The sequence below is a fragment of the Strix uralensis genome, chromosome 6 (genome assembly GCF_047716275.1).
Source record: "Strix uralensis isolate ZFMK-TIS-50842 chromosome 6, bStrUra1, whole genome shotgun sequence".
Lineage (NCBI taxonomy): Eukaryota > Metazoa > Chordata > Aves > Strigiformes > Strigidae > Strix > Strix uralensis.
The window spans coordinates 23,805,098-24,093,455 of NC_133977.1; the positions used below are offsets into that span (position 1 = coordinate 23,805,098).

A 288,358-nucleotide genomic window follows, 5' to 3' on the forward strand; every position below is an offset into this window, starting at 1 on the left:
ATCTCTTCAATGAACAAGAATTTAAATGCTGTATTAAATTCAAGATTCTCTCTATATATTATCATGGAGACATAAAAACAACTACAATAATTAGTTGTTTAAACACAATGCAAATCCCCAGGTTTACTTCTCTTCTGGAGACAATACGTCAACTGATGTGTGGAGTTTCCTATATAATTGGTATTTGTGTTGTGAGAAGTGTTGCCTCAATTTTCTGCTGAAGTTGTAATGTTTTCACGTATCCCATTTCTAAGCACTTCCTCATCATCTTTTAATGCTGTACCAGAGCCTGCCTGACAATGGTATTTTGTAGGCTTTACTTTGGTGAGTGTATGAAAGCAATTCCAGCTCAGTGCATTGCTATACATAGATAACTCCTTGTTTAAAAAAAAAACAAAACCCTTTACCCCTCTTCTTTTCAACAGTAACGAAAAACATAGAATTCTATCATAAATAAACAAGCAGATTTGGTCTGCTCTAACAGTAGAGGCCTGAAGATGCAGCTTCCTTGGCAAAATCAAGAGCTGCAGCTTCTTCTTAGGAGAACCACTGTGCAAGAGTGGCCCTCTTCTCTCACTTCCAGAAGTGTTGCTTTGCTGACTGACAGTTTAGCTCGAAACATCTGAATGAACAACTACTTTTAAGAAACTGACCACCTAGACTGAAAAAACACAGCTTTTCCAAAGTGGGTCCAGCTGGACATTCAGAAATTATTCACATGCAAAATTTTACTTTTTAAATCCTAGCAAAATGTCTTTTTTAACTTAATATTTAATTAAAATAAAAATATCTTAATTTCTATAGAGAGAACTTGTCCTCCTAACGCTTACTGTTACAAATGTTTCATACGAGAAATAACATAAAATACCACAGTGATGAGCTCAGCAAAGACATACACGGATCTGCTCTAAAAGTGCTGGAGCCTGCAGCGTGGATAACAATCTTTGAGCTAAAACAAAGGAAAACATTGCATTTCACAGAAAAGAGAAGAAAACCGACACTACATTCCTAATACTTATGTTTATTATGAAAGTGTCTCCAAATTAAAATAGCCCACAATACTGACTGGCTCCAGAGATTTTATGAGGAATAATTATTTTCCATATTAAAAAAAAACCAAACCAACTGAGTTAAACACAAAGTAACTCCCAAATTTCTACACAACAGCTATACATGAAAGGACTTCTAGCTAGCACATCACCGTGTCTGGGACAGTGGAGTTCCTACACATCACTGCATTTCTGAAAGAGTTGCTCAAGCACAGGATTGTCATGAAAACACAGGCAAAATAGTGTCATCTGCCTCACCCTGACTTGCAACAGGCAGTCAACATGCACAGTACAGTATGAGAGCTTGTGTATAAAAGTTAATCCCAGGACTGCAAGAAGCTGAAGCTCAACAGAAGCCAGAAAATGTGTTTTGTTGCACAGATCATTTTAGGTCATGTAAGACAATCATTTTTGTCTTTTGTCTGACGTGTGATCATTGACATGGCTCCAAAACATCATTTCATAGTATTTCCTTGAGTTTTTTAATTGAAAGAAGTTTTAAAGACTGAGAATTTTGTACAGACACGCTCAAACACTGTGTTTTCATTGCAACTACGATCAGAAATCTTTACAATTTAAAGGTTATACACGTACGCCACTTTTCCAAACTTCCATTAGTGCTTTTTAAAAAGAAAATAAAAAAGAATAAGGTTGTCTTACTGAAGTTCCCATTGGGTCCCTGTTCCAAATCAAAACCAGTCAAAACAAGTAATACAAACTGGTTTTGCTTTATGGTTTAAAGGCAACTGTAGTTTGCAGAACACTGAAATTAGGCCCAGTAGGGTCTACATTATAGGAAGGGTAAAAAGTATTCGATAGCTTCTCTTGCACAAATGTCACAAGAAGTAGACAATAGGAGACATACAAAAATGAGTTGTAGCAAAGAGATTAAAAAAATACCAAAACATCAACTGTAGAAAACCAATGGTAGCCCCTATTTCTCTGAGATACGGAAGGCTGCAGTAATGAGAAGGTGAATGAAACAGGCATTAGGTTTCCTACTAGAATACTCTGCATAAAACACACGCAGTGTCTAAATCAACCAGTGTTGATCATCATTGACGGTTGCTGCAGGGTAACGGCTTTTGCCGTCATGTCCCGTTCAGAACCAGAAAGTGATTTCACCTGAAACAGATATAGATTTAAGACAAGAATCACTTCACTGTAAGCCACACTTTAGTGCATGTACCTGGGTCTCAGAAAAAGGATTTGACATTGGCAATCACACAGAATGGTCACAGGCTGAGACAGGAGCATATGAAACTGTGACACCTGTTCCAATCCTGCCAGAATCATTAAATAAATAACACATAGAAAAAACTACAAAATGGCAACAAGGAAACAACATGGGACACTTTGGTATTTTAGAACTAGCACTACTGAACATTGATCAAGATCCAAAAGATTCCAACGTCCACCCTTGCTGTTTGATCAGATAGTTCTACCGTTTTCTGCAATGTTTTAGTTTTTTATGAAAAAAATGTTCTTTTAATACAAAATATGCCAATATGGGAAACAGTAAACAAAGGGAGACCTGAATCTTATTTTACTATATTCTGGGCTGGCTAGGAAGGGAAGACAAGTTCTTACTATTTACTAATAAACTCTACATATCATTTCCTCATTTTTCTACTTCAACATCTCAACCACTGTGTCATGTACTGTACTATAAAAAGGGAGCATAAAGTTGAAGACAAATAGGTTATAGAGTACAAAGCCTCATTTCTAAAATTACTAAAATGACAATTCTACAAAAGGTATGAATATACAGAACCTTTTAAGATCTCGCATTTACCATGAGCCATGTGAATAATTTCAACTTCCTGGAATATATGCAATTATACTCTAAATACCTGATGGCCTCCAAAAGCACCTTGCAAAGCTCTTCGGCAGAGAAGCAAACAAATTCAAATGAAAAAGGAAATAATTGCATGACATTCTCTCTGCAGAGTGGAAGATGAAGCCAAAATCCATTGGTTAAAGTAAGGAATCAAAACACAGTCACGTATGATCATTAAAACACTTGGTCCTTCCCACTAAAGACAGAAAAAATTGTGTGAATCATTAAAAAACTGTAGCTTGAAAGTTTAGTGACTGTTTCGCACAGTTTAGTGAAGTTTTCAATGCTTCCTTACTCTTATCCCATTTCACCAAATGTGTTATGTAACTCAGCTCACCTATTTTCTAGACATATCTGTATTAAGTTTATTCTAGACTGCTAAGAATGGACTCCAACAAGCCAGGTTTATAGGAGGTAAGTATGTCACTGGGAGTCAGCTGAACCATGGTAACTGTGTATATGCTTTAGTGCATCATAGATGCAACTGACTTTAAACCTCAAAGGAAGAGTTTCAATACAAGTTGCATTATTTAACAGTGGGGATACACTAAGAGCATACATAACCAGCAATGGTAAATCATCTCATCTCAAGGGTTGTAACTTTGACTGTACATCTGAATCAACACTATAGAGCACAGGTGGGGAGGACCAACAGGGACCAGAGGTCTCCTGCCTCTTGTGCAGGGATAGTTATTGGGAACTGCTCTCTGTCCTGGTATCAACAACCTTACAGTACTATTGTATGTTGTCTAAGTTGTGTACGTTGATAGTTCGGAGCAATGTTCTGTCCCCATGTAAGACAAAATATTTTGTCAGAATGCCATTTTTGTAACCATCTTTGCAGAAGGGAAATGGTCCAGTGGATGTAGTAATGAACACCAGAAAAAAGGTGTGTTTAAACTGCTATTCTCAAATTACCATCTTAGCAGGTCAGATTTCAGAAATGATAATGTTCATTCAATATATCCCACAACAGTTTTATTTTAAAATCTTTGTATCATCTTGACAGTAATTACTAAACAACTGCCACTTCAAATACTGTGGATGAGATACTTTCTATTGCAGTAAGTGTATTTTCACATGTGTAACCTGCTCTGCAGATAACTGTATGAAATCAGGGGCACAGGAGACAGATGAGAAAAATTAAGAGTCGGAGAAACTTTAGGGGGAGAAGGAGATTTAAATAAGACTCCCTTGCTCCATCAGATATACTCATGGACATATAAGCTATGCAGCTGCTGAATCACAAGGTTACCTGGCTTTTTCAAAAGATGCTCTGTGGGTAGTAAAACTGACAGCTCTTCTTCCACAATTTACAATTTTTCAGTTTTCTTTATTGTCTACTAAGTGGAGGTACTATTTTCGTTCATGCCATTCCGCCCTTTTAGTACAGTTTTTGCGAACACACAAGGGTCCCTATGGATAATAAAGGTTTCAGAAGTTTTCAAGAGTGACAAACAGGATGAGAGAAATCTCAGTTTTTCAAAAGAAAGAAGCTGCAGCACAACTTTCTTCAGTGGAATCTGTATAAAATAGAGCCTTTAAACATGTTTTATGGCATTGGAAATGATCTATATTTTGCTATTTGCATAGGTGGAAGGAATCAAAGATTTCCTGGCTTAGAGTTCCAGCTGAACACGGCACTCCAATCCCTTTGAATATAGAAGACACACTGTTAACATTTTTTTCCTGGTTTGTTCCTTCTTTTTTTAAACTTTTTTTTTTTTTTTTTTAAATATATATATATATATATATATAACTCTTTGGTCTATAAGCACATTGGTTCTGTGTGCACATACACAATACTGTTGAACAGTAGGTTGCATAGAGTCTGCTACCCAAGAACCTCGCCTACTTTTGGCACTGCCTTCACAAATCACAGAGAAGTGTCTTTCAAGAGCTGTATGATCCTTAGCATCCTACATCAGACTTTGACCAAGAGACTGGAAGAATTGTGTATATAATGTTGAAAAAGATGTTTATTTTGGGTGTTACTTTGTCTTCTTTGGGACACAGTTTGTAAATCTTGAATGAAAAAGGAGTGCAAAATTATTTTAGACACCCTTAATTTTATTTGTAGAGGTCATGAAATACTGCTGAGCCTTCAAAGTTTGCTGTGAATTATGTTAAGTGAATTTTGCTCAAGTTCTCATGCATTTAAAATAAACTACTTGTAGCAATGTATGACATTCTGCATTTTCTCTCTTCACCCTACCAAGAAAGTGGCAGCAATTATAAGAATGATACCTAGACTGAACCATGTATGAGGAAGCAATGAACTTTTCATCTGCTGTTTTTTCCATTACAGGCCTGCTCTCATCCATCTGAATGTGCAAGAACAGTTTCAGGAGTGAGGTCTGGATTCACAATGGTGCACTTGAACAAACACCTTTCAACACGGAATCTCTGCAAAAAGCTAAAAGCTGTAGAGGTCAAAATTTGCAAGGCAAAAAAAAAAAGTGAGAATGAGTTTATCCTAACTGTTGACATCAATGCTTTTGGGTATTTGCACAACAAATCAAGTCTACTTCTAATGCAATTAACCACCAAATTGTATTTTAAATTATGCTAAAATATCCCAAAATTACCACGTTTTTTTCCCTGAATTGCTAATTGACCACATCACCTACTATTTAAAATATCAATCCAGTGTTTTAAAACTTTATGTTGGAGGAACAGCCGCTGTGATTTGATAGGCAATTTTAAAACCAGCACTTTAAAACACAAAGATTGCAAAAATATCTGAAGCAGATCTAGAATCTATAAAGCTATGCTCTATCTTACTGTAAGTAACAAATCAGGCAACTATTATTTATAGCAGACTCAGCAAAAGCAACAGGGATGGACAGAAGAGATCTGAGCACGATGCTCTCCACCACTGAGAATCCCAAGAGATAAAGTTTGAGAAAGGATATTCCCTTTTGTCCAGAAGTTCCCAAAAGAATACAAAATAAATAATATTTCAAAGACAGTACAAGTGAAAATACTGCTCCCATTGTGTCAGTTACATACACATACAGCATGCCTACGTATACAGAATGGTGTGTTGTCTTCATTCACAAACAGGAAATATGGCAGTGCGCTATCAGAATGCTTTGATACTCCTAACTTTTTCTGATGCCAAGATATATGAAGAAACCGCATTCACAACTTATAATTTACTTCCAGTAGCAAACAGTTCATTCTGTTCATGTCTCATGATTGAACTCAAGGATTAATGCTCCTCTGAGCAAGTGCCACCAGTAAGATACCCATTTGTCCCATTGGCACCACTGGTCCCATTAGTGGTGATAGTGCTGTGCAGGGTCTTTGAACGAGGTACTGTTTCTTCCTCATCTGAGCTTGACTCAATGTCACTTCGGTCATCCTTTGTTACCTGTAGAATTTGAAAACGAAGCAAGCAGTAGGTGATTGTAAGGAAACAACTGAGCTTTTTTTGTTCAAGGGAATCAGAGAATTAAAACATTTTTCAATTTGAGCTTTGAAGGCAATCTCAGCTCTGGCACACTTCTCTGCCATTGCCTGCCTGGACTCACTTCAGACACGGGTGACTGTACACACATATACCATGTGCAAAGGCAGAGTGAGAACTTTGCACGGGCACACTGAAGGTAGTATGTCCAAGTGAGTGCACAGACTGAAGTAACCAACAATCCAAGCTCCCAGGTTCAACCTAGCCCAAAGTCTCTCTGCCTTCCTACCACAACTTTACTTCCTGTGCTTCCTTTGGGGTGCTTATCTTTGACCTGATAGTACAAAATATTCAATCCAACTTCCCCCGCTCCCCCCCCCCCCCCCCCCCCCACCTCCCAGCTCATTCTCTAGAGGCCTCATGGCTCCAGGAAACAGTGATATGGGGCTGACAGTAGGAGACAGGAGTACTGGCTGAAACATAACTCACTGCACCAGGTAACTCCAGTCTCTGATTTCAGACAAGTGGTGAGAATGGGGCTTGGAAACTGTGGACATAGTCCACTTCAGTCCCTATCACCGGAACCACAAACGTACTTGAGCAGTTCAACTGTCTGCCCCATCATGCCACTGGAAAGCTGTTTCAGAATCAGACTGACTTTAACTGCTAGAAATTTCCTGCTAATTTCCAGCTGACTTCTTTCCTGACAGTTTATATCCATTTACTGTGTGAATGCTGTTCCTTAGGTTAAGGAGTCCGCTCTCCTCCTTTATAGAGCTCTTTGAAGGTCGTAGAGGAAGATCACTAAATCTGAGAGATAAGTCTCTTCAGAATCCCTGAGGTGAATTTGCTAGTCAGGTGCACCCAAAACAAGTGAAAACATGAGGAAGCCAACAACAGGCAGGTTAAGGAGAACAAACAAAGGCAACAGAAAAGAAAATCCTGCAAATAAAAGGCCCTGCCTGCTGTGTAGGATCATAGGATAACTCTTCAGGTCAAAAGAGACCTCAAGAAGTCTATGCCCAACCTCCTGCTCAAACTAGGGTCAGCTGTGGACTCAGGTAATGTCACCCAGAGCTCTACCCAGTCTGATCTTGAAAATCTCCAGAACTGGTAAGAGTGCATTAGATGAAGTTAAAAAAAGCATCAAAGGAAAGAGGTCTGAATACAGCTTTAAAGATGCAGCTTTCCATGCCTGCTTCTACTCCTGTTTGTATAGCTGAGCCTCCTAATCCATTCAGAATCTATCCATGCTGTTCTGGTTGCTACACTGGGCTATTACAATTGACTTTACTATAGCGAATGGACATAAAGGGGGCAAAACACATGGCAAGTCTTTTCCCCAAAGAAATCAAAACAATTAAAAGAACAGGGTCACTGCATGTAATTTTTTTACTTAACAGTAATCCTCCTCTACTCGAGAAAGCCCTTATGACAATTCGGCTCTCTAAGTCTTGCCTCAGGAACAGCCATTTGCCTCTGGGGCTCCCAGTGTTGCTACCATCCTTGCAATATCATAACATCTGAGTGACACTATTCTGCTTGGGAACAGGGAAAAAAAAGAAACACACAGTTCCCATATACCTCCTAATAAGTAAAATTTTTAATGTCAAGCAAGCCTGGAGTTCTGACACCCATGAAACTGGACTTCAGCTGAAGTGAGAAATTTGATTCCATACTGACACAGCTTCAATTAACAGATTACTTCAGTCTCTTTTATATAAAGGGACTTTTATATTAAAGCTGTTGCAGATATAAAAATACCCTTAGAATTATACTTTTATCAGCCAGAAGAGAATGGGCCCAGCACAGGGTACTGAGTGCCTGTGATCAACATGAGGGCAGGCCAGATGATTGAAAAATTCTGCGTCATCTTAAATTCTCTTAATATATTTAGATTCACTGTCAATTCTTCTGCTAGGGTCCTGCCCCAAAGCCAAACAATCAAAAGAAGATTCTATGCTACAGCCACTTCTGTTAAACATGTGATCCGCTCTCTTTATTTTCAAAACGCAGCAACATACCAGGGTCTTTGCACTTAAAACCTGATAAAAATCCAACACTTCTTGCAATACTTAGTTCTCTTTGTTTATCCCCAAAAGAACCCACTGGAGTAATTTCTACAGAAGTCTGGAAAATACATATGTAGGTTTCTAAAACTCCTAAACATACTAGCGAGTAAGGAATAGATGATCAGGATTAGTTACAAATTTAAGGATAATAAATTGCTTTATCAGCTGAGCTGTTCCAAAGGTGGATACTAGTAATACAAAACCAAAACAATAATTAAGGATGAAGATCTACTGTAAGATATCTGTAATGTGCTGTAAAAAACTGCTTATTTTACTGCAGAAATGAAAAGAACAGGGTTGCAAGTGAAAAAGTAAGTTAAGATCTGAAGGAAGAAGAATCCTCTGTGTATCTCACACATATGCATCTCTAACCTGGTCACTGTCTTACTGCTAGTGTCTAACCCTACTCTCGCACAATCTAAATTTTCTCTTGTGCAATTGTTTGAACTAGAAGGCAAAGAACTTATGCTCTCAAGTCTGCTTCCTGAATGGTGACAGAGCAGCTGCTTATCCTGCTGATATGTGTAAAAAAGTTTGTAACATAATAGTACCCCGATACTACAGATAGAAGTGGGTTTGAATGGCGTTAGGCAATGCATAGGCAAGAAGTAAAAATGGCCTTTAAAGATAGCCTTAATTTAAATACATAAACACAAACAATGGATAAAAATACCACGCAGAAACTACAATTTAAGAAAAAAAAAAAACCCACAAACACCAGTATTGCTCAGAATAAATCTTTTGCATAGTAAATTTAAAGAAACTTACATGCAGGGGGTTCCACTTTCCAGCCTTCCAGCACAGCACAAGGGAAAGGATAAACAAGCAGAGTAAGAAAGAGTATGAAGCACTCTTTGAAGTCACGGGTGTAATTCAGACAGGACAGCTGAGGCTAATAATTGCTAAAAGCAGAGGAGACTGAAGTGTGGCTTCCAGGCAAAATACAGTTCATGAATGCACTGTCTTTCATACATAGCAAGTGGCAGATTCTGGGCTCCATTCAGTGCAAGGCTGAGCTCTCCCATACATTCATAGAAAGCAGTTTTCTGCTGAACAATCCCATTCACTTTGGGGGTGGTCACATGTCTAAAACATCTACTTATGTGCTCTACTCTTGAAGGGCAAAATGCCCTGTACTTTACATGATCTGTAAGTGTTAGTTCTGTCACTTAAATCTGAGTGCCGTATCTGCATGGCAAGTGCAATGGGGCTAGCATTTCTGTGAATTATATCTTTCTGTCAAATGTAACAACAGCAGCAAGACACTAAATTTTATCCCAACGGGTCTTGCTGTGGGAATCCTAGAAAGAAAGTACATAGACCTCTGCAGAACCTCATTAATACCAAAACTCAAAAGAGGTTGTGATTTGTAACTTTGCCACTAGCAAAGGCAGCAGAATTTCAATTTGTATTATTACTACTATCACTACCAGCTGGGAAATGAACACTTTGCTAACAACTACTATAAAGAAGAAAACCAGAACTGGCAGCCCCAAGAAAGCAGTTTGCCTGTTGTTTTTTTTTTAATCCAAATTCCCTAATGCAGTTTGGTTCAGTGTACCAGATTATAAAAAAGAAGTGTGGAAGCACATATAATTACAATCACTATAAAGAGTATATTAATTTATGTGACATTTGTTACGAGGAGTGGAAAAAAATCTCCATGAAAGGAAAGAAGAGTTTACATAAAACAACATGTGTCTTCAGTAACGTGTTACGGATTAGAAAGAAAAAGTAACCAAAAAGTCAGTGACCTTGTATTGATACTGAAAAAGTTAAAATCCTAAACAGAAGCATGCTGTCTTACCTTGCCCTTTGAAACAGCTTTGTAGGCTACCTTTATGATTAGGTAAGACCAAAAACAGTTCAGAATTTGAAGAATCACAAGCAGCACGTTGAAGACCCACAAGGCAGGAAAATTGCCCAGAGCTTCATACAGTTCAAACAATGTTGTGTTTAATATCCTAGAAGAGAAAGGGTCAGAAAAATAGTAACACTTTCCTTAAGCCAACAATCTAAAAGAAGCCCTTTTTAAATCAAGATGACAAGTACTTGATTAGATGTTATCCACACGGATAGTCGGTTCTCAGAGTAATAGTGACTTGGACTGAACCACACAGGTGTCTCCAGAGAGAAACAACATCAAAATGTTGCTCTCAGTGTTTAACTTCATCTTGCAAACACCACATATAGAAAACAAAGATCCTCAGTATTCCTTTCTTCTCTTATAAAGCTGGCAGGTATTGATTGTCTCAAATAACTCCTTCCCTTCTTAGTAACAAAGATTACTTTACTCCATTTTCTTAAATAAAGCTTTTCCATGTCAACTGCCTCTGGTAGGGGTTTGGTGCCCCTGTATTAGCATAGGGTAGGAGCATGTATGAGGACTGTTATGCTACAGTGCTACCCAGTATGTTCTACAAACCATGTTCCCATGCTGTGACAGTGAGCTGCAATCTCTCCCATGTTACACGAGACAGACCTGTACCAAGAGCCAGGCAACATTCCCTAGGTATTCCCATCTGAAGCCCTCTCTCTCAAAGCCAGTGGGTTTGTTTCAGTGTACACAGCTATGGATGTCTTTGCTCTCTTGGTATGAGCAACATCAGTGATGTACTATGTGGAACTGTAAACAGTCTGAGACCGTTCAATTGAAGTGAGACTTCAGCAGAATGTAAAACAATGGCACATGTGTGGCAGGATTCAGCCTCTTCCTGGATTTTCTAAGAATGGGGGTGGGCTTTGGCTGAGTGTCCCAACATAAACTCTTATTTAGTGGAAACCTCAGCACTAGTAGGAATCCAAAGTCAAAATAGTCAGCCAGTCAAGAGGCTTAACCCTGTGTCTTGAACATCCTGGGTGCCGGCACTAACCACTAAGGTACTGGGTAGCTCCAGTGGTCACTTTTTGCACGAAATTCAATTTGCGCACCACTTATGTACAAGCAAGAGTAAGGTTTAGTGGTTACATAAAGGACAGGTGGACAACAGGGATACTTAGGGGTGGCAAGGGGTGGGAGACCTTATTGCAGCCTTTCAATACTTAAAGGGGGCTTATAAGAAAGATGGGGACAAACTTTTTATCAGGGCCTGTTGTGATAGGACAAGGACTAATCGTTTTAAACTGGAAGAGGGTAGATTTAGACTACATGTAAGGAAGAAAAGTTTTTACAGTGAGGGTGGTGAAACACTGGAACAGATTGCCCAGAGAGGTTGTAGATGCCCCATCCCTGGAAACATTCAAGGTCAGGTTGGATGGGGTCTGAGCAACCTAATATACTTGAAGATGTCCCTGTTCGTTGCAGGGGGGGGTTGGACTAGATGACCTTTAAAGGTCCCTTCCAACCCAAATCATTCCATAATTCTATGATTCTATGAAATTTGGGCAGTTCTAGACATTTGAACCAAGTTTTTGAGAATCAACATTTCAGATGCAGGCAGTAACAGTGATGTTACAATATGACTTCTGAAGCTTTGTGAATACAGTACTAATTATTCTGCCCAAATACTCTGCCATAGCAGACGATTTCAGCAAACAGCCTGAGAGCAGAGAGTGGACAACAGACAGTAGAAACAATGGCATTTTTGGAAACAAATAATGATCTATGAATGCCTGTTAATTGGGGGGGGGGGGGGGGGGGGAAGCAATATAAGGGTTTGTCAACCTCCATTCATTTTCCCTGCTGGTGTAAAAAATCATTAAAGAGTGCATTTGCCTTATGTTATTTTTCTTTTTCTCAATTAACTATCATCCGCTAGCCACTAGATGGCACATTTAATCAAGCAAAGGACTGCACAGCTCTTGGACTGTACCAGCTTTGTCTGAAGGCAGAAGACAACTGAGGTCCTGTAAGAGCTGCAGAACAGCACAAGGTCTCATTTGGAAAGTTAGAGATACTGGGCTCAGCTGTTTAATAAGCAATCACATTTGCCACAATCCTTTCCAACAACATAAAAGTCGGCTCAAACAGTATTAATAAAAAGAATGTACAGTCAGCAAACCCAGAATACAACATTTAGTGGTAATGATTTATGTGTATAAACAGCATTGGTCAAAAATCAACTAGTGGTTTCTAATACACTGGCCTTAATACTGCAGGGCATTTCATGATAAATTTTCTACCTTTTTAGTTTTGCCTTCTTACACTAAACTGCACGTTTGCTTCATATTTATTGAGAAGTGGATGTTTTATAACTTTATTATACAGCTGTGGTTTTGCACTGTCTTCTGTTTATGAAGTGAACATCAGAAAAAGAAACTGTTTTCCAGTTTGCAAAAACCCCGTCATATTATTGCTTCTGTCAGCTAAAATTCTTCAGTCTCAGCTTTAGTAGCTCTACACGGCACAGCAATACTCCATTTTATAATTCAAGGAGATGCTCTCATGCATATCAAAACACAGATGTAGTCAGCACTGTTTTACTTCATCAGTAGTTATTTCCATTCTAACCACTATACCAAATTCAAATTTGAAATCAACAACTCATATATGTAAATCTACCATTGTTTACATCCAACTGTCTTTTTTTTTTTATGTCTGTACTTTCATATGCTCCAGAATTGTAAATGCAGTTTCTACAGGCTTCTGTTTATATTTTCATTCACTGGACCAAATTCACCTCTGGGGACTTCCACAGGGATCAAGTCAAAAAAGCAGCATTAGAGATGCAGATGGTCCACTTGCCAAAATCCAAAATATCAGGAAGACAGCAAGGCCAAAAAGAGTGCTTCTGGTTCCAAAAGCAGTTTCACCGTGCAAATGAGTCATCCACTGTGTATTAGATATAGGAAATAAGCCTTCATTGAAAAAGCAGACCTCTTTCTAACCTGCTGTGTCTGGCAAACTGAGGACAGGACTAGAACAGTCCTTTAAAGCTGCATAAAGGATCTCACTAATTGCTCAGCAATGCTAAGAGGGGTCAGTGACCTGATGTGTAGGCTAGGTGTGCAGATGAAGCTAAGGCTATGCCTAAGCACATAGGGCTGAGCAGAAGCTGAATGAAAAATACAGAAAACTACAGAAAAAATGGAGGAAAGCAAATAAACTTTCTTAGAATATATCAATTATTTCACATCAAAAGTCTAAAAGGGGGGGGGGAATCTTAAAAGGTTTAGTGGGCAGAATACAAATTCTACTTGTAGACACTGAGGAAGGGAGAGAGTGAAGAAAGGTTAGACAGATGTTCACCATTTCTACTGCTGAAAGGATTCAATAGAAGCATTTTAACCAACTACACAAGGAACAGGGACTGGAAAAAGCAGCATGAGAATGGGTTACATCAAGAAGAAAGTGCCTATAGGATACATATGAAAATATATCTTAGGTTCAAATACTCAAAAAGGCATTCTGGCACTTAAATCTGCAAACATGCTTCCTGGAATTTTTCAAAGCTCTCCGGTGGTTAAATCCCAGCTTTTCATAGTGAATGGTGGAAACTTTGATTCTTGGCTATCTGACTTGAAACAGCTGGACTTGATCTCACAGGGAGAAACTACTTTAAGCTGCAAGTGCTCTACCTCTCTGAAAACTTTGGACAGCATTTCTGAGGTCTCTGCAATTTGAAACAAAATGTTAACTTCTGTTTTTGAAAACAGGTTCTAGACTGTAGCAATTTTTCTGAGGCCCTGAAAGATTTTGATAGCTGGACAAAAGAACACAATCTCATGGAAGGGATTCTTCTCTTCTTAAATGCATCCCAAGCAGGGTTGTGCACCTGGCAGTGTGAAGCTCTCAGTTTAGCATCTTGAATTAAATAATGTGGCTGATGAAGGCAAATGAAAACAAATTCACCACTTAAGATCCAATCCACTCTTAGAGAAATCTGTGGTAGACTTTCAGGAATGCTGCCACAATATCTGAGCCACTGGGAGAGGTAATTCTGTACTTACTGCTCTAACTGAACACTCAGAATAAAAATAATACATTTTCAACAACTACTAAACAATCAGTTGCAGCACATCAACAATAACACAGTTTTTTCCTCTGATGTCTAGCTCTCTATCTAGCCAATGAAGTAGTACTTGGGAGGCTATTGGCAACAGGCACATACACTGATTCAGGTAAGATTACACTCCCTCCCCTCAACTCAGTGGGCACAAGTCCAGGCTCTTGGATAACAGTTACTAATTCCTGGCAAGTTGATCACTTGTCTTGTCCCAGGGATGGAAGAAGAAAAGGGAGATGAAGGAAGAGAGATAAAGAAAGAGCAGGATGGGTGGAAGAGTAAAATGCTTATTTACATTTGTCTGAGAACTGGCAAAAATGTGCTGTGTTTGCTTCTGAAAGGATCCTGAAGGCAATGAAAGGAGGTTAGAAAGAAGGCCAGGTGGAAAGAGTAGGCATTCTTCCAGACAGGCAGGAAATTAATGATAAACTCTGCAGAGTGAAGCACAGCAGGGTGATGGGCACTATTATCACATCCAATGGGAGCAGAAACTGTGCAGCTGAAATGAGTGCTACTGCAAGTTGCCTTAACTTCTGCAGCATTGGCCAGTGACCAACATACAGTGTGTGCAACATCCTGAATGAAAGGCATGTTGTTACTACAGTGCAATAGCCAGAAGTCTCAAAGTATAGCCAAGGACAGCAAAACATGGTACCAGCTTGTCTAAATAATTAGGAATAAATGTCTTTATCTCCTTTACCAAGTGTATATTAGACAACAGTATTCTATGTTGGAACATAACCAGCTGCACTGGGACATCCTTTAATACTGCATTCATTACAGAGCTAATAGATAATTACCTCTAGGTGGGCATTAATGAAATTCAGATCTTATTTAGTGCAAGTAATCCGACGATACTACTGCCAGCAATGCTTCAAAGTTTCTGCTTTTTTGATTTTTTCCTTTAAAAAATAAACAATTGCACTTACTTCTGCCCCAAAACATAGTAGTTTATTCTCCATTAAGCACAGTAAAAAGTGACCCAAGACCAGAGAACAAAGAGTCAAGAGTCCTAAATTCTGGATTTAGCTGTTCTATTAACTTATTGTATGATCAAAAGAATTTTCAAATTTCTTTACATAGTTTACTTTTCGTTTAAGATAGGCACAAGCTGTGGCCTCATAAAGATGCTGGGAGAATTAATTCATTAGCTTGTTTATAAAACACCATGGACTACTTGCTTAAAAGATGCCATAAAACTGACAGATAAAAAAATAATCACTGAGATTCACAGATAAATGAAGATGCAGTGGAGTGTGAAAGCACACATATGTGTACATGTTGATCAGCCATAGGATGATAAATCAGCTACATTTCATCAGTAGTCAAGATTTATCTCTGGGATTTAGACCTTGACTGAAATCTAATACAACTTCATATCCCAGGCTGTCCTACTTATCATGACAAAGCTAAGCTGACTTTACACAACAAGTGACCTGACACACAGATGTTTCTGCATGAGACTTCAGATGAGTTACCCAACTTTTCACCTGAGAAGGGTATGAAATGATATGCAAAATAGTCATTAAATTGAAGAAACTTTTGTCTACACCACTTGCATGTCCTGGAGCCCTCAAGCTGCAGCACAGCTAAATATTTAATTATAGCAAATCCAGTACATAAAGGGCTGTACTGCCAACTTGTTCCTCTTTGAGTTTCAGCTCGGCCAGCTGCTGTGTCTCTATCACTGTTCTGCTCTGAACAGATGCTCTTGGTTCTTGCTGAGTGGAAAAACAAGCTGGTTTCCCTTTTCAGATCCTGCTGTCTCTTAGGTTTTCAGTCCCCCAGAGTAGGATTTATGCTACTAATCAGTGCATGGCAAATATGAGGGGAACAGCAGAGACCCACTGTGAACTGAGAAGAGTCAGATGAACCAGTCACTCATACAGCATCAATGAAACAGGAAAGGAAGGATGGGGTGAGAGAGAGATGATCTTTCAACAGCATCTCAGACTGATTCCTCAGATTTCTTGGTTGGTGATACCCTTTACCCTCTTCTTTTAGACAGTAAGTTGATGAAAGATCTCTGCAAAATGCAGCAACAGAAGGAATATAAACTCTTGAGTCAGTATTCAGAGCAACATTAAATCCACACTTCAATTTTATCAGTGAGCTGAGCACCACGTGGAGTTCTGCTCACCCATACTAGCCCAACATCACAGGATTTCCTGACATGGTGCTAATACAAGCTTAGCTGCTGTAGAGATGGGTGGCTCCTGTCCTAATACTAATCATGAACAATACCTCTTTGCAGAACTCACAGCACTGCCACTGAGACTGTGTTATTTTAAGCCCAGCATAGATCAACAGGATTTCCAATTACTTAACTAAAATGATGGAACAGGCAGGAAATTATTCATGTTTGATGTACTGTAGAAGAGACCATTCTGATCAAGCTGTCACTGTCCTGGGTTCAGCTGTGCTTTTCTCTTCCCTCAATTCCTCCTCATCAACAGTTATTGCCCATTAACTGATTTTGCAGCCACTGATATGAATAATAGTATTTCCACTCTTGTGGATAGAAAAAACCAAGAATACAAAGTCAGAGACACCTTCACAATCCAAGCTCAAATCTCAGGAGAGTCTTTCAATAGACATTAGGATATGGAGAGAATTCAAATTTCCTAGCAGAATGTAATTATACTCAGCAAAATGTTATATCAGTAATGTGTTCTGGCAAAAGGCTTGTGTAAAGGCTTCTGATCATAATACACTGGCACAGAGAAACTACGTTATGCTAAGAATGACACTTCCAAATCCGAAAATCTCCAGGCTCACATAAAACTTTTATATGAGCAACAGAGAATACATATCAAGATCCATTTTCCTGGATTTCATGTTATTCTCCAAATAGGAAAGGTATTTCTTGTAAACTATAGGAGGCCAGTTTCCAATCTTTGCAAAACAAGGTATCAGAGAACAAAAAAGCCTTCCCCATGCCTCCTTCTGTTGACAAAAACAAGTGCAGTACCTCTGCTCAAGGAATATTCACACCGCCTCGTGTTTAGCTATGTCACAGTAGACATTTTAGGGGAAAAAGACTACCCAAACTTTCTGTAAACACAGGAACTAAACAGAACAAGTTCAAAAGCCCACAAAACATCGCAGAACAGCTGCAGCCAGTTCTCTGCCAGGTACCCAATGTCTTTCAGGTGGCTTACATACCATCAATAGCAGGAGTACCACACTTTGGTCTAGTCCTGAGAACATGGCCCTAAAGTAATGGAATAATTTTAAAATCCATAAAAATCACACAGCTTAAGGAAGTGTGGTGGCACAGTGTCTGCCAAGGACTCACGTTTCAAACAAATGACTCAAATATTAATGGCCCAGTTGTGGAAGAAATGCCAAAAGATGTGGATGGGGAGGGAAAAAACCCACCACCAAAAACCCAATCAACTGTACCTTTGCCCCCACAAGCATCATAAGAATTTTCTCCACACCAAAGTCTGGGAAATCAGCCTTAAACAGTTTTCAGTTTAATCTAATTTTCTTAATAATAATCTCTACTTTCATAGCTATTATGGGTCAGACTCTGCCATCATGCAACACTGACGAAAACAACAGAACGTGCTCACTTACAAGGGTGCTGGGTTCATCTCCAAAGTGTTTAGCCACGACCTCCTCCTAGCTGAGCATTAATGAGACCTGAGCTGCATCACAGCTGTTGATAATGGCATTCAAAAGCCACGTACTAGTTCAAGCTGGTTAGTTAACTATCATACTCCCATGCTTTTGTACAGGTATGATTTTTATGTCCCACATACATCAGCAGCTCACAGTGAACCAATAGCATTGTTCTGCTTTTATATCGACTCTGTAGCACCACAAAATATGCTTCACTAACAGCAAACCCTGGTGCTACAGATACAGCCTCTAAGAGAAAAAGGGTTGAGAAGAGGCAGAATGTTTGCACATGCTCCAATTACCCACAGCCACCTAGACTGTCAGCACTCATATGGCCTGTCTGTGGTACTACCATATTAGCACAGCTCTCCCCTTCACAGAATGGGCAATACTTAAAGATGTACTTTCAGGCAAAGTTTCTGCGCATCCCTCTCTTTTAGGAAAAAAAAAAGATCAAACTGCAAATTCCCATGGTCAGCCTCTATTTTTCTCCCCTCCTTCCTGCAAGTGATGCAACTTCAGAGGAGACTTGGAGAACTTCAGCTGACTACAGAGCAGCTTACACGGGAAGCTGACTACCATGGTGGAAAGCAGCCCTCAGTTCAGCCTCTTCAGGTCATCCATACTCTCCAGTCACCATGCCTTGTTGAGCTTATTTAGAAGTGGCTAACGTGTCTGGCCACAAGAAAAACACCAATGCTGCTTCCCTTCCCCTGAGACATTCACACTCATCAGAATAATTCTGAGCAAAGTAAGTGCCACAGCACAGGTTTCTGTCCTGTTTCCAATCAGAACACAAGTTTTAGAAAGGACATATTTAATAATAAAAGGAGAAAAGTTAGAACACTGACTGAACAGCCTATCCTTGACAACAGAAAGCATTATTGCTGCCAAAGGGTACAGTCTGTAGAAACTAAAAGTGAGGATACAAATCAGCTTTGGAAATCTGATGAAATCCTTTTTCATATAATTTTTTCCTGTTGTGATCACATGAAAATCTTAAAAATGAAAATACTGAGCAAATGCCACTTCTTGTTATTTACACTGCAAACCCACAATGGTGAATGACACCTGTAACCTTTCCATTTCTTATAGCTTCCCTGCAAATAGCTTGATCAGTATTAACCCAGCACTGCAAAGACTTCAGCTTTGCTTCATGTAGACTCAGAGGCCTGAGTTCACAAACACTGTAAACAATTTGAGGAAATAAAATAACCAGGCATTAGAAAGGACAACATCAGGTAATGCTTTGTCAAAAGCAGATGGGATGACAACATTATATATGCTCTGCTAAAGAGCTAAGACAAGAGTTGTGAGTAAATTTATGGAGACTTAGTTAATAAAACCTTCTTAATCCATAAATGGAAGTTTATGAGTTCTTCAAATATACTGTAGTTAGCTTGCCAAAAACTTTAAATGTTCTTGATAAACTGATGGGTTATAAATTGCCTTCTGAAATTACAAACAGCCTGAAATATAAGCACATTAGGTAATTTTTGTTAGTTCTACAGCATCCACTCTGTGACAGCATAAATAACATCAGCAATCAAGTATCAAAATCATAATTTATTGCTTCAGTATCTGCTACCCACAAACAACTTCTATTGTACTCTGGTTTAGACAATATTCTGAGCAAAATGAGCTTGAAAAAGTGTCAGAAGAGATTTATTTTCTTTTAAAAAAGTAAGTTATTTTACTCTAGAACAATCAGAGATGTTAATCCAGCTCTATACATAATACTAGCCAGGCTAGAAATGTTGTCATTGACTTCAGGATCCAGTGAGAGTAACTAAAACCATCACAGAACACTGTGTTCATTCAGAGTCTGGACAAGGTCTGGGCAGCTGGAATTTATCTGGCTACCTAAATTCTTTCCATGGCATGTAACTGACCAAAATTCTTGCTTTAACTAATGCCTATGTATTGCTTTAATGTAGTAGGATGCTTTTTAAGGGTAGGTTTGAGCTTTGTTTTACCAATATGTTCAGAGGAATGAAGCAGGGTGACTCTGCTGGGGTCCACATGCTGCCTTCCCACAATACACATGCTCCAAGGGCCAAACAGGACAAAATGTGCCAGGAAAGAAAACCAGATGACGACTCAACTTCCCTGCATGCTAAGAGCTGCACAAAACCAGTCAATATCAGCTAGAAAAAGAACAAAGCTAGGAAAAAGAGGTTCAGCAAATTTTTGCAGCAGCTGCTTCTCATGGGGGCTCTGCGCTACCCTATTCATGACTCAAGCTGCAATTTTGTCCAGAGAGGAGCTGATTCCAGAATAAAAGAAATGAGAGAACAGTGCAAACTGGCAATAGGATCACTATCTGGAGACCCAGTGTATGTATTAACAGCATGGCTATATCCCATGTTGTTGTTCAACCAGTGATGAAACTCGGGAAGAGCTACTCAGCCAGCCATGCAGAGATAAGAGAAAGACTGGTAATAAGTAACCAGGGTTCATTACAGCACACCATGGTGGACAGAAGTTAATTTTAACTCAATGAGGATCACGCCATGCTTGCCTGGTTCATGCAGATACTCATTGCCATGAAAAGTCAATTAGAAATCAGCCATGAGCCAGACTGTATGTACTCTCATGAGCTTTAAAAGGGAAAGAATAACAAGGAATGAAGTTGTTCTTCTGAGGACTAGCAGACCCATGCTTATATAGGATATGTTGGCATAAAATCCCATTTAGCAACTGTACATTGCAGCTGATGAGGAGACATGCACCTGAAACAGCTTTGAGTTTTAACAATAAGAATTATTTTTGCCATCTTTTTTTTGACAGAACCTTTCCAAACAGACTCACAAATGGAAGATTCAGTTAAGACTATGTACCAACATTAAACAAGACCATTCCAACTAACCAAAGTGGTTGACTGTCTTCACAGTTTTTAACGTGGTACAGTAATCCAGGCACTGACAGTGTCTGAAGAGATCAAGGACAGGAAGGCACTACAGGAGAATTTGGGGGACAGCACATGCAGAACATGACCTGTGTTCTTTATAATCAGCTTAAATCAGGCTTTCATTTACATTTGTACAGTTAAGCCACTATTTTATATTTGTCAGTGCGTATATGTAATATGTGCATGCTGAGACCTCACAGGTTGCATGAATGCCAATGCTGTTTCCCTGCTTCCTCACCTTTTGACAGCAGTACTTGTCAGCAACACTTCCCTGAAACCCACTGTGTTCTACCTCTCATACAATGTAATTGATTATAAAAATAATCAAAAGTAATGAAAAACAACTGCATACTAGTACTAGACAGAGCAACCTGAAAGAACCTGAATTTACCCAGCTTGGTGTCTTCACGCGGTAAACATCACCCTAGCTTTCCTGGGAGCCTTCTCCTTTCAAACGCAAAAATTACACCTTTAACCGCAGTTACCTTAAGCTATCTTTTAAGATGATGAACATGTTTAGTAACCTTGTATCTCCCTCCACGCTGACTACTCTTCCTCCACTGAAGCTCTTGGAAACACCCTGATTCAATGGTCACTCCATGAAACTAGTTTCATATACCAAACTCTTCACAGCATTAGGAGATTTATTCAAACTGCCCTGTCAAAAAAAGTGTGTATTCCAGAAGAATAAGCAAAGCAAGTGAGTACTCTTGGGTGTCCTGTACAGCCCAGACTTGGGGAGTTTCACAGTTCTCACAACATGAACTCTGCAGCTGGCAATGAGCTAAGACTGGAAAATGTAGTGCAACATCTTCTTCACTCAGGTCTCCTGGAATAGAAGATGTCTGTTTGTCCTCCATATACCTCAAAAAATGATTAATAAATATTACGACCCCCCAGAGTTTCCATGCTGGATATTGAAAGAAAAACAAAACAACAGCAAAAAGCAAACCATTCCTTTATCAACAGAGACAAGACTATGTCCATGTAACTACAGCAAAAACAAGCATTTGAGGCCTGGGGAAGATGAATCGCAAGGCTTACTGAAATAAAGACTTGATGTAACTACTTTGCACAGCTTGATTAGACTAGCCAAGGGCTCACATAATTTGTATCAATTCTTTGGTCTGAGATTGCTTTCATTCTCCCTGCACTCCTGTATCACCTGAGAAGGCATCATGTTCCCCCTGACTCATGGAGAGTTGTGTTTTATGTTGTAATTTGCTAGAACAGTGATTATGCGCAAGTGGGAGAATTTCACAAGCAAAATGTCTTGTCAGTGAAAATAGCAGCTTTACTCCTACATTCACTTAGCAGCAGGAGGCTGAAAGTGTCCTGGGGTTTTTGAATTATTGCTGAAATGAACTCCAGATGCCTGCAGAAAGACTGCTAAATATATACCTAATTGCCAGTTTCTTTTGCCTTAGCCCTGCTGCTAAACAACAGCTGAATTCTTTATTAGCACCTTTATGCAAAATTAAATGGCACTTGTGCAAAGCTGGAGCACAACAGCATGGCAGTGCTTCATAAGCAACGTCTCTGGAAGCCTGTCTTGGGTATTCACCTTCCTGTGTGGGGGAAGTTTTCTTATAAATTACAGTCTTCCTTTTACATTACATGCACACCAATTTTATACCTCTCAGTTTTTATGCTAGAAAAATTTGCATATTTATGTAATATTAATCAGGCACCAAATTTTGCTATTTTGAATATTCAGCAAAGAAGAGCAAAACTATGCTTCCTGGCCTGCTGCCACTCCAATGACTCATCTTTGCTGACATGCAAGCTAATGGGAGTGAAGATTTAGAGTTGCCGTTTCATAGAGAAAAAGGATTTGGAAGACATCACAGGTCCCATGCTCCATCTCTGCTAACCCTGACTCCCACACGCAATGCCCACAGTACAGCTGAGAATTATGAAACCGCCTCCGGGCTCTGTGATTATAGGTGTATGTAAGGGTAACCATTAGGAGTACATACATGAATGCTTTGGTCTGGAAATAGGATGGTCTTAAAAATCAAATATCATATACATCACACTGAACTACTTGCATATTCAAACAAATAAATATGTTCTTTTGCTGATTAAGGGAGAGGAGAGGCAGAGGGATTGCCAGTGTAACCACTCCATCTTGACACAGGAGCACACAGCACACTGTCGACCGCTGCATTCCCATAATACACAATCCCCCTGCCTTCATGAGTCTATGCTGATATTTTCCATCCCAGCAGCAAACCTCACCCACAGCTGTAACCTGCTGCCCTCATCAGCCCAATATTCCATACCAAGGGAGCCAACATCAACAACAGAAGCTACTGTGCAGCTCTCTTCCCTTTCCCTCTTTCCCAGACCTACTGGCTTTGATTTTTACCCTGCTTTAAGCTCACTGGGCCAGTGATACTCTATAATACAGGATTCAGACAAAGTTCAATCTAAAGTGGCATGGAAGTGCTGCTGTCACCTAACGTATACAGGAATGAAAGGGCACATCCAGAACACAGCACAAAATGCCACAGCTGTAAAGCAGGGCTCAAGTTTTGACACTTGCTAGATAACTTATCACTGTGCTGGTAATCTCTTCTGGGACTCTGACAGTCAGACAGCATGAGGTGTGTATTAGCGACATTTACACAGACTTCAGCTCTATGATGCCTGATTCCCACTAGCCATGTCAATCTTTAATTTATAATTTGCCTAGTCCTAGCAAGGGCTTCCTGCACAGTGTGACACTTGGCTGCAACACTTCACAGAAATCACTGGAGACAATGTGAACCTCTGGTTTCTGAGCTTCAGTTCCAGTTATAAACACACAGTGTTATTTTAAACACTTCAGGTTGAAAAGTGTGGACATTCCAAAACTTGACTACCATAGTAAGGATGTAAAGGATGAGAAAATCTGGACCTTGCTATTTTCAGATGTCTCAAGAGAAAAAAGCATATTGGGCAGCTGCTTCTAGTTAAATGTGTGAAGACTAATGACCTCCTTCAAAACCATGCACTCTGGACAAGATTAATCTGCTCTTTGTTGACTGTTCAGCAAAGCAAGCACATAGCAGTGATCTGGTAAAGTTTGTGTTTGAAGAACAAAAAATTTCAAGTCAGCACTGCTTTCTTTGTCATTTCAAATAATAGAGGGAGGTTTAAATGCTGGAATCACAGCTGAACACATAAGGCAGCTCACAGAATCACAGAATGGCTAAGGTTGGAAAGGACCTCTGGACGTTATCCTGTTCAATTGCTCTGCTTAACTTGGTCACCTGTAGCAGGCTGCCCAGGACCATGTCCAGACAGTTCTTGAGTATCTCTAAGGATGGAGACTCCACAACCTTGCTGGGCAACCTGTGCCAGTGCTCCGTCACCCTCACAGTGAAAAAGTGTTTCCTTATGTTCAGATGGAACCTCCTGTGTTTCAGTTCGTGTTCACGGCCTCTGGTCCTGGCACTGGGCACCACTGAAAGGCTGGCTTAGTCTTCTTTACACTTTCCCTTCATATATTTGTATATATTGACAATATCCATCCTGATTCCATTTTCTATGCTAAACAGTCCCATCTGTCTCAGCCTTTCCTCAGCTGAGAGGTGCTCCAGTCCCTTAATCAATCGTAGTGATTCTTTGCTGGACTGTATCTCTCTGGTATCTCACCTGCCCAGAACTGGACACAGTACTGCAGGTGTGGCCTCACCAGTGCTGAGTAGAGGGGAAGGATCACCTTCCTCAACCTGCTGGCAACACGCCTCCTAATACAGCCCAGGATACCATTATCCTTCTTTGCCGCAAGGGCACATTACTGGCTCATGTTCAACTTGGTGTCCACTGGGACCCCCAGTTCCTTTTATGCAAAGCTGCTTTCCAGCCGGTCAGCCCCCAGCATACACTGGTGCAGGGCTTCGCACTTCCTTTGCTGAACTTCCCGAGGTTCCTGTCGGCCCATTTCTCCAGCCTGTTGAGGTTCCTTCCTTCTGGATGGCTGCACAGCCCTCTGGTGTATCAGCCGCTCCTCCCAGGTTGGAACGTGAGCAAACATGCTGAGGGTGCACTCTGCCCCATCATCCAGATCATCAGTGAAGGTGTTGAATAGGACTGGACTCAGCATTGACCTCTGGGGTACACTGCTAGTTACTGGCCCCCAACTAGACTTCAGACCACTGATCACTACCCTCTGGGTCTGCCTGCTCAGCCAGTTTTCAATCCACCTCACTGTTTGCTCATCTAGCCCATAAGTTATCAGCTTCTCTCTCAGGATCTTCTGGGAAGCAGTGTCGAAAGCCTTACTGACGTCAAGGCAGACTATATCCATTGCTCTCTCCTCATTTACCAAGCCAGTCATTTCACCATAGAAGGTTATCAGGTTGGTCAAGTACCACTTCCGCTTTGCCTTCCCCTTTGTGAACTCATCCAGTTGTCATCTGACTGAGCTTTCCCTGTAGCAGTCTAGTGGCAGAACTGCACTGATGGAATTGGGTCGTCCCTCCATTTCTCAATATAAAACAGAATGCAACAGGCAGATGAAATCCTATGAACAGGACTGCCACCATTTTTCCTATCTGAGATCATGCAAGTAGAAAAACTAGTTTACTTCATTTACAGAAATTCAGTGAATGGCCAAGTTAGCTTCAAGAAAGAACTGAGGAGAGGGAAGCAAAGCTGTTGAAGAAACAAATAATTGCTCCTTAGAAAAAATAACAAGCATTTTCAAACATGCAGTTTGTGTGTCTATCCATTTGCTCCTTTTGTCATGGTCCTTCACCAACTCACAGCACAGTAGGGACCACGCATTGTCACATTATCTTTGCAGCCATTAAATGCTAAATGAGACTTCTACATTGGACTGTTAAGCAGAGCTGGTGCCACAGCTTCTTAGGGGCACCTTGGTCTATCCTGTTTGCATTAACAAAACACCAAAGAGATACCATTATAGAGGATTTGAAAGGAAACTGTGGCAGAGAGGTTGATATTGGCATCTGTAAATCCTCTGCATGCTTAAATAAGGAGCTTGGTGGTAATCTCTCTAAATAAAACTCTGCAAAGGGTAACATTTCTGGCATTCTTGGTGCTTCCCAAAACCCAAACTGTCACTGTTAACTTCTGATGCAATGACAGGCTCCTCTTGCTTTCATAGGGATACAGAGATTTGGGTTAGTTCTGTTCATACAAGAGAAAGGAAGTCCCAGAACACAAAAGAGTGAGGCCAACGCCTTCTCTCAGCTCTCCTCATATATAGGGCACAGGTTACAGAGAAAGTTGAATGGGTTTCTAAACTGAAGAACATCAGTGTATTTCCTACCTAGCCAGCTGACTTCTGGATGTTGAAGTCCCTAGCTAAAGAATCGAACATCTATGTCCTGCCTGTGTGCATGCACATGTGTGTATCTAGAGAGAGTATGTGCACATGCAAGCAGCTGCCTTTGTCTGGGAAGAGGTGAGATTACAGTAACACCTGTATAACTACCTTATAGATGTATGTATTACACACCTTCCCCAGGACCCCCAGTTCAAAGATGGGGAGGAAAACGTGTAGCCTGCAGTATTGCAATCTGCATGGCAACATCCTTATACTGATTTCAGCAGCCCAGACTTTCCTTATCTCACTGTGCTTTTCTTTAAGCTGAACATGTTCACAAAGGGTGCACTGAAAGCTAATGAGAAGATCCTAGCTTCAAGCTTAGCCTCTGGTCAGTGTCTTCGGTGACTAATATTTTACTTCTCCTCTAACTTCTTGCCAACACAGGCGATCAACTGCTAACCTGAAGTTATGTGGTCTCCAACCCACTTGTACATTAAAACCAGCAGAAGCCACATATGTTTCTTGCCTAGCACACAGTAAACACAATGTGACTCTAGCAAACAGGCTATTTCAGCACCTGGTTATGTCTGGAACTCTCCTTGGTGCTTTGGGAAACAGAGTAATGTCAATGAATCATGTTCAATTGCAACATAGTTCCAAGCTTGTTTGATGCTTAGCATTTGAGGAAAACGATATGCTTACTCACCATAAGGGATATATGCCAAGCCTACTGACAATGAAGACAATGGCAAATGTAACGAACAGAAGGTCACTCAGTTTTTGACACTTGCAATAGTTTGCCATTTTGGCAGCCTGTAAAAGAAAGAAATGTATGTTTACTTCTGTGAGGATAACTGAGTTCTCTTGTATTGTGTGTAAATTGTAAGAAGAAATCAAATTTTTATGAAATTGCTAACATTTTCATTGGGCCATCTCACAGTGACCTCGTAACTCCTCTCCACCAAGCAGCTGGAAAATGTCTTCTCAGAAAACACCCAGACTGAATAAAACCACAGTACATCTCTCATTTCTTCCTTCCCTATTCAATTTCCTTTTTGAAATCCTACAAGTTCAGATTCACAAAACTCTTCTAAACCTTTTATTGAACCCCATTGTGTTTATGCTGTCCTTGTCCCCAACCTCTTTACCTACCTGTCTCTCACCTTTCCAGTATGCTCCACTTGCATTTTCAGCATCCATTCATCTTCCACCTGTCCCGTGCTCTCTGACCTTCTAGTGTTCACTACATATAAACTTTGTCCCAAATCCTCTACTATGCCCCATGTCCTACGTTCTCCTACAGCTTTTCCCTTCCTGGCCTATACAGAACAGTTTCCACCTCAACGATTACACCCCTCCCCTTCAAATGTTTTCTAAGCCTCTCTTCCCCTCTTCTTTCCAACTTTTGCTTTCTAACTTGTTGCCCTATGCCTATTTTTACATGCTTCTCTCATTTGTCTTCAAGCAGTTTTCTGACTCTTACTCATTGAAGAACTCACTAACTATCTTCACTCAAACTGCTCATTAAAACACTGATCTTCCCTGAAGTTTCTTTGTCCTCTTCTCCTGGAAAAAAACAGCATGTACAAGCAAGATTGTTTTAAGACATCGATGCTGTTTCCACAACGTTCATGTGCGTAAGCACTTACTAGTTTTAAAACATCTGCTCCAAGGCAGGGACAGTCTGTCTTTATGCTTTCTGTCAAATGTATCCAGAGAGTCACTGCACAATGAAGTACATGAAGAGCCTGATTTTGTGTCCACTTAAGTCACTGGGAACCATTTTAAAGCCCTGCGTCTGAGGGGACCTGTGTCCAGCTCCCATATTGAGAAGATGCTTACTTGTGCAGACTTTCCAGAGGGCTAAGAGGGAGCAAAATTACTACAACTATGTATACAGAATACTATCCTGATTGCAGAATTCAAACTAGAGAATTGCCTAAAATAGTGAGAAGCACTCTTGCATTCTGTCTGATTTTTTTGGCATGAACACACCAAACCTCAGACAATCTGGGTACCAAAACCAACCTGCACTTTTGGATGTTACCTAACTTCTGCAATGTTTTCACTCAACACCTGAATATAAAGCATATTCCTCACTAACAGAGAACAGAAAACAAGCTAGGAAGCTCAACAAAACATGAGGAAAGCCATCACTGCTGCAAAGAAAACATAACCCTTCCAAATTAGCCCTATATTCTAGTGGACACAAATGAGTTTCCTAGCAGTTTGTACTCATAGTCTGGTTTAAGTAAACGAGAACACTTCGGTGCCAACATGCAAAGCAGAGAAGTTACTAACGCCTTGATTTTCAGATGACTGAAAGTTCAGACAGGAATTTTGGATGTATTTCCATGGTGGCAGTCTAAAAAAGCTGCTTTCATAGTCTGTGGAGCTGATACTGCTACAGCAACTTGTAGCAGTATCATGCCATTTGTCAAAACAGTACAGCTGCTGGGTCATCAGTTCTCAAATAACAAATCTACAAATGATATTGATAAGGAAGGACTACAAAAAAAGGGAAAGAGTATGTAGTTGTTGGATGGAATTTGGCCACCTAAGACAACACAATTTTCAAAGCTTGAAAACCACAACTACAACTGAATAACAGAGCTCTTCCACATACTCTTACTAGTCTATCTAAATGCATTTATTTTACAGTGCAGCTATTTGCCTTGGTCTGAAGTGCCCATTCCCTGCTTTTTTAGAAAAGTGTACTAGGAGATAGCTGGAACCTGACAGAAAGGATTCAGGCTGAACTGTCAGCTATGTGAGGCTCACACACTAGAAGCCTACCAAATTGCCAACTACTCACATCCATCCACTGGCATCAAAACTGTCATAGTGTTCATTAACCGACGCTGAAAAGTCTCAAGGTCCCTGAATAGGTGTGATTTTAAGTGCTTCAGCAGGTTAGGTCACAGCGTTTCCAACCCACAAGCTGTACTGCAGTGCAAAGATAACCAAAACCCCATAAACAACTCAGCTTGGGATTCTGAAAGTTGCCTCTCAGTAGCCTAGATTTCAGTTTAAGCTAATTTAACGGCTTCCTAGGTAAGCAAATTACTCTATGTTAAGTCTGTCCTGCCACGGCTAGGCTGCTTTGAGTATCCAAGACAACTTTCATTCAGACCTAAGAGAATAGCTATGTATTCCTGAAAATCCTACTATGACTCTTCTGTACGTGCACATGCCTTAGGACCTATGGAAAAAAACCTCACCTCCAGAATATACTACTTTCTGCAATAAGAACAGCGAAAATGTTGCATTCCAGCTTTCCACTGGACATGTTTCATTATGAAAAGGTAGGTGGAAAGAGTCTAGTGGCTTCTGAAAATACTTTTTCATTTTTACAAATACATAATATGTAAAACAGGCCAGGTGCACAACTGACCCGTCATGGCAAGATATTTTATCAGCTTCTTTTGCAGTTTGATAATTTTCTTCCTCTGCACTGACTTTCCCCTCAGTAATGTCAGCAGTGTGTAAGAGTCCATATTCTCTCATATGGCACCGGGGCTGTGACCCACTGTCCTAGCAGAAAAAAATCTGCTGAGCGAGTTGTAACGGTCCTCCTAGGAAATGCTGCTCAGGGCTTGTGATTATCCTTCCTACACTTCAGAGTAGCTTTAGTATTTCCAGTCAGAACAGACTGAACGAATTGACTAGAAAGACCACTGAAGTATGTGCCCCATGGGGAAGTGTATTTGCTGAATGTCTGTAAATCATATGAGAATACCAGCAATTTCTCTTTGTCTTAGCCAATGAATGAACAGAGGAATTGAGCAAAAATATGTATCTCACTGTGTTCAAGGTAAGGTTTTGACTAGCCTATTACAGCTGCTCTCCAGTGGTTTTATAGTTCCACAGACTCTGATCTGGAATGAACACCTTCAAGTATGTCCTGGTGGTGAGAAAAGAGTAATTAAGAAAGTCTGGGTGAACCCACAACCAGCAGAATGGATCTACATACATTGCTAAAACAGAAAAATGAACTTGTAAAGATGTAATTATTTCTAACAGGAGAAATCCAGATTATCTGTTGCTTTCTATCTCAGGCAGTCATGTGCCTTCTAGATTTAAAAAAGATTAAAAAATAAAACCAGATTTACAGCACTATTGAATCAGAATGGCAGGATTTTGATTCTGCGATAGGTGACTCACACAGTGAGACTATATTCTTTCATAACAGGATCCTTGCAACTACTTTAATAAAAAAAATAATTTCAGAGAATATAGTTATTAACTTTGGTTTGATCCTGATGGAGAGTTCACAGACAGCCCAATCCCACCATCACCCAGTGCTGTCTAAAAACTGATGCCGATACAGGATGGAAACATTTCTTAATTGCCACTACAGAAGCTACAGACCATCTTGACTTAAAAGAATTTCCATCACCCCTTCTTTTCCAAAGCCAGCTACTTAATACTGGCATCTGGATGCAGAGGCACAGGAACCTGGAAAAACCTAGGGACCAGGTGAGCTCACTGCCTGCATACAGCCACTAAATTGTCCACCACCCTCTTCCCAGCAAAGCACAGCACAAACAAACCGTGACACCTTGATTCTTTTGGAGACAGGGTTCTTACCCCACACACCACGTCAGAGGGGTCAAGAACCAGGAGCTTCTATCCTGCAGTCACCACTTTCCAGATTTTGCAACTTTGAGCTTTTGACTTTACCATGTTATATTTAAAATCCGTGTGTAACCCTCCCGGGCATGCAATGCATTACCAGTCTCTGCTCTGTACAAGCAACTTATCAAGGGATAAACCAGCCTGAAGTCACAAACATGTACTGCCACAAGTGTAATATATTTCAGAACGGATATACACTACATTAATCACCATTACCATCTTGAATTGGATTCTTTGCTTAGGAAATACTTGTTCTGCATAGCAAATAGATTCTACCTACTGACATGCTAGCCCTCTGAATAGTGAATACTGTATACAGACACGACATATGTATTATCTCACCTCTAGGACAATATCGGATGCATCATGGAGACATAACATCAAGGTTCCCACTCGTATCAGATTGGTTACATATGAGAAGCTTAGCAGAGTGACTGCTAGAATGTGATGTGTAAACATGATGCCAAAATCCTAGAGCAGCAAGAAGCAGGGAAAAAAACAAAAAACAATGAAGCAAACAGTGAGATTCAGTACTCATACAAAAATGGATGGATGTTTTTTTAAACCCAGCACTATGGTTATGTTACATAAAGATCCTGCTACATAAGTGCATTAAATACTTTGTTACATATTTCACTTTGAATAAAATAATCATTGTATGCTAAGAAAATGCAAAAATATTATTAAAAGCTAGGTAATATCTACACTTCTCAGTTCATAGTAATTTAACCTAATGAAGTAAACACTTGTGGCTGAAGTTACTCTGAAAAGGCATATGTACATACAAATCAAATTACACCATATTTTTTTATACACCAAGCAACATACAATGCGCAAAATAATGCACCATTCACAAGAGTTCAAACAGCTACAAAGGAATGAGAAACACATTTCCACCGCACTAGGAGTTATCAACAGTCACCTGCCAAGCACAACTGAGAGCTTTCACACAGCTGAGAATTCCAGTTTCAGTTTTTCATTTGTTTGTTTTTAATGAAGCTGCTTTGTCTTCACACTGTGACAGGGTCAGAAAAGTCTTCAAATGAGCTGGTACAGCTCCTCCTACTCAGATCTAATCTGTTGCCTCCCAAATGATGCAGGTTAGGCTGGTCTCCAGATCAGTAACTCTTGAGTTATTCGGACAGCAAGTAACTGTTACTACTGAAAAATACTGGGAGTGGTGAAGCTCCTGTAACATCACATTCCTAGACACATGCCAAGGGGCAGGCAAAGCAGAGGGAATGATCCATCTGCCTGGCATAGACTCCCAGACTGATTACTGAGAGAACAGGACCCACAGAGATGAGACTCTTCTCTGCAAGGTACCAAGTCAGTCAAAAAAAATAGTCTTGCTGGAGTTTGCAGAACTACTCGCACAGCTTTGAGAAAGTGGTATCAAAACCCTGAAGAAAAGATCTCAGGCATCATTTGACTGGGGAGTTTCTCCATGCACCAGGTGCAAAGTTACTACCACAGCTCTCAGCAGATGTAGTGGCTCTCATGCAGGGCTGTCTGAAGTGAGAGAGATCCAGGCAGCCAGAAGCAGCAGCTCCTCGAAGCAGCCTGCTTGCCAAGCATCTTGGCAGGTGGAATTTAGCTTTCTGGCAGCTTTTGTGGGCCAGTCCTGCTGAGCTGTGGTATTCTTCAGCAGTCATATCAAGCCATTGCTTTAAATCCATTTTCTTAAAGCGGGTTGAACAAAAAGAGAATTAAAGGCTGTTTCCCATTCTACAGGTCTTAAGGGAAAACAGGGGTACGACATCTTAGTAATTTCAGTAACTACAAACCCACACGTATGGACCATTTGACCATACCATAATCAAAACAACAAAGCACCTACCTTATTCACTGGGATTAGAGGTAAACTACTAGCACTGCCACATGGCCATACTGCAGCCTAGCTCTTTACCTGCTTCAGCTGCAAATGTTATGGCACTGTTCTTCATTTTTCTTCTAACTGTAATTATGTTAGTACATAGGCAGTCCAAATGGGGGAAGAAGCCAAGTAGAAAATTTCCTCTGTTTTTATAGCTGACACATTCATGTTCTACAAATACGAGATTTCTAGTCCCTCTTAGGAACTCTTCAAGGCATTCCTGACAATATGGATTATTCCTAAGCAGCCCTGATGCTCTTGGGCAGCAGTCTTCTGCACTTCTGCATGAGTCTCCTTACAGAAATGCTGCCCAGGGAACTCCTCTAATAATGTTTCTTAAAAGAGACAGTTATCTAACTTTGCCAGCTCTGAAACAGAGGAGCTGGACTGACCTACTGAAAATTGTTAGAAAAAAGTAGCAATGATATAAATAAGACTACTTTTGTTATTCTGGTCCTTTCTTTCCTGTTTGTGACACTTCTTTATGTTAGTAATTAATACTATGCTTTGAAGATGCTACCTGTTAGATTTTAATTATACATAAGGGTAATGAACACAAAGAAACTAACGGTACAAGTCCTCATTAATGTCAAGTGGTACTTGTGTTCCCAGTTTACTCAAGCACTTTTACCCATGCACTGCAGAAGAGCAGCTGTACAGGAATGGGCTTTTCCTTTTTTTTAATGTATTTCAAACTGTATGTATGTTTGCGCAAGATGCATTTATTTACAGCAGATTTGTAGCCTCCAGTTGTAACTGCTGAAAGATGTCATGTGCCTGTGTCATGAAAATATGTGGCTGAGGAGAAAGAACCTACTTGTGATACCATCAGTGGGAATAACACAGGGCAGACAACAGAGAAACACCATGGGCCTCAACTTTAGACAGGCCCTGTGGAATCAAGGCTTCTGCTACCCGTGTTTGTTTAACATGTCACACTGACTAAACTGCCAAGTGGCTATGCAGCATTAGTGCCACTGAAGAGCAAAACATCATCTTCATTAGTCACTTCAGCTTCTGGAAATGGGCTATGTTATAGATCAACAAGGAAAGCAAATATCACCAGCTAAAGGTTTCAACCATTACACTTCTAGTAAAGGTCTGCAAAATGTACACAGTCTAAATTCCTTTCCTCTGAAACAAAATAAATCAGCTCTATGACTCTTTTTTTTACTGAGTTTGAAGAAAGAGATCCAGGATCCAGATTTAGTGAAATACAGCATAAATTTTCTAGAATCAAAATGGAATATTCAAGAAAATTAGCAGCTACAGATTATTTTATTTTGGGAATGAGTGAACTGTCATTTTTTTAAAAAAGTAAAACACAGAAGCTCTAGGAATTGCCAAATGCTTGGAACTAAAAGGTGTGAATATACAGAAAGGTCTCCCAGATAACACACTGATTGACTAGAAATTTTATACATTCCTTTAAATACACCTGTCAAATATTTTTCTGTCAAACAATACTTCAGGTATCCAGAAAGCATGTAAATAAGCCTCACAGCTCATCAGGGGCTTGTGAGAGTAACAGAGTTCCCTGACCTAATTTTTCTTCTGTGTTTTACAGAAGAGGGGTATGAGAAACTGGACAGAGATGATAAAAAAACAAATCATACTATGTTGCAGTCTTTGAAAATGAAAACCCTTAAGGGTAGAACATCATGACAGCAACACAGTAGATATTTATGAAGCAAAAAACATGCCATTACAAAACTATAAAAGTTAATCTATTCAGTTCGCTGTCTTAATGTCAATGGTAGGTATGTGCAACAGCCTCAATAGTTTGCTTACACCTCTTCAACCAGGCAAAGATAATCTGGTAGAATTTGTAACACCTAAATAAAGATAAACATGTATTTGAAAGTCAGCAAACCAAGTGGAAGTAATTTTAAAGTCATGAATTTACTATTAGATGAGAAGAATAAAACAAAGTTGGAAAACAGCAAGTACACTTGTCTTGAGCTACAGTGAGTAAAAGACCAGTGTTGGAGTTAGGCCAGTGCTGAGTGCTGGTGCTTTCAGAGAAGGCCTACCGCACCTCACCTTGAGAGAAACCCGGCTACATAAAAGCGTTGGCTGAATTCCTGCAGTGCATGAGGCTGCCAGGGCACTTTTGATCATCCCAGACTACAACACAGTCACTGCTGAATTTAAAGTATCTAAAATGATAACCAAGACTTAGATAAAAGTATTCCTCTCATTGTAACATGAAAACATCAACAGGTTGCTAAGGCTGAGAACAGTTCTCAGGCTGAGAACTGTTAATCTGCTCTATATAAGCTGTCGTGAGGTATTATGATAGCATCTGATATTAGCTGGCAAATTTCCTGCTTCTTCCAGTTAAACAGCCTTATTTAATATGGGCACCATTTCACACATTGCATGAGGTTTCCACATTTTTTACACTAAACCTAATCTTTAAAAGAGAACTATTATGGTGCTGCAAGAGCTGATGTCTCTGTCAAGCTTGTAGTACTTTTTGTCAACAGCTGTAAGCTCCTGGTGCTAACATTTTTCAACCTGTGGGTTTCCTTGGCAGCTTGCACTCGCCCCAGGCCACAGAACAGTTTTACTGTGTGACACCAGCACACGGTCACATTTCTTCTGTCTGATCTTCCTAGTTAGCATTTTTGCTTACACTACAAAAAGAACTGTCTTCACACTCCAAATTGGTCAGTGATCTAATAGGTTATTTATAAATATGGCATCTCTACTGTCTCCTGCAGGGTGCTTATAATGAAAGGCTTTTGACTTTCTATCACTGCACTGCACATATTGTGCTCCTGCTCTCTGCTGGACACTGGATGTTCTCAGACACAGCAGATGCATGGGACACTGCTCTGACCAGGTGCTCTGGGTTTAAGCACTGCATATCTGCAGCAGGGGTGTTACTTAGCTGTCAGAGAATCACTTCCCCATCTTCCATTCTATTTCCACAGTAGACTTCTGCAAAGTCATTTATATGTCACTGAGAAACAGACTTGCAAAAAATTTGTTTACTTGCACCTGTATTATGGACAGGATCAAGCTTTAGGTCTGTGCTCAGCTCACCAATGGGAACAAACTCTCCAAGTCATGAGGGAAAAAGCTACAGCATTTGCTCCTGAAATATCTTAAATGAGAAAGGTATTACTGACCCTCCCAGTGGCCATTTTCAGAAGCGTACTTCCGCATTAAACCTAGGTGCTGTTCAGGTAGCCTCCAACTACTTTTCACATGAACAAAGCAACTAGTCAGGAATCAATTCAATATTCTTTAAAGATGTATTGTACTGCAAAATAGCAGTACTGTTGCAATTGCAGTGTTACATTTTCCTCTCCCTCAAGAGGTACACAAAGAAAATAAAATATAACCAATGGCACAATGCAGAGGGCTGAATATGAATGTAGGGAGGCTAATTAGACACAATACATTTCTGCAGCAATAACCTGAACATATCTGTAACGTTGTTGCAGAGGTTTGGCTTTGGTTGATATATTGTCAAATGGCTATTCAGTACTGCTGGCACCTGCAGCTTATGTGTATTAGTCAATGTTACTCTTGATATACATTCACCTCCACTATCATACAGCTCCGTTGAGCGCTGTTTTTCTGTATCTCTGCTTTTTGAAACAGTGAGTTATACTCATTTCAAGCTCACGATTAACAGAATGTTTAGCATCTACAGACAATGCAAGCACGGGATTTACATGCCTTCATCCTAAATCGGTTGTTTTGTTTACAATTTACCCTCTAATTCAATTTCTTGAGATTTCTACTTCTAGGAAAATTTGGAAATTCAAATAGAGGGGTGTTTTTCTATATATGTAGCTCTGACACGAGACTCCCGGGAGCACACTGTGTTCCAAATAGCAGATAAATTTATTCAGGACATACAAGATCCTTTATTTATCTTTTCAGAGTTATGCTCCTGCTAAAATTCTAGTAAACAGGGATTTTTTCATTAGCATAGTCTACAATCAATTAATTAAATAACAGCAGGAGACACATAAAAATATTATAAAATCCTTCCCAATGTTTTAAACAAGTAATTCTGCAACATTAAAAAACCCTGCAAGAATAGCTCAATGGACTGTTATTACAGAATGACTGTCGCGCTGCCTGTTCTGCTATGGACTAGCACTCTCCTTGGAGGAGAGAACTTGGATGAAGGAATATGGAACATGTTGCTACTGATACTGGAAAAATGTTTTTATCTGGCCAGTTTTATTTTCTTGATTAATAGCCCCTTAATAGCAATGCTCAGTTACTTGAAATTTCATAACCGTAAAGGTAAGATTAAATGTAACATCACTTTTTAATATTAAATGTATCCCTGTTTTTACCATCCCTTTGTAAAATTGAAAGTCCTCACAGATCTTACCGAAGTGATGAGGCAGTCTTGCTCTGTCATTGATATTTCATCATTTAACTCTTAGAAGAAACAGTACATCTACTAGCTACTTTGTGTTCCAATTCCATTCAAGTCACTGTACGACAGCTGAAGGTTTTTTTGGTGATGCTACTTCTCCTTGAATATTTGATTACTCCAGGCTCTTCTTTCCATGCACAGAATAAACCCATATCATAGTAACGAGGAACAGAGTAAGACAAGGACTTCAACACCAGTTTCTCAGGGACGAATATCTGCAAGAGGTGGTGACTAGAAAGAACTGCATTTCCAGTTCACTGCACAGGTAATACAGATGTTCCTCAAGGCAAGAAAGATATGTGCTTAAAGCTTTCAATGTTTTTAGTCTCATTGTTCTTACCTTTCTTTTGATGTCAATGAATTGAGAAAACATTAAGGACCAGTAGAATGACAATTCAACTATGTAGTAATAATGAAGGTCAGGCATCAGTGGCTGAAAGATGGAGATGAGAAAAGGTTAATAGAGTCTAACTGATATCACAAGGCAGCTGAGGTCTACAGGAGATGTGGTTAATCACAGGGGAATTACTGAATTATACATGAGCATCCTATGTAAACAAAATGATGATGGTTGCCTCTTTCAAACTTTGAAGGCTCTAGAAAAATAAAGCTCCCCAACCTACCCTCCTCTTATGTTTTAATCTTGACAGTATTGTAATAATACAAAAAAAATTATTATGTTGTCCGTTTGGAACCTAGAACAAACTAAATTCTGAGTACTCATAAGTCTGTTTTGAAAGATTACTTGAAACCTCTTGCTATACATCAGTAATGTGGGTTTAAAGCACAGCAAAAGAAACAATGCTAGAGCAGATTAGAGAAAAGTAATACTAGTATGTAAGAGAGTCAGTCCTAGCAACTACTCTAATTTCCATGCAACTGTGCCTCCCCGCTAGTTATGTGTTCCATTGCAGTGATAGAGGGGCACCAGCACAGGAGAAGCTCCAGAGGGCATCTCCTGAGGGATTAAATAAACCATCTCTAGAGCAGTTCGCACTGGCACAACCATGCACCCAAGCAGGGCATGAGCTGTTTCCACTGGCAAGAGGCGTTTCAGTTGCCTCTTTTATTCCCATTCCCTTTTGCAGACCAGTTCTTTGCAGCTGAAAAACAGTCCTTAGGTGCCCACTGAATGCTCTGTGTAGGTTATTTAAATATAGACATATGCTTATGCTTTATGAAATATATGTACACTCAAACCCAATCTTTTAAAGCCATTTCTTGGGCCAATAGAATCCTTTTCTGATTTAGTGAGACTGCCAGTAAGCTTTTAATTAGGTGTAATTAAAAAAAGGGAAGAGAACACGAGCTAGCAACGAACCACAACTATTATACTCATTATTGCAAGAGAACTCACTGGGGAAAATTTCTAGTAAAACAATTAAGATTGTCAGCTGCTTTATTAACAATAGCATTAGTATTTCTAAACCCATATGTAATGATAACGTAGGGTGATTCTAAATATATCATGGTTTCCTTGCATGAAAGGATCAATAGTGTGTGTTTAACTTCATTTAAATGTTAGGTTTCAGTTCCAGTAGGACTACTCTGTGCTTATGAGTAAATTGTCATCCAAATGATCTGTGTGACTATATCTATAGCAAATTCAGCTGGATTTCTGCAATGCTGTGTTGAGTAATTTACAAAGGATTTGTAGCAAACAAGATAGGAAATTTTATCTACCTAAGGAAAAAAAACAAAACCAAATTGAAAACCCAGCACTTAATCCTGATTAGCACCCAGTAGACATTTTTATCCCCAAGACAATGATTTTGATAATTACTTAATATTTGATGATTTGCTTTCTGATGAACCCTCTCCACTAGTAGCATGATTTTAGATACAGTAAGTTTTGTTGCCAAACAGAAAACAGGACTGAAAGGCACCAGTGACTGCAGCCATATCAATTCTGACAAAGAACTGTTCCTAAAATCTCTGAGGGACGAAGAGTCAACACTTGCCCCACTGAATTTCTTCTGCTGCTTCCTTGATGTTATTCAGTTCACCCTCCAGCCCTTGGGTAGAATCGATGTCAATATTTCTTGAGACTAAATGACCAAATTCCTTCAACCTTTCTCAGAGATCAAGATTTCTGGTCATTCTTGCTGAATTATCTCCACTGAACTACTTCCAACAGATACACAACCTTCAAGAACAGTAGCACGCAAACCTAAACACAGTTCTCCTGTTCAGCCTGTTCAGGGCTGTTCACTGTCACAAGGAATTCACGAGTCTTTCAGACAATACTCTTCTTCATACTTTCCAGTTTGGAAATGACTTCTTTTTTCCCTCCCTGCCCTTTAGGGGAAAAAAAAAAAAAAAAAAAAGGAAAAAAACCCCAAACAATATGCCCTAGACAGGTTAGACTCCTTAAATTGCAAACTCTTTGCTGGAGCTCTTGGAAATCAATGTCAATTATATTTGGATAACAGCTAGTACAATGCCTCAATGATCCCTACTGTGACTCCTGGATGCTGAATTTTTTTAAAAATAAAAAAATTTTAAAGAAGATCATGTTTAGAATTAGAATTCAGACTAATTAAAAAAGCTACCAAAAGTCATCCTCAAAAGTTATTAAAATTTTTAAGACCATCTTACTAGGTCACATTAGAAACTTTTGTTACCTCTGATTTATAACAAAAGGAAAAATTATACCTCACAACTTTAATCTCTTGTTGCATCCTGTTATACAAAGGGTATTAAGGGAACAGGTGGCTCTTAGCTTTCCAAAAAGGGTTTCCAAAGTCTATTCCCAGCCCATATGCCTGATGATACTTTTTCCTCGAAAGGGCTACTTTACTCTTATTATTGATAATAATAAAAGGGAACATTTAATTAAATCACTGATCCTCACAACATTCATGTTGAAAGTTACTTCTATCAGACCAGGAGGCAAAATGAGGCAGTGGTACACCCAAGACAGAGTTCAGGAGTTATCTTTTCTGAAAAATACATTGAATCCTTTAGAGCAGGTTGACTGCTCTCTTTAAATACATCCCATACTTGAACTACGTCCAGTAGCACAGACTAATGGAAAGTACAGGAGAGATTTCTCAAAGCTTTTTGGGTTTGCAAACTTTGGAAGCCGCTGTTCAACCAGATAATGATAAAGTTTTTACCCTCCTCCTTTCACTTGTCCTGCTCCTTCTTCCCCTGGCAGAGAATAGTTGTTGGGAGTTGTAGGACTACATGTTAATCCTGGTGTTATTGCAGCTTCTGCACATTGTTGGAGCAACTGTGTTGCTGTGAAAGATGGCCAGATCTTGAACCTCGGAATTAAATATTCCTGGAACTAGTTAAAACCTTAGCAGTGCAGTAAGGAGTATACTGTTACCGTTCTTTTGATGATTGTTTTGAGGAAACCAAATTTCAAACTTGAGCAAAATTTTATTTGAGGACTGAAAGAGGGAATGAGCGCATCAGGACACAGCCCGAAAGGCCATTTTTACTTTAACAGTGGCGTTTTTCTCCTTAGTAAAGGAGATAAATGACTTAAGTCCTTTGTTTGAAGTTAAGTTATATACTTTGACCTAGATCAGAGAGAAACGCTGATGCTTTTGGAATTCATGAAAATACAGACATTGCTGAAAATAGAGACTTGAAACCATTCTCAATTCTCTCATTAATTTTTCCTTCTATTGTTGTAAGCTTCCATGAGCCAAGGACTGGATAGCTGCTATTTAAGTACCTAAAGGAGAAACACACCTTCTCTCTTCAGTCTCCTCTTTGATCACACCAACTGCCAGGGATTAAGTCTCACGCTGTATGCAGTATAACAACTACGAGAACTATACTGGATTTTCTCAACCTGTCAAATCTGAGGCTTTGCTAAAACTTACAGTATCCTCAGAACTTTGTAAAAAAATGACCATTCTACTGCCATTGCAGATGTCTGCTTTCACGGTTAGATTTCCCAGATCTGTTTTCAGATCTTGTGCTTCATTTCAAAACAGGTGTGACAGCAATGTTCATCTTCCCCATCTTGAACTCAAGCAAGATGGGGAGCATCTAGCAATGTTCTGAAATGCTGAGTAGCCCACTCATACTGACACAAATCTCCAACCGTAATAAAAACAGAGCTCTGCAGAGGTGTCATGTTTCTTTTTAGGCAGCACTGTAACTTTTACCTGATACGGATACCCGTTCCAGCACTGTCTGGTATTCCAGAGCCAGGGTGTCTGAGAGAGAAAGGAAAAAAAAAAGGTCTGTACACACCATTTTGGGCAATATAACTGTATATGGTTAATATAAGTGAAGGACAAAGCTACAGCAACAGCTTAAAATTTGCAATTTTTGATAGAGTATATGAAAACTGAATACAACAAGGAGATTCCTCAAAATTTCACAGCATGAATTAGAAGCAACTTGACTGTACACAGAGACTTTTGGTTGGCGCAACATGACCTTACTTTTGCAGGAGGGCAGGCTGAATGTAATCAGCTTGTTCTCAGGTGGTCAGATCTCACATTACTGTGTCAATAGTACATTAAATCTTGACCTTAGGCTGCTCAAATATTTTAAAGAACATTCCTTGCATGTGCTGTTACATATATGCATCCTTCCACATAGGCTCCATGGATGTATCCTTCATCCCAGCCACATCAGCTCAAGATAGCAAATCATACCTTTTACTTTGCTGGCTGAAGACACGACTGTCCTGAGATGATAGATATCGCTATCACACATAAAATACTCTGATATTTTAGGGCAACATGAAAGGTGTCAGACACAAATTTATTGTAGCATGCACCTACAGACTCTTGCATTGCAAAAAGCTGGGCAAACTAAAAGACTTGGGAATATGCAGCTCTGTTATACTTCCTGTTTCTTTGCTGCTTGCACAAGATTTATGTGATTATTTAACTTTCAATGCCACAAGAGAGCCTTTTAAACCTTTTCTTGTAAGTAGGTTGTTTTTTTCAGAGTTCTTTAGTTTTTACCTCCTTTTCTGGGCAACTAAATGAACTCAAGACAGAAAATACCATATGGACAAGCTCTTCTACCCAATATACTCAACCATTAAGTATTTCCACATTGCATAATAGGAACATGACCAAATCAACAGCTACCAAGCAATCACACTTCCCTTTTTGTTCACGAGCAGGAACTACACCTTTCAGATATGCATGTCTTCCAAAGCACAGCTGCATCTCAGGTCTGGACTTTGAGAAGCACATATCTCGAATACAAGTACCCATCCACTGGGTATCTCACTAGAAACATGAAAGAAAACTGTCGATCGAAGATCTTTATGCAACTCCTTTACATAACCTTAACTGCTCCACATCCAAATATAAAGGAGGCAGAACATCATTAGCAAGTGTCCTGGATTAAGGCACACATACCCTTACAGCATTAAATGCTTCCACTAGATTACATTTTTGCACATAAATCCTCATTGCATGAGAGACGGCATTTTCTCGTTTACACCATCAGGTGGAGCAGTTCAGCTCAGGCAAAGCATAATAACAAAGTCATGCAAAATACAATGGGTGAGTGTCAAACCAAATAAACACTAAGCAGAATGTTAAAGCGTCAGGCTGAGAATCAGGCTAGGTAGGAAGGATTTTTACCGTATCAAAAAACAGGATAAATGCTAGAATTATAGCCCAATTCCCAACTGATACTTAAGCTCTAATTGTGATTTGTCTTACAGAAGGTCCTTATAGCCTTTGTTGGTTAACAGTGATGTAATATGATTACTCAAGGCTCTTCCTAGTTTTTTTGAATGTGTCCTTCACACAGAAAATGAGATAAAACTTGCACACTCATACTCCCAGTGCTCCTGAAATGACAAGGAATAATTTTTACAGTAACCTAAGCAGTATACCAACATTAAAGTAACAGACCTGCTACAGTTTCTGATATGCCTCTCACAAGGATGCTGTAAGAATGACTAAAGTCCACCCATCCAAACTTCTCCTTCTCTCTATTAGGAATAATTATTTCATGCAAGCAATTTATTTGTTCAAACATCTCCACAGTAGTACTGAGTTTCCCTCATTTCACGCAACAAAAAAGGTCCACAGCCCCTCTGCAAGTGTTACTAATATAGAGAATGTAAAATATTTCTGTGTGACAGCTGCAAAAATTAGATCCATTCAAATATTGTATGATAATTCATAGTTTTAGCCAGGTTTGAAAAGCTGTAACTGTCTTTCATATCAGATTCATCAAGAGATAAGAGGTGCTTCCTACCCCATTATTTTGCTACCTAAATTACAGGTGCTAGCAAAAAATGCTCATTTTTCTCTTTCAAATATTATGACATCTTAAGGCTTCTTCAGAGAGAAGCCTGCTGTAGGAGCTGCAGATACAGAGGTTTATGTGCAGCTAAAATGCTGAATGCTAAATGAAATAAACTTCACTGGAGGAACCCATAACCAGAAAGCCTGAAAGGATACCACAAACTGACAAACAATATAATATATGCATTGAGCCTCAAAGACCAACACACTGCAGAACATCTGCCTCTTCTGAGCCACATAAGACTGAACCTAACTTCTCCATGTAGACCATCATTATCGTTGGAGCAAGAAGCATCTTGTTTAGTCCTCTGTGAACCTCACAGCTGCAGGATATTCTGTGCAGGCTTCAGCAGGAAGGAGAGAATCCTAAAAAAGCCCACACAGTCCACAGTGTGACAGCTAGACACACTGGTGAAGCGTGGATTAATCAGAAAGGACCTAATACCGGCATTCTCAGCGCTCAGCTGAGCCCTGTGTGTGCTTACAGGATACATCAGTGAATTTCCTCACACCACATAAGCTCACCGTGGAGCAGAGCCCAGCTCTTCCTGAAAAGTCCCATGATGGATGGGGAGTAAAGGTCAGTGACTTGGCTTTGCAACAGATCCTTTTTTGATGAACATGAAAATTATGCTATTGCTTTCACTGCCTGTTGAATACCCAAATTTCCATTTTACTTCTTGTTTTCAGTATGTAATCTCTAAGGAAGGGAGGAGCCTGAGGGGACTGGAGATGAGAGGAAATGCAAAGATCCTGATAACAAAAAAGGCATCCTTAAGTTGGAAACAGAATACTAAAAACTTCAGTACCAATTATGTCAGGCACAAAGCACCAGTCCTACAAAGCTGGCACCCTCCCTTACAGAACATAAAGGAGTTCAGATGGAAACTTAAGCTTTACCACACTTCGGTGCAGTGCCTAATCAGTACAGTATCAATGACAGAGGAGGATGATAAACAGCTGTTGAATCTGCTGTCATTTACAGTAATAAGGAACAAATCTCTATTATTTTCATTTCCTTACAGGAATATCTGTCAGAAGCTCCATCAAACCTCTCTCCAACTCTGTGATTAAAGGGAGTAACTTTGAAGAACTCCTTCAGAAATAAAATTTCTCTTGAGACAAGGGAATGACTGAGGATTTTGGGGAAAAAAAAAAAAAAAGAACAAATGATTTGAGATGTCTGTAAGCTTAGACAGAAGCCTCAGGTTGTTCTGCATCCCTTGTCCTGTTCACTTATTTTTAGAGAAAGCTTCTAATTAGGCCCTGGCTTTCAGAAGCCCCAAAGCAATGAAAATCTGCATGTCCTTCTCAAAGTGCTACTAGTACCTAGTATGTGAAAGGTCAGTTTTTTGATAGTAAATGGAGAAAAAAAAAAGTAGTACACTAAAAAAACCTTCCATTTGGGATCAGTTCCCTAGACAGCTGATTTGACTGAAAGGTATTTTTGTGTGTATTTTATCAGGGAGGCAACAAATGCATCTGATGAAGTATTACTTTAAAACAACAAGGTAAATTTTGGTTCATCATACAGTAATAAAAATAAGTAAGAATACCCCTCTATCATCCACATGTACTCAGCAGAACCCACTGAGTACAAGAAACACATGAAGGCCACAGGCTAGGTTCTCAGAGACGGATGAGAGCCGCATGTCATGAACAAGTACTTTCCATACTGTCAGCAAGCCAGCCATCAGATGTGTGTGTATCAGGCATGTCACAGGTGTGAGTGAATTCCACCCACATTTTATAGAATTAGCTTGTGTCTGTAAATTTAAATATATATACATGTAGGTTACATAAATTTGCATGATAACTGCTTTTCAGCAGCTAAAGTTACTTCCACAGCTCGTCTCACTGCAAGTTGCTGTATCAGCAACTGAGTCACTTTCGCTCATACCCGTCACAACTAGAAATCCCAATATGCAAGTTGTACCCACAAGCACTAGTGTTGCTTTGTCCTTGGAAGCCTGAGCCTATAGATAAATAAGAGATGTGCAAAAAACAAATACACTGTTGCTGGCACTCATTTTTTTCTTTTTGTAGTCTATACACTTGAAACAAGGAACATACTGAAGAAACACTTTCAGAAGTACACCACTAAGACTCATGACAGCAAAACCCAGCTCTCCGCAGAGGAGGCTTCTGCCCTAGCAGTCTGGAGTACTAGAAAGAGCTGTTACACACCCGATTTACTCCTAACCACAGAGGCATATTGTAACTCCCAAAGGGGTTCTTCCTAAATTCCCAGATACGTAAGAAAAATCTTCTGACTTTTCCTGCAGATAAAGAAATACAATCTGTCTACTGTTTTTATCAGAATACAGCATGTAAAAATCCAGGAACACGTGACAGAAACCCCACATCTCACAAAATGCTCAAAACCACATTTCAAACCAGAACGAGACATCGTCAGTCCAAAAAAAAAAAGATTTTGAGTTGCTTTTGAAGTTAGAAAACTTTTGACCGTGTAAAAAAAACCCAGCACAATATAGAAATCCTGAGCATTCGCTGTGTCTCTGCAATCTCAAAAGGCAGATTTTATCTGGCTTGGTTAATGTATTTGGATACAGCTTTACATAATTTGTCTCCGACAGCTACAAGCAATATTAAGTGGAACAGAAATTAGCACTATTAATTAAAGTCAAGATAATACTTCTGGCAAAGTTCTACCCACCTCATTTATTTTGGGCTGATATGGGCAAAGATGTTTCACGGCATTTTCATCTCTTGCTCTTCATGGAAACAAGTGGTACAACTGAGGCCAGAAGATTTCCTCTTGATTAGTGTTTACTTAGGTCCCCAAATGCTGTGTGCAATTTGCTCTTACCCCTAGACTTAACATTCGTTATCTGATGCACACGTATGACATATGACATATACGTACTCTTTTCCTCAACAGCAGCTGCCTTTTCCCACCGCAGGCAAAACACCATCTCCTGCTCGTGTGGTCCGACATCTTGCCATATTCTGAGCTTTACAGTTTATCTACCTAAGAGTGCAATTGTAACAGCAGGGAAGGAGGAGACTACAATCTCTCGGTTGACTGCAAAATACAGAAATATTTAACACTTCTCACGTCTTTTATTATCCAGGAACTGAAAATTACAGGCTTTCAGCAAACAGCACCTTTCATAACATCAGCAGAAGGACAATTATTCATAACTAACTGTTGTTTTGGGGTATTGGGTTGTGGGTTGTTTTTTTTGCATTTGATCTTCTACATTTTGTAAATTAAATAGTATCTCAATGTTCACTTTTTTTCCCAATTATGGCTAGGGATTATAGCAATTTTTTTTCAATATATTAATAAGCAGTCCTCTTGCACATCACTTGGTTGAATAAGCACTCACTTAGAGGGGAATTACTTAAATTGCTTGCTTTCTTTTTCTTTTTGCAACACCTGCATCCTCTTGGCACGGTGTGCTGAATGGCTGCTGACGTTAGAGAAAAAGTCAGATTACCAGGCAGTACAAAAAGCATCCTTCTGTAGTTTCCCATGCCAGGGGCAATATGTTCTAGTGTAAAAATGACACCACCCATTTACGGTAAAACCAAGAGATTTTTCAATAAATTTATCTCTTAGATGCAAATTCCACAGTGACGCTGGGTTTCCTTCATCATCTTCTTACTTGGCTCAATAGGGATCCGTGTAAGTGTAGACTACTGCAGCCTTTCTCTCTTAAGGAGAGTATAAACCCATGAAAACAGTTGCTTCTGCGTATAATGTACAAACTAATACACTTTTTTTCCTCTTAACTACAGAAAAACTCTGGTATTAATTGTTGTCAGAGTTTTACAAGTCACAGAAAGTGATCTTTCCTTTTTCACAAGTACCAATATTTTGCAGCATTTTTCTCTCCAGCAGAAAGAAAATTAAACTCTTCCTCATTTTCCTTGATTTTTAGAAGAAGATTTATAAGGGAACAATCAGAACATTCTGAGTCAGCCTTTCAAAGTTTCTATCACCTTCCACTAAGCTTGCCTGGCCTCCAAGGACTTCAGATTTATGATGTCCTGGAAACTTTCTCTGATTACCTAAAAATATGTTTTTTCTTGTTATCCTTAGAAAAATTACCCTGGATAAGACAGGATCTGAACCATGTACTACTTAAGGTACTACTTAAGCACTTCTCATATTAAAGTCTCACTGATTTAAAAAATACATCAGTTTCCAGTGTCTACAGGCCACCTGTGACAGCAGGCACTGAGGGCACAACCTTAGCAGCAAATGATGCCAACAGCACTGGCTGGTGTTGTTTACAGCAGGTTGAACTTTGGAATAAACTGATTCTCTGGAAACATCAGTGTTTAGTCACCTACACATCAAAATTAAGTATTCTTCCTCTACCCACAAAGTCACTGAGTTCTGACAAAACACCATGCTAGGAACAAAGAGAACTCAGCAAAATGACAAAATCTGTGGCTAATATTTTACATCAACTGCTGTGTGTTCTTCCTTCCAGTGACCAGTGATTTGGTTTGGGATGCAGTTGCTTCTCACACCAGAAATAGCATTTTCATAAATTCTTCACAGACCCAAGCAGTCGTTCATATTTCTTGGCACAGCTGACAATGGAAGTGAAGACAATGTGACACACTGCCGATGAACCTCCTAGGTTCTCTTCTCATATATTGTGACTAAGCAAGCTGTTACAAGTTTCTGCAGAACTGTTTTTTTCTCTAGAGCTTAGTGCTCTGTGTCTGCAGAAACAAGGTGTTAGGGGGAAAAATGCTTCTGCAATGAAGAGCGTTCAGCCTTTCCTCTCAGCAATCTGCACTGCTGATTTCCAAATGTAATTAAAAATTATACTTCTACTAATCGGAAACTGTAAAATATACGGAAGGACGCATAAAAGGACAAGATTAACAACAATCACTTGAAGATGCACTTGACATTTCAAATGCAAATATATGTGTGTGCACAAAAATATTTTTAGAAGAAAAATGAATTCAGGTTTGGATTTATTTACATAAAACGATCTCTGGAAAGGCAGAGTAAGTTCCATGCACCACATACATCCACTTTTCCCTTTAAAAATATGATGTACAGAAATCTGGTGTTTATGTCTTGTGCTGATAAACACATATTCAATTTCCAAATGATGTGGAAAGTGAAGATTGCAAAAAAGAACAGATAATCCTAGAAAATCTGAAAGGGTCCTAATACTGAGGCATCACATGCACTGAACAGAAGTGAAGAACACTCCAGCTGGAGAAGGTGTTGCATCTCCCGCCCTTGCTCTGACCAGCCAGTCACCAGTCCCTTTACCAGTTCTAGCCATCAAAATATTTACTCTTATGTGCACACCTTCTTCCTCTGACACTTCCTTTGCTAGTTGCTTTGTAGTAAGCAAAAACTTTTGCCTTCATGTGTAATGGTAACATTTTCAAGGACTGTTTTGTCATGAGCAAGTTGGGCAGCCAGTGGTGCTATGACAGTTTAGAGCAGCTGAAGGTCTATACAAATGTTGTAGAAGTCAGACTAAAGTTCTACTTGTTTGAAGGTAACAGGTTTCCCAGTGACACTACTCAACATATTTTGTAGTTGCTCTATCTGCACAGTAATAAGAGTGCATAAAAAGTAGCAGACACATTCAGCCGAGCACTCCAGATGCCTGGTAACACTTTGGTGAAGCAAAGTGGCTGTAAACCCATTAGCTTTACAGCTGCCTTGTATTTTTTGATCGCAGAGCCAGACCATATTGGTTAGCCTAGAATTTTCATCCAAGAGGATATTTATGAATTTATTTTATTAAAAGAGACAACATGCAACTGTATGGTATGGAATTAGTTTGTAAAGAGAGAGTGCTGAGGTTTACACTTGGTAAACCAAACCTTCTCTAGTTCTCAGGGCCAAGATTTATCTCCAGAGAGGCAAGAGTGGTTTGAATCACAGTGCCATTACAGGCAGCTGGTGAGGAAGCCTTTTGGCAGTGAACTCCTCATTCTCAGTGCTGTCACCAAAACCTTGTCAGAAGAGCTGACTGTTTCTAAACAGAGACACCACCAAGTTCCACCTGATGACTGAGGGAGCAATGACTGAGGGAGCAGAGCTCTTTCAGACAGGTTGCTGGAACAGGTGGGCCAAAAGCACCCCATCTCCAGCATACCAGCATGATGGTCACTAGATAGGGACCCATTTCTAAGCACTTCAGTCACTGGGCACAGCTAAAATGAGGCATAACCGTAAGCAACAATGAGTAAGGACAGACTAAAGCAACCTCTTCCCTTCCCACTCCTGCAACTGCTGTATTTTTCTGAGGTTAGTGCCTATGTATTGCATCAGGGCAATTCACCCATGGTGCTGCAGGTGTCTTTACTACAGAACTACTTCTTGGTGTATTTCATAATGCCACAAGTATTAAGTACTGCCTGGAAAAAGCCTGGTGAGAAATCTCTCTCATATTGCATTTTCTTCTAACAGAATTAGAGTGGGGGGAAATGTTAATTGATTTTAACATAAAAACACAGTTTGCAAGGAATTATTTCCTGTTCACTGAATCAGTGGCCATGATAACATTTACTTCACTAGAGCAAAGGAAGACAACCAAAATAATTTCCCAAACCTTTAAAAATGTCTAAACCTACATACAATTTTATGTCCATTTCCTCTTTGGTTTTCACCTTCCCCCTCAGGCTGAGGAAATGTACAGATACAAACTTTTTGTTGTTTCCATTCTTGTGGTGTTTTTCTGCAACTGATCTATTAAAACAACTATCAATAAGAGTGGCTGGTAGGGATGAGAACAGAGGAACTATGATTCTGTTTTATAACTGCTAAATTTATATTAAGTTTTAGTATAAAACCATAAACAGTAAATTTTGGGCGCAGCAAAAACCTAGAGTAACTGGGCAAGAGGAGAGAGTTTACTCTCCCCCAGTTTCTTCAGTCTACAAATCTTGGGGATGGGATGGGACAACAACAAACAGAAATCAAAAATCCCTGGTGAAACTTCCTAAGTCACATGTGAGATAATAGCAGTTAAAAAACAGAAGCAAAACTCTGAATTAGATTTGAACTTAAGTTAGCATGGAGAAATACTGCTTTATGTCATTGTTCAATGGCAAGTAGCTGAGACCATCAGGAGAAATGAGAAAACTCTGAGAGGTATAACAGGGTAACACTGGAAGGGAATATAATATGAAAAAAAAAAAAAAGCTCACCAATAATATATTTATTTAACTGGCAAACTTCTTTTCCCTGCTACTTTAAGAGTAAAGTGAAGCAGCTTTATGACTTGAACCCCTTATAGTGTAAAAATATGTATTACTGTACAGGTTATACTAGCTAAATGAAGGTATAGCTATTCTGCTCCAAGTCACTGCCTCAATATTGAGTTCAACTCAATAATGGCAACACAAAGCACTAGTCAGATTATTAATAACCTGCTTTTACATCCAAAAATGTACTCTTTGCTTGGGTTTAATTAGCTGTGGAAAACTGGACTGCTTCATTCATCTGAATAGCAAAACATGAAAAGCTCCTGGCAGTGGAAAAGTGCTGTGCAAGATACTTTGCTACAGGTATGAATGAGCCACCTTAGTTTCCAGATGAATTAGGACTATTTTTATCATAAAATTGCCCAAATAAGACACTTCAGGAAGTATTTCCTCCAGATCTGTCATTTTTATATATAGGACACTGAAAAATTTCTATCTTTCAGAAAGCTGGGCTACCAGTAAGATGCATACTGTGCTGAAGTCAAAACTAGTAATCAGTCCACAGGGGGACACAAGGTCTGGTGGCCTCTCTTTCATTGCCCTGAACAACAGTTCAAGTAGTAAAGTAGTAAAGATAGTGTAGTAGTAAAGTAGTAAAGATGCTGTGTATGGCTTAGTACCAGTTTAACTCTCCAAATTGCTGATTACAGAGCATTTATTTTTTACTCTGATGTTATTAAATACCCCCAGTTGGATTCCAAGCAGATAAAGTGAAATTCAATATATATTTTTTAAATTAGGGCGTTTCTTTTCCTCCCCATGCTTATGTCAAATTTGTCCCCATTGTCTACATTTGAAAGTCCTGTTGCCATCAGTGTCCTATTACTGAATTAGGATATCATTAATATTTCCTTTTGCTTGTTTCTTTCAAAAACCTTCTGTTTCCTTTCAGCCACAAATAAATTCTGCCAGACGGCTTAGCTTTGTCCTCTTTTGCCTGATCCAGCTATTATCTTAACTTCCAACAGCTTACACAATAAATTATTTCCTATGCTGACTGGTCTTCTCTTATGAATCCTCATTGTCCAAAATGCATTAATTTTCCTTGTTGACGTACACTGAAATGTTGGAGTCATTTAAAATTAAGTTTTTCCACTGACTTTGATCTTTCTCACAGCATGACTCATGATTTATATCTCAGACATCCAAAGCACTCTATTAATCTCTCCTAAATGCCCTCAACAATTTTTATGCCCTTTTGAAGAGATATCTGAAACAAATTCCTTTTCCATTAGATGGAATCTATCTTTGGTCTTACTGGAAACCTTTTCCACTCATGATGCCATGCATTTCCCCTTTTTCACAACAGCATTCTTCAGGAGATTCTGGCATGAGTGCTCTTTCCTGCTTGCACAGTGAATTAGAAATTGTTTTATTCAACACCTAATTCTCAGCCCTACTTTCACGGAAAGGAATAAGAGTATGATTAGATTTTAACATCCAAAATTATTTTAGCTTAACAATTTCCATCACTTACAGATACTCATCAATTTGTTTTCCAATTAAAAAAAAAAAAGAAGTAATAAAAAAATGCCAGAGAACCCAAATCAATTTTAAAGCAATTACAATCTGCCAAAAGCAGGCTTGATTTCCTCCCTGAGTGGCATACGTATCACATTATCACTCTGTTAATAGCACAGTAAAATATCAAATATCAGCACTGTGTTAAAAGGGCTGCAGAGTGGCCTCTGACATTCCTCATTTAAATTAGGGTATTTATCCAGTATCAGGCAGATAAGCTCACTGAACAAAAGTAATTACAAGGTTTCAGTAATAGATAACCTTTCAGATATAACATGGGAAGGAAACATCACAACAGATGCAGACTAGACTAGAAAAAGTGCCCAACTGAATGCCTGCTTCAAATAATTCAAGAATGGAGGAGACAAGAGGGCAGCAGCAAGGGCTCTGGAGGCAAACCTCTTGCTTCAAGCTCTTGCCACATCATCGTTTCCTAGTCAGTTCTGGTTTACCTCAGTAGTAGATATTTCACAAACTCATGCTTTGGTATCTCATCATTAAACCAGAAAAATTTTGTCTGGTTTAAGTAGTCTCATTCTAAGAATCAGACGGTAAAATGTATTCCAAAAAGCGGTGTATTTCCAAGATACTGTGTTTCTTGTATTCTTCTGTTCTGCAAAATATCCAGAAGCATCAGCTTCATGAAAAAGTAGATGCAGCAGGTATAGCAAGAGGAGATGGAAATGATAATTGAAATACTGACCATTCTGATGCATCTAATTTTTTTCTGCTCCGAATGACCTAAGTAACACACAACATGTTCTCCAAATAGCTTTCCAATAGCTGAGAAACTTTCACAACAGAATCAAGTCTGTTCTACTGCTAGAAAGACTAAAAACTGTCTAGGGTGTTGGACATTTTCAATACAGCAATTTATTTTTCAATTTGGCTGCCGCTGGTGTTCTGCAGTACATTTTTTTATACAGTTTAGATCTACCAAAACTGATTCCTATCTGTGATGAATCTTTACAGCAACATTAATCCAAAAGTTACAAAAACCACAGCTACCAACTGCTGCCTTGGGGAACTCAGCTATTACAGGTGATCTTTGGTGCAGGATAGCTTCCAGTGGGAAGAGTTGTTGTCAGTACTTTAAGCATGCATGATGTCCTCTTATGATTCCCATACAAGACTGAGGAAAAATGAATTTATTCTTTCTTTCTAATGACAGTAGTTGCTCAGAGTGCCCATGAAGGATGTTCTCTATGCACTGCAGAAACTTTGTGTGAAAAATTTGAAACTATTACTTTCTGCATTCAAACTCTTTTATTTCCTCCAGTATAGTATCATTAATATTCTAACTAAAACCCCATTAAACTGCAGCATGACCTTTGTTTTGAAATGATGAAAAGGTAATTTCACAATTCTGAGCCAAATGAAGATCTAGAAGTCCAAGTAAACCACTTGACACCTCTGTATCTGTTGGTTTCGGAAATTGTGCATTCCTCATGAATCAGAAGCAAGTGATCAGTCCAGCTGGAGTGGAGGGGAAGACCCTATACAGGAATCCCATGAGAGCGATCTCAAAGTCTAAGTGCTTTTATTCAACAGGACATTTCTAAGTTATCATACTTGTAAAACACAGGGCTTTTTGGAAGCACAGTATCAGCACTATATACTGGTTGGTTATACTTATACATGCTATATGAATATATAGTTATATTTATTTACCTGCAATCTAACTTGCAACAATGCACGAATCCCAGAGCAGAACACTGATGACCCAGTGACTGCAGGTTTCATTTCAAACAGGGTAATTTTCAAAATTATTTCCCATTTATTTCTTCATTTCTCAATGCAATACCAACTAAAGGAGTAACATAAGCTTGTTTGAAAGCACAGTCAGGGATCTCCTCTATTAGCAGCTTCATTCCACTGCAGACCTCATGGTATCATGACCTAGTGTGCACAGTAACCACAAATATGGCACAGCTTCCCAAGTAAGTATAGCAGTTAAAATGTCAACTTCGAAACTTGTCATCAAGCTCGAAAGATTCCTTTTCAACAATGTCTATACAGAATCAGTGACATTAAGAAAACTGCTCATGGTCATGCTCTGCTTGAGTGTCTGAACAGCTCTTTGCAGATACAGACACCTTTGCTACACACAACTGCTCTCTCATGAAACTGGCGGGATGACTTCAAAAGCATGCTTAAAAATCACGGTTCAGTAAAACATTGCAACCAGCATGAGGCTTTTGAAAAGGCTACCATGTGTACCTCCCGTAGCGTGACTACAGTGAAGAGTTACTGGACAACTGAGAAAGACCAGTTGGCTTCAAAGCAGCTGCACCCTGGCTTGCTTCCCCTGCACCTCCAGAGCTGATCAATCAGAGTCTTGGCTGCCCTGTCTTACTGAACCGCCAGGTGACAGGGCATGGTATCAGAAGGGGAGGCAGAAGCACCCCGTTCTCACTAGCACTTTGGAAATTGCAGTGTACAAAGATAGAGCTCCTTATTTATTCTCTTCCTGTTTTACAGAACTGACAGGAACAAATAACCTCTAGAAAGATGAAAGACCCTGATGCCTTCTGAACCACAACTGACCCTGAGAGCTAAATCAAGGTCACTGCTATCTGTTTCTTTGGGAAAACGTGTTGATAGTGGATAAAATGATCATGGTAAAAAGATGGCAACAAGAGAGGAATGAAACAAGGTAGCCTTTCTGTAGTCCACAGGAACATACCAAACCTGCAGACGTACAGGATTCTCAAATCCACTCCCCAAAATAATAAATCAGTTCAGGAAGTGGGGAGAAGCAGTGTAGCGATCTGACAAAAAAAGATAAAAGTAGAAAATACTGACATAAGAGGTAGCTGAGGAGTATATGGGAAAGGAAAGACTATATAGAATTATATAACATTTAGTTTCTCCCCAGAACAGCTCTACCACTCCCAGTGCCAACAAGCTGCACAAACCAGAATTGACCACAGGGAAACCGGCTCCTATGACACACCAGCCTTTCCAAGAGAACTGCGAGGATAAAGCTGCACCTCCTCCCAACTACTCATCTTCAGATAATCCATGAGATTTCCATGGCCATTCTTGAGATAGAGAGGCCAGAAAACAAATGCTGTACAGCAGGTAGAAAACTACCAGTGATCTCACGCATGTCAGGCTTTCCAAGCTCAGGTCATTCTTTGCAAGGCTACACAAAACAGGCCAGGAAAAGAAAGAAACAAGTAACCAACCAAACCTGTACCTTCCATTGCTCCATGCAGATAACAACTTATCTCTTAGGGGAACAATTAAGAAAAAACAGCATCAGTGTCAAAAAAGCCTCATGTTACAGCTGTGAAATTGGAACCTTCCTTGTTTATTCGACAAAGTAATTCGCAACCGAATTAAGTTGCTTTATTAAGTCAGTGTAGGGAAGTGTTTATAATGTATGCTGAGCATCCCGTAAGCCTGCTGAGACCCTATATGGCTGAGAAAGAAACAGGTGAACAGAGTACAATGAAATATGTCTTTTATAATAGAGAAAACATATACCTTGCTCTTTAAAATAGTAAGAGTGACTTAATTCAACCTTAATTCTCCAATTCTGGAAATAACTTTGGGATAATACCGGCAGTGTGTGGTTTTCATTCATCTGTCTTTTAAGAAAAGCTTCCATTTAAAGGCAAGAAGATTAAATGGTATAAATGCACACAGAAGTGCTGTAGTGATTTTACATGAATAGTAACTCCTTACTTTTCTGGGAGCACCTGAGCTATACTATTACTTCAGCCAAAAGTAAAAATCCACCCCCTCTTGGAGGTTCTTCAAAGCATCTTACCATGACTAACCAGAGCAAACAGAGTGACAGCAGTTGCATTTTATTAGGTCCTGAACCTGACTCAACTTATCAGCTTAGTGACCAGAAACTGAGACACACATTTCCTTTAAGGAGGGAGTGTATGCTAGTGTTTCCAAAATTGGTTTATTTAACAGCTAAAATAAATGGAGATGCATTTGATGACATCTGAACATATGATCACATCCAGAACAGACCTCAGTATGTTCTGAAGAAAACTGAAGATTAAGTATCAGTGATAGAAGAGATGCAAGACACAGCATACAGGTAAGCCATTACATTGCTTATTACCAATTTTGCAGCTATTTTGATATTAAGATAAATAGCAAGAAATTTCTAAAACCAGAATGGCAAATTAGACACCACTCCAGGTAAACATCCCATTGTTCATGTGTCCCAGTCTTATTTCCCACAGGGATACGAACTCACAGTCTTCATCACAGAGATGCCTGTTTCCCCAAACATAACAATTCTATTAGGTTGATGTGTGTATCAACAATTATTTACTTCCTCTAAGGTTAACAATCTCAATAATCAAGAGAGATAGGTAAACTGTAATACAGAAATTATGTCAACCAGTCACCACACCATGAAGTGACAAGTTCTTTTTTGTATTTCAAATGAAAGTGGTCTGACTTTAGGCTCTAAAATTCTTGACTATAAGCAATCCAAAATGTCATTTACAAATGCTACACTAGTCTCCCAGGGCTGTAACACCTGCATGTATCGCTGTTGCTCTTTTATTCCAAAAAGAGGCAAAGAACATGCCAACTCAGCTGAGCAGCAGAACAAAGCACCCTCACTCACAAAAAAGCATCAGGAAGCCAGGTTCTCTCAAAGTGCGCATAGAACTGTAGGCCACTAACAGAGCATCTCCAGCCGTCACCCAGTAATTGGCTAGCTCAGCTGTCAGTGCACACCCAAAGATAAGCCCTTCATTTTCTTCATTTGAAATATCCTATAGTTTCAAGAAAGAGGAACTTTCACAACAGCAGAAATGGAGATCTACCGGTTGGATTTTTTTTTTTTTTCCCCTCTATACTACACTGCTATTTTTCTAGCTGCCTTCTATACATTTATGTCATTTGAGTAGGGTTTTGGAGTCAAATTTACACTTCAATATGGCTTTCCTGTTGTTTGGCAATCTATCTGCACCACTAGCAGTTGCAATTACATAACAGTTCTGCTGTAGGGGATGACTCCTTAGGAAGGGAAATGCACTACTGACACTCCATCAGCTGCATACATACAGAAGCTTGTTGCACCTAGCATTTTTAAAACGTAGCCACAGCACCCTTGTATCATCAGCCTTAACTCAACACTAAATTTGAAAAAGAGCAAGTCAAAAGTTATTTGCTTATCCAGGCAGATGGTCCTTTTCCCTGGTCCTTTTCCCAGTAGGATATCCACATACAACTTTGGGTTCTTAAGTCTCAATATAGGCTTCACAAGACTCTTACTGCAGGGAATTCATGCTCTTTTGTGAGTTTGTAATTCTCGTGGGCAATTAAAGGAAGGAAATTGAATGTGAAAAGTCACCATATGTCACCTGGAAGCTTTGCTTCCAGATGTTTGTAAAGGTTTTTCATTCTACAGCATTATACAGATACTCCTTAGCACCAAGGATCAGCAAGAGGTAACAAGCCAATTCTGAATTCCTCACTCTGTTTCTTTATCACTGAAGATAATGCTAATTTTTCCATTTAATGGAAGCACAATCAGACCATTAACTCTTAATGAGCCAAGCCACCATTGATTTAATTGCAAATATTACTGAAGAAAACAAAAACATTATCTTGTTCCTATATTAGTGATAAGCAAAGCAGTCAGTTTAATGTCACTGGAACTTAATGTCTTGTTGGCATCAATACTGGTGTGGTGCTCTGCAAGGAATTGTTTTGTAAACATGCAAATGAAACAAATGGTAGTGCTGAAAATTCTCAGCTGCAGTCAGAAAGGGGAAGAATTTGCATATACATGACCAGAGTGGAAATATAATTGGTTAGTTATCTTTTATGCTTCAAACATTAGTGATTTATAAAGATACAATGAATGCTGTAGTATATTTATTACCAGGGTAAAGGAACATGCTTGTGGGCATGCAGGTTATGATGCCAACTCCTAGGAAGACCTAGGGCCATATCCTATTTTCATAATCATACTTCACAGTGATGATGGCATTTGAGGCCAAATACCTATGTGTTTATTATGTTATTATATCACAGATCGACTTGGCTGTTGGTCTTCTAAGCCACTAACTAGCACTACCACATCATGCATTACCTATGAAGATTAAATTTTTTCCAACACTACTAGGGCTCTGGTACCGCTCACACAAGAATGCCAGATTTGTATTAGATAATTTCTCATAATTGTCTTTACTCTGGATTACTGTCAGGCTAACAAAAGAGTAAATATAGAACTTGAAAGATCTACATTTAAGATCACCTACTCTAGGCATTTAGGTTCTATATCTTATATGTATATATCTAAATACCACATGGAACAAAATAAAATCACCTTTTTCACCACTTAATTTAAAAACAAGAACCACAGAAATTAGTTTAAAAAGTAAAACTAAAAACAAACCCCACACTCTGGTTTCATAGGTATAAACTACAGGAAAAGTGTGAAATAGGGGGGGAAAAAAAAAATCAAAGCAAACATTTACTCTGGGGAGAGTCTGTGGGTGCTCTAAAAGAAATACAAAGCTATTTTAATTTGGGCTGCACTTCAGATGAAGCACTGAAGCTCTTAGGTGAAAGGACTGGCTTCAGTCTATACTGCCAAAACGTATTGAGGCTTGACTTAACATCTCTTTCAGAAGGTTGAAAACTAGGATGGGACGGTCACATCTAGCATTTGCCATTTTGCCAACGGGGCCAATGAGGAGTGGACAGGAAGGTGAATGCTTTGCATTAAAGGATTTTGTGGGCCACCCATTCTTTAGCCCCAAATCATTGAAATCTGCTATGGGAAGCAGTAAGTAATGGATTTGGCAGTGAGTAATGAAAGAAAGCTTCACCTTCTCTTTGAAAGTTGGTGTTTCACTCTGTTTCCTCACATAGAATATTCATCACCAAATCTGTCCTTGAAAATGGTAGTATTTGAGGCAGAAAACGAACTGGCTTGAACTCTAACCTACATTTACATCAATCCCCTCTTCTCATGAAGTATTAGAAATGACAGAGGTGGCTTCAAATCCTAACTACGATGACCTATTTCACCCCCTCAGTGCATTAGCCATGACACTGCAGGGCACATCCTGAAACACACAGTGCTATGGGGTGCTGGGGTGGAGTGACAAACCCGTCAATCTCCCAACATCTGCTTCATATTCATTACCTAGAAAGTTAACAGTTCATTTCCATCAAATTGAAAGTTCTGGTTTGGAAGAACAGAGACAAACAAGTTTCACTTCAACAATGAGAGATTCTTTGGGAAGCAGAAAGTCTCATTCCACTATTACACCACTTGGTAATACAAGATAGCTATGATTGAAAGTGTTAAGGGGGCTTTAAGAAGAAGCAAAAATTTAGAAGGAACATTTAAAAAAGAAACCAAGACTAAGGAAACGATTTCATCTTTGAGATAGTTTGACACTGAAATGTCATTAATTACTTCACTAGTTACAGACAATGACAGCAAAACCCCTAATAAAATTAAAACTTGCAACTCTGTAATATTCATTTACTTGTTTTGATAAAAAAGGAGAGAAAAAAAAGGCTGAAGGCACACAGGAGCTGGGGAAGGGAGTAATGTCTAATATGATAATTAAATACTAAAAATTCTACAGCAAAAATTTTACTGAAGTCTGTTGGTCTGATGCAATGGTTTGGCTGAGTATCTGTAAGGCTGTGAGCTATTCCTCCCTGTGTGGTCCATTTGTGAGCAAGAAAGCAACTGCCCTGCCTTCTCTACTCTCTTACCAAAGACTTAATTCTCTCATTTCACTGTAAGTCTTGAAAGGGGCACGTATTTCCTTGACATTGCAAATGTTTGTAAGAGGTACCACACAGCTGCACCCTGCAGTTAAAATCACCTCTTGACTGAAGAAGCAGCCACCAATGGTAGAAGTTGCACTTTTACTGTTTCTTTAGGCCCAAGAAAAGGGAAACAATCAAGGCAGCTGGATCTGGTGTATGCCATCAACAGTACATGTTACAAGACAATGTCACTTCATGAGTGATGTGTTATCATAACAACGGCAAAGTTGACAAGATACACCCACTTGAGTTAGGAGGCACGGAGGACAAGACCAGTGCAAACTCCGTAAAGGTCTCCTGCCTTGAAAGTTCAGGGGTGGAGTTGGCAGGAGGCGGGGGAAAGTGCTGTGATGCAGCTGTTGCATGATGCAGAGGCTGTGGAAAGATGTCCACGTGGATAGAGGGAGGCAGAGAGGGTGAAGCACAAGTTTTAGTGCATTTTACATTGCTAAAACCCATTGTACACAATATCAGTGCCTGACCATGATACCATGTCCTACAACAAACGGCCACATGCAGGACACCCTATTGCCAATCCACTGCCTTCCCAACTTAAAGGATTTTACTGACTTCACAGTGAACTTTATTCAGCAAAACGGCCCAATCTAAGTGCCCTGCAGACACCACTAAGACAAAAACTTATTTAAAACATATAGGCTGATAGGTCCTGTTGCAACAAAGCAAATTTTGAAGACAAAGCTTCATGTCAGGCATTTTTTCCCTGTGAGCTGAAACTCTCAAAATACTGTTCAACAAAAGTAAGATTTTTTACTTTATTTATGACTTAACAGCAAACATCTGTCACTGGAAAAAGACAAAACCCAAGAGAACAGTTTGATAAAGAGACAGCTTTCAGTGAGAAGAAAGTTTTTAAATCTCCAGCAGCATACTCAGCAATTACAGCATGGCAAAAGAATTGATATACCATATCACATACAGGTTGCTTTATTGGGTGCAGAAATTTCTTTTGTCTAGATCAGCCATTAACGGCAGTCATGGACAGTAACAAAGACAAGCTTGCCACAGCATTATAGAGAGAGCTACAGTTGCTCTGAATGACAGCTTTATTAGCTTTCATGTGCTTCTGTAGGAAAGTGAAAATCAAAGCTGAAACTGCAGGCCTCTTTCTCCTTGTGAGATGCTCTAGCCAGGCAGATGTAAAACTTCAATGCAGTTAGTTACTACCATTCTAAAAATAAATTAACGTCGCCATGCTGACAGTATCACACTTCCAGAACTAAAACGAACAGATCCGATAAGTTTGCTAACTAATTACTGTTTATTAAAGCTTGGGCACATCTCCCCAAAAAGCCAGATAAGCTTGTCAGCTCTACAAAGCCACCAAAGACCTAATGACATTCTTTGCAAGAATGGTGGTTTGCCAGAGGATCCTGGTTAGATCTTACTCAGGCAGTTTGGTGGGCACAAGGCAACAGAGACATCCACCCTTCTGCTGATACTGCACTGCTGCAGTAACACCACTTTATGCAGCAAATAAAGAAGGTGACAGTAGAAGACAAAGCAGCAATGATTCATGTGCTGTGGGCATTAAGACAAAGGTGTTTTCAGAAAAAATCCAAAAGGTGAAGTTCACTTCTAGGCAAAGGGCCAGCACAAAGCAAAGGACCTCAAAACTAGCTCAAAGTGGTGTTTAAGTAATTGACGGGCTCCATGCCAGTCTCATAGGTAAAGATGAATTTCACCCTCAAACTAAGAAAGGGACATTTAAGACAGCCAACTGTGAAAAAAAAAATCATCAGGTCAGCAACATATGCAGCAAAGCAAAGGAGCAGCAGGTTGCAAGGAGACTAGGTCAAGTTGGAAGGGAAGGACAGTAACATACAAGTCAGAGTACTTTGCTGCCTAGCAATTCAAGAGCCAACAAAGAAACTATAAAAAAGAGGTGGCTACAATTGAGTTGGCTCACTTTTCTAAGGGGGGTACCTATAAGACCAACTTCCCACTCAAGATGGCAAAAAAGCTTTCTCAAATCAGGGATCTTAACTATTCAGAAATGGACAAACCAACCAACCTTGAATGAAGCACCAAAATGCAGTCTCCCTTTTAAAAATATATTCTTACTACCTTTGGATGTTTGAAAGACATACTGTATCAAAATGTCTTATCCAACTAGCCAAAGTTATGTATGAACTAAGCATTAGCTGAAACATCAAAATTAGTATTTCCAACGTGGTGCTATTCTGGTGGCATATTCTATTCTTCAAAACAGGAACACCTGTAGTGTTTACTCTTTCTCACCTTCTCCCAGTAAGGCAGCACGTGTTGCTGTGATCGAACAGCACCTGTCCGGACTGCTGCTGCACCTGGTTTCACTCACCATGCTTATCAGTCTTCTGGGCTAGGTATCTTAGGGATGGTCTTAGGGAGCTTGTTATTTAAAAGGATGTAGATCTCTACTGTAGCATTAGCACAGCAAGACACTGCTGACTATGAAATGAACTTTCTCTCCAGGCAAAACAGCTTTTGGAAGGAAAGATCTTTCTATCACATTTGTAAGAGAATTTATTATGCTTACCTTTTTTTATTAGCTTCCTAAGGAAGCAATTAAGTGTTTCTTTGCAATTACTCCATTAAGAAAACCAAGACGAATTAAAAAGGATTATCCACTTTGGTACTGTAGTGAAGCTCTGAAAGAAGTGTCTCCCTCCAGATTTTGGGGTCTGGATTTTATTCCTTGCAAACCTAGATTTCCCTGCCTAAGTGGACCCAGCAAAATCTTTGGATAAACAGCAAAAAGCCTGTGTTTTCTTTCAGTTACACAATGTTACTAGGGAGATGTTGTAAATATAATCACAATCATAATTTTGTTAATTTACATACATTCCTATGTGAAAGACCTGAGTATATGAAGCAGAACACTGGAACAATGACAATAGCATAAAATATTTCAAAACGCAGTTACCGCACTGTGTAAAAATGAGTAATTAAAAATACATACACAATTACATAACGAGTAAGTTCTCTTTGTAAAAATTAAACGTGTTGAAAGTTAAAATTACAGCAAAATTACACAACCTATCCTTGTTAAGCAAGCAGTGGTATACCTTGTTCAAACAACCATGCTATGTCAGCCAGTCCTCCTCAAACTGCTGAATTGGGAGGAAGACATTCTGCACTTTGCATGTCAACTCAAAACAGCTCACAGTGACTTGTAAGTTTAATGCATTTACTGTATTCTCCTTAGTCTTTAGAAATGCTGTCAGAGTTTTTCCTAGAACAGATACTTTCTCTGTGCTGAGAGAGATTCACTTTATTAATCATAGGTATGCTTTCTAGTAGCGATTTTGTGATACTTGCTAATGGTGTTTTTTGTGGTATTTGTGGTAATCTGTGATAAGTTAGAAAAATTCAGAGGATAAAGCCTCCATGTCCTTGTGTATTACAGAATCCTGTGAACCCACAGTCGTGATTGCTACATACCAGCAGGCCAAGTAACCTTTTAGGTTGTGACAATTGCTTATTAAAACTATTCTTGTATTTCATACCACAGACATAGACAGAATCAAAGGCAGAAAACAGAGTATCAGATTGTGACCTTACAGCATGTTAATAGATGAAGTACACACAAAGTATAAGCGTTCAAGGAAGCAGGGAGAGGTTCCACATTAATGCTGCTCTGGTCCATTTGGAGGATTGCTGCACACACTTCCTCTGGGGCTGACTAGTTCTAAATAGCTGAGAAGAAGCTCTAATGTCCCCTCTTTGCACAGGCACATCATCAGCCCTGTTGGCACCAAGCTGCCTGGCACCTGGGACAGCCTCAAGAATTACAACCCTAAAAGTGATAAGGACTTTTTAAAATAGCCACTGTTACTTACAAAGCACCATAAACGTTTGGGATACATTTTCTCATGTCAAATTTTTGTCCAAAATGAAGAAGATAAGATTACATGAATGCACTGAGACCACACATTCCCCTAATTTCACCTCTCAGGATTACAGAAATATGGCCCGACTTGCACAAAAGCTAGTCACACTGTAAAAACAACTTGCACCATAAATCCATATTACTGTCTATGGCAGGGTTAACAGACCTATGCCAGGGCATTTAGAAGCTACAGATACACTCTTTTGCTTAAATCACCAGAAACACAGCATTGATGAGTAACTCCATGGAAACTTCTTTTCACAGTACATCAAAGAATGGGCAAAAAACCAGCATATTATAAAACACTAATGGATTTTGTTTGTTAATGAAAAGCAACCTCTGCCAGAGGCATTTAAACAAGGATGATGCAGAAATTGAGATGAATACTTTGGTAAGTCTTACTGCCAGCTTAATGCCTATAAAAGTAATAAAGTGAAGTAGGCATGTTGCTATACCAATTTATTTCCACCCCCCCATTAAATATTGATAGGAACTTATATTCCTTACCAATGCCAGTAGCAACTCCTTTTATGAATGCAAATTAAAAGTTATTTTTATTCTTTGTAAACATAAGTTTTATGCCTGTGCTTTATATTATATCTATACAAGACTTCAAAAAATCTGTGATGAGTTATGAAATCATAATATAAGTGCCTACCTTTTTCAGGAACCGTACTCCATAGGTAAATATATAAAGGTAAAATGTAAATCTCCACCTGCAAAAGGTACAAGAAATTAACTCTAGGATACCAGGTTTACATACTTTACAGTTTAACACATGATTTCTTACAGCACTGTCAAACCACCACACCCTGGTCACATTAACAGAAGCTGAAGCAAAATTTTGGTCTGGTTTTCTACAACTTTGTTATCAAGATTTGTGCCCATCTGCCTGCTTTTCCCAGCCCTACCATTAGACCTCTGAAAATACTGGTTAATTTCACCTGAACATGACAGGAAAAAAAAAAAAATCAAGGATAATTAAGTTTTTAAAAGTTTCATGAAAACTAGCAGGACAGAGGACAATTCACACTCCTACTGAAGGGAAGTTCACGTGTTATTAGACACCAGGATGATGATAATAAGAAATTTTGTTAAGCTTTCAGCAGGTGGCTTTAGAGTGCTGCACATCAAATACAGTCTTTAGTAATGAAAAGTCTCACCCACAGTGAGCTGGAAATTCTCTTAGCAGATTCCAGCACTTCATACTTGGTTTTAGGGAGTGCATTTGTGTCAGAAAGATATACTGGATACAGAGATATATATCCACAATTTATGTCTGCTTCCAAAGAGTTTACTTGATAAAGATGATTCTACATTTTCCCAAGTACACATGAAATAATTGCTGAACTTCTAGTTTTTCTTTTCAGATAGAGGCAAACTAGAGGCTAGGATCTGGACGCCATGGAAAATAAGACAGAAACCAGCAGGAGATTTAATACAAAATCATCCTCTCCTCTATGTCTCTCTCCCTTCCCCAGTAAAAGAAGACAGAGAGTATCTTCCTATCTTTTGGACCCATTACTGACTTAGGAAAAAGAGTCAATGGAAGCATGAGGAAACAAAATCAAACTCTCATGCAGTGTAAATTTAGAGGAATACCTGGGTTTTTTTCCAATGGTTGGAGTGACTACACAAATATGTTTGACATACACCAGTGAGGTACTATTCATAATGTTTATAGCAGAATGAGATTTAGCTTCCTTAGTGTGAGGCAATACTGCAGCATGAATCATCTTCAATTACATATTTTACAGCACTTAAAACTTTCTCTCTACTGGCAAAACTATTAGCTTACGTTTAACTGGCATTGAAGTGTATTCAGCCTTTACTGGAATGGTCTCAAAACTGACAATGCTCCTATGCAAAAGAAAGTTAATCCAAACTTTCCTCTTCAAAGCTACTTTTACAAGTATTTAGAAAGAAAGTTGTCATACATAACCCTCTGACAAGTTGAGTACAGGAGAGTGTAAGAACATCAATGAGATTTAAAGTGTGATACCTCAGCTGAATAGAAGCACACTCTTATCCTGTAGCCTCTTATCCTGCAGAGATTAATTTATTCAATTGATATGATACAAATACCAATCCCTTCAAGGGTTCAGTCACACTAAGCAACACGGCTTGCAGCTTTCATGCTGGCAGTTTCCCCAAGATACTGCAAAAATAGAGTACTCCAAGTCAAAATGTTAGTTGTGCTGGTAGAAACCTTAAGATCACACACATGGAAGAAACAGCAAGGACAGCAATATGAAGGAAGGTTTTATTTGGGCAAATTTTCTCATTAGGTCAGTCCTATGGCTAGGAAACCTGTCATTTAACTTAAGGTTACATGCCTCATCTAGTGAATGTCTGAAGGCTATCACTGAAAATAAAAATATTAGGAGGGCAAAACTGTCTAATCTAATCTCACTGCTGACCACTCACAGTGCCCCTCTTTCATTCCTAAGTGTGAGCAGTTATGATAAATTCCTCACAAAGAAGAATTTGTAACATATTTGAGGATATTTGTAGCTTCTGTTGGGAGATGCAATATTCCACAGAGGAGTCCAAAGGCAGTCTAAAGTATTTGAAATATGTTAATGGTTAAGTTTTAGATGGTGGGTCTCAGGGATTTTCCAGTCTGCACAGATGTCTGGAAGGCTCTGGTTGCAGCATTTGCTGCAGCTATCACCTGAGAGGAAATAAGGCGGCACTTTCCTGAAACAAGCAAAATCAGAAACACCAATTTCCCTGTCTAACTTTCCACCCACTTCCCAAAGCTCTGCCACTGCTGCAGATCTGCACTAAAGCCATGGATCGCCCTGTAGGAGAATTCCTGGAGCTATGGAAAATGCTCAGAGCCAAGAGCCACCACATATTATTCAGGTCTGCCAAAGACAATCAACTTGCTCCAACTGTTTGAATGCTACAAAGGTGATACATGCATACAAGTATGTGATAATGTATGCATATATGGTCTTCTTTCTTCTTTTTCCCTAACCTGCCAAACAAGTCTACTTGGATTGAGCATCAGAAGATAAAGGAAGGCTCAGAACTGGGTGATAGACAAAGCTGGTCAAAGTGCTAACTACTTTAAAAAATAAGTAATATTGGTAGAAAAAATTGCTCGTTCCTCCTAAACAAAATCCACAAAAGCTATTCAATAGACTTCTGTCTTGGTCAAACTGCAATAAAGAAAAATTCAAAGCAAAATCAGAATTGGCCCCAGCATGTTTATCACCATTAATCAGCTAACTCTGGTGGGAGCAGAGCTACAAAGGACTTTCCACTGCTCTGTACCAGGCAGCTAGCTGGCTTTTCTGTGGGCTTCAAAGGGAAATTCTGTCAGCTCAATACCCTGACTGGCATCTCAATCCCATACAAGGAAATCCAAGGAATTTCCCACATTGTTTTAGCACTACTTGTAGATGGCTTATTGCTGCAATTAACAGCAAAACATTCTCTGGACAAGGTCAAATAGATGAACGCAAGAAGGCTTGGAAGAAAAATAATTTTATTAAAGTATTTATCATTATACAGTATGTGAATATATCTGGTCTAACTAGCTAAGTAACTGTTATTTTAGTAAGTGTTGCACATTAACTGCTAACACCAATGACCTTAACAACTGGAGATACTTCATTTGTAACTGTCTAATAAAATAAATTTTAAAAAAAGAAAAAGATGTAACTAGATGCTTGTTACCTACATATTAACATAGATTGAGATCCATAAAATCCACATTAAACTAAATCAACAGTTAAAACCATTTACAGAATGAGTGACATTTATGAGGCATTATAGTCAGAAGAACTATACATACAACAAATGGCCAAAATTAATGGATGTTGTTCCCATCAGCTTCAGCTGTAGAGTAAAAAAAAAGGCAAGGAGTCAGTCTGTAGCTGTCAGCTACGTGCTATCAGAAATGTAATGGTAGATAAACCAATAATCCTTTGCACATGGTCACACATAGATCACTATACCTCTGAATGCACCAGGAATTGAATTAGCACTCAGTTCTCTGCCTGGTTTCCTCCCTTGCTGCAGGGAGCCAGTAACCTAAAACCCTGTTGATGCTTTATTGGCATATGAGAAGTCCTCACCCACCCTCAGCCATCCCTTTTACTTGGTAGCCTAGCAGTAAGAATATCTGCCAGGCTTTGGAAAACCTAGGTTCAATTTTCTCCTCTGTCACATCTCTCCCACACTCCTGAAGGGTTTATTAGCCACAAAGTCATTGCATGTAGGACCAGCTCTTCTTGTGAAGCTGTTCTATGTAGCAAAAAATATTCCATAGCTTGGGATGAAGGACAGGAAAGAAAGGGACAGGAACTAGTTTGTGAAGCTGCATTATTCACTCAAAATCATGCAGACAAGGCCAGAAGGTATGAGATAAATATGTTTCAAGCAATGCAAATTTGTCCAGCAAGATTCTTCCAAAGGTGAGCTCTCAATTCAATTCTCTTGCAACAAGTACTCTAAGGAAATCAATCATTCACAATCTACAGCATCTACTTCTTTATCCTTCTTTTTGTGTCTCACTGCAATCCACTGATGAAGAGATGCAAGTGGAGGGAAATGGGTATAAGTTGGAATCATGTCCACTCACAGTATAGCCCAGTGTCCAGACCACCTTAGTATTTTGGGAACTTAGGCAAAATGTTCTTTCTCTCTGCACAGGACATCATAGAAGAGAAGGACATCTTTCTTAAGTTTGAGGTTATCAAGATTTCCAACTGAATTCACAAAATGGTCGTTGATTAAGAGAGGTTTTTAATTTGTCCTAGGTAATAGTCCCAACTCTCATGGTCTGGTAAAGCCCTTTGCTTGAGCAGTCTGAATAGCCACAGACCCCAGGGAAGGGAAGATGTCTGGCCAGTGGTATAAACCCTCTCTAGTACCCTTTCTGATATCCTGTTCAAGGTCCTTCTTAAGCATCAGCAGCTCACGCTGAACATCCCCAAATCACTGGGGACAGTGGTTTGGGTCACAGATGGTTGTGTGCAACAGGGAAAGCAATGAACTCTTCTAAAGAGGCAGTAGCAGAGCCCAACAGACTAGGAAAAGCAAGGCAAGACCTGTACTAAGATATCTTTTGTTCACCTTTCCCCCCGGCAATACTCACTGCCCTATTAAAGCAACACAATGGAGGCCACTAGGTGAAGCACCCCATTGTGGGTGACCGCCACATCAATTCACATTTAACTGAAGGATGAGGACAGCTGAAGCTGCTGTTTTGTGAGCATTTACTCTGGCCCTCAGACTTGAAACACTCCTCCAGTCACTTGTACAGACACACAAAATTTGAATGACCTACACGCACGCGAAGTGTGCTGCTTGAAAGACTTTTTAGGTTAATTTACATCCAGCAAACCCAGATGAAAGCACTCAAGGAACAAGTGTTCTGGAAGACTTGATCTGCCTGCTCACGATAAGGTTTATGAGATTCACACTTTAGTCCTGCACTAACATACCTACAAGACTTACAGACTGAACCAGGCTTGCATGGTTCTGCTTGAGCTCAGAATGAGGGTGATCAAACCTGTTTACATATGGTCCTTCTGGCAAATCCTGCAGGTTGTGCTGGTGCTTACCAGGCCAGTGTTTCAAATATGGATGTGACACACTGCAGTGAAGACTCAAGCTAAAAAGTGAGTCTTCAGTAACAAAAACAAATTCTTTTCGAACATAGTCTTAAAATGAATGCTCCAGAGCCCCTCAAGAGCGCAGCAACAGATCTGACTACTCTTGTTCAACATGTGAGTGCATTCCTGATACAAAGCACAGCCAGTTTCTTAACCTCTCAACCCTTTTAACTTCGAGCTGCTAATGAAATTTTAAAGATGCTTCAGCATGACCCATAACACTAAGAAGACGGAAAAGTTGGAGAGCCTCTGCCAACTAATCTGGTATACCCCATTGTGCTCAATTCAGCAAAAACTATTTAAGTGCAGACTTGAGCAAGCAATTCACTGATTTCATGCATATGTCTAACCAGGTTCCCTTCATCACACTGATGAATTTTGTCCTTAAAACTTCACTCCAAATTTCTGCTCTGGAATTGGAAATTAAACTTCGAGTAATGAAAACAAATTGTTCAAGCAATGTTCAAGCAAAGCATCCCCCTACCCGATATACACACACTCATATTTTGCAGAGCCCACCACATGGGGTTCGTGCTCTGTGTCAGAAAGATGCCATTCTCCCCATGGACCTGCTGTCCAGAAGAGTGAGCTCAGCATGTCTGCTCTCCCAGGAAATGGGCTGCTTCTCCCAAGAATAGGGCTGAAGAGGCACAAAGCCTCTCTGCTCCTGCAGTTTTCCCTTTGTTCCATTTCTTTTGCAGGAAGACTGGCCAGCTGAGCTTTGAGCACAGGCCCTCTCGCAGAGCCCCCAGCTTTGCAGCATGCCCCCAGCAGCGCCCAGCCCTCCCCACCGTAAGCACACACCCCTTATGGCTCCGATGCCAAACCAGTGCCTGCTGCCCAGAATGGTGTGCAAGGATTCAAAGTTATCCAACTGACTTTTGACAAGCAAACACAAAACATAATAAATGCACAATGTTAAAAAAATAACAGCCATTTGCTTCCAGACTTGTAGCTGTTATTTACAGAGATGCTTTTCCCACTGATTTGCTACAGTCAGGGCCACAACCAGAAATGTAAGAATGCCACACTTCAAAACAGTTAACATTAAAAACCCCCTCATATTTAGCAACTAGCCATGGGCTCACCACATTGCCTGCCATGGAAGAAACTGTCTTTCTGGCTCTGAAAACTATTTTCAGAGAAACTGCAGACTCCTGAAGTTTTGCCCATGGAAATTTACTTCAGTAAAATTTCAGATTTGCTGTTCCAGTCACCTGCTGCTCAGCTCCTGGCAGTGGCTAACAGACCTCTGGGCTCAGGCTTTGGTCTGAGAACCAAACCAAGCCTAATGCAAACTCCACAGGTGCAAGCCTTGGTTCTGGAGATGAGAAGGCTTGAACTGCCATCACACAGCTTGTTCTCCATTTTAATCCCCACCATCTGACTGAACTGGGCAAGCATGTAGCTGGGCTATTGCAATTGTTAGCTGAGACTGAAAGCTATTTTTGCTGAAATGATTTCCTGTGGCTGTGAAGACTATGTTCACCGTGAGAGTGCTCAAAGGAGCATTTCTGAGGCTGAGTTCAAACAATACTGAATGTTTATTTATTTTAAACAGGAAGCATTGCTAAGTTCCCTACGTGCCCACTGTGACTTAAAGCAGTTCATGTTTTATCCTCGCATTGCATTTTTCTGCTCCCCCAAACACAGTACCAGAGCCTTCAAACTTCTGATTCACTCACAGAATCACAGAATCATCTAGGTTGGAAAGGACCTTGAAGATCACCTAGTCCAACTGTTAACATAGCACTGACAGTTCCCAACTACACCATATCCCTCAGCGCTATGTCGACCCTACTCTTAAACACCTCCAGGGATGGGGACTCCACCACCTCCCTGGGCAGCCCATTCCAATGCCTAACAACCCGTTCTGTAAAGAAATGCTTCCTAATATCCAGTCTAAACCTTTCCTGGTGCAACTTGAGGCCATTCCCTCTTGCCCTATCGCTTGTTACTTGGTTAAAGAGACTCATCCCCAGCTCTCTGCAACCTCCTTCCAGGTAGTTGTAGAGGGCGATGAGGTCTCCCCTCAGCCTCCTCTTCTCCAGACTGAACGACCCCAGTTCCCTCAGCCGTTCCTTGTACGACCTGTGCTCCAGACCCTTCACCAGCTTCGTTGCCCTTCTTTGGACACGCTCGAGTGATTCAATGCCCTTTTTGTAGTGAGGGGCCCAAAACTGAACACAGTAATCAAGGTGCGGCAAGGGGACTTAATCCAATTAATGCTGCTTCTGGCATAGTCCGAGGTATGCGTTCCTTCTAGGTGGTTATGTCTAAGGAGAGATATTCAGCAGATGATTCCAAAGCCAACAGACTCTGAAATTCTTAAATATTTGTGACACTGTCTACCGACCTATTATAGCTCCCATTTTAGGTTAAAACCAAAAAAACCCCAACAACAAACAAACAACAACCCTTCTCCCCTAAAACGACAAAAAATCCCCACAAACATATTTTTCTAGGCAACAAACCATGTAGAAATACGAGACAGAGCACAGAAAAATAACACTTCATCCATCCAAAACATAGGAGGACTACTAGCACCTCAAACATGGTCTCACAAATTCAGACTTAAGACCTTTTGTATTGTATCACAAGTGTTGATCTTACAATACTAAGACTTCAATCTTACAGCCGTTAAGTTGCACAAAACTGTGCTTTTTATATCAGGCACATGACAATTCAGGTGCTACTGTGTTTAACTCTGAGCAATCTTTTTGGATTTTCTGTGTTTCCTGATCAAAGCCCTAATACACACAAGCAGTGAGCAGGGCTATCCCACAGCATGGTTAGGGAATTGTGGTGGATGACTATTAATACTTCACAGCCTGCATCACTGCCTAGAAGATTAAACGAACAAATTGCCACCTTCTTTTGACACATCAGCTTTTTAAAGAATTTAGAAAAATCAGAGTTCCAACTCTTTTTCAGGCAGAACGCAAAATAAGACAGGGTGAAAGTAATTTGATAACCCAGGTGGCATACTCTCAGCCTTTGGCCTGGTACACATGGACGTATGTTTTCACTTGCAAATTTTCAGACATCTCTCTAAAGAACTTCTACTCTTAATTCCAATCTTACAATCTCTTTCACCTAATAAAGCTCTTTTATAAAATAAACTAAGAGCTTTATTAAATCCTGTGCTTAGATCATGACAAACCTATACACTGAAAACCCAAACACTGAGCAGATCAGAAACACAATTAGCATGTAGGACAGCCCCATGACATACCTTCAATTGGTTCAGAAACCAGATAGAAGTGCAACTCTGCTTCAAACAGTCTGTACCCTCCACTAAATCTTTACTTATCTTCATTCCTGATAACTACTCTTATACAAAGCTACAAGTGTGACAATAGTAGATGGCAGTAGCCCCACTGCTCGAACTTGCTGCCTCCTAAGATTTCTATAATAATAATAATTTGCTGCATTTCTGCAAAGCCTGGCAGATGCAAGTGAATCTAAAGAATGTTAATTAAAAATAATTAAATAAAGTCAATCTTCTTGCCCTTTTTGGCATGGTACTGCTGTTGAGTTAGACTGGAGCAACCATGCAAATGGTAAATAGTTCCTGCACTATGGTTAAGCAGAAGATATTTGAGGAAGAAGACAGTTACGCACAGCTCACCAAGATATGCAAAATAGCAGGCATGATAAATTGAGAAATCTTTATTGCTCTCCTCTTCAATTTTCTGGCTTAAGATTTGACTGTCATCTGATTTTCCTCTTGGTCGCAGTTTGAATCAGTTATTTAATATTTAATGTTACGCTGCCACTTGAGACCAGTCCTGTCCTAAATCTGTATGCTCAAAACACAGCTCTGAAAGTCTTAAGAGCAAAATTTAGTAGTGCAGAAAAAAGGAAAGGAAACACAGTACTAAATTTTGAAGTGATGCAATTTTATAAATAATAAAGCATGTTTATATAATTAGAGCAGAAAAGATGCATAATACAATAGGTGTTTTAGCAATTCCTTCTAGGTTACATAGCTTCTGTTTAATGGTTATGCAACTGTTCTCTTCTGAGTGCTTCCAGGACTACATGAAATAAAGCTCCGATGAGACCTTAGAGATCTATTAGCACTGCCAAATCTTGCCCTGCAGAGAGGTGCTACGATCTCGAAAGCTCACGGGAAGAACACACAGAAAAAACAGATGTCGTTGCCACACACCCTCTCCTGTGTCTGATCAACAGAACTGGTTTCTCATCAGTGATGTTCAATGCACACAGCTGACAAGTCTTGGAGAGAAAAAATGACCCAAAGGCTTTCCAGCCTGGACCTCTAGTCTCCATTCTTACTAGTGATCTCGCAAGTCACCTGTTGCCAAACATGGCCTTTCAGCTCCCCTGTGGGTATCACAATAGCTGCTCACAGTCCCACTCTTTTCCAGTTCTAGAGGAACAAAAAATCTTCCACATAGCTTTTCACCTAGCAACGTTGTCGTAGCCATAATAGCCAAAATACATGCGTAAGGCAACTTCTGTGACAGGTAATTATCTTCTTAGACCAACTAGTATTAGCTGTTTCCATTTTTTCTCATGCTAAATGTTACTTTCCTGTAGCATGAAATCATCTGCCTCAGATTGGTTTTTAGCCTTCTAAAGCAGTGCTGATCCCTTTTTTATATTGATCTTTACAGAACTAGGCTAGGCATTAGGGTTGTTTCTCCGTTTCTTCTGCCCAGCTGTGGAGCATACTTCGATCCATGCAGCACACACTGAGTTTGTGCACAGCAACCATACACCCTTGATATTACATGCTTATAGATCCATCTTCTGGGGAGGGTTTGCTGTTTCTTCACATTCTGTACTTCCATTTCAGGTGATAAACTTCACCATCTTCTAAGCAGGAGTTGCAGTACTGTCATAATTGAGATAGGAGGATAAGCAGTTTGTAGCAGCACATTCAAACTTCACCTTGCCCTCAACTTTATTTTCCCTTTTCCATCCTGAAGAAGTACATTTACTTAGTCATTTATATTCCTCTCTCTTCCTTACCTTCCAGTCATCAATTGTTGTACCACTGAAACTTTAGAAAAACCACAAGGTGCTCGTTACAATTAAAGTTGGGTTTTTTGGTGTGTATTTTATTTTTAAAGATTTAATATATTATCCTTCAGTCTATCCTACTATCCAAGCACACTACAAAGAAACAGGAAATTTTTGTACTATTTTTCATGCAAAAGTGCTCAGTGCAAAAGTTATCAATGCAGCGAGAATAAAACTACAGAAGCCAGAAACACAAATTTACCAAGAAGCACCATCTAAACAAACTATACTCATTAGTCTGAAAGTATTTAAATAACTACCTATAAGAGGTAATATTAAATATTGCAAGTCACTGTTTCTGCAGCACCTTGTACTGAATATTTCCTGCCTGATAGTCACAATTTCAGCCTGTCTCAAGGCCTGATCATAGAAAATTTAACCTGCAAGTAATTGGGACTACATGAGCTCATGCATTACTCTGGAGAAATCCACAAAAAAATTTAACTCTCACATACTCATTTTTTTTCATCTGTCAGTTTCTTGAACTGTAGGGAAGTGAAAAACAAAGCATCCCTGAATGAGCAAATGCTGGTCATCAGTCAGTACAAACAGAAGGGCTTGTCACATTAATGATATCAGTAAAATGGAATGAGTGGAATTACATGGACGCACGTGAAATGCAAAACGTGTAGTGTACAGAGGAAGTTACCAGAAGGGTCTCCATCGCAGCCTGTGCTGTGTTCTGCCAGAGCACGTCTCTGTGTAACTGCCCTGGTGAGACACTGAAGCAGCAGAAGACAGAGGCTATACTGAACATTGGGTTACCATAGGCCCGTCGCTGTGGTAGTTGATAGTGTAGCATCATCCCAAAAAGCATTAGGGGAACTAGCAAGTTTCTCACCTCCACCAGCACTGTGTACATGTTCTTGCTGAGGCCACTGCCATCTATACAGTCACAGGCCACCGTCTGTCTCTTTTGAGTCTAACAATATTCCAGTGACACCTACCTTGCTGTCCTGGACATACATATGATGTTATGCCCAAATATCACAAAAACTATTCTGCCAATCAAAAATTTGTTTCCACGCAGGTACAGGGAAAATCTTTCCACAAAATAATTTTGATAGACAGCTGTACAAATGCAGCATTAGGCAAGCATCATCTTGACCCAGGTTAGTTTATAGCTTTCAGCTCCCAGCAAAGAAAATGGAAGAGAAAAAAAAAATCAATGAGAATAGCATATGACAAGCTGCCCCTTTAGCTTACAAAATGTTTACATCTGAAGAAAATACTCAGTTCAGCTTTCTCTAAAGAGCATGAAAGTACATATTGGACAACATACTAATGCAGAATACAATGTAGTTAAACGCCTGTAAGGGAAAAATGTTAATGAGTAAGCTAATTTTCCTCTGTAACTCTGTGTCTCCGTGAAGTGATGCATACAGTCCGTGTATCTATAAAATGAAGGGCAATCAAATGTCACATAAAACTGTGTAACAACATAAATGTAAGGGAGAAGACAGGAGTAAGGACTTGCAAGCCAATTCATTCATTGCTGTGTATGAAATAAAACCTTACTGCCACTACCTTTCAGTGAGTATTTTGATACGTGTTGATTGTGACCAGCAACCTGTAGAGAACAGGTCATACTCAAGTTTGTTTCTTTTGGTAGAGACTGAAATAAGGAAAGGTAACAAGTAGTTTTGGACTACTGAGTCTGTGTGGTTTGCAGTCTCCTGTGGAAGAGAACAACCTGCTACAAAAGGCATCCCTGGGGAGCACCCGTTGGACCAAACCTGTATGGATTCAGTGTGAATTTAGCAAACACCCTTTGCTAGTGCTACACATGCAGAACAGCTAACAACTCTGAAGACAGCAGAAATCGGAGTAAGAAGGGTATCCTTTTAAATTAGTATTTTGTTCACGTTTGTCTTTCTTTTTTAAATGAACATAAGAGTGGAACTCGGGGGATATCTGCATTTACTGAAGATCCAAAAATTTGCATACATAAGAATGGGGAATTTATTCTGAATCTGATGATAACTCTTAATGAATAAATACTTGCTTGTAATGTGTTTCATAAAGTTATTACAGCCTAAGCGAACATTGCTCATGTTGCTTTCATACTGCAAATACATAACAGGTTGAACAAAAGCATAGTTTGGACTGGTAACAAAATGAACATCTTAGAAACAGAAAAGAGAACTTTCTAGCAAAAGACAAAGTGGTAAGGAGGTAAAAAGTGCAAGGCAAAAATTGCACAGCCATGAAGGCATATAAAGGAGGCAAACACCAAACCTACAGGATAAAAGCAATGAAAAGAGCAGAAAATGTTGTGAAAGGGAAGAAGAGAAATGTTTTTGCTGTCTTTCTCCTCTTTGGCTCAGCTTTTAAATCTAGTGTCACAGATGAAATAAAGAACTGATCAGCACCATCACAGATTTTAGAAGTAAATGCAACCTTCACTATTAATAGATAATAACTATTTTTACACTATTCTTTTACACTATTTTACACTATTTATACTACTTGGGCAAGAATGCTTTTATTACTGGAAAGTTTCATTTAAGAGTAATAAAAAAAGCCCTCAAATTTTGGCAGCAATAAAATATTTTTAACAAGAGATATCAGAAATTTACCACTTAGGAGAGATCAGTATCACTGACAAACACTAACAAATGGTGAAGAAGGAGAAGCCCAATGCATCAAGTAGAACAAAAGAGATAAACTGGGAGAAAACCCCGTGCAGAATTCACAGAAGATCCTCCCCAAACCATAAAGAGTCAGTTTTTAAGCCCTGTGAATTCCATCTACTAAGTATCAAAAGTAGTCTTGAAGTCTGTAGCATCCCAGACTGAGCCCTTGCCTTCTTGGCTGTACATCCCCTATGGCTCTTCTGAAAAATACCAGCTTTGTCTCCATGTTCCTTCACTTTCAAGCCACTCGTCTGCAGTGTATGGCAACTTCACTTAAAACTGAGACTGATTGAAGAAGGCAGTTGGTCTCTTCCATAACCAAAAGCTAGACAATTCAAGGTGTGTGGAACACAAGAAAGCAGCAGCTACTGCAATATTTGCAGTCTTCTTTAGTTGTCTTTAATTGTTACACTGTGACTGTAATTTTCAACTAGTTTTCACATTAACTAGAACTTAGGGAAGAATTATTTAATTTCCATAACATAAAATAATAATGAGCACACACAAACCACAAGAGAATGGAAACCTAGTTAATTTATTATAACCTTGCTTAATGTGCAATGATAATGTTAAGTGATGGTGTCTTTGCAGGACCAGCATACAAGTTAATTTAAATTTATTAATTGTATTAAAAACTGTGTCACAGAAGGCAGTAAGGGCAGGGAATTCAAAGTTTTAAGTAATCCAATTTGAGGGAAGGGGGGAATTTCATAAGATGCAAAATGAAGAGTGGTTACAGCACAGTCTAAAAATATGGTGAGCACAGTCTGAGGACATGGCATGGACATCTTTGCCTGTCTGCTCCAGCAGAATAGCATGGGAAGAGGGCTGACAATTCCTGACATTTAACCAATGTTTTAATTCCCCCTAATCCCATGTTTGGGCACAGAGACTTCCTGGGGTCCATCTTAAAAAGAGAAAACAGGGATCACAGACCAGATTCACACATGACTGTAACAGATATGGTAGGAAAGGAATCATGAGGGAAACTGCCAACCTTGTCCAATCCTGGGGTCTGTTTCATACCACTCCCAAACTAACTGAAACCTCTTGAGCAGCATACTACAGAGTAGCAAGAAGTCTTCTCCCACCTTCCCCTTCACCAGATGGTTCAGCTTTCTAATTCAGTGGGATAGAAGGGCAACAAGAGCAGAGTCAGACCCAGCATTTTACTATTCAAAATTGAGAAATAGTGATAGGAAGAGTTAGATAAAAGGTATAAACACAGCCATAGGAGCAGCTGTTCAGCAGAAAAGCATTCATTCTCTCAGCCAATGTTAATCTAAGCACTCGTATAGAGCTGGCAGCAGAAGAGATGCACTTAGAGCACCGCACGGCACACCATGCCCTGCTCCACCATACCATGTCCTCCCACCCTGCCACATCAGAAGGGGCCAGATGACTGCAGCAATTTCCCCCACCTTCTCCCCTCTGCCACACCAAAACCTGAGCTTTCACACTGGATGCAAGTACTGCCCATGCATCCCCAGTTTCCCTTCTGTAACTCGGATGCATACATATTCACCACCACCACAAACAACAGTACTCCAGCATGCTTACGTGACCACCTTGTGACAGGCAAGGATGCAGAGGTCAGGGAAGCGGCCCTTACTGCTTACTAGAGCTGCAACTGTAGCCTGCACAAAAGTGCATAATAAAATCATAAAGGATGTATAATTAAGCTACCTATCCAGCCTGGACACCAAGAAAATGTGAATAGACCAGAGCCTAATACAGCTCGCCCAAGAGGAGAAGCTAAAGGCAAAAACCCACAGCAAACCACACTGTAGCAGCTGGGAGTGATTGTCCAGACTCTGCCGTTGGAAGTGCGAGTGCTGAGCAAGCTCTGCGTTGGACAGGTGGTATGTACAAGGTGTTCAGTCCTGATTCATCAGAGAGCCAGTGTTAGGGCTGAATTAAAATTGCTGTCAGTCATTGCACTGTGTTCTCACAACTTTAAAATTAGGACCGTTTGTCAGCCATTAACTTATTCATGTGTCCAAATTACTATATTTTATGTAACTCAAGGCAACCAGTACTGTCTTACCCTCTGTCACGTCCCGCTCAGATGAGGGAGACAAGTGACTCAGATTTCTCTTGGAGCAGAGAAGCCATCAGTGAACAAGCTCTGAATGACATCATATAAAAAAGTGTATTTACACTAAATAAAAAGCTTCATCAATACTCTTCTGCACTGACTTCACATGTGGCTTAGAGAGAAACATAAATCCAACTCAGCCTACCTTGGTATCAGACAAAGGAATCAGTAATGTACAGAGCTACTGAGTGCTACTCTCAAGAAGCAACGTCTCACCCTGATGTAAAATGAAGCAGGATTTCTGTCTTAGCTTTATATACCCAAACATGATTCCCGGCCTTTTTGCACAGCACTAGTTTCCCTGGCATGAGTCTCAGTATAAATGCCTCATTCTCTTTTACCTTCTACTGAGGCCTTGCATTCAAGCACATCTCTCTTCCTTTTCTGTGATGTTATTAGATATAATACTCTTAAGAGAACAATAGGTCCTTGAATGTATCAATCCCAGAGTCCAGATGTAACTCTTACAGTACTGTGATAAAATTGCAGTATTTTACATGCTTGCTATAGATAACAATTGCCAGACCGTATCTCCTACTTTCTACACTCCAGCTGTCACTTGATAGATGACTTCAATTAGAGTATCCTTTTTGGCATCTGTGACTCATCCCAACTTCCCTACTACCTGCAGCTATAATAAACTCTTCTTGCACTCAGCAAAGGTCGCATCTTCCCTGTTCTGGAACAATTTCACAGACTCCAACTCCCTTCACATCTCATTGAAAACCTATGTCCTCCCTCGCCAAGCTGCCTCACAAATCTGACTCTGCCAACACCTGAGCCCCTACTCCCTGCTACGCCTGTCATGCCACAAACGCCATTTGCTCACATGGCTCTTCTCTTCCTTACCTCTGTACTCCAGTTTCAGTGTGCATGACACTTTACAGTTAAAGAATTAAGATTAGTCTTCACAACAGTTTTCTAAGCAAACTATGGATGCAATCTATTTATCAGCACAATACCAAATAATCTGGTTGCCTAAATAAATAAAACAATCTTTAATTACAAATTACTGGTGAATTATTGCCTCAGGACAGCAATGAATTCCATGAAAGAACATGAAATCCTGTTTAATCACTCAGAGTGTGAAAAACTATTCAGTTTTTAATATGCTCCTTTTCTTTTTCATTTAATACCTCCTGGTTCTTGCACAATGAGATAGGCAGTTGCTATTCTCCATTTATTTTCTTTATACAAGTCATCATTACCATATGTTTTTATCTTGTACTAAGGCGACCCTCTCTCTTCTTCCATTGTCTCTGATCTCCTGCACAATCCTTGTAGCATCTACAGTGACTGTGTTATTTGCATCTGCAAAGACCATAATTTCACATTACATTTAATGAAAATTTTAATTAAAAATGGCCGTGGAACAGTTTATCCTCCTACCAGTCTAGCAGCACAATGGGAAATAGTGACAGGCAACCCAGCTCTGTAGGCTTCACCAGTCACAGTTCTATTCCCTTCAAAGACAGCATTCCCTGAGTAGTCTAAGAGTTAGACTTTGCTGTTGCCCCTTGCCTTACTCTAACACCATCATTAAATCTTTATCACCTGATGTATAAATCCTTACCCAGACATTTCACAGAGTTCAAGATTGCAAGAGACCAACTAGTTTGGATAGGCTCATATGCACAGTGCTGAGGGCTGGAACACTGGATAGCACATGCCTGATCTACTTTATATTTATATGAAATGTAGCTCTGAAACATCATAAGGATTTTTGGGTTTGTGGTTTTCTTTGTTGTCCCCCCCTTTCTTTTCTTCTGTCCCTGCAAGAAGAATCCACACTTCTGAATTACTAAGACTGATGTATTGCATCTTGCCAGAATGGTGTTTTTATAGCCTGACACCAAGCATGTGCTGGTTGCCCTATGACACAATGTAGAGGCACTAGCTCTGCTTGGATAACAAGACTATCCCAGCTGGAAGAGTGAGATTTGACAAATTTTATATCCGTATCATCCATCTGGAGGAACCCCTGGAGTGAATTATCTTTTCAATGAATTACCCTTTCAATACTGCCTGCATTCCCTTTTGGCAAGAGGTGGCAACATCACCACAGAAGGGAGTCCAGTAGCAAATCAGTATTCATGAAGTGCAGCCCATGGGAGATGAGACCACCTGGGGCAAAATGGAGCATGACAGTGACCCTTTTTTTCCAGTTTTGGTTCCATTGTGAAGGCAAAGGTGACTTTTTTAGACATTTTTTTTTCACATAAATGAGAGCTGAGATCTTCAAGTTGCTGTTTTTAGAGAGACATTTAAGATAATGAAAACAATAACAGAACCTCAGAAGTCTGATAATACCAAGAATTCATTTTTGTTATTAGTTGTTCTTTCTCTAGCATTTCTACCTTAGAAATTACACAGCAGGTTTATGACTCCCTTCTTCTAGTGGTTAAAAAACAAACCAAACAAGAACCCACTTCACAGAATCACAGAATAATCTAGGTTGGAAAAGACCTTGAAGATCACCTAGTCCAACCATTAACCTAACACTGACAGTTCCCAACTACACCATGTCCCTCAGCGCTATGTCGACCCAACTCTTAAACCTCCAGGGATGGGGACTCCACCACCTCCCTGGGCAGCCCATTCCAATGCCTAACAACCCGTTCTGTAAAGAAATGCTTCCTAATATCCAGTCTAAACCTTCCCTGGCACAGCTGAGGCCATTCCCTCTTGTTCTATCGCTTGTTACTTGGTTAAAGAGACTCATCCCCAGCTCTCTGCAACCTCCTTCCAGGTAGTTGTAGAGGGCGATGAGGTCTCCCCTCAGCCTCCTCTTCTCCAGACTAAACAACCCCAGTTCCCTCAGCTGCTCCTCGTATGACATGTGCTCCAGACCCTTCACCAGCTTCGTTGCCCTTCTTTGGACATGCTTGAGTAATTCAATGTCCTTTTTGTAGTGAGGGGCCCAAAAATGAACACAGTAATCGAGGTGCAGCCTCACCAGTACCGAGTACAGGGGTAAGATCACTTCCCTGTCCCTGCTGTCCACGCTATTTCTAATGCAAGCCAGGATGCCATTGGCCTTCTTGGCCACCTGGGCACACTGCTGGCTCATGTTCAGCCGGCTGTCAATCAACACCCCCAGGTCCCTCTCTGACTGGCAGCTCTCCAGCCACTCCTCCCCAAGCCTGTAGCGCTGCTGGGGGTTGTTGTGGCCGAAGTGCAGCACCCGGCATTTGGCCTTATTGAAACTCCTACAGTTGGCCTTAGCCCATCGCTCCAGCCTGTCCAGGTCTCTCTGCAGAGCCTCCCTACCCTCGAGCTGATCAATACTCCCATCCAACTTGCTGTCATCTGCAAACTTGCTGAGGGTGCACTCGATCCCCTCGTCTAGATAATCAATTAAGATGTTAAACAGGAGTGGCCCCAAAACCGAGCCCTGGGGGACACCACTTGTGACCAGCTGCCAACCGGATTTAACTCCATTCACCACAAGTCTTTGGGCCCGGCCATCCAGGCAGTTTTTAACCCAGCAAAGCGTGTGCCCATCCAAGCCACGAGCAGCCAGTTTTGCGAGGAGAATGCTGTGGGAAACGGTGTCAAAGGCCTTACTGAAGTCAAGGCAAACAACATCCACAACAGCCTTTCCCTCATCCAATAAGCAGGTCGCCCTGTCGTAGAAGGACACCAGGTTTGTCAAGCAGGACCTGCCTTTCATAAACCCATGCTGACTGGGCCTGATCATTTGGTTGACCACTTCTTGCTCTACAAGCAATTTATGGCTATTTAAGAGCCACTAATTTACTTTCACCAGCCATTTTATGACATACTGCTATCAGGATTCATTGACATGAAGTTCCCATATCTTTTAATGGAAAGATACACATTACTTAGTTATATGGCATTCAGTAAAGAAAAAATAAATAAAGTAATCAATAAAGATCTTCGGAAAACACCATTAAAGTGGTCTTTACTTCTGATGAAAGCTGTCAGACTCAACCTTTACTGTCTTTTCAAGTGCAACTAGTATAAAACAATAAGGACTTCAGATGGAAAAAAAATCAAAACTGTAGATGGGGGCTCTGTGTGCATGTGTTATAATAAAAAAATAAAAATAAAATTGTTGGTTCCAACAACAAAAAAATCCTGCCAGCCCTGAAGATTTACATTAAGTGAGAGTAATTTCTCAGATAATTAATTTGAAAAGGGTACACTGTTTTACAAAGACAAATCATGTGGCGGTTGCTCCTCTTTCCTCTTGATATAATAAGCTTGGCACAGCATACAGACAGGAGCAGCAAACAGTGACACTGAAAAATTTCTTCAAAGTAGGATGCCTCAAAATTTATTCTGCAAAGTGCTACACTTTGTTGAGTGGGTTTAAAGAAAAATCTGTGTTCACACCGTCTAGCCTCTACTTCATGCTACCATACATTAAAAGAAGTTAGCTTGGGCAACTTCTCAGCTTGACACTGGCACTCGGAGAAACTGGGTCAATCACAGCAGCTGACAACTTCCCCAGCTTTCCCTTTACAGGTCTGTTTTAACATGGTGGTGTTTTGAGGGGTTTTTTTTGAGTTAGCAGCTTTGGGGAAACCACCTTGTGGTTATAAACCCAGCTATTGTGTTTGAAGGAATACTCCTCGTCTTATTCTTCCTGCCCAACTCCCTTTATTTCAAGGCCATAACAGGGAGCAAGGAAAAAAAAAAAATATCAAAAATCTACATCCAGACACAGAAAGGCATAGACAAATATACACTTCCTACTCCTCAATGATTATCACACAATACTGTGTTCAGACACCACTAACAGAAATGTAAAGTAGCTGCTCCAGTATCATAATGGTTTCTGTGAAGCACTGATTAATATTTCACTCAAGGTCACAGAAAGCTAATTTAAATACTGAAAAGAAGTAAGGAAGTTAAGGATCAGCATGAAAAATATGAAAATTACTCACTTTTTTCACCTGCATAAACACTTATCATTCCTATTAACTGTTTCACTACAAAGTGTTCCAGCAAAAGAAACCATAATAATTGCTTAGAGGCTTCCAGTACTATGCCTCATTGCAGAGTTTGCAGCTATTTCACAGTGACTTGCAGAAACTTTGGATTTTCCTTGATGCTTTCTCTTTCAGACAAGACTGCTGTCCCATGCTCATCTGTCAACAGAAGCACCTGTCCCAGGAGCACCCAGAGGCAGCACACAGCCCACAGCAGGACACAGCCCACTGCAGGATGTTACAAGAAGGAGTGGCAGAACTAAGTATCTGCCCAGTTAAAAAAAAAAAAAAAAAAAAATCCAGAATTATCATAGCAAAAGAACCTCTAACTTTTTATCAGCATACCAGTTAGGTGTGCAGTTTCCCTACCATCAAGCAGCTGGTTGAGTTACCAGTGCTTTAGATCTCCTGAGCAGACCAGAGCAGCAGAGGAGAGGTCATGCCTCATACCTGTGAGAGAGCAAGGAGGAACAGCCATTCCTGTCCCACTGAAAAAAGCAAAGGAAAACAAGGGAGATTTGGTAATTCTATGGCCATTGAACAGTAACTATCACACCCGCCCCAGAGCACATAGCACAGCTTTACAGACCCATGCCCTTGTTCTCTTTTCTGGTTGTGAAACACTGGTTGATCCTCTGTTGCATGTAGCACTGAGGCATGGAAAACCTGTAGTCACAAATCAGAATTAAATGGACCTATAATACCATTTACCACATATTTTTGCTTGCATCTCAAAGATCATTGTATTTAGCAGTGTTTTAGAAGCTGACTTAAGAAGGCCTGAGGCTATTAAAAATTCAGAGCTAGAAGCTTTTTGATGCCTATTTACTTTCTAGTGCTTTACTGCTACACACAAAGCACAGACTGATGAATCATTTTGTGCACTTTGTTAAGATTTGTATCAGCACAGTTCAGATTTTCAACAACCAAGCAGCTGTCTCAATTTCTTTCCCTTGCATAGTTATTTTTCAGTACAATTTTGTAGAAGAGAATTACTCTGCTAGTTGAGAAAAGCAGTATGGCCAAGAAGTTGCAAACTGCCCATAAAATTTTCACACAAATGTGCATGACAAGCAAAAAATATATTCTGTATATATCTGTCTCTATCTATACACATACACGTGCACACACATATATATACACCTATAGATAGATAAAATCTCCCCAAAAGCAAGGAGCATAAACACAGTTTCAATTCCTTAGGAGAAAGAGTATGTTCTGGCTCAGAGATGAGACAGAGACTCTTCTCTTCCCTACATCAAAACCCCACTTACAAATACTTTAGTATCCAAGCTTATTCTAGAGAAGAATGAGGAGAAAAAAATCTTTTGCTCTTCAGTCTGCACATTTCCATGTTTTCACATGCAGACCACTGCATAAACTCAAAAAACTCTCTTGGCCATATGTTTCTGCCAGCCACACCTTGAAAACTATGTAAATGTCTCCAATAAACATCTTGCTTACTAGGACAGGCAAGTCATAAGCCTGATGACATTCCAAAGTTCCAGGCTAATAACTTAGGGCATCACAAGTTCTTTCCCTTTGCTCTGGTCAACAAGGGAGGAGGACAGGATGTTTGCTCTTTCGATACTATTTAGCCTAAGAGAAAAGCAGACATGCCTACGCACTGGTAGTGTAAGCAGCAGTGCAATACACTAAAACTGGGAAGAAACTGGAAGTGGTTTGGGAATCACCACTGCATTGGCTTTCTGACACATCAGACATTAATAAAGACATTCTTGGATCCTGTATTCTGTCTGGCAATCAGCAAAGTCACCATTCATGGTCTTCTAAGAGTTACATCCTCCCAGCCATCCCCAGCATACCTTGGAGGCCTTTCCCCACTACTGTGGGGGATATTCCACACCTGGAATTCCCATTCCACTATACTCAGATACAACATTCTTCCTTAAGACATTTTTGGGAACTGATTTGTGGTCAGGTGCCTTTTTTTTCCCTTTTAAATCTTTTTAAAAAAATACATTTCTGTGCTAGAACTGTGCTCCAGCAGAGTCAGTAGAGGATTTGATCCAATTTATATCACCTGGCTATAAATAGATTGATAGTCCTCTGCAGAAACAACTTTTAGCCTTGTAAAGTACTGCAGATACTCTCTGTGAATAACACAGAAACCTCACAAGCTTCAGAAAAGATTCAAGGTAATCCACTTTCTGTGTTTCCTCATGTGCTGCATACTCACAGTGCTGAGCACAAGGTCCTTATCCTACTCTGGTTTGGGAGAAAGCTTGTCTTTCCTTGATGATAGACTGTGACATGGGGACAGAGAGAAAGGAATAAAAAGCAACAGAAATGCGTGGCAGTAGAAAAAGTCCACTTCGCACACTCAGTTCACTACTTGTTCTTCTCCTTTATCCACCTTGCATCTTCCAAGTTGAGGAAAGGAGCAAAACTGCCTGAATTCCCACAAGAGGAAGAAAAGCTATGGACAGACTCTCCCCTGCAGCTAATAGAGTAAGCTAAGTGCCTGAGCATTACAATTCGAGGTTATACTAGGTGGATGTCTTTCCTAGTGACTACAAACACTCTGCTGTTAACTCCAAGTTTCATCTCGGAATCACCAAATCCCTGAGAAACAACTCATTGACTTGCTAGCAAAATAATCCTCAGCACCCCATTTATTACTGTCTTTCTGACTAATACTGGATCATGAATCATCATTTGGTGAAATTATTTATTTCATATTTCATATAGGTACTTATCACTATAACATCTGAAATCTTAAGCAGGGACGTGATACCACTGAAATCTCACCATTAGTGGTCTCCACAGCTCTGACAATCAAATGGTGCCTTCTCTTTCAGACTGACATACAAAACTCTATGGGGCGATTTCTGGTTAAAATCCCTGAGAAGTAATCTATTTTTACTACAATGCTGTGGCACAAACAGTGTCTAGAGACAAGAGATTTTATTATTGCCTTTTTCTTCATATAGCCACCATCTGCTAATGCCCAGGACATCTGACAAAGGCTGGCAGAAAAGAAATTGTTCCATTTTGAAAACAGAAAATGTGTAGGTTTTGGAGTTTCTCTGTACTCTGTTTAGGACCAGAATTGAAGTTGCTTGAAAAGAAAAAGAAGGGAAGGGGTAGAGAAAGTGAGTAATCTGGAACAAGAACCTAATGATTAAGTCACTGTTTTAGTCTGTTTGGGCCTGGATCCTGGGTGTCATTCATGCCAGCCAAGCATGTTTATCATTGAGTTTCACTCTCAGCCTTTGTCCTACTGAAGCTCCTCTACCTTAGATAGTACCCACACTACTCATTTGGCAAGAAAGATAAGGCAGTCAGAAATGGCCTACAGCCCTTCTGGCATAGCTGCCTTCTCCTTTGCATCATGGAAAAGCCACTCTGGGCCCAAGGAACACTTCTAGCAGTAAACTGAATCGTCTCCATGTAAAAAGAGTTGGAGCTCTTTTTAAGCAGCTCCACATTTGCTGTGGGTTCTGTCACTTTTCTTCCCAAGTTACAGTCAATCAATGCAGTTGCCAGCAAAACTGAAGTCTTCTCTGGAAGGACAACAGCAGCTCAACAGTTGAAAGTGTAGGTGGTGATCACTGTCATTTTGCTTGCTCTGTGCCTGCTTATTACATAAGGGCACATTTTGTTCTCTGTAAGGGCTATGAAATTCTCCACTGGTACCCCAGTTACTGAAGACTTGGAGCGCTCCCCTTCCCACAACTGTCAAGGGAACACGTGCTTTATGCAGTCTGGAGCTCCAAAGCAGCTGCCATAGATGTACTCTTCATCCAAAAAGCCAGCCCATTAATTCAATAGCTGTTAAAAGGCTATAGACCTCATACAGAAGGATTTCTTTGCTCCAAACATACTGAAGAACCTCACTTAGTGCCCTGATGGATAGATTTAACTAGACAACTGTTTAACACCCACACTGAAGGGAGAAAAGGGTATCCTTGGCTTCCCTGTGCTATTCTGACTACCTGCCAACAACTCCATCCAGCATGTGTGACAGAACAGCTGGTGGCACACACTGCACCACTGCAAATGCTATCAGGGCAATGCACACATGGTCAGTTGGATAACACCACATTCTCACAGCAGCATGTACATATCGAGATGGAGAGGCAACTACCACTGCACCTTCTGCAAACCACAAGCAGAGAGAACCTGAACTATCCACTTATTATATTTACACCACCTTGCTTCTTTTTGGACGAGTATTATCATCTCTATTAAGTACACATATTGCAGTAATGCCCAGTGGCACTCTCTAAATGAAGCTGGCCCTTAATTCTGTCAGTGTAAGTTAATGGCATTCATTACAGCTTCACCTTACCTTCCAGTTTGCATCCATAGCTCTCATCTGTACGCTTTTTCCATAATGTATGCCATGAAGGAGCAAGTTCAGCACCCATAACTTTCCTATCTGTGCCTGTATTTCATGGTACGTTTAAGTTCTTTCTACCTCTAGCCCAAATCTGCTGGCACTAACGCAAGAGAGTTAAGTCTTTGACCTGACTTATAGAAGCAGCCAAATATACCGCCCAAATACGCTAGCTCTAGCAGTAATACAGTTTTACTTTTCTTCCAAGATTTCACAGCCTTTCCTACAAGTTAAGCAGTCAAATGTGTACATTAAGAGCTAGAACCCTTGCAGAAAAAAGGTTGTTCTTCACTGATCTCAGAAATTAGCAACCCTAAGACCACCAGCTGCTGGCAAAAGGATGACTAGGTTTATCCATAATCTTACCCTGCCTGGCTTTATTAAATATTAAGTAGGGTGGATTTTAGCTGCAAATACCAAGGAAAGGACTTAAGCATTCTGACAGTTAAGTTCCTCTGTTTATTAAAGGGCAATTATCTTCAGACAATTCATCTTCCTTCTTCTAAAATAAAGGACTCTAATTCTCTGAGCCAGAGAGGCAATATGCTGAACGGTAATTCTTCTGATTTCTCTCCTATTCAGTCCTTAGTTGAAAGTATCAGTTGCTACTTGAATAACACTTCATCTATGGTTTGGCTTTAGAAAAAAATGCCTTAACACATTATTTATTCAGGACCATATTGTGAACAGGAAAATAAAGTTTAAGGAAAATACTTAGTAAACCTACAAAAGGAAAAAGTATGAAATATATTTAGGAAACCTGCATGAGTGATACAACAGTATATTCCAAAAGTTGGGGTTTTTTATATGTATACACACACACACACACACAATCCTCTCTCTCTCTCTGGATGGTCTGCAATGTTTTTGTGATTTCTTTACTTGCAATTTCTTAAAAACATAATTTAAGAATTGTTAGGAATAAAAAAAAGAGAAACTTTAGAAAACAAGATTAAGTAGGATTTGCTTTCTAACTTAGATAGGCTTCCTCTATTTCTGCTGACATTTCCACCTAACACTTCTTTCCCAGCTAACAAAAAGTGTAACTAGAGTTTTAAGCCAGCAGTAACACAACTACTTGACCAGCAGTGTGTAATAAAGCCAATACTTGTTTATGGGTTGCTGAGGAGAGGGGATGAATGACTCCATTCTGAGGGGTGTCGAAGGCCCAATATGCAGACCAGACCTGCTTCATAGGGAAGTCTGCTGCCTCCCTGGGGCCCGGGTCAAGGACCTCACAGCAAAACTCCCTGCACTAGTGCGACCCACTACTACCCTCTCTTGGTTTTTCAGGTAGGTAGCGACGATATTACCAGAAGTCCTAAAGCAATGAAGAGACATTTCAGGGCCTCGGGGAAACTGATTAAGGGGCCGGGGGCACAAATTGTGTTCTCCTCCATCCCTTCAGTTGTGGGGATGGATGAAGAAGAATACAGGAGAACTCAGCAGATGAACTTGTGGCTCCAAGACTGGTGTTACCATCAGGGCTTCGGATTTTTCAATCATGGGTTAGTATAGAGGACGCCAGACCTTTTGGCATTAGATGGGATGCACCCGTCCCAAAGGGGGAAAAGGATCTTGGGGCAGGAGTTAGCTGGGCTCATTGACAGAGATTTAAACTAGATTTGAAGGGGGAAGGGGGCAAAACATCAGCCCATCTGAAGTGCATGTATACCAATGAACACAGCATGGGTAACAAACAGCCATGATGAAACAGGAAAATTATGATGTAGTGGTTATTACAGAAACATGGTGGGATGTTTCCCATGACTGGAGTGCGCCAATTGATGGCTACAAGCTCTTTAGGAGAAATAGACAATGAAGGAGAGGTGGTGGGGTGGCGCTGTGTGTTAAGGACTGTTATGATTGCTTTCAGTACAAGTGTAGTGAAGACAGGGTGGAGTGCATCTGCATTAGAATCAGGGGGAAGGCCAAAAGGGCAGATGTTGTAGTAGGAGTCTACTATAGGCCACCCACCCAGGACAGAGAGGTGGATGAAATATTCTATAGGCATTTAGGAGAAATCTCACGATCGCTTGCCCTTATTCTTGTGGGAGACTTTTAACTTCCCAGACAACTGCTGGAAATACAACACAGCAGAGCGGGACCAGTCCCGGAGATTCCTGGAATGTGTGGGAGACAACTTCCTGACGCACCTGGTGAGTGAACCAACCAGAGAAGGTGCCCTGCTGGATCTCCTCTTTGTGAACAGAGAAGGACTGGTGGACAATGTGGCGGTTGGAGGCCGACAAGGGCACAGTGATCATGAAATAATAGCCTCTATTCTTAGAGAGGCCAGGAGAGGGGGAAGCAGAACTGACATCCTGGACTTCCAAAGGGCTGACTTTGTCTTGTTTAGGCACCTGCTTGACAGGATCCCTTGGGAGACGCTCAGGAGGTCTAAAGCCCAGCTGGAAATTAATCTGGCTTCAGCAATCAAGGACAACAAGAAATGTTTCTATAAGTATGTGAGCAGCAAAAGAAAGACCAGGGAGAACCTCCATCCTCTGCTAGATGCAGGAGGAGACATGGTAACAAGTGATGAGGAAAAGGCTGAGGTGCTTAATGCCGCCTTTGCCTCAGTCTTTAATAACAAGACCAATTGTACTGAGGGAATCCAGTCTCCTCAGCTAGAAGACAGATACTGGGAGAACGACTCCCCCGTATTCCAGGAGATAGTCAGTGACCTACTGCATCATGTAGACATACACAAGTCTATGGGACTGGATGGGATACACCCGAGGGTGCTGAAGGAGCTGGCTGGGGTGCTCGCCAAGCTGCTTTCCATCATTTACCAGCAGTCCTGGCTGCCTGGGGAGGTCCTGACAGATTGCAAATTGGCCAATGTGACGCCCATATATAAGAAGGGTCAGAAGGATGATCCAGGAAATTACAGGCCTGTCAGCTTGACTTCGGTGCCCGGGAAGCTGATGGAGCAGCTCATCCTGAGTACCATCACACAACACATGTGGGACAACCAGATGATCAGGCCCAGTCAGCATGGGTTTATGAAAGGCAGGTCCTGCTTGACAAACCTCATCTCCTTCTATGACAGGGCGACCTGCTTATTGGATGAGGGAAGGGCTGTGGATGTTGTCTACCTTGACTTCAGTGAGGCCTTTGACACCGTTTCCCACAGCATTCTCCTCGCAAAACTGGCTGCTTGTGGCTTGGATGGGGCACACGCTTTGCTGGATAAAAAACTGCCTGGATGGCCGGGCCCAAAGACTTGTGGTGAATGGAGTTAAATCCGGTTGGCAGCCGGTCACAAGTGGTGTCCCCCAGGGCTCGGTTTTGGGGCCACTCCTGTTTAACATCTTAATTGATGATCTAGACGAGGGGATTGACTGCACCCTCAGCAAGTTTGCAGCTGACAGCAAGTTGGGTGGGAGTGTTGATCTGCTCGAGGGTAGGGAGGCTCTGCAGAGAGACCTGGACAGGCTGGAGCGATGGGCTAAGGCCAACTGTAGGAGTTTCAATAAGGCCAAATGCCAGGTGCTGCACTTCGGCCACAACAACCCCCAGCAGCGCTACAGGCTTGGGGAGGAGTGGCTGGAGAGCTGCCAGTCAGAGAGGGACCTGGGGGTGTTGATTGACAGCCGGCTGAACATGAGCCAGCAGTGTGCCCAGGTGGCCAAGAAGGCCAATGGTATCCTGGCTTGCATCAGAAATAGTGTGGCCAGCAGGGACAGGGAAATGATCTTACCCCTGTACTCGGTACTGGTGAGGCCACATCTCGATTACTGTGTTCATTTTTGGGCCCCTCACTACAAAAAGGACATTGAATCACTCGAGCGTGTCCAGAGAAGGGCAACGAAGCTGGTGAAGGGTCTGGAGCACATGTCGTACGAAGAGCGGCTGAGGGAACTGGGGTTGTTTAGTCTGGAGAAGAGGAGGCTGAGCGGAGACCTCATCGCCCTCTACAACTACCTGGAAGGAGGTTGCAGAGAGCTGGGGATGAGTCTCTTTAACCAAGTAACAAGCGATAGGACAAGAGGGAATGGCCTCAAGTTGCACCAGGGAAGGTTTAGACTGGATATTAGGAAGCATTTCTTTACAGAACGGGTTGTTAGGCTTTGGAATGGGCTGCCCAGGGCAGTGGTGGAGTCCCCATCCCTGGAGGTGCTTAAGAGTCGGGTTGACATAGCGCTGAGGGACATGGTGTAGTTGGGAACTGTCAGTGTTAGGTTAATGGTTGGACTAGGTGATCTTCAAGGTCTTTTCCAACCTAGACGGTTCTGTGATTCTACCTCAGCAATATTTGCCAAGTCTCTTGATTTGGAGCATGTAAAATTTGCCTTAAATGCATGACCTTCCACATCAAAGGAACAACATCCAGCAATACCAAAGGGCTATATCTTGGAATTAATGAGTCTTTCAAATAAACTAGTGGTGGTTTTTGTGTTTTGTTACGAATTCAATGTCTATCAGTCCTCCTTTAAGAAAAACACATCAACATTTGAAGTAGATTTAATTTTCCATGCTCTTTCAATGCAGATTAAGTATTAATATGTTCCATCCAGCTGGCATGGAAATGTAACTCAGATACTAGAAACAATGGAGTCTAATTAGAAAAACGACCTTTTCGTAAATAACCAGTTTGAAGAGCAGCTGGGTGCTGGGAAAGTTTCCTTAGAAGTAAACCCTGCCAGGTGAAAAATAACTTTCTAAAGAAAGCATAGGAGCCTCCAGCTTCTCAGAGTTCAGTGCACCCAAGGAAATGGGCTAGTAAAGGGGATAAGCGTGGGACGAGAAAAAACAAAAAAGGGGTTTAACAACCCAATCGGCTTTTATCTTTACTTCTCTACCTCAGATCTCTGCCAGTTTGTATAGCTAAAAGTTGTGTTGTGAAGACAGCTTCCCACCCTAACACCAGGTGATTTGTCTCAAAGGATCAGGCTGGCACCCTGACAGTACAGAATCACAACCACATGATTTCTGAAAGCTTTTCACTATTGAAAGTACAAGACAAGTACAATTTGACTACTTCAGCAGAAAGATGATTGTTTTTCTCATTCAAGAAGTTATATTCTACCAATTCATATAATCTTCTACCCCTCTACAAAAATACTCATGAAGAACAAGGAGGAAAACTGGTAAGGACAAAGACTAAATAAGACTCAAGAAGAGAACGTTCATCCTTACATGCTCTCACAGAACTTCGTAAGAGTGCTGGGCTTTTCCTGGTTGCGTCTTTGTCGAAACCAGCGTTGAATGCTGCGCACATCCCAGTCCAGCTGTTTGGAGAGGCCCTCCAGCCTCTTCTCATCTGGATGCTACATAACAGAGAAGGATAAAAATTATTTCTTTGACCAACTGCAGTAACTTCACTTTAAATTTAGAATCACTGTATAATTGCCTCTCAGTGTCTTAGAGGCTACCTTTTAGACACATGGATACATAGAAATAAAATTACTTTCACAGAAATCTCTGCTGGCAGATCCACATCAAAATACATTTACAGAGACTATTATTAATATAGAAGGACATATGCTGTAATATTGCATGCAGGTTATTACTAATAAGAAACTTAAAGGGGAAAATGGGATGAAATCTTGCTTGAAACTTGTAAAGTGATAATAAGTAGGGATAGAATGCCATGAATTTCTTGAGCAGTGGGGCTTACAAACAACCCCCTGCCTGACACATGCTATGCCTGATCCATCCTCCTGATTCAGGATCTTTGTCCTATTGACTGCTGCAGCAGTGAAGATTGTTTGACTGACATGGAAAGAAGATCTATTCCCATGTTTGTGCATGTTACTGTTTAAAAATGAGGTCATTAAACAAAGTGACAACTGCAATAGGAAAATCACCTTGACAACAGGGAGAGAGAATCTTTTTCTGTAAAATTAGCTACACACAATTATTCTCCAAAAGCAGCAAATGTGGAACTCTCACTCCATTAGAGCGGCTGCAAAACAGTGCAGAGGTAAGGCAAAAGAAGATGAGTCTGTCCTTAATCTGACCACTTTAGGGAGAAGAGCAGTTTTCTACATGTACAATACTGTATGAGGGCTATTTATATATTTCTCCTGATCACATTCTCTTTTAAAGAAACAGAAAAAGCTTTTGGACAATCTGTTTTCTGGAGCTTTAGCTTTATTTCTGCAAGCCAGTTACATACATTGAATGAGATACAAGAGCTGTCATGATAAAGACTTTTTTAAATGTTGCAAGAGGTAAAACAGCAAAGCTTTCATCAGGCTGAAGTTTCATCTATCAGCCTCCAGAAAAAGACAAGAAGGAAGGGGAAGGGAAATGATGAGACAAGAGAAGAGTGAAATATTTGCCATCCATGTTAAAAACCCCAGTTTTTTAGTTACCCAAAGTAGCCATTAGTTTCTCAATGGAAGGTTAAGAAAAGCCATTTCTCTGTAACTTTAGAAAAACTAAATGATTGATGCAGCTCTTGGGAATTTGACTAGAGAGAACTGCTGCACGTGACTCAAAAAAGGCAGCTAGCTAAATTAGACAGTTTCTTTGAGAGCAGCTACCAGACAGCCCTACCAAACTCTTGCAGGAAAGTAGATACTTTCCTTTGGAGCTCTTCCCACTCATCTCCGTGCACTTGGGTACTGGAAGATGTGTGTGCCAGCTCCTACCATGACTCACAGGGCATTAGTTAGATCACTTCACACACTCAGGCACTGTGTCAGACTAGCAGATTCTGAAAGGAAAAATTAAAAAAAAAAAAAACAAAAACCAAACAAAAATCCCATTCTTCCTCCAGCTGAGTCTGGGCAAGAGCACATGTGCCGCAGCATTTAGAAACAAGGTATGTGTGATTCCCTCCCTGAAAACAGGACAAAAATCACACCAAGTGCCATGGTGATCTCAGAATAGGGAGGACACACAAGCAAGACAGATTCACAGCACATTCACTCCTTGACACTGAACCTAAGTTTGCCCTCTATGACTCTAATACTCTCTGAAATTTATGCTGATGCCTTTCCTGCAGTGTGCCCAGCTGCAGCCTGAAGCCAAGGTGGGACTGGGAAGTTCCTACAGGCCTTTTTGCTACAAAGCAGCTGACCACCAAGATCTTCAGGAGATGCTAAAGGACACATGATCACTCCTCACTACTACAGGAAAGCATAGGACGCTTCAAAAGCACAGACAGGATGACATAGTTGAGATGTCATACAGTGAGAGCTGTAGAGACAGAAACCTAAGTGGTGGGGGAAAAAACTTGTATTGTACCAGAAATAATCTGTAAACTCTACAACATTATTCAGGCAGTTACCCCCACTTTTCTAGCTTCTTCCCCTACCCCCCAATTTCAAAAGACATTCATCACAACGTAAAAAGATGAGACACCAGCAATCCATCAGCACCCTGTGCTCAGGCAGTTCCCCTAGAAGGAGTAGCCTTGCAGTTTCATGGAAAACACAGTAAGGCGAATCTTACTGGCTCACAATTCACTCTTTTTTTCAAAAAAACCCCAACAATTTTGTAGAAATTTCTAAAAGATAAGAAGCAAAAAAAAGTAGGTGGCCATATGGCACCTACAACGTGTTTCTGTAACAACTTTTTTTGATTAAAAGCTTACAGGAGACGTCACAAAGGGATGCACAACTGATCAAGCTGGCATACCAATGACAACTTTGACATTTGTATGTTCTGATTTTAGCTGTAAGAATGCAGCACTGCTTTTCACAGCTAGCTTTGTTATGTTCAGACATCATTTATATTGCCATATCCCACTTTATAAGGTAAATATTTTAGTTAAATACTCTACCTTTGTAATAGCTGTGAAAACTTTTTCCAGGATAGCATTAGGTTGAGCTTTCTGTGGTCCATTGGCTTGGACTTTAAGGCCTAAGGCACATGGTTTAGCAATGAACCTGTGAGAAACAGAAGAATGAAAAAAGAAAACAAGTGAAATCCTTCGGTTATTTACTTCATTACTGTTATCAATCAATGACATGTGGTAAATGCGCAAACATTATAACCCTGCCAACAAAAACAATACTTAGCCTTACAGCTCTAAAGCAAGCTCATACAGGCAATTACATTGCAAAATAAGTAACATCACTCTGAAGGATGAAAGGAACTCCTCCAAGCACATAAAACAGAGGATTTTCTTTCATGTTGAAAAAAAAAATAAGTATAGAACAAAAACATGAGAGGAATGCCTCCTAGAGAAGCACCAACTAATGAAAAGAGCAGGGCAGCTTGCAGAGATGAGGAGCAGATAATATTCTCCTCCAAATAGAGCCTTTTTCATAAATCAGTTTCAAGAGTAGCTACTGCCTCAGGACTCCTTTTGCACAGTGGAAATTCAAACAAAGTCCTTAAAGGCAGCAAGCACTTAAGCTACCCAGTCAATACAATTTTCTAAACCATAAAGTTTAAACAGTGTTGAGCTATGCCTCAAAGACTGCTCATCCTCCAAACTCTTCTGCTAAAACATGAAGCTGTCACAGATCCAAACACCAATCCATAAATTCATACAGTTTATAAACTGGGTGTCTCTGATACATTCTAGATATGAATTACAGAGCTTGTATTACATACTCAAAGACCACCATTCCACTCATAAAAAACTAAATCTAACTATCATTAACTATGAGTTCAACCCTGGAATCCCCATGAAAGCTACAAAGTCTGTATAGGAATCACATTCATATATGAACAGTATGAACTTCTGCCATCTTTGAACTATGTAATTCTTGATTCCACTTAAAAAAACTTCCATTTCTTAAAAATTCATTTGCCAGCAGGGACCAAAACAACTAATTGAGTAGTTAAGAAGTAGTTCCACATTTACACAGGTGAATGACCACAAGCTCCTAAAAATCATGGAATTCTTATCCACATACAAGCCCCATTTTAAGCACCATTTTAAGCTACAACTGCTGTTTCTACTATGTTTAAGACAGCACAGCTGATGAAAGAGAAGTCCTAAGCAAAGTTACAGTGGTTATAGCAATAGCATTTGGTAAAGAAAGATGGGTGATGCCAGATCACCTTGTTTTCCCTGTTTTTCCAAGGAAACATTCTTCATACATTGATACCAATCCCATACCATGAAAGACAATTCAATAGCCTGAAATCATTTTGGTGACTATTTGCGAGGGGGGTGTGAAGCCATATATCCAAAGACACATGCAGTGTATCAGTGAACTCACTATTTGATCCTTGTGTGTTGTAAGAGAAAAAAAAAAAACAACTTACTACATTCTGTAAAAGTTTGGTCGCAATCTGGATTGGCTGCAGATTGCAACCACACTGCTAGCTCCATAGCATCAACTACATCAATGGCACTGCATCAGGTGTCAAATCCCTGCTTTAGGGTTAAGAGCTTTGACAATACCAGTTTCATTGCTGAGCTGGAGAAGAAAGCAGTCCAGTTTTCTGCTTATGAAACAGAAGCATATAAGCTCTGTACATGTTATATATAAACACACTGTAATCTAGCTACACTGGAAACATGTATATTACTTAAAGTATAAGATGACAAAGAAGAGAGAATTGTATTCTCTAGTTCAACACTGACATAACCAAAACAGTGCTGGCCATCGCTGTTAGCTGATAACCAAAAAGGTAGCTGAAGAAGCTAACAAACTGCTCATAGAGTTTGATTTCAGAAATTTAGATTTTAATTCTAAGGAGTTGTAAAACACTTCTAGCCATGTAACAGAGGGGCTAAGAATCTTAACATCTATGTCCATGTTTTGTATCAAAAAGCTGAAAAACACCCAAAATTCCAGTCTTCTCCATTAAAGAAATTCGAACAATTTCCTGAAAAGAAAATAGAGCCAGACAAGAGTCAAGCCTAAGACAGACAGTGAAGGGGATGTCAATCAGTGTTCGGCCTAATTTTACAAGGCCCTATAGGGAAACACTTATAAGCAGAGGCAGGGCAGAGGAGTGCTATAAGCGGAATAAAAACAAATAAAAGAAAGACAACTTCTTCATCAGCTCCATGCATTCACGGAGGAACCCAAGCTCAGCCTTCACCATCAACAGCAAGATCAAGCAACATTCACTAAATAAACACAAAAATAAAAATAAAATAGTTTCAGATGGATTTTCTGAGCACTTGCAAAGTCAATCTCCTTTGAAGTAAGACTTGATTTGGGAGGTTTTGTTTGTTTGTTTGTAGGATGTGGGGTTTTTGTTTGGTTGATTTTTTTTTTAAACACACGTATCTTTCAACTTCTGTTTTGCTTTTCTGCTGAGTGAAGGAATGAGATAGCCATGATATAACTCCAATAGAAAGGCAGTTCCCTAAACATGCTAACTTAAAAGAAAAATAAAAGTAATTTAGTAAACTCAAAAGCAGATTAAAAAAAGTCCCAGTTAAAATAATTCCACAAGGAGCAATTCCAACAAGCTTCATGCTGAGCTGATCTTCATTTATCTAAGCAAACCAGCTAGGCTTGCTTAAATGCCATTCTTCAAATGACATGCCTTGCTAATGAACAGCCTAGATAAATCCAGGACAAAGCACAGATACAGTGTTTGTCTAGATTTTAAAAAGAGAATAGAATTGTATGTTGATGTTATACCTATTACCTAAACCAAAACATTTTCTGCTTCAATCTGGTATTTTCTAAACAGGAATACAAATTTCTCCTCCTTTGCTGCTTATGTTTTTCACATGCACTGGAGGAATGGGCACGTGACCCAAACCAGCGCTTGTCCACAAGGACAGCAAAACCACAGTAAGGATGTGTACGGGGTACACAGCTGCAAAACACAGAATGATCTTGGCCAGGTATGTCAGGGAGGAAGGGACAAGAAAAGCTTAAACTCAAAGGTCTCTCTCCTGATACTCTCTTGTGGTCTTTATCCACTTTTGAAAAAAGCTTTAAAAAAATCCCCTCAAGGGATTATTAATTCCTATTAGGACACTCAGGAGAAACAAAGCAATTTTAACAGAAATGTTTTATATGCTTGCAATACTGAGCAGGTCTGACTACCAAATCAAGTGTGTATGAGACATGTCCATGTGATTGCCTTTGGTGGAACTGGTAAAATTTAAGAGATATTTTTTTACTTTTCATAGAAAAATTTAATGAATTCAAACTCTATTTTGCAGTATAAAAATTGTTTTTCAGAGTTAAAATAGAATTTTAAAGTAGAATTTAATCAATAGGATCCCAAATGTCACACCAGGTGCCCTAAAAAGCATCATTAACATAGTTCTCACTGATAGTTTTCTGTAATAATTTAAATAGATTCATAAGTAAACAAAACAGAATTAATGTTTGATACATGTACAAACTATAAGCATTTTGCCAAATGTTGCACTTCTTAAAAGCACTATTCATTTTTTCCATTTCTGCTAATGCTGTGGTATTCAATTCCCTAAGCAGTCTTACTGAAACCCATGGGACTATTTATTGCATAAGGTACTGCAATTAAGAGGGAAGAACTATTGTGAAAGAGTAAGGAAAGCAGAATTAAGTATATTGGCAGCTTTTCCCTTTAAAACATGTAAATCTGAACAAACACCACACTAATATCTCTTTTTCAACAGATTCCAGTACAGCTGAATTGAAAGCTGGTATTCAACTACACAGAAATTAAAGGACAAGCATTTTTTGCCGAATGCAGCCCCATCTATTCTGGATCCAGAAATGAAAGACCAACATAAACAAGGGAATTAAACTCAGAATTCAAGAACCTTTTTAAAGGCAGCTTCCTCATTCACAGTCTAAAGCCACATTTAAAAACAAAACCAAACCAAAAAGCCCACAGCCAGCCAGTTCAGATAACGTGGGTTACTGCAGAGCACCAGAATGGAAAGCACTCAGCCTTTGCAGGCCCATAAATACTGCACCGACTGCCTGACCATGACAGGCATTTCTGAGTGTCCCATACCCCTTGAAAGCGAGCGCTGGTTTGCATTTTGCATCCTGTCTGTTTTTCTCGAATTGATTATTTACAACAGTGACAGCAAGCCCTCATACTCCACCCCAAACTCAGACATCAGTTTTTCTCTACAAAGGTTCAAGAAATCCTTTGCAAAACGATCCCCCACCTCCCCTAGAGCATAAAAAGCAGCACCATTTCACCAGAAGTATGTACATTTGAACAAGTAAAAGTACCATTTTGGGTTTCCCACTTGCCATTTAACAAAGGCCAACTAGGCAAAGACAGCCACTATTACAACAGATGAATAAGTAGAAAAAGAAGAAGTAAAAATAAAAAAAACCAAAAAAACAAATAGAAATTAACTTTGCCCTGGTGGAGGAAAGTAAACACCAGTTGGGCACTACTTGGTCTTTGCAGTGATTGCAGTGGGCACAGTGCTGCGTAAAGGGAGACAAGGATCCCACCTGGCCATCAACCCAGGGAAAACAAAACCCCAAATCCGCAGACTCTTCAGAAGCCATTCCCACTGCTCCACACTATACGTCCGATTCCTCACGTTCATAAAATTACAGCTTAAAAATATGCTGGCTCCACCTTCTGAGCACTCAACACCCTGTTAAAGGTTTCTCTTTAGAAATAAGAACAGGTCAGATCCACAATGAGCACAAACTGTCCTGGGCACATCAACTGGAAACATAACTGCAATATCGCTGATAAGATAGCCTCTAATAAAAGAGTAAGGAAAATGCCCCCACTGACTTACAGAGCTCTTTCTGTTCTCCTTTACTGGCTATTTGAACATTACTAATTAATTACCATGCAACCTTTTTAGTTTACTGCTTTTCATCTTGACAAATTACATCATTTTAACCCCAGAATTAACTAGAAATGCTAGCACTGACCCTCATAATCCTTGGACACTGATGTTCATTAGCACTAGCAAAGTCTGCATTAAATAAATACTTTTTTAAAAATTATTACATGAAGGAGGAGGAAAAAAGTAAAAAAATCTTTTTTTTTTTGTGGGATTCTCTGGATTTTACTATAAATCAAACAGTCCTACCTGCAACATATAATCTTTGCCCTGAATTTGGTCAAAAACTAACATATAGCAACTCTTGAATCATCTGGGGGACTGGAAATATGCCTGTAAGGGCCCTCCTATAGCACATGAATGTAGTGTTTCCATACCAGCAGGTCATTTGCCATTTCCGAGCTGACCACGGCAGCTGCCCTTTAGCAAATCCATGTTTGACAGTTTCTCAGCAGCTTTGAAGATGCTCAAACCACCACAGAGCCCACAACAAGTAAATAGGGATTACAAGTTTTTTAAACAGCCTAAAAATTCTGCAAGAATTGGCTTTCCAAACAGGGCAAAACCTCTCCAACCCCCCTCCCCCCCCAACATTAAGCTAACAGAGCTAATGAATATTTGATTCATGTAATTAAACATGCTTTTTAAAAAAAACTTATGGGGAGATATTAAGAAAATACTCAATGGCTTGTTCTAAACTTTCAATTTAAGAAGTATCAGTCTTAAAATAATTGATACTGTTAGCTGTCACACATTAACCAGTTCAAAGCAGGTTTGGATTCCTTTCCATGCCCTTTGAAGTGATAAAATTGTAACTACTTTGCAATGCTTATTTGTCAGATGTTTCTGCTTTATTTAGAAACTCACTTCATTTCACCAAAATTCTCTGTAGAACAAGACAGCAAGAATCCAGAAATTGAAAACCATAAATCTTTCTGCATTTTTACTGAGGTAAATAAGCAAAAGAAAGAAAAAAATGCACAAACACCACCACCACCAAAAAACCCAAACTCCACAACTCTCTCCCCTCTCTCAAACTCAAACCCCATAAACTGATAAGAAAGGGGCCCAGGAATGGGGAAGCAACAGACTGAATGAACAAAAATGTCTGCTATAAATTTTCTTTTTGTTTTCCCTACGGCAGAAGGATAACAACTTACTATCTGATCCTTGATTTTACTATACTGTCTCAATATAATCTGCAATAAAAGCTACTGAACTCACGCCCAACTGTTTTTACAAAAGGATAAGGACAAGATTATCCGCTCAAGAGAACCTAAATCAAGACGAGGTTCTTTGACATAGATGAAAAAGGGTGTTTTACACTTCTGCATTTAAAACTGGCATACCTAAAATAGGTCACCATCATGAGGCATGGAGCTGCAAGAAGTCTTACTAGGCCCCAAACCCAGGAATAACTGCCAATGAAATAAGCTTAGATTGTTTTTTTAATTTATCAGATTTAATAAGATGTCCTGCCATTCACATGCAGTATGTTTTAAATGCTGTTGTATGTCAACAAGGTTTCTGAAATCTGTTAAATTTTTAATTTAAAGCTTTCAAACTACACGCACTGAGGCAAGGGACCTGTCTGCTCCTTGACCTTGAAGCCCTTCCAAAAGGATTGCAAGCAAAGACTGAATTCATTTCAGTTTCTGCCCTATTACTGTAATTTCTTAGTTTTGCATCAACCTTCTTGTTCCTCCTGAGTCACTGTTAAAGCAATGACTTTTTCTGTCTAGGTGTAACACATTTTAACAGCTAACAGGCTCTGTAAAATCTTTGCCCAAATTAGAAAATCTTTTTTTCCTTGACAAGTTTCAAGCACAGAAAGCTTTATCTCTCACTTAAACAACTTTATTTTGTGGCCAACTTCAATACGGAAGCCCACTTGCAAATCTTCATCAGTGCAAGAGAGAAGAGCTAAGCTAGTGTACCTTTCACACTTTTTTTAAAATGTTTGTTGATCACAGCTTGATTTTGTCTTTCATTTTTATCAAAAGTAGGTCACATTACAGACCAACAGACACGCCTCTTATTACAGCCCAAAACTTAAGTAGCCCATCTACCCCCTGACCAACAATGTATTTTCTGAGAAGGTATCTCAGCCTGGCACAAAGCATCTGCATAAAATCACCCTGAAGACTTCTGCTACATGATCTGTGCTAACAGATTAAAAATTTCATGAAGCCATCAGGCAGAACCCTGGCTACAAAGCCCCATGAACACTGAGAATATGCATTTTTGCTTTAGCCTTTCATGTCCACAAAGAGATTTGAGTTAATTGCTTGCCAGTGCACAATGAGAATTTGAATCTCCTCTTCTTGTGCTGAGGATGCATCTACATGGAGAAATCTGAGAAAACTACAGTGAATGTGAAGTGTGCAGAGCATCTCTGAGTTATCTTCAAGTATAACGAACTCTAGTTTGAGCTAAGTGCTATACTCTGATTACATACAAAGAGCATCTCTGTGAACCTGGTAAAAACTCTCACTTGGACACAAGCATAGTTCAAAAAGTCCTTGCATAAAAGACTGTTCATGTTGCTAACACCACCAACTGTGAGCTCCATAACAAAAAACCCCCCAAGCAAGCTATTCCTGCAAATTAAGTATGTCCATCAAATCTCATAGGTTCCTATCAGTATATTTACAAATACCAGGGAAGGCACTTAAAACCAGTAAAAATTCCTCTCTGTGCTAAAGAGGTGGCCAAATCTGTTTTGAAGAGTCTGGCTCCCTTTTTGAAAGATTGATCCAGAACAAATTTTACCAGCTCATCTACTTTATGCACTCTAAACACAGATTGTTCCAGGGATTTATGATTACAATTGTCTATCTTGTTGGACATTGCTTGCTGGTTTTAAACAGAAACAATCTAAATTTGCTCTAACGACAAGGATGAGTGAAAGCAGAAGAGGCTTGTTTCTGAGCAGACGCTCAACAGATCTACTGCCATGACACACAAAAACAATTGCTGAATTCGTTTGGTTATTTTTCTGTAGCTGACCTACTTAATTCAGAAGTTGCTTGTATTACTAATTCAAAAAAAGAAAAATCTTAACAGTCCTAGGACAAATTCAGTAGGTAAGTAGGGTAGTCACTGCAGTATACCTATCCCAGCACTGATTTTGGCTTTATGTTTCCCAATACCTTCTGCTATGGAAGGGCCATCAGAATGTAACATCCAAAGCACAGTCGGGGTCTTAACCCAGTTAACCTCATCCAGTAGCTATATGGGAAAGCTAACTTCACTAAAATTTTTTGCTGGGAAATGTGTCACAACTCCCACAATGAAACCTTTCCAAAGGTAAGAACCTGCCGGCCCAAGCAAGAAGCCCAGCACATAACCTGGTACAAGAGCCTTCTGCTGGGGAAAATCACAAGTGCTGTCTCAAGAGGACAGCGTGCAGGAGAGCTCAGAGTCAACCCTTTCAGGGGGACCTATTCCCAAGCCTCCTGAAATGACTGCAGAAAAGCACCCATATGCATCTATCTTTCATCTGAGAGGTCTAATGCTTTTCCTTCTTTTCTTGTTAGAGATGCATTAGCTGCTATTTCCACACCAGCATCATTATCCCATACCTCCCATCAAATTATACAAACTAAGCACTATTCTGTGTGAACCCACATGTGTTTCCAAAAAATAAAAGCTAAGCAGCTTGTGAGAGAATTCAGCTTACTGAATTAGTGAGGTTTTGTCTTTCTTTGGCTCAAATTATTAGACAGCATTTACAGGGGGAAAAAAAGATTGCTGGAAAATCAGTACTTTGGGTTTGGTTGCTTTTTTTTTTCCTCAAGGTTTTGAAAGCTTTTTGTTAATGTTTTGACTTGAGAAACCTTACCAACAAGCAAAGATGTTTTTGACCTCGGCATTTCTACAAAGTATTCTAAATTTCATTAAAAGTCTTTAAAAACAACCAAAACCAACCAACCAAAAAAAAAAACCCCAAACCAACCCACACATCGATCACCAATGTCCTGCTATTTCTTAAACACAGAGCTGGGAGTCTATTTGAAATCCTTCCTACAACAAAGGGTATTGCTCATCCCTTATAACAAAAATCAAAGTACACGTCAAGCTGGCAGTAGAAAACGCATCTATTACAATACTTGGACCTTGGGGAGCATGGCTGGCAGCAGCCTGCAGTGCCGCTGAGGGCTGATGGAACTAATGGTGTGGAATGAGAAACTGCTCATCTAAAATAAGGAAGCACAATCCAATACTTTTACTGAGTGAAGGTATTTGCTAGGATCTAGCATGGGCAGAGTCCTAGAAGCCAGTGGTGGCAGAAGCCAACACATCGCTACATGTAGGCTCTATCGGGCTTGCTCATCGGCCCAGATAACCTGCTGGAATGTCAGTTGCTAGTACTCAAGTACTGCCACAGCCCCTGTAATGCTACAGTACCACTCCCATGCATTTTTTTGCTTTTTGACAGAAAACAGCCTTTTCTTTAATATATCAAAGATGGACATAAAAGGCAAACTACAGAATAGCACTACACCTGTAACAGTCGAGGCAATAGGAGAACTGACACATATGCATTATCAGCTGTATAAAACTGTTCCATCTCTGCTTGCGAGCGCAATGCTTCACCTTCAAAAAGGGTTTAGTAATTTTTCAGCTTGGAAACAAAGTGCCCTATAAATTCAGCATACTATCCTAACAAAACTGCATTCAGCATCAAGTGTTTTTTCATACTTTGGATGCTCTGTAAGTAAAAAATGATTTTATACAGATCAGCTTTAGAGAATATTTGGTCACAGTAATCTGCTTGAAGGAAATAAGGGACTCAAGGGCTTCCATCTAAGAGTACTTTCACGTAATAGAAAGTTTCACTTCACTCAACAGTGAAAGGTAACTGTGATAAAAAAAGGATTTAGTACCTGTATTTCAGCTTGCAGGCTTACCAGTTAGTGCAGTGCTAACATACACCATTTTAAGTAAATAAAACTAATTATCCTCATCACTCAACAGTAGTATTACAAAATGCTCTGTCCTACAGTTACTCTTAAGGAACACGATTAATATGACTGACCCATACCATTCAGTTATTGTAAAACTTTCTTTTTTGTAGATGGATTTCTCACATTTATATTGTCCTGCCTTTTTTTTTTTTTTTTTTGCACTGAACATACATGTCTAAAAGTCACATCTCCCCATTGTGCAAAGTCAAAAATACCCCCTTTTTCCTGAGATTTTGCTCCAATCACAAAAATCACAACCAGTAACATCTGTATGGTTTGAGCTACCTTTGCACACCTGCTAGCTCCCATCACAAGCTGCAGGCCAGACCCCACTGACCACAGCCCCAATTTCAGCCCCTATTCACACATACTGCTAAAGCCTTTTTGCCTCACTGAGCTGGTAAACCTATTTAATCCTTTCTCTCACAAGTGGAAAGGTTAGGGAGGCGTCCAGCTCAAGCTGTAGGTTAGTTCATAACAGGACTGACTGGAGCAGACGATGTTCAGCCACCAATATGGAAATACCCCAGGGCAGCCTCTACCAGCAGCGCTCCTGTTGCTTGTCCAGTTAGTTAATATGAAAATGGGACACAAACATGGCTAGCAGCTTATAAACAGAAGTATCCATGTTTTCCAAACATAGAAACTATTTATTTATTTTTCTTTTATATATGCATAAAGTTATAAGCATTTCAGTTTCTCCTGAAACTCTGTAAGTCCAAAGAGATGAAACGGGGAGGAACTGCATGCTCTCTCCAGAATAGCAACAAGAACTGCACAAGTGTAGAGAAAGGTCACAAATAAGTATTTTTGCAGCCAGCTGTCTAATGCTTTCTTTCTTTGTAATGTCTAAAAATAAAGGGTTTAGTCACTCTGTAACTTTCCAAGCGCAGATGAAGCAGAGGGAGAAGGGAAGGGAAGGGGAGATGCACTCTAGTCCCCCCAAGTCTCACACACAGTGCCTCCTCTCAGCTGCCCTCCACCAGTATCACCAAGGCTGTAGAAGGTATGGATGATACAATGCTGAAGGTATCACTCTCACCCTTTTTGCACACAGTAAAATCAGGATACATGAGTCAGGGTCAGTTGAAAAATTCAGGTCTCAAAAATTCTAGCCCACTGCTAAAGGTCAGTGGAGATAAAAATATTCTCCCAACTTTTAAAAAGCTATGGCTTAGTGACTCTCTAGACTGAAAAAAGGCATCTTTGCATGCAGCAGTCCCCAAAGAGCTGCCCCTGCCTCCCCAAGATACACTAGTAGCTCACTGAGCCCATGCATACACTTCTGACATTCTGTGGCAGAGCTCCCCAGTGTAAATTCAGACTCTGTGAAGACAACCATCGCCCTTCATTTTGAATTTGTCACTCGCCAGTTTCATTTCTGGTCCTTTACTTCTTGCACTGGGTAAGAATAAACAGTCAATTCCAATGCATCCTTTCCCAGCCACTCCTGACCCTATAGATTTGTTTCCTACTCCCCTCTGCCACCTTCTAAAATATAGAGCTGATACGTCCCTTTATTTCAGCAAATCTGGGACAAAGCCAAGAGCCAGCCATAAAACATCTACATATGAAAAGACACATGGCCCAAATGGGATTAAATGCTGGACAGAGAAAAGGGCAGGAAGAAAGCATAGATAGAAAGGGAAGATTGACAATTTAATTTTTAAATCGCAGTAGGTCACCCTAATACGATGACTGTTCTAACCCACCAGGCCCTGCACCATTACTTCATCTTTTACTTTGGTCACATTTTCAATATGGGAGCAAGAAAAAAAATAAAAATAAAAATTGTGAGCAATACCCATGTCTACATTAAAGCTGTAGCCAAGGCACACCATCCACCGTCCTCTTGGCACGTACACACACTCTTAATGGAGCTCTCCTTCATTCACAAAGGCAGCTTCCAAGATGCAGAAGGAAGCTGCAGTTACCTGCCACGTGGACATGACCCAGAAGTTGCTAAGTGGCTCAAAGCAATTGTCTAAAAAAGTAAAAGCCTCAGCAATCATTTTGATAAATAACATAACTCTGTCCACTAGAAAGCCAATGCTACTCCTTCAGGTTCCTCTGTGGTAGTTCTGGTCATTAAGTGATAGCTTGTCTCATCAATGCCCTCTTCCATTCTAATTTATTTTTCTTACTCTGATCTATTTACTACCAGGAGGCAAAATAATGAAGGATGTAGCTAAAAATCCCTAGTGATCACTCTAACAACAATCAGTCCATCTGATAACTATCACAAAAGACTGTAGCAAGTCACAGAACAGAACTGGACAGTTCAGCAATGCCTTCCTGGAAAATATTAAAAGGTGACTGAAACGTTGAGAAATTATATTGTTCACCTAGAACAAGAACTCATTAAGTTATGTTGGGTTAACATGCATTTTTTGAAAGAAGAAAGAAGATGCTTTACATTCAATGGAACATTAAAAAAATAATATAAATCCTCAAAATGTTTCAGTGCTTGTCTGGTTCCAGGATTCCACCCTCCTGCCTTCCTCCACGGGTTCTGCAACCAGTCCCTGAGCAAGGGCAGATGCTGCATGACCACAATGCCCAAACCTCCGCCCATCTGCTACAAGTGTGCATTTGTATTTGAATAACTGACCCAGCCTGCCTGTACCATTTAGAGGCATGCTCTATTCCTGAACACTGTCATCAGGCTACCTGGGAGAGGCACAAACTTCAGGTCTTGAAAGAAAAGCACACACCACAAAGTATTTAAGTATTTGTAAGCTTCCTCTTTGTCCTCTTGGGAGTTTAGCTCCTCCACTGCTGGTGGGTTGTCATGGCATACGACAGAGAGGATTTAAATATGTCCCTCACTTGTACTGACAAACCCGTAGCTCTGGTGCAAATCCTATTTCTCCCTATATCAGGAGGTAGAATGTGTTTAAGGAACTTGCCTGCTATGAGATGAAAGCTCACACTAAATCTTTCTTCTGGTGAAGACTGTTCCCTTTGAACAGGGAATAGGTCATGGATACCTCACAGTAGGATGGTTGTACTTCTGCAAGTACTTGAAATAGAGATGGTTGGTTTGACTTGGAGGTTAAGCTTTCATTCCAAGAGCTAGGTCACAAAATCATCAAACCTTTTGAGGGAACTTCAACATGAACCAATTTTCATCCTGGCTGGCAGATATTAGTCACACAAGACGATCATAATGATATTCATTCACTGTATTTTTTATATGTGTGTGAGCATCTGTATATATGTACACAGAAACATGCATACACATATAAAGCATATGTAATGACACATATATTTATATATTTATGTATATGTACATGTTATATATGTGTGTGTATATACAATCAAACTTCAGCATATAGTCTAACTGCTCAGCTACAAGAATTAGAGCCTTATTTCTTTCCAGATGCTTCACACAAACTCAGAACAAAACCCTGTTCCTAACTGGTACAAAAACCTAGTTCCTCAGTTTCTTTCTAATTAGCTTCCAATACAAAAAGATAACAGATACATGTAGATATTCAGGAAGCCTATTTCTGAAGAAGCATGCAACCATACTACACAAGAAATTATTTTGCCTATTTTATCCTTAAATTGAGATTACTTAAGAAGATAAGGACTGTTCAAAATTCACAGCTAGAGTTTCCAGCTAGATCCAACTAAGCCAGGACAGGGCAGGCTCCCCTGAGCCATCCCCACCTGCCCAGGCACAGCACCCTGAGCAGTGGCAGCCACCCAAACCGCTCAGGCTTCCTCACACTCGTCCCACCCTGCCACCTCTACTGCAGCCACAGAAGGAGCAGATTAGAGCTTCGAGAAACTGAAGACTATCCCTGCCCACCTCCCCAGAAAAGCATCAAGTTTTCAGCTGGATCAGTGACCTGATCCAACTCACTCCATCAGCACAGCATCACTAAACTGAGACATAAGCAAACCTGAGTGTGAACTCTCTAGAAGCTCAAGTTAAGCCATCACAGGACAACATTCAGATTCCGCTTTGGAAAGCTGACTTTAGTATTTCTTAAAAAGTATTCTTTTCTGAGAAAAGGGATTTAAAAAGCCTATTAGGATAGCTATAATTCAAAAGAATTATTACGGATTAGTTTTTCTGAAAGAAGTGTTTCAGCAAAATATTACAAATGCCCAAGCCTGAAACCTCAAAAACCATCTCAGGCAGACCCCTTTTGAGAATTAGTTTCTACCTGCATTGTATGATCATTAAATAACATCCAGACTGATCAAAACATTCAACAAAGAAAAAAAAGCTAGTTCTCACTAGCTCCCAAGCTTTTCTGTACATTTTTCACCTTCATCTTTCTATTCTATTTCAAATTATTTCTGAATTTTCTTAATGCTTTCCTGTTTGATTGCCACCTCCGCAGGGCACTCTTTCAGTGAGTCAGACAGGCAATCTGGAAAGCAGCTGCAGCTCTGCATCCAGAAGCGCAAAGCACACAGCCCTCCAGGTGAGCTTACTGACCCTCTACGTCACTACCATCTATTGGGGAGCCGGGGAAACTAGCGCCTACCAGAGTGTGGGATATACTGCAGTGTTTGAAATGTGGAGCCTTTGTTTTCTGCCTTCCATACTGAAGCTTTCCCAAAGCAAAACCCACCATTACAGGCAAACAATGAGTCTTGCACACAAAAGGCTCATAACACAGCTGACTGGCATCTCATTGTACTCCTAATGCGTGATAAACAATTAGCCATCAGACAAAGCAGTGCAAGAACAAATCCTATTAACAAATAATAGGATTTGCTAGCGGATCACCCAAATGCTGCCAGAAACAGCAGACGGGGAAGGGAGCCTTGCAGCACGATGTAAGTTGGTGAGTTGCACATACGGCTACTGGCCAGCCACGGAAGCTCACCACATCAGCTTTGGCGCACCGCCTTTGACAGCAATTGAAAATGCTGCAGCATGTGTCAAACAAAAGAAAAGAAGTAACCTTGTATCTTGGGTATTTGTGAATCATTTACACCTTGGATCCATAAGCAAGTGTATTTTGTACATCAAAACACACAAGAAACTGTTACAATCCTATTTTCTTTTAGCTTGTTACAAGATTTTTGTCAGCAACTTGCACATTCCAACTTCAAATGATCCCACAAAGGACACATGACAAACGTGATTCCCTCCTAGTATTGGTATATAACTGTCCACCTCTACAGCAGAGGGTTTAAAAAAAACCAAAAAAACCAACCCACAAAAAACATTTGGGCAGGTGAATATTTGAAGGAGCCTGACACTGTAATGTTGTCCCCCAGTCGTTGGTATTAGATGCCACAAGTAGGTAATGCTGAGATGGTAACACAACAAGTGGCTTTTTTTCATTACAGTTTGAAAAAACAGGAGGAGACAAATTCCCAGTGCTGTAAACCAGGCAAAGCACTTACCCGACCTGGCAGGTCACAAAATACTTGTAAGATAACAGTTACTTAAAGCTTTTAAAGTGGCAAGTATTTGTTACTCTTTGTATTTCTGTTTAGGAGTGCTATATGCCTTCTCATCTCCTTGGGATCATTAGAGTTGTCTTGCTTATTTATTTGTAATTTAACAAATCCACAGCGCATGCTGCTTGGGATAAAAGCAACTTTTTCCGCACACCACAACCACTACCACATTACAGAGAAACTGGACCTTGCTCTGAATTTGTTTAGTACTTTCTATTAGCATATAAAACCAGAAACTAATAACCAAAATTGGGAACCCATAGGAGTTATAATCACATCATTACAGAAGATTTTTTACACAATTGTAGACCATAAGTTTTATTTTTTAAATTAAAAGAAACATGGTTCCTAAGTCATCAAGTAATTCTTGTTTAGGACTGTAACTAAAAAGTCAAAAGGAAAGACATTCTGCCTTTAAAATAAGCTGTGACCAGGCAATGCGAGGGTGTGACTTGAGCAAAGAAGCAACGTGGATGCTCCTGAAGGCACCTAGCCCAACCACCAAAACCCACCCAGCAGAACTTAGACACAAACACGCTGCCCTGTTGGGGATCACCTCTTCCATACGTCTTTAGAGCTTGTCCCATTGCTCCAGGTACTGCAGTAAACTGAGCATTCTGGTGTGCATAGAGAATTATGAGACAGCTTGGTGGAAAAAGCACAAAAGCAATTTAGTATGGTATCTAGTATGTCGGTCTGCCAACGCAAATGGAAGCGACATCCAGTCTCTCACCTAGCTGGGTTAGAGATTAGCTGCATGTAACATTGCTGCACTTGAACTGTGGGGAGCTGTACGGCTGGCAAGAGGAAGTACAAGAAGATGGAAGAGGGTAGGGAAACCCCTAGGCAGGAATCGCTGTAGGACTCATTTTGAAGACTTACCCATACAGCTTGTTTGCCCAAGCAAATACAAGCATTTATAGCCCACCACATGCCCTCAACCAGTGCGCTGCTAAGACCCTTGCACTTCCCTGTTGCATACACTCCAAAACATTCATCATGCACATCAGTCCATTATCTGTACAGTGCTTGAATTGCAGCAAGGCTTTGCAAGCATTGAGACCACTTGGTAATTACCAATTTTACATGGAATTATAGATCAAACTCTGCCTTTCCTTGAGAACAAATTAGACATGGCATCTATATCCAGGATACACGAGGAAGTATCACAGCCCAAGACCATAGCTCACTTAGAGTGGGACTGGAAACGTCAGGTCAGCAGATCTAATGCCTCAGAAGGATACTTGTAGCAGCTTCTGTAGGCAGGAACCTCCTTTCAGCTCCTGGGCTGACAGTCACTTTCTTGACATGCATATCAGTCATCATCCTCTAAACAAATGTTACTCACACAGGCTGGCTCCCAAAGAGCGTGACCGCTGCCTCCATGCCTACAGCCAGGAACACAAAGAAAAGCAGAAGTCTTCAGAATACCCAGAACTACGGCATAATCACAAATTTTACTTTAGAAGACAAAACGGTGATGAATTTACTCCACTGCAACATCAGCTTCTACCTACAGGGGTATCTTTTCAGCTTCAGAGAGAAGCACTTGCAAAACCAAAGAGGGATGAAAGAAGGAGGTCTGAGGAATGCTGTTACACCAAGGTCACAGCAGCATGCAGAAACTATCCTTTTCCAGGCCTAAAGCACGTGAATATTGTTGACTGACACATACAGGCCAGATAAAGACAGACAACCTCTGAGGACTTTCCACGAAGCCTACAGAACCTCCCCTGGTCCAAGCACCACCTTTGCTTTGCTCCTTCTCCATCACTGCGGCCCGCTCCTTACCAACTGAGAGCTGGAAATTCTTGCCCTCTTTAAGAGCCTCTCCAGCTGGCAAGAACCAACACTGGAGCCACAGTCAGTGCCATAAGGGAGCAGTTTCAGAAACGGAAGTCAGTTGCCTGGCTTTCAGTTGGGTATGACTTTCCTGTAGCAGATGCAAGTGGTTCAAGAACAAAACCAGATTATTAAAGACTGCAGAACAGGTAAAACCCTCATCAGTCAATGACAGAGCCCAGTGCTTCAGTTAACAAATGGCTCTAGAAGGAAATTTCTCTGTGATCAAACGTCAGAAGACAAACACTATACACATACCTATTCAGCGGCTGAATATTCCCCTTCAGATGTCTGTTGTAATACTTATCCAGAGCATCTGGAGGGTCAAAGCACTGGTCATCAGCCTGTCATGAATCCCCATGCTGTTACAGTATTTAGCACTAATCCCTGGTCCTTCACTGCTAAATAAGGGAAGAAAAATAAACAAACAAGGAAATCAAGCAAAGGCCAGGATCACTTGATATAAATAGAAATAAGAAGGCAAAATGATTAGCTTAGAGATGTTATCAAAAACTTTACAAAAAAAAAAAAAAGCCTTTCAGACTTGTTTAGCTTTGTGTACAAAGCAGCATCACAACTGCACAAAGTGAAGAGTAATACTGCAGGCAGGATGAAAAACCAAGCGTGTAATGTCACCCAGCTATCAAATACACAGAAAGGAGAACAATGGAGGGGCAGGGCAGAAAGCAGAAAACCCCACAGCAATACAGCAGAAGTAGGTGCCTCCCCTTACTTCCTCACCATACATGCACATTTCCATGACACTAGACAATGATGACAAAATTTTACATTTTAACCCACCAAATTTGAACATTCAAAACAAAGGCAGCTGTTTATCCAGGGATCAAAAATAAATAAATAAAAGCTCTTCTAAAGAGGCAGATTTATAACTGAATCTGCCTGCAGAGCCATGCGGACTGAAAAAAACTAGGTCAAATCTTTTGCTAGTCAACCTCACTGCTATTCCTCCCTGGCCCTCCTCCCCTTTCGCCTTCAGTAGTTATTGAATAGATCAATTAATGAAAATGCAACAGACCTGTCATGCAGGTCTCAAATTACTTCTGTCTGGTACATATCAGAGGGGGTCATCTGTGCAACTACAGATGGAAGGGGGAAAAGTAAATCATTATAGTCTTTCCAATTCACAAATCCTAATCCTAGAGCATATGTACTCAATGCTACTACGGTCCATGAGCAAGCAGCCAAACAACAATGCATGTTAAAAAATAACATGCATGAGGAGGGAGGGGGGCAAAAGGCAGACAAAGATAGACTAGAAAGAGGCAAAAATAGAGGAATTGCTGTGCTTTCGCTTTTGCTGTGCTTGCAGCAAAACCACTATAGCATCTGCTGCTTTTAATGACATCTTGCTAGTGTATTTTGTACAGCTTCATGAGTGAATAGTTTTAGAAACCTCATAAATATCTCCATTTTGATACTAGATATCCAAAGAGTAGCTGTAATACTAGTTTTTATATCTACTAGTCACCTTGTGTATACTTTGAATAATTCTCTTTTAGGAAAAAAGGACTCACATACTGCAATTCATATATTCACTGTCACAAGGTATTAAGTGTTTTTTTTAAATCTTCACAAAATGTAGGGACCAAGCCAGTCCAATTTCAGCTTACTCATTTTTATTCATTTCTCTCCTTCTGTTGCACAGACAGAAGGCATTCTGTTTCATCACTTAAAAAAAAAAAAAATATATGCAATTCTGTATCAGCTGAACACTAAAACAAATCACTCTTGAACTCCATTTCCACCACACACAATATGCTGCCTGACAAGTTACTGCAAGGAGGCAAAGAAATCAACTTCCTGACTTACTGCAGGGATGGCCAACCTAACCGGTTTGACAAGCCACATACTGCAACCTTCATATGGCTGAGTGCCACAGGATGTTCAGCTGACAGCTGAAGGCTAGGGGAATGCTGGCATACCCCACGGGCTCGGGGGAGGCAGGGAACCAGTCCCGATTCTTAGTGGCAAGTGCATCCTCTAATGATGAGGTGACAGTGGCCTCGAGACTGCTTGTATTGCTGCCTCCCCTGCGAGGACTGGGATACCCTGCTCACAAGCAGCCCAGGGACTTCAGTGGTGGGAAAGGAGTGCTGGGGACAGGGGGGAATGTGCTGCGGTTAGGCAGAGTGCATCATTCATTTGCTTTGATGAAAAATAAAAACCATTGTGGAATGTGACACTTGCAGATCTGGCTGGCAAAATATACAACCCATCTTGAACCATTTTAGCCCAAATTAATGCAAAACGTCATAATTTCTCTTTCCACACTGGTGCTCAGTGGAGTTTTTATTATGCTACTAAAGCCTTTTGCTCTCACCAGTAAACCCAGGACTATCACAGACCACCCAAAAAAGTCATTTGGAGTACAGTATATAGCTGAGCAGCAGACTACACAGAATGCATCCTAAATTCAAGAACATGCATGGGGAGCCTTTGTCTTTGATGTTTCTTTACCTTTGCCCTTCCTGCCTTTAGCTAAATTCTTTTGAAGCCAAGGCTCTGCTACACATAACTCATCTAAATCAGCCCCATCAGGCCTTTGTTTCTGAGCAGTCACTGTTGAACTTTCACAGCTTTGGATAATTTTCCACCCTTAACTCAGCAAGCCATAAACAGTTATTGCCTCAGTACCTTAGACAAACAGCTATGGAAATCCTGAGGAGAAGGTTTGGGGGTTTCTTTTCGGTTGGTTGGTTTTTGTTTGTACCATTTGTTTTTTTGACAGCGACACATGTAGAGGGGAGAGGCATCTTGGACCTGAACCCAGAAGGACACTTGGAATCTGGACCAAATGAGATGCAAAATGCAATCTAACAAGCTCTGCTTAACGTCTACTGGATGAGAACGTAAGTAAAGAAATGGCAGTGTTGGAGTTACTGAGGTGGATATGAGGAGATGGACAAAGCAAGGTAGGGAAAACAAGCATTTGTGAGAAAACTGCCAAGCTAAAAACATTCTGAAACCACTCACCATCAGGTAGCAGCATGCAGTATACTTTGACTTACTCCAAGTCAATATTCAGTTTTGAAGTCTGTACCTTAATGCTCAATATTTCTTCTTGAGCAGTGCTCATGCATAATGGTCTAATACAGATATTTTGCTTCTATAAAAATTCAAAGCTTCATTTTATATTAATCCTTTTAACACAAGTCAGATAGAATGCCTGTATTTACCTAAACGATAAGAAATACAGTCTGAGATTCAAAAGGGTTTTTTTTCCCCTGCATCCTGTTCAATACATAAATTGTACAATAATTTGATCAGCTTCATTTGCATAAGTATGATTTCTTGTTCCACAATTCAATCAGAAACTGGCATTGTTCTTTAAAGATGTCTAGCAGAACAGCATTGTCAACTAGGTTTGCTTTCTATTTGAAACAAAGTTTATTTTTACTTTTAAACTACCAGCTGAAACTACAGTGCACTCAAAGATCAAGCTGGAAATTACTTTTTCCTTCATTTATTTAAAAAGCTACTCAAACCAATGTTTTATACAATTCAACAGCAGCTCTCAAGAACAGTCAAATTGTATTGAATAAAGAAAGAAATTTTTCAGTTGTTTAAATTTCTTCTGTTAGATCACTAAAACATCTTATGACTGATAGTCTAACTAGAAACTTAACAGAAGATCACCTGTATGAAATAAGTGTTTCTCAATAAGGAAATAAAAGTTTGTGGATTTCTTTCCTAAGCCTCAGTTATTGGGAAAACATACTACCAGTCTTTTATTGGGTTCTCGCCATAATGAACATCTGCTAAGTCTATAAATTAATTGCTGAAAACATCTTGTGCTTCTAGATGATCCAGGCAATCATAGCTGTTCTGGGTTACTAGAGAACATTACCATTTTTCTCTTGCACAGGCACACATCCACAAACACATACTCCCTTACAGTATAGCATAAAGCAAGAACAATTATTTGGCATTATTTTTAATGTCATAAAATAAACCTTTAAGTGCTAATCAAGTCATCAGAGCAGCACACTGTAAATTGACCTAGATGATTTTAAGCAGTACTTTTTGTACTGTGGTAGCCTAAGGATATGAAGGATGCCTCGCCTAGCTGATTGAAAATGTTCTCTACCTTGAAATCAAGAATTCTTCTATCAGTCTTGGTTTGTCAACAGCAGAGTTTGGCAGGCAGTTGCAATGGGCCCTTTCCAGTTCAAAGAAAAGGCTAGAGTCCACTTTAGAGAACTCTTTCCATGTAACAGTATTTCTCTTCTTTTCCCCCAAAAGGCCCATCAGATTCAAATTTCACCTATTTGCTCCATCTGCCAGATCTCCCATTCTTCCTGGCTATACAGACATGCTATCGTGTGTCACCTCATCTCATGCCCAGCTGCAATTCTTTGGAGCTCTCAGTTCAGCAGTCAGAAATCGGTGAAATTGGCTCATTTTAATACTATTTGTAACTTCTAGAGATGGAATTCACCTACGCTAATAAAAGTTTTATACAAATCTCCTGTATTTCCTTTCGGTGTTCCTACTCTCACTGACCATCCAGGGCTCTGGTGAATGATGAGGCTCCAATCTCTCACCAAGACCTGCCAGAAGTAACAGTACCTACATTTTCCAGCCAAACCTGGAAGGTTATTTTTGACTTAATTTGGAAACAGCAGCAAGGGTTCTGTCTCTCCCAAATGGCAGATGCCACCAGCAGAGGTAAACAGATACCAGTCCATAATCATTTTGTGTCACATTAGCTAGATGGCATTTCTTTTCTTTCTTATTTGTAATTGGTGTTTATTAAAGATGCTGCAAGAAGGTGGGGGTGACTTCTGGGCATGCTACACCCTTCCATGTGGGAGGAGATTGCAATGATACAAACACTATGGCTTTCTACTGCCCACTTAAAAACAAAACTAAAATTTTAATTCTTCTTAGGAATTTTCAGATCTGTCCCATACACAACTTGAGACAGACAAATCACACAGACATCAAGTCTCTTCCTTTCCTAGGATACAAGTGTTATCATACACCTTTGAATTTAGAAGTGTGTCTGAAGGGAGCAGTTGTTTCTGGCGAGCACAAACCAATGGGTATGCCTGGTTACACCACATTCCTCCCAGCTGCATGCCCATATGTCATGGTCATGTTTTCCCCCTCACGCTGTATCTTTGGTCTCACTCCCCTCTCCCATGCTCCAGAAGAGACCTGTGTGCTCCTTCCAGTTCTACTTCTCTGTCCCGTTCCCACCTCTGGTACAGGAAGAATTTAGGGAGTAATTAATTCCTTAAACTTTAAATTCCGAGTAAGCAACCAAAGTGTCAAGATACTGATGAGCAGCAGATTGTCACACCACAAGCCATGTGGTTGCTGCACTGTATCTCCATAAAAATTATTTGTATTACTCACATGCATGAGGGGGTTGACTTGCCATGATCCGTCACTTCAGATGCAAATATTTATTGATGGCATAGAAGTATTCCAACTTTTGTTTTTATTACTCATTATTTTAACACTGTTAGTTAAGAGGCTTTGGAACACCAAAATCACTCAGCCTGCTCCTCAGTAAGACCAAAAGAACTTACATTTTATCACTATTTCATTTATACCACAAATAGTCCAGCTGCAGGATTAAGTTCTAAACCTCAAACTATGAGCTGAAAGCCTAAGTACACTGCACTAGTGTACTACTGTCATAAATAAGGCCTAAAAGTAAACCAAGTCTTTCATTAAAATTACAGCAATTATAGGACAATAACTTTGTAAATACTAACTTTTTATACCCTGTCCTAAATAGCATTCAGGTGTCCAAAAGCATTATTAAAATACAGATTTTAATGTGTTCCAAAATTTGTTTCTTTTTAGCTGAATAAAGAGGACACGTCCCTTTGGTATAGAGTACTGCCGCTGTCATGGTTTATAGACCTGCATCTCAAAACACCCTTTTGGAACAGGCAAATATTATATCATCATCATCACCACTATTATTATGTTTTCAATACAACTTTAGAGGTAAGGAATGAGAAAGGAAAAAAAAAAAACCCAACCCTACATATAACTATTCCGGGCACACTGTAAAGGGATGGCAAAACAAAGTGATACCATTAAAATTAAGATAGTCTGACAGTTTGCACTTTGCTACCATGAAGAGTATTTCTTTTATTTCTTCTAAGTAATACGCTGGAAAATTTCCAGGCAAGACAATGTTTAAGAAAGTGTTGAGAAGTAAAAAAAACCAAACTCTTCAGTGGCTGCTAGAGCTTATAGCTGCAAGTGCCTTTTATCAAAGACCTGGGTTCTCCAAAACAGATTTTTAATAAGGATTCCTGCAAGTTCTGCATGTTTAGTAGTTAATTTTATCTTGTTCCAGGTCTCTCCTTATGAAAGCAGAAATGAGACTGATTAATGGCATTTCTTTAGAAGTGGATGTGTCCTGGTTTCAGCTGGGATAGAGTTAATTTTTATTCTTAGCAGCTAGAATAGTGCTGTGCTTTGGATCCAGTATGGGATTTGGTATGAGAAGAATGCTGATAATACACTGATGTTTTCAGTTGTTGCTAAGAGATCCAGGCCTTTCCAGCTCCCTGTGTCCTGCCTCTGTGCAGGTGTACAAGAAGCTGTGAAGGAGCACAGACAGAGCACTGGACACAAATTAGTCAATGAAATATTCCATATCGTGTAATGTCATGCTCAGTATATAAAGGAAGGGCAGCCAGGAAGGAGGGGGTTCTCCCTCGCTTCCGGGATTGCAATTGTGGGACCTTGGTATTTTGGGATCACTAGCCAGGAATGGGCTCAGTATCAGTCGGTGGGTGGTGAGCAGTCACATTGTGCATTACCCATTTGTACTTTCTATTATCGTTATTGTTTTATTTTATTACAATTATTAAACTGTTTTCATCTCAACCTACGAGTCTCCCTTTACCCCTCCAATTCGCTTCCTTATCCTCCAGCAGGGGAGGGTGAGCGATCGGCTGGATGGCGTTTGCCTGCCTGCCAGGTTTAAACCACAACAGGATGCTTGGTACAGTTGATGGCAACTGTCAGTCACTGGGACCTTATACCTAATCTTATGTAAGAGATGGGGAGAAAAATATCCCAGAAAACTCAATTTGAAGATGAAACTTTCCATCTTCCTTCTTCCCCTCTACCCTCGTATATCCCAGCCACGTTTTGAAGTTATTCCAGAAGAGAAGCAATTGCACCTGTAAGACTGTAAAGTATCCAAGGGGAAGGAGGTTTAGGAGTTCAGCAGAATGGCTCACCTTGCAGCAAGTTCTGAAAACTTTTTGCTATTCGTGATAGTTCTCATTAAACAATGTGAAAATTTTAGAAGCAAGGAGCAGTTACTGGTTTTATGCTTATATTATAAAAAAGGATCCCAGGCCCTAAGACTACATAATAGATCACTCAAAATCAGTAGCAGAGAAAGGAGCACACTAATTTTCAGTCCTCTGCTTTACTCTAACACTCAAGAGTTAGACCTCCTGAGGCCAGAAACCTTGCTCTTTCAATGTCAACAGCAAAACCAGACCAGTATACTTCCAATCACTGTCCCACAGGCTGGAGTTCTGGCAGCTCTGGAGGATGCAGAGCCCACTCCTGCAATTAAGCTTTCTGGTTGATAACTGCTCTTCTGTGGGCAAAGTTGAGAGGGGACATTTGCCAAACCTTCATTTGAAGAGAGCTTGGTTAAAGGGGGACTGTAAGAAAATTCGGGATGGATCCAGTGCGTTTTTAATTATGTAAGTGTACTCATTCAGAGGCCTCTTCATGTCATTCAACATAAATAAATACCTGCAGCACTACCAGGCAAGGCAAAAAGAGCACCTTGTTGGGAAGTAGAGTGGGAGACTTGTTGAAAAAGTCTGGGGAGGTCATCATTATAACCTACTTAACATCCACATGTACACACACCCCCCTCGGTTGTACTCTCTAAATCACAAAATCATCACACGTGGAACAAACATCATCATCATCATTCTTTTTCGGTTTGTGTGTACTCAACAGAACTCTTAATAGCTGCTTCTATTGTAACTCTGGCAGTGATTACAGTTTACACAGAACACCTGGGTTCGCACTAAGCTACCTGCCACATGGACCAACAGCAACGCAGTTGCAGCACAGTGCCTATTAGGGCAACACCAGGATACGCCTTCCAGGCCAGCCTACATGTGTTGACAGGAGCTACAACCACTGCACAGATGTGTCAGACCTTCTTCACCATGGAGTAGCTTTGTGCAAGAGCAGAACCAGGGCAGGACACAAGAGAGCTGTCCACCAGGTGCTTACCAACAGCCCATCGTTGAGCTGCAGACCTGATGCCTTTAGTCAGTATTAGAGATGCTCTTGTTCAAAACAGACTGAGGGAAGGAGTAGCAAGGCTATCATGTAATCCCTCTGGCTGACCGATGACCTTACACCATGCAGGAGCAGAGGCCCACATCTTACTCTGTCAAAAAAGCTTAAGTCTTTCTAGTTAATATCAGATGTTAACTAACCCCTATGTGTGAGATTTTCAGACAGAAGAATACTCCATGGCTGCACACATACTACTAGTTCTGAAAAAATGGGGGAGAGTAGAAGTGTGGCACTTCATCAAGAAAAACGGAATTTAAAAAAAAAATTGTGTGTGTGTATATATATATATATCTCCTTGATGTCTACCTAGGTGTACAGGTTGAATGGCTTCTGCTTCTTAATTACTAAAACAGTAATCAGATGACTACACAAGACCATATATAATAACATACAATTTCTGGTATTTCACATAAGTTTTATGCTGATATAACACCAGAACTCAGCAGAAGCTAATTTCTAATTTATATTGGCAGAAGATCAGTTTCAGAACCTTTGTGAGTAAATAAATTATATTGAAGAGTAATATAGATCCTCAACTGATATAAATAACTCTGACCACCCTCAAACAAACTGATTTACACCACCAGCAGACCTTACTATATGCAAATAATCAAATAAGACTGTGTGACAAAGCTCTCTTTATGCATGTAATACAGTTTCACAAAATTAATGCACTCTTTACATTAAAATTCATATAGGAAAGCAAATGCTAATGTTCCAAGAGGGAAAGCTAGTCTGATGTATGGACTCTAGGATGTTTCACAGAAAACTGTAGGAAGTCACTGGGCAGGGAGCATGAAAATCCCTGACTACTGCAATCTTATTTTTTCATGTATGATTTAGGATTTACTAGCCCACCTGCAGCAGGCAGGCCTAAAGCTTTGGAAGAGATTTGCAGGAGCCCCAGGTGAAGCTAATACAAGTCTGAAAGAGGTGACCAGATGCAAGTGGTAACACCTGGATTCCAAAGACCATTTTTACATATGAAGATGAACTAATCTAGCTTCCTATGTGGAATCTCTACATAGAATTATATCAATGAGAAGAAAAGTTAAAAGACTGGAAACTAATGCCTTGGCTCTTCATTCCAACAAGCCTTCCCCAAGACAGGAGGCCACCACCATAAACAAAACTAAAATCGAACAACAGTCCATACTAACACCTTCCTATTCTGGTCAAGGTCTATAGTCAGTCCCTGTTATTCAAGTGAAGCAGAAGTCCTTTGGAGACTGCACACAAAGCACTGGATAATATGGAGGACTGAAATCAACATCACCTTCTCCTTGCTCTGTGAATCACTCTACAGACCACATAGCTGGCAACATCCTTGCTTTGACAGCTACCTCCTTCTCTGGATATGGTTTCTTACTGTGCTGTGCTCTAGTCTGAGAGCTGGGAAAGGATGGCAGATTATTTAGCAGATAATGTCATTTTCTTAGTCAATGCACTTGGGTTATTTCCAAGCCATTTTTCAGGGAATATTTCCTGGTATGGATACAGGACTTTGTAGAAAGAAAATGTGAAAGAAATTATGCTTTTTCCTAATAAATACTTTGAGGTTTTTGTGATTAAGATGACCAACATATTCTTCTTCCACTGAACTGAGAAAGATCTGTGATAAAATTAGGATCAGCTTGAAACCCTTCCCCAACCTAAACCCATCTTCCTACACAGGACTGAACTCAGCAGACCTTCCCCTATGGCTGCTTTTACAATTAAATGCCATTTTAAAAGCTATGTTAGGAGTCTGTAATGGTTTTACCACTGCTCTTCAATAAAGGTGCAATGGAAGAGACGCTCATCTGAATGACAGAGTCTCTACACACTATAACAGCACTGAAGAGGGGCAAAAGACTTTGCTTCCTCTCTATTTGAGTTGCTACCTCTCCCATACACCAGAGCTGGGCAGCAATGGACAGACCTCAAGTCAGAAACTTCAGATCTACCTTTGTTTGCCACCAGCAGCTCTGCAGAACATTATGCAAGGATAGACAGCTTTTATTCAAAGGCAGGCTGGATCAACAAGAGAGAAAATAAAAAGAAAAAATAAGATGGGAGGAGATGCATGACAAGAAAACATTTATGGGGCATATAGAAGAGATGAACATCAGAAAGATGCATAGCAAGAAATACTGGAATAAACATTAATTTTAATTTAAATATGAGACATGTAAGGGAAATTTATTCTGAGATGGGGGCACAGCTGTAAGATGAGAAGTGAGAGAGAGACTTAAAGTGTCATTGAAGCATATGCTTTGCCCCAGAACAATACATTCTTTTAAAATCATTAACAGGCAGCTTCCATAGCAGATGTGAAACAATCAGAATCCTAAATTCTAGCTGTATATTCATACATCCCTGGTGTTTCAAAGATGTGATGGCTGTCATGTTTCAAATGAAAGCATGGTAATAAAATACAACAAACCCACAAAAAAACCCCACACCACCACTAAATCCACCCTCCAGAATAGGGAGCACTATTTAACTACAATGCACTTAAGTGTAAAAGCAGATGCTTCAAGGTAACTTCTATTCATTAAGGCACCTTACTTAAGAGATTTGTCATTATTATTTAAAGGTCTAAGACACTCTGGTGTTATGCCTGAGTTAATTCCCATCAGGAAACAAGGCAAAACACAAGTAGTGCTATGGTGATGGATACAAAGTGCTATTTTCTCTTCAAACCCTGAAGTCAGCTCTCAATGGAAGAGTAAGCAAGATGAAGTAGTGTTCTTCCATTTCTGCTAGTGCACTTTTCATCTTGACAACTGAAGGTAAACGCCAGGCTAGAGGTTTGAGCTCTTGCCATGATTCTAGCAAACCATCAGCCTATTTTCAAGAAAATCAACTTGTTCAGAGATTTTTTTAAAAAAATAAAAATATAAAACAAAACAAAAAACCACAACAAAATGCTGTAGAGATCTCATTTTTATCTCTACATCGTTGTCTTGTAACCAGACCCATTTATCAGTGCTGGCTGAAAGTCAGGACATCTGTTCCTGACAAAATTTTGACATTTCTGAATTTCCATTTCATTCCAAACTGGAAGAAAACCAAATATTTTTCACATTTCCTATAAATGCTCTAGAAAATAACAATTCCAGGTTAGCACACACAAAGCTCCTCTAAGTAGGATATAAGGTGTGTTTCTTCTGTCAAATATCAAACTGTTTCATTACCATCCGAGCAACTGACATTTGCAAATATCTCATTTTCTAGACCTGTCAATAATTTATAGCTGCTCTTAAAGTTTTTTTTATTTAAAGATTTTTAATAAAAAAGGAAAAAAAGTATTACCTCAGACTGATATGATGCCACTGTGGTATATTAATTACTCTGTCACACACATGAATATATATTTACAACTATACGTATATTACCTATACCAACAATTACTGAATGTAGAACTAAAGACTGGCTTCTCTCTTTTTTTTTTCTAAGACTGATTTACTCTTACTATCTTGAACATAAAGGGAATAAAAGCTTTTCCAGTAATGCATGCGATCAGTGTTCCCTCTTCTAAGCAACTCTTTCTGTGAATTTTTTCAAAACCAAAATGATCCTGAAGATATTGCAGTGTGGAGAAGAATCAACTTAAGGGGAACAAAACTAAAATTATCCTCAAAATTGCCTGTTATAATCAAATTTAATGCTGTAGGAGCTTCAACGTATTGATCCTAGAAGGGAACAGAACGTGTTCATACCACAGCAACTCAGACTACATTTTGGGTACCCACAAGGTAATTCCTGTCTTAGGTAGAGGAGGTCCACATCTATTTCTTGATTTGTGTCCTGCCTGCTCACATGCCAGACTACAATAAAACCAAAAGACCCATTCTACAGCAAATGGAAAATCCAGATGTCCATTCAATAAAGTGTTATGTGCTCTGCCCTAATTAAGTTTCTCCTGCAAGCTTACAGTGAACTTCAACCTAATCCTCACCTATTCAGATTTCCAATACAGTTTACAAATTTCATACAGATGTAGGATCCCAGGAGCACCTTGGTGCCCTGCATTGTGAAAGCATGCCATTTAGTGAGGTTTATGATTTTACAGAATCACTGAGGTTGGAAGAATCCTCTGGAGATAACCAAGTCCAGCCCCCTACTCACAGCAGGTCAACTAGAGCAGGACTGTGTTCAGTTTGTTTTTGAGTATCTCCACAAGTGGAGACTCTACAACCTCTCTGGATAACCTGACCCAGCATTCCACGAGCATCCCCGTAAAAAGTTTGTTCGCATGTTTAAACAGAATTTCCTGCATATCAATTGCTTGTTGTCTATTGTCCTTTCACTGGACACCACTAAGAAAAGTCTGGCTCTGCCTTCCTTAGTCTCCCTATCAGGTAGTTTTACACACTTCTAAGATCCCCCTAATCCTTCTCTTCTCCAGACTGAGCTCTCTCAACCTTTTCTCATATGTCAGATGCTCCAAATCCTTAATCATCCTAGCAACCCTTCACTGCTCTCACTCCAGTATGTTCACGTCTTGTCAAGGGGAGACCAAAACCAGACTAATCACTCCAGACATGGCCTCACCAGTGCCAAGTACAGAGGAATAATCCATTGCCTCGACCTGCTGGCAATGCTTTCCCCAATCCTGCTGGTGCACTTCTGGCTCATGTTCAGTTTGTTGTCCACCAGCACTCCCAGGACTCCATTTGCAGTTCAATTTGTCATAATCACATCAATGCAATCACTGCAAAGTTAATTTAGTACAAAGGTGTTGTAATCCTGGGAAGTGTTTAGCGCTGGAACTGTTCATATTTTCAGGCTACTCTCTTATCATATCAGTTCTCTCCCTTCTCTCATACTAGATGTGTGGGAAAAGCTGACAGATAAGTATCAACCACCCAATTATTACTTCAATATATGCAAAACACGCTCCTGCTTGTGGTCTAACCACATGCTTTTCTTTTTCTCAATGGCTTCTTTCCAACATGATGCTGGTAAGAGAAATAAATACACCCAACTGGACCCGATCATCTCGTCCAGCAGCATGTTTTGGACAACTGCAAGTAGTAAACAGCAGGAAGTTCAAGAAAGTCTAACGGACAACTGCAGAAAAGCTTGTCAACAGGTACCTTCCCACCCATGACCCACTCATTACCTAAAACTTTGTTTTCAACAGAAGCAACTAGTCTCAACAGTTGCAAGGGGGATTCTGGTCATGATGACTCACTGGTCTCATTTGCTACAGCAGTGCCCAGGAAAGCCACAGCACTGATATCAGCTGGTGAGAGGCTGGAACCCTCCAGCTCCCCAACTGAGCAGGTCTCCTCCTGGTTGAGAAGTGTGTCAGAGGAGCTCACCACCACCTGAGATCACCCACTGCCCCCAAAATTTCTCAGCTCACTTTCATTTCACATAGATTTAATTTTGTCTGCTTTGTCACGCTGTAATGCCGGCAGGTTTAGACTAGGGTTCCATGTTTATGCTGCCTAGCTACAAAGTTTCAGCAGTTGCTATATCAAGGCTCATTTCTGTACTTCTTACAGAACATACCTTGTTTAGACTGTCCCCTTCACAACAGCACACCAGGCAGTATGTCTATAGCTATGTGGACCACTGTATTTCTCTCTGCAACAGATACATCACACAGTCACAACAGACATAAGCAAAAGCAATCACAAGGGATATTACGATTTACCACTCTGATGATCTTTTCACATTACTCACTTCTGTGATCAGCAACTGCTTTTGAGTAAGCAGGGTCTCTTTACTTTGCACTGCACAGCACACTCTTATTTCCAAATAAGCAATTCCCTCCACCGCACAAAGACATCTCTCATTAGCCTAGGCAGTTATGCTCGTTTGTACCATCTATCCAGGTAAACAGTATTCCAAAAACAGCTCTCAGTTTAAAGTTCTGTGTAACTACAGGATGCCAAACATCATAGCAAAGTAGAAACTGAGAGTGGCCTCTGCTTCCACTCTCTTCTCAGTAAGGATGAGAGTCCCAGGGAAAGTTCAGGTATCTATACGTCATACAGAACTGAATTCAGGCAGCAACAGGAAAGAAAAGGGAGAGAAGAGATCCCAATTCCAAAGTGAGGATTTCAGCATCAGTTCTATCAAGCCACCTTCTCGTGCTTGCAGAACTAAAAAACTTTATCTCAGAGGATGGCAAACAGGCAACAAGTAGATGTGATGACAACACATGTAGTAAATAAAAGGGCCACTTTTTTCCTCTGGGTCATTCCATTACTGTTAAACATAGAGCAACTAGCTTGTTACAAAGGATAGACAAATATATGCATGCACATATACTCAAACAGCCCCAGGAATCTAAGATTTTATGCCAATGAACACCCTCCAGGCTCTAACCTCTGTTTTATGCACCAGTGTAATTATGTCAGCTAGATTTATTTTTTTTAATACAGTACTACAGGTTATTCCTCCCAATCCCTACAGGAGAAACCAAGACAGGGAAGATACTATTAAAAGGAAGCTTTCACTGCACTCACACAGACAAAAAATGCAAGTGATTTAGAAATACTACTTTAACCATCTTAGCATGACCTGTGAGGGCAAAGAAGGCTTTTCATCATTCCAGACCAAATTTTAAAGTGCATCATTTATATTAGTGAAATAAGGTTTAGGTTAGTGAACCTGAAAGATACTTCATTAATACAAGGTAGTCTGGAGAACCTTAGCGTTCTGTTCCTACCTGTGCAAAAGGTAACCTGGATTAATAGCCAATACACAAACATATACGTATCTTACATACTATAAAATACACAACATGGCTAACTGGATGTTATGCTTCTTTACAGCTCTTAGACATTCTTAGTAATTGTACAGACAGTTACCTTGGGAGTTAAAATTTGATTATGCTACATCAATAACAGTTACATGAGGCTTCACAATTGCTCAGCAGTACCAAAGCTTTCCAAAGGCAAAATCTGCAATTATGAGAGTTAGTAACTATATAGGAAAAAAAAAATTGTTACAGTTTACTCTCTGGTTTTGCTACAGAAGTCACAGCTTTGTGTTACAGGTCCACTGGCATTATGAAAACTGCCTCTAAGATTGCAACTGGCTATGCTAAATATTCCAGCTCTCCCACCTCCGCCACAATTTGACTACTTCCGAATAAGCAAAAAGGTATCACCATTGTGAGAAATTGATGGACACCCAATGTTGCAGAGTTAGTCTTTTGTAAGGACTGTGTGCTAAACAGACTGACTTCCTCACAGAGGATGGAAGATCTCAGCCCATCTGATTGTCAGAAACTTTGCTCACCTTAAGCAAGACTTTAGTAATTCCTTCTCTTTCAAGTGATCAGAAACCCACGTTTCCCTCCCTTTCCCTTGACCTGGATGCCCATCCCTCCTGCACCCCCAAAATCTGTAAGTGCCCAGTGAGTGGAGACACTGGTGTGGGAAACCACAGAACAATCAAGGTGTTAGATAAACACTTCCAAGGAACTGTTGATACACATCATATACATACTACTGAATATTATATAAGGTTACATCACTTATGAAAGCTACATACTTTTATGCTGTAATTTTAACTTTCTTGTCAAAACTCCAAGACCACCTTAAGACAGGCACAGAAACTGCAAATATGAATTGTCAAACTGCTGTAGGATGGGGATATTTAACAACTGTTGGGGGAAAAAAAACAAAACAAAACCAAGACACAAATACAGTCAAGTAAGCACTGTTGAGCTCAGGCATCCCCTTCCTCACTACCCTGTTGCAGATAACAGAGATTGAGTCAAGGGAACAGATTTCCCCAAATGTTAATTTACTAAATACTTTGCATGGACTAGTAAGACACTGGTCTGCAGATGTGTAGGAAGAGGCAGCATACCAGAAGCTTTTCTTTTTCCAAGAACAAATTCTTAGCAAATGCCTGTTAATCAGCTACAGAGGCAGAAGTAGGAGCAACTGAAAGAGCCACAGGCAATTTGGATCCAACTGCGCAGTTACAGGAATCCAGGCAGGAACAGTAACTGGAATCTGCACTCAAGACAAAACCCCACTAACAGCAGTTCTGGCCCAGTACACACTAGTGACCTGTCACTGAAACCTTTCCCTTAGCCAAGCTGTGGTGAGGCTGTCATACTTCCATCACCTGGATACTTTAGAAATTGGTTTTAATGGCATTCTCTACTAGAGCTCAACATGTATTTCCCATTTAACTCCCAATTTTAAGATTGGCACTACTGTGCATCTATAAATGGTCCTTTACAAAGGACATTTAAATAGAATGCATTTTATCCACTCCACCTTCTTTTAAAGGAACGCTCTCAGCTTACATCTGAACACACAACTACATTACACAACAGAGATGCATACCAGCCAACACAGACACAGCCAAGGTGCGTGAGCGTACACTGCACTGGTCAGAGCTGGTAAGACAGAGCTTCACCCACGCCACGACAGACAATGGATCTCCAGGTAAAAACAATCATTTCATTGTGAGGAATCTACTTGTGTTAATAGCTGAAGATCAAACACTGCAACCCTAGGAAACAAAAACTGGTTACACAAATAAAAATACAAATGACAGAAAATTAATAGCTAATGAAAAGAAACACGGAAAGATGGATATCACAATCAGTGAGATATAAATTTATTCTAAACCTATTTACGCTAATGCTCTATTGTTACTATTTTAAAAAGAAATCGGTTTAAAGTTTAAAAGAAATAACTTTTTCAGTTATTTTCTTTACATCAACTGTGTCTTTTCTTAGAAAGTTATCAATTTCAATGTTCTATTCAATTTTAGCTGAATTAAGCATTTATTAGATAGTAATCAAGTAAAAAAAGACCTTACAGGTAATCTTATGAAAAAAAAAAATATATAAAGCAAAATAGAGAAAAAATACCTGAGAAAGTTATTGTCAGTGAACATGTGCATGCACTTACATACAAGTGAATTATATCTGAACAATCAGATTTCACCTAACACACTGGAAACTATGCAAGACATATACAAATATCACAGCCTACAAACAAATTTTGACAGAAATAATGCCCACTGCACCACCGAACCTCCCCAGATAAGGCTCTAGGCTGCTGCAAATGCACCAAGTTTATACATCCTCTCCCAAATTCTGTATCCTGTCTAGCCTCCTTGTTATTGTAAGAAATCACTGATACTAGATGATTACGAAAATCAAATTTGTATGTGTACACCACATACCAGAAACACTTGCAAGGCTTTAACATATTGTCACCTGAACTAATTTTTACAGTTAGCAAAATATATGTATATACACACATATACATGCACACACAGAGTCATTATATTATGTCACCCTGATCCACTAGGAATTCTACTGTGTCATACTAAATAAGAGTCAGCTGAGGTTACCTTTGGGGCTGAATTAACATTATAAAAGCAAAATGACATACAAAAGCCATGAATTTCCATACACTCGATGTCTAGAGTATCTTGATCTGACTGATAGTAAATGATGAGGCTGGCTCAGTTTAAATCAGGGCAGCTGGAGGGCTGTTCCTATATATAATCAAGCTATCCCTGACCATATGAGCCATTCCGTCAACTGAGGAATATCAGCTTCATCTTTGAGAACTGCCCACCCCCCACCTGTCAATGCCAGAGGACACTAAAGGCATTATAAGCCTAGTTTGCTGATTTATAGAGCAATCTCATTAGATCTGAGCCCAAACTGCTGCTTACAAGGTGAGGGAAATAAATATACTGCAACTACAATGCAAAGATGAGATATGAAAAACTTCAGTAGATGAGTCAAGTTATAAAGAAAGCAGTAATATCAGACTACCGGACTCAGATAATTGCTGGACCACGTCGGAAATGTTTGGTTAGCACTTCTTTCAGAGGATTCAGCCAACTTCTCCCTTGAGAGAAGTCTCTAAAGCAGCGGTGTGTTACTCTCTTGTTTTGAGTCCAAGAGACACACTGATTGCTGAGTGAACATTGTTTCCATATAACCACACACCTCTCACAGATGACATGTTTGGGAGGATAGGAAAGGCTGCTGCTTCTGAGCAGTGAGGTCTAGCACAGAGGGAGGAGAGCTATGTGATCCCATAAAATAAAGAAGAAAAATTGTATTTGCCCAGAATAACAGATGTTTCTTTATCTTTTTAGGCCAAACACCCTGCTATTACTAAGACCAGTTTCAATTCAGCTTTCACCTGTCTTGCCCACACTAGAAAGGGTCTGGAAAGGATCCAGGGAGACAGAGACTGGTATTATTGAGCACTTATGTTATCTCCTTAGAGGTGAAGGCATTGCATAGTACAGGAGGGGATCCTTAATTGCTTACATGCCTTTAAAAAGTAGTAAGACACACAAAATGGATGGATACTATGAAGAAATATGTCCCCACATTACCACGGCATTGCTAAACTTCTGCCATCTTCCAAAATAGTAGGTAACGCTATCTTCGTGCTTAGTTATTATAGTTTTCTAAAATGTACTTTGTGTTTAAAGAAAGAGATGAATGAGAAGGAAGCGAAAAGAGAAAAGGCTGTTAAGGTATTTTAGCACCTCATCCATAACTATGATGGCCTCAGTAGATAGATCCACTAAATCTCATGGTTATGAGATTATACCTCAGAGCAAAGCTTATTTCAAGAGCACTCATCATCATCAGATCCAATTGTCGAAGCGATTCAGCATACACTTAATGTTCTAATCTACTTTTTCCTTTCATTCAAGAGTGCTGGTCAGGGATGGCAGGACAAGGAAATCAACAAAAAGTAGTTTATCTGAAAAGAAAAAAAAAAAAAAAAAAGAAAAAATATTCAGAGGTAGCTAGATTCTCTTCCTGCTTGGTTAGTTGACTCACCAAGCCAGTAACAAAAAAATATCCCAGTAGGATAAACTCTGTGAATATGCATAGAACAAGATTTCCAAGTTCAGTCATTTCAATTCCACCTGCTAATATGTACACACAAATATAATATAAATATATATAAAGTCAACTTTTAACCCTTAGCATGGCAAGTTTTATCCCCTAGACATACCAAGAACTTTGTAAGCAAAGACACATAAAGTCCATATCACAGCTCCCCCTGTACCTATTTCTTACTACTGTAAAGATCCATAAAGTTAGTCACCCTTCATAGCAAGGTAAGTAAAACCATACTGCTCCAGCAGCCTAGCACTCAGCTGCTGTGAAGGAGTCTGAAAATAATGGCTATAAAATAAGTAATCAGATTCTTAACACCTTGTGGCTGCTTACCTACCAGTGTAAAGATTCACAAGAGCACCTGTATTAGGTATCTTACAACACAAAATAGAGAATACATTGGTTACAAATACTGCAGTACAACCATGGATTTAAAGTAGATCTGGGGTTTTTTTTAAATGTATTACAGCATCTATTTTTATTTTTTCTTTAGTTACTACCATTGAAAAAACAGAGAACTGTTACACATCTGCAAAAGCTCGTTCCAGGATGTAACATGTACAGCATCAGTCATCCACAACTTGAGTTTTGAAAGGAAAAAAATATAGCTGTTTTAATACACAAAAGAATGAAAAATTCTCAGTTTAACAGATAGCCCTCCCTTTTTCCTTCCAGATCTTGTATAGCTTTATCAATTGAAATAATTGCAAGCCTTTAATCACAGAATCACAGAACCGTCTAGATTGGAAAAGACCTTGAAGATCATCCAGTCCAACCATTAACCTAACACTGACAGTTCCCAACTACACCATATCCCTCAGCGCTATGTTGACCCGACTCTTAAACACCTCCAGGGACGGGGACTCCACCACCTCCCTGGGCAGCCCATTCCAAAGCCTAACAACCCATTCTGTAAAGAAATGCTTCCTAATATCCAGTCTAAACCTTCCCTGGTGCAACTTGAGGCCATTCCCTCTTGTCCTATCGCTTGTTACTTGGTTAAAGAGACTCATCCCCAGCTCTCTGCAACCTCCTTTCAGGTAGTTGTAGAGGGCGATGAGGTCTCCCCTCATGTGCTCCAGACCCTTCACCAGCTTCGTTGCCCTTCTTTGGACACGCTCAAGTAATTCAATGTCCTTTTTGTAGTGAGGGGCCCAAAAATGAACACAGTAATCGAGGTGCAGCCTCACCAGTGCCGAGTACAGGGGTAAGATCACTTCCCTGTCCCCGCTGGCCACGCTATTTCTGATACAAGCCAGGATACCATTGGCCTTCTTGGCCACCTGGGCACACTGCTGGCTCATATTCAGCCGGCTGTCAATCAACACCCCCAGGTCCCTCTCTGACTGGCAGCTCCCCAGCCACTCCTCCCCAAGCCTGTAGCGCTGCTGGGGGTTGTTGTGGCCGAAGTGCAGCACCCGGCATTTGGCCTTACTGAAACTCATACAGTTGGCATGATGCGCATGAAGCATTTCTGTGGCTCCCAACAAAGCACAGAGGTCTGACAAAATGAATTACTAATGAGCAATAATAAGGCTTGATCTTTCCCCCATTCAAGTCAAAGACAATCCCCCTGCTTTGATCAGTGAAAGCAGGTCCAGTCACTTTTACTCAATCTGCTTTAATAAAACGCTCTACATGAAAAATCACAATTGTACCATGCTGCGTGGATTAATCCCACACAGCCTGATTCTACTCTCACAGTAGAGTTTTGCAACTGATATGAAATTAAAAAGGAAAATGCTTAAATAATTGTTAATAAAACCTCTTTGGAGGTCTCTCACCTACTACCAGGCTAGCAGAACACATTTCCAGATCTAAATTTCGAAATTAGCCTAATGAATATAAGAGATTATGGAAACGTACTGATTGTCTGTGTAACTAACACTTAAAAATATAATGTACTGAAAAATTTAAAAGTACTTTAATTGAATGAAGAAAAATAACCAGAGGGAGCGGATACAAACTACTAAATAATTACAGTAGCTTCTGGTGATGCGAACAACAGCCGCATCAGAACTACCAGAAACAATACGATTCTAAGTTTAGGCTGAAATTGTCTGACTAACTGTTCCTCCATCTAAACGCAGCCCTGCTGCGATACATATTGCAGTTCAGATGGCAAGAGATGCAACATCATGCACCCACTTTTAGTGCTCAAAAGTACACATTGTACAGACTGCAAAGGAGAAACTACTAAAGACTTGACCTTATCTAAATAATACTTGGCACTCAAATTGTAACTATATTGCAGTATTTAACTCAGGATAAGGGTTTAAATTAACTTTTGATAACCTCAGATTTTCAGGCAGACCACAAGTTTTGCTGTCATTTTCAGTAAATCAGTAAAGCAACACAGAAGTTAACAACAGCCCACGACCGCTTATTTTTTAAAACAAATATGGTCCTCTCAACTGAGTCATGAAAACAGCCAAGTTTTTCACAAACCAACGTCACAGGTGCCATATTCTAATCAGGGCAGTGGAATGCTTAGGAGATGCAGAGTGTTACCTTGCAAATCAGCTATTTTAGAATTTTTAAAGCATCTTTATAGCCTTTCTCTGGCACGTGGTAACTACTGGTCTTACCTTTATCTTCCTTGACTACCCTAGGCTATTAGCATTGCCTAGGAAGACAGCACTGAGAACACGTAGGTGTTGGCAGAGAGAATCGTGCTTTTGTTCTCTGCAGAAGGAGGGAACACCACCTTTGTCGGGCGGCACAGAAGCCGGCGCAAGTGAGCAACCCGCTCCGCTTCGGCTGCCTCCCCGTGACAGGCGGCCTCTGTCGAATACCAGTAAGGAAGCACCCACAGACAATAGTCGCTGCTGACCAATCGCTAGTTTGACGTCTTGTGCTTAAATACACATATATATGCATTTATATGGCTGTGAAACGTGTACTTTGAATTCAGCAGTCTCAAAGAACGGCGAGTTTGGTTCGGTGATGAACGGCGCCCGGAGCGCTTCTCCACCGAGCTGCCGCTCCCGACGGTACTTCCATGGCACGGGCCGTCCACGCCGCCACCGCGCGCGCCGGCCCTGCTGCGCCGCGCAGGGCTCACCCCGGGCCGGCGCTCGCCGTCCGCTCCCCGCTGAGGCCCGGGGCCAGCCGGCGGGAGTCACGCCGAGCCCCGCGGCCGCGCAGGGTGCGCGCGGCACCGCCCCCTCCGTGCTTTGCTCGCTAGAGAGTGACCCTGCGGCGGGAGCCCTGCGGTGCGGTGCGGGCAAACTCTCCTACCGGGACAATTGCCCGCCCTGGCCCCGCAGCGCTTCACTGCGGCGCTTCCCTGAGGGGGGCGGGCAGGACGCCGCCGCAGCCCGTGGGCAGCGGCCCGCGGGCGGGCGGGCCCCGGCTCGCATCGGTGCCGGAGGGCCCTTCTCCTCTTCCACTCACCCCGCCACCACTGCCGGGCCAGGGCGCCGCGGCCGCCGCAGGTGGAGCGAGGGCTGCGCCCATTCCCGGGGAGACCTCGCCTCCTAGCGCCCGCGGCGGGCAGCGGGAGCGGAGCGCCGGCTGCCGCCGAGCCCCTCCACCTTCCTGCGCCGGGCCCGCTACGTGACCGGCCGAGGGGGGAGGGAAAACGTAAGAGCCCGGCAAGGCCGGGAGAGAAGCGGCGGCAGGAGGGGGGACGCCGGGCAGCCAGCGCTCCCCGGCTGCCTCTCGGTGAGCGGCCGCCGCAAGCCGCGCGGCCCGCCCAGCTCCGCCGAGCCCGGGGCGGCGCGGGCGGCTCGGCGTTACCTTTCGAAGAGCAGCCGGATCATGAAGATGCAGAAGGCCAGGGGGAAGGCGAGATAGAGGTCCTCCGCCTGCGGGAAGGCGGCTTCCTCCGTGCTCTGCAGGTCCGCCCAGGTGACGTTGTGCGGCAGCCAGAACCGCTCGTTCCAGAACCAGGCGAGGATCCCTGCCATCTTTGCTTTGTCTGCCGCGGCGCCCCCCGCTCCGCTCCGCTCCACCCGCCGGCCTCCCTCGCCGCGGCGAGGCGTGTGCGAGCGGCTGCCGGGGGAGAGGAGGATGGAGGCGTGTGTCAGCCCCGCAGCCGCGGATGCTGCCGCTGCTGCCGGGCGGCGCGGCGCGCTGTGCCGTGCTGAGCCGAGCCGAGCCGGCTCCCCGCCCCGGCCGCCCGGCGGGGGCAGCGGCCGCCCCGCCTGTCACACGGCCGCGCCGGCCCCCATTGGCTCCCGCTCGCGCCCCGCCGCGCGGCTGCCCCGGCGCCCGCCGCGCTCCTTAGGCGGCCCCGGGGCCGGCCCCGCCGGGCGGGCAGCCCCAGCCTTCCCCCACCCCTCTGCCCCGCCAGAAAGCCCCCCCACCGATCGCGGCCCCGCGCCTTGTCACCCCCGCGGCCGGCCGGGCCGGCCCCCTCCCTCCTCCCCTTCCTCCCGGGGCTGAGCCGGGCTGACCCGCCGTGCGGTACCGCCGGGCTCCCGGCGAGCCTGGGACGGCTGTCGCCTGGTTTAACCAGGCAGATGGCAGCAAGGAAGAGCGCTCCTTTCCCGAGCTCTGCGCAGCCACACGGACCGGCAGCGGCTGCCCCAGCCTCAGCCGGGTCCCCGCGCGGGGAACCGCTGCCCGGAGCGCAGCTCCCTGCCCTCCCCCCTGGGAGCGGGACTGTCCCGGCTGAAAGGACCCTCTGAAACGTTCAGTGACTTAACGCTGCATGCGTGTGCAGTAAACGAGGCGTGGAAACGTGTCTGAGAGCACAACACTCCCCAGCAACAAAACTGAGGTTAGGACTGTGGCTTTGCGCTCCCAGCTAAATGAAACCTTTTTGTTTGTACGTAGGTTTTTACTTTCGGTTCGTTATCTCGCAGCCCGGTCCCGCTAAAGACAAGCTGCAAGAGGAAAACTGTCTTCACTACACTTTACAGCAAAGGTGGCTAGCAGGCTTTAGCATAGTCGCTGGACTACATTGTGGTCTTCACACACGTAAAATCACTTCAAATAGGAGGTATACTGCTCTTGTAATGTCACTGTTTTGTCTGCCCTGCCTCACTTAATTTTAGATGGCTAGAGTTTTCTCCCCTGTATCATCACACTCTCCAGCTGGCTACTGAATACTAAGAGACACTGATTTCTGCATACGGCATACTCCAGAGTTTTATCATCCTGCCTTTATGTTTTCTGCTAACTTGCTCTTTGCCCCCCACTGACTCTACTTGCCCTTCCTGAAAAATCAATTGCACAGCACCTCATGTCTGTGCTGACATTTCTGTACTGAAGAAAATTCTAAGTTAAACACATGACCCTGATGCTGTGAAAAATGCTGTACCAATTTAAACAAAACAAACCATTTCTGTATACGGAGAGAATTTCCATCTAGGACATTTTGGGGAAGTTTCAGGGAATGCTGTGGCGGGATGGCTGAGGAGCCATGCGGGTGAATCTGCCACTGGATGCTTCTGTTTTATTGCTGAGCTAACATCCTAAGTGTCTGTAAATATTCTGATTCATTTCTTGTGGTTGCTTCTTGGGGAGGGAGAAAAATGCTGGTAGCTGGAGGCTGCTCCATGGACACCTAGTCCTTCAAATCCTGAAAAAAAAGTGTGGGCTCTAGCATCACTGCCAGATCTGCCTGCTCCCAGCAGTTAGCACAGTGCTCACTGCCTGTGTCCGTCTGGGCCCTCAGCTCCCCACTGGCTCCAGCCCTGTGCATAATCATCTCAGGATCCTACTGTGAGTCTCTGACGTGAGCCATCTGTCAAAACCCAGGGGTTTGCTGTGATTTCAGGTCAGAGGGAAAACTGACCATGGGAGTTACATGCCTCTAATGCAGCCTTCTTCACTTACAAATAGTGATTTTCTGAGCAGAAGAAAACATTTATTTACTCAAATCAGCAAGACTTCAGCAAGACTTCTTTTAGCCAGTGCCAAAAGCATAAGTGGCTAATATCCCCTTCCTCCTTCCAACCTCTCTGCCTTGTTCTCGTGGCCAGATTTCACCCCTCTTCCAGCTGACCTAGAACCCCCATAGAACTTCCCCTGAGAGCTCATCTTCCAGCACTCTCACTAACACCTGAGCTCGCTCTTGCACATATACATACACCTCTCCACTTACAATACCTAAATCATCCAGATCACTCTGTTTTCTGAATGGACTTGCATAAACTTAAACGGAGGTACAAGTGCAAGTCCTCAGAATGACCTCAGAAGCATAAACTTTGAAATCTGTTGATGAAAAGACCTTTAGATATCATTTCAATAGCTGACAATACACAGATAACCATTTTCTCCATTAATGATAATTGTGTTTCAGGCAAAGTTAATTTTAATCAGAAAATTGGTATCATTACTCTGCACCTGAAGGTGACCTGTCTTTTTGCAGCATATTCCAATATTCCAATCAGTTTAGAAGTATATTCAATATTTATGGCTGTTTCCAATACAGTGAAGAAGTTCTTTCCCAGCCAGTACTGAGGCTCGCAGGTGCTAGTGCTCAGCATGGCTGCTTATGTACAGATACAGAAAAGGAACAGATCTTTGCAAAATGAACCTAGGAACAGTAATAATCTGATGATGCATAAGAGGTTGATTCCTGCTGAAAAATTAGTGTAATGGACTTTTGTGTCAGACTAAAATTATATTAGGATGACAGATCTCTAAGCATATCTGAAAATGAATGACATTTCTGAAACATTTGGGAGGTTGACCAGCTTTTAACTGAATTCAAATTGTAGCAGCAATTACATAGACATAGCCAAGACAGGACTATGGAATAAGGATGCCCTGCTTTGGAGGGAGGTATTACCAGGATTTGTTTTTCTGCCCCCTAAAGCTGTTATATCACAAAAGGGAGCCCAACAGAACTTTAAAAACTCGTTTCGTATGTGGTCTCATATCCTGAAGCAACTTATTCCAAGATAGTGCTAGAACCTGGTCAGAAAAATGTAAAGGGCTGAAAGTGAGTCTGTTTTCTCAAAAACCCAAAAGCCCAGCCTGGGCATTCTTTGTGATACACAAGAATTAGTAATAATGAAACAAACACATATACACAAATTCCCCAAAAGTTACCGAACCTCTGTTTCTACTCCAAAAGGAAAAGAGAAAACTGATAGACTGCACATCACTAGTTCAAGACCCTGAGCAACCAACAGTGTCGCCACTCTAAAACAAAGGACTTCATCGTTTATGTCTTGTTTGTTTGTTTAGCATCAAGAAGCCAGGTTAGATCTCGGCCACAAAAGAAAAGGTTCCTTAGCTTTAGGAATAAAATTATTGTTCTTAGTCTAAGGAAGTTGATCCTCCTTCAAGCTTAGAACAAGTGTATTAAATGCATTTTCACACAGCAGACGACTTCCTTTTCCCACCAGCCTCACTTCCCAGTCGCCTCTTCACATCAGATTAGGACATTGCTAGTACTTACTTCCTCACAGATCAGAATAAACAGTGTGACACTTTGATATGTTTTAATGCATGAAAATTCAGAAAGTTTTCTGTAAAATTTAAATTTGTTTTCTATCAATATTAAACTGCTTAAAATAGGCAGTGCTTTATGCTGTTTTAGGCTTCCACACAGATATAAACACACACACACACAAAGCAAAGATTAAAAATGAGCAGTATTTAGACATTAAGAGAGTTGCTTTAAGTAATAGAACACGCAGATTTCAGTTGATCAGGACAGTGTTCCAACAGGTACTGCAAAACTTGCATAGAAAAGCAGCATGCTGTTTAAACTCAGCTATTTAGCACAGAAATGCCATTTAAAGTTTTCCAGCACGGCATTCAGATATGGCTTGAGTTACAAGCTCGTAACAAAACCTTGGAGGCTTCCTTGAAGGATATTGACAGCAATCTTTCCTACAGGGGGGATGTCTCAAAAGCACCTTTACTAGATTACAGTGGGTTATAGCCCACTATTTTTATTTACCTGTCATCATTTATTTATCTATCTGCCGTCAACAGGAGGGTGTAACGCATCTCTAAACCGCTTTGAGTGAGTTTGGTAATGTGTGTTTTTTTAGAACCAATGTGTCTGTGCCATACTGCAGGCCACCTGGAGGAGTTCCTCCACCAAAACAGGAAAAGCTGCAGCAAAACCTCTTGATTTTAAAGGACTGCTGAAGAATTGAAAGCAACCAGCCAAATTTTTTATCTCATTTAGTCTGCTGTAATTCTGGAGTAGCGCCAGGCTTACATGCAGGGAACTGCAATCAGACTCTGGGCCAGTCCATTTAATGGACTGGATAGTACAGGTGCCAATAATGCAATTCACTGAGACCTTTTGTTATCCAAATCTGAAACAGGTTTTTCCTGAGCAGAAGAGATATCTATGACTGACCCATGTAAAAGCAGTGGTGCCAGTCCCATTTCCATAGGTCCACATCATTAGGCCACTAACGATGTGCCTAGCAGAAGGGCCAAGAACTGCTTGGGTGTTGCAGGACCACTCTGCACTCTCCTTGGGAGGGTGGGGGATCACGGGGATGGGGGAAATGGCAGTGCGAGGCATAGCCCTGAGCTGTCATTCTTCTAACATGTCTTCTACCTGCTGGTCCCAGCAGCTCTGGTGACTTCCAGTTTCTAGTGCTGCTCGTTTTGCCAGCTTCTCTAATAATTTCCCCTAAGAAGTAAAATCACAGTAACAGAGCAGCAGTCTTCATTACAAAAGCTATGCAGGGCCAGTCAAATCAGTCCTGACTCCTGCACGGGATTGTATTAGTCCGAAGAGACCAGTTTGGTTTTACCCAATTACCAAATGATGTACTCTGAATTCAAATCACTAGCAGAGCTCTGTGCTTAAAATACATCAATACAGTAGGTGTCCCCAGGTTATATCACTACACAGCCTTCCAAATTTTTTGTCTTGGCAGACAAGCAATTTTTGTCCCTTGGGAAGACATGCAATGGTAATTAGTTTGGCTGTCATGAAGAGATGAGTGGACAAGTAGCTCTAGCTGAAAGAGAGGTTTGCAAGCCTCAGGAGAGTTTGCGCTTTGTGCTGGTCTCCAATTAAAATCAAGACCTGAAGCAGAACTGCTCTATGACGACTGGTCAGAAGGAGAGGAGGAAGCAGGGATCACCTGAGTCACTGTATGTCTCCTTGCTTCATCTGTCTCCATTGTTCACTTTGATTTGGCTTCTTGCTCTAGATTTAAAGAAAGCGTACCAAAGTGTACATCCTAATTATGAAATAGTCATAGTTCACTTGATTTCAGTGTTGCTTAACTACCCAAGCTTATGATAAATTGAGCTAGACTCAATTCAAACTACAGTAAGAGTAGTCAGAATCTGCTGTACCATTTTTTACTAAATTACCCTGAAAAAACTTCTAAGGAGGTTTACACAGCTCTTAGCATAAACAGGCAGCTGGAAAAAGTGCCGGTTTTATCTCAAACTAGACACACTACCTTACACTTCAACTGGCATTTCAGAAACAGCTACTTCATGCCTACTCATGTGGCCAGCTCTGGGCTATAGAGTCACATTATAATTTATTTCACAAAGGGACTTTTCAAACCTTCAGGTAGTCAAAATTTACTGTTCAGGGTATTGGCCAGTGTGGAGCTGTATGGATCTTGTCTCCCCAGCATCCGGAGATGCTCTGGGGGACTGCCGACTTTCAGTAGCTAGGCCTTGTTTCCATACTCAGTAAAATCTGGGCACTAACCAACCACATTGTTGTGCCCGACTCAACAATGAACATGCAATCTGGAGTCTCTGCCAGCTTTATGTCAGCTGTGAGGGAACAGACAATGCCTGACCCTTCATGCAATGAGAGAGCTAATCTAGCATAAAAAGTCAGCTACTACAATGCTGACCCGTCACGCTGTTTACAGGGAATTTGCATTGCCAGTGTGAGCTTCTGTGGGATGAGTACCTCGCATCTCATGGCTGCAAGCTGTGCTCCAGTCCTGGCAGCCTGGGAGTTATTTACTGTCTTATCAATCCACAGTCCTGAGAACTCCAGAAATTACTGTCAGAACTAAACTCACTTATTTACCAATCATCTTAAGACAGCTTTCAAGGTAATTATATTTTGCCTGGAAGAACATTCACCTGAACATCTCAGCTTTTTCTTCAAAGCTCTTTTAATATCACTGTCACAATGTCATCTGTTAGTCATCTGGTAACACATTGTGTTCACACATGAATAAAGCCAATGCTATTTGGTATTTGGTTTAAAGACCCCACAAGAATGTAAATTATTATTTGCCTAGGAGCTAGAGGACATGTAACTTGTTGGCAATATATTTTTATTTTCTTATTACATGGTTTTAAACATCCTCTGTATAAATTTCACTGTACTTACTTCAGACCTGTACAGGGAGTGCCGGACATAATTTTTTTTTCACCAAAAATGTATGTTAGAGTTGACTGAAACTATCACTAAATTCAGTATGAATTTATCAAATTAACATTTTCATTTCCCTTAATCATCAAATATATTATTCTGACATTTTCAAACCAAAGCATCCATTTTTTATTTTGTAATAACATTGCAAGAGTAAGGTTATTTCTCTTTTTAAGTGAATTGGAAGTAAAATATAAATCAAAGGATTGGATAAAATCAGACACATCATATTGTACGATACAAATATATCTTTAAAGCTCTAGATAGTCGTTAAAGATTCCCTTAGCTATACCGACAGTGTCAAGGCCCTCAGGACTACAGGGCATGCACTTAAATCAGTTAAGTGGAAAAGGTACCCAAAAACTGAACCGATAACTCAATGGGCCACACTCCCTGGTGGGGTAACTCTAGACCTGCTTATGCTCTGTAGTGAACATAACATAATGCGTGCTGTAAATACAGTCATAACTCCACGAAAGGAAGCTGATGCATCATCTTGTCTCCTCCCTCTGTTACAGAGCACAGCTATTATGGGCACTGACACAGTAAATTAGTTAGGTATGGCTTTAAGCATTTTCTGAATTGGAAATATAATACTCTATTTCTCTGTTTTCTCTGGAGTTGTGGAGATGCAAAAAACCCCAGAAAACAACACTTCAAGCATTCCCAGCTTTGTTTCAGCCCCAGTGTGCTCTCTTTCGCAAGTTCATGCTAGGTAACTAATCAACAGAAAAATAAGAGGATTTTCTTCACTCCAATTTTAAAAAAGGGATTGCTTTTATTCCTCCTATGAGAACAAAAACACCAACATACTTTGTCTGCCAGATTGTGGTATGTAGGTGTTATATTATTATATAAAATAGTTAAATACCTTGATTTAAATGTTATATTTAATCTTTGGCCAGTGTAATCATTTTACTTTTCATAGTGGGCTACACTCTTATACAAATTAGTGGCTGCAGCCCATTTGTATTCTCCAGAGCCTTGATCTCCCTCTTGACTCCCATAGCTGCCACCTGCCCTGCCGAGTCGGCTGGTCAGCCCAGGCTAATAGCTGCTTTGTGTCCAGTCACAGTAACATGGACACAGCAGCAAGATCTATCCAGGGATTTATCATTCCTTCAATTTATTATCATCCACAGTGCCTTTTGGGATAAGCAGTGGCTTGTTTAAACTGTCTTTTTGATTAAAAAGTCTAAAGATTTATAAATGTCACTCCCAGCATCCAGAAGAGGAGACGAGGGTGTTTGTTCACCCACACATCAGTCTTGCTTCATACAGAAACAGGAAGGCTGCACAAGTAATGTAATATAAATACAGAGTAAGAGTGAGTATGTTGGTTTGTGCAGTAGACCAGTAAGCCTCCTCATGTGGAAGTAGAGATGCGGAGGAATCCAAGTGAATTTGTCCCGAGTTGTGCAAGTAAAAGAGGGCATAACCTCAACCATCCCTCCTGTACCCACTGAACATGACGGGTGTGATTTGCAGAGCCTCAGAGCTGACCTCACTGTCCTTTTGTTTGCAGTAAGGGAGAGAATTTGCATAGAGTTTAGTGTAATTAGTACAATTAACGTTGGACATGCCTGAAAAATTCATACAGTAACTACTGCCTCACTGTTTGATGTATAAATTGAATACTGAGGAACCAAATGAGTACAGAAGGTCCTCAGCCAGAAGAGCTGGATTGCCAGTTTGTTACTAGACTACAAAAATTCATAGCAAATAAGCTGGTATACTCATACTGATGCTGCATGACATCTCAACACTAATCATATATCTCCAAAGGCTCAAGGAAAGATACCATGATGCTGTTTGGGGGATATTTACCACAAGGACAAGGCAAACAGAGAAGTTTTGTCAAGGATTTTACATTTCACAGGACACCAAATGAACGACTAAAATTGTTTTATGGCAACTTCACCAAGAATTAATTTGTCAAAAAGGTATTTGCAATGCTGGCTTTTTATATGCTCAAAACACCAATTTATAAAAAAGATCGAGAGAACATCAACCAACAGGAATGATTTTTCCTGGACCTTTGTTACTAAAAGTTTTCTTATTTGTAAGAAAGACTACATTTTCTGAAGTAACACTTAGTCTTGAAAAGGTTGAATTGGCTCCATTGCTTGGTGATTACTTTGTGGGGTTTTCGCCATTGCATTTCATACCAAGAGAAAGAAAGAGATGCTGGCAATTTTGCCTTGAGTGCTTACTTCTCTCTTGTGTAGGGAAAACCCAGGTATGATCAATGCTCCTGCCCTGTAAAGCGAGGCTGATTGCAAAGCGGGTGCATCACAGACAGACAGACAGACAGACAGACAGACATCCTCATGGAATGGCACGGAAGACTGCAATATTTTAAGTCAGCTTACTGAACCCCACAAGAAGTACTTGCAAAGACATACAGCTCTAAGCTTACAATCTGCATAACATGATCTAACTATACAAGCACTCTACCAAACAGGATTAAAAATGGTTGTTAGAAACATATTTTTAGCATAACTAATTGTATTCTACATATATATAGAGAGAGCTGAGATAATTTTTTTAGAAAAGATTCCAAACCTGTGAGACCTTTGTCTCTTTTGACCTAGAAGCCAGAGTTCCTAAAATTATATAGTGTTGAGATAAGAAAAAACCCTATGTATTACTAATTTTGTGGTTTTCTATCATTTGTGTACAATCCATCTCTGAAGTCAGTGGCAGTTTTGTCTCTGGCTTCAAAGGAAATCTATCAGACTGATAGAAAAGGCAGGTGGCTGAGCTTATTACTTTCTGTCTGACTGTCATCAGGTTGTTGCTATTTTGCTTTAACTAATGTACATTTGAACTTCATACAAATCAGAAACAAAACAAAACAAAGGAGAAGGCTATTTTAACTGATTAGAGGTACTATCCAAAGAATTTCTATAAAACTGACCTGAACAAATCAAGTACATCAATGAAAACTTTCTGTTAAGAGAATTTTTGCAGGGGGCATCCTTTCACCAGTTAACAGTAGGTACTGTTGAGGTTGGTGGCCTTCACCGTTCCAGAGTAACCAAATTCAGGTATCAAACTACATGCTGATCAGCACTGCTGCAAAACACTTTTTGTGCTAGTGCTGCCTCCTTACACTCTGGTTTTTGTTACAGTGCCGAGGAAGCCTTTCCTTCTGCACAATGAAGGGGGCCAGGCTGTAATTTGGGAACTTCACAAACATAAATTGTATGTTGGAAACTACTTTTTGTTAGATAAGCCACTTTATAAAAGACCAGAATAAATACAGCTGCAAAAGCTCAGGAGCTTCCCTGGTGGGTGAGGTCTTTATCAAGACAGCTAAATTAAATAGAACTCCAAACCAAGCAAATGAGGGTAGCTGAATAACATCAATTAACATTGGCAGGCTTTAAAAAAAAAAAAAAAAAAAAAAATTCCCAAAGTTTCAGTCAAAACAATGGCTTTTTTTTTTTTTGGAAAGGATAGTCCATTGGGAAAAAAAAATGGTATCACTTAATGTTAAATGTAATATTTTAATATGCTTCTCACTGTCATTATTTGCTATTGTTTATCAATAAAAGAGGTTTTCATTTACTAAAACCCCAAGTAATTAAACCCCAGGAAGAAAATGCTGCTTCTAGAAATAAGAACTCATCACAGAAACAAACAAATGAAATAATGCAAACCACAATGCACTCATTTCTAACTATGCATTTAGGATATCAACAGAGGATGATGATCCAGCTGGCTGGGGCTCAAAGTGTTGGTGGTGGGGGGAGTAGGAAAGGGAGTTAAAGGGACACAGTTTAAAGTAAGGAAAAGATTATCTTTCTTTATCCTGTTGCACCTTCCAGTGGATTTGATCACCAAGTACAACATATTTTTGTTCTGCCCTCAGGGGAAGAAGGGGGATGGAGAGAAATGCTCTGACATGATTCCAGCTGAACCTGAATCATTTGGATGAGGCTGGTGCCCTGTGGTCTTGCCAGAAGTTCAGGTTCTTCAGTCTTTTTCTTTGGAGCTGTTTCTGTGGCTCATGAAATCTCACAGCTGCGGTTCAGAGCAGAAGAAAAGCTGCCGCCCTTATAAATGGGGAACAGAGCTGGGACGGGTTATATTCTGCTGCCTCACTTACGGAGTGAAATTTTCCTGCAGCAAAGCAACACTGTAACAAGCTTTTTCAGGAAACCGTAGAGGAAGACAGGCAGCACGCTGTAGCTGTACAATTTCAAACACACAAAAACTCTTCACACGAGCTGTGGTTAAGCAGAGCCAGACACACACAGCTGCATTGCATTCCAAAATACACCCCCACCCCCCAATTGGCTTGTCTTTAAATAAATGACACTTCTTTAAAGCACATTAAGTCCCCTGGGTTATGTTTTTCAAGTTCTCCAGAGCACAGCTTTGTGGGGGGAAGGATGGGGACAACAAGATGGGGATGGTTCTACCATTTTTATGAAAATATTGCATAGTTCCTAGCTTGAATTTCCACTGTAAGACAAAATAAACACTCCCTGGCATGTTATTTTGGGTCATACACTCTGCCTTCTGCTACATGGGCATTTAGATCTCATTTGAAGTCAGTCAGCAGGTGAAGTCACAATACAACAGCTATAATCCTCTGCTTGTTGCAATATGTATGTAAGATTTCCTTCTGCCATAACAGGATGTTTGATGTACTTATCTCACTACAATAATATTTTGTATGTCAGTCTGACAACAGAGGGTCCAAACAAAGTCTTGGGATTAAATCTTCAACAAACATCTTGTAAGGTTTTACACTTTACAGTATATTGACTCAGGCTCTGTAGTATTATAAAAAGTAGAAAAACCCCACTTCATAAATACTAATACTTTGTCAGCATGAGAAGTGTCAGCACCTATACACTTAAGTTTTAATGACTTTTAAAATTAACATTAGGAAAATACTGCTTTCCCTTTGGTAAATTCAGTCTATTGTGTTGAATTGTGTTTTACTGCATCTGTACAGAGCAATATAGAACAAACTGAGGAGAAATTAAGAATTGTAACACTGAACAAGCATCTGCAAGGATGGGCTGACTTAATAACAGTGTGGATAGTCGCCATGTGAGGGAGCGCTTAGTGTCAATTTGTCAACTCCTTTTAACCGCAGTTGGCAGTAGCAATTTTCTCTTTTTTTTTTTTTTTTTAATTCTACCAATAAATAACTGTAAAAAGACTCAGTAGTCAATGCTTTGCAGGTGTTCTTTTGTAACAAGATAATATTGAATAGGTATTTAAATCCCTAATTGTTGTTTATTTCTTTGACTTTCTGCATCAACAATTCTTTAATGTTTTCCTTTTGAAGATTTTTTACTGCTTTCCAAGACATTTTTCTTTCTTACCTGACTGCCTCTCTTCTGTCCTTTCCTGTGTATGTGGTAATTTTTCCACTCACTTATTATTCAAACTCAATGTTCACTAAATTTAAGCTGTGAAAATATGTATATTTTTACCACAGTATTATTTGAGATGGTTAATGTGTTTGTTTATTAGTGCACTCACAGAATTATAATTTTCTGTTTGATTTCATGCTGATTTGATTACAAAATCAACCTAGGAACCGAGAGAAACCAGCGAAGAGTATATAGGCAGAAGCTGTTTCAAATAGGAATTAGGAAGGTACTCACTCACAAATATTGAAGATAGTTGGCATGTTTACCACAACATTCTCAGCATGTTTAGTCATCTAGTGAAACACAGCATGGAGCAAAGCAAATACAAGCACAAGCAAGGATTTCACCAATACCAATTGGACTTGGAACAACACTGCCAGATTTTTCAACTTTAGAATGAAAAAAGGTACCAGCCATAAGGAGTGCATACTGCCAAGGAGATAAATGGATTTGTACTTTTAAAACCTCATCTTTCATCTACCTCAGAACTTGCTATTTATTCTGCAAAAGGCTCAGGTAACAGAGAAAAAAAGTGACTGAAAGGACCATCAGAAAGGCTACCAGCAGCAGAACTCTGTTGCTGCTGGCTTCAGAGGAGCAGGGAACAGCACTAGCAGAAGTCTGAGCTCCAACAGCAACTCTCACTGACTTGGGGATCAGGTGAAGCAGCTATGAAGGGAACTGCACCTAGTGATGGATGATTTAAGGATGATTTATGGTCTGCCTGGCAGGAGTAGAGATCAGTGTCTTGTCCACAGCACATCAGTTACCTTAAGGGCCACTTCATGTGCTATTTCCCAATCTAGTAGTTCAAAACAGAAAAATATCTTACTTTACCATCACTTGTGAGATTTGCTACTACAGCAACTACCAGTTGCCCCTTCTTGGGCTGGCCATGCCATAACATTGGGTTAGAGACACGACATCATGACACAGGAACTCCTACGTTAATAGAAACTGGGACCCAAGGGTTGCTGGAAAGACCAAAAATAATCTGCTCCTACCTTCACCTCTCTCTTTATGCCAAGACTACATAGATCCAGCTGACAGTATGTCTATGTTAGCTGTTTGAAAGTACTGTAATCAGAAACAAGATCCACCTTAGATTAGCAGTTAATTGTTCCCCTGTCACTGCATAAATGGTAACATGTTTCAGATGAGTACCATGGCATTTTCCAGCAATCTTTGAATAGCAAATTCTGTTTTCTTCTCATCTTGTCTGTTGCTGATGACACATATCAAGATGGATGTTGAGAAAAAGATTCTTTAACAATCTTTGCCTTCCCAGGCTAGCTATTAAAGGCCTTTCAAAAAAAAAAAAAAAAAAAAAAAAAAAAAAAAAAAAAAAGCATGTATAAATTGAAGATATTTTGGTCATTTTACAAGTAGAACAAACACATCTCCATACATGGCTCAAAATTCAAACTACATACCTATGCCAATCACATGCCACTATTCTTCCCCTGATGCAGTAACTGATATTGTGCCAAAGACAATTGTCTAGCAGCTTTGACTTCTGAGTTTGCTGTTTTTCTAAGCTTAATATTCCTAATCCTTAAATTCTATGACCTTCTACTTTAATGTCATTCCATCTTAAACAGATGACTCTAATCAACTGCTTCTCAGCACCCCTCTAATCCTATCAGTTTTGCCCATTAAGTCACTAGATGTATGTCCTTCCATAGACCTGCTATGGCATTGTCAGCTGGTGACTCCTAGAGATCCTTTTGTCACAGTGACTCATGGCCTTATTTCCCAGCACACTGATTCTTACCTTCTCCATCATTTCATTTAGCTGTAGGTTTCTAGTTCTCCTGGATGTCAGAACCTGTTAAGGGAATGTTTTACCAATTTTAAGACCCCTCTGGAAACCAGGGGCACAGCATTGAAGCAATCACTTCTGTTCCATGTTAAAATATTTTGGTCATCCTATCTTGAACCATGCCTGTGTTACTGCAGACAAGGACATGAGTCCTTCCTTCTCAGCTTCTGCTCCACGCACAAAAGGGCATCCTCCATAGTCCTACACTGCGTCTTGTACCTGTGGGCCAGCAGGCAGCAAAGAACTAAACAAAGTGCGGAAGGGCTAACACTGAGTAAGAAGAGGAAACATAAAGCATATTCAGAAACGTGCAAGGAAAATGAATGCACAAGAAATATGAGTTGAAGAGCTGGTTGGTTACATGCTTTGGCATTTTCTGCATAACTGGAAATTTACTGCACATATGCAGGATGGTCATATCCTGTCCTCCGTGCTCCCCAGCTTATCAAGCCTGGTCAGGCAGTCCTTGCAAATCTGAAGTCAAATCTGAAAGAATCAAGAAAGCATAAGCTATCTGTCCTAATTGAGCAACAGAGATCCAGGACTGGAGATAAGGGATTAATAAAAAGAGGAAAGGCACTCTACTGGTGAATTTATGTTAATTACAGGCAAAGGAGCTAAGGATACAATTTTCAGGTCATTGCATCTCGGCTATTCCCATGGCTGTAGGGACTTAATCCTCATCTATCTTGACTGCATATTGTGTGGCTTAATTGGCATTTCTGCATAAACTATAAGATATGAAGTGTGCTAATAAATTATAAGAGTCCTTAAAAAGTATTAACTGCTTAGAAAACTAGTAATGTATGAATAACTTAGTTCTGCAAGTCATACTACATTTAAGCATTCATTTTAAATCACTTCAAATTTCAGCAATAAACACCTACAAATCACCCTTTCTGCGAATCAGCAAAAAGACAGGCCAGAAGCTAAGAAAGATTAGCAGTTGGAGGAAAAAATAATTGCCTTGCCGCGCCATTATGCTTCAGGCTCCTAGGACTGGGGTTTACTTGGAGAAAAATCTGTTTAACACTGCTTTTGAATTCTTTGTCTTCTCATGCCATAACCTGGGAGATAGCAGGCTGTGGCTCACTGGGTGGCCGGGACAGACAGAAACAATCTCCTGAAACAGTCTCCTGATTGACTTCTACCTGGCGCTGCACGAGGGTGTCCGGTGCCCCACAGCAGGAGTGGCCCTGGGGGAGCATCAGGTAAGATGGCTTCAGTGCAGGGCTGCCCACACTGCCATGTCCTCCTGGCTATGCCTGGGCTCCCGTGGGTGTCGCCTTGTTGCCTCCCACACTAATGGCAGATACACCAGCAGGGGCAAGGTGCGAGATGCAAGGTCTGCCCGCTTTTGCAACTGATGACAAAAGAGTAACACAGCAATTAGATGTAAACAATTAGTCACACCCTTCCAAAGAAAACTGCAGACTGCAATGCCACCTGTGCAAACATGCCAGGAGGGAAACTTGCCATAGGGATGAGCAGGGGCTGCAGCCCACGTGCTGCCACCCTGTCCCATGGTTCTGGAAGGCACAATGGGAGTGTCCCATGGTCATTCACTTGGGTGGGCTCTTGAAGCTGTCTTTACATGGGTATGTTCTTTTCTGAGACAGATTCCACTGAGGAGAAGCTGTTTTACTCCAACTGCTTTGCATACATTCATGTAGCAAAGACACAATCTTCTCCTGGGGCATTCTTCCTGGCTTCACACTAGCAGACAATTTACTAAGGAATGTGCAACATCTACCATATGTTAAAGTTAACCCAAGGGCCAGATGTCTAGGAGTGTATTATGCAAAATTGAAGCCACAATTAAAGAAAAGCCAAACCATCATCCCTAGGGAGTCTGGTGACCATGTTCTGGCAGGAAGGTAGCAGGCTGGAAATGAATCCTTGATATTGCATAAATCCCTGGAAGTCTGAGTGATGTGGCCCCACCTGTGAGACAAACTCTTGCTCTTTGAAAATCTGGCCTCCTTGTGCACATGCTGTGTGGAAACTGGGTGCTGCAAATAGTCAGCTTTCTGACATGTAAGAGTTTCAGGCAGTGGCACATGCTGGCAGCCAGATCATATCCATCTTGCCAGGCTGGGAACCGGGAGAAAGGGATACCCCACTGTGAAAAATCTTTCAGCTCACTTGGCAGCTGTTATCCTTATGTACCCTGTGGCTGTGCTTACTCCACCAAGACTCTGTTAGAGAAAGCTTTAATTTAACATGCACTGTTTACTAACACCTTTTCAAATCCTACTGTAAACCAAGCTGTTAAATGTTTGCAGTCATGAGCTGGTTAAAATTAACCCTAGCATAAAGCCCAGGGTCTAGCTTGAGAAGCTAACAGGTGATAAACCAGACTGTAATTGCACTAGAACAAAAGCAGTTATTGGGTGATTGTCCACCATTTAAATGCCACATTAGGAATAATTATATCTGGAAAAACTGTACTTGTTTTTAAATAACTGCTTTATTTTGAAATACTATTGTACATAGAGCAATTTGTATTCTGATGTGTTTTAATCCGAGACACCAGAAACACAAATGGTTTCAGACTACTTCCTTCTACCCTCAGCTAACCTGCTCCTCACTAAAATGGACTATTCCCAGCACCCTGCCCTTGTCCCAGATATGAAGCAATCTCCCTGCGGAAAAAGAGCAAAGATACCTCCAAAATTCAAGCACCTACAGCCAGAGGACACTTCCCTCTGACAAGGTTTTACAGAAGCCTCTCCTGTTTGAAGCTTCAAGACATTTACTGCACAACAAATCCTTCTTTGCTGGGAGAACCTCCTGTAATCCTTATGCTCACTGTACTGCAGAGCCTGTAGGAGGACAGAGCGGAAGCTTTGGTCAGAACTGATGACTACAGGAGGCTGAAGGAACATAGGTTGAGTCAGACCTGCTCAGAATCCAGCCCAGAGGTTTTGGAGCAGGTACAGCCTTTGCAGGTGGCCTGGGAGGAGGCTCTGCAGCTCTTCTCCTGACACACAGTGCAGGTCATAGCAAGCAGGACTTGAAGGAGAGTTCTAGCCTTGTAATTTCACGTCTGAAATTCATCATCGGGCACATGCTACCTTAGTATTTTGCATCATGATGATTGATTGCTAATGTATTTGAGACAAAGGCAAGGTCAAGAGTTTAGTATTTTGATGTGTTCCAGAACAAACCAAGAAAATGGCAGCTGAATCAGACCTAGGATTCAATTTAGCTATCAGTCAGGACAAGGTATTTCAGAACATGTAAGACCTCTGCAGACAGCAGACGAGGGAAACCTTGCGTCTTCCACTCTCCTCCTACACACGCTTTAGATTTCTTCCTGATGTAATGGAGATCTTGTGAATCCCCAAAAAGTATCTTTCAGAGACTTTTGTACAAAGTTGCAACTCTGGATGCTTGTTATCTAGTGACACTCCAACTATCAATTGTCAGCCTTCATCATTTTCCTCATGCTGGTGAATAGAAAGGTTATATTAGATGTCCAGTGTAGAGACTCATTACTTTTGTATGCCCATCCTTTAATTTAATTGAACGTTGTCTTGTTCTTGTCTATAAAAGTAGTGTAGACAGAAAGCTTCAAGCTAGTTCATAATATTTTTATCTCCTCATTAAAGCAAACAATTCTTGTCTTTTTCATTTGCCTCCATGGGAGAGTTTTTTCCATTCCCTTGATTGATCATCATTTTCTGATTCACTGCTTTTCCTGAAACCACTCTAATTAGCCCTGTGGTATCCTTTTTGACATGGAGTTACCAAGACCATGCAGCTGATGCTGCAGTGTCAGTATAAACAATGACAGATTTTTTTCTATCACACTGTATCTGCTATTCTTTCCATTCCCTGTAATGACTTGTTTGCTCTTTTGGACACAGATGCCCATTGAGAAACCTGCAGTGATGCTTCATTTTAAGCTTTAAATTAGTTTGGACTCCTATGAGACATATGATTAGTTAATTTTTCCCTTCCAATCTACAGTAGATTGCATTTCTCAGCCCTGAAAAATCTGTTCTATCTAATCTGAGGAGCTTCAAAGAGACCATTTCTAAAAATTCCCCTCTCTCTACATAAAGTGTGCTTTATTCTTATGGATAATTTCCTAAATGACAGCCTCCTAGATAATTTCAGCTTCTTTTCTACTGTGGAAGTAAACTGGGATGATAAAAAGCAAACATCAGTTTCTTAAATACTCCTCTATTCACCTTTATGCTACAGTTTCATGGTATGAAAAGTGCAAGAAAATTATGAGTTTGGGGGGATTGTTGGATAAGTTTTTAAAGCTGTTTTAATATAGTCTCTTCTGGCAACTACGGAACAAGTCTCTTTGCTGTAAGTTTTTTAGAACCTTATTTTAAAATGTATTTAGGGACCCCAGCAAGTCAAGTATATTCAATTAAGTGAAGGTACTTCAGCCTTTCTTTAAAAGCATATGGCAAATAACTCTTTATTAGTTACCTAAATTAAACATAATGATGTCGCTTTATTAATACATTAATGGGAAGATTCTCATGATTTCAGTACCACCAGATCATCTATGCATACTCTCCTTGTTTGATACTTCCTGGACTCATCAGCCATGACAAGTCTTCAGTAATGCTTGTGTGAACAATCTGATCAAAGATTTCTTTGAAGTTGAGAATTAAGTGCTTTGCTCTACACAGACTGGACCATTCGGCAGCACTTCTCATCATGAATACTCTTTGAAATACTTTTGTGAAACAGGGTTAGCAGGGCTGCCTAACAGCTGGCCACAGAAGTACTTGTATCAGAAGAGTGAGTTTCTTCTTTATGTTAATTTTGTTTTTTAAAAAATTACTTTGGCTTTTATTTCAACTATGTTCCACTGGTGTCTCAAACCTGAAGATTAGCGAGCTACTTAAATGCTTGCACCCATTTATTGCTGTGTCAGGAGGAAAATCTGTAAAAACATAGAAAAATGGTCACTTGATTAAGGTCTGAGAATACAAATGGGGTCCAGAACTAGCTTGAGAGCCAAGAAATAAGAATTCATGTACTTATATCTCTGAAAGAAACATGACATGGCCTTAGGCAAATCATTTCACATTGCTGTAGTTCTGCTTCCTCTCCAGCTGTTAAACAGAGATAATTTTAGTCTGAAGGACAGGAAAAAAATCATGAAAATAGAGTCATTTCCACAGTAAATGGATAGTGTGGTAGTGTATAGTATTACAAAACTGACAGAGTCCTTCAATTAACTGTCATCAGGATTATTGGTAATTAGGCCTGAACTTTGGATCCCATGTGCATCCAAACCATCTTGGTCAGGGCAGAGTTCAGGCACTGTTTCTAGCTCAGTCTGGCATTTTCAGAGGAGACAGGACCTGACAGCTCAGCTCTTCCGTGTTCTTAAACCATGCCTGGGACCTGCCAGGATGGCCCTTAGACATCTTCCTCTGACTGGCAAGCTGCTTGATAGGTTTGACTTCCTGCAATATGAGCCCCACATAGTAACTTGTAACCCTCAGTCATACCAGATTCATGGATCATGGAGAATAGTGGTCCCCCAGGACACTTGTTAGAAGCACCATGACACCAAGTGAAATTGATTCAAATCAATCCCCCACACTCCTCCAGAAGCACATACTCCAGTCAGTCTGCGCTTACCTTCTTTGTGAGCTGGATCTACTGATTGTCTTAGATGAGCAAACTCCTGACACCGCCCAGCAGCAATCAGCTACGAAGAAGAAACGTATCTCTGCGAAAGTATCCTTATGCAAGCCAGTTATCACCTGCTCTACACCAACTAACAAAGGGAGTTTTAGCTTCCTGCAGCCTAATTTAGTACATGTTTGTGCATGTCTAAGTGCTCAGACCAAGGGTGAAATAAAAGCAACTGCGATTCTGAGTACCTCAGAACTTACATAGTCAACAGTAGCAAAGGGAACCATGAAAGAACTACGGGGGGTCTCACTGCCCTGTGCTTCTCTTGCACGGTTTTAGGGGAGAAGAGAGGAGCTCTGCAGAGATCTCTAGAAAGGTGGTATTGGTCCTGCTGCCACTGCTGAGACTTCCAGGTGTGCAGCACATTCCTCTCTGCCATTTGATGCTTGTTGGAACTGACACCAAACAAAGTGATTTTGAATCAAAAATAATTCGTTCAGAAGGAGCTGTTTCACATCCTTCCCTTTTTTCTTTCTCACAGTCTTCCTACAGCAGCTGCAGGCAATGTAGTTTTGGTGTTGCTGCCAAAAGTCACTCAGGACCTTAATCATTGATTTGCAAAACTGATGTTGTTCAACTGTAAGATGTCAAATACTCATCAACAAGCTGCAGCTTCAGGTCCTGCACCTGTGGTATACCACACGCAGATGGATGTGACTTCTTTATCACTAATGTGTTGATTCTTCATCTCTAAGTGTGTTGATACCAACTTTATAGCTATTTATACTATTTTTAAAGTATTTTAGCAGGAAGCAACACCAACCTTTTGCAACCTATTAACATGGGAAACCAATTATAGTTAGTTTTTCCTTCCTTCATAAACTACAGGACAAATACACCTGAGCTGACTTTTAACATCCCTTCATCTTCTTGTTTGTTCATTTGGTTTGTTTATTTGTATGAAGAGTGCTTGCTTTTCATGTAATAAAACTGTCTCAGGTTTGATCATCATGTCGAAAAGTCAGGAACTCCAGAGATACAATACTGGTTCCAGATGCATTTTTTGATTGTCAGTAATTTGAAAGAAAACTGTTATTAAAAACAAGACTTGGGTACAAATTGATGAGATGGTGTATCAGCCCATATCCCCATGCTTCCAAGTAATGCTTTATGACGACCTGAACACTTCCTCATAAGTCAGAGTACAGAAGACGTGGGCACTAATAATTTAGGATTCTATTAGCTTTTTTCACCCAGACATGATGTGCTGCAAATATTAATTAGGTCTCAGTGCACCCCTTTAGGATAGCTCAGTACTATGAAACCAGTTCCAGTGTACCATAAGAGATGTTTAGAAAGAAGTATCTTTAGCCACTATTGTTTTAATATTTTGTTGTAACAATCAGTTAGCACTTCCTCTCTGAAGTATTTGTGCGTTGACATGCATCCACTTATACTAATGCTCATACATCAAGACAAAAATAATCTCTGAAATGAAAATGGAATAGTTAACCTTGAATACTTGAGGCAGACACCCTCCATATTTTCTGATGTGTGAATTTTTCCTATTTACTGACAGATTCTTACAAATATATTTTATAGACCATGTTACAATGCATATTCAGGGTCCTTTCAAAATGCACATTACTGACAATCTAATTCAGTAGTTCATGTGCTTTATTACATATATCTATCTTTTTCAAGAGCTAGGGAGGATGTCTATGCTCTCGTGGCTGAATATAAATGTTCTTTTGGAACTGACACAGGTCCTTTCATTTGCAAAAAATTAGAGATGCTGGACTGCCATACTTGTCATACAGTTCATGTATAAATATGTACCAAGGACACCTATGTTAATTCATGTGTGCACTAAAAGCTGTATTTTCATGATGGCAGAAACATCTTGTCAACTTCAATAGATGCAAGATTGAGCCTTATTATCTATGCATTAAAAACCTAATGGTTTTTGATTTTGGTGAATATGTATCTGAGTAAGAGCTTGAACAATGCCATTTGGGTCAAATGAAAAAAAAACTCCCACCATCTTGAATATTCAAGGTTATTATGTCCTACAATGGCAAACTGCTATTTAAGGAAAATGACTCTTTTTTTCCCATCATAAAATAAGCTCATTGATCTCAATATAGATATACAACCTGGAAATGTATTTGACTGGAAAAACACTTAACATAATATTGGGAAATTCTCTATATTCTCTTTTCTGTGGCATTGCAATATTTGATCTATATTCAATGTTTAATATTTTTAACTAGGATCTAAATTCAGCAGGATACATCCTCATCCAGATACGAAATGGACCATACTGCTGGGAACAGCTAGTAAAAACACAGAAATGTGAATGGTGCTGTCTAATAGCTGTGGGTGAGTTCCTCTTGTATCTATCCTGTTGAATTAGTTTTCACAATGAGTACCTTCTTCATGGTGCTGAGAAGCCCACATGCACATGGAAGGGGAACTTACACCTTGTTACAAGCAACTAGTTATCCTGAAGGAACAGCATCTTCCACTGTATTTGAGAAGGAACTTACAACATGATGTGTTTGACTTCACCCATTTATAAAAAATTCTAGGGAGGAAATTTTCTATTCTTTTCACATTCGAGCCTTTGAAATTACTACTTGCCAGGTCTGACCTATGGTCAGCGGCACTACTTGCATTTGGCCGTCCATCTGGAATGTCTGTGTTTATCTTAGGCTCTTTATAGCAAATAAATTTTGAGTAGAGCAGATACCAAACCGCAGTCTCCCTCCCACCAAATATTGTCTTCATATAGGAGGACTTGATGACTTACATTGGGAAGACTGAAGTACATGGGAAGTTCAAGATGCATTTGCACAGACTCTTCCTGGGACCTGGCATTTTCTGGACACCTTAGGAAGAGAGGGTGAGGTATCAGCTAGTTTCCTTCTATTTTGTAGTGTAAGAGGACTGTGTAAGGGACTAAGACATCTTGTACCCCTCTGTTTCCTTTCATGGAAATCAAGACACAATAAACCATTGATACTTTCTGTAATAGATTCGTTTTTTAATACAGAAATATTTTCTCACCAAGACAGAATTTGACTTTTTCACGAATATTGTTCTAATCTTATTGATACAAACTCCTACATAACATTAACTTTACATGGTAGGATCAACAGGACAGGGACAGACAGGAGGCTAATTTTGTTTCTTTAGCTGCTGATGTGCTGCTGTTACTGCTCATCAAGAATTCTTTTTTCATTTCTTGGTGCCACTGTACAGCTTGGAAAGTCACCACTAAGAAGCTTATATATCAAGACATGGAATGCCTGAAAAATGTAGGGCAAGATATCAGAAGATTTAACTTCTGTTGCTTGGAGCAGAGTTTTGAAAACAAGGTGGGAAAGAGGTGAGAGGGCAGATGATCACAGGCGGGGCTGCTAAGGAGAACTAGCAACAGAGGTGGCTAAATCATCTTTAGTGAAGTGTACTTTTACATCTCACTGGGAATTTTCCTGGAGAACTGTAATTCATTAAATTAATAACAAAAACTATGCAACAAGTAAATAACAGTCCTACACCTTACATGCTTTGTCAGGTAGAGTTTTAGATCACATGGTCTAAAGGAGGACTTCTTGCAAATAATTCTTTACATAGTAATTAAGTAGAGCTTGTAAATCCACTGCAAAACACTGAATGCTGCTCTTTCTTAGCTTAATTTACTCACTGTGAACTCTGTTTTCAGCTATAGTTTGGGCACAAGATGGAGCCTCCAATACCTGAAAAAATAATTTTAAAATCCTCAAGAAATATGCATTCGGATATACAGTCTCGTTTTTTGGGTTCTTTCAGACAAATCTATTCCTCTATACAGACCAGGCACTGGTTCAAGTTGTTGGCTCAAACATGGAGGACAGCATTTTCTGCAGCCTCTCTCTCTACATTGTTATTACCCAACATTTTCTGAACTAGGATGACCTTTTCTAACTGTATTGAGGCATATAAAGTGGATAATCATAGGAAAGGGAGACAGAAAAAATCTATTCTCTTTTAAGGACAGACTGCAGTCCCAATGATGGATGTATCAGATTAAATTGTCACTACAATTTGATTTTGCCAGGCATCTGCAAAAGTTATTTATTTACGTAAGGGAGAGCTTCAAGTGTAGAAAGAGGAGGAACAGCTCTCAAAAAAAATCAGGTCTCACAATTTTTTTCCTCGTGGATGTTTTCCTTCTTCCCTGAAACAGTTAAAATATTTTAATTATTAGTGGAACTGCAGAGATTTGCTGTCTCTATAAAGCCACCATAATAAGTACCCAATCAAGAGCAGGAAGACAAAATAAGAGATAGAAATGACAGTTAATCAGGGCATAGATAATTAAGAATCCAGTAGCACCACTTAACTTTTCTAGGCTGGTTGATCACTTTTCACTATGAGGGAAGAGAAAAATTTCCACCTTTTACATTTGAATGATGTTTTCTAGGAAAAGCGAAAGCTCACTTAATCTGCCAATTCATTACCAGAGACATAAAGATTGATCAAAGCATAGAAAAGCAGGACATTTAAGACAGAGTGGAAAAGCATACCACTGTCTCCTTGGCATGTTACCATGGATCAGATAGGACCAAATCAGTTAAAACAGTCAAAAGCTTGCACAAGCAATCACACGGGTAATGTTAACTGCCAGGACATAAGTGATTTGCGGTATATGATGACTGCATCAGTTGGCGAACTACTGCTATAATGTAATGCAAGAAAAATCTATTGAATTTTTCCTCTGTGATTTCAAAGATCATGCATTAAAATAATCTGCATGTTTTGCACGTAGGAACTCTTGTGATAAAGTATCCTATCCACTGCACTGTAAGAACTGATATTTTGTCAGTAACCAAATAAGATGTCTTATTGATTGTAGATTTGTCTCAAGCAGTTTTGCACTGCTATTCCTTTGAGACCACTGATTTTAACTGCATAGAGCTGTCATCTGAACATAGAGCTGAGAATCACTCTTCAGCTCCAATCTCAGCATTAACTCTAAATTTTAGCACTTGCATAGAATGGTTTGGGTTGGAAGGGACCTTCAAGATCATCTAGTTCCAAGCCCCTGCCATGGACAGGGACACCTTCCACTAGACCAGGTTGCTCAAAGTCCCATCTAACCTGGCCTTGAACACTGCCAGGGAGGGGGCAGCCACAGCTTCTCTGGGCAACCTGTTCCAGTGCCTCACCACCCACACAGTGAAGAATTTCTTCCTTATATCTCATCTAAATCTTCCCTCTTTCAGTTTAAAACCATTACCCCTCATCGTATCCCTACACTCCCTGATAAAGAGTCCCTCCCCATCTTTCCTGTAGCCCCCTTTAAGTACTGGAAGGTCACTATAAGGTCTCCCTGGAGCCTTCTCTTCTCCAGGCTGAACAACCCCAACTCTCTCAGCCTGTCCTCACAGGGGAGGTGCTCCAGCCCCCTGATCATCTTCATGGCCTCCTCTGGACCTGCTTGTCATTCTTATGTTGGGGGCCCCAGAGCTGGACACAGTGCTCCAGGTGGGGTCTCATGAGAGTGAAGTAGAGGGGGAGAATACCCTCCCTCAACCTGCTGGCCACACTTCTCTTGATGCAGCCCAGGACACGGTTGGCTTTCTGGGCTGTGAGTGCACATTGCTGGCTGACAGTCAGTTTTCCATCCACTACTACTCCCAAGTCCTCCTCTGCAGGGCTGCTCTCAATCCACTCATCACCCAGCCTGGAGAACTCACTGAAGAAAACAAGTAATCCACAAAGGTTGTAATACAAGTATGATAGGACTTTTGAACTGCTGGAATAGGGTTAGTAGAATACAAGGACTGTTAGTGGGCTTTGCAGAAAAAGACCAGGATCAAACACCAAATAAAAAAAAAGTTGATTCAATAAAGGATTCTGAAATGCAATCTGAAAGTACTTTGATAGTCAAGAGACTGGGTAGATTCTTCTCTTCCTTACATGCAGCTATAGAGGTTTGCTAAAATTGCAGTGCTTATGAAAAGTACTATGGTATATCTGATCACCAAAGAGACTAAAATAGGATTATAAAATCCAATTTTATGGCAAATTCAGGAGAAGAGGTGGCTACCCTACTGCCTGTTTCTTTCTGTGCCTTAGCCACTCTGTCATTGTGCCTCCCTAAATTCCCTCTGCAATTTCAACATCAAAATGTAAAGTTTATATGTAAAATTTATTTACTGGATACTTTTATTCACAAAATAAAAATATTACATACTTGTAAAATTAATTTAATACATCAAGTTCATACAAGCAATTATCTGTCCAGTACCATAGGGAAAAGGTCAGGAAAAATGCCAGGGATCAACCCTTACACATCTTGGTTGCCCAGAGGAGCGGAGAAGGAGGGAGGGAATTACCTGCTTGAGTTCCCTGAAGATCCCTCTCCATTGCTGTGGAGGTCAGGCAGGTGACAGCCATCTGACTGCCACCTTCAGCCTTCCTCTAAGGAATCAGTTGATTGACTCCCAATGGTTTGATTTTCATTGCAGAGGCAAAATGAGTATTGGTCCTAAAAGTAATCTGGAGCCTTGGATTAGTCTGGGAGAAGAATACCTGAAAAAGACTGTTGTGACATGGTAGATTTCAGGTGAGGAGAGCATCTGAAGGCATTTGGGTGCCACCTGAACCAAAGATGACTAGACTGAGGTTTGGAAGGGGTAAGAGGCTGGGGAAATACAAATACCTAAGTGGCAATGGGGGAAAGGGTGTTTAGGCAGCAGGAATCAGGTCTCAGGATTTTAATGGGAAATTCAATAGCTGGAAGCTTGACTGTCACTGTACAGGACATAGTGAGGTTAGAAAAGTAGAACTAGAACGATTAATTGAGTTAGAGAGCATTATTCTGTTACCTGGGTGTTGAGTAGGGGAATTACATTACTGCTGAAGAGGGTGCATGTGCATCTTGTATAAGAACCTCACTCTGGTATCACACTTTGATCTGCTGTGATCCTATCTGCCTTTTTAAAATAACTGTGCTATGCAGAGCAGCGTCCATCCCGAGGGTTACTTTCTGTTTGCCATCCCAAACAGGACCAGTGATGGTCAGGAACAAAAGAATTGGTTCAGGACATGACTTAGAACCTGGGATTCCCTCCACAAATTCCTGGGACATCCCACCCCAAAAAATTGCATTCCAAAATGCAGACAAATGGCAAGTGACAGGTTTTAGATAATGTTGATGGAAGTTATAATAATGATGATTAAAATAAATACACACCTTCAACTCTACTGTTTTGGAAAATTAAGTGATTTCCAATTTCTTTTCTTTCCCTCACTCTTTCCAAGACTTGAATCATAATAATGATGATTGGAACAGAAAGGGAAGTCTTTTTTCTTTTTAAATTTTATGGCACTCAATTAAGTTGCCATAATGACATTGCAGAGATTACCTGGTTGATTCTAAGATTTGTGGCATATGATAACTATGTCAAAGCACTTCTTACAGTAAAAGCCATAAACAGACTGAAAACATACACCACAATGAAAAACTGGGGACATAATTTTCAGAGTTGGTACTTAATTAAAAGTTGCTACTTCGTTCTCAGCTCCTATTTCAATAGTTTATCACTTCAAGTGTTCCATGGTCCACAGTTTCTGCCTTCTTATAGAGGATTTTATTAAGTCACTTAATAATGAAGAAGAGGATATAAATTTCAGCTCCATCATCCTAATTTAATTAGTTGCTTTGCCAAGGGACTATTGGTACAATCAGGGAAAATCACAGCCCTGCTCTATTTGATAGTGCCAGGCTGGAAGACTTTCCTGCTCGTGGCAGTGCCTGGTGCAGTGCTGACATCCCTGTCTCAAAGAGAGTGAACAAGCTGACTCTAGGCAAGGGCATTCAGTAGCAGCAAATTTCAGTCCCCCTATGTCCTGAGCAGTAGGTGCCATGACCATTGGCATATCTCAGCAAGCATACCATAGGACAGGGCATATTTTTTTTGTGAATCTGTTTTATATTTGTCTCACTTCCCTGTGCCTCAGCTTTCACCTTCCCCACAATGGCAGGAGGAGTGGGGTCTTCTGGGAAGACCAGGTCTCTGTTCTCCAGCCCTCTGGACTCTGGGGAGTGTTTGAAGACAGGGTAGGCTCTAGACTGGTGTATCTTTTTGAAGGGAAAATCAAAGCATTAGAAATAATTTAAACAAATCACTTTTCATGCCAAATACTGTATTTGAAGAAAGATAAACTGTGGAAGGATTTATCTTCTTGGTATGCCAGCATGATAGTGGTGTGGCTTTTTTCACACTTCCAAAGAGCTGTGCAAAACAACTATTTGACCCTCCAAAGTGAATGTTAGAAGCTGATAGGGTAATTCCAGCAACTTGAAACTTCTCTGAGTGCCTTCACGTTAGCAATCCACCTGGTTTCACAGTTCTCTTACAAAGACCTTTGTTTACTACAGTGTATACCAACCAAATTATGTTGCACATTCATTATGTGTGCACATATACACCAGGGAATAAAGCTGATGCAAACGAATACACTGCCAACTTCCTTGAACAAGTAAATCTTCAGTGATTCTCTCTCCCTCTGTTCTCCCTTCCTGTCCATTTGAATTTAGACTTTTATAAGACTTGTTTAAAAGACATGTAAATTTTAGATGTCCTTTCTGATTAAAGGAAAATGTTTTAGATGGTAGTTCTCAGCACTCAGATTCTGCTGTTAATCTCCAGCTTTTTTTTTTTTTTTTTTTTTTTAAAGACAAGGAAAAGACAAGGAAAGATAGCTTAAAAAACTGGCAACATGATGAGAATAGGATAAAGAGTATAAATAAACAAAACAGCAGTGGAGTGAATACACACTGGGAGAAACATTACATTGACACACAATTTCTGGCTGCCCTTCCCATCTCACCTGGTTATGTTCCAGAGCTAGGAAGAGCCAGATACGGCTGTGAACTGTCTGGATCCCCGTGTGTGATAAAAATTTTGAAAAATTCACTATAATTACAGAAATGACCACTGAGTTTTTCAGTTTTATCACCATAAAGCACAACAACATAGTACAAAATGTTAACCTGCATCAGATTCTCTTCAAATATTACAGCACTTGTGAGGTCCTGCTCCTAAACTTTAGAGCTCTGTTAGATGTGATGGACTCATATGAACCTTTGACTGCGGGTCCCACCAGTGGCCCCTATCCTTTGCAAAGCTGAACGCCCAATGGACAAAACTGAGTTAAAACAAGGCCATAGGACTGTCAGGACCCCGAGTACCTGACCAGGCAATGTCCTCTTGCAGAGGTTTCACTGCCTGTGCTCAAGGCCTGCTCCAATACAGCGTGGCTTGGTGACCTGGACCAGCCTGCTGTAAAGAGCTGTGAGTCACCTTGCCTGGGGCCTCTGGTCCTCAGCTTGGAGACTGCACCTAACCTCAAGCCCTTGCCTAAGATGCAGATTTCACCTGTGCCAAGCTTGTGCCTTCCCCATCCTGACACTGCCTTGTGGCCTGGGCTTTCTGACTCAACCTTTGACCTGCCTTGCCCTACAGACTCGCCTGGTGGTTGGTCATTGGGCTGTCACTGACCCTGGCTGTCATCCCTGGGCCTGTCCCCCTCGCCTGGCTGGGGTCCTGCCAGACTATTCCCTGCTCAGAGCAGCAACTGGCCCTGCTGCCTCACTGGCACCTGTGGCTCCTGACTCACCTGCCCTCGCAGGGCAGCCCAGCCCTTGCTGCTCCCTGATAGACACAGCTCGTACACAGTCACCTTCCAGAAAGCTCCAAGTCTGGGAATACAGCCAATGTTAAAACCAAACACAGGATGTATTCTCCCTTGCATGCACCTAACTGCATATGCAGTCGTCCCCCTCCTCTGTGATAAATTCCAGAAAGAGCCCATAGGAAAAATAAGCGAGGTATATGGAAGAGTAAGGAGTGGTATCATAAAGCTATGGTGGGATAAAGATGAGAGATCACATCTTCTGTAGAGCACTGATACTGCTGGAGAGAATAAATGAGCACTTGAATACACGGACTTTCTTCAGTCCTGGAACAGAGTCACTAAACCTCAGGCAAAATACAGGTAGGGAGCAACTACTCAGAGTTTAAACCCTTTAAACAAGTTGAGGGAAAAGTGTAATTGGCACCTGTGAGGCACAGATGCCTGACAGCAAGAAGCGAGGCAGAGAAGCTATCAGGGCTGTAGGATGTAGAGAGTCAGCATCTCTGGAACAACAGCAGGCATGGTATGGCAAAAATTATCTGTACTGAATTTATTAATTTTAATAGGTACTGAAATTATGTTTTGCTCTTCCTAGACTCATCTCTGGAAAGCAGCCTGGGATGAGACTGAGAGGCCAGAGCTGCAGCCACTGTTCCCTAAAAATGTTCTCCTAAAGGCTGTTTCTGTCCTTGCCAGCTGTCTCTGCTTCAGATCTGTACCCATCTCCAAGCTTGCTGCTTCTGCTTCAGAACTAAAGAACTGGTCACCTAAAAACTTGTTTTTCCTCTTCATCCCCCCAACAGTATCAATTAGAATGATAAAAGATTACTCCCTCCCACAATCTTATTTCCGACAGTATAAAGATATATATAAGCTATAGTCTAACAAAACGTCTCTGACTCTGAACAGACTTTAATTAGCAGAAGGATGTACACATCCACCCGCTAAAAATAATTCAAGCTTCTGCAGATTGCTTAGATAGCTGAACTTACAAGCAAAGAGTAGGCAAGAGTGGGAATTAAAAATTAATCTACAAATCTAGAAACTGATGGTGCATTTGCCTCTGATTATACAGTGTACCTGGCCCTGTCACCTGGTTGAGTGAGTGGCAGCTGCTTTGAAATCAGTTAATTGTCTCCTTGCACTTTGGGGCTGCTGCTAAATGATGCTTGGTGGCATTTTGTGCAGAGAGACTGAAGACTGATGGGGTGGTGGAGTACAAGACCGTGTTGACTCTGCAGCTGGAGGAAGCCTGTCTGTCTGCCTGTGGTATTACTCTTCTTCCATTAAGCAAGTGGTTCTAGCATCCAGGCTAGCCAGCTTGGCAACTTTCAGGGGCACAAGGTTAAAAATACTTCAAAACTTGAGAAAACATAGGCTCTTTCTGTTATGAAATCTCTCATTTGAAAGTGATAGTTCTTTGGGTTTGTCTGGCTTGCCCCTGCAAATGATATGAACTTCTAATTCATCAAGAGAGTGGAAATGCCACCTGAACCTTGCTGAGGAATATGAGATCAGTGCTAATACAAATCAATACAGGTTACTTTCCTGTTCATAATGTGTGTGTCAGGTTGCAATTCCCCTGGCTGAAGGCAGCCTGCATGATATATTTATCTAGTACTTGAATCAGTGCCCAGCTCTGCGGAATATAAGATTTCTATTTAAAAGTATTAGTGAGTTTTGAACCCTGAGGCTTGTTCAGAGATCTCACATTGTCATTGGGGTGCATAGATGTTTAAACATGGTTGGATATGTGCCCTAAGAAAACAGTCCTAATGATGATGGTGAGTAAGCAGCACTATTTCCATCTTGGGGTCCATCACAGTCAGCAGGGGCAGCTTCTTGTAGGGTCTCATCATTCATATGCTGATGCTTCACTTGTACTGATGCCAGTGAGCCTTAGACGCTAGGGCTGAGCCTTGCTCCTCTTGTGAGTCACCTTTATGTTCTCTGCAAATATACCTGGCAAATGTTTTTGTTTTTTGTTTTTTTGTTTTGTTTTGGTTTTTTTAAAATCTGAAAATTTGGTCAGTTGGGGGTAAAAAACATTTAAACTGATTTAAATTCTTCCTTCTGCTTTTGGACTAGTTCATATACCAGTGCCTCACAGAAGTTACAGAGTTGGATAAATACTTTGTCAGAATTTCTAAGCAGCTTTGAAGAGGACTAGTACTATCTGCAGTGCAAATGCTAATTTAAGCAAACAAAACCAAAACTGTTTTATTCATATTGCAGGAAAATCTTGTGTAAGCCCAGAGTAGTTAATTTACTTTCCAGACCAGAATATAAGGCACTAATTAAAAGTATAAGTCTTTATTATTTGATTTAAGACATCTGGCAGACAAGATCTGAATCTAAAAAATAAACATATTTTCTAATTTCTCTCTCTGTTTCTATATGTATGCTGTTGTTTAATTGTTCAATACAGCATTCATATAGTGAACTCTAATAGATAATATCAATAAATATGGACACAATTAGTGTGAAAAGAAACCTGTTTGCTTCATTAAAATAGTAACATTTTACTGCAGCAGAAGAAATGTCTTGAAAATGTTATAACTCCTACATATTTTGAGTTTACATATTGTACTGTTTCAAACAGTGAAAAATAGTCTTATATAACTTTAGAAGTACAACAAAGAGACAACATAAACCTGTCCCTTTAAGGGAGAGATGAGAAAAAGCCCTTTATGTATTGTCACTCTCTGGGAGTCTTGGGAGAATTAACGAAAAAGAACTAGTACTTTATTCCTTGTCTGACAATGCAGCAGAGGAAATACTCATTTCCTTTCCCATTATTAAAGGCTACCATGTTTCTGCCTATTAAAGAAAAGCTATCAGATGTAAAAGCAAGTACAAAACCTGTTCGGTCTTCCTTAACCATGGTATTAATAGATTCTTGGAATACATTCAGATTATCTGTTTGCTAAAAAGCTTGTAGCAGAGAAAGGAGTTCCCGCCCTTCAGCTGAGGTTGTGTAAACGACCACAGGAAAGTCCTTAGCTGATTTTAGTGCTTCAACTTTCTTTATAGACAACATTTAAAAATATATGGGTATTTCTAAAATTGCCAGGTGATAAATGGAGCCTACTTAGATGGCTTACAACTTTAAAATGTCAGTGGTTCTCAGTTGAAATATTACTGCCACTGTTGATATAGAAAATTAATTTGTTCTGCTTGTTTTATATTAGAGGATTTGGTGGTCTTGCCTTAGTTCTGCAGCAAACTATCACTCTTACATCTCATTCTGTATGTGTCTGGTCTCCCTCCTTTCTGGGAGCTGGGTAAGGTGCCATAGGTTCCTCTCACTGTCTCTGACTGGAGATGACCTTAACTGTTATCTTTGATATCTGTGATGACTTATTTCCATTTTTTTGTTTTTTCAAAGAGGCATTAATTCCCAGGTACTCACCACCTTTGTTATTTGAGGTTTTCTATTTCTTTATAGGTTTGCACATCCCATCTTTTCTTCTGCCTTCAGATTCTTCCATTATTAGTATTCTTGTTTGGAGTTTTCTATCAAAAACATCCACAGGTTACCAACAATGATTAATTGTTAGAATCGTTAAATTATACTTTGCACTCTTAAATAACAGGATAAGGCATCAGTGAAACTGAATCTGACACTGGTTCACTACAATCCCTTTCAGTATGGATGGTATTACTTTAAAATGAATTAAGGGAAAAAGATGACCAACTTTACTGTGACCTGCTCAAACTTGTGCCACTTAAACTACAACCTAGAATATTTATCTTGCTAAACAAGTCTGACTTTGTCAATAAGCTGCCTAGCTGAGATACTCCTTTTGCATATCTGTTCCAGCAAATTGAGAATATTAAATTATATACTTTTGCCATCAACATAAACAAGTCTACGAAAGATTTTACCCATGCCCTTTTTTTTATCAACAGGATATACTCTTTTGTCTCCACTTAAGTTCTGTCTATAGCATATCACAAGTCTCCACAGTTAATCTATATCATAGAAGCTACAATGAGGCCAAAATAAAATCTTACTAACTCTTTTGTTTGCTTTTTAAATCCACACATAGCCTATAATTTTTAATACATTTTTCTCTAACATCTTAAAGATCAGCACTCTGCTGTCTTTTAAAAAAAAGTTGACATAGGGGTGGGATCTTCCTCCAGAATTGGTCAGTGGAGCTGGGCACCTCCTGTCCCAACCTGTGCTAATGGCCTTAACTTTGCAGGCTCTGCTCTTCACATATATTTTTGGCAATCACAGTTCATGTTTTATTCAAGTCAATCATCTGGGTTTTTTGATCTAATCATTATTTATCTGCCAGCCTTTCACTTTTGTTTGCTCACAGAAGCAAAGGCTTTCATGGCATTTCTTTGGTTTCTGTGTATTAGGTATTGCCCTCATTTGTGCTGCTGTTATTAGAACCACCTGCAGGTCTTCCTGGATTTCGAGCTTTGCCACCTTTCTCTGCTCAGGGCTGTGCTGGTTCTCAGTCTCATGTGGAACATCATGGTGTTTTCTACCTCTGCAGATTTCTTCCTGGAGTGGACAAATTCAGTTGTCTCAGCATGTTAGCAAGCTAGCCAAGATTTTGGACTGCTGAAAGACTGAGAATGAAGCTTTTATTCACAGTTTCAGCCACAACCCAATGTGCTGTAGGAAACCAGAGTAAGTTCATAAAGGCACACAGCTTAGACAAGTTGCGTATTCACTTACAGTTCTACTTTGCTTTGGTTAAAAGACATTGCGCTCATACATTTCAAATATATGTATAGCGCATTGCTCAAGACTTTGTAATACAGCTGTGTATTAAACTTATTCCAAATAAACAATGTCTGATGTGCATGATGTGTTAAAGAGTTTTTAGATACTATAGGAAATGAGGTGATACTCCAAGAGGATTTTTTTTTTTAAACTGACACTGCAGATTCAGATTAAAGTTCCATTTTAAGTATCTTCCTGTTGTCTTTTGCACTGTCAGATATTCAGTTGTCCCAGAGCTTCCAGCTGCCCCATTCTTCCCATCAAATACTATTCTTGCCTTTTGGTTGTTACCCAGCAATATTCACCCTAGGCCCTACACATCCCAGAGCGAGCTGTGCCTGCTCCCCTTGCTTGTAGCATCCTCTTTCCATACAGCTCTCTCTGGTGCCACTCAAAGATCACATCCCAGAATTACACCACTTCAGCTGATGCTTTGTGTAGTTAGTATGACCTATATCAGTGAGTAATCCCTGGTAAGACAAAGCTGTGCCTACCCTAGGACTTGTTTACCGACGGAGATAAAACCTTATTTTACTGGCAGCATTTCCAAACATGTTCTCCTGTATATTGGCAAAATTAGGCTTTTATATTAGTATGATAACCACCCTTACACAAGCATAGCAAACAGAACTAGTCAAGGTGTGGTTTCTGCTGCTATAACTGGCTTTGTAGGTGCAATCATACTGGCCAGAGTATTGGGTCAGAGCTCTGACTTTGATCACTGTATTTGCAGAGGACGCATTACAGGCTATAACAGCAAAACCTGTTTATACCAGGATATCTGACTTTCATTGATTCTACTATTGGTAATGACTGAAACAAAATTAGAAGTGCTTTCTTGACATGTTATACCTAGTGGTATATACTAAATGCAAGGCTTTTATGGGTACAGCATCTGTGAATAATGATGTCTGCTGGGGGCGTTTTGTTTGTTTTAATGATATGCCAGTAAAACTTAAAAATAGGTTGTGCCTAAACTGCCTAATTTCTATTTTTTGTCTATTAAAAGCAGAGTGTTGATGAGTTTAGGTTTCTGTCATTTGTGGATAAATTAGATTTTTATAGAAATCATAAAAATAGTAAGGGATGCATTAGAAAATAATGTTGTTTATATCGCTACATTTAAAGCCTTCTTTTCTTCAATTACACAAATGGTGCGAGACCCAAAGCAATTGTTAAAGGCCTTTTAAAGAAGACTAAAATCTAAATATTTGAGTCAACAATTTTTTTTTTTAATACTGTGAACATTCAAGAAGATTATTACTGTACATTTTAGCTTTTCTTAGAGATAAGAGAGAAAGTAATTAGAGTGTTTAGGAATTTTAAAGCACCTCATTGTTCTGAGGAGGAGATTTTTCTTTAGATTTGAGTTCTATTTTTAATGCCTTAACTGGCATTTTAATCTTCCTAGAGACTACTCATTTGTTACCACATTTTTGTTTCAGATATTATTCTATAGCTTGTCTTGGTACCAGGAAGCTTTGTGAGCTTTATTTGATAAATAGGAAGGGATAGCAACTTCTGACCTTTCCCCTTTGGGTAGATCGCCATGTTTCAGCACTTTGTTAGAGTAGAGGGAATTAGAGCAATAGGCAGTTTTCTGCATCCAAATCTGAAGCTATGCTGACAGTACTTTTGCTCTGCCCTGCGACTCTGGAAATTAATGGTGGGTATGGCAAGCACTCCCAACAAGAGAAACACTCGAGACTTCTTGATGCAAAGCCCATGTTGCCAGGGCTCTGAGCACACCAACTGGATTTGAAACTTCTTTCCCTACTTTTAGGAGTTTCACTGTCTGTACTCAAGAACAGCTCAGACATGGTACCACTCTGTAACCTTGGATCAGGGTGAAACAGCCAAGTTGCAAGACAGAGCTGTGAGAAGCCTTGCCTGGGTCCTCTGCTGTGTTCAAGCTCAGGCCCTTGCCGGTGCTCCTTGCCTGAGCTATGCTGTAGCTATATCTGGTCCTTGCCTGAGCCTACTACACTGTAGCAGTGCCCACTCTTGCACCCTGCTGATCCTGACCTTGCCTTGCTGACTGAACTTCCTAGCTGCAGCTTGCAGGTGCCCTGTCCCTACAGACTTGCCTGGTGGTCATTGAGCTGTCACTGACCCTGGCTGCCATCCCTGGGCCTGTCCCCCTCACCTGGCTGGGGTCCTGCCAGGATGTTCTTGCTCGGTGCAGCCATGGCCCCTGCTGCCTCGCTGGAACCCATGGCTACCGGCTCACCTGCCCTCGCAGGGCAGCCCAGCCCTTGCTGCTTCTTGATGTGGCTTGCTCAAGCAGGAGCTCTTCATTAAACAGCTGTCTTCTCCAAGGGTGACCTAGGTTGAGGACCTCTGCCAGTCCTGTGAAAGCAGAGCAAGCTGCCCTGAGAGATAGGAGCCTGAGCTTTTTATAATTCTCAAGTTGGATAGGGAATCTTGTTGAATTATTCGAGGGGAAATTTAGCCAGCAGCTCTGGACAGTTTGATTTCTCATTTGCAAATCATAATGCTGGAAAGAAAGCATAAAATATGAGCAAGGTTAATTTTGTTTTTAACTGCCATTTTGATTTCCCAGGAAGTGCTACTCATCAGACCCCAGGTTTTCCATCACAAAAAAAATTTGGAAATTTTAAATGTAATCAGAAATTGTTGTTTAATGTTTGGGTTTCATATACAGGCACACTTACGGCATTTAGGTTAGAAAATTATTTCAGCTTACATCGCCAAAACTAGAAAGAAAACATTTTAAAGTGTGTCAATCCCAAGAATTCAAACACTTTATAAACATTGCTGAATTGAAGTTTGTAACTTTCCAGTAAAGTGTGAACCATTCCTTCCCTGATGCTATAAACAGAAAACAAGGAAAGGGTAGGGTCATTTACTCAAATGATGAATAGCCTTTTATAATTAAGGTATTTGTTTTGGACTTAGTGCCATTTCATGACCATCTAACAAAGCTAAAACTGTGCTCCTGCTTAAATGGTGGCATATCTCATTCCCCACTATTGGCCACATTTTTCTCATGTCTCTCCTGTTTATCCTCTCTTGGCTGCCCGGTGAACTAGCTAATGTTTTCAACTGAACCAAACCAGGAATTAGCTGTCAGTCAGATTAGTTCTCTGATCTTGCTGAGAGGCTGTGTGAAATCCCATCCTTAGAAAATATATGTTCTATTTCCAGTTTTGCTACAGACTTCTTGTATGACCTTAAGCTTTCTCTGTTTCCAGTTGTGAAATTGAGATAATTATATTCCCCAGCCTTTTGGTATGTGAAGATTAATTTATTAATATGCATGAGATGTTCATATCCTACAGTGATGAAAGCCATGGAAGTTCCTAGATCAACTCTTTTATATGTTTGAGTTTTATCCATTCACAGCTACAGAGAGTTCATTCCTGCTAAAAGCCTCAGTAAGCCAGACACCTTCACATCTTAATGATATTAAACTGGAGTTCAAAAGCAACAATAGTCCATTGTCATCTTCATGGTGACTGTATCCTAAATTAATTCAAATCATCATAGAGGAAATTGTGATTCCTGCAGGTTCCAAAAGGCATTTGTTGCAAATACAAGAATGGCTACTGTGTAAATATTCTAAATGCATGCACAGTTCTGAATTTTGAATGTTTGAAATGTATAATCATTGGTGTGCCATCATGATTTAGGTGATGAGCCACTGGTACTTCTGGCGCTGGAATGAGCTAGTTGTTTTTAAGCTGATGACTTTCAAGTTTTGGCTGGTTTAGTAGCAACAGCAAGTTAACTGCAAAATGTGTTCTCTGAAAAACTGGATGGGGAGGATGTGAAGACTTAACTACCTTAACAGTGGTTCCTACCATGCAATGCTAATGTTGAGGAACGAGCTCTATCGAGACTGAGGCTGCCTCTGCTCTCCAGCTCTGCAGAGAAGCTCACATAGGCTCCATTATTCTTTTAAGTGACATCTTCAATATGTCTGTCAAGGCCACTCACATTCAGAGTGGTTGAGACAAAGATGTGAGCATTTCCTGTATCTGTGGCCTGAAAAATAGGATGGTCAAACAAGAAAATACTTAAGAAAAAAGTCTGGTGTTCACATGAAAGAGAACAGTACTTTATTCTGTTTCTAATAGAAACAGTCACTAATCACAGTGGCATGTATTGTGGCACTGACCGTACTTACCAGAAAGGCAATGGAAGTTTCTATTGCAAGGACTGATAACAGCTTGGGCTATGACATATGAGGAAATAATTAAAAAGTTCATTTGATTATATAACAATAAACTCTAGCTTAATGGTTACTGGTTCAACAATCATTAATATCCAGAACACAAAACCTTCCTATCTGAGTTTAAGGAGTAAATTTGCTGAGAGGAACAGCTTGCAAAGGTTTACAAGGAGGAGAGAAGAAAAGATACAAGGGCATCAAGGCCTTCAACCTAGGAAAAAAAGAAAAGTGGTTTATTTTGTAAGGTCACTATGCTCCGATAGCCATTAACTTCAGTGAGACTTAGTAAGAACACAGCTGACAATGGCTTCTGAATCAAAGATTTTCCAGTGTATTAAGATGTTTTTTGCAATGTGAATTGTTAAGAAGTTTCTCATGTCTTCTGTGTGAACAGAAACTAATCTAAGCTGCAAGCTTTGATGAAAGCAAGCATTCTAGTGACAATAATGGGCATGTTACCTATTTAACTATGCATTCACTAGAAGAGAAAGGGAGGTTGAAAGCATTTAGTCTACTCCCATCAGCACCAGCTGCTGTTGTGTCAGCCTTCATATCTCATGATGTTGTTTAAAGCACAGCCGTCCCTCACCGCTACCAAATTACAGGCTTTCAAACATTATGTACATGATTGCAGAGAGCTGTGCTACACCATGTGATGGTCATAACTGCAATATTAGGCCATTTTTGGGGAGAGAGAATGGTTTTACTTCACTTGTTTCTCTGAGGTAGAAGTGACAGTAGAGAGAATAGTTCCTTCTCACTCTGGTTTAATCTATGCTAGGTTATATGGCTGTTTAGGTTGCATCTGCTGCCTTTATACTCAGAAAAAGAGGAGTGGGTGGATGTTATCCCTTGTGCATGCTACTAGTGTATGTACCATTGTTTATGAACCCCCATCCTCATGCTTGTCTTTGACTTTATATAGGTATGTTTATGTTTAAAGTTAATTAATTGCTCTGAAATGTTATTGCAAGGACCAATGTTATTCTTGTCTAAATCCTTCAAACCTAGAAATGAAGTCTGAGTTACTTTGCTCTAAACTCCGTCCCCCCTCCCCCCTCATCTTCAGAGGGTACTGCTGGGGACTGTTGAAAGATCTGAGCATTGACTAACTCTTCTCCCATGGTGGCCTACAGGTTTTAAATATTGCCAGTTTTGATTGTAGCCTAGCTATGTAAAGCCTTTTTTCACTTTGGAATCAATCATTTGGTGACTGGACTCAGTGATCCATACAATTTCCTGGAGTCCTATGTCTTCACGCACTAGGAAAGGCCAAATCATTTTCAGACAGGACCGTTCTGAATGGTCTTCAGTTCAGAGAATTGTGATTTTAAGTAAGACCTAGCTCTTTCTCTAGAACCTCCAATATCTGCAGATTGCTGTTCTTTTCAGTGTCTGAAAAGTCTTGTGGAAGAACGACTGCCTGTAACGCTCCGAACAGCAGAGCCTTAGGTACTGCAGGGCTCTTCTCCTACGTCCCCAGCAGGGGACCTGCTTTCCAAAGGCAGCTTGGCCTACCTGCACCTGCCAACAGCTTCAAGGGCTTGCTGTTGCTTTCTTTTCTATTATCTTACCCGACTCTGAGGCTCTGATATGTTTCTTGAGTTGTACCCTGAATGTGCGGAACATTTTCTACAGCTCCCACTGTTTATAAAATTGCTATCCTGCAAAGTTCTTCCTGTAAAAGCTGCTCATTTCAACAAATTGCAGAGTACAGGTATACCCTAGAAATCCCCAAAGTTGCAGGATTAGTGGGACAAACTGGGACAAAAATTACTATAATGGTATCAGATGTAAACCAGCAGTTTAGATGGTGATATGGCAGGAGCATCACAGAAATTCATGGCTTAGGAACTAAACTCACCCACAACTGAGTACAGATGGAGAAGTTGGCTGTTTTCCATCAATAGTGAGTAACCCATTTTTCTGTGCTGATTGATCTGGCCTGTGCTGTTGCTGTCTTACTCATTTTTTTTCATGCTATTGCTGGCAGAAAGGTCTTCTCTACTAATAACAAGTTTGTCTAGTCTTGGTGTTAAGCTTAATATTGAATGACAATTTAATACTTCCTCTTCCAACTCTTGCTGACCTTTAGTTTTGTGGCAGATAATTTCTAATGTGTGTATATGAAAATATTTTAATCACCTGGCTTTTAAAAACGAGATTGAGAGGAATCATTAGTTTAGCACAAAAATGTGTGGTATTTTTTTCTATTACTAGGAGCCTCTATACTGAGCTTAACTGTTGTATGTGAGAAAATGGAAGTCCAGCACACAAATGATTCTGTATTTGCAAGTTGCTGATACACCTTCTGATGAAATGTTAAGCAGTAGCTTTCTCAGCAACATGGCAAAACAGAAGTAACTTGCTTTCCATCTTGGAATAACCTTCTACTAACTCAAAGCCTTCACTGAATAAGCTACACAAAAAAGTTTAGCTAGTAGAAGAGCGTTATCCTAAACTGAACTAGGACTCAATACAGTACCTAACAGGTTTTGTTATGTGTATCTTCTTGACTTTAAATCACACTTCATCATACTTCCTAACAAATTATGAGATTCAGTTCTACTTTTAATCAGTGATGACGTTGAAAGCTTTCCTGCCGATATATTTTCATTATTAGTTCTACGTACCCTTAAGTTCCTGCTGAAGTACGAACTGAGATTTTAAAAATCTATGGAAATCTTCTTACCATTCTTCTAGATCTCCATAAATCTTAAAACACAAAGCATTCAAAGTAGGAGTGAGACTGTAGACTGCACAAATTATTTCATAGCAAGAAAAATCCTGCTATTATACAGACACTGGCACTACTGAGAGGGTGGAAAGAAAAAAAAAATTCTGTACTAATATTAACAACAGAGTTTCATCTAACAGATTTTTTTTTTAATCTCATCTTGTATAATGGGAAGCAGTAGAGGGGTTGAATTATGATTCTTGTCTTGAATATTTGTTTAGATCACTTGGTTCTGGCTAGCCAAGGGGAGCCTTTCTCAGCTGTGCAGAGCCCTTCACGGTGCCATGAACCGAGGCGGTGTGCACGCTGAGCTGCCCTGGAGTGGCCCTGCTACTCCCTGGAAAGGGCCACTCACGCCAAGTGGAGACTTAACTGCTTTGCAGGACTGCAGCCCCCATCATTGATGAAAACAAATGCTCTTTTCATGCCCTCGAATTTAAATATGTGTAACCTTGCAGCAGCAGTGCTCTCGGCAGTAACGCTTGTATGCTTGAGAGCAGTGCTCCAGAGCCGCCCGCGTGCTCCTGTCACCGGCCTGACAGGTGGGTTCCAGCATGCCCGCCGTGCGACGCGCCTTCCTTTGGGCCCTTCCCCGGCCGCCCCGCTTAGCCCCGGCGGGGTCCGGCGGGGCGCCTGGGGGTCTGCCGCCAGGGCCGCGGCCCGCACACGCTCAGCCCGCCGCCCTTCACAGGACCTCGCCATGCTTCCAGCCGCGGAGAGCATCACACGGAGGCGCGGGAGGGGCGCGGAAGGAAGATGGCCGGAGACGCTGCCAGCCGGCGGGCAGGTGACGAGGCACTGGGGAAGGCGGCGACCCCCGGGGTTAGCGGGGCCGCCCCCGCCGGAGAGCCCGCGCTTCCCCCTCAGGCGGAGGTGTGTGAGGGGGGCGACCACCGCGCTCTGCCGGCGCCGCGCACCGACACCGGCCGGGGGCCGCCGGCCCCGACCGCCGCTCTCCCTCTCCCCTCAGCGGTGCGGGGCGAGCGGCCGGGGCTGGCGGCGGCGCCCGCCTCTGCCTCCTCCCCCTCGGTGCCCTGCCTCCTCCCTCCGCCGGGCGGCCGGCTGCGCGGGGAGGGAGCGCGGCCGAAAGGTGTTGCTGGAAGGGAAGTTTGAAGAAGGTCGTCGGGTGCCTGAGCGCTCCGGCAGCATCATGGCGGAGCAGGGCGAGTCACCGGTCCACGTCCAGCAGCCCCAGCCGGCGCCCGCGCCCGCCGCCCCGGCTGTCGGCTGGCCCATCTGCAGGGACGCCTATGAGCTGCAGGAGGTTATCGGTCAGTGGAGCGGGAGAGCGGGGAGGGCGGCGGAGGGTGCTGCGGGGCGGCGGCAGGGGATGCCGCGGCGGCCGGCCGGCCGGCTCCGGGCCTACCGGCGTTCCGCCTCCCGCAGGCTGGGGCTCGCTCACTGCGGCGGATGCGCCCGGCACTGCAGTGGCGCCGCCGCCGGCTGCTGCAAACTTTATCCGCCCGGCAGCGGGCGGGCGGCGCGGCCCCGGGGGGCGGCGGCTCCTTCTAGAACCCGCCGCGCCCCGCCCGGTGCGGCCCGGCCCGGCTGAGGGTGCTGCCGCGCCGCTCCTCTGCGGCGCATCGTCACCCGCTGCACCGGTGGCTGCAGCCGCCGCCCGAGCCCCGACCTGCCGGTTTGCACCGGGACCTCGGCAACTCTGCAAATACGCTCTCAGTGCTTTGTGTGTGTCTGTGGATGCACACATGTGCATGCATCCGCTTAGATTACTCTGCATTTTTCCGGTGGTTTCATGGGGGAGGTAAATCTCACCCCTAGATCTGCTACTGTTGTGGTGACTTCCCTTTAAATTTTTTTTTTTAAAATATGTATTTTTAAACCCCCTCCTCTTCTCCCTCGCTGTTTAATCTTGTCCCCATCTCCTTGTGCCCCTTGGCCGAGCTCCCCGTGCCAGTCGGTGGCACATAAGGCTAGTGGGGGATTACAGCTTCGTTTCACCTCAGCCAACCTGCTTTTGTCCCGGTTTGCCGTGTGAGGTTTAACGGGTCTGCCGTCCCCCTCCCCACGTCCCTGTGGGTAGGGGGCTTTCTGGTAGCGCTCTTCAGTGCTTCATTTGCGTGTCCAGCTAATGCAGATCAGATGTGTTCAGCCTCCATCCTCTATGTTTGGATTGGATTATTTTGAATTTTACTGTGTGAAAAGGTGACTGTTGACAGTACGGGTGATGGAAAGTTTTTTGTCTCCTGACCTAGATGTTGCTTGTTGCTAATGAATTACTTTGGAAAAATTTGCTTTTATTTGTATGTAACATTTTAAACCTCCAGCAAATACTGCAGATGGCAAATACCAGCTGTAAGACTCTGATTGCTATTTCTTATGAATGAGACCACTTAAATGAAAAAAATCCAGGAGTCTTGCCTGCTCATGCTGTTGGTTATCTTCAGTATTACACACCAACTGCTAATTGGTGTCAGGCTGATGACAACCAGAAGTTCATGTTATTGATCTGGGTTGCAAGTAGTGTGTACTCAGCTTTGTCATTAAACTTTTTATTTTTCACAGGCAGAAACAAAATAGTTGAGACAAGTACTTCTTCCTTAAAATGGGATGGCTTTCTGTTGACCCAGGTGGTGCCTTTGCGTTTCTGTTTGTACTTCTTGGGCTACGGAAAGGGACCGAAGAGGGATGAGGGTTCAGGTGCTCAGGTCCCTGGAGGTGGCTGGCTTGGACCAGACTGGTGCTCACCATGAAGAGAGTGCTGCCAGTGGGGGCCCTGCCAAGGGCGTGGGTTTACTGGCCAGAGGACTTTGCCTTACTCTGTCTGGGGAATGTATCTAAATTAGCCAAATGGAAGCAATTCTACTAGCATAAACTGTATCTTGCTGAGGAGTGAATCCCTCTTCTAAGGTAAAAAAGGCCTCAAAGGTGTTAGATTAATCCTTGTCTAGGGTGTGACATGAGTCATATGAGTTATTTAAATAATAGTTATTTTCTGTTGCAGTACCTGTAGAATGCCTAGGTGAGAGTTTCATTTAGAAACTCCTTTCCACTTAAAAGCTTGTATCTTTTGATATGTAAAATGTCTTTATAAATATTTATGTATAAGCATACATCCATTGTACAAGTGCATACTAAACTGGAGTAGCAGATACCTATCTGTAGAGAAACTTTATTACTAGTTACCTACTGGTGCTGTTAAATGTTGATACTATTTGTTTAACTAAAGTAAATGCCTTGTGAGGAAATAGAGGTCAGGTTATACTGAATCAGATTCCTGGACACACTGAACTTGTCTGACTTCAATTAAGCTTAGGTTGCTTACATTACTTTTAAACTCACTGAGATTTATTTTGTGCCACTTAAAAATTTTTTGCTTAGTTAAATATGTCTTTTTTTTTTATTAACACCTTGTATTTGTTGTCTTAACTTAGAGACCCACTATGAGATTTAGTCTTGCTACTATCAAAAATAGCAAAAAACCAAACACACCCTACCCCACTTCCTGCAAAAAACCCCCACCCCTGTATAAATTTTGTGCTTTTGACCAAATGTGGACATAATTTTGGAGATGTTGGATGAATGTTGTTGCTTTTAGTGAACCCAGTGAGGGACTCTTAAAGCATCTTTTTTATACCTGAGGGAGGGGAAAATGATACAGTCTGAGCTTGGTTCAGCAGCATTTTATATCCCTTTGCATCGGCCATGCCAGGGTTAATTGCATTGTGAAGGTGAGTAGTTATCACTTGCTGAAACAGAGCCCTTCACTTCTGGAAAGCACTACATACCCCTCCCTGAGGAGCTGGGTAGCATCTTCAGGGAAGGGTTCAGTTTCAACAGCCCTTTGCCAGTTAAATGAGAAAAATAACAACATATTGAAGCATCTTCGTGGGCTTTGTAGGAAGAAAGGTACAGAGGGTGAGGTATACCAGGATGGTTGATCACAACACTTCCCAACAGATTAGGCTTTATATTGTATGGTAACTAAAACACAGATGCGGAATGACTGCAATGGCCTGTGTTAGGGGGCATTTAAAAGTTTTGGTGGTGATTGTAAAATGAAGATCATTTAGTCATGTGGGCTGTCTTCATGCCATGGGTTTGGCAGGTTGGAGGAGTTCTGTTCTTTTTCTGTGTGAGAATGTGAACTTTCCTTATTGCTCATCTGTGTCTAGCCAAATGCTATGTTGAAAACCAAGTCCACATGATACAGATTTCAGCTTTTTTTCCCTTCTCTGTCTGTTGCTTCCTTTGTGCTGGTTGGGAGATTCAAGTGCCTGTTAAAAAGAAAATGCTGGCTTTAAGGAGTGCTTCTTGTGAGATGTTATTCCATGTTTGCTTTATTTTTAAGGTGGCTAGCCGGTTCTTTGTAAATTCTTGGTGTGTGGTTTCATGATACATTTAATCTGCTCTAACAGGCAGCTGTTGAAAGGATCGCATTGATCTGACAGAGAACTAGTTCTTCTGCTGGGTTAGTTTTCTGTCGGATCAGGTTCCTTGTTTGACTTGCTGCATGGCTGCGTGATTGATAGATCTGATGCAAGGGAAGAGGTTCTTCCTGTTAATGGCTATGTACAAATCTTTTTTGGAGCAGGAAGAAACCGTTCTGGTTGCTATTTGTAAATGTATAGGTTAGAGAGTTGAGAGGAAATTCTTACATCATTAATTCAAATAGATACAGGCTGTCCATACACGTACCCATTCGGAAGTTAGAAGTGGATTCCTAACTTAGGACAGGAGGATCCAAAGCAACCTTCTGGTAGGAGTTACAGAGATAAGAACAGTAATTGCTAATAAGGGAGAGCCAGATTTAATTTAGTGAAGACCTGGGAGATCTCTGTCTATGATTTTAATGCATTGTTAGAATGTGCAGTGGATTTTAATGTATGTGCTGGGGTTTTTTTGTAAGATGGATATGACTTAGATTTTTTAAAAAAAGCTAATAAAAGCAATACTGTGAGAGATGTTCTTACTCAGTTTGAGTTTATAACCAAGTATTCTGAAATACATTTCTCTGAATTTATGTCACTTACATATGTGAGGTTTTTTCCTCCTCAGAAGCAATAGAAATCCTCACAGAACAAACGCTTAAATGGTACTCAAGGTAAAAAACCTGAAAATTGAGTAGTGTTAAAATTGTATTTGTACCTTTCAAATTGTAATGAGCCCCCTGCATCACACGGATGAGACAAAGCAGCATTAAATCTAGGGGTTTTGTTTGTTTTTTATTTGTGGTTTGGTTTGTGTTTTGGTTTTTTTTGTTTTTAAAAAGGTTTCTGAAATTGATATGAACAACTGTCTTTGCCTTGTTTTTGGAAAACTACATTGGAGTTGATGCTCTTCTGCTACATATAACTTAATGTTTGTCAGCCTGCGTTGATTATTGTGGAAGGAAGATTTTGTTACATAGAAGCAATGGATTAGGCTGGATGCTAGCTTTCCTTATAAAATTATGTTTTCATGTCTCCTGCTGCAACTGCCTTGGAAAATTAATTTGGCTAGAAAGCAGCCAGAATTAATTGGAAAATAAAGGGTTACTGCTACATGATGGATTATCTATATTGGCTGCAACTCATTAAAAAAGTTACCTTAGTTGAACTGAGGCCTTCATCTGGTTTTGCCTTTCTAACTTTGAGCTCAAAAATATCTTGTGGTTTGTTGCCTCATAAGGCGCAGTGTTGCTAAGTCAAATGTGTTCGGATTTTGAGTAGAACAGGTTATCATTCGAGACTGTTCTGCTGATGCTGATTTTATAGCTCTTATTGTAAGCAACCTGTGAGGCACTCTGGTGTTAATAGCTCTGGGGTCTTTGTTGGTGTTTCTGTGGAATGTTATTTACTCTCTCCCCCCCCCCCCCCCCCCGTGTATTGCTAATGGCTCTTTGTCTCACAGAGAATGAGACTCTCCTACATTTGTTGCAATCAGAGATCTTTGACTCTGTAGGGAGGTCTCTGATTATGTTGCTCAGGAACTGATGTTCAAGTTTGTAAGCATGGTGTATGCTGTTTTGAAAAGCCTCTCTGTAGTTAGAGGTAACATTACAGTTCTGTGTTGTTCTGTTAATCAGACGCTTGTGTCTCATTCACACTTTCCAAATTTTCTTACCCCTGTACTTAAGGAGTATTTTTTCTGACTGGAAAAAACAGTTAAGGGCTTTCTTTTGCAGTAGTTTTTATATATATGCTGCAAATTAGATCAGACTGCTCAGTGAAATACCACACTAGCAACTAAAGCTGTAGTAAACTTTGATATTTGCTCTTGCAGAGATTTATTTCTAATAGCCCTGAAATTCTTGCATAAGCTGCATAATTTGGTAAGTAATACTTAACACTACTGAAGATCTTTATACTAAAACTTTGTGTAAAAGAAAGATGTGCCTGCCTTAATTATGCTCCAAAGCAAATTCTATTCCTTACCAATAAATCTTAAAAGTTACCACAGCAGCCTAAGCATATTGTACATGCACATATTAAATATAGCCTTCATAACGTTAATCATAACTTAATACAACTGTAGCTTGACAGGAAGAGTTTATTATTTTGAAAATTAAAATTTTACATTTTGGGAAATAATTGGTCAAGATTTTCTGTCAGCTAATTTGAAGAAACTGTAGAAATGTTAAATCCCCATTTAGTATTTTAAAAGGAGTGGCTTTTAACTGAATTGTCAGAGTAAAGATTGTCGTGGTACAATTTAAAAATACCTTGTAGAACACTTTCAGTGCTGTGCTGCTAATGAGGCTGTGCAGGGCTGGTAGTTCTTAATTATTTGCCTTGTCTCCACATGATAGTAATAGTGTTGGGGAAGGGAGCTCTGTCTTGGCTTTTTTGAATGAAAATGGACTTTCTGCATTAGAAATACCCAGATTGGAGACAAGTCTATAGTTTTCATTGCTTCAAAGAGGTTAGGCTTTGTAAGTGATTCAGTGATCAAATTTGTCATATAATTTAGTGACTTTTAAAAAGAATTTAACTTATGCAACTGGAATTCAGACTTGTCAGGAAGAAAATTATTTATTTTTACAAGAACCTGAATGGTGTGAAAATAGCAAAAAAAAAATTATGCATAACTTGCTTTGGGTTTCCCACAACTGCAAGTAACCAGTAAATAAAACTTGTTTTAAAGTGAATTTGTTAACTGGAAGGGTAAAGGAGCACATAATCAACACATCAGGCAGTTGGCTGGTGTTATGTAATGATAATTTACAGAAAGTGTGCTGTGTTTTCCTGTTCTTGGAATCTACCTACCTCCTCTATGCTTGGCTCTCCTGTCCCTATGCTTTCTCTCTCCCCCATCCAAGTTCTTCCTATAGGTAAGGTCCAAAGCCTCTGAGACCTGGAAAGTCCTGGCTCCACAGGAGTTGCTTGAGTGATAGAAAGAGAAGCAGTTCTGCTGGTGAGCATGTGGAAAATGAAGGGGTTGCATGATTTGGATTTTCACTTAGGCTTAAAACTGCAAGGCTTTGCATATTCAAAGGGGAACCACTGCTTGTAACCAGAATTGTACTTTGATAGCAGGGGCCAAGTTCAGACCTGGGAGAGCAATTTTAGGTTGGGTCATGTCTTGCTTTGAAACAACATTAAAACTGGTTTACTTTTTTTTTTCTTTCAGTGAAGAATCACTTTCTCTTAGGTCAGAGACCGGTTGTTTTTTTTCCAGAATCTGCTTGTCAAATGGAGCTTCTCTTAAATGGAAACAAAACCACATCTGTTCTGATCGGCTTGAGGGGAAAAAACAGTGAGCTCTCCTTGCAAAGGAGATGTGGGTGGCTCATACAGCAGCTACGTGTGTAGGTCATACTTCATTTTTGTGTGACCCTTTTGATTCTCTCTTTCTTCTCCCTTCCCACCTTCCAAAATAATTCAGAACTATAAGGCAGCAGTATATAGAAGCTGGTTTTTATCTCCAGTAATAACAGCAATTCTTGGCGTTTAAAGAATGGACCTTAGAAATCAAGTTAAGTTAGTTACTCTCATTAATTTCTGGGGTTTGCTCAAGTCACTGGGATACTGCTGAGCCACAGTAGCAGAGGAGCAATCTGCTTGCAGAACTTGGAAGATAAGTGTGTCACTAGGAAATTTACTGGTGTCCAAAATAAAGGCGAGACTTTTTCTAAATTTTTTTTTTCCCCCTAAAGGAAATCACACTCAACAGAAGTTGATACTGCTTACCCTGTGTAAATAAATAATTAGCTTTTTTGAATGAGTGGATTTTTCCTTATTTCTGCCTTTTGCAGCACAGCGTTGCTGATAGGATGAAATCCTGGCAGCTCTGTCACATTTCACTGTTTCTTGCTAAATTTGAAGGTCTTTGGCTGTGCATAAGGGTAGCAGTTTGTGGATGTGAGAACGTTACCGTCCAGCAGTGGCAGAATGAAGCAATGCTGGGATGAAATCCTTGAGAGAAGAATTTGCTTTAAAACTTTTCTTTTTTCTTCTTGTACCGGTCTCTATATGCACTGTACTAGGTTCTCTGTGGTTGTGTGATAACTGCGTCACTGAAGCAACCAGTACATGTTGAATGCTTATCTTCTGCCTTCTTTTGTGGGGTTTGGTTGCTGTCTTCCCTTGCCTACCCTCACGTAGTGAGGTGGCGATGCAGCTCTTCCATCTCTTTGTCACCTGCTTCCTCCTGCGCTGTGCTTCTGGCTGGAGATCATGCTGTGGTATTTAACATACGCCTGGGGGACTAGGAGTGCTAGACTAAGAAGATGTGAAACCCCGCCCCTGCCCTGGGATAGAAAACTTAGTAATGAGAAAAAACAGGGAGAGTATACCGGGAGAAACAAGCAATCATGTGGTACCTGACAGTGCAGGAGGAACCTAATTTTTCCTGAAACTTGTGAGTCAGTTACTTTATGGGTGTTGGTTGCCTTTCAGGAGAGGTGTATGGTTGGGGGATGTCAGTAAAGGGGAAGCAGCTTAATCTTCATGGAGAAGCGTGCATGCTTCCTGGCATTTAGGTAGACTTCAGTTGACTGGTGACTGTTTTGTAGAAAGTTTCCATGGCAGTGCTGAGATGCTGACAATGCTGATGAAGGTGGTGGGTTTTTTAGGAGTTCCTCTGAACAATTCCCAGGTGCGATTTTCCAGGGCTGCTTGTGACAGTCCCGCAGTTTGCTCCTGAGAGAAGCTCAGTGAAAAGTTTGAACAGTGTTCTTCATTTGTTAGCTGAAGTATTAAGTTTGTGGCATTGGTGAAGTTAATAATTTCAGTCCTTTGCCCCCTCGGTGTTTGACTAGATATGTGACTTTTCTCAACAGTTTGGTGAGCCCCCAGTATGATAAATTAGGTGTCTCCATTAATCCTTTGTCTTTATGATTAACAATTTCTGAATCATTTTATTAGCCTAATTATTCCTGTGGATGTCTAACTGCCTCAGAGGTATTCTGATCAGAAGTAAAATACAGGTGAAACTTGAGGATGCCCTGTAAGGCTGATGTAATGATTATGTTACATAGCTTTTAAGCTGAGCTATGCTAACACACTTAAAGATAAATGAGGATGAGAAGCAGATGGAAAATTGGCAGCTTTTCTTTGTTCCTAGTCATGCTTTCAGAAGCAGTGTGAATTTACGGGTCTTGACGGTCAAGGTCAATATTGAATGTCTGAGGGTTTGCTTAATAGGAACAAATAATTGCTATAGATGTAAGCAAACTATGTGCCAAGTATATCTGCTTCAGGGTAGTGGCACAAAAATAGTTAATTTAACAGACCAGAAAAATGTTGTGTATTTACCTGTTGATCATGGTTTCTGTCCTGTAGGAGTAATATGGACAAGATCATAAGCTTGAGCTATTGCTTTAGACTTCTGAGAAGAAACATATTCATGTTCAGAAGGATCACAGTTCCATTGTAAAGTTGCTTTTTCCTTCCACTACTTTGCTTTGAAGACATTTTATTATAGGGACTGAATTTAAACATAATTTATTCCTGTTAGTGTCTTATGCTTCCAGCTTCTGACCCACTTCAGACTAATAATAGAAACTTCATTAAATTACGTTAGAATCACCTGATGAACATTTAATGATATGATAGCATTTGTATTGCTCCAGCTCTTCCAATTGTTCCATGAGAAACAGGATGAGAAATAGGTAAGTTGTTTTCATGTAGTGTCTGGCCATGATGGACTCACATTCTAGCAGGCACATTCTGATGGGGTGCACTAGCTGAAGATGCTTTGTAGTTCAACACTGTGGTATTAATTTGAGATCTTCATGACAGTTTAGTAGCAATACTGCCTTTATTTTGGTAGATTGCTGTTCTTCATTCTCGGGAGAGAATGATACACTATGTGGTGACATCTGGAAGACTTGGAAAATACTGCATTCATGGTATTAGAATTGTTCCAAGTGTTTACTTTCAAACTAAATGAGAAACAATAAAATATGCCAGCTAAATCAACACCAGCATTTGTTTATAGTGCTACTTCAAAAATGAACAGTAATTCTCTTTTAACAGTTTTTTTTCTAGGCAGAAAATCTGGTTCAGCATAGCAAATCTTCAATTTGCCCTGCTTTTATAAGGTGAAGTGGAGTTAAGCAGAGTTCTGTGGAGTTCAGATGGTACTCTGGTAAGGTAACTTTTGGTCCCACAGTGAATACCAGATATCAAGTACTCATGTAGTTATGCAGAGCCATTTCCAGTGTGACTTTTGCCTTCCAGATGTCAAGATTTGTATGCATATTGAATAATGGTTTCTGTATTGATGATGAAGCAACAGGGAGAATGAAATGATCGCAATCCATGTTTCTTTTCTGAAAATATTTTAACTAAGAATTAGATCTTGCAGTTTATCTTAGGGGCAAAAATGTCTGGCCATGTAACATAATAGAGTGTTTAAGATTGTAGTAGAACATATGATAGGAAAAGGGGTTTGTTTTTATTTTGCATTTTATTAGGAAGAAGTGGTTCTGTATTAGAAGAGTGGTAGAGAAAGAAGTTTCCTTACATCTGTGAACTTTGAATGAAAAGCTTTGTTTCTGAGTGTCATGCACCTATATTTGGTATGATAAGATGGCATTGCTGTTGTAGAATATGATTCAAATTAACTGCTTTTTTCTTCCTTAATATGAAAAGGTAATTTATTTTGATTTTTTTTTTTCCATATAGATCTTTGTTATGTAGACAGCTGTATCTCAAAATAGCTGTTTCTTCCAGATATGTTATTCAGAGTAGGGCTTTTCTTTGTGGTGTTCTGAAAGCTCTCAGCTGAATGAGGTGTGGACAGGCAAGTAAGAAGGAGATGGGAAAGAGTAGAAATTTTAGCCCTGCTGGTCGTGTCTCAGCTTGGACAAACTAAACCTGTTCAGGGAGTCTTTCTTAACAGAGATTTTCCTCAGCTTTGTACTTCAGGTGTGAGCCTGCAAAACTTCAGCATGTCCATGGCCACAGAGGTGATTAAGGGACTGGAGCATCTTTCGTTTGAGGCTGAGAGCTGGGACTATGCAGTCTGGAGAAAGGAAGGCTCGGGGGGTCTTATCAATCTGTAGAAATAAACAGTGAGAGGGAATGAAGAAAAGGGAGGCAGACTTTTCTCAGTAGTGCCCACAGACAACATGAGGCAATAGACACAGATTAAAAATGATGAATCTCATCTCAACACAGGAAAACTTTTACTGTGAGGGTGATCAAACACTACAGCAGGTTGCCTGGAGAGGTTGTGGAGGTCTCCATCTGTGGAGATACTCAAAACCTGTCTGGGCAACCTGCTTAGCTGACCCTGTTGGAGCAGGGGGATTGGACTAAATGATCTCTAGAAGACACTTTCAACCTAGATGATTCTATGATTCCATAGTTTGAAACAAGTTTTGGTGGTATCTTTGTGTGAAACAGCAGAACAATACTTGATTGGGGCTTTGTTCTTTTAAAGAGCATCTTAAATTTAGGAAGCAACTCTGACAAAAGTGTCCCTGCTAACAGAAAGGTAGATTTGGAGAATATTTGTGGATTACAAATTGGTTCCACGTTGGAATTTCATTAGTATCTTAGTTGTGTCTACATCTGTAAGTTTCTGGTGAAACAGGAGCAGATAAGGGGAGTGAATCAGTTAATGTTGAGACGTCTACAATGTATTTGGGTTTGGAGCTTTACTTCGAACAAGTTATACACTAGTTACTTGGACCAAGCATCCTTGCTGTCCTTGTTTTTTGAAAATACCCGAAGACTGGTCTGAGCCATTACATCTTTCAAGGGTTAGAGCATGTTTCTGCTGGAGCAGAACTTCCAGTTCAGGTTCCTCCAAAAGGAGTTTATTTTGCACACACAAGAGCCACTCTGCAAAGCAAACTAAAGTTCTGTGAGGAGGATCAAGAGAGGGTATTAACTTCAAAACAGGCCTGTTTGATCTAAAAATGCAAATGTGCAGGCAACCAAAGAGTACTAAGTGAAGATTGGTGGTCTTTTTTGAATTTCCCTCTAACTTAAATTACTTAATTCTCTGTCCACTATTTCTGTTTTTTCTACTCTCTTGAAATTATTAATTTATCTTGTGTCTGATGAGAGGCTTTGCCCATGAGTAAGAACTACATCCTGATACATGTATTTCTAAATTGCTTTGTTGGTCTTTTTAGTACTTGAAGTATTACTGTCAGGATTTTCCTGTGAAACTCATGTTGACTGTTCACTCTAGAATAAAACTAGACATTTGAAACAACAAATTTTTAAGGGAAGAATGATGTCAGCTTTCCCTTTCCCTTCTAGATAAGCTTCTTTGGTTTAAATTGAGATTTATTACCCGATGTTCTTTTGTTGTGCAGCTGACTGAATAAGGAAGTTTATTTTAGCAGCTTTTCAAATGAATGTAGAAAAAAAAAAAAGCTACTCTTTGTGGTGTATGTGTCTGAGTGAAGTGTTTATGCTTCTTCAGATCAATGAAGGAAAAATGAAATGCCCCTGCTGATATGCTTTCTGGAGGGCTAATTAGGTAGAGGAGCCTCTCTAATGTTTCTTGTAGAAACCCCCTCATCGACAATAAGGCCTGGAGATTTGACTTTTTCTTTTTGATAACAGATAGTTTGAAGTCCATGATTTAAAAAAAAAAAAGTGTTTAAAAAGTATACTGTAAGCAGTGATATGAAAAATACACTTTTGGATTAACCTGGTAAGAACAAATTTATTATTCTCCCAAAATGTGAGCAAAATTTTTATCAAACACTGTAAAAACAGAAACTGTCAAGACCCCTTACACATATTTCAAGTTTGGTTTTATTTCTGTGTAACACTGTAGGAATGACAAGAAAAAGTTTAAATTAAAAAAAAGTGAGACCTCATCATTTGACCTAACCACAGCATATTAAAACAGCAAGAAACTATCTCTGTTTTATACAGGTGTTCTTTTGTATGGCTTTTGGTTCCGTGAATTTGATTGCAAGTTTTTGTACAACTGTAACTAACAAAAATCCAAATAAAGAGGTTTATGTTACTGCCTGAAAATCTGACCTACGTTGTGAGGATGAATGGATAATAACACGACAGACAAAATCCATTTCAGTGTTTGTAATAAATTCTTAAACCAAGTCATATCCTTCACTTCAACTCTTTTTCATGCCTTTTGTTGGGAAAGTGCAGAATGAATAGGGATTTGTTGGATTCATTCACGTCGAGTACAGTGCATCCACGTTTCTCCTTATCACACGATGGCCCCAGTGTGATTGTACAACAGGAGCCGACTCCTGCCTGCAGTGTGCCAGCCGGGTGGCTGTGCAGCACAGCTGTGCTGCCGACGATGCCGCAAGAGCAGCGGAAGCGTGGGTGAAAAAGCCTGCTGCAAGTTCTTTGCTGCTACTTTTTCTGTTTCTTCTTCCTTAACAAATTTGCAGTGTGAGTGAAGTTGGATTCTTTTTCATTTTACAGGAAGCGAGTGCAGATCTGATTACGAACCTAATGTTAACTGGAGGACTCAGGCGCCTCAGAGCTTTTCTTCCCCCTCTTCTGTCTTGTGAGTTAGTTTAACAGATAATACCTCTTACAGATGTGCTGTTATTACCTGTGGCTCAGTTCTTTGTTTTGGTCTTTTCAAGAGTCCTTTCAGAGAACCTTTATAGATGATCCACAGTCCTGCCAGCATATTCTTTTACATAATCTAACCTAATGACAACCTAACAGTGTGGATCTTCCCTTTTTTCCCCTAGGTGCTGGACTCAAATGGATTTATTTATTTATTTAGTTATTTTTCATCATGCCCAAATAAAAGTATTGCTTTAAATCTCTTTAAGTAATGGACTGTTATGTGTAATGGTACTCATTGTTCAATGGCACACATATCTTCTAGACCATAAGTTTGGTGAGTTCACAAGTTACCTTTATATACTGATATGAAATGGAGGCATTTTAGGTGTTTGTTAGGTGAGTATAGCTAATCAACCTCTGTTCTCTGACCTGATACATGCTATTTCTTGGTGGCATTGAATTCCCAATTTCTGTTCCGCAACTTTTGTAAATTATGTTAATATTGAAACAGAATATAGTTTATTTTCCCCTTAAGCATAACACTTTGTTTCACTTCGTTTCTTTTTAACAATGGCAGCTCATGTGGAAGGTAATGTGATTGACAGGAGAGATCATTCCAGGTATAGAACTTGAATTTTCACTGTGAAGTTCAGTTTCATACTCTTTAGTTTGTTAAGCTCTTACAATGCAGTACTTTATATTACTTCATAATCACAACCTTAAAAAAAATGATAGTGAAGGGAGTATAAGTGGACTAGGTATATAAAGTAATGATAAGATATACCCCAAGCAGGCTTGAAAGCAGTGGGACTTGTGAGGAAGATGCAAGTTCTGTAAACTGAAACAGAGATACTTTGTTTGCATTTCACATTTGATGCCCATTCAAATTGATGTATTGTAGGTTTTAAGTAGCATATTTTACAAGAGATTTGACGTGGTTTTGGGTCAGAACTGAATGTTTTTAGCTTGTTTACTTGTTTGTTTATGTTCATCTGTATTTACTGAGTCCGTGTGTTGGTTGTTCCTCTCCATACCCTTCTTTTTTAGACACATGAACAGGATAATTTTGCAGTGTGTGAGAAGTAAATTCTGCATCAGAGAATAACATTTATTTACTCAGAAGACTCTGTTAATCAGGCTTACCAGTTGTCACACAACACTAAGGGGACAGGCAGGATCTTTGCCAGAATGATGATGGCATTGAAATGTAGTTACTATTAAAGCTTTATTTTCTTAGCAAGGTATTATGATTAGTATAGCACAGAACTTATTATTAGAATGGCCCAGGATTTCTACAAGCAGAATCAGTATAGTACAATTTATAAGTAGTGTAGTACAGAATTTATAAGACTTAATTTACAATTTGTAATCACCTAGATCCTAACTTATGATTTCTAATCACCTGTGATACAGAATTTATACTACAATTTGACTTATTATTCTAATCACTTAGACCCTGTGCAGATTGGGTCAAATTTTAGTAAATGGTTTGCTGTATCAGTGTAACAATAATAATCCAGACTTGAAAATTATATGAAAGCATACAAGTCACTCGATCCTCGGAGGAAGCAGATGGTGGTGGTGGTGTCCCTAGCTGCTGGAAGTCATGGATCTCACTGTCCAGCATCAGCTCCAGTCCAGGTTCCCCACTCAGGACTTGTAACTGCTTGGCTTTATGGACAATGCTCTGTGTGCTGTTATGCTTCACTGTTCTGTGATGGGGTCATCACCACCACTGGCTTGGCTGGGTGCCAGGGACCTTGAAGGCCGGTAAGGGAGGGAGTAATCAGCCTGGCACCCAGGAATGTTGAGGCCAGTAGGGAGGAGAAGAAGAAATCTGTTTGATTTGTCTACTTGGTTCACACGACGTTCAGGGCCTGATAATAAGGAGAAAGGGAAAGAATATGTGACCTGCTCAGCTACAAAGAATGGCTGCTTGCCTTATAAAGTACTGTTATTTATGCTAACCCCATTATGAGGGGTTGGGAGCAGGGGGTACTTGTCACACCAGTCTTACCCTGACACCTTCACGAGGTAAATATCCGTTCTGATGACTGCAAATTCTGAAATAGTGGTGATTGTGGGGTTTTTTTATATAAACATTTTTCACTTATAAATAAGACTTCTTATGAAGATATTTGAGATGTGGAGGAGAGCAAAAGGAATTTAATCTTGGGTAGTATTTATAATACAGGGTTTGCCTAGACAGCCTAATTTGAGTTGCTATAGTTCCCTTTCAACTTCTTTATTTAGACAACTCATCTATTTTAAATGACAAGTCAGGGAGAAGATAACACCTGCTGAAAGTGGACTGCTTTTGTTGAGGTTTTCTTTACCTGCCGTCATGCTGACATTTCTTTGGCGTGGATTACTAATGAATGGGGAGATATTCTCATACCAGATCTGGAAATGTACCAGGCTCCCTGTGAGCTCTGTGACTAGCATGTGAGAGGACTCAAGGCCATAGAGTATTTCGTTAAAAGATAATTTTGGTGATGATACACACAGATGGGCATTAAACTGCCTGGATGTTTGGCAGCATTCCACTTTGCTTTGTGACACTTTCTTTCAGTGTCAAGTACCAAGGTGTGTTTGGAGTGTGTGCAGCTTCCTATTCAAAGACAGGCAAAAGTAGAAGCATTGTGTTGGCTGTCTATTTCTGCTGCACTTCTAAAAGTTGATCCTCAACTTCGTTAGCACCTTATCTTACCCAAAAGACTTGAATTCCTTTGCAGGTACCCTCTTAAAAGAGCAAGAATGTGTTTTGATGTGCCTTATCTTATTTTTGTGATTGATAGGGCTAAAAGTTTTCCAGTGTTGAAATGTGGGGCTGTCAGGTTGGTTGCTAACTGTGTCTTCTCCTGTGTTGTTGTCACTTTAAACACAAATCATGATAGCACAGGGGAGTAAAACCATGTTCTGCACTAAATACGTTATATTGGATTGGAAAACTGTTAAGGGAGCTGGTATACTGACTGTCTTACTACGGTAGCTTCAAAGACAAGACTCTGTGCAATATGTGATATGACTGTATGGGGTAACAGGATGTATTTCTCTAGTAATGAGGCGTGACTTTATTTCTACCGAGCTTCAACAGAATGTGTGATCTTGATCCACCTACAAGTTATTTTTTCTCCCATGTGCCTAACAAATGCAGTGGCAATATTTTTGGTGGTTCATTTATTTTACTTGTTTCAATAGAGTTGCACTAAATAAAGCCTCTCTGTCAAAAAAAAATAAAAAATTCTCTCAGCCTGGGGTTTAACATCAGCACCTGTCGGTCTCTGTTGGGAGAGCTGGGATGGGAACAGAGGGAGGAGGCAGTCTTGAGGTAGAAGAAGGTAATGAGCATAGTCTCTGTTTTTCTTTCTTCCCTTTTCAAACTGTACTTATTGCCAGGTTTACTTGAATGCCCCCAACATGTTTAATAGTCACCCTTGGACTTTCCAGTCTGATCTTAGTGTGTTGGTGGCATTGTACCAAGCTGACAAGTGCTGAGCTCTGTGTGGTCCTAGGCAAAAGTCTCCTTACCAAGAAAGTGTCTGAAAGCAAAAAGCCATCACTTAGTCTGATGCTTGATTTCAAAGCTGAACACAGTCACTATTAAATAAACCTATATCTAATCTATATATATCCCGTTTCACTTTCTAGCTGCAATTTCTTTAACGCCTTTGTCAGTCAGAGTAGAGCTCTTTTAAAATTATTTTAGCCATGGCTGGTGATAGCTGCTTATTCTTCAGATAAGACAGACATTTCAGAAGAGTTCCAGCAATATAGTGTGTCTGAGCTCATCGGTGGAGGGAAGGAAGACTTCTACATTTTCCAGATCATTGGTATAGGTTCTCCACTTTCTTGTGCAGTATTGATTTGTCTTATTTCCTGAAAAATTAGTTTGTGATTGATAGTTATGTGCTGTACTGTGATGCTAGAAGCCTCTGTGTTCAAGAAAGCAGATTCCTGTTCTCATGTGCTTTTGGCAGAAGAATTTCTTTATTCTGTTCTGCAGCTTTGACAGGGTGTTGTAACATAGTACTGCATAGCAAACCTCAAAATATTTCCTGTAATTTATCTAGCTGAAACATCTGATATAACCAGTCCTTTTACTATTTTAGTGATGGTGGTGGGAAATAGAATAGTTCAAAAAGCCTAGTCATGCCCTCCTTTCCCTGTGTTTTTTTTTTTTTTTTGGGTGTTTTTTTGGTGTTTTTTTTTTTGTTTGTTTGTTGGTTTTTTTTTTTTTTTGGTATGTGGGGTTTTATTGCTGATTGTGAATCCCCCTGCCTTTTTTTCTCTGCATGGAGTATATGTCTGGTTAATGCTCAGGCTTGCTCTGTCTTACCCTTTGTACAGGTTGGCTTAATGCTTGCGTAGAAATTCTCTTGTAGATTTTCTATAATGCATAATAATTTTGACATGGACATTTAGGCTACCTCTCTAAGACTTCAGTGGGATCACAGAAGTCTTTGTAGACCTTTGTCATCTTGGAGAGTTTTTTCAGGATTATTTATGCAACGTGCTTTTGAAAAGTAGTATGGGATAAGCTAGACCTCAGACTTTGTGGAAGAGTAGCTTACACAAAAAGGTAAATACAACAATTGAATAACCTGGTGATTCTGTAGCCATAGTGGTGATGTTTTGAAAAGTCTAACTGCAGAATCAATGAGATTAGTTGTTGAATGTTGAAAATGCAGAAGTAGCAGTTCTATATATGGGCATAGATTTCATAGAACACTTACTGTATTTTAAGTGAATTATGTCATAAGCCTAATGGCTAGGATAAACAAACTAGTATCCAAGTGAGTTAAAAGGGGAGAGATTTCATCCCAGCATGAATTAAGAACACAAAATGGGCAGGAATTGTTAGTAAATTGTGTTTATATGATTATAGTGGAGTTCTTAAGAACAGAAGCATTTATGTCATCTGAAGATGTGGAGAGAAATCATGAGTTCATTTTCTTTGAAGAAGTTTCAGAAAGAATTAAGAGTTTAGTACGGTGGTCTACATGAGCTTTAATGAGCTGATTTTTAATCAATGGCAGTAATATGGAAGAAAATGAGTAAAGATCTCTAGAATATTGTTGGGTAAAAGCTAGAAACCAAAAGAAGTTCAAAGTTCTTTGTTCTGTTTCTTAACCAAAAGCATTGCTTTTCCACCAACAGAATTGATTCTTGCAAGACTGGAGAGACTAGTTCTGCACTGTGCTGCCATAGAATATGTTGAAGTACTGATCAGTTCATAACACATATGTAGTAATGCTGGAAATAGGCTATACAGTATTGCATGCAATATACAACATAGCTTTCACAGCTTGTATATAAGTACAGATGCTTTGTATGTTATGTAAAAACCCCCACATTTTGGAGTGGAAACCTAAGCTAGATTGCATTTGTCAGGCATGGTTTGCATGCACAAGTGCATTCTGGTCTATGCAGAAGGAATCCTGCAGTTATACTGCATGTGAGCTGTATTTAAGAATTACTTAGGGGACTCTGTTCTTCAGAACTGGACTGTCTTGAGAGATTAAATAAGAATACTTTCATAGCTGCTTCATCAATTTTCATAGATTTTCTTCTATTTAGTACTGGTTCCTTTTACAGACAGAGTTTAGTCTTGGATTTGAGGCTGACTTCAAATTTTGCTGCACTAACCAGCTACATTGAATAGGAGGTTTCTATATATTGGGGGAACAGAAGAGGTGTGTAAAAATGGAGATGGTGTAGTTTGGTTTGTAAGAGTTTGTATAGACTCTGAGATAAGGTATTTAGCATTCTCTAATTACGACCGCTGTCTAACCCTGTGGCTACCTACCCAACAAGAAAATTTGCCATTACTAGCAAATTACATCGTTCTCTTCAGAGATTACATAGAACCACCATAGTGTTGGGGAAGGTGTCTCTGGCTAGTGTGTCTGAAGGGAAATCTTTAAAAGAGGTTTGTGTTGGAATACTGTAGAGTAACACTGAGGTACTAAAAAAAGACTTGGTAAATCATCATTACAGGGTAATGAGGTTACTGACTTTTGTTTTTGAGAAGAAAATTGAAAGGAATAGTTCTAGATCTATGTTGAATAGAGTTACTGTACAGTGATGAGTGGAAAGTGTCAGAACTTTATACCTAATGGGGAATAAATGAAGTGTCATGTGCTTGTATGAAGAAGGACGTGTGCATGTGCAATGTGCAAATGATATGATCCAGCCATCTCACCCCACTGTCTGTCTTTTTGAGACTTGACTAGTGGAGGGTAGATAAAACTAAAATATTAATGTCAATTGTTGATTACACTTGTTCAAAGATCCTTCTCTGCCAGCTGGAGACAAGTTCTGTGTGGATTAAATTCCTGTTTAAAAAAAAAAAAGAAAAAAGATTAAAAAAATACCTTTATGTCAGATTTAGAACAACTGAATGAACTTATTCAGATAAGCTTAAATCTTGGATGAGTACTAGTGTTTGTGGGGCTTTCATATGCTTTCTGTGAAGCATGTATAAAGTGAAATGCAGAAAACAGCTTTTAGGTTATGTCCTTTCAAAAGTAGTGAAATGTGGCCATATGTAATAGCTCTTGAAGGTTTCTATTGCATGAATCCAACTAGTTAAAAGCAATTCTAATGGCTCTGCTACACTGAGGGCAGGACTGTAGGGCATGCATGGTTCATAGCATGAAGGAACAGATTGGCTGTAAGGGCATGCTTACACTAGATAGAAGGATGGCAGCAAAAATGTGAGGACAGGATGAAACTCTCTGACTTGTTGCTTGTTGTGAAATGGGAGTGGAAGGCATCTTGATATGGAAATGACATTATTTCACTGCTAACTTTTGAATTTGGTAAAGAGAACTTGGATGTAGCAGGAGAATGACTTTTCTAGTAGTGGAAAAACCCCATCATTCTTACAGAGTTGTTTTTTTGAGTCTGACCTCTGGTAATCCTTTGTTTTGTTCTTCTGTGGGAGGCTCCTGGATGTAAAGTCTTCATGGTTTATCCAGCCTGAGCTTTCAATATACTAGATCAGTTTCCTAAATAGAGACTGGGTGCTAAAACCGGTCTGTGCTTTGGTTGTGGTGTAGTTAGTATGTTCTCCACTGTGAGGGTTTTGGAAGACTTGTAAGGCTGAACATACCTGAAGAAGTCATGCTTTCTGACAAGGAGTGGTTGACTTTAATCTATTCTATGCAATCTTTTTCTGTGACCCTAATTTGTTGTGTTAAATGGTTGTCTGTGACGATTTTCTTTAACTGTATGATAGTGCGTAACTCATGTAGTCTGTTGTTTCTCGACCAAAATGCTTATTGGGTAGTCCTGTTTGTAACATCTACTCCTCTGGAATATTTAGCATTTCTGCTTGTTAGTAGACTGGAGAAGGACATCTGTTTATTGACATAAAAGCAGTCTTCTGATCAGATGGAAAAGCTGCAGATTTTCCTCATCTTTATCCTCAGTTGTTCACCTTGTGAGGCAGAGGAGGAGAGGGGAATATCTTTTAAAAGGAAGGAGGCATATAGCCACTAAGTGCCTGGCTCCTACTTCAGTACTCGAAACTGCTTTTTCAAACTGGTTTTATATGTAGGTCCCACTGAGAATGCAGACTGCACAGATTGCCTTTACTATCAAAATACTGTATTGTGTAGAGTATTCAGAAGGCAGGAGGAAGAAGAAAGCAAGTAGATTGGCTTTATTCTAAATGTAGAAAGCTTTTTTTGCATTGTCAGTGCGTGATATTCTTGTGGTGAAGAATATCCCATTGCAACTCATCTCTGTTTGAGGAGAAAACACAGGGAAATGCACTGAAAGGCTTTTCATAGAAGTAAACTTCAAACTCTAGTTTATGTCCTAAAACCTGGCATCTTATCTTTTCAGTAGGCAAGAGAGGAACAGATCTTCAACTTGTGGATAAGGATAGCTCAAGATTAATTTTGCAGTTAAGAATTTTTAAATAGTAGTAAGCACATAGTCTTTGGTTTGGTGTCTCACAGAACTCAACCATAATGGGGTGGGGTCAGGGATGTGACAGGGCCTTTTTTTGTAATCTAATTTTTCCAAAATGTTTTGAAGTGTTACTTGCTGTCATTTTACTTTAACTTGAGGAAGCAGTCAGGATTTCATCCTGTCACCAGCTGAATAATTTTTCTATGTGCTTTTTCTGTTTGTCCTTTATGTGGCCTTTGTATATAAATCTATTTTGAAAGTGAAGATCTGGTTGTTTCCTACAAGTAGATAAAACTACTGGCATAGATGAAAAAAATACATCAAGGAAAATCTTGGTCTTCGTTCCTGTATCATTAATAGCTAAAAGTTTGGTTTCTTCCCCCTGCCTTGACCTACAGTTGTGTAGCCAGAGGATTTGTGTCTCGGATGTCTACTGAATGAGAACTTCATTAAAGTGATACAGAAGAGTCTTACTTGAGCTGAATTGTGCTGACGTGGTGGTTCCTTCCTTGGGATGTCTTATTTAATTTTCAAAATCTCTCTTAATTCTTTTATTACTTACATTATTGGAATTTTTAAAGGCTTTGTTCTCTAAGCAGACAGAACAGGACACGTCAATATTTGTCTGTGACCGCATCCTGCAAAAACATGACTAGTTAGTCCTGTTCAGACTTTTTTTTAAGATGAGCTCAGAATTTTGTAATGAAGTTCATACACTGAGTTAAAAAGCTTTGTGATTTGAGTGAAAACATCATGTGAACAAACAATACATGAAAATAGCTAAGCAAATAGCAATTAAAACATGGACAATAACTTTCAGTCATGAGGTGTAGTCGGTGCTGTTTTCAGATGTGCAGAGGGAAAAGCTCTCAATTGTTCTTAAGTCGCTGGTAACTGAATCCACATTTGTAGAGCTTGACAACAAAAGGCTTTTTGTTCACTATTTGTATTCATGTAGGACATGTCAATTACTGAGCATAAATAGAACATAGTGTATGAACAGGCCTGTATAACATGTTGCTCAATTTGTGACTTACCAGAAATCCATAATTTATATTAAAATATTTAGAATTACAGGTGGAAGCTACTAGTTGGGGGATTTTAGATTTCTGCATGAATGAGCATGATGTAATTACTTTGAGGAAGCACACACTGCTGTATTTGATGTGGCAGCAAGATGTGCAACCTGGGGAAAACTTTATGAATATTACTTGCAGTCATTTCATTAATTTAGTGAGGCAATACTGACTGGGACAAAGCAAGTGGGTGCTTGATAAAAGAAGCAACGAGACCTTTTACTGCTGCTGTTTGCAAATAAAGCATACTAAAGAAAATTATTCTAATGCTTTCCCTGAAATTTGTTCAATTCCACCAAGCTTTGTTATCAGTGTAGTTGTATAACTGCATGTGATCTGCATGTCAAATAAGCATGACTGACTTTCTGTGCTGGGCCATTCAGCAATGTGCATGTTCTTACTGTTGGTGTGATACTTGTGCCTCCCGTGCTCTTTACAAGAATAAGCATGCTTTTTGTAGGAATGTACCCTAATCACGATGAATGAGCACGAATGCAGGGGAAACTGTAGGAGATTTGGCATGTACAATTTTACTGATACTTTTCTGTTCATTGCATAGTGGGAACAAAAACCTGGTTAAACAGGGACTGACCTGAAAGAACAGAAAGAAATAACAATTGATAAAGCACACACTCCCTGCCCTTCCGCATAATGTTTTAAATTGTGTTAACTGTGCAAGTCATGTTCTTGATTAAAACAGATGTGTCCAAAGGCAAAAGTGTAATGGTTTCCAAACTATGAAATGCATTGAGGTGACGGGTGTGACTTGGTAAATGGGCACATCGTTTTAAGCTGTCGTCTTGGGAACTTTTTGTGGAGTATTGAACAAAAACTTGGAGGTTTTTCTTCTCCATTTGAGAAAGCATTGAAAAAGGATAAAAAACCCAGAAGACTTTAAGTTTTTTCTCAGTGTGGAATTCTTATGTTGGTCACTGGTTTAAATTACTATATTAAGACTGTGTTCCTTTTCTTCCCCTTTTTCAGGTAGTGGTGCTACAGCAGTTGTCCAGGCAGCGCTATGCAAACCCAGGCAAGAACGTGTAGCAATAAAGAGGATCAACTTAGAAAAATGCCAAACCAGTATGGATGAATTACTTGTAAGTAAATCAGAGTGGAACATTTTACATGGAGACTATCTTCTGTTTTGATTTTGGTTTTTGCTTGGTCCAAGAGTAAGGGTAGAATTTTATGCAGGATAATAGCAAGAAAAGGGTTTGAAAATAATCTGAAAGAAGTATGCCCTTCCCCTAAAAATATATTTTACTAATGTATATTTTCTAATGCCACAAAATCAAGAAGTGCAAAGTTAAATTTTGTTGAGAACTGTGGGAAGAACCTTACCCCTTGCTTTCTGGAGACTCGATTTGGAACAGATTACTGTCTGGTTGCCTGACTTTTCCTAATGCTGAGGAAAGATACATTTTCCTTTGGTTAAACATTGATTAAAAATATAATGGTAAAATTTACTAGGTCTCCTTAAAACGTCTAAAGCACCAAAACATGGCAAAAACTGATTGTTGGATCATTTTGTAATAACTTTTGAGGGGAAAAGTAGGAATGACTACACTGCCATCTACACAAGGAAACTCTTGTTAAAGCTAATAACACTCGATTTATCCGATAGGCCATAACAAGCCTTTTGAGGAATGCTGTTAGGGTCATTGATCAGAGGAGGAAGGGACTTGTAAGAGGCCCTTTGTAAAAGGGACTTGAAGAGTTTTTCCTCCGCACTGGTTACGGCAATCCAGACAAAGTTGCAAAGAACTGTTAAAAAAACCCAATCAACCTGTTGCTTGCTAATGCTCCTAGTCAAGTGCTTATGAGACTAATGCGTACTTATATCTAGGCAGCATAACAAGAGTTGGAGGACACAAAACCATTCTAAAAGTGAGAACACTCTCTTCTGTTCCACAGGTTATACTACTGCCTAGAGACTGTGGGCTTTTTCTAATGCAGAAATTCCTGCCTCTGAAGGAAATGGTCTCCTCAGCAGGGAATTGCCAGTGCAAAAGATATCTTGAATTTGATACAGAGGGTATGGTCCATCCAGTTTCTTCAGACAAAATGGCTTTTTTACAGTGGAGGACCCAAAATGCTCTTCCCCTGGTGATTGATAGCATTTGCCTTCAGTTTATATAACAGCTTGTGTGGGACATGGTTGTGTTTTTTAAAAGAGGATTGTGGTAGTGGAAGCTACCTCTCAGGTAGTGAGACTTGTGTCAACTAAAAACTCTAAAGATATATTCTGAAGTATGTTTAGAAAGAGAACAGCCCAAGGTGAGATGCTGTGCATGATGTATTAACATCTACAGCCCATAAAGTACTTTTCTATAAAACTGAAAATACTAATCATTGTAATAGAAAATGGTCAAAATTTGATCTTTTTTGATTAGAATTTGAACTAATAATGGGAAATAAGAATTAAAAAGTTACAACATATAAAACCAGACAAAGCTGCCCAAAATGTGCAAGAGATATTCAGGTGGTCTAGAGAAATGATTGCAGTTAGTTACCAGCTTGTGCAAAGCTACCTTAGCAAGTGCTTGAGATTCTTTACTGCTGACATGTCTCCACTGTCTGCCAAATGAGGCAATAGGTCTTGAATTTTTGGTCCCATATTCCTTGCTTTCGGTATGAAGACAACTGTCCATACCATCTTTTTTATTTTTTTAACATTAGTCAATTTCTGCTTTTCTGTGTTGAGATTTTGTGTTTCTTTTATTTGTTGATCTGTTTTGATCTGAACATAAATTCTGGCTGAGTTCCTCGTTAGAGGGGTTAAAAAAAAAGCGCCATGTATGATTCCTTTTATTTTTAAATGTGCATACATACATGTGCATACATATACATACATAATTAATGTTTTTTATTTTTCTGTGAGGGGAAGTATACTTACTCTGACTCAGTTCTAATAGATTCTAAAATTTTGTTTAAAAAATAGAGATGTTATTCTGGAAAAGGGCATTGCTGACCTTCAAAACTCTTGTTACAACTGTACTAACATTTTTATTTCAGTTGATAATACTTAGAATGCTCTTGCATTTTGGGTTTTTTAACACTGTTTTTGAGACTGCTCAGTTTTCAGTTACCAATTTTTCTGATCAAACAGCTTCCATTGTCACAGGGATGTTCTAAAACTGCCCTCTGAACATGCTGTTTTGTAAAATCCTGCTGCTGAGTGCTTACGGGTGGTGTGCAAAGTCACACTTCACAAATTCTCAGCTGTGTGGCCTTCAGAGAACTGGAAAATGCAGCAAGCCTAGTGCCCGCATAAGCAGACTTAGGATTTGGGCCAGTGTCAATTAAAATAGAACAGCAGTGTGGGAGGGAGTTTAAATAATACTAAGGTTACACAAACTGCCAAACTTCTGAAATTCAATACTTTGTTTCCTGCAATGTCCTGCGTTCTCACTATTGTAAGCTAAATGTAACTTAACCCCAGAGCCAAGGAAAAAGTTCCTGTCCTTAGCATTGTCCTGACTGGATATCTTCCCCCATCCCCTTACCTCCAGTTTTTTAAAACAAGCAAAAACCTCAACACTACAAACTAAAGAATATAGATTTTCTAAACTGTTAGCATTTCTGCTCTGGGATAGCCTTTCGAGTCAGGCTTTCTGGAGGAGCCTGTCACGTGTTATGCCCAACCCCTCAAACAGCTGTATCCTGGGTGTCCATGGAGGAGGCCCTGGGGAAGCACCCACAGAGCTGCGGCTCCTGCCTGGTCACTGGGAGCTGGACTCGGCCCTGTGGGCGCTGCAGCTGGGCACTGAAAGGAGCCATCTCACAGTTGCTTATTAACTGCGTCACCCACCTGCCCTTAGGCAGACACAACATTTTTGTGCAGCTGCTCAGTAAAACTGGATCAGGAATAACCTGGCTGAAAAGAAATTAGCTTTTAACCTGGACATACTTCCTGATGCAGTGCACAAGCACTAGCACAAGGGAGAGAGAAGCAGAGGCATGAGGCAGAGACTTTAAATTTTAAGTGCTGTTACAGCTTTGGTGCTGTCAGATGTCTAAAGTGATGTGAAAGTGAAGAAGGTTCCAGGGCATTCTCCTCGATGCCCTGCTGCAAGCTTTTCCTCTGACAGTGTGTTTTAAGTGAATGCTTTTCTCTCTCACCTGTGCATATCATGGGCCTCAGCCAAATAACTGAAGTTTGTAGAGGCTTACCATTCTCTGTGTGATAGGGGCTCTCCAGAACTGCAAGTCTGAAATTAATACTTTCCTGACTAAAACTTAATTCCTTATCTCTCATGGGGTGCTTTCTGTTTGTTTATTTTTGTTTTGCAAAGACTCTTTTTGGAAGAAGTCACCAAAGCTGGTGACACAAGGTGCCTTTGGCCATGGTTACTGTGATAGCTCAATTTTTGCCAACGTGTTGGTGCAGGTAGACAAAGCATTCGAAGCACTTTTCAGTTAAAGATAGTGTAACTTACCACAGTCAGTTAGTTACATTTCTGCACTATTAATGTGTGAGTACAATAGATGAGGTGTATTTTTGCCCAGTGGTGGCAGGTAGACTTTTTGAGCCATTGTTATATTATCAGCATAGGAAAACAATAAAATAATATAAGAAATAGTAATCAAGAGTTGGGAGAATTACAGTTAAGGTTTAGTATGGATATCTGAATTAAGAACCTGAGGCAGTAATCTGACTTGCGTTTAAGATGACATGTCTTCTGGGAAAGTGAAATATGCCCCACATATCTTTCTTCTGTTTTCTACCTAGTGTCTCCCGAGGAGGGGGGAAATCTATTTTCCAAATTGCTGAGTTATTCAGGCTCATTGCACGACTATCCAGGCGTTCATCCTTCTGTGGTTCAGGGCTCAGAAGTTGTCTAGGGAGGAGGGCTTTTGACAAGAGGACTAGCTGAAATATGTGTCAAGCTACGTCCTGACTTAATAGTCACCAACAGGCATTATGAGATTAAATAACAGTCTTTAATGCATATAATTAACTTTTTATTAGAAAGTGGCTGTGATCTCAAGTGCATTGCAAATAACAACAAAAAACCTCCTCTTTCAAACACTTACTGAATTGAAGTTGAAAGATGAAAATGGCATCAGTGTCAGCTTTAATCAATCTAAGTGGGACTGCCATAGTGCCTGCCTTGTGCCAGTGCTGGTGAGTCAGCTTGTAACACAGGTCCAACTGAAAGCAGTTGCTTTTCAGGGAGGGAGGGGAGGTGGAAGAGTTTGGTTTTTAGCTGGATTGTCTCCCTGACAGGCTCACCCTGCAGGAGCATGTTGTCTAGCACCACGGATGGATCAGGGCTGTGTGGCTGAAGGTGGAGAGGGAGAAGTAGGCTTGTGGGAGTTTAAGTCGGTGTGAGACCAAACCCTCTGGTGCAAAGGAGGCCCAAATGCTTCTATGTAAAGGATTGGCAGGATAATGAGAGCTGCAAGAAAGGTGTTACACAACAGTTATGTGAAAGAGTGAACAGAAAAAGGACTCTGCTTGAAATAACAGATACAAGGCAGTCATTCTTAATGTGTACAGCTGTGGCGTGTCATAGATGGTGTTACTTGGTAGTGCCACATTGTGCATCTGTTGGTGACTGTGTGCTCCTCTAGTCAATTGTTTCCTCTGACCTTTGGTCTGTAACACTGCTTTTTCCTCTTCCACTTCTGTTTTATTGTATGGCTCTGGTGTCTACCCGTCCATCCCACAGTAGCAGAGCCAGTGGTGCTGTGTCTTTTGTCCAACAGCTTCCTTCCTCCTTTCCCACCTGCTCCCGTTCTACTTTTTTCATATCCCTTTTGAATAGGAAAGGCATTAGGTTTTGATCTTTCCTTGTGTTTTTTTTTTTTTTTTTTGTCCAGCCTATACCCATACCTTCAGCTCTTGGAGACTGGAGACTGCTCATTCTTCATTACTCACTCTGAATTTGGGACTTTAACAGTAATTTCTTTGCTGCTGTCAGAAGAAAATTGATGTAGCTATGCCAGTATCTCCTGGCCAAACCTCCCTTGTGTTCTTAGCAATAATGTTTTGTCTTGCATGCAGATCTATAGGTAAATGGAAATGTTTTGGTGCCTTCATGCATATTCTGTGCATACTTCAGTTCTGTTATAGTATTTCACTTTGCAAATCAAGCTTTCTCTCTACTCTCTTTCAAGCACAACTGATAGCTGGCTGTGTTATGTTGGGCTTTGTATTTCTTACAGAAAGAAATTCAAGCAATGAGTCAATGCAATCACCCCAATGTGGTGACCTATTACACATCTTTTGTGGTGAAGGATGAACTTTGGCTGGTTATGAAGCTGTTAAGTGGGGGTAAGTTACTGGTTTTACTTGTTTAGCTGCAAGGAAATCTTATATTTCTAATGTACCTTCTTTGAGTTAATTGACCTAAACCAATTAAGGTGGGGGGAGAGAGACACTACGTAGGATGAACCTTGAGACATAGGTGTGTTTATAGCAGGAATGTGCAAGCATAAAAAGTTTGTGTATGTAAATTGATAGTACAGGCTAGATATTACCAATATAAATTCTGTTTAACTATAATTTTTTATTCTGAATCAATATATTAAAATTCTCTGTTAAGGCTGTGTAGGGAAAACTGATGAGATTTAAGTCCATTCTGTGTGGCCTTCTTTTGAGTTTCCCTAGTATTCACTCTATTTTTTGTAAAAACACATGTATTTCTGATTTCATAATGAGTGTTTCTCATTCCTTATTCAGGGAAGATTATTCCTAGGACAGGCATTATACATGGTGAATCCTTTTTATTGCTTAAACTGACTAAACACTTGCTACAGTTTTTATGATGATGGTTAATGATATAAAAATCTTATTTGGTTCTGTGAGAGGAAAAGGGGCTGAACTGAATGTGCTTGTAGCTTAGAAAAGTGAGGCTTCAAAATAAGATGTGGTACTCCTGGTTGCTACATGATGTTCTTCAAGGTTAGTCTTCATGGTAGCAGACTACTGCACCATTGTGCTAGAAAGCAAGGACGCGAAATGCTCATAAAACCAGTCGTTATGTCACATTTGGCTGAATTGTTCGGTTCAATCAAAAGCAAGCATAGACCCTGAGAGAAACCAGTGATTCATGACAGGAATTTACTGTGAGCTGTTGAAAAATGGTTGGATAAAAAGAAAATGTTGGTATTACATTCCTTGGAATTTACGATAACTAGTTCAATGTCAAGCTGGGTGTCACTAGGAATGTTGTCATCATTTGCAGAGAATCTCTCCTTTCAGTCTTGCAGCTGCATGTTTACTCTGTCATGAACACATGAACCATAATCTGAGCTAGATAACAAACCAAAACCTTTGCTGTACATATCTGTTTAAATGTGGGATACTCCTGGATTTTTAATAAATGGTAGTTTAGCAAGCTGTTAGCAGATCTTTCTAATGGATCCAGTGTTAACAGTATTCTTGACAAAAACCAGTGGTTTGTTTCTCATGTGAATGAGGTAGTGGTGTGCTTTATTTTGGGAGCTAGTTAGATGAGGTCTTTACACGTACATGCAAAGATTTAAATTGCAGTAGCGTAGAAAGAATGAAGAAATAAAACTTTCTCAAGAATCTGGTACAGTAATGCTTTATATATGCTTTTTTCTTTCCTGGATCTGCATTATAGGTTCAATGCTTGATATAATAAAGTATATTGTCAACAGAGGAGAGCACAAAAATGGTGTCCTTGAAGAACCCATAATAGCAACAATTCTTAAAGAAGTTTTGGAGGGCTTAGACTATCTGCACAGGAATGGGCAAATTCACAGGTAGGAGCATATACACAGTGAAGAGCATTTTCAAAGTTGTGTGTATAGTTTGTTGATACTGGTCAGGTGCAGTTGTTTGGCTAAGCAAATTGTATTGCTTCTTCCATGTACTGTAAATGCGATCAGTAATTATCAAATGATAATGCTCAGGCAGATGCTGTAATCTTGACTGCAGTTTGTCACTAATACTTGGTACTTGCCTGGTCCTTATTGTCTGTTTCATAATTAGGATAGCTCTGTGCTGCACTAAGTATGCCAGAACTGTGGTCTATACTCCTGTGCCTGCTGGTCCTCCAAATATCCAGTCTGTGACTTGGTTATTGTGTTGCACAGTAAACCTGTAATCTTGGGCACTCAGGCACTCCTGTATAAATGTGAAATTTAATTCTTCTTGGCAATCAGTAATGTCTATTACAACTCTACAGACCTCTCTTTATGACCACAAGTGAAGCAGGGATTGGTACTGTGGAACTGCATCTTGGTGTATATGTATCTAGTGATTGTTGTCTTCCATATAGTCTTTCTCCACTGACTTCCTCAGTGTAAATTGTGAAAATCCCCTGCGGTCTATACATACCTGCTGTAGCAACTCACAGGTTGCTTGCAGTGTTTGGATGTTTTAAGTGCTCAGGGCTCCCTAATTAATTTTACTCAGGTGAATTTGCCTTTTAAAGGAAGGTACCTACAACAGGCTCTCTGTCTGTTTCAAGCATTAACCTTTTATAAGGTAATTTTTTAAACAAAACCCAGATTTGCTGCAGACAGAACTCTTGAGAATGGAGGTAGTGCAGATGTAACACAGTAACTGTTCCTTATGTGTACTTCTTATGTGTCATCTTCTAAATGAACTGCTTCTGATACAAATCAAGAACTATATCCTCCTTTTGCAGAGAGAAAATTGAGATAAATGGAGAAATAAAGAACAATTATCTTGACTTCTGGTCTGGAATGCCAAAGACTTGCCTCAAACCTTAATTCATTGTCTTCTATTAAGCTGATACTGTTGCGGAAGGAACACTCATTAGCTTTTAAGGATAACAGGACCCTTTGAGGATGGATTTGGGAATTCCCTTTGCCTATTCTTGAAGGACCTTAAAAAAGATAAAAAGAGAGATCTCTGTTACATCTGAGATTTCTTCTTTTTCATAACATCTAGTTTGTAAACTGTGCAGTACCACAGAAGACCTGTTCAAGACAATACAGTGTGTGTTTCTTTTCCCATGTATGTTGTAGGTGAAAGCTGTGGTAGTTCAGGGAATGCTGTGTCAGGTGGTATTTGCCAGTTAGAGATGTTTCCAATTGTTCAGGGATTTTGTTCTGTTGTTTCAGTGCATTCTTGTTTATGTATCAGGAAACAGGTTATGTTAACTTTCAGTAGCAATGTATTAGTTATTTTCAGTAAATCTTGGAAAGATTGATTAGCTCAAATTCTTAATGTTTGTTATATATTCTGTATGAAAGATTTATCCTATACATTAAGAATGGGATGCACATTTCCATAAAAAAAGCCCCCGACAAAACAGCCAGAAAGGTTTCTTCTTAACATTATGTGTGAATAGTGTGTTAAATGGATATAGTTGACTGTTAAGCGTAGGCTGAATTTTTGACAGATTCAGTGTCAAGTAACTTTTCATCATGGTACCCTATAGCAAAACATGGTTGCTATTCCTGAGCTTTAATAGCTTCATTGAGTAGAAATCTACAGTATTATTTACCTTTCTTGAAGATGGGTCTGTTCTCTGAAGAGATTAAAGAGAACTTTTTTTCAACTCCTTCATTAGTGGTGCAGTTGGATGTGAGCATTAATTCTTGCTTTAAAGCTCTGAAAGCTCACAGTTTGTGAGATAATATTTATAAAAGGTGGTAAAACAGACTTTGGACCTAAATATTTCTGTTCTCAAACTCTACCCCTGAAGAATTCTGCACATTTTATGCCAAAGCTGAATTTGGGTCTTTTTATATGAGAGAGTTTGTGAGAGTTTGAGTTCTGCAATGGTTTTATTGTAAATTAGTTACATTTTATACGTCAGTTCCTGTTTCTGTCTTTTAAACTTTAAAATGCTATCTCGTGAAACTGATTAGTATGCAATATTTATTTGTTTACATAAAATGTGCACATATGTACTTTCATACTAACCTCTGTTTGTGCATTCTAGAGATTTGAAGGCTGGCAACATTCTTCTGGGTGAAGATGGCTCTGTACAAATAGCAGGTAATGGCAGTTGTAGAGTAATGGCTAAATAAAAGAAAAAGGTAATTGCAGCTGCATTAGGAGCAACAGATACAAGTTCTTTTGTTGGCTTTTAACTGTTGCTTTTGGAATGCTGTGGCTTCAAGTTACCGAGTTTCAGATTTCAGGACTCTTGGTTAATGATACATGAGTTAAAAATTATTCAGTATTTCTCTATGTCCCATCAAATATATAAGGAAACTTTTTAACGTCGTCTAAATGTTGCCTTTTGAATCACCCATGTACCTTAAACAGCTTGCAAATGGTAGCAACTCGTATTTCTGTTCAAGATTATTTCATTTATTTCTGCAAGTAATTGTAATAGTTCTTGGTGATTCAAAAATCTGTATGTGCTGCCCTTCATGAGGACCTTGGGTATAACTTAACTAGTCACAGAGATGCATGAGATACATCTCACTGAGAATTATTTTTGGTGTTTCTGCCATTTGTCTTGCAATGGTATTGGTTGGATACAGTTTAACATCTTAAATACTCTCTGAATGTATCTATATGCTTCCTGAGTGATAGTCTGTAAGAATCAAATTATTTGGTCTTCATAAGAGCTTAAGTACTGAACAAGACATCATATACCATCTCTCAAGTTAGTATCAAGTATCTGGAAAATAGAGTGAGCACGTGGTGATACCTCCCCCCACCTCCCAGCATATTTCCAGGCCTTTCAGATTATAGCTGGTGGCCCAGTGATGAAAGCTTTGTGTTTAGTAGCCCTCAGTAATAAAAATGGCTATAGCCAGAAGTTCTTTTTTATGTAAACAATGCTTTCAGAGTACTGTGTAGATGTATATTTTGAAGGCTTTAATATGCCAGTGTCTGAAGTCTGTGAAACTGGATGGAAGAAGATTGGCTGGCAGGTGAACCATTTACTAATTGGAGCAATTTTAAGTCTTCTGTTTTGAGTTCAAGACTTCTTCAATAGGTAGTCAATTTTACAGACTTGAATTTTAATAAGATACTTAATATTTATTTATTCACTTGATTATACCCTGTAGTTGTCTTCATTTTGTATAGTGCTTGAGATACCTGCTGAGATTCTAGGTCTGTGTTGTTCAAATATTTTTTAGATCTTTTTATATTGTAAAGGAGTAGATGTCCAGCCAACCAACTTAATTAAAAGTGATAATAACTAAAAAGTTGAAAGATAAAATCTCATGAGCCATCTGAAATAAATCTGTTTACTTTAGATTATTACTTTCACACATAATCAAATCTATTCTCCCAGTAATCAGATAACATTCAAACAACACCCTTATTTATATTTTTCTAGGTCAACTCCAGGGCTTGATTTCTTGACCTTTTCCTCCTTTTTGCTGAGGGCATCTTAGTGAGTAAGGCTTTGATCGTGCTGCTAGGTTATTCAGTGCATGTGGGAGTGAGGAAGTTCAGTGGCTGAATAGATATGTGGAAAGTGTCTTTTCTGCGATGCATTATTTCAATACCAGGTTATTTCTGATCTTCAGGTGAAAAGTACAGCAGTGTCAAACTTGTTTCTTTGTTGGTGTGGGTATGTTCTGTTTGGGACAGCTGAACATTGCACATTAACAGAAATCCAATTTTGAATGTCAGAGAGGCTGGAATTCATCATTTTTACAACTTTTTGCCTTGACAAAGTAAAATCTCTTTTCATCTTTGGAGAACAGATACCTGATCATTTTGCTTCTTCTAAGTTAGAAGAACTTAGATTCTTTTGACTCCTCATTCTCCTGCACCCCAAGCTTCTATAATGAAAAGATGTATCCATAGCACACGCTGCTAATAAATATCAGGTGTAATATTTGAGGACACAATTGTCCATTAGCATTTCTGGGTTCTAAGGGGCTGTGGCTCACAAATGAAGCTCAGTCCAGTGTTTCTCTGGTAAAAGATTTTGTGCAGATATAGAAGAGTGTAGTTTCTTCAAAGAATTAGGATAGCTCTACAGAGACCTCTGATTATGGACCTTGGAGGTTCTGCACAGAGAATCTGATCAGTCTTTGGTGGGAAAGAGGAAAATACACATCATTTTGTTTTGTTTTATTTGGGGAAACTTATTTTTAACAGAGCAGGAAACTTTGGACTTACAAATACAGTCTTAAATAGTCACTGCAGTTCCTCAGCTCCAACATTCTTAAAACTATTAGGATTGTAACATCTGGTGCTTTGGACAAACAAGATGGTTGGTACTTCATTAGGGTTTCAGCCTTCTATGTCTGAATTGACTGGCGAAGGTCAAAATATCAAAGAAACCAGTAAAGGAACAGATAGGTGAGGTAGGGTGAGTAGCATATTGCAAAGAGCAATCATACAGAAATTGTTGGAAGTGTTGAATGTGGGGCTGTATGATGCATTTGGTCCATATAAGAAATGACAGTTTAAATAAAAGTTTCAGAAAAGGAACATGCATTGAGGAGTCTAGGCAGAAGATCTTGCTCTTCGGTTTTGTGCATAGGTGGCTGTGTGAAATTACCTGTTGCACCAGTGGTTCTCGGGGTGTTCACTTCCATGGTAATCTATACCCACAGAAATGTTTGGAAAAGATTTGGTTAAAAATAGGCAGAGCTTATGTCTCAGGTACTCAAGCCGGATGGAGGAGAAAGCTTTATCAGGGACAGTTGTTTGGCAGCCCAAGCTTTCCTTGGCCAGCCCCATTCTCACAGGAGCTTGCTGCTTTATTTCTCTTTCAGTCTTAACTGTAGCCCTACACATGACCTTGTCCGAGCCTTAGGCTAAAGTCTACAGCCACTGTCAAGGTAAGAAATGTAGGGAAGAAATGTTTTTGCAGCCTGTGCCTTCCCTTAGTGGGGTCCTTGCAGCCCAGCTCCCTTGGAGGCCATAGACTTTGTCTCAGCCCTCCGCCTAACACTAACTCTGGATGTTGGCCTTGGCTGAGTCTTGGCCAAGTGCCCAGCCTTGGCTGAGGTAAAAAATATGTTAGGGAATAAGTGATTTGTAGGCTGTGCTTATTTGGGCAGCTCTTTTTCCTTTAATTTCAGAATGCTTTATTAATACAGTTAAATCAGGGCTTTTCATTAAATTCGTTTTTTCTTTGGTATTAGCTGTGACTTTTTGTGCCTAACACTGTTGAATTGTTCAGCTCTTTCCTTGTAATACATTTCCCTTTCCTCTTTATGTAACTTGTTCTCAAGAATACTTGTCTCCTCTGTGATAGGAAGCTTACCACTGTAGGTCATGTCTTTTCTTAACTGGTATTTGTGAAAGCTATATCTGGGATGGGAAATTAATGTCTTGTTTTTATTGAGTAGCTATCAAAGTGCTCTTTCTGTCTGTAAACATACAATGGTGTCTGACTAGTATTACAGTGAAATGTTCACTTAATTAAATACTCATCACATCTTTCTCAGTGAGGTGTTGCCATATTTCATTCTGAAGCTTTTGCAAGAAGAGATTTTTACTTAGTTTTTGAGTTTTTTGGGTTTTTTCATTGTCTTCCCTCACCCATTTATATTTATTGATTGTTGTCCTTTTAAAAATTAAATGTTATGTTAATAGGGAAAAACAGCAGTAGGGGAGAAAAGGTTAAGTCAGGGTTTTACCTGTGTATCGCAGTTCCTGGAAGGAACTGTAAACAATTGTCCAATACAAACTATTTGTCTTTGATACTGAAAGGACTTAAGTTATTTGCCATGCCTTTCCTTTATTTATGCATTTATTTATTTATTTTTCATTTCTGCCTATCCAGCCTCTCCTTATATGCAATAGTTCCTCTTCAGAAAACTCACTAATACCAGCATTGATTTTTAGGACATTAAAAACTTAGAAGCAGGTGTGTCTGAGGCTGTTCATGCTTTTCAGAAATGCAAACAAAACCTGTCTATTCTATAACTTACAGATTTAGGGGAAAAAAAAAAAAAGGGTTTTTATTCATAAGGCAAGCTGCAGGGAAAATTAGAGAATATTGCTTGAAGCTTGCTTCTTACTTGTCTACTATATTTCTGTTTATTTTAGTGACATAGAAGAGGTCCAGAATTTGAGTCTGTGATGCTTAACAGTTGTTTAGTGGAAAGTAATGGTAAAACTACATTTTCTCTAGTTACTGATATTTTTTTTTTCAATGTTAAAATCAGGGTACAATAGGAAAACAATAGGAAAATAAAAATTGCAGTAGGTCTATAGTAAACTACTTGATTTTAGAATACCTGGATTGTAAATAGCACAGTCTAAAATACTCTTTATTCAAAATGACAGTATTTCTCCATACGTTGGTAATCTGCTCTTCTTTCTTCCATTTATCCCGTACCTCTCCCATACAGCTGTCGCTGCCATAGTAACAGGTTAACAGAACACTAAGGTTTTTTGCTACTCTGGAATTTGGAAAAAACTATTCATGTCAGGGTCTACTATTAAATATATATTGTTGATCACTTTGCTGATTATCTTTGACTTGTCAAATATCCATAATTATTTAAATTGTATATTGTATTCCCTCTTGTTCAAATTGCATTCAAATTTAGTAGCTATACATGCAGAAGTAGCTCCTTATCTTTGAAAACAGCAGATGCAAACCTTTCAAACCTTGGCTCAGAGTGCCTAGTTGAAAACCTTAAGTGACAGACATACTGGAGTCCTTTGTTACCTTATTCAGGAAGACACATACTAAGGAGTTAAACTTCAGGGTGTCCTAGTGCAGATCTCAGAGATAAAACTATACTATCTATTCCGTAGCATTTCAAGAACAGTGTGTCATGAAGCAAAGGGAAGCTCTGCAATGGAGAGTTTCTATAAGCAGAGTTTTATGAACTGATTTCATTTCTAAAATGTAAAACTTTTGCTTTATTATTGGTAGTTTAACAGATTTTGACTTTTTTTTCCCTCTTCCCAGATTTTGGTGTTAGTGCATTTTTAGCAACAGGAGGTGATGTTACTCGTAACAAAGTAAGGAAAACATTCGTTGGTACTCCATGTTGGATGGCCCCTGAAGTAATGGAGCAGGTATTCCTAATGTTAATAAAGTAATATTTTAAGTCTTTGATTTTTGGAACTTCAGACATCACCACCTTGTTTTTCCTTTCTGGTTCTATTCCAGGTGCGAGGTTATGACTTCAAGGCTGATATGTGGAGTTTTGGGATAACAGCCATTGAGTTAGCAACAGGAGCAGCACCTTATCACAAATACCCTCCTATGAAAGTAACAATCTCTTTATATTACTTAATGCTGTTAACTGTATTATTAATGCTGCTAGATAGTTAGCATGACTTCATTTTCAATAGCAACTCAAGATATCTAAATATATGTATTCTGTGGAATATTTACTCTTTTAATTTCTACATGTTTTGAACTGATTTTGCTTACACTACCTCTTTTTTGGGTTTACTGCAGGTGCTAATGCTGACGCTTCAAAATGACCCTCCCACTTTAGAGACAGGTGTAGAGGACAAGGAGATGATGAAAAAGTATGGCAAATCCTTTAGAAAACTAATTTCATTATGCCTTCAGAAAGATCCTTCCAAAAGGTAGGTCATTATTGCTGTGTGCAGTGAAATTGATTTTTTTAAATACACAGACTGCTTAAAGTTCTGCTGTTTAAACATGATCTTTAAGTGTATGATTTGAATTTTGTAAATAGCAGCCTTCAGTCATCTTCATCTGGGGAGAAGAAATTGCTGCTTAATTGTCACAGAAGTTTTCTTCTTCAGGGTTGTTAACCTAGTTTATTTATACTTAAATATACTGTTGAATTAAACTCTGATCAAACAAAAGTCCTTGCTTTACATCTTAATTTCTCATCTGAGGCAAGATACAAATCTTGATATTGTGCATAAGTCTAACAAGACTGTTCAGATTGATCAGGCAGAACTGTTGGTAACCAAACATATCAGTCTCTTGGCCTTTAAAATAAATTAAAAATACATAAATAATTTTGTGTTAATTTTTTCTCATTTTGTGACATGAGCTTAGTATTACCTTTAACTTGGATATTTCCAGAGAAGATTACTTATTAGGTATTTATTTTTTACTCTAAAGTTAGATGCTCCAGATGTTCAGAGTTTCCCTCATATTTATGAAGGCAATTGCATGTCATAGTATCTTTGTAATTTGTTCTTTCTTGCTATGTTTTGTGAATGAGCTAGCCAAGGTGATGAAAATGTTAAACATCTATTTCAAAACTATTGCTGAGCTCCCAAGTTCCTGGAACAATTAATTTATTTATCCTTTATTCATTTTTATGCAGACCCATTTTTGTAGGTTTCTTTTGCTGAAGAGTTGGAGGAAGCACATTTTAATATTGTTTCCTATGGGTATTTAATATATCACTTTTTTGAAGAGTTTCAGAGCCGGTATTTCTAGGAAAAAAGATTGTTCTGAGACAGCAATCCTGATTGAGTGCTGTGTGGGTCTTTTATGGTGTGTACTTTTCACTGATGTTACGCTAGCTTACGTCCAGGATATTGTTGTAGGGAGTCAAGTCAAAAAGGTGACAGCAGCAACACTAGAGAACAAGTATAATTATGAAAAAAGATTGTGGCAACATCTTTATTCTTGAAATCTTTCAAATTCTTTTTTTTCACTGAAGGGTCACTTGCGTACTGTTTTCAGATTCCCAAACCCCTTACAGTTGGTGGTCTTGGTAGCAAGTCCTGATGCTTTCTTTAAGCTTAGCACTGCAGTTTGGCTGCTTACAGATAAGAATGAAATGTGTTCTGGATAATCAGGCTTCTTTTAGTTTCCAGTGTCAAGCAATTTTCAGGGCAGGATTAAATTGATGTGAAAACATGAGAAGTAAATAATTTAAATGGTTTTCCTTCTCTCCTTGAATACATAATGCTGTTACCCGATCTGTAGTTATGACATCAGTGTTGAAACATTAGTGTTTAAACAAATTATGCTAATTTATTGCGCTGATATTTAAACACGTGCAATATCTTCATGCTCAAAATTGCCTTGAATCGAACAATTAGAACAGCAGATAGGTGATTAGATCTGTGGGCCAGTTACTCAAACCAAGGAGCAGTTGTCCGTATGTTGTGGGGTCATCGCTATTTTTTTATGTTTCTCCCAAGCCAGGATTTATTTTTGCACAGAGATGCCTCCATAGTCATCATGTCAGTGGCGGGAGAAGTGCCTGCTCTTCGTGGCAGATTTTAAGACTGGCATTGCACTGTTGTTGTCTCAGACCGTGATGTTTTTCTTTTGGGAATCTGTGTGTGGGTGTTTATCTTTCTCCCCAGTGTCAAGGATGCTGCTTACAGCCCTCAGCTGCAGTTCACCTCCACAGCCTGTGTGGAAAACAGGCCCAGAAAACATGTCCAGACCAGTTCAGAAGTGTCTGGCGTAATTAATGGTAGAGGAATGGAGGACATTAGTTTGGATAAAACTTTACTAATAATCTGGCTTTTAACTGTGCATATCCCTGTTATGAGATGTGATGGTACTGGATCACTGAAACTTGTCTTAAAGTTAAGAGGTAATTTGAGATAGAACTTTAAAGCTTTGACACAGAAATGGATTCTATTTATTTATTTATTTTAAAATGTTCCCCTTCCTTTTTGCTCATCCAAGGTTTATGTGTGAACTACTGCTAAGCCTAGTGGAGTCTACAGTACCACTAATAATAACACCTTTATTGTAGAGTTTGGTGCTTTGGAGGGGAAGAAAAATAAGTGCTCTATGGAATTACTGTCTGTGTCTAAATTGGATGCTTTTTGTTGATGTCAGGAGTTGTTTCATTATTTCTAGTGGGAGTGAACTGATATGTGCATACACGCTACTTACTACTCCACTTACTCTTCAGATGTGTCCTCAGAGAAATGAAGTAGTTCAGATTTGGGTTGGGGTTTTTTTTTTGAGACTGAAATTTTCCAAATTGAAGCTTTCCACTGTCTTATCTAGTTTGTGCTATATCCAATCTCTTGCTTTAATTCAAATGGAAAACTATAGCAAATGTTGCTTCTGTTCATTAGGAAATGATGAATCTTGGATTCATTGGCTTCAGTAAATTTAGCCATGTCAGAATTAGTCTTGGATAGTGGTATGGGCTTATAATGGAAAGGATGAAAAGAACCTGGAGGATTTTATTTCATCCCAAGAGATGCTTTGCTTTTTCTCCAGAGACTGCTTCAGTACCAGAGTCTGGCTTTGGCTAGATAAGTAGCTTTTTAGATCCCTGAAGCTAGGGGAGACAAATCCTGCTGTTGGAATCACTTCAGTAGCTGTGAGATTGTGATTATCTGTTGAAAACATCAAAAATACAAACTTGATGATGATGGGAAGAAAGAGACTTGAACAGAACTGCAAGTAAAAGTGAAATGTCTAGGTTTTGACCTCACAACTGTTGCTTTGATTTTTATTTGTCCATTTGGTTGCAAGATGCTCCTGATGACTCTTGTTTTTGGTTTATGCATCATGTTAATAGTGTCACTATAATCTCTTGTGAACACCTGCTGACATCAGTGAAGTAAAAGAATGCCAGTAGCAGGTATTGATGCTACTGTTTGGAAACTGTAATTATTCTTTTATTGCTGTGGAGCAAAGTTCAGTTGCATTCATAGAGTCACTTGGGGAAGAACATGATACCTGACTCTTTTTGCTGTTTGTTTTAAGGGTAAAATGCATTTGTGTTGAAAGAAAAAGGGGGGGAAAATTGGCAACTTAGAGACTGATTTTTTTTCTTTTTTTTTTTTTGTATTTTTGCTGTAGAGAGGCTTAATTTTTTCATGTGTGGTAAGTGAGTACGTGTGAATTAATTCCGTAGCTATTATCATTCATTCCCCATTCATACAGTACTAATTCAAAAGTATTAGAGACGTACCATTTAACTAACGTCTTGTACTGTATTCACTGAGAGGGGATCTTTGTTTTCTGTTCTAATTTATTATTGATCTTTCAGGCCCACAGCAGCAGAACTTTTAAAATGCAAATTTTTCCAGAAAGCCAAGGTAAAACGTTTAACCCTATGAGTAAATTTTGCTCTGCCTTAAAATCTACATGAAATTCCTTCTTTCCTTGTATTGATTTTTAACTTACCAAATGTTGGTTTTGCAGAATAGAGAATACCTGATTGAAAAGCTTCTCACTAGAACGCCTAATATAGCACAAAGAGCAAAAAAGGTGAGTGTATTCAGATCTTTTTCATGACTGGTATGCAAGAGAAAGCAGGGACTGTTCAGTTGCCTTATATTTTCGTTGAATGTCTAAGCCATTCTCTTATGCAGCCCTTCAAAGATGGTGACTGTTGAATGAATGGTTTCTGCAGCCTATCTTTCTCCAGGAAGCCTTAGGGCATTTTGACTTCCTTTCTGGCTTTGCCAAAATGATACATGGTATTTGTCATCATACATGATACAGTTTTTTCCCACTCCTTTTTTAGAAAGCTACAGGTGAAATGGTTGTGCAAATAAAAAGTGACCTGCGAGCATATAGGTTGATAAACCGCAGGATTCATATCTTCATTGATCACCTCGAGAAGGTGAAGATACTATAAATGGTATTTATTGAGGACTATCCGGTTCTCTGGGTTATTTCAAATGTGACGTCCAAATGCATGGAAGTTGGGTCCAAACTCTGCAAGAGTGCTGCTGAGTTATTCAGACCAGTGGAGCCTCATCCCACAGGTGATAAGAGTTAAACCCACAGCTGGGGCATATGCTGGTGTTTCTGTGGTGTCTTTGGCACTTGGGTAATGAGCTTACCAGGTGATGTGCAGCAGAACTAAAAAAAATAAAATTCTTAATAGACTTAACAGGTAAGTATTTTAAAACTTAAGTATGAAGCAAGCTATTGTTCACAAGAGCTAATAAACAGGAATGAATGTAGACTCCTGCTTATTGTGTGTGAGAAATTGTGTAACTCCCTTTCTGTGGTGACTTAACTCACTATGTCTCTTCAATATGAGGAACCTGGTTGGAGATTGCTGAGCCTCTGCAGGTGTCAGGGTAGTGTGCTGAGTCCAGCTTTCTAAAAGCATGCTTTCTGGGAGGATGTTTTGGGGAGCGTGCTTCAGGAAAGGAACTGTTTCAGTCTTTATTGGCCATCAGTTAGGCTTCAGTTACCTGGACTGGCACTTGTAATATTTTGGCCACTGAAATGTTCCTACAGCTGGTGGCTTTATACTTGGAAGAGACTGTCCACAAGATCCGAATGCTTTAAGTTCCTTCTAATATTCTTTTAGATGGAAGTAATTTGGGAAATCAGTGGCAATGATGGAGCTTTGGGAGAGGTTGGAGTAAAAAGCTGGAATAAAAGGGCTCGTAGAAGGGGTAGCGTGCGGAGCAGGTTAGCGTCTGCAAGGTGCAGAGGAAAGGTAGGCGTAATTCAGTTATTTGGCCATGTGGTGGCAGCAATGCCCACATAAAAAATTATCTAACGCGGGGCAGAGACTCTTAGTCGTTTGTTTTCCGTTTCACATCTTGGGCCCTAGAGGAGTAATGTAGACATGTTCCAGTACCAGCTAGGTTCTGAGAAAGCATGTGCCTCATGAGATTAGCCTCCCAGCTGTGTCCTCGGGTCAACTTTAGGTACTGCATGTTAACTCATATATACATGTACATATACTTATTTCTTTAATAACTTAGCATCTGGAATTGCAAAATAAATGCGGGGTAGCCTCCCATACACCATCAAAAATAGTTTTCTGAATGACTTTTTAGACAATTCTTTCTAATTTGGAAGATGAGTGATGCTTAAGAAATCGAAGCTGTACAGTGCTAGAGACAATAGGTCTTTTAATTACAGCATAAATGGAAAAAATATTTAGGTTTTAGCTAGTGAAGATGCTAAATTATTTATATTTTAAAAGGACACAATATTAAAATTCATTAGGGATTTAAAATTTAATTCACTTGTTACAACTTTGCATGTAGCTGTTGTTTTAAGATACCATAAAATATAAATATATTTTAATATTAAAACTGGGTTTTCTTTTAAAAAAGCTTGTGTGAGTAGAGTTTGGTTGCTCAAACATGAACATGTAAAATGTCTAAGAGGTCACTCTTGGAAGAAGTAACTCCTGTAATGGAAAAAAGAATGTCACTAGAGCAACAGATGGGAAGGAGCTGGTGTCATCACTGCTTAAATTATCTTCTGGAGCACTTGGTGTGAAATGCCTATAACTAATGATCTGTAACACCGCTGCTAGCACAGATGTCCAATCTGTAATGCAGTAATTTAATTTTTCTTGCATTTACCACATGTATAATTACTTTGCCTTGTTGCCCAGAGATCTAGCCTTAGTTTAGTTTTAACTTTAAATTCTTTTCTCTTTACATAGTGTCCTCATGTTTTGCTTCTGCCTTTACAGGTTATACCTGGCAACTATTTTGACTAAATATGAGTTCAGGTCTGTTTGTGAAATCCTGAAGGGAGGTTCACATGGTCTTGTATGTGTGAGGAAAACATTTGATCCTGTAAAGCTGTGTCCTGTTTTAAAACCCAATTTGATAATTAAACAACACCTACATTCTGTGTTTAAAATACTGTTTAATATCAGAGTTACGCACTACATCTTTGTGCACATATTTTCCCTGTCCTAGTGTTTCTTTATTTGTTTTCAATTCTGCTAATTTTGAAATGATGCCCTTCTTGACCCTATCCTAGTAGTTAAGGATAACTCTGAAACACTTCTGGAATTGACTTGCCCAATAGGAACATGTCTGGCCTCTTCCTGTGCAGAACCTGCTTAGAGGTATACTGGTACTGATCCACAGAAATCAGTGTTACACCATGCAACTTCTTCCTGGCAATTCTGGGTTTCATTAATGTGACCTCTCATTTGTGAGAGCATTTCTGGTGTCAGGAAGAACTGGAAAAAAGGCTGTGGTGAATGGTCCAAGCTCAGTGTGGTATGGTAAGCAGGGATGTGCTCTGAGGCTGCACTTTTGTCATTGATAGAAATGTGGAAGCCCTGCTTGCAGCCTCTGCCTTGTTAGGTGGTGCGATGGTAGAGCAGCCTGCCCTGTTCTGCTTGGATGAGGTCTGTGTATACAACAGTTTAGCAAGAGTTTGGATACGCTACTTATTAACGCATGTTGAAGTAGTTTTAATTTTAAACTGAATACTAAGTCATTTCATTTGTGATTAGAATTGCCATATTGGAATAGAGGAAATTGGAAACAGCTTCCAGTTCCACAGTCAGTTTTGCAATCTTGTCACACGAAAAAATTAATTATAACTGTAAGTACTCTGTATGCCCAAAGGCCCTGGGTCAATTTTGTGGTTTTATAATCCTGTTTCTTTAATTTTGAAAATCTCCTGCATGACTGCCACTTCTATGAAGTGAACAGGGAAAAACACGTATCTGCATTTCATTTTATTGCTGTCTGAAGTGCTGCTAGTAAAAAAAAAAAAAAAATCTGAGTAATAATTGGGCTTGAATTCTATTTTTGGGAAGGTGGTATTGCTCTGCACTGTTAATAGAAGCTCTTTAGAGCTTAGAGTTGTAAGTTACTGGGAAAAACCTGTGACAGTGTAAAGAGATGATTAGGGTGAGTAATACCAGTTTTTATTAAGCCTTTAGTAGAAATACCCTTACTGATGGGTTGGAATTCTACCTCTGTAGTACAGCTAATTTAGGGAAACCATCATGTTACCCTATAGAAGAAATTAACAATCCCCTGCATTTAATGAGGAAAATATCATTAGATCCTAGATTTCTTGGACACCTCTAACAGTGGCCCTCAGCAGACATACATTTCCTTGTTTCAGTAATGGATTTAATCTGATAAAAATACACCTCACCAGTGATGGGTGTTAGTGCAGTGGAACTCCAGACCTTCTGAAAAGCAGAGAGCAACATTAGTTTGAGCTCAGATTATTTATAAAAATGTATATTCGTTGCTATGATTCTTTACATTTTAAGAAATACTTATTTCATTATGGTGATGTATAAAGAGGAGGGACAGATGCTCTACTGGAACACTTTTTCTGGAAAACAGCAGCTGAACTATTAAGTATGTATTTGGCAAGACTTTGCGTGTGGGAGGCCCCTCTATCGCAGAGGATTAATTGTTCAGTTTATCCAGAACACTGCTACAAATGAAAAAAACAGTGCAACTGTTTTTATACTGTTGGATATTACTAGAAAAAATAAAGGAGAAATTGGCATTCAGACCATGTTGGGTTTTTTGTTTATTTTTAAGACGTCGTTCCAAGTAAAAATTAATGGAAACACTTTTTCCATAAAATGTAAATTTGACAAAAATTCACGTAATCAGAAAGTAGTGTCTGCGTTAGTGGGTAGTAGAAGTGCAAGGTCTTTTAAGGGGCAGAAACATGCAGTTGCATCAGCTTTGTTTTAACATTTCAGATAAAGAAAATATTGCCGTCAGCATTTCTGCCAGGTGTACTTAAGTGCAGTTGTGCCATAAGATACAAGGAACTTCATACAGTATATGGGTTTGTCCGTCCTTTCATAGGGTGCTTTTACCATCTGTATGGAGTTCATGAGGTTGGATTTTGTGCCCTCTCAAATGGAGCTAATCTAGTACAGAATAGATGAGCTTTAAAACAAACTATGGAATAGTTGACTTGAGTGTCTTTTGTACTTCAGATGGCCATAAGCATCTCTACAGTAACTTATTACTTGTTTTGGCAGGGTTTAAAAGTTCACACGTGATTCATCTTAATCATTAAAAAGTAATGCTTTCCATACTGGATAGTGCTTTCCAGTTCATGGGCTATCATGGCTCAATTTCAGAATTCATTAGTGCGGCGAATGAGTCACTGTCTCGTGTAACAACATTGATCTGCTCATTAGCTAATGTTGTTTTCGTGACCTGTTGACTTGTTCAAAAATGTCTAGGGCATGGACTAACACGAGGTTGGTGTATAATGAGACAACTTTTCTGATTAGACCGTAGCTTTAAATATTTGACATTTGTCTAAGCTCTTGAAACTTTCAGTACTGGGGGATGATTTCATTACTGTGAAATACAAGTGTAGTGTATTCTTAAAGGTGCTGTTGAAGGAGTCCTGGTTAAAGACTCAAGACAGGATAAAGGAAGTCCAGGCACGTATGATGCTGGTGGTAGATTCTTTGATTAGCAAGTAAGTCTTGTAACTAACCAGAAGATAATTCTATTTTATTGTTCTGGTTTTTAATGTTTTAGTTTTCTGTCTCCTGCTGAGAATGTGCAGGAAGGTACTGGTTTTACCTGTTTGCCTTCTGAGAAATGAAGCCTCAAACACTTCACTTGCATGACACCCAAAACCAGATTGCCTCTGTTGGATTTGAAACGGTGTTCTAAGTCAAAGGGACTCAATGGAATTAGTTGTTATTAAATCTGTTCTCGGTCTATAGGCCAAATCAGTATTTTATCAATGCAGGCAGCCACAGCTGGCTTGCTAGGGTCACCTTAGTGTCACAACACTTCCCACTGTGGTCTCTTTAGCAAGGTGGTAGAAGAAGCCTTTCTGCCTGTCTTAGTTCATAAAAGTAACGAGGAGTTCTGGGAGGATGTGGAAGTGTGTATTACTTGTGATTTTGTACATTTTTGGGAAGTTTGTCAGGAAGATAATGCGGGGAGACAAATTCCAAAGAGGATTCGGTAAATGCAGGGTGGCTCAGAAGCAGTGTTGCCATCTGTTATCATCTGCTGAAAGACTAATGGAGTAGCTATGTTGGGAAGTCTTGCTTTTGCATGGAGAAGTTAAATCTTTAGACTTCCTAGTTCTAAAAAAAAATGAAGGGAAGAAGAAAAAAATGAGCATGGGCCCAACACTCTGCAGAAAGTGAAAAGTAAGTAAGTTTTCCTGCTTAGGCCTTGTAAAGCTTTTGGATGTACAACACAAAAAAAATCACTTGCCATTTGTTTTGGCACTTGCCCTCCCTTCCCGCACTTGTGCTTGATATTGGTGATATTCTTGAAGTTTGTGGGGAGAACTGCAAGGGAAGTACAGGTGAAGCAGGACCTCCTTGAGATTCTGCTGCCCTGTGGCTTTATGGGGAACTTAATTTAGCTGAAAAGTGCTCTTGGCTCAAGAAATTAAAATTTTCTGGCTTTATGAAAACTTTGAGGTAGTTTAAAGCTTCCTGTTTAAATAGGAAGATGGACTGGAATAGTAATAGTTGGTATGCAGAGTCTGGTTTCTGTTTAGCACTGAAAAGCAGCTTCACGAGATTATTCAAACTGTGCATCTGCAGGTAAACGTAAAGTTGCATAGTATATGAAGTGAAAGGGGGAAAACATCAACAGGATGACAAAGATGTATGCATCCCAGCTGTGCTGTGTGGGTCATAGACAGCAGAGGGCAGCTGCATCTAACACACAGTGCAGTGAGCAGGGTTCAGTCCTTCCTGAACCGTAAAGTCACCCACGCTGGGAGAGCATTGCTTACTTAGGAGCGGCTCTAGGTCAGTGATTTTAAATGTTATGTCCTGATTGAATGCATGCTGCTTCTTGATATCTAACTAACATATAAGCACTGGGGTTTTATAAAATCGGATTTTATGAAAATCTCAGATTTCTGTTTGTTATTTTCATAGTTCGTATGTAACTTTTTGGAGAACTGCACTCAAATTTTCATTTTGATTGCCTTTATTTTAAAATGTTTTGAATAAGCTTAGGTCTCTAAAATCTGTGTGGAATTAAGAATGTATATTACAGTAATTTTTCTTATGTGCATAAATAGATGGAAACCTTGTAGAAAATAGAAAAGGAAAGAAATCAGAATTTCACCTTGAAATGGTATTTTCAAGGCTTTGAGATTGAAAGTAAGTCAAAATCATAGTAAATTCTTCTTTGAATTCTGCAGTAGTAGACTATTTTCCTAAATAATCTTCAGTGACTATATTGCTGGCAGTGAAATGATAGAATCATAGACTGGTTTGGGTTGGAAGGGACCTTCAAGATCATCTAGTTCCAACCCCCCTGCCATGGGCAGGGACACCTTCCACTAGACCAGGTTGCTCAAAGCCCCGTCCAACCTGGCCTGGAACACTGCCAGGGAGGGGGCAGCCACAGCTTCTCTGGGCAACCTGTTCCAGTGTCTCACCACCCCCACAGTGAAGAATTTCTTCCTCATATCTCATCTAAATCTTCCCTCTTTCAGTTTAAAACTGTTACCCCTCATCGTATCACTACACTCCCTGATAGAGAGTCCCTCCCCATCTTTCCTGTAGCCCCCTTTAAGTACAAGGCTGCTCCCTGGAGCCTTCTCTTCTCCAGGCTGAACAACCCCAACTCTCTCAGCCTGTCCTCATAGGGGAGGTGCTCCAGCCCCCTGATCATCTTTGTGGCCTCCTCTGGACCCGCTTGATCAGGTCCATGTCCTTCTTATGTTGGGGGCCCTACAGTTGGACACAGTGCTCCAGGTGGGGTCTCACGAGAGCGGAGTAGAGGGGGAGAATCCCCTCCCTCGACCTGCTGGCCACACTTCTCTTGATGCAGCCCAGAATACCCACCTTACAATAAGTCTTCTGTTACTGGGTAATGAAAGCTCTGCATGAGGCTGTATTTGCCTTCTTTCCTTTGCCTTCTGGTCATTTTAAGTAAACAGCTTGGATGATAGAAAAGGATGGTGGAACTGGAAGATGCTAATTATAAAAGGAGCATCCAGTGATCCCTCAAACAGAAAGCCTTTTAGTAGTGATTCACCATTGTGAATCTGAGCAGCCAGGGAAGATAAAGATCCAGATCTTTAGAGCTTCAGGTTATCTTTCTTCTTCATCTTTGAGAGTATCAAGTTACTTTGCCAATTTGATGTATTTCTGATTGGCTTCCTTTGATTCCTGCAGGTACCTTCTTGGCCTTGGCACCTTAATTTAATTGGGGGCAGAGAGGGCCAGGCAGGGAAGAGAAAGAAAAGAGCCTCTCTCTGTGTGTCATGCCTGATAGCCCATTTGAGATTCCTTGGTTTTGAGGTGAAGTGTTGCTTTTGAGAAACAGTGCAACTCCTCTGCACAATTAATTGAAAACATTTTCCTCAGCACAGGTACACATTTATGCCTGAAAGGACTATTGTTAAAACGTGAATTAAAGAATTATTTGCAGTTAATAACATTCAGTAATGAAATTTATGTAGTGGAACTAATAAATGCAGAAATAACATCTGAAAACCAAAAATCATAGTGAATTAGTAAACTTGCACATTTGCCATGTTACTGGGATTTCTACAAAACACTGCAGTTTCTCAAATCAAAATCAGGTTTAAATTTTGGGCCAGAGATATGTAAAACCTCATGGTTTTGGAAAGCAGAATTAGGAGTGCAGGGAATTACCTGCACTTGTTTACAAGATATTTATGTGACAAAATAGTGTCTCTAGTTTGAGCTGCTACATTCTGCTGTTTCTAAGCAGCATTATCCTAGGAAGAGAAGACTCGATGAAAGAGTGAAAGGAGGTGGGGAATTGGTACACTGAACATCTGTACCTATTTTTCAGCGTTTCCTCTAGAGATGGAGAAATGTTCTCCCTCTTCCCCTCTCCCTTCAGCTTTTAATAGCTTTGTTTTCCTCCCACTGATCGCTCATTCCATTCCATTCCATTCCATTCCATTCCATTCCATTCCATTCCATTCCATTCCTAAACTGTGAGTGTAGGTAAGATTTCATGGCAGTCTTCTGAATTGATGGCCCTGCCCTCGGATGTCACACTTATCATCATGTGAGCACGACACTGTTTGTGTTTGGCTATTAAAGCAAACCAGCATCATAAATACTTAAAGCAAATGGTCTTTTGTTTTTCTTTTTTGTTTTTTTTTGTTTTTTTTTTAAACAGATTTCTGTTCTTTGTTGACTTGTGCTGTGTTATCCCTTAAAAAAGGGTGCTCTTCAAGAACCTGTTAAGAGAGCTGAAGAAGTCCGATTCAATTCAGAATTACCAGTCTCCTTTATGCAGTACTCTTTCATGAAAGAAAACGTAATGATCTTGCATTTCTTTACTTTAAATAGGCAGTATAATTTATTCCAATAGTGAGTAGAAGTGGTAATTTAAACAAAAATGCTGAAGATTCCTGTATTTCCAATTCTTATCTAACTTTGGCGCTTTTTCAGTTTTTGCGATACTTTGTGCTGCATTAAGGAAGAAACAAGTATTTGCAAGTTTGCATCAGTGACTCGAATTTTCTATATTGACTTATTTCATTGAAGGTAATTATAAATGTTCTATAAACATGACATTGCACACTTCAGAGCAAAGAATAAATAACTGCTTTGGAAGGATGTGCTGGATAGCTGTGAATGTATATTTTAATTCTAACAGAGGTGCAGTTTAAATTTTTGAAGAAAATTATTATGAGATCAAAACATTTATGAAAGCTTGAACCTGATGTAAATGAAATATTTTTTGACCATTATTCTCATGCGAAATTTTAAATGGCATAACGGTTTCTCTTAGTGTTGCCATATTTTGCAGGCACCAGTTGCATTTGACCTGGAATTGAAGAATTCAGTTGCGATTGACTTGGAGTTGAAGGATTTGATGCTCCTAGATCTTTCTAGTGGGATAACATACATATATGCAAGAATATTCTCTGCTCTTGTTTTTACTGACTCAGGATGTACCACCTGAAGTGCTAATGACATCTCTTCCCACAGAAGGGTCACCTTCGAGTACTGAGCTTCAAACCCTTCAGACTGAGACTTTAGGGCGTGGGAGATGTGTACACCAAATAATGTGTTTGCCTCCTCAGTGCTTCCCTGTGTTCTTTAGACAAAAAGTTCTGTTGTTTCACATAGGGAATATACATACCAGAAATGTCTAAAGACATTTTTCATGAACTGCAAAGCCTTAAATCATTTGTGTCCTTTCAGTCAGCAATTTGGACAAAACCTAAGCATGCTTGTACAGTGTAGAGAAGCAATAGCAATTAATTTGATGTGGAATATGAAAGGTAACTTTTGCAAACTTTCAGGGTTCAGCCTTATCTATTCTTTTCTGCATACGTGAATTTTTTCCCCCAGGTAAGTTTCTGTGTCATGTAGTTGTGGACAGTGAAGTAGAGGACTTGAATCTCTTCATACCACAAAAGGTGTAATGCAACAAACCTCCACAGTTCTTGCAAAGGGAAGGGTCTTATGCAGTCCTGAGTGATGACTTGCACATCTCAATTTTTATTCTGAGAAGGGAGTTTAAGATTAGTGTCTGGTCCTGAAAGGCCAGTTGCAGTTATCCCAGAACTAGTTTCTATGCCAGATTAAATTCTTGCTGTCAAAGCAGTGTCTTAGGCCTGCCTGCACTTTAAAAAAAAAAACCAAAAAAACAAAACAATCAAAAAACCCCCAAAAAAACCCAAAACCAAACACAAAACCAAAACCAAACCAAAAAACCCATCTGAACAAGAAAAGTTACCAAAAAAACCAAAACCTGCCCTGTTCCTGTATATGAAACACTTAAAGTTCTGTCTAACTTCTTTTCCAAGTAGGAGGAAAAACAGCAAAAGACTAAGAGGAAGGGTTTTTTCCCATGATTATATTTGCAATATGCAGAGTGGCTTAAGAGGAAGGGATGCTAACATCAAATTGCTGTGATATCTTAACACCTTTTGGTCCTATAAAGCAGAAATGCCAGGCTGTTATTTTAGAAAGGTAGTGACACATCCCATTAATAACAATAGTCTGCATAAGTCGTGGTGAGAAAAAACAAGGTCCCCAATTGCATAAAGCACATTTGAGTTGCAGAATTTTTGTGGCTTGCATCAGAATAAAAATGAGACTTTGCATTGTAATGAACTCAGGGGAATTTAAGAATAGCCAGCAGCAAAGGGATTAAGGTGTTCACATGACCTGTGAGACTGGGTTGGATGGGGACTGCCCGCCTCTTGAGGAAGTGCCTCAGCTCTTGAACAAAAGATGGTGTGTACATGTGAGAATTCATGCTCTGTCTTGGACCTAAGAATTTTTTTTTTTTTTTTTCAAAAAGGGGATTACAGTGTAGGTGTTCTTATGCAGAAAGACTGATGTTCTTTTGCATGAATATATATATTGTAGAAAGTGACTTCTCCATGGTTTGCTTTTTACCTCAAGTGTTAAGCTGTGATTAAATGTGTAACTGTTTTAAGCAAAAGGCTTGTGCCATGATTGGATAAGTGTGATAATATGCTGATTTCCTTCATTGCATTGGAATGCAAATAAATGCATAGGGGTGGGGATTGAAATTTGCTTTTGTATTTTAGGAAACATTTAGGAAAGGTTTGCAAGATGGCTAAAGGTAAAAATTATACAATCTGATTGCTCTACAGGCTTAAGATGTGTGTGGAAAAAAACTGGTCTGGGGTTTTTTTGAGAGAAAAATACACAGAGCAAAATGTGCTAAAACCAAAACTGTGTTCAATAACATCCTATTTCTCATTATCGTTCTTCATATAAAAAAACTGGCATGGTAACTGGCATTATAAATACATCTCATGAAGTTATATGAGAAGTGAAGCTTTTAGGACTTCTGATTAAGAACAAAAAGATGGAAAAAAAAAAAAAGGGGGAAGGGGGAGGATGTTGGGGATCCAGAAAACCTCACCTTATCAATTACCAAGTGATATTGGCACTTTAAAGAGTAATTCAGCATATCTGTTCTATAAAAACTTCTGGGATCTGTGTAACAAGGGTGTCCTGTCTCCTGTAACAACCATTACCACAGTCTTAGGGAAAGGTGAAGATATATAGCATCAGTTGACTGGTCTTTCTTTTCTGCCTGAAAGTCAAATCTGGGACAGACTGCAGAAAATTAAAAAGGTGAGGTGTTTAAATAACCACCTTGTCAATCCTGCTCTCTGGGGCACGTGGGATTGTGTGTATCTTGAATACTGTACTCGCAGATATAGCTGAAGGGCATCAGTGGTAAAATAAAAGACAATTTTATCTCTAGAAAAAGCTAAGCTAGTTGATTTGTTGGACTGCAGTATTTCCAGAAGGATGTGTGTTTAAAAAAAGGAGAGAGGAAAAAAAAAAAAAGAAAAGGATTGCTTTCTGTAAATATGCAAATACAAAATATGGAGAACAGTGCTGACTGTTCTCTAGTTACAAATTAATAGGGAGCAGTGTCAGGGTTCCACAAAGACTTTTGCAGATGTGTTTTAAATGGGTGAGGTCTATACATTTGCCTCTCTTCAGGAATTTAGGAACAAATTAGAGCCCAAATGTAAGTTACCTATATATGGACGGCAGCAGGGCACCTGCCATATTACTGAAATGTTTAATGCTCGTTAATGCCATCAATTTTGCTTACACAAATGCATCTTATTTCTCATACTTTCAGGTCACCATACTCTTTTGTGGAGCAGAGTTAAAAATTTATTAAATCTACCCAGGACTTTGTCCCAAATATTCAGTTGCCAGAGACTTTAATAGGAATAGCTTAAATAATTGAGATAGTGGGAAAATCAAGATTACAAGTTCAGTCATCTTCTTGTATAATGAGAAAAAGACAGTAGATGCATAATGTTACTCTTACTGAAAGAATGGATTTTTAATGTGGTCTAGATCATATGCTGTACCCTGTATGAACTGCAGTAATGTTTATGCCTGTATGCACTGGTATCCCACAGTGTGTCCTTTCTATGTTTTTTTAGAATTTGACACTGAAATAAAATACTAAATCTGTAAGTGAGCCCAGTTCTGTTTTGAGTAGTTGTGAATAAGGAAGTAGAAAGATCTTAATATTCAGAAAATGCTCATTCCCTTCCTTGTCACCCTACAAAAATAAACTTGTAAAGAGATTGCAGAAGCAAACGAATCAGTGATGAATAATAGATTTTTCTTTCCCCAGTCTCTAACATCTACATATAGCAAGCACGTCAGTGCCTAAAAGACAACAATTTATGTTTTGCTTCCTTATGCTGTAGCCTGCTTTTCATCAAGCTTTGGGAAATGTGGACAGCTTCTGTATTCTGATGCTGGAGTTCTCTCTCTGTCAGGCTGATTTGGGCTAACCTTTGATGGACAGGATTTACAGTTGCCCTGTTCATGTGCTTAAGCACACATTCTCCTGGAAACCTTATGCATGCTGTTGTTGGCTGGGAATGTTAAATTATCTGTATCCTACTTTAGAAGGGTGAGGACAAATAGTTCTGTCAGCAGCCTAATTTATTTTCAAATCTTTGTGACTCTGGTGTATAGTGGAATAAGCTTGAACCAGCAGCAACATATACAACAATAATAATACGATGCTTAATATTTTTGTGGTAGTCATGATTTTTTCACTGACTAAATTGTCCAAGCATTCTCTATTGTAGCTGGTGTTCATAATGTCTTTCTTCCACAGCTGTGGTAATGTTGGCAGTGTTTTGTTAAGTTTTTCCTCCTACAACTGCTTTTTGTTATAGATTACAATATTCTAAGCTGTTTTTGTGTTGGGTGCAGTTTAAATGCTAGTCATTCAAATTCATTTTTATTCCCTGCTCTTCTGAATTATGCGAAATATGTTTTCTAATATGTGTTAATTTGTCTTTGTAAGACTGAAGGCTTTCATTGTTTTCTTTATTAGCTAAAGTTATGATTCAGTTTAGTTCCTATTTTGGAAGGAGGATTTAGGTTTTTAAAACAATAAAACCCAAATTAGAATTGAGCATATCTTAACTTGTTTCCCTTTCCTTCTGAAATATTTACGGAGAGAGATATAATCCTAGAATAAAGAACTATGAATGCTGTGTATTTTGACTAAAGCTGATGGAGAAATTGCATTTGTATAACTACTGCATGCAGTGTAACAGAACTTCCTCCTTATTTTTGTAGAGATGAGAAGTTTAAGTTCCATGCTCTGTCTCAGATTTGATTTGTGGCCTTGGATAAATTACTTCATTTGTCCACTGCTTTATTTCCTTCTGTAAAATGGGAGGCCTATAGCAGATATCAGAAGAAATATAAGCATATTCTCAACTGCTGTAATGCTATAATCATTGGGGTGAAATGCAAGCATGTTGCCTTTGGTATCAGTCTTCTAGTAGTATCTCAAATGATAACCAGGAATGAAATCCAAATACTTACAATATTCCAAATACAAACCCCTGTTGTAAGTCATGCTAGGATCAGTGTTAACACAATTGTGCTTACCTTCCATTTGCCTTTTCTTCTCTGTTCATCCAGCACTTCAGAAAGTAATTTTGGTCCTAGACTAGTATCGCTCAAGACAAGCGTTCTTAAGCTAGCTTGTAAGAAGACTAATGAAAAGTCATTTAACATTTGGTTGGAACAAGTCAGTCTGGAGCAAACTGGATCTGAATGAGAATATGGAATTCAAACTACCTGTAGCACTAATTGCTAATGTCATTTGAGGATGAGCATCCATTCTCATGTTGCTGGACTTTCCTGCCAATTTCAGCACTGACACATGAGAGACTGGGAAGTTGGACTGAAGTCCGCTGACAATTTTAGGCTTGCATATGGAGGTCTGCAACGATGTCTTCTCTCCAGCAGGCTGATTCATGAATTTGCAATCAGTATGTCATTATGATAGAAACCATGGGTGCAGTTGCCAAATAATGTTCACTGTCTTAAAAATCCCCCACAGAAAGAAAAGGAGGACATAGAAAGAAGACACTTTAGCTGTTTGTATATAATCAACAGGAGTTTGAGATAGCATGAATCAGGAAGAACATAGTGCATTCTTTGAAGGACAGTTCATACAAGGGTGTTGTGGTTTAACCCCAGCCAGTAACTAAGCACCACGCAGCTCCTCCCTCACTTTACCCCAGTGGAATGGGGGAGAGAATCTGAAGAGTAAAAGTGAGAAAACTTGTGGGTTTGAGATAAAGACAGTTTAATAGAGAAAGCAAAATCTGTATACACAAGCAAAGCAAAACAAGGAATTCGTTCACCATTTCCCATTGGCAGGCAGGTGTTCAGCCATCTCCAGGAAAGCAGGGCTCCATCATGCGTAATGGTTACTTGGGAAGACAAATGCCATTACTCCCTTCCTTCTTCTTCCCCCAGCTTTATATGCTGAGCATGATGTCATATGGTATGGAATATCCCTTTGGTCAGTTGGGGTCAGCTGTCCCGGCTGTGTCCCCTCCCAACGTCTTGGGCACCCCAAGCCTTCTCGCTGGTGGAGCAGTGTGAGGACCAGAAAAGCCTTTGACTCTAAGCACTGCTCAGCATTAATGAAAACATCCCTGTGTTATCAATGCTGTTTCCAGCACAAATCCAAAACATAACCCCATACTATCTACTGTGAAGGAAATTAACTGTATCCCAGCCAAAACCAGAACAGAGGGAAATGCTATACTTGATTGTAAAATAAAATGAGAAGAGAGGTTTATCTGTTCTCTCAAGGGTAATGCGTCATTGAATCTCATCGAAAGTTGATAAATAGGGCAGGAAGTCTGGTCTGTCTTTGTTTCTTCATCGTTGTATGACGTCCTTTGTGAGCTATGCAGTACTCATTCCTAAGTTATGTTTTCAAGTCTCCAAGATAAGCATGGTTTGAATTTCCTTCCTTCTTGTCTTCAGGTAATTCTTTTCCTTCCCAGGGTAATACTGTAAGTCTTGCATACACTTGACATTGTTTATTCACATTAGTTTTCTTTAGTACTTTATTTTGAGGGTAGAAAAACTCTTAATGTCCATATTTTTGAAGTTTATCTTCAACATACGTTTCAAAAAACACTTCTGTTGAGCAGAACTGGGAGTCAAACTCTGTCAGAGATAAAAGAGATCCTTTAAGTGGGACTTGAGATGCCCTCTGAGGCGTTCATCATGTTGCAATGTCTCTCTGAATTTGCTGTTTGAAAATGTCTTGATGTTATTGCTGTCTGTGTGATCTCTTCTGATGTGCTGCTGTTTCTATCAGTTTTTCAATGGGTTCTTGCAGTGACCCAGTGAGGGTGAGATTGTTGGCAAAGTACAGATGAGTACTTTGTGCAGTGGTGAATACAGCTTTCTATAACCTTCCGTCAGTAGCCATCTAGTTTATTTTTTAGCTAACAGTTGAGTGTTATGTAGGCCATCAATTCCCCATGAACTCTCCTCATCATTTCTATGTAGTGATTTTTTTGTTGGCCCATTGCAGCGTTTTCATTAACTTTTACAAGCTGCAGCGTTTCAAAGAGTAGCTTAAGCTGCCCACCACCAGAGGAGAGAATTTGTAAGCTTTGCCATAGAGGACTACAGTTTGATGGGAGAAAATGGGATAATCGTTTCCCTTCTTCTCCCCTGATGGGCAGACCATGATGTTTTTGCTACAAATGCTTGACACCTGAGGCACAGATTCCTGTTGTATTGTGTAATGTGAGTGCTTAACAGGCTACAGTTCAGTACATGTATGTATACAACTATTCTTCAGCAAAATACTTCTGTGTATTGCACACCTGTTCTTGTAAATTGAAAGGAAACAATCAACACAGTAAAATATGTGAGACTGTCATCTAGAGAAACGCATTTTGTTTCCACCCTAATGAAGATGCATTTGTAACAGAAAAATTCTAGCACCAGTGAGGCTCAGTGATCGCTTATCTTTGTTCCTTTCTTTCCTTTTTTTCTTTTCATCTCCTCACAGGCCTGTTATAATGGCCCTTAGTGTAGTTGCTGGAAAAGGCTTTTCCTGTGTTGAAGGTTGTTTAGGCCTGTAAGGACAAAAGGGATATAGAGCTTTACCATACTCTGTGATGAACGCTTCAAGAGTAATCCAAAAGGTCGGAAAGACCCGATTGTGATGAAGTGAAAATCTTCTGAAGATTTTAGTATAGCGACTTGGTATACCTTTATAAAAATGTGCTCACTATAATTCTGTGGTATTTTGTGAGATGGGAAAGAAAGGTTAGAGCAGAAGATACGTTTTGCATCCTAGCAAACTAGGACTGAGGGTAGCACAAAAGACAAGTGTTTGGTGGCCAAAGACAAGTGTTTAAAAAGAATTTGTTTCTTTAAGGGACAGAATTGGTTTAATTTTATCCTGTGGTTATCAAACAGTCTTAGAACTTTTAATGTTATTTAAAATATCTTTGTCTTGATAAAGCAAGCATAATACGAAAAGATGATTACTAGAAATTAGGGAAATACATAAAGTGCTGAAGGGTTGCCTTCACCCTTACTGTTTCTTTTTGAAGCAAAAATACAACTGGTCAATGCTAGAGCTTATTGGTTGGATTGATCATGACCGTTCATAATTTCTTACAGATGATCATAGTCTAATAAACTGTATGAAGATTGCATTGGGTGCTGACCCCTACAACTGATTCATGTCTAATGCAGGGCTACTGTAGTCTCCAAACTCTGCAATTGTCATTGTAATGCTTAAATGCTTGTCCTAGATGCATTCCTTCTGAAAGTACAAATAATATGTTGATATGAGAAAATACCAAATTAGTTTTTCCTGAGGTAAAATTGTCCTTTTTAGTTGAATATTTGATACCAATGAAGTGTGTATCCACACTGTAAAATGTTTCTTTAAGGCTACTGTTTCTGTTTCAGAACATAAAATAACAGCATTATGCTATTCATGATTTTTTTTCCCATGAAAAAAAAGCTATTTATGTGAGAAAGTAGCATAAAAAAAAGATACCAAAAGCAGGTAGTTTGACTTCAGTGTGCTTCCCTGTCCCGCTCCCCTCCAATGTCTGCTGATGTGTAATGTTAATTGTATAAATTAATTCGTGATGAAAAAGCTGCAAAGATACTTAGGAAAAGGGGTTTTTTTATACTGAAAAGCCAACAATACGTTTATAGTGCATGTAGGAAGGGAAGAAAAATTACTAAGTCTAATACTGAAAGCCTAGTATTTGGGCTGAATAAAACAAGAAGGAATGACAAAAGATTGTGTGACAGATTTAAAGAATTTCAATGAGCATGCTCATGAAAGGGAATAGAGACATATGTATGCTGTGTCTGGGTATACTTGCTCCCTGTTCATGTTTATGTCTGTATCACTTTTTGGGAATTTACAATGATTTCTTACCACAGATGATTGGGGCAACTACTGAAAATTATATTTCAGCTCCTCCTCTTGTGCAAGCTCTAGCACTTGTACTAGCTCATGATCAGTTAAATTAAAAAGTTGATTTGGCTGCAAGCTAACTGTGTTCCATGTTAATTTTTCAGTTGGGTCATCTGCACAGCTGTAGGAGCACAAATGAAAGCTTGAGGAGACTTGGTGTGACAGATTGTGCACTCCAGTCATGATGCTGCATTGTAAGGGTTTTGGAGTACGTGATTTTGAGGGTCCTGAGGGATTGCTGCTGCCAAAACAAGATGATCCAGCTTCCCTTTCACTGCCCCTTTTGTTTTTGCTTCTTTGCTTACAGTCTTTGCTATTTTACCTCAAGATAGGCTGCTTAAGAATCTTGCAAAAAAACTTGATCAGGAAAGAAAAAAAGGACTAGTTTTTCTTCCAGGCTGGTGGGTTGAATGTGCTCACTGTACCACCAGGTAGGTCCCGGGGCAGCCCTGATGGATGTCTCAGGATTGTCTCTTCCCATGGCAGCAAACTAGTAGGTTGTCTCAGTTGTCTTATCTTAGCCCTTTAAAGTGGTTCTCTGTGCCGAATTCAAAGCCTTAAAAAGCTTTAGTTGTACAATGTAGGTTTTATTCCTTTACTACTTCTGGTGTGGTTTTGCTTTTTATTAATGTGAGTTGAATACGGTAAAATGCTAGCTGTCTCCTAGAATACTTCACATGTGTTACTACCTATATGCATTTTAAGGCATGTGCTCTGGAAAAGACAGAAGATCTGAGGAGAAGCAGCACTGTACTAGTATCAAGTCTGTTATGATAAATTACAACAGAAATTTAAGCTAATATCTTTCCATCCACTATGTGATTATTAGAATTATATAGTTTTATGATGAATGAAGAGACAATGAATTTATTTTTAGATGTGGTGCACCGCTTTTGCTCTGTCCTGCACCTAGGGTACATGCCCTTCCTATGTGACTGAGTCTTTGTGGCTTTAACCAGAACTGAGCCTGAGCAAAGCCACTGTTAATCAAAAATTGTACAAATTCATTTGCTAAGTAATGCAAGTGTTAAGCACACCCATCAATAAAAAAATGTCATAAACAACAACTTCACATTTTTGAAGGTTGAACAGTTTGGGTACTTTTGCTCTATCTGAAATAATGATTTCCTTCCTGTGAATATGTGTATTGGTGGGAATCAGTCTGATTGAAACAGAGTGTAAGTCTGAACTTTTGTTTTTCTGCCTTCAGACACCTTTCAAGAAAATAATTTAATTTAACACAGTATTTTATTTTTCAGTAACTTATTTCTTTTCCTTGAGCCATTTGTTTATTGCTTATTAAAAGGCAATCTATTAAAAAAAACTTGAAATGCACTCCATCTTCATCAGTCAAGTTTTTTCTGTAACTCTCTGCCAGCATCATTAAGCTCCATTTAAATAATTCTAGTTAGAATAAGTCTTCAGAACAATGAAAGTGGATGCAGAAGAGATTTTGATTAGTGCACGATGTAGTGTGCGAATGTGTCTGTAAACCATCCTATTCTGTTTGAAAAGCTGGCTTCTGGTTGTGGTTGATGTCCTCTCATAGGTATGTGTATAGCTGTTGGGAGAATACTTGTGCTGTTAAACAAAAGCATATGTCAGGGCTGTTCATTGAAGGATAATAAATTACATCCACAAGCACTGGGCAAATTGCCTGCTAGATTACCTTGTATCTGTGCTAATCCCTGATGATGTAGACCTTAAGAGCTCACTGATTGTGCCTGAGCTGGTAGCAGTTTAGTAAGAAATTGCTGTGCTACTGCTTCTGTTGTCTTTTGCTCGGTCTTCCCTCCCAAACACCCATGAGCTGCTTGTACCAAGCTTTGAGACAGCTTGAGCTAAAACTGGTACATTAGGAGCGTGATATGGGAAACAGGGAAAATAGTGTAGAATTTGTCCCTCAAGTGATGGAGTAGGGTATTCCCCTGGTGTCCTGCATAGGTTTCCCCTCTTCTCGGTTACAAAGGAGTACAAATGCAGGGGAAAAATGTAAGGGAAGAATATCATAAGGACTGAAGAAGGTACAGAAGTGTGCTGAGGTTCTAGAAACTTCACCCTTTCCTCTAGTTTAGTCTTATATGTGCAAAAGGGAAGGGAGAGGAGCACATGGGTGTTTGGGGAGTGAAGGGAGAAAGAGGTAAACAGTGCAGACAGACACCAGGATACCTGCTCGTGTATGCACAAGGTTTTGGAAGTAGACTCCTAAGTTCATACTTGCTCTTGCTGTTGTGGTGTCAGGCCAGCCAGCTCCAAATTTTGTTTGGTCCAAATCCAGTAGAGAAACAGCTTAAGTGCCCAGCTCTCTATGAAAAGCCATTTTGGAAAATTTTCTAGAAGCTCATGAGCTCACACTTCTAGTGTCGTATACTGTTTTCATGCCACGCATATTTTGCTGAAGTACTACCTGATGGGATTTGGAAGCAGCTGAAATCTGTCACATGCTGCATCTCTCCTCACATTATGTTCTGCAGCAGCAGAAGGGGTTTAGAGCAAGGTTAATATGAGTTTAGTCTTTATGTAATTTTCATTAAGTTGGAAAACCAGTAATTTTTCTAGTCAGAAATCAGACTTTTTTTAGTTGGGGTGTTTGGGGTTTTTTGTTGTTTGTTTTTTTTAACATCTTGCTGTTTTGTGAGGTAGCTGTGGTGGCACAGTGGGTTTCAATCACCACCACCAACTGTCAGATGGTAGAACCAAGTTAATCAGTGTTCAGTATAGTTCAGTGCAAGACATCAAAACACCACAGACAGGAATCTGAAACCAAAGTTGAACCAGGCTGTGTATGTTACTGTGGATACTGACAAACAAGATATAACAATTCTGAGCTAAGATAATCTAGTTCATAATTTTTTTACAAAGTTACTTTTATTAGATGTCTTCTCCAGCAGTTCTTGGCCTGAAACTGCTTTTCTGTCAAGTTAGTTCCCTGTTTTATATCCTCTGAACACTTAATGGTTTGTTCCTTTCATTCTCTTACCAATGTACAGGCTGTTTTTCTGAATAACTTTTGCCTTTTTTATAATTCAAAAAGATATGCTTTAAGCTTTACAAATTTATAGTGCTGGGGAGCTTACCTGTACAAGCATTTGAAGTTGTGCAGTGGGAACTGTATATTGGTTCAGTAATGTGAAATAATTAGAGAAATCAATTCTAATCTAAACACCAGTGGGTCTGCTGCTTATTGTGCTGTGCTTCCAGCCATCTCATGGGTCTCATAAATGCATACCAAGGTGTGGGAAGAATTGTTGGATGTTCTTTTGTTTTGCTCAAATAGGCTAAACATGGTCTGGGGGAAAACAAGACCATTGTCAGGCTCTGAAAAAGAGCAAGATGGCATTGGAAGAGTATTTGATTTTCAGATTTAGCTGCTGGATACTCCTATTAAGCCTTGTTAGACTGTTTGATCTACAGGAGTTTGCCCAACTAGTTTGGTGTGGTGCATGCCTGCCTACCTTCTCAGTCTTCATACAGCTGCTTTTTTTTTTTTTTTTTTAATAAGGATAAATTTACTTTAAAAGTATCTTTAACGCCTTTATACATTTTAAAGCTTTTTAGCAGAACAGTTAAAGTTTTTAAGACTTGTGTCCCAAGAACAACCTTGTCTGTGTAACTCTGCTTTCTTGAATAGCTTCCTTTCATTTCAAGGGTTAGTTCATAGTAAGTGGTTGTCATCTACTTGAGCTTGTCCCTAAGCAGTTGTAAAATGCATCCAAACCCCGTTTTCCTTTAAGAATTTTGCATAGCTTAGCTATTTCTACTGGCTCAAAGATGACTCCTGAGGTCAGACATTATTCCAGTATGCCAGTGACTCCTCCAGCAAACTAATGAAAACATACATAAAAAAAATAAAGGAGAATTGCTGATTAACCAGGACACTGATAAAGGCTGAAGATGTCTGTGTAATGGTGAACGCTTAACATTTTGGTAGGTCAGACGAGTACCAGGTTCCAGTGGTCACCTCCATAAAACAGAAGATGGGGACTGGGAATGGAGTGATGATGAAATGGATGAGAAGAGCGAGGAAGGCAAAGCTGCTGTTTCTCAGGAAAAGGTGACTTTTGTTTGTGACAAGACATTTACACTCTGCAAGATATTGTGTTGTAATGTTAATTATTAGTATTTCTGGATCTTTAATACATAAAGCTGCATAACTCATATCTCACTGCATTTGTTTTCCAGTCGCGAAGAGTAAAAGAGGAGGAGAATCCAGAGGTAAAAATCTCTTTTATCTTTTTTTTTTTCTTCCAAGTGTTTGAGTGAAGGGATTTATTTTTCATTTCTGTTTTTAAAAATGTGAATTGAGGTGGGAGTGCTGTTCTGCAGCCTTGTATGGCAAGTACTTGTGAGGATAGAGCTGTATGCAGTTGGGACTGTAACAATTAACTTGAGCACATAGTGGATAAATGGATAGGAAATTTAAAGTCATGTTATGTTCCTGCCCAGGAGAATTGGTTAAGATAGGTAATTTGGCTGTTTTTAATGAATCCTCATAACTGGATCACAATAATTGCTGTCTAATTGTCAGAGTAATGATGGCTGTTTTGGAGTAGCCAGAAGATCTCCAAGTAATTTTTCATTCTCATGATTTGTATCATGACATGTAGCTTATAATTAAAAAGCTTCATCCCATATACAGTAAAATAGTTCAGTACCATGGCATAGTAGATTAATTCAGAGGAATAAAATACCATATTGAGTTTCATGGCCCTGTGCTGAGAGTGTGGGAAGCATTGCTGCTATAAATAATTGCTTAATAGGATTACTGGCTTACAGCCAAAGTGCTCTTTTAAAAATGTCTGCTCCTTGGGTGGGTGACCCTTGCCGCTTCACCTGCAATTTTAGATTCTCTGATTTTCATTGGTGTCGTAGAAATCTTCTAAAAGACTAACAGCTTTCTGCCAGGTTTGGTCCTGTTAGCTCCTGTGATGACCCCAGTCTTTCCATTGCAGAGCTAGTTTACATAGCACTTCAGCATCTGAGGTGTCTTATGTAAGCTGAGTATTAAAAAAAGGACTTTTACCGTACAGTCTTTTTATGTCTTAGAAATTGAGAGCTCTGCAGTTTGTAACTCAGTTTATACAGGTAACTCTTTTATTATGAGTTTAGTTTATGAAAGAGAAAAAAGCTTCTGCTTGAAGTCTTCTGTTAATTTTTGTTTTCCTAAATGCTCCAGAAGATGCCTTAGAACTGAGACTAATGCAGCTTGTCACTGTTGGTGTGCACCTGTTGGTCTTTGGGCTGCACATTCCTATACACTGAAATAACAGGTCTGTAGAAGATGCAGAAATAATAGTGGTGGTATATATGAATGGAAGGAACTTAATTAAGTAGAAAAAGAATCTGCTTCCCTTTTAGTGAATAAATAATTTTCCAAATATTCATTAGCATTTGTTTAAAATACACAGGTAATAAAATACAGATCTTGTGTAACACTTTTTTTTTTTTTTTTTAAAGTAGCTTTAATGTGAAAAACTGTTGAAAAACAATCAAATGAGATTTGTGATGCAAGTCTTTATTTTGGGAGGACTTGACTGTAACCTTTGAACAGGCTTCTGTGAGTGGTGACAATGTGCCTGGCTAGGTATGAAATCACAGTAGCGTAGAGGACCCTGAGGTACTACTCTGTATGTAGGATACACTTTTGCTTGAGACTTCATATAAATGTTAGTTGAGGGCTGGGGAGGGTATCATAGTGTGAGGGAGGAGTGATAGTGTGAAAGATATCCCTATTCTTGATTTTACTTTGTGAAGGACATTCTCTGAGCTGTGATGCCTCTTTGATATACTACTAGTTCTTTGCAGATGGGTAGATGCAAGACTTGCTTAACAACCAAAACTTTTTCACAAAAATAATGTGAGTAGTAGCTTGGTATTCTCACTGTGTGCGTATTATTTAATAGGTTATTGGAGTTTTGATGCAAGGTGGATTAAAAGCTCTTACACTCAGTGCTTTAATGCAGGCCTTATCATTTGTATCTCTGTAATTGAAATATGGCAGTTTTACTGGTATCAGCTATATTTTAGATTGTGTTACTGAAAGCATTTAGAAGGTTTTTGAAAGTTAAGAGGATGTTTAAAATAATCTGTGCTAACTTCAAACTGTTAGCATGGCAAGTATTTAGGGATTCTTTTTTTTTTTTTTTTCCTTTGGCATTCTTTATAAGACTTTTTGCTTTTTTCTTTAACAGTCTCAGCCTGCCGTTAGTGACGAGTATAGTGAAGTTCCATGTGCAGTGAATCTTGTTTTAAGATTAAGGTAAGAGATTTTTAGTTGACTGTATTGTTCTTGATCTCCCTCATTACTTTCATAATATTAACATAAAATAAGTGTTAACCTCTTTAATCTCCCAGTATGACCAGTATGAATAGTGTTTCTGTGACTAATTGCTGTCTTTTAATTGCTTACTGAAATAGCGTAAAATGAAAAGCAGAATATGAATGTGGCTTCAGGCTAAGTGTACCCTTCATTAAGTATTTTCTTTCTTTTTTTCCTTGCAATGCAGGATCACAGTGAGAGATTTTTAATGAGTTTCTTTCACACTTCAGTAGTCAGCCTCTGACAGAAATAAACCATAGCTGTATTACAAGTTGCCTACCCAAAACGTTTTTTCACTGGCAAGTTTGATCAGCCACTGTGGAGAAGTGACAGATATTTTAGAAAATAGATACAAATATGTTGTCTGGCTTAAATTTATACATAGTTAAAATGAGTCAGATTACCTTTAATTAAAATCAGTTTATAACTAAGATTTGAACTGTTTAATTATGCAGTCTAGTTCTTGGATGAAAGTATTTTTTCATAAGAATCTTTGATAACTTTTTATGGATTTACAGCTATTTTCCTTAAATTGCTAACTTAGTTAAAAAACTTACTACCACTCACTTTGAAACTTGTTTACATCCAGTTTGTATTGACAGGGATATCTATGAGAGGCTGTAAACTCTTAATTATTGCTATGGGGAAAAGTTAAATGTTAGGGGTTTTTTATGCTAATGAAAAGATAAAAAGTCAAATAGAGAAATGTTTACAGAATTACAAGCAGTATGTTAGAAACAAATAGCAGATTTATGTATAACACAAGTAGCTTTAAAACAGTGTCATCAGAAACTGTTACTAATCAGAAAAAAAAAATTACACAGAATGAATGCCAAGTTCCAAAATCCATTATCTTCTCTTTTCTTTGACTACTTTTTTAGTGACAGGTGCAAAAAAATTGCGTGGCTGCCAAAGGTTGTTTACTGAAGGGAGAAGCAATAAATTTTACTAAGTGGAGAGAAAAGACTTAGAGATTATTTGGAATTGGTTTAGTTGTCCCATTTACATAGCTGCCCAGTTATGCTATCAATATTCTTTTTCATCTCTCTGCTGACAGACAGGTAGATGAAACCATTTACAAAACAGTCCAATTTATACTGCTATGTGGATGTACTAGTGAGGTGCTTTGGGTATTTTTAAATTACAATGAAACCTGCAGAGTGATTAGCTTCTATCCAGTTACTTGCAGTTTTGGCATATCCACAGGGCAAACATTTTAGTTCTGCAAGTGCAGTGAAATGTCAGGGATTATGCTTTCAGTTTTCTGCAGCTCTTAAACCAGAAGTGAAGGAAGATTGATCCTAGGAGACTTGAGTTTCCAAACTCCTATTTGCATGATGAACTTTTATTCTTGTTAAGGATCCTCTTATTTTGTGGGTGAAAAAATTCCCTACCCCTACCCTCCCTAAAAGCAAGTCTGTAGTAGCTAGATTAATGTGTTGCAATTATGAAGGTTTAGATGGTTATTGGTAGAGAGAGAAGAAACAAGAATTTCAATTTTAGGAACCAGAAGTTTTCCTTTAAACAAAACAAAATAGTCTTGAACAGCAGATATGCTCTGGGGCCTGGGAACACTGTTAGCGGTGCCTTGGAAAAAAACAAAAATCTGATGTATAATTTTGCAGAGTGAATTTTGTTAATTTAAGCTGACCTACTTTCAAGGGAAGAATGCTCTGTGGTGCAAACTTCTCGCCCCATGTGAGCTCTGCCTGTGTCTTGCCTCAGTGGTAGGAGGTGGGCTGTTACACATCTTTGCACTGTGTGTCTGAGTTTCCTTCTGATGGAAACCTGAGCATGTAAGCAGGGTCAGAGCTAGCACGTAATCTCTCTCTGTGTGTGTGTGTGTGTGTATGGTTGGGGGAATATAGGAGTGTAGGGTATACCAAGCAGCACTCTTCTCCTTTAGTTGGGGCTTTGCAAAGTGGGTATCTGAGAAAGAGGGCTACAAGCTCCCTATACCTCTGCCCAGTGGTGTAGATTCAGAGTTAGTACTTAAGTATTTCTTTGTATTTGCTACTTTAAAGGCAGGAGTTACTTTGTTTATGGAACATTCACAGAAATTCAGAGCAGCCACTGGCTGGCTCCTACGTATGTTGTGTTTAGCAAGGTACCTCTGATGGCATTTGAATAGTTGTGCTTCCTCTTCACTGTTGACCCCAGGAGAGGAACAGCTGAGGCTGCTGTGAGCATGGCAGGGCTGTGTAGTCTACTGAATACTTGTCAAAAATTATATTCAAATGTCTTGTTCTTCAGTAAATGAACAGAAAACTTACTTGGGGAAATGAGCTGATGGTTATTTGTTAATTTTTAACAAAATTCTTATGGTGCTTCCATTATTGGATTACCTGTGGGGAGTTAGCACCGCTCATTTGCCTGTCAGTGTCAAGTATCTCAGTATATTCTGTTAAAAGCATTTCATCTTTGACCTTACTGTAGGCACATTAATAGTGGCCCTGGCCTGGCAGTGAGTGGTTGCACCTGAGAGTAGAGGACTCCTGGATTCTGCATTTTTGTGTCTAGGTCTAGTTGTAGTGAGTAAATTCAGAAAAGCCAGCTCTGTAGAAATAGCAACTATGGTAATAGTATTGTGCTGCTTTATGGGCATAGGATTAGGAGTCTTCCTCCCCAGCCCCAAAGAGTCTTGGTACTTGAACCTTACCACTCTGCAAAACAAAGGCCAGAGTAGGTTTGAGGCTGGCATCGCAGTGAAGTATTGACAAGCCTGTACCGCACCAGGTAGTGTAAGTGACAAGCTACAGAGATGCTGTTTTGGGGAAGACAGTAATGTTCAGAATATTAAAGTGTTAGTGCTTGAACTATTGCTGTAATCTGTTTTACGCTAATTCAACTGTTCTTTCTCTTTTGTTAGCAGAAAGGCAGTTGTATGGGGATCTTTCATAAAAGTCTGAAAATCAAATTTCCTGTGTATAGGATGTAAACCTGGAGGCCCTCAGTCACTCATGGTCAGTCCTGGGTTACAGAAGAAGCCGCCTTCTGCATTCCAGCTATACACAGCTGTTCTTAGGCTGGGATCATTGCAGGGTGAATGAGCTTACATATAGGGCAGCTGTATGTGGAGAAACATGCTCTGGCCCCTAACTACTCTCTTCTGTTATAATTAACTTACTGACTAAATGTTTTTTGAGCATCTGAAAGTAAAAATACTGCTAGTTTTGGCATTTGTAGTGAATAAAAGCAGTGTAGATGGCTTGCTTTGTGTCATGCAGCATTCCCTTGGGATTGTAAGGTAGTAAACAGCTAATATCCTCACAGGGATTTCTGAATTTATCTACCTCCACTGCAGATTTTAAACTATTCTGTTGATGTCTTTTGGTGAATTGATCATTAAGTCATATAGCTGATAGAGACTTAAGCCCATCAGAGGATTTTTATGGGATTTGTTAAAATGAACCATAAGTTGTGAACCATATTATTATGGAGCAAGTTAGCTACAGTATGAGGATAGAAACAATTTCCTCTGCTTCATCTGCTACTATTATATAGCTTTTAAAGTATGGCTTGATACTCAGATAAACATTGTGAACATTAGATGCCAGACTTGAAAACTCAAAGCTCAGTATATCATCAAAAATGTTGGAAGCTTTTTCTTTTAAAATAGTTCACTTGAGGCAATCAAATTATATAAACTGCAGTAGCTCAATGAGTTCAGAACATACTAGATTTTAGATGCTGAGAATTACTGTTTAAAAAAAAAGTTCAGTACTGATGTGGGTAAAAATGTAAATACTGGCAAAATACAAGAGAAATGAATTGACTGATGGGGAAGATGAGAAGGAAAAGGAAGTAAACACATCAACAGAAGGCTTGGTAAGGTCTCATTCTTCATTGTTTTCCTTTTGCTTCCCCAGAAGAGGGACCTGGGGTAAGGGGACAGCAGAAGGTGAGCATCTCAGATGGGAAGGACCCTTTCCTGTGTGATGCAGTCTGGCTGGGCTAGGATCTGAGGGGAGAAGGCATTTCCTCAGGGTCCTCAGACAACAAGGGATGGTGGAGGGAAAACTTAGATGGCACTTGCGGTACTGCTGAGTCTTTGGCTGGGGAACTACTTTGGTTGCAGAGAGTTTGTTATGGAAGTTGATTTAGAGCCTGATGGGCAGAAACAACTTAATATGAGGTTTGGGAGTTTGGGCTGAAAGGTTTGAAGAGTAGTGCCTGAACGTTTGGACAGGGCAAAACCTAGAGAGGTGGGCAACCTTCAACAGGAATGAAGGGGAAGGAAAAACATAGAAGAAAGTAAGAGCCTCTCTGGCTTATTTTTTTTTCCCCTTTTACAGTGAGGCTATGGTACACCAAAACCCATCAAATTTTAGATGATTGTTTTCCATTTTTTTCCTAGTAGTATGTTCCAAAAAAGTTTAATGGTACCCATAAAAATTAAAAATTACCTTCCCAAAGGAGGAATTCTGGCAGAAGAATAATGCATTTCAGTAATTCTTTTACTGGTTGGTCAGGTTCTGTTGTTTTTCCCAAGCGGAACAGGGCTGGACTCATTCAGTAATTGAGTAGGGAATGCCAAATTAACACCAGCCTCACTTTAGTGGAAATACCTTGTTGTGGATGAGAAGCACAACTCACATTCTGAAATAATCTTTAAAGAATCCCATGGCAGTCTTTATACAAGTGCTGGTATTTAACTCTGTTAGTCTGGATGGTTTCCAACTTGAGGATCTCATTTTTCTGTCCTTAACTTGTACTTAATACCTTTTTGTTTTAGTAGTTTTCTCAGTGGGACTAACTTGTAAAAATATTCTCTGCTGTCAGAGTTGCATCTTTAGTTGGAGACAGCAATTTCCAATTTATTTTGCAGTGTTGTGTCTTGGAGTATGTTGCCCTAGAAGTGAAATTGGCAGCAGTGTGTTCTAGGTAATTCCATGCGAAGCTGTTGAAAGGCTCTAGTATTAAATACTTGACCATTAGTATTTTAAAACTCAAGTTTAATTAAGAGATTGTGCTTGATTTTTGCAATGAACTGGAAATAGTGGTTGTCAGTTGTTGCTTGATCTGTTGCCATGGTGTGTAACTATGACCCAGACTTTCTGAGCAATCGTTATGTTGAAATGCTGGTGCTTCTGTATCCTCAGCCTCACAGAGGAATTTGAGAGTGAGGCTGTGCATACCATGTCTTGGCAGTGGACCCTGGCAGGAACTCTGCAAAGAGAGTTTTAAGGCAATTGTCTGTGATTTAGCCCTCTGATGGGACTGTTCATACCACTGGGGAAAGGGGGTGGGGAGGAATTATCACCCTTGATCTGAAATTTCCAGTTTAACCACCAAGCTGTTACAGTTACAGATTTAGGAAGGTCAGAGAGTTTGACTATTTAGATTAATAACAGAGACATTTCATGTTAAATTAGGAGACTTGTTAATGGTTAATAGTTAAGAATTGCAAATTATCTGAAGCAATCTAAGATGGTTAAATTAGCTCCTATGACAGGAAGATAATTTACTGATGGTAATTTGGAATGTCCCAGGACCTAATTTAATACAGTTCCTGTGCACTAGATGAATTAAGCCTGTTGAAGAACAAAAGGGGCGAATGGAAAATTTTTACTTGATGCCCTGGCAAGTGAGATGCTTCTGTTATATTACTGTGTATCTTATTTAAAATAGCATGTAGAGAAAATGCTAAGGCAGAATTGTATGTAATGGCACTGTGATAGTGTTACTTACAGATAAACATATGTGCGGGTCTGCATTTATTACAAAAAAATTTCTTCAGCTAATATAGCTGGTTTATCACATTTTGAAACTGTGTGTCATTTGATCCTTTGAGGAATATATCTTCCGGGGAGCTGGACAGACAGATACAATTCAGAATGATGAGTCCAAGGAGTAGCTAGTAGCAGGCAGTTGCCTATGCCACACTACAGCAGAAGAGTTGTTAGGACGTAAGTAAAATGTGATTTCCTCTGCGTGCCAGGACATAGCCAGTAAGATATCACTCCCTAGTCTGAGCTGAAGCTCAAGTGCTCATCTTCCTGCTTTCATGTAGGCCTGTTTTTTTGATCTCTTTCTTACAAAGTTCATTACATGTAAAGTTACAGAAAAAAAGTACTTGGCTGGAGGTACCTAGGAGAGCTGCTCCTAATGTTGTAAATATTTAAGTTTGAGGCTTAGATTTTTAGGAGAAATAAACCTCACCTTATAAACAAGCAAACCCCGAAATGTGTTCTGGATAGAGGTGGAATGAGTTTGATAATTGGCTCAGTACTGTAACCCAGAGTTCTCAGTTATCTTTTTTTCTTTTTCTTCCAGTTTTTTGGTATCTTAAAAAACTCTTATCATTCCAGTCTCTTTTCTAAGTGGGGCTGATATGTATCCTTCACCAAGGACAGGTATTTCTCATCATTTTTGCTATATAGAGTGTCTTCTCTTCTGCAGTGTATTTAATGACAAAATCCACAAACAAACTCCCAGCTGTGTGGTGGATTTACAACTGGAAAGTAACAGAACTTCTCTATAGGCTGGGAATTGATCCAGTAACAACCATCATAAACAAAGCCATTTGTAGAATACTTGAAATAAATGTACCTGTGATTACAGTATTGAGGACTGTCCTATATTTTATTTTGCCATCACATCTAAAGCTTTGCCCTGGGAATTGTGGAGGTGTGGGAACATGGTTACTGAACTGAATTTTATTTTCACAGCATGGAGACTTCATTTAAATAACCTTGTTTAATCAGGATTATATCATGATTGAAATCAGTAAGCAGGAACCCTTGATTAAACTATTGATTCTAATCCTACTTTCCATTTGTACCTCTATGTTATTTTCTTCAAAGCTTGCTCTTTAAAAATGGTAAATTATGCATTTCTTGTTCACTACTTAAGGACATGCCTTGCTGTATTTTTACTGAAAATAAAACATTAAAAAAATTATTTTAATTACAACTTAAATAATTCCATATGCAATTTCTATACCATCACTTATTTAATAGAGAGCTGGTATATTTGTTTATCAAAAGAACTTTTGTATGTAGAATTGATAATTATTGAGCCAAGGAATCAATATATTGCTGCTGCTTATTAAATTCTGGTTATCAAGAAGATTTTGCATGTCTAAATATTTAGATGATGAGGAATTAGGCATTTAACCTGCACAGCTGTGGCTTTAAATTATGCAGGCAATTGCATTTGGGGATGTTGCTGATACTGAAATTTTAAAATCACTAGAGCTCTTTTATTCCATTCTGACTTTTTATTGTATTATTTACAAAAGAAAGAGGGGGAACAAAAAACAACAAACACCACCCCCAACCACCTTTATGTTAAAGGAAATAATTTAAAGCTTGATTGACCTCAGAGTTAAAAGTAATTTTATTTGTATTATTAATGGCATGTATGTTAATGGTCAACTGTAATATGGCTTACATTTTGGTAATTCAAAGTTTAATTCTAATCAGGTATTTTTCTAATAGTTATAAAGACATCGCATTTACCTTGAGAAGCCACACTGTTTCATCTTCATCCATCTGCTTTAGAGTTGTCTATGAATGTGGTGACATAGCACATGTGGTGGGGTTGAAACCATTTTAAATAATTTTGTCTGTGTTGGCTGCTTGTTCCCACTTAGTGTTCTGATTCTCTGTCTTTCCACTTTGCACTGGTAGGGGTGTTTCTGGGACTGTAGCAGGTCACTGTAAAGCAGTCAGGTTTTGGTTGGTTGGTTTGTGATGTCTGGTATTTTTGCGGGGAAGGCAAAATTTTAACTGAACTCATTTCATTGATCCTGTTTTGCTGCACAAAGCAATTGTCATTGCTGCTGTAGTGGGGCCAGTGAACGGCCACAAGAGGTGCACAGGAACACAGGGGGGACAAGAACTTAACATATGAGCAGGCTTTGCTAGTGAAGGCTATTTATTGTAAAGCTACTTTTGAGAAAGCTTGGCCAATGGCAGAAAAACTAGATGAAACCTTTGAAGATTTTAAAACAAAGCTTAGACTTTTTGCTGTTCTTCCCACTCTTCTTGATTAGCTAGTTGGGCTCCATGATTTTAGACGGATGATGGGCATACGTTTCACTGGGTAAAAAACGAGCTGGATGGCCGGGCCCAAAGAGTTGTGGTGAATGGAGTTAAATCCATTTGGCGGCTGGTCACGAGTGGTGTCCCCCAGGGCTCGGTTTTGGGGCCACTCCTGTTTAACATCTTTATTGATGATCTAGACGAGGGGATCGAGTGCACCCTCAGTAAGTTTGCAGCTGACAGCAAGTTGGGTGGGAGTGTTGATCTGCTCAAGGGTAGGGAGGCTCTGCAGAGAGACCTGGACAGGCTGGAGCGATGGGCTAAGGCCAACTGTAGGAGTTTCAATAAGGCCAAATGCCGGGTGCTGCACTTTGGCCACAACAACCCCCAGCAGCGCTACAGGCTTGGGGAGGAGTGGCTGGAGAGCTGCCAGTCAGAGAGGGACCTGGGGGTGTTGATTGACAGCCGGCTGAACATGAGCCAGCAGTGTGCCCAGGTGGCCAAGAAGGCCAATGGCATCCTGGCTTGCATCAGAAATAGCGTGGCCGGCAGGGACAGGGAAGTGATCTTACCTCTGTACTCAGCACTGGTGAGGCCGCATCTCGATTACTGTGTTCAGTTTTGGGCCCCTCACTTCAAAAAGGACATTGAATTACTTGAGCGTGCCCAAAGAAGGGCAACGAAGCTGGTGAAGGGTCTGGAAGACAAGTCTTAGGAGGAGCAGCTGAGGTAACTGGAGTTGTTTAGTCTGGAGAAGAGGAGGCTGAGGGGTGACCTCATCACCCTCTACAACTACCTGAAAGGAGGTTGCAGAGAACTGGGGATGAATCTCTTTAACCAAGTAACAAGCGATAGGACAAGAGGGAATGGCCTCAAGTTGCACCAGGGAAGGTTTAGACTGGATATTAGGAAGCATTTCTTTACAGAACGGGTTGTTAGGCATTGGAATGGGCTGCCCAGGGAGGTGGTGGAGTCCCCATCCCTGGAGGTGTTTTAAGAGTCGGGCTGACATAGCACTGAGGGATATGGTGTAGTTGGGAACTGTCAATGTTGGGTTAATGGTTGGACTAGATGCTCTTCAAGGTCTTTTCCAACCTAGATGATTCTGTGATTGTTATAATTTTATGGCAACTCAGATGTCTTTCTGGTTTACTTACAAGTCTCCTTTGGTTGTGGTGGTAATGTACTGATAGATCAGCAGGAGTGAAAAACTCTGAGCCAATGGCATTAAAAGTATGCACACATCCAGGGAGTTTTTGATTCAATATATTTAAAACACTGTTTGGTTTGGATAAGGCAAAAGGTTTCTCGGAGCCTTCCCTCAAAGCCTGTTTTGTGCACTGGGGACTTACACATCTCTATTAAAGAAAATACATATTCCTGTAGAACTTGCTGCAAGTCTTTTGTCTTGATTTCATAAACGAAATCACTTTTCTAGAGCTCTATTCTGAAGTACCTCTAGCCTCCTGGCAATGATCTGCCTTTCATACTTTCTGATTTAAAGAACTGAAATTTTGCTTCAAGCAGTGTGGCCATTTTACAACACTGTATTTGGGGAATTTGTCACTGGACTAACAGGTTATGATCTCTCTTCTTGTGCACCAGGCATGCAGAGGCATACAAAGTAAGCCTTCATGTGTTTAATCTGTTAGATGCTCTGGTATCTCTTATCAGTCAGGCAGATGCTGTATTGCTTCAGTCATGCAGCTAATACAGGTTTGACTTCCTTAAACTGTGCGCTGATCAATAATGTTTGGTGTCAAGAAACACAGAGATCTTTCAGAGGTATACTTGGAGGGGGAAAGTTAAACTGTTGGCAAATCCAAGCAAGGCAACTATAATCAGTGTTCTGTAATGTTTAACAAAGTGATCAAATTATGTGCATGGCACTTGTCATCTTTGTTATTGAAATGCTCCCACTGAATACTTCAGGGTCATTGTTTTTTAACATTATTGGTCAGTTTTAGATCAGTTCTAGTTTTGACCAAGTATTGAGCTTCTACCACATTAACAAGTTCTCACTATCACATCACTGTGTACTGCTCTTCATTGTATTTCAAGTACTTGTTAAAAATATTGATGCTTTTCACAAGTTGAATCTTTACCTCTGCTTTTTAAAAAGACCTTTTGTTGTCATTCAGGAATAATTTTAAGGAAAAACCTTATGATTACTATTGCCCTCCCCGCAGCAACAAAACTGATAGCTCTTTGCCTAAGTTGTTTCCACCTGCCGATACATGAGAGCAGGTAGGAAGTGTGAGCCTCAGAATAGATGATGCAAGTGAATATACTTTTCACTGCCTATACAGAGAAATGCATCCCTGAGAATTGAGGTAGGAAAAATAGTTTGTTCCAGAGTTTGATGTTTGACTTACCTGGGAATGAATATAACAAGGAAAAAAAACGGAAGGGCTTGTAACATTCTTTTGATTTAGCTTCTGGCATCAGCAGTGGCAGAAAGAGAGAAGACCCTATTTAAAAGCACATTTAGGTATATATATATATATCTGAAATATCTCTAGTTCTAATGCTTCTATGTCAACGAATGAAGACTTGGGCTGTAAACCAGAGGATGGAGGGGAAGGACTTAGTGTTCATATGTCACTTCTAAAATGATAAACACGGTTTTGCAGACTTGCCTGGTGGTACTTGTGTGTATCAGCTAGTTTTCTTGTGTTTCTTCTATTGCACAACTTGTGCATTTTCTTAGTTTTACTGTCATATCCCATCCATTTTTACTGCATTGAAAACACTCTAATTTCTTTTAAGTCTTAAGCAACTTGAGACAGTTCAGCTATGGATAGAACTGTTATAAAGTCCTTTCCTGCTGGAGGAGCTGTCAGCTACCCTGGAGTGTTCTCAGCTGATCTAATTGTGACCATAACAATTCACTTGGTGGCTGCTTTTTGTAATGTACACTTGCCTTTACTGTACAGTAGATGGCATACACATGGTAAATCTTTTAACAGGTACTGCTGTCTCATTCCAACAGTTTAACAGCCAGATGACAGTGTTTCATTGGACATTGACTGTTTCTTAGTCTTGAAAGCATCATTTGGCTATTTTGCCATTAGTATTGCTGCTGCTGCTTGAAGTATAGTGACTAACAAGTGTGTTGCATCATTTTAAGGGATCTGCTCTTTACCTAAGAACATATAAAGATTAAATGGTAGTGGCAGTTTTGAATATTTAACTTTTTAGTCTGATAACTCGATCTTAAATCATCATACGCTAAACATGTTTCCTTCTTTCAGTAATGTATATGGAGGGGGATAAGTTGTAAACCCATGGAGTTTTTGCAGAACCACTGAATTAAATCATAAAGTTTTAAAGAACTGTATATTTCAGGACTACGTTTTACTAATATAGAGAATTTTAGTCCCATTCTACTTGGTGGCAATGTGGAAGCAGAGCAGACTTCAAACCATTTTGCTCCTACTAGAAGTTAACAGAAATGCCCTTCCATTTAATCTAGAATTGACCTGAAGTCATTAAAAATAAGTTGAGAAGAATCACCTCTGTCCACAGTGCTGAACAGACATGATCTGCTTTTGATAGTATGATAGCATGTAAGAGAGGAGCCTGGATATTGATCAGTAAACGACAACTGAGCATGGAATTGTTAAAGAGAAAGTGATTTACATAAACGTGTGATGAATCCTCAGGAGGCTAATGCTTCTTTACAGTAAATGCTCTCTTCTGTTGTGTTTATGTGATCCTACAGGAGCTTTCAAGTTTTGATTCACAAAATTGCTTTAATAAACAGACTTCGTCTTATTATTGTTTTGGTTCTGCTGCATGCAAGGTACCATGACTTCAGATGAAGAAAAAAAAAAAAAAAAGTGGGAGGGGGCATGGAAACACTGAGCTGTGATTTTTGTAGGGGTAGGAGGGGGTTCTTGCTTTCCTTGCCCTAGCTGAATAGATAAATTCCCACAGCTGAACCATATGAAAATTGTAAGGCAAGGAAAGTAAAGGGATAGAAGATGTAGATGCCAGGCCAAACCTCGAATTTGGGACCAATGGATACATTCACCTTCAAAGATTCTGCTCCCACATCCTCTCTGCAATACTGCAAGTAAAGTGCCAGTTTGCATTTCACTGTTTTGTGTATATTAATTGTGTTCTGTAAATACAGTTGAAACAAAGTTTTAATTAATCAAAATTGAGATTAGAAACAGGTACTACGTATCTTAAGTGCAGCTATTTAATAGACAATACTTAAAAAGGGATACTGCAACACTTAATCAGGATTTTTGTTGAATCAAGCTCTATAGCTTGTCACAAAGTAAATTCTGCTGTAATTAAAAAAAACCCAAACCAAACCCCAAACCAAAAAAACCCAACAAAACCCACCACCCAAAAAACCCCCAGCAAATTATTGCCCACTGAGAAAGTAAACTCACAGTTGTTTTCATGGAGTGGTGCTGTCTCCATTCTCTTTCATTGCTACTATGACCGCTTTTCTCCATGTGTAATACAGGGCATTGACTGAAAAATACATTTGTGGAATAAACTAATGCTCTAAAAGCTAGGTCACAAAGGGAACCATGTTTAACTTGTGCATTATGCTTTAAGCATGTGAAAGTGAGAAATGGGTGCCAAGTTACTGTGAGAAGGAAGATGCCCTTTTGAATTTGGTGTGGCCAACTAACACTTGTCTCTCCAGCATTTGAATAGCAAGGAAAAAAATGTAAGCAAAATTTATTTAAAAAAGACCTAAAAACCCTAATCTTCTGTGTTTTCCCCTCAATTATATTTCTTGCACTGTACACACAAATATCTTGCCCCAGAGATGTAGAATGAAAATTGGATGAATACCACTCTAGGATGTACAACCTACCTATCACTCTGATTAGTCTACTCCATTTTGATGTGAACTACTGCTTTCTCTGCAGCCTAAATGAGCAAGTCATTTAAATGCTTTTGTGGTTTTAATTATACAAGCAACTGCAAATACCATACTGCTTGCCCTTGCTTAAGCTATGCTGTCTTTTTTTTCCCATTCTAACTTAGTTTGCTTTTGTGGTAGTTTCAATGCCGTTCAGATTTTGAAAGGGAGGAGCATCTGTGGAGACCTAAATTTTGTACAAGTGTGATGTTTATTTTCAATGTGTGTTTTTTGTTAAAGCACGCTGACTTAGACTTGGCCAGTGTCACTGGTCCCTGATGGTGGGGGAAATTCTGTCTGGAGGGAATAGGGCCTGTAGGAGTATGGGGAGGGGAAAGGCTGGTTGGTGAAGGGTGCCATGTGGCACCATGTGTTGTGGTGCCATTCATAATAAAGTTCCCACAGTTTTAGATGAAGACTAATTTATTTCTGGTTCCAGAGAAGAATATGTATTCTGCTGTTGTCACTTCCACTAGCCAGAGTTGTTAGGGTTTCACAAGACTAGCCATGGACACACTTCTCAATTTTAGGGAGCACACACTTGATGCAGATTTTTTAACATGTAGATCAGTTCTGTTGTTGAGTTACAACTAGTCAGGATCTGAAAAGAGGATGGAAGAAATAAGCGCTCTTCTGATTTTCTTCTGAGAGTGCTTACTTGCTTATGATTTGGTTAACTGGACCATGGCCCTCCTCCATGCTGGTCAGGCCCTGAAAGTGCAGGGAGCGTCCCTTTCATGAGGCAGCAAATGATGCATCTGCTCTGGCCTCTTAACTGCCTTCCCATGTGGGCAAACCAAGGACCCTTGCTTGGGCAGAGCTTGTGTTTTGTTGACCATACCATAAAGCATAGCATTTGGTTTTTCATAGTTTGGTGGGGGGTTTTTTTGGGGGGTGGGGTGTGTGTGTTGTTTGTTTGGTTTTTTTTTTTAATGTTCACACTTTCTTCTTGACTGGTGATGTCCTCCAAGTTCAGCTAGAGCTCAGGAAAAAGAGGACATACAGATACATCTTCCTTCTTACATCTATATACATCTATATAGATAAAAGATATATAGAGATGGATGGATATAGATAAAGATCTCTTCTTTCATATATATAGAATATATATATTTAATTTTAATCATGCAGAAATATGGAAAAATAAGTGAAAGAGAAGGTAGAATGTGCCCCAGGCCAGAGCTTCAGCATCTGTATAACAGCAGTCTGTTAAAATAGGTTCTGTAGCGAGGAAATGGGCTAATAGTGAATACTTGGAGCTCCACAAGAGGTCTGTCTTTTGTTGCTTCCACTCATCAGTCCATAGAAATGGTAGAGAATATTCCTGTGCCTTGTTAGGACTGGATAACCATAATACAGAAAAATGATATACTAAGGAAAAGAATGGCTAGCATCCAAGATCGGTAACGTTGGTGGAGAGCAATGTACTTTTACATATGCAAGTGAACAAGAACGAAGATGATGAGAACTAAGATTTTGGATTGCTTTTCCATTGGAAGGATAGGAAAGGATGATTAAACAGTTGAATTAAAAAGTAGCATTTGATTAAGAAAATAAAGTTTCATGGAAGGGGATGTATTTGTGAAATGCCAGTAGAAGTAAGTGATCATTGATTGGAAACATGGATATCTACACTGCCTGTAGTACAGTCTAGACAGTGCTTGCTGTCTATATGACATAGTAATGGAGGTGGTGAGGGAAAGTGCCTGTGATTTATGGTTTCTAATTCCATCTGAAAGAAGAGAATGAAAAAAATCAGGGAATCTTGCTTCTGCTGTAATTAATCAAAAGCCATAAATGATGCAGTTTCCATGTGATGGATATGTAGTCTGTACTGTTTCACAAGTCAGCTTTGTTGATTACCATTCTGTTATCACCTGTGTTCTTGGGCACTCAGCTCTGTATATCAGTCTTTGTAAACCATGCGTGATTATTGAGTAGCTGAAGTCTGAAAATTCATCAAGCGATGCAGAGACAAAACCTGTGTGTTCTTACACACTTGCATACTCTCTTCTTTTGGTTTACCTTATCTGAGAATTTTTTTCTTATTTTGGGAAGAAAGAATATACAGTTACTTAGTTATGGTAAGGTGCATTTCATCCAGGAATACACTCTCCCTAAGGGCTATATGGAAGATGCTGAAGCTTGTGGGAAATAGAAGTTGATGTTTCAGGTAACTCTGCATAAGAAGTGGTAGATAAATTTGTGGAAAACAAAAAAAGCACTAGTGAAAAAGAATGAAATTCTACTGCTTGATACATATAAAGCTATCCCAGCATGATTTAGACCTTAAGTTTAATTCCAAGACATCTAATTTTCTTGAATCTCAGATAGACATTCTGCATTTAAGGACAAAAGAAATGACATTTAATGTCTCCAATTTACAGTTGCATCATTACACAAACACGATTACCTATTTTAATTCAACAATGTAGATCTTCTGTCAAGCGTGTGGAACATAGCTAATTGACTATAGCAGGAATTACGCTATCGTTAGGTAATTATTTGGAAGGCTTTGTCTTTAAATGTGAATGCTTGAAATCTCTTTCATGTTTCAGGATTTCTTCAGTAGAACCATGTCAATCTGAACAGATGCATAATGTGTTTACTCTCTAATCCCAATTTTTGTAAATATTTGCATTGTTCTGCAAATAGTTTGCAAAATATGCTTTCATAAAGTGTAAAGTTTTAAATTCTGAAACTACTTTGCAAGAAAGATGTCTGAAAACATCTTAGCATAACATGCTTTGGTGTCACCCTTATTCAAAGCAGTTCTGAGGAATTCCTCCTGTTGGAGGTGACTGCATAATGAAAAACAACCTGCAGGAAATTAATAAACTGCATTGGTCTACAAAAGTATTTAAAATTTACTGCTTTTTGAAAGAGATGGGATGTTTTTATCCATGATAATCAAGGTATATTAGTCTGTAATGGCACAGAGCAAGAAGGAAATAAGAGGTTTTATAAGAGATGGCAAAAAGGTCTGAGTTTGCATGGTAAAATAGAAATAACTTTTTATAAATGCATTAGAGAAACTAGGGACCATTAAGAAAGGATGAAAAAGATAAAATTATTAATCACAAAGATACTAAGTGCCTTTCTTCAAATCCTATTTCTATTTAGCAGAAATAAAGTCTGTGTGTGCTGCTGCATGATAAGAGTGTAATGAATGTAACTAAAAAGGAATTCCAGTGGAACAAATGAAACTCTGTTTGGAAACTCTGCCTACAAATAAATCAACAAATCCAAACAGTTGTCACTAAAGCGTATCAAGGGAACTAACAAACTATTTGCAGTAACAGTGACACTGACTAGCACCAGAGAAGTGTCTGAAGACAGGAGAAGAGCGTGAGCAGCTTTTAGGGCAGAACTCGAGTGCATCTTCTATTTGGTGGAATATATAATGGCATAAATAATTTATGGAAATCAGTAAATGTCTGGAAGGTAATGGAACCATAAGCAAAAGCACTTACAGGCTTCTAGCAAATTAATCTTCCCAAACTTCCTTTGTTTTGCTTTCCTGAAGAGTAGTGTACCATTAAAGAGAAAGCAGCAGCGTTCTAAGTTCAAAACAGTTCAGAGTGTAACAGTTCCAGATAGCAAAGTTGGATGGCTGAGTACATATCAACCTTCTTTGAATTTTCACTTTCACTTAAATTGATTTGACTCATTAACTTTCTATTTGGGACATTCTGCAATTTGGAGACAAAGTAAATTACACCCCATTTACATCCTGTTTGAGAAGAGAGTCTGTTTCAGGGGCAGCTGGTCTTTCACATAGCTGTATCAGTCTGTTAGAAAGCTGGTAATTTTAATGAAAGTTCATAATTACTTACTGCCTTTTTATATGGTAGATGTTCTACTTATGTGAGGTCTGTGGAAAGATATAATCTAAGAGCCTAAAGTTACTTTATTACTAGATAACTGTAAGAGTGCAAGATCTACAGAATTACTTCTGAGCTGATTTTAGTGTTTGACTCAGTGGAAAAAAATAGGCAGGCTGGAGCAATTCAGTATAGCTGCTAATGAGAAGCAAAACTTTCTGGTTTACCTCTACAAAAGTGTGAGATAAAGTTTTTATTGCCTTGATTTGCTGCTTCAAAAGTGTGTGCAGGAAATGAGTATCTAAGTCTGAGCTGCATCCCACATCCTGTCAAAACATAACTCATTTAAGAAGAATGCTAAATTTCTGTGCAACTTCCCATTTTTGGAAAGCGGCAGTTTTAACAAGCTTATTAGATACAACAAATTTCAGCAAAGGGAAGCAGATTGTCGAAAGGGAACTCAGAGATGGGTCATATGTTGATTTTTTTTTTTAAAGGTTTTTGGGTTTGTTTTTTTTTTTTTTTTTTAAAGCAGGAAGACATCCAGGTTTTTCTGGGAAGGGGGAAAAAAGGAGAGAACTGCAATTCATACTAATTCTCTGTTGAATAAAAATAGACAGTTCAATATTCCATATAATGGCAGCAGATTTCTACAACAGAAGTGAATAAGCCTCATAAATCTGTACCTGGCTAGCTACATTATCTGCAGCTTTGTATTAGTGATCTTAAACTTCCATAGTTCCTTATTTGAAATAGAATTTTGGGAATCTCAAACTCCTTCAGCTTTGAAGCATTCAGTATATTCAGTAAATGAGTACTTTTCATTTTAAGCACTGCATGTGGCATGCTTATTTTTCAGGGTTTGCTATCTTGCTTTTGTCTGTGTTGCCAATCATTTCGGTTTTTGAGTTCCTGCATGTTGTTGTGTTTTGACTCTGTAATATTTTTATAAGTGTTTAGCAAGTGATAATAGCTGTAAGTCACAGCTGAGTATGCCTGCCTGTTGGATTTAGTTTTCCCACAGCAAGACTTCATGTCCTGATACGCTGAAATATGAGCTTGCATACAGTTTCCTTGCTGAGGAGGAGAATAATGGACTACAAAACACGTTCTGTTGCTATTAGCTTTTCAAGTGGATTGAGCTATTCGTTGGAAAAGGAGTGTGCTACAGCAATTAAGTTCATCCCTATGCTCAGTCGGCTTGCCATTTCCAAAAATGAGATGGACGTCTGTTTTGCAAAGGGGCTAATGTTTTATTGATGGTAGAAATTAGTAACTAAAACTGAAGCTGGAAATGTGCAAGGAAGGGTTTTGAAGCATAGTATGAGACTGTAAAGGAATTCTTTAACATAGGTATTAAGTCCCTTATGACTGTGTTGTACACTGAACTGGTTAAAGCATTCCTCATGGCAAACAGGAAGGCAGAAAACCTCTGACTTTCATACTCTGCTGCTTATTTTATGTGTATATACAACCTCGCTGCTGAGACAATAGTGGTCAGTGAAAGAAGTTACTCATTTCAAAACAGCTTTATAAACACAGTGCATCAAACACTGCTTTTCAGCATGTAATGTTTGCTAGATACTTTGTCTTTTAAACGAACATCTCTGTGTACATGTGATCTCAGATAAGGAGCTTTAAGTCTAAGTGAAAATATTGTTACTCCTGGAGGAGAAGGGGTAATACATATGATTCAGACTATGTTGAACTAGTAGTCAGTATAGCAGAGTGTCTTTTGAAGATGAAAAGGAAAATATTTTTCAGAGGACCTTATTTTATCCTTTAGGTTACCAAAGGCATTTTTCATCTTAAGTGTATATTTCTGTTGGTTTTCCCCAAAATACTGCCATGAAAATGCAGTGGAGTCTCTCCAGTCTGGGTGCTTTGGGAGAGCAGTGTTTTTCAAGTTGAGGAAAACAAAATGCAGTTGTCAATGCCAGAGGTATTCTTTGGGTGTAGGAACTGAATAGTTGTTCAGTTCTTCATTACATTTTAATGTATACACTGAATGTTTTTCAGGAACTCCAGGAAGGAACTTAATGACATACGGTTTGAGTTTACTCCAGGCAGAGGTAAGGCTCCTTCAATTGAATTATTCTCTTATTGCTCAAAAAAGTATTTCAGAAATTGATTACTGCTTATGGTTAACACAAACTACTTCTCTGGAATGTTTCCTACTGTGCAGAGCTTTATATTGAACTTCACTTGAACAAGAATAGCAGATGTATGTAAATTATAGTGACAAGGTTCCATAATATATAGTGTACATTAGAAGTCTTGATCCACAGTATACTTTATCAATTTCATGTCTTACTGAAGTGATCTATGTGGTATATAAGATCTTGCATAGCAATATTTACAGCTTTGGAATTTCCATTTTCACATTTGGAAAACATTATAGGAAACAGAATATAGTAGCCATAAAAGTGTTTGTGGTGATGGTGGTAATATTTAAGTTTCTTTCCCCTTTGTAATAAAAGAAGTTGTGTTAACAAGTATGAAATGCACACCGTTTTTCAAATGCTGTCTTCAACTGAAAGTTGAGTTACACTTCTAGCTTTGTTATCGTCACCAGAACGAAATTCTGGCGTTGAAACTTTAAACTCTACTGCATGCTTGTAGAACTGTATTGACTGTCCAGTGCTAAGAGTTGTAAGAACTTGTAAAGTTAATTCTATTTGAGGAAAACCAAATATTACTGGGATAAAATGCACAGGAGACTGATACGTTGAGTAAGAACGTATCATCCTTGTTAAATAGCAACCCTTTGAACTATGAACACATTTCGTATTTCTCGATGTCAGTATTCACTATATTTAGAATAGCCTTCAAAGAGCTTCCACCTAAAAATGATTCCAGATTAGAAGAGGTGTCTCTTTTCCTGTAAATTATAGTATCTTTCATGTGCAGTAGTACTGTGTATGGTTATACTCTCTGTTGTCTTACCTGCATTGGCAATGGGTAATAATGAAAGAGATCTCCTACTTAATTGGGCACAGAGCATCCTGGTTTAGTCACTTGTCAAAAGAATTACTTAAATACTCTCTAAGCAGTTACATAAGCCATTTGAGAATTTTTACTTGGTCAAAAAATAGAGGATATGCCATACCGGGACTGTTCGTAGTAGTCGGTCACTGAGGCAGCCAGAAGGTGGCTATGATTCTCATCTTCAGAGCTCTCCAGAAATGGCAACTAGCTCGCTATATTGTTTTCACCTGTGTGTGTTTCTTGAGGAAATGATGCAACTTTGTGTAACTGCCTCAAAGCATGCGCTCCATGCAGATATTTGGTTTTGAGGCCATATTACAGTTGAGACTTAGCTGGAATTTAGGCTTGTTCCTGCTGTTTTCCTCCTACTTACCTCTAAGCCTTCTAAAGCCTTTAACCAGGACCAAGTAGCAATTAAACCACTCAGGTACAACAACTGATAGAAAATTGATCCAAAGCTCTGAATTTCCTGGGTCACAGTACTTAAAAGCTATTTTAAGCCTAAAGCTTAAAGTAATGACTGTTCATGTAACTCCTTTGCCCCACTGGTAACAAACAAGAAAGCCCATATAGCATGTCTTTGTCTAGATACCCAGAACAATGGAGGGGATAAAGAAAACAGTGAAAACCACAATAAAACAGTTTATTTTCATGGTTATGAAATACTGAACTTGTAAACTGGGTAGTGGTATGTAGTTAGATAATCAAGGAGAAATGCTAGTGGCCAGGAAAGGTCTGTAGGGGGTTTGCAATGTATCAAATCATCACTTCATGCGATTTGCTGTGCAGAGGCTGATAAGATAATTATCTTTTTTTCCTCCTAATTAAAGATAATTTTGAATTCAAGCCTGCCTCCATGGGTGTTTTGGAACTAAAATATATTTTTGTTAAATTGCATTGGATGACTGATACTTTTTGTTGTTTTTGTGGGCTCTCATACTTATTCATTTCACCTTTTGGACAGACACAGCAGATGGCGTTTCTCAGGAGCTGTTCTCTGCAGGCCTGGTTGATGGCCATGATGTAGTTATAGGTAAATTACATTTTTGTTTGCAATTACGCTCTTGTGACAAGTTTGTGTTAAATGGATGTGAAAAATGTTTTCTCTAATGCTGATTTTCACAAAATCCTTTTTGTCCTAATTTTGCTCTCATGTGTGCATAGTTCAATCAACTAGCCAATTTTGATACCAGTCCAAGGATTGCTTTTGGAAGTCAGAACTCTTTAGTGGTCTGAGAGGCATGATATAATGTAGATCTCCTGAAGGATTATTTACAATTCAATGATTCATCATTTTTGTGCTAACTTTTTTTTTTTTTGTTTAACAATAAAATGATTTTTCAGTAGGATTTTGCAAAGTATGCTTTGGCAGCTCTGAAGTTAGTAAGTGTTCTGCTTGGGTTCATGGAACTAGAAGCGAGCCAGAGTTTAGGATCTATGGAAATTGCACCTGGAGATTATTTCTATGGTAAAAAAACCAAAACAAAACAACAAAAAAACCCAGAAATATTTTCTGGCTTCTGAGAGGAAATATATTTCTCTATTTTTCTATTCTGTGCTTCAGTAATTTTTAAATTTTTTAAAAAATGAAATTCAGTGCCTGACAAAGATGTTTTATTTGGAAGTGCTTATTTCCCTGCAGATCCTTCTTTTCTTCTGGTTGCTCAAGACCAGTAGATACATAGTTACCAAAATCAGAGGGGAGGCTAGTAGATGCTAAATGCGTGAGAACTGAATTGAGGAATACTAGCAAATCAGTCTTTGTGTTGCAGTCAAAGAAGTTCATATCAATTGGTTCAGATGTCATTACCAAACTCAGTGGTATGGAAAGTGTTTTACAAATCTGTAAGTTCATGTGACTTGCCTGGAAGATTAACTAAATACATTCTCAGTGCATTTGTAGGGTAGCTGAAGTGTTTCAGAGAGAAGCCAATACTTTTTTCTTTTGTATTTTCAGAATACAGGTTGATTCTAGCTCATCTAAGAAACAAAAGCCTTACCTATGCTTTTATTTTAATTTCTAAAGAAGTATCTAGGGGAGGTTTGCAGATGGTCCAGGCTAGCATGCACTCTTCTCTTAAAGCCAATTCTATTGTACTGTTATTATAAGGGTTTGGGCGAGAGGGGTAGTTTGGCCTTAGTTTGTTGCCTTTTAAACATCCAGTATGAAAAATGTTACTACCATACTGCTGATGATATTTTTGTTAGAATTTTCATTGCCACAAGATACCTTACTTCATTTAGAAATAATTTTTTTTTTTTTCCTGGCTAAGAGAAGAACTGTTATCTGTTGGTTATCCCACCTGTCTGGCAGTCAGCTGGCACTCTGTGTTGCACAGAAGTCAGTCACAGCTGCCGATGCTACAGTGCAAGTCCTGCTAGGACCCAGTGAGACCCCTTTTCCTTTTGCTGCAAAGCTCTCTTCCAATGCGAAATGCCAGTACTTCTATGGAAATGGCACGGTGAATGGGATTAGTTATCTTTCAGAGGGAGTGATGGGGGAAGGGCAAATGAAGACAGATACCCCTCATGGCTTTAGTGATGGGACTTTTGTCCCTGGAGAAGCACGAATATTTAAATAAATAAGGTTTTCCTTAGCAGGCTTGATTAGAGATATGGTCTAGTTAATAGTAAAAGTTTATTTCCTTGCTTAGTTCCTGCTTTGAATTGCATCAGACTTTGATTTTTAGTACTATGATGATGTCCCTTCTGTTCTTTCCTGTGTATCTTTTTACTGTGTTATTAAAGTAAGGAAATAAATTTTCTTGTATATAATGAAAGCATTGAACTTAAATTAGGTTTCATTAATTATAATCAGTGTGTATGTTCATTTTTCTGTAATGTTGTAACTTAAGTCAAGTTCCACAGGCACAAATTCTTGCATGACACTGTACTATAATTTTCACTTGTGTCTGCTTCACCTGTGAAGTTGTTCAAGTTTTCAAGTTATCTTCCTAAAAAATGACTTTAGATTTCATGCTTCACTGAAAGACAAGTTCTGCTAAATGTGATTTTACTTTTAATTTAAAAAAAACCCCAAAGTTGGACTTAAGTTAGAATACGTTTGTGATTTGCTTTGGGAAAACTGGCTAAATGTTGTATGAGCATGGAATAAAACAACTTACATGCAAGCAGATTATTTCACATTTCAGAATTTCACTGTAGCAGTGCAGTCCTAAGAAATATTTCATTCCCTTAGTTTAAAGCGGTAGGTCATATAAGAGACCAGATGGTGCTGAAAAGATAAATCTGCTTACAAAATTAATTTTCTGTGTAAAATGATTTTGCCACCTTGTTCACTCAAAATTAAAAGGTTTAAAATCTTCCTATATAGGAAGAGGGGGAATAGTATAGAAGAGCTTGGTTAACCTTCTTCACCAGAAGAACTGATTCCATTAGCTTCCAGATTGAAAGCAGCTGATAAATTACCTTTCACTTTTCAGCTGAAGCATGCAGAAATTCAGCCTCTATAACATGAATGAAAATGAAGTTCTGAGATAGATAGTCTCATAAAAGTTGTTCCTGTAGTTTCTTTTAATGGATCTTGGAACATGCAGAGGCTGGGAGAAAAAAGAAGGGGGAAAATACTTGTGCTTACGTTGAACTCGACAATTTGTTGGCTTAACAGCTGATTTTCTGAAAGGACACTTGAATAGGAGTCAGCAAAAGCTGTTGTGGAAAGTACAGTCATGGCATATGTGAGCTGAAGCGGTTAGTGGGGATCAGCTGACATGTAGGTTCTACAGAATTTGCTGCGAAGCATCAACATACTTCATCTTTTGAGGCTTGCCGGATTTGCTTCACTTAACCCAGGCTTCCCAGGAAGATGTCCATTCTGATAAGCAATAAGTTCAGCTACCTGTTCTGCAGAGAAGCAAAAATCCCATCTTGCATGTTCAATTCTGGCTGCAATTGGCTGGTTTCTGTTCTTATTGACAGTAGCATTGTTTTGCAGGAGGTCCCCAGATCAAGGGAATCAGTGCAGAGAGTTTTGTTTAAAAGCAGACTAGAGTTTGCATTTGCAGAGGGGAATGAGTCTTGGAGCTTATATGTAGCCATTGGTATCTAGCTGGTAAGGTATTTTTATGCAGTACTGAAATAGCGATGTTAAATCATATGAAAGGTGTGGAATATTTTCAAAATACATCTTGAGTTGAAATATATCTGTGTGTGTATATGCAATATATGTATATTAGCTAGTAAACATTCATCTAGTAATGCTTTATTATATTTTTGATACCATAAAGGAAACTCAAATCATATCAACAGTCAGTTCTGTTGAAAATCACACAGTTGCAATGCTATGTCATTGGTGTATACAATGTGCATATAATTTCAGCGAAGCCTTAGGCTATAGTTAATCTTCTAGAGGCTTTCTTAAATTTCAGAACCTAAAGGTGTATTTGCAGTTATTAAATTGCAGTATATATTAAAAAAAAATACTTCCCTTCCTGAATACTGCCTAAATAAAAACCTTGATATCCATGCCATCAGGAAATGCGCAGTTACCCTTCACTTTATTAATGTACCTTTAGGTTATTTTTGTCAAAAAGTATCTGTGAATACCTTGAGCATCATGGAAAATGTACCTTCGCTTTTAAATATACCAGACATTAACTACTAATAAATGCATATATGTCTTTGGTGTTGGAGCCAGATCCAGGTATCCACTTAGTAACCAGAGGAACAGCTTTTAGTCAGTCAAAACAAAAGCTTCCTGCTTAAATGCCTAATGTGTTTAGAAGAACCAGCTGAAAACCCAATAGATCATATTTTGAAATGAGATCATATTTTGAAAGTAGCAAGCTGTTTCTTCAACATAGGGAATGTTTTCTTAGAAATATGAATACATAATAGTTTGACTAAGAGTTTTGGGGTTGGATTATTTGGGGGGGGGCTGCGTGGGGCACATAATAGACTTTTTATTTGGTGCAGTTATTGTGGTAAGTAGACTGGACTTAAATTGTCATCTAGAAGAAAAAAATTCATAGCTGTGGATGGGTTATTTGGCCACAAGTGCAGAGAAAGTGTATCTGACCATATCCAGGATGACATTATTTCAAGGGATGTTAAACAGTAAGTAATATGTATGGTTCCCAATTAATCACAGTATTAAACCATTTCAAATTGAAACAGCTGACTGTCTTATGGTACCACGTCTGCTGATGTCGAAGGTACTTTCATACTAAAATGGAAAGATGAAACAGCAGAACCAACCAACCAGTTTGTTGGTATACTGTCTGTAACAACATCTTAACTCATAGTGGCACTGATAATCCAATTCATAGAAAAGCCACAGAGTTACACAGTGAATATCCTTTTGCTTTCCTTGGTTTGGCTCTGCATTTGCTTATATCTAGTTTACTTTGCTGTCTTGTTAGATTAATCATCTTTGAAATGGAAAGTGATGCCTTTTGTTCAGCTAATTCTGGCTTATCATCTTCCTGTAATCAGAAAATGGGATAGTACTGCACAAGTAGAAAATATACTGCATTAATTTATGTCCTCAAAGAGCAGTAATGTTGCTATAGGTAGGTGACTTGGGTAGCACTACCATTTAAAAGCAGCATTGGTTTGTTATTTAGTATCAGTAATGTTTTGAGATGCACTGATCTTTGTAACCTTTGAGGGAATTTATTAGAAGTTTTGTTTTTTTCATGTGTCTGTTTATTCTTGTGGTTCAAACTGAGTAAAATAGTTATGAATTTTTAGTTAAAAGAATCATGTTTTTATATGTTCCAAAGCTCAGAGTACCCATAAACTTTGTAATGAGAAAATCCTGTTAAAGACCCTAACAATTAATTTCAAATGATAGACTAAATACTTTGTGTTTGCTTTTTAATGTATTATCCAGAAAGGAAATTTACAGATTTAATGAAAACCTGACTGTATTTTAAGGCATTTTGTAGAAATTCTTGTGCCTTCAATGTGTGCACATAACTTCTTATCTCTTTAGCAAGATATGCACATGCATTACAGATAGGAGAATATCTCTAAAATCCCCAGGGTTTAACTAAGGACTTAAATATTTCAACACATCTGGCTCATTTAGAGCTAATGCATTGAAGGGTGACTCATAATGACTAGACTGCTGGGAATTTTGGAAGCTTGAGGTACACCCGCAGGTAATCAAGCTTTGCATCTAATTGCACCTTCAAAGTTATTTTATCTGTATGTGTTGTACATAAAAGGTGCACTTGAGAAAGCATATTGTGTGAAACTCGCTGGGTTCATGCAAGTTCCCACCTTGCTGATTTTTTCAGTGTGGTAGAAACTTAGAGGTTCAAGGTGAAAAAAACAATATTGTGTTAGGTGGATAATTGCTGCTGCTGTAATGGTGTTTGTGGCAGAACTATAAATATGTGACGTAAGAAATTCTCCAAGTGTGCAAATTATTCTTAAAACATACTCATGTGTCACAGTAAGTGTGCTAATATTATAGCCATGATCAAGTAAATAATAATTTTTAGTTACTTTAAGAGAAATAAAAGGTAAATTGGCAGTTGCCTTGAAAGAAAGTTCCTTTTTTTAGCATGCAGCCCACCATTTCCTACTTAACTGTGTAAATGAGGAATAAATCCGTCTGTTTATTAGTGGGATTAGTTTGGGTTTCGCCTGATACAGTAGGTGATAAACTCTTAGGCCTGAAGTGTATTCCCTGCCCTTATAGGTCTGAATTGTGTTTTGAGGTCTTTTCTTTCTAGTTAAATAAATAATAATTAAAAAAAGATAACTGTGAATTTGAATCAGAAATTGCAAAGACAGCAATGTAAGTAATGTTCCTCTTCTCAGTAGTAATTTAGTTGCTGTTATTTGTTTCCTTGGCATTCACTTCTCTGCAAGTGGTTAGTATGTCAAAATAAGGATTTATCGAGGTTCTTCAAACTAGAGGTAGTCTATTTGAGAACCTAACTCCTGCACATCAGGGAGTCTTTTCTAAATATATTTTTCCTTGTTTCAAGTTTCAGATATAAGGTATTGAAGTAGTCTGGCTGCTATTTCATCTTCTTAATAGTTTTGTCAGAACAATATCTATAATTCATAGCAGAACTCAGGACAGGAGGAGTTGTGAAGATCTGATGGGGAGAGGAGATTACAAAGTAATAATATGCATAGCAGAATGTGACCTGCCTTATTTCTGCGTAGACCTACATTTCAACTTTAATGCAGCATGATGAAGGTATTTGTTAGAGCTGTCTTCAATATATTGATGACTATCAAACTGTTGTCAAAACCTTTGTCTGAAAGCTAGCACTTCCTTTTTACATTCAGTCACTGGCAAATGATTTTTTCAACCTTGTACTCTGACTCATTCTTTTGTATAGAGAATTTATGAGCACAATTTACCGTAATATCCCAGGCTTGTTCAATATTCCTACTAGCAATGTTGGGCAGCAGTTCTAAATTTTTATTTTAAATGTTCATTTGAGACTAGACTGAGGTTTAGAATGCTTGGGATCATCAAAATGCTTCTCTCAAAATGAAGGGGAAATTGTGAAATCTGTATATACTCCTCCCTCATCTTCCTGGATAATCTATTCCATTAGACACACAAAGAATCAAGGTCTGAAATAGATAAGCATTTAAGTACCCAAATATATTCTACCTACCTTTTTATAGCACTTTGTTTTAAACGTGCAGTGGTTTGCCTGAGTGTTCTTCACATACTCTGGGGGGGGAAAAAAATCAATCTGAAATATCAACCTTCTATTTTTTCATAAGTTTCTGGAAAAAGCGTACAATTTGCCAGTTATATTTTAATTTAATCAATAAAAACAGTTATCACAATTTCAGTCTCTTTTCTTTTTTTTTTTTTTTTTTTTTTTTTTTTCCCCTCTCACAGATTGTAGAATGTAGAACATTACCTTAGGATCAGATATCCATACTAAATAGTTGAGAGTTTGGGAGTTTAATAATGTGTTATTGGAATTGAAATAGGTAGATTTATAGCCTAACTTATTTCATGTTCCATTTTGATACAGTGGTTCTGTTTAATAAAATATACTGTTTCTGTTGGGTGAGAATTTTTCCATTATCTACCTAAAGAAAAATGAAATCTTATATATTACTTTATCAGTCCTTGGTTTTCCAGTTTTTGTCTGCAACCCCTTGGTATTAGTACCCCAACTTAATGGATCTTAATGTGAAGACATTTGAGGTTTACTATTATTCCATAAACTCTTTAATTTTTTCAGTTTGAGCAAGGATAAATATTTAAGTCTTTTTTTGTCTGTCAATGAGGAATGTTGACCCTGATGTCTCTTCCATGCCTTTGCCTGTTCCACTCTTGCATAACATGGCATAACTGGTTAGTTGTTAAAGCTTTGGTCCCACTTCCCTTCCCCCACCTCCTTTTTTGGAACAAGATACCCTGATGCCAAACTACTAGTTAATGTCCTCAAAAATGTCTCAAAAGATGTGAACTAGCCTAAACCTTGGTTGTCTGTATAGAATAAATTAATTAATATCCACGTTAAATCAGCACAGATTTTGGTACTCACTAGGGGTCGTACAACCTGTGCCTATGAGTATTCTGTGCATAATTGGAAGTATTGCTTGCCTCCTTTCTACTAGTTCTGTATGTTGGGCCATTCTTCAGGAGGTGAGGATGGTTTTACTTACTGCAGTTCTTCCTCATGCTTGGTACTTTATACACACATGAAGCAGCATACATTCCTGGGTTTATCATGTTTACAGTATTGCTCAGAACCCATATGAACCACAAGGCTCAAGTGGTTTTAATAATTACTTTAAGCTATGGGAATAATTACTTTAAGATATGGAGATTGTAGTCCTGTTCATAAGGGTGCTGTAGACCTTTTTCAGTCTCCCAGTGTTCCTTTCAAGGCAGAACTGCTTTGGCCTTCTGTTGTCCTGTAGCTGTCCTCTTTAAGCTGTGTTTTCTGATTGTGAGGCTGCAAATCAAGCTGTTAGATATTAAAGTATCAAATGTTGAAATGGAGATAGTTGCCACTGTCTTTATCTACATCTACTGATTCAGCAATGTACTTTGAGAATTCAGACAAATTTGTGAGCCTTAATCTTCCTTTGATAAATTCCTAATGACAGCCTCTTCATAAATAACACATTTCTGAATGTTTTTAATGTTTCTGCCTTATCAGTGTCCAATAGCTTCCTCAGAAGAGAAGCCAGGCTTGCTGTTAATCTTTCTATCTTCTTTTATTTCTTGCTTATAAGAATCATGTCTAGCTCCTTGCAGTCCTCTAGCAATATACACTTGTTAGTTAGCTGTCACATATCTCAAAATGCTTTAATATTTCCCCTTACTACTGTTCTCAAGCAACATAAACAAAAGGGATTTTTATGACTAGCATTCTGAATGGGTGAACTAATGGAATCATGCTACACTTAAAAGACCTTTTTGACCTCTCTTTGAAAAGCCTTTCAGGCAGACCGTTTGTGCCCTATTAGATAATATTAGACAATAGTAAGAAAGTCAGAGATCTGGAGGAATTGTTACCGAAAACTCTAAAGATTGATTGCTCTGATTGTTTTGCATAATGTATTATAATCCAGTGCTAGCTAGCTTTTAAAACTTGGTTTTGATTTTGTTGTGAACTTGCAAATGCATGAAAACCACTGTGTAGTATGAAATATAAATGAATGTATATATTGCAGTGAACCTCTTGCAATGTGTGAAACTGCCTCAAGAGCACGCATAATAAATTCAGCCCTTTGGAGGAAAGCTCTACTAGCAGCTGAATTTTTGGGAGTGATAATTCCATTGAAAAGTATCCTGTGTCACTCAGGCATCCTCCTTCCTAAGACCCATGCATGAGAATACAGCATTAATCCTCAAATCATCAGACTCCCAAGGCACTTAGTTATGTAGAACTCTATGTATCACATGAAAATGGCAAAACAACTGCCTATAGTTGGGGAAGAGGTAGTATTTGAAACAACCAGCAGGAAAGATCTGTGGAGCTTTGAGTTTGGTCTCTCTAACAGCAATACCCTTGATGAAGTAGGGAGCAGTTGAAGGTGGCTGTTTCTTATAGACTGAGTTTTGGACTACATAAACATTATTTCACTTTTCACTTATTAAAAATATTTTTCATTTTCTCAGAGCTTATAATTTTTCAGGGGTTTTTTATGACAGTGATTTTGTGCCTGAATAACGTTTTCCCTTTCCTCATATCTGAATTTCAGGGTTACAATATGCAATAGCTTTGCAAACTGTTGAACCTAAGCATACTGTCAGAGGTTCCCCATGCATTCTTTTCAAAATGGAAAAGCAGATGAGTCATTATTCTTTTGAGAGCACCCCAGAAATATCATCTCAAGCTTTAGATTCTACTTGTGTCTCTGTTTATGCCAGATGGCTCTGGCTCAGTTGGCTGGGTCGTTATTGTACTGGAAATAGTTCTACTGTAGTTCATATAGCTTTATTTACTGTCTCATTAATTTTAACTTTTCCAGAAGTTTTCCCTCTTCAGAAGCCATTAGGGTTAGGTTTCATGCTGTGTTAAGAATTCTAAATAACCAGGCAGAGTCCTGTCGCATTACAGGAGCAAAACAGCTATTTAAGACTGCCCAAAGTGTGGTTATTCTGTTATATTTATTGGTGATCTTGAAAATGGTCTTTTTTTGTTGTTGTTGTTGTTACCTCAGTTTATATTGATCACTTACTTAAGAATTACAACTGATGTGGTTGGCCAAAATTGTCATATATCAAAAAGTGATTTGTAGTACATAAATATGCATGCTAGAGGACTGTAGTTACATGGGGTTTTTTTATTTATTACATCTGCAATTAGCAGCCTATGTTGTGTATATTTGTATGCTGGGTTTGACCTTTTATCCTATTGCGTGTTCTGCAAGTGCAGACACTTACTTTGACAGTGGCACAACCATTTGTCACTGAGCAAAACCTGCAAAAGAACCTGGAATGATTTGTGGTACATAGGTTGATTATATGTCCTTCAGAACCTTTCTGAAAAAAGCAGAACGGCACCTCATTTATTGTTGTAAACAACAAAAAGCCTATTGTGCTAACTGCTGCTAACATTTGAAGAGGACTTTTGCTCCAAGGCATGATTTGAAGTATACTCTATTTACTTGAGGTTACTGCTGGCAAAGGTTTTTCCATCACCACTTAATTTTTTCTTGCAGTTATCTTGGTCATGTTTCTTCTTCTGACTTTTATAGGAGTATGGCCATAACATCTTGAGAAAACACTCTGCAAAATAAAGTTGAGTCTAGTTATCCAGGCCTTGTAGAAACAGTGAATTCCCAGCAGGATTTGAAATTGTCAGTTAGTGCTGCTTCCAGGGAAACTGTCTACTATGAATTCCAGAAGTACAACATCCAAGGCATGACTTCAGAGTACTTCAGAGAAAAATGGCTTTGTCAATAGGAACTGTAGTATACTTAACTTGGAGATAAAGTGTAAAGTAGAATCCAGAGACGTATATTTTACAGTGCTCTCCACTTTTCCAAATAATTTAAGTATCAGTGGAGAGAACAATTCCCACCTCTCTAGAAACTCCTAATATGAAACTCCTTTTCACCTGAGGGAGAGTGTTACTGTATTAAATTTACTTTGTACACTGACTTGCTTGGGAGCATGTGAGAGGGAGACATGGTGAGAGTGGAATGGTTATTTTCCTCCCTAGTGTTGGCAGATGTGGTTGGGTTCATCTGCATTTAGAAAATTTAGGCTTATTTTTCTATTTAGGCTTATTAAAACTTTGTATATGAACTGTACTAGGACGGTTAGTGAGTTTCAACCTAGTAAATCATTTTCCTTGACGAAAAGAGCCTAAATTTAGTAGCTGGGGGAAAGGCTCATCAGTAAAGTCTAATAGCAGTTCTACTTAAAATAATTGCTTTTCTTTCTTGCCTGCTGCGATCAGTAATTCTGAATAGGGCGGAACAGTAGCAGCAACTGCTTGTGTGTGAGAACATTGTTTAGTGTTGTGAGCATATGTCTGGCATGAATTTCTTGGTGTCTTTCAGGAGACTGCTTACTTAGTGGTCCAAACTGTGTAGGTTTAGTAAATTTTTAGAAGTATATTCCTAAGAGTGGCAAGTCAGTTATATTTAATGCAACTGATAGCTTAATTTAATTGCATTTAAAGTAGGATGAGTATTCCAATTTTGAGAATGTCTTTACTGTAATTAAGACAGGATTCCCAGACTTTCTGGAGAAATAACTGGAAGGCATTGCAGGCTGGGTTTCCGAAAGTACTGTCAACTGCTTGCATGGCTTCTGCTGCCTGTGCTGCTGGCTCTATTTCTAAAATAAATTAACTAAACTAAAGAGGCCATGGATACCTGCAGTTCATGGGTTATTGCTGTTTTTCCTAGATGACTATATCAGGCCCCAAAAGATTCCAGTTACCAGCTGACCCCAGATCTTCAAGGTGTTTAGGTGCAGAGCTACGTACTTCTGAGGTCCTAGAACCCTTGGCTTGCACTAAGGTGAACAGGGTGATTGTCTCATCTCTAAGAAAAGAAGAACCATGTTTTAAGTAGTTTCCTGAAATGTGGAGTTAGGTATCCAAATTCAGACAGCTGGCTCTAATTGTTGGCCTTGCAGCCTAAATAAGGACAAGACCTAGCAAAACAAAAGCAAGGAGTTAGAAAAATAACAGAGATACCAACAGGACTGTATGGTTTTGCTAGGTAACTACACTCACAAATTTGATTCTTAGTTGATGTTAATTACTTTATGCTTTCAGATGTTGCAGAAAGAGCAGGCCTTTGAGGGATTCACATTCACAGTGGCTTGATTGAATAGCATTAATGACAATATTTTGGCAAAATCATTTTTATTGCCATTCTGTAAAGACCAGAAAATGTAAAACACAGAATATCGAAAGTCACAGGTGAAATGCTAGTTTTACTTGAAAAATGCTGAATGTGTATAATCAAAATTGAAAAGATCTCTCTGTAGGAAACTTCAGGTGTGACTATTGTTTATGTAAACTTGTATTCTAATGTTATGGACTCTTTGCAGGTCTGCCTTCTCATTTTCAAGCGTAGCCTGAAAATATCTGGCATTATTCCCTTAAATCTTCCTAATCTTTTGTTTGATTGAACACGTCCCACTCCAGTTATAGCCTGTCAGAGAAGGAAAAATAAAGCATATTTCATATGCTGGCTTCAGATGTTTCTCTAGCATTTTGTGTGTAAAAGTTTTTGCCTTGTGTTCCTATTAAAAGTAAAGACAAGTGAACAAATGAAACTGTCCCTGTAGCCTTTCAATGAGCACCGTTCTTTGAAAAGCAGTTTTCTTGAAGAAGGATATCCATCTAAAATATCAGTCCTATCTGTTATGGTGTTTAATTAACAAAAAAAAAAAGTAATTAAAATTAACTATTTACATATATTGCTAGTTTATCTTTTGCTCTTTTTGCTTTGAAAATTTTAATTTCTTCCCTGTTAAAGAATCAGCAGGAAGGTTAGGGTTTTTTAAGACTTTGATATTACTTGGGCAGTCCTCAATGCTGCTTTCCACTGTATTTAAACACTTGCCGATAATGGGCTGCTGTTTGCAAGTGCAGTAATAATAACTGCCACTAACTTTGCCTAAGGGCAGCTGGAAGTTTTTGCGTTCAGGCGAAATAACCAAGCAGCATGCTAACTTGCCTTAGTTGTTCTACAGCTGCTCAACATTAAATGGAAGGCTGCCCCTCATGAAGATGAGTGTGCATTTGAAGCTCATCTGGTTGTAGCATTTTATAATAGGTGAACTTAAATATCTTTGGATTGAGGACCCAACTCTCATCTGGTTTTGTAGCACTTTGTCTCCATTTCAGTGAAGCCAGCTAACACTAGCTGAAGAATTTGTCCTTTTTTTAAATTTTTTTTTTTTTTTGAAAACATGTTTTACGGGGATTTGGATAAGCCAGAGCTGCTCTTGAGTACATGATCCTATTTTAGAGATTTTTAAGACATAAAAAATTGAAGCTGGCTTCCTGGCTTTAGGAGCTATGAGACTGAACACTCCTTTTTTGCCTGCTTATGAGGTTCTAAGTATTAATTGTAAGGAAAAGCATTATCTGTATTTGCATGTATTTTATCAGGTAGGAGGTATTGGAATAAAATTGACTTACTGATTGTGGAAGTGAGTTGTGCGATTAAAATAATAACTGTTTGTAATGACTAGAGTAAAGAAGATTATGAATAATGAAGCTTTAAAAACTTAAAGACTTTCTGTTGTAGTGCCTGTAGTTGAGTTCATTTAACTGTGAAGGTTAATTTTTTTGTTCCCAGAAAGTGTTCTCTACAAAATGTATCTTGTGCTTGCTTTTAACGCTTGTTTTTAGTTTCAAACACCCTTTCATCCCCAGTCAAATTTGTTACAAGTGTATAAACAATCCTTACCTTTAACAGAGGTAGCTTGGCCTAATTGTTTACTTCTCTAAATTCCTTTGCCAAATACTATACTTCTTCTGTGAGGCCAATTTCTGTTACTACACAGTGAATCTTATATGATCAGGCATGGTAAGAGTGAAAATTTTATCATTGTGATGTTAGATGGAGGAAGTAGGAACCTGAGTTTGTAGCAATAGGGCATTCAACATGCAAACATTTGCTGTATATCTTCCACCTTATGAATTCTGTGGAAAGTATTACTTATGGACAACATTGGGTTTCTTGCTTCTCTGCTTTATGGTACTTACCTACTCAGTGTACTAAGAAATGTCCGCTACTTAATACCTGTTTATTTCCTTTTAAAAATCTTGTCTAAACAGCTCTGCCAAGTATGGAGTCTTTATCTCATGCAGAGGTCCTGTTGATGACATCTTTTTCTCATAAGTCAGTCTTGAACAAAGGCCCTCAACGATTTGGTCTGAGTTAGCTCGGGATCTATGACTGTACAAAGCTGGGGAGCAAGTTTAGTAAACGTACAAAACTGAAAGCAGTGAATTTTCTGGTCAAGGTTAATAGTAGCAATATTGTAAAAGACTAGACGAAGTAAAAGTGTGACTTAAATGTTTTGATAGAAAAAGGATTTATTATTTTCCTGCCCCCTCCTGTTTTCAGGGAGTAAATTTTTCCCTTCCTGCTACTTCTGTTATGGCATACAGCTTCCTTCTCTGGACACTTGGGCTCTGTAGATCTAGTTAAGCTGTTTATTGCTGTTACATCACAAATCTCGGTCGTACTTACTGAGAGAGTAGTTTAAAGATCAGCTCCTTTTGTATCACTCTCCTATTTTTGCTCATTTTTCTTTTGGTAGTGAGCTGTAACAGATCACCAAGAGTCTATGTGGGTACTAATGCCAGCCCAAAAAAAAGGACAGAAGCGCACACATAGAGCCAGGAGAAAGAGAAGTTAGAGGGGACAGTGAGCTCAGCCTTCTCCTGAAAACTTGTGCTGATGGTGGCCCTGACTATAGTAGAAACATGATATACATCATGACAGCCATCAGCTTACCTTTGGCTGCATGATTCTCCCATTTGCCTTGCACTTGCATTTGTGTGATTGTTAATTGTTTATGGAATAGACTAAACTGAAAATCAGTAGTTATTTTCTTCTGTCATTTGGTTTTCAGGCAGATTTTTTTTCCCCTAAATCAGGTCACATAGATTAGTGACTGCAAAAGAAAGGAGGCAGAATTTATGGCAGCCCAACTGCCCTCTGACTTTCAAATGACAGCTTAAATGATTCAAGTGGTAATTTACAGACATGTGTGTGTGTGTAGAAGATTCAACATGAGGCTTGATGTCATGTCAAATGCAATTTTCTGTAAATCATATTTTTTTCATACTTTATTTTACAGTTGCTGCTAACTTACAGAAGATAGTAGATGATCCAAAGGCCTTGAAAACATTGACTTTTAAGTTGGTAAGTATAAGCATGAAGGGAAGAAACAAACTAATTATCATGGTATTCACACAGAGTCTGGATTTTCTCTCATTTACAGCTATTTTGCTGAGTAAATGTGTTGACAGATAAGATGATTGAAATTGCCATGTGTGAGAGAAAAAACCTAAATCCTGTTTTGACAGGACATTAAGGATATGTACAGTCACACAGCTCCATACTGTGCAAGGGGAAGGAGGTTCATTCAGATGAGTTCTGAGGAAGCCTGAGGTTTAGGTGAGAAACTGCAGGGAGAAAACCTTTGGGAAGAATTGCAGAAACAAGTAAAGCAGAGAAGACTGTAGTTGTTAGGTTAACTCTCATTCACTCCATCAGCTCTGCCCTGCCTGAAGTGTCCTCTGCTAATGGATGTTTTGTTCCAATCTCGTTTTTTCCAACACCTGCCACTGTTTTTCTTGCATGTAGGTCTCCCTCTCCATTGCTTGCTTCTCCGTAGTTCTTCCTTTCAACCTTCTTTCAGTTGACCATCCACACTTCTTGATCGTGCTCCCACTGTATTTCATTACTGTTTCTCCCTCCCCATGTCTTTCTGTCTTCTGTATGTACAACATCAGACCCTGGTTTTGGGCATGGGACTGTTTTCTGTGCTGCATTCTGTGCCCTGGATCATGGGTCTTAATTTTGGTCGATATTGATGCTATCACGATAGATCTAATTTAATAAATCTACATTGCAAACACTTAATTCAGAATTGGTGTGCTCTATTTGTTTTTATTTCTTGCTAAAATTAAGTTGAAAAATTTACATACCTAAAGCTATTGAATTATTAGCTATGTAAATACCAAACTCTTACCAATTAGCTTTCAACACCCCTTGCTGAGAGTGACTCAGCTGTGTATGAAAGACTAGACTGAATGTCTGTTAGATAAGCAGGTCTCCAGAATCACAGCTTTGTTTATAAAAGCAGCTGCTTCAGATGGGCTGTAGAGAGCCATTTTTAGAGAGTAAGTGACCTAGTTTATGATAATGTATTAATTCAGGATTGTTCTTCCCATGTCACATGTTAAATATAGATTTGAATACTTTTAACTGGCCAAATAATTTGGACTCATTTTTCCTCTGAAGTCCAGTAAAAGCAGACTTACACATTTCTTTTGAGAAGGGGTTGGCGTGAGGGAATAAGGACATCTGACTCAAATTGTTTTGTTTCTGTGGCCCTTACTGTCTAAATATAGCTTAAAGGCAAATGTTTCTCTTTTTGCAGCTGATCTGTGCTCTTGCTGCCTAAACATCTGATTTAGCTTTATTGTGTAGTCAGGGTCATCTCACCAAGAGCATTTAGATACATAGATACTCCAGAGACTCTGTAGAAGTCTGGGTTTCTAGTTCACACACATAAAATATAGGCTTGAGATTCCAAAATGTAATATCCCATGGTATCCAGTTAATGTTTATATACGTTGAAAACAAATTCCCTTGAAAATTTAGATTAGGCTATTTCTGTGGTTCAGTTAGATTTATTGCTGGGGTGCAGTCAGTGTCACATGGTATTTCAGATTCCAGTGAGTGAGTGCTGTTATAAACCTACTGCCTACCATAATGAGAATTAATAGACAATCCAAAATCAGTGTGTTTCTTCCTTCTCAAGGTAGGCTCCGTTGGCTAGGTAACAATTCCTGAGGTTAATTTTTAACCTATGTTTCTTCCTGACATTTTTAACCTAGGTTTCCTGCATTAGTTCCCTACTTCCCGGGAAAAGAACATAACCACAGGAAGTATCCAAATTTATTCTTATCCTTGGATTAATTTTATATATGTCCCATTTCTGCCTGTTTCTATATTGTGTAGTGGAGTTGCTAAATGAATTGTTGCCTAGGAGAACTCTGTCATTTGTTTGTATGCCCTACTGAGTCTTTGTTACCTCTTAGCAAGGTCTCACTGAATTTGAGAGCACTTGTATACGACTTGATCGAAACACATTTTGTTGGTAAATATTTCATGGGGTTTCAAAGTCTACATGTAGCTAATCCTATATCCATTCAGAGAATTTAATTGAAAAGTGCTCTTTAGTCTAGAATTAGTTACTGTTTGTGGACAAGGAATCTGGTTAGTATTTTGCTGCTTGCAGATTGCTTTTGCTGGTATATTTCTATTCAAACAGCAATTATTTTGATCTCAGGGGAAAAAAGAACAACTTATGTCTTAACCATTTTTGTCTTTAAATTGCCAAAATGGTAAAGAAAGTTATTAAAGTGAGGTGCCTGGACAAATCTGTCTTTAAGGTTGGATCTCCATCTTGCATATTTTTTTTAACAGTGCATCTTTGATCTTACAGTGATGTCATTCTATATTAAACCTCCCTTAGTTGTCTGGGCTAACACAGAATGACTTCCCTACAGGATCCAGCTGTCCACACTTTGGGAAGGAGGCTGCTTTAATACACAAGTAATCTTGGCAACACTCAAGGAAACACAAAATTATTGCACAGCATAATTTGCATTTTATGTAAGGATTTTTCATATGAAAAAGGGAGAAAAAAAATTAATGTGAAAGAATGCGTTCAGTCACTAAACAGTGAATTGCAAATACTGAGAGCTGAGCTTTTATGTTGCAGTTTGTGTATAGTAGTTGCACTTACACTAAGCACAAAATATAAGCTAATAGGTTCCAGGTGCATTAAATATTAGACAATATTTATTGATAAGGTAGGCATTTAAAATTTTATATGCATCTAGATATGTTACTTAGCATGGCTTTGAGGAGATTGATAGCTAGCTAGAGTGTAGAATGATGTTAAGTAGTAGTAGCTCTTTTTATCATGATATTTTAAGTGCAAAATTCAAACGCCATTTATTTAGTAAATTCCCAATCCAGAAACCATTGTGATATCTTAATAGTAACCAATGTGATGAGCTCAGACCTTTAACTTGCTGTTTCACTGGCATAAGACCTGTGAAACAATCTCTGAAGAGAGAACTTCTGTTCTCTGTGTCTGATCAAAGTAAATTTGAAGGAGTAGCCTGATGTAATGCTTCCACAAGTATAAAGGGATTTTATTTTTGGTCATGAAAACTCAATGGATAATGTCACACAGTACACCTTGTGTGCACAGTCTGAGAGCTCTTTTCCTTATATTGCACATACATGAACCAGTGCTACTAAAGGGTTCAACTGCTACTAAGGCATAAAAGGATCAAGAGCATTTTTATAGGGTGAACCAATTGTTCTGACACTTTTTGGGGGGATATGCCAAAGAGTCTGAAGGCATCTGTCATAAGTAATTTGCCATTACACACTGTTCGTATAATTTTGATTTACCACACAGGCAAAGAATGCATAAAAAACTTTATTTAAAATGTAGCCACTTCTGTCCTACAGAAGCAAATTTGTATTTAAAAATCAAAATATAAAAATATTTTGCCTACAGCGTGTGTAATTTTTTTAAAGCAGATTTAAAGTAACAGTTCAGTCCTGAACAACGTGGTTTTATATTCTTGCTGTTATTTGTGAAAAATGAACTGATCACTTGTGCCAGTTTGTACTGTGACAGACTTTACTGAAGAATTTCAACTATACAATTTTAAGTACGAGATTGTACTGACAGAAAGGACCTGTCCTTTTGCAAGTATTAGTATTTACTCTTCATAGACTGCTTTAATCTCTTGTTTAAAAATTCAGTGGATTGGTATTCCAAGCAGACTTGATAGCTGGACTCATGAGATATTTGGTGTCTATGGCACAGCAGTAAAAGGTGGATTCTATACATGTAGATTATTTGCTCTTCATGAGTGAAATCAGCATGCTCACATGAAAAAGCAAATTTGGCTCCAGCCTGAAAAGTTTGGGTTAAAGAATTTGGGTCTTTAAGTGTTCATTTCCTAGTATTTTTTTCATAATTTTTAATACTGATTAAAAGACTTTGCTACAATTAAGGATGCAGCTGGCTGACACTGACAGAGGATACACCAAGCAGTCTGGAAGCTTTCCTTCAAGTAAGGTGTTTGCTGACTAGGCGATACAGGGAAAATTTATAGCCTGGCTGTCAAATCCTCCTTTGTAGCATGATATACTAAACATTTCTGTTTGTACTTGCAGGCCTCTGGCTGTGACGGCACTGAGATTCCTGATGAAGTGAAACTGATTGGATTTGCTCAGTTAAGTGTCAGCTGATGTCTGTCCCTTGACCCTAAGCCGAATTGTGAGATTGCGAAGAGGCCAGCTTAGATGCAAAGGAAAATTAATGCACCACACACTGAGTTCTGCTTCATTCTCTAGCAATTCACAAAGTCAGAAAAAGCAAAGCCCACAGCTATACCGCTGCTGCTAACATTCAAAATGCTACTAAATGTCTCTTAGCAGTTGATTTGGATTCCCCCTAAGTGAAAAGCCTGTGGAAATGCACTCAGGTGGCTGTATTTATTGGTTACAAAAGGAATTTTCTATCAAGCTTACTTCTTTCATAAACTTCGAGTGATACAATTTTACCTGTACTTGTGGTTGATAATACTGCTTCTGTTCTGTTCTATTTAGAAATTAACATAAATATAAAAGTTAAGAATTATTAGCCAAACTTGAATTCTAGTTTTAAAACTGACTGTGAATTTTATTTTTCATATATTTATGCATTACACATCCTAGTAATAAGAAAATGATTTGACTTGATTATGTGCTATTTGCAGTTAATCTCCCATTATTTAAAAAAGTTTCAGGTATATCTTTGAAGTATTTGGTAACTTCTAGGGGTTTTTTTTTGAAATTAATTAATTAGGCATTAGCAAGCTTTTGTTGGTTGTGTGTCTAAAAACCAGTCCACAAACTGATTGTCGAGGGAGTGGGAGGTGCCTTGCAGACATTAATGTTTTAAGAATGTGCCTGAGGCTGCTTAAATAAATAATCTCCATTTTCTAGAAGTACCATACATTTGGTACAATATATATGAATATATATAGTTATCTGAGCAAGGAAGGGATATACAGTAGCAAAGGTGTTAAGAGTATTTTGACTATGCTTTATTGGGTAGTCTATGAGCTAGAACTACTTTGAACTGTTGTCGTTAAGGTAGACTGCTTACTGTGTCCATCTCTGATCCAACTTATCCTTAATGATAGAAACCAGTTTCATACAGGTGATAAAAACTTGAAGAACAGAACTGAACCTTACTTGAAGTTCTGCAAAATACCAAGGTGGAATAAAAATAATAGGGCTTTGTGCAATGATCAAGTAAAACTGTTACAAAGAAAACACTTCTGACCCAAGTAGTCTTATGCTTAACCTGTGACATAGATGTTATGGAGCTAGCAAAGCTTAGAAAGACTTTCAAATTTGGAGATGTGTTTCTCAGAGGTTATAATTTAAACTACTTCCTAGATAATCCTAGATAAGCGGCAGCTCTTTAATGTACCGAAAATGGCAAATATATATTATTAAGAGAAGTTATTTATAATGCCTTGTCATAATTGTTGAGGTGTTCTAGAGCCATTTGCGTATGACTCAATGTAATCCCATCCCATCCTACTGTTTACATGATGATTACTCCAAGATGACTGCAAAGGTTAAAAAAATAAAAGTGTATTGCACAAACATGTTTGTATGTTGAATTTCCATGCTCTGTGTGCATTTCGATGGTTGTGTGGCAGGGTGGTGTTATAAATGTCTGCTGCCTTTATTTAGTTTACAAGCAGCACCTGGGGGAGGAGAAGGGGAGAAAACACTTCTTACTTGCTCGTGGGAGAGGATTGCTCTTGACTGCTTGCTTTCCAGTGCTTTGGAGAAGCCATTTTTAAGACTCCTGAGGGGTTTGTACTTCAGGAAATCATTTGGTTATTTGGGGGAGGACCTGTATGCCTGTGGGGTGCTGGTTTATGTGGAGAAGAGGGTGAGAGGGGCCCAGGGCAGGGCCAGGGCTGACACCTGCTGCCCCAGCCCAGCTGCAGGGCTGGTGGCCACAGCTGAGGCTCATTGGGGCAGTTCAGGCCCTCCTCGGGCAGTTGGTGCTCTCAGGGCCATTAGTGTGAGGACCTCCCCACCCCAGGGCCGGGGTTTTGGCAGTGCACAGGGTCTGGGTGCTGCACTGTGGGGTGGAAGGGCCCTGTGCTGTGGTGGGGCCAGGCCTGGCCTAACCTGCAGCCAGCTGAAGGCGGCAAACAAAAACGGTAAGTGTGCCTTTCCTCAGTGACAAAAATGGTGTGCCTTTCCTTAGCTTTGGGGGGTCTTTGCAGGTGCAGGTGTGGCATTATCGATAATCTGCTCGGTATCTCTTCCACATCAACAGTATTTTAGCTTGGTGCCCTGTAATCTGCCATTTATCTCTTGCCTTACTTTGGTTGATGCTTTGCTTCGCTTAGCTTGTGCACGCTTTGTGCCCAGCTCCCTGGGGCCAGCCGGAGGAGGAGCTGGGCAGGGGACTTGTGACAGCCATGGGGCGAAGGCTGTGCCACTGGGCTTGCACCCATCTGTGGCCGGGGAGCGCCTGCCTCGGCTGTGCTGGGTGAGAACAGAGGGCACTGCTTTGTGTCTGATCTGGGGGGAAGGCTGCAATTTGGCAGCTAATTATTCATTAGCAACCTTTGTGTGGGAGTAAGAGTAAATTAAAAGGTACCTTAAATGTACATCTACCAGTGATACAGTTGATAACCCGCAAAGCTCTGATGGAGTGGCTACTGAGCAGGATCCAAAGGAGTTAAGAGCATTGCTGTTAGATTATTTTTATGTACATTAATGGATGCTCCTCCAAATGTTGCACCAGTACTGACTAATCCACCTTCAAAGTAGTTAGCTGGTTAGCTTTCAGGCAAAGAAGTGAACGTTCAGGGAAGCTTGCTTTCACAGATCTAGAAAAGAAGTGGGAATATATAATTGGATGAAAATTGTGTTCTACTCACTATCCGCCTCCCTGAAGGCTGGGGAAAAGGTGTTGGGGTATGAGTAGCAACTGTCAAAAGTGCTCATCTGCTGTACTGGTTGGGGCTGCAGGAGGTATCTAAATAAAGAAGAATGTAATACTTTAATTGAAGCAGTCAGCAGTATTGTACCAAGATAAAGCTGTTAACAGTTGTTGCTCACTTGCAGTCTGATGCAGAAACATGCCAAAGCTTCACTGAGCTTCCTTGGTTCAGTGAGACAGCAAATTCATGCAGCAGTGTTATTTATCACAGCTGTGTTTGTTTTTTTAAATTTTATTTGCTGTCACTAAGGTATTGTGAATAAATACAATGTAAGCAAAATAAGTTCAGAAGGACAATGACCTGAAAGAAAAGGTAGTTAAAGTTTTAGTGACTGTTAAAACGAAGTTCATAAGTAGTATATTCTTGCAGCTATATAAAGAAGGTAAAAAAAATATACAGTAGGTTGCAGTAGAAAGTAGTGTGCAACTGATGGAAGGAGAAACTGAATAGAAATAGATAGGAATTTGCTTTCTGAATACTATATTAACATCCAACTATACTATATTAACTATAATATACTATATTAACTATACTATATACTATATTAGCTATAATACTGTATTAACATTCAACATCATCTGTTGAATAACAATGGAAAAAAGAAAACCATCAACTATCCATTTATTCATGTTTACATGAAAAGCATTTAGGATATGGGTACAGTTGTCATATGTAAGACATGATTTGCCCCAATGCAGTTGTGGTGCTCCTGTTAGAAAGATGTTGTACCTTAATATCTTGGGTCTGTTGCTGGCTGGAGCACCTGGCTGTGTTTGAAGGAAGAGGTCTCTAATTAACGAGGTGAAGCTCTAACAGGTGAGCTACCATATAGCTGTCTCTGAGGCCAGGAAAATAGGGCTTAATTAGATGGTTCTAAAAATATAATAATCTATAGTGATGATTATATGCCAGTGCTTGCAGCTGGGCACTTAGAGGCTCTGTGGGCTGATGAATGTCAATGTCTGTGGAGCCAGCCCTGCCAGTGTGCTGAAAGTAGCTCTGTGTGGTGGACTGAGATGGAAGTCACTTGATGAAACACAGTTCTGTATTCATTATTTTCAAAGTGTTAAAAAGGATGAATATAAACATAGAATTTAGCTCTGCACAAAACCAGGTCTGGAGAATAACTGGTTTGTGCATGTATAAAGGAGTGGGAGAGGGAGGGACATTTCCAGCCTTTTATCTCCTGGGACTCTAGTGTGGGCTTCAGGCCAGGAAAGCTGCCTCCCACTTTGGCAACATATGCTTTTCACACCAAGAGAACAGGAGCGCATGTCCCTTTCCTCTGACAAGTGCTGACCTCAGATATTCCCACTGACACATACAGAGAATTGCATTCAAACTGCAATGCAGCTAGCTAGTTGTGATAAATATTTTTGCTTTCTGGAAATATTATCCTGTGTGCTACCGCAGTTTCCTGTATAAACCTCCCTGCCCCAGAGCACGCTTCTGCTTTGTGCGTGGAGGTGGAAGGGGGGGCAGGGAAATAAGCCAGGAAACATCATTGAATTTTCTCTCCCCCATGTTCTCTCCTGAGATAAAGATGGAATGTGTGGCTTTTCAGCCAGCTTGGTCTATTTTAAAATCTCCAATTTGGGGGCTTCCAGAGCAGTCCTATAAAATTTGATTGTGGGGCATCCCTTCAGAATGTTTTTAAACACCGTTATTTCTCTGAGAGGGAACGCTGTGTGCAGCTTGTAAATGGTGTGCCTCCCCCTCATGCTTTTCTTAATCAGAGATTTGTTTTCCTTTTCACCACCTACCTCTGCATAATGAGGTTGGATGGTGATATTGGCCTGTGCCTGAAATCAATTAGTTCTGATGAGAAATCTGACACAGACCTAAAACACTGCTAATTGAGTGCATTGAAAATGCTGATTTTTGTTTAGCATGGAGCAGAGGATGCTCCCACCCCCCCCAGTGTTTCTTCAGAGCAGAAAAAAAATATGCAACCTTGTTGATAACAAATAGCAGTTGTGTGGTGGGGTTTTTTTTTTTCTGGATCAGTTGTGATATCATTATTCAGTCAACTGCTGTGGGTTTTTCCACTGCATCAAGTGGGCAGCCTTTCCACCCTCTTGCAAGGTACTCATGCATGTGCATGCTCTAAGAATGCTAATTACTTTAAAATGAGAAGTTGGAAAAGCAGCAGAAGCCTACATCATTCTAGTTCCCTGGGCATGTGCTCTGCTAATGAGCTGATGGAGCAGTTGGATTTACTCAAACCAGGAAAACTCCAACAAATTCTGGTTTACTTGTGTTTTATTACACAGTGATCCAACTGATAAAATATCCAGGCATATTAGTTGAGCATTGTGACATTTTAGTTATTAATTTTCTCTCAATGACTAAGAGTAACGTTACAGTGCACATAAAAATGTGGTTTTATAGCTGCTTTATGATTGTTAGATTGATGCTCATCAAGATGCTTGCATAGTCATTGTAATCTGAGATGTTGTAAAGTTGTCTGCTTCTAATAACGTTCAGAATATGGTCAATGGTGGATCAATGAGCAATTACAGGGACTCGGAAGAGTGTTTGGTAAGAAGGAGAAATTTTTAATTTTCACTGCATAAACCAATAGGGAGGCAATCTTGTCCTTTCTCAGAGTATGAATATTTTGCCATCTAATTTTCAAATGTGAATTTGAAAGGCTCTGCTTGTTTGTTGACTCAGTAGGGTGTAGAAAATCACTTGTGCAAGTGGATGTGTTTATGTAGAGGGACAGCTATGAGAAATAGAATTGGAGTAGATGGAAAACACACGCCTCTCCTTTTTTGTTTTTTCCCGTAGGTACAAATTTTAATAATTAATGAAAACCAGCTATCTTTCAAATATGGAACTTTTTAGTTATTTATTATTTTGGAAAG

The 288,358-nt window shown here is 39.6% G+C and overlaps 2 protein-coding genes across 4 annotated transcripts; one reads left to right on the forward strand and one right to left on the reverse strand.

Annotated features, from left to right (window-relative positions):
• Nucleotides 1-1,000: 1,000 nt before the first annotated feature.
• CERS6 (ceramide synthase 6) lies at nt 1,001-136,679 on the reverse strand. Of its 2 annotated transcripts, XM_074873301.1 has the most exons (11): nt 136,288-136,679; nt 96,208-96,313; nt 93,612-93,742; nt 64,388-64,445; nt 41,193-41,243; nt 37,406-37,498; nt 31,121-31,249; nt 26,847-26,953; nt 10,181-10,337; nt 9,142-9,165; nt 1,001-6,265 (listed from the first exon to the last, which is right to left on the reverse strand). In XM_074873301.1, the coding sequence occupies exons 1-11, from the start codon at nt 136,455-136,457 to the stop codon at nt 6,104-6,106; spliced, it is 1,188 nt and encodes a 395-aa protein (XP_074729402.1). In that variant the 5' UTR covers nt 136,458-136,679; the 3' UTR covers nt 1,001-6,103. The 2 variants fall into 2 exon arrangements, with proteins under 2 accessions (XP_074729402.1, XP_074729403.1); XM_074873302.1 differs by lacking the exon at nt 9,142-9,165.
• A 41,437-nt stretch (nt 136,680-178,116) lies between these two features.
• Nucleotides 178,117-284,126, forward strand: STK39 (serine/threonine kinase 39). Of its 2 annotated transcripts, XM_074873303.1 has the most exons (17): nt 178,117-178,320; nt 200,940-201,052; nt 206,127-206,235; nt 207,551-207,692; nt 209,849-209,904; nt 214,760-214,869; nt 214,964-215,065; nt 215,258-215,391; nt 218,766-218,814; nt 218,921-218,986; nt 240,668-240,790; nt 240,919-240,951; nt 242,928-242,995; nt 261,778-261,830; nt 263,711-263,779; nt 278,501-278,565; nt 282,640-284,126. In XM_074873303.1, exons 1-17 carry the CDS (start codon nt 178,200-178,202, stop codon nt 282,712-282,714), a joined length of 1,488 nt encoding a protein of 495 aa, XP_074729404.1. In that variant the 5' UTR covers nt 178,117-178,199; the 3' UTR covers nt 282,715-284,126. The 2 variants fall into 2 exon arrangements, with proteins under 2 accessions (XP_074729404.1, XP_074729405.1); XM_074873304.1 differs by lacking the exon at nt 263,711-263,779.
• The last annotated feature ends 4,232 nt before the right edge of the window (nt 284,127-288,358 follow it).

Coding starts and splice junctions, on each gene's coding strand:
- STK39 (XM_074873303.1), top strand. CDS start 178,200: ATGGCGGAGCAGGGCGAGTCACCGGTCCACGTCCAGCAGCCCCAGCCG. Junction 201,053..206,126: donor CCAGTATGGATGAATTACTT/GTAAGTAAATCA, acceptor TATTTCTTACAG/AAAGAAATTCAAGCAATGAG. Junction 263,780..278,500: donor TGGCCATGATGTAGTTATAG/GTAAATTACATT, acceptor TTTATTTTACAG/TTGCTGCTAACTTACAGAAG.
- CERS6 (XM_074873301.1), bottom strand. CDS start 136,457: ATGGCAGGGATCCTCGCCTGGTTCTGGAACGAGCGGTTCTGGCTGCCG. Junction 93,743..96,207: donor TTTTCACAGCTATTACAAAG/GTAGAGTATTTA, acceptor TCTGTTATGTAG/CATCCAGATGAGAAGAGGCT. Junction 41,244..64,387: donor GAGTACGGTTCCTGAAAAAG/GTAGGCACTTAT, acceptor TTTCTCTCTCAG/ACACCCTGGCTCTGGAATAC.